The sequence below is a fragment of the Urocampus carinirostris genome, chromosome 2 (genome assembly GCF_059441175.1).
Source record: "Urocampus carinirostris isolate Australia breed hairy pipefish chromosome 2, RoL_Ucar_1.0, whole genome shotgun sequence".
Taxonomy (NCBI): Eukaryota; Metazoa; Chordata; class Actinopteri; order Syngnathiformes; family Syngnathidae; genus Urocampus; species Urocampus carinirostris.
The window spans coordinates 13,645,248-13,895,000 of record NC_142350.1 but is presented as its reverse complement, the minus strand read 5'-3'; the positions used below and the strand labels follow the sequence as shown (position 1 = coordinate 13,895,000).

Below are 249,753 nucleotides of genomic sequence, written 5' to 3'. Positions count from 1 at the left end.
GTGGTGGTATTGATAACGAAGGTTCCTTCAGCATTACCAACAGGTCGTCTGCAAACAATGATATTTTATGTTCCTCCTTCATCCAATATCCCCCTTATTTGCTCATTTTGTCTAATTGATTCTGCGAGTGGTTCTATGCTTATTGCAAACAAGAGTGGGCTTAAGCAATCCCCTTGCCGGACTCCTCTTTTGATTTCAAAGAAATCTGAACAGTGACCATTTACTCTAAGACGAGATTTCGGATTTTTATAGATAATTTTCACCCATTCAACAAATATTGGAGGGAAGCCAAAAGCTATAAGTGATTGATGTAAGAAGCTCCATTTCACCCTATCGAAAGCTTTTTATGCATCCAAGCTCAGTAACATCGAGGGTTGGGTCTTAGATTTTGTGCTCGTAATTATGTTTAGTATCCTCCTAATATTGTTTGCACCCTGCCTTCCCGGAATAAACCCTGTTTGATCATTTCTAATTAATTTCGCTATAAATTTCTGCATTCTTTTTGCCAGTATGCTTGTAAGAATTTTTAGATCATTACAAAGTAAACTAACTGGTCTATAGCTTTCACACAATATTGGGTCTTTTCCTTCTTTGTGCAGGACTGTTATGATGGCTTCCGACCATGATTTGGGGGGATCTCCTTTTGTTAGAGCATAGTTAAATACTTTCTGCAGTACTGGTGTTAATTCTTCCTTAAAGCTTTTGTAGAACACCCCCGGGAATCCATCCGTTCCTGGTGATTTATTTATTTTTAAGTTATTTATTGTATCTTGTATTTCCTGTTTTGTAATGGGGCGAATAATTTCTAATGTATCCCCCCCTGTTAGTGTTGGTAAATGTAGTTTTCCTAAAAAGTTTTGTGCCGTGTGGTTATCTAGTCAAGTCAAGTCAAGTCATTTTTATTTGTATAGCCCTAAATCACGAAGAGTCTCAAAGGGCTTCACAGATTGTTACACTATATTACACAAACTATTTTCAACCGACAAGAGGAGTAGGTTATTCGTATGCAATGGAGTAGAAGTGAGTTTTAAGTTTAGATTTAAACATTTCCACTGAGGTTGCAGATCGAATCTCAGGGGGAAGAGCATTCCACAGCACCGGTGCCCGGATGGAGAACGCTCTCGAACCAGCCGAAGACTTCTTTGCTCTCGGGATCATCAGAAGACCAGCACTCTCAGATCGTAGGCTTCGGACCGGGACATAGTGGCAGATCAGATCTGAAAGATAAGAGGGAGCAAGTCCATGTATGATTTTGTACAATACTAAGAGAACTTTGAAGTCACATCTTTGACTAACTGGGAGCCAATGCAGGTTAGCCATAATCGGTGTTATGTGATCGTACTTTTTTGTCCTAGTTAAAAGCCTCGCTGCGGCATTTTGTACTAGCTGAAGAGACTTGATTCTGGACTTCGGGAGACCGGAGAGTAGTGCATTGCAGTAATCGAGACGGGAGGTAACAAATGCATGAATTATTGTTTCCGCATCAGACTGAGACAGTATTGAACGGATTTTAGCAATGTTGCGAAGATGGAAGAAGGCAGTTCTAGTAATTTGCTTTACATGCATCTCAAAGGATAGATCAGGGTCAAATATGACACCTAAATTTTTAACTGAGTCACTCTGTGTGATGTGACATTTGTCAATGTTCACAGCAGTTTTTGCGAATAAGTCCCGGCATTTAGAAGGACCAATGACTAACATTTCGGTCTTTTCAGAGTTAAGACGCAAGAAATTGAGTGACATCCACTCTTTTATCTCAGTGAGACAGGCCTCCAAATTTCCACAGTTTAGTGTGGAAGATTCCTCCAACGGAAGATATAGTTGAGTGTCGTCTGCGTAGCAGTGGAAGCTGATATTGTACTTGCGAATAATATCACCTAATGGAAGCATGTAAATGTTGAAAAGTAGGGGGCCGAGCACTGAACCCTGCGGAACACCGCAGGTAACATTAAAGGGCTCAGATGTCGTTTCACCATATTTAACACAGTGCGTCCTATCTGAGAGGTAAGATTTGAACCACGAGAGGACGGCTCCTGAGAGACCAATCCATTTTTCCAACCGTTCTAGTAGGATATTGTGGCGCACTGTGTCAAAAGCAGCACTAAGATCCAGCAGCAGCAAAAGTGATGAAGCGCCAGAATCCATTGACATTAGGAGATCATTTGTTACCTTGATCAGAGCTGTCTCAGTAGAGTGGTTAGCCCTGAATCCTGATTGCATGGATTCAAAAAGGTTATTCTCCGATATGAAAGCATTCAGCTGCTGTGCCACTACTCTTTCGAGTACTTTAGAGAGGAAAGGTAGGTTTGACACAGGTCTGTAATTACTTAATATTTCTGGATCAAGGTTGGGTCGTTTCAGTGTGGGTTTAATAACGGCGGACTTAAAAGCTGCTGGAACTACACCTGAGGAGAGTGATGTATTTATAATATTTAGAACTGAAGGCCCAAGGACGCTAAAAAGACTTTTAATAAGTGAACCTGGGAGAGGGTCGAACTGGCAAGTCGTCGGTTTGGCCGCATTCACCACTTGTATCTAAGTCATTTTCTGAGTCCTTGTATAATTCTTTATAATAATCTGCAAATGCTTCTGCTATACCTTTGGGTTTTACTAAACATTGTTTAGAGATAGGATGTTTTATTTGTGATATAATTCTATCTGTTTGGGCCTTTTTAAGTTGGAAGGCTAGCAGTCGACTGGCTCTATTGCCCATTTCATAGTATCTCTGGTTCACAAAGCGCAGAGCCCCTTCTGCTTTATTTGTCAAAAGTTCATCTAATTTGCTTCTGGTTGTTTTTAATACCTGTAATCTGGATTCATTTGGTGTTTTTTTATGTTCTTCTTCTAGTTCCTTAATCTTATCCTCCAATTCCTTCTGATTCTTTAAGCGTATTTGTTTCAGCCGGGACAATATTTCTATTAATTTCCCCCTTATTACAGCTTTCCCTCCTTCCCATAATATTGTTGGAGAAACCTCATTGTTGTCATTGATTTGGAAATATTCTTTTATACACCGTTTTATTTCCTGTACTACGTTTTTATCTGAGAGGAGAGATACATTCATCCTCCAATACCTAAAATGGGGTTCATTGTCTAAACTTAATTTCAAAGTAATTGGAGAATGGTCACTTATAGTAATATTCTCTATACCACACTCTACTACTGTATGCATATGTTGTCTTGAAATGTAAAAGTAATCAATTCTCGAGTAGCTGCCATGCGGGTTTGAATAGAAAGTATAGTCTTTAGTTTGGGGATTCTTCTCTCTCCATGGATCTATCAATCCCAATTCTTTAGTTATGTTATTTAACATCCTCGACGTCTTTGTATTTGTTCCATGTACTGAAGGATACTTGTCCACTTTGCAATTCTGTACAGTGTTAAAGTCACCTCCTATAAGTAACATTCCCTTCGCACAGTTGGTTATTACTTTAGCTAATACTTGAAAAAAAGTCCCCTTTTCCTCAACTGGTGCATAAACATTCATTATTGATATTTCCCTACCGGCCATTGACCCTATAATCATTATATATCGCCCCAGATTGTCCTTCACTTCTTTTTCGACTTTAAACGCCACCCCTTTTCCAAGTAAAATTGCTACTCCCCTCCTTTTACCATAGGATGCGTAGAACACCTGGTTCACCCATTCTCTTTTTAGCTTCTTATGTTCAATCTCGGTCAAATGTGTCTCTTGTAATAAGGCTATTGAGCTCTGCAATGTCTTGAGTTGATTCAATATCTTTTTTCTCTTGATGGGGTGGTTTAGCCCATGTACATTATATGAAACAATATTTAGATTGCTCATGCTTTGTATTGAGTCTCACTGATTTTTGAAGCATACAGAAACACTACATTAATTACTAACACCTCCATTGACAAAACAAACCAAATTACTAACAAACATATTGACAAGCACACATAATTTCCCACCAAAAAGAAAAAAAACACACCCAAAAAACAAAAACCCATGTCTTCCAAGAGTCCAATTGGAGAGTTGTGGCTACCCTCCTGGAAATATGCACTCAGTGCGTGAACAACTTTTGTACCGTCGTCCATAGTTATAACTAACTAAATATTTTAAAGTAGCTCTATGCCAATATATATACATACATTGTTTTAATTTAAAGATAACAATTTTACTTGGTATTTTACTTACTTCTAACTTATTGAATTTATAATAGAAAGGGCATATATGGTCCTTACTCTTTCTCCCCAAATCCGAATATGGCTTCGTTTTGCTCCATAGGAGCTTGTAAGTCACCTTCTATGATGGGGGTGTTCCCTTGTCTTCCTCTCGATTCCGGTCACTGTGGTCCAAATGTTCTTTGACAACATCTTTTGCAGTGTCTCCGTGTTGTCCTCTTCCACTTCGATCCCCATTTCTTTTAGCAATGTTGCTGCCTCCATCAGTGTAGAGAATGTTCTTATTCCTGAGTCCAAAAACATCTTCAGCTGGGCGGGATATGGTGATTGTGCCTTTACGTTCTTTTCCTTTAACTTTTTGATAACGTCCCTTACTTGTTTCCTCTTTTTTGGGATTTCTGTGGTGTAATCTTGGTTGAAGTAAACGGTCTTGCCTTCGTACGTTGTCTTCTGCTTCCATGCTTCTTTCATTACGGATTCTTTCACTATGTAGTCGGTGAAACGTACGATAATTGCCCGTGGCAGTGCTTTACCTAGAAACTTGTTCCCCAGTGAGCGGTGTGCCCTCTCAATGCGCACATCCATATGTTCGGTTGTCGGAATGTTCGATTTAATAAAGTTTGTTATGAAGCCGATTGTGTCGTTTCTCTCGGCACCCTCGGGAATCCCATGTATCCTAATGTTGTTCCGTCGTGATCTCGACTCCAAGTCCTCACACTTTGTTGCTAGTTTGGTGGTTTGTTGGAGCAAGGAGACCGTTAATTGCTCTAGTTTTGACATTCGCTCTTCCGTGTTAGCATGTAGCTCCTCCATGCTTTCCACCCTCCGCTCCAGCAACACAGTGCGCTCCAGAAGTTCTTCGATGCTCTTTTCCAGTCTTGTCATCGCATTCTTGCTCTCCTTTGCTGCTTCAGTGTGTTCTTGCCGTAATTTACGGATTTCGTGGAGGATGGCCGAGTCACGTCCCTCGTCGATCGACGCCATTCCTTCTGCTCCCTCGATCTTTTTCTCCTTAGCGCCCTTTTCCTCGACAAGTTTCCCCTTCTTGACCATGTTTTGTTGAATAATTTGTCTTTAATATGAGTCACAATTTATACCTTTTCTGTCTTTCTCCAAGTAAGTATTACATTACTCTTTAGTGATTTTTGTCAGAGCTACTTTCCTTGCTGCCGTCTACCTCATTGCGCCACCGGAAGTCTTTTTTTTGATATGCTCGCTTTTTAATGGCGTGAAGGTCTAACAATGGTATTGGGAAAAAAGTGAAAGACGTTTGTTCCAGAGCGCAGACCTTACGCATGATTTGCAGAACCAGGTTTGAGTCATGTGAATGAGACAGCGATGAGATTCTGCCCGATGAAACAAAAGCAGATGGAATCTTTAAAATCTGGACCATCACGCATTTTATGTCTCCAGGTTTGGTAAAGCAGACAGCCTGATTTAGAGTAATCTGATTTTCACAGAACATACAACCATTCTGAAATGTTTGAGAAACTGTGGATTAATGAGATAAGTCACAAGCTGATGACTGAGTAAGTCGGGGCGGGAAAAAACATCACGAGATCTTTTGAACACACTATAAATGCTAACGTGAAAAGAGAAACGATGAACGTTTCTGGAACATTGAATGGACGGTGCTGAACAGTTCTGAATAAAGAGCATTCCCTCTTTGCCATATCTTCTCTCTATATTATGGGGCGATGCCCAACGACGTCCTCTCCATAAAAATGAGCTACAGTTGTATGAAAAATGTTGTGCGACTGTTCATATTCAAGACTTTCTTCCATAAGTCATTGGTTATTTGGATCATAAGTTACATAGATCATGTAGCCGGTAAAGACAGTGGAGTTTAAGGGGTAAAATTGAGTTAGGATTTACAGAAATTGTGCGATAGTTTTAAAAAAAGTAAAAAGTAGGGTGTAAAAATAACATCCATATTCATTATATCCCACATTTGAAGAAATGACAGACTCTACATGCTTCTCATAGCTTCCAATGAGTGTCGGGGGTCTTAATTTTGATCATTCATCTTTACAATACAACTCCAGTTCTGTCATATGTGATGGTTTCTGAGCATGGGCAGTCCGCTTCAAAATCCACCACATTGCTTCACTACGCCTTTTTGCCATGTGGGGTCGCCTAAACCCTCTCAATCGTTGGATACAAGAAGCAACACTTGGAAGTGGGGTTTCGGCGAACCCTTAACAATAGTTTTTTTTTTCTTTTATGAAACCCCAAAAATATATCTATATATATTTTATATGTTGGGGCATTTTGACAACATTCATACGTTATGGCATTGAATGAGTTCAATTATTGAAATCTTGAATTTCACTTAAGGATAACATGATTTAATCTGACGAGCGTTCATTGAAATAGATGAATAACGGCACACACACGCAAATCCAACTTTGTATTACAGTCGTAGAGACAATAAAGACTTATTGAATCTCCTAATCGCATATTTGGAATTTAGAGAGGTAAATAATGATGATATAATTCATCAACTTTGCCTTTTTAGTTGAAGCATGCCCCCCAGTCATCATCTCTCATTAGGTAATGAATAGTGATTGGTATGAAATGACTTCACCTCACTCGGCTGCCTGTCCATTAGCGTGTTAATCAACAGCATATGACTGCCAGGCTGCTGCCGATTCCCCTTGAAACAAATCACCACGTCTCTTCTGTCCCTGCAACGAAAAAACAATTCATCATTTGCATAATGAGGGCCGAAAGAGGGCAAGGTTTGCTTGTCGTGAGCATGCATTTATGCACTCAATTGCTATTGTCTAACATGCCGCTTGATTTACAAAGCTTTGTTTCTAGAATTGAAGCCAAAATGTAAAGAGGAGGGGTTCGTGCAGAATTCCCAAATCCTGTCAATGACAAAACATGTTTGCGGACAGTTCAGTTCAGTACCAATTGACCTTTGAAGCACTGCTTCTTAACTGGTCTGTCTTCAGAATGGCGGAATCCACCCTAATGACAAGGAGCGACCAAAATCAAGAAAAAAACAGATGAATCCACTTCTCAAATAAAAAGATTGTGCAATTAAAATCAAAGATAGTAGTCTATTAAATGTTTTTCAAACAAAATGACCAGATTAACTGAAATTGACTTCAAATACAGTTTATCCTCGCATAAGCCTATATAGCACGATTGTAAGAAACTCCTTAAAACCGATTTAAAATAGCCAAACCCTAAAAATAAATAAATGAATACATTTATAAAGTGAGTAGCTCAATTTGTATAATGATGTAATTATGTAGGTAATATAGATTAAAATGCTGGTAAAAAAACAAATCAATATAGCATTTTTAAACTCCTTGCTGTACTTTCCTGCAGCGCTTCAATGGCAGACACTTTACTTCTCCGACTCAATCGTTGTGGTCACTATTTTTTTATTATGGGGATACAGGGAATAAAACCACCAAAATCACAATACAATTTGATATGGTTCCTCTCAAACTCACTGGTTGACTTCACAGATGGAAGAAGATATTTAGCAGTTCATTGTCGCCTTTTATTGTTACAAAGGCCCACGACCCCCATGTTGGCCCAAGGTGTGAATGAGTGAGTGAGTTGTCTGTGTGTGTGTGCCCAGTGACTGTCTGGCAAACAGTTCAGGGTGTCCCACGCCCACTGCCCAAATATAGCTTGGATGTGCTAACTGAGTTAAAGTAGTGCAGATAATGGACGGATGGATGTTTGAGACTGAGGTATGTACCGAATCCGAATCCCTTGTCTCGCTATCGCCCTCAGCGATGAGGCAAGGACATTGCATGACTCACTGAGCATCCGGAGGTGCTCATCCACACTAAAGCATTACAGAATAATTGTATTAATTATATTGGTTTGTTTGTGGCCTTTTATTTGGAAAAACAACATCAATCACTAGTTAAAAGTTAAAGCTTATTTACAAATGCTTCCACCAACAGGCCCCTCGGATTCGTAGTGCGAGCACAGTTTCCCTCAGGGCTATGGGCTCCGGAACCAGAGGAGCTCAGAGCGGGAACTGTCAAGTTCTGTGGTGGATAACTACTTTTGGACAATCAGCTTCCACTTTGCAAGTCACTAAAGCCTGAAACTGTTCACTCACTGAACTGATTCCTTTTTAAACATAAACCTAAATACTTTTTAACCAGAGGTCAGACATGTGACCACCTGTAGCCTCTGCAATTAGGCTGTTTCATAATATTGTGTATTTTATGTTTTTTACATAAAAGCCCTTCTGGGGACAGACTTTGAGAATTAGCTCTGGATAAAATGTTATAGTATGTGACATGAGTTTATCAAGCATAATTGTCTATTTTTCAAATAAACAAAACTTGAAACTTGAAAGAATAAACAATAAAATAATTGCACAAAGATCAGTTGTAAAATATATTTATACAATACATAAACATGTGCCCGAAGGCAGTAGGCACGTAATCAGAAAGTTTACCGATTTTGACATATACAAACATTGTGAAATGAGTTGAAACAAACGTTAACACTGACTAAATATAACCAAGATGTTTTCATTTTTTATTGCCATGATGACAGGCTTAGCCTCACATATATCACCTGACTGCATGTCTCTGAATCTGCATGCTAATGCAAGTAATGCAATTGATAATCCAGCAGCAAATGAAAATTTGGAAACCGCATTTATCGGAAAGGAACCAGCATTTTTATCCATCTTGTCATGACCACAATTCGACTCCCGACCACTAATGTACCGTGTAAAAAATCATCAGGTGTGCCGCGGGAAATCCAATCAAATATATCCAATTTCACCTAAGTGGTCTGCAAATGATTTATTCATGACCAATAATGTATGTTTTTCCAGCTATCCTTCCCAGCTTGGTCAGGGACACCTTTGGGATCATGTTTAGAGATAGAGTGTTCAGCTTATGGGGAATGTTTGAATTCAGTGGAAATGTGGACATAGTTACTTATCAGGGATGCTTTTCAAAATAAAAGCAAGTCAATCAAAGGTAACCAATGTCTTGTAATAAGGATTGTTTATAGTGTTCATCATCGCCCCGAATCCGTCATTTGCAGAGAAACATGCAAAGCGGGGAAACATTTTGACCTAACAAGGACTTGCCGCTAAACACTATTATTGTGTCGAGGCAAGAATAATTGAAGCACTCTTATCCAGCTGTCACAAAACACAAGCCGCCTAACAGGGGGGATAAGGTCAAAAACAGAATGTCAGACATGTTTACCCATCAGAAATAGATTGGCCGATGTTCATCTAGAAATAATAGCATGTTTCAGACCGGCGGTTCTCAACTGGTCAGATTTGAGGACCCACCATTCCACCCTTAATGACAAGATGCGACCCAGACAAGTAAATATATCCACTTCTCAAGTGTAGCACATTGAAAGGATTAAAACAGAAATAATACATTATATTCACCTTTTTTTTTTCTTCAACAGGAATGACCTGCAAAACCAAAGCGACTTCAAATACTGGATATACTAGTGCAATGGTGGGCAAACTACAGCCCGCGTGCCACATGTGGCCTGACACGCTTTTTAATCCGGCCTTCAAACTGGTCCAAATATCATTACATCTGTAAATAAAGTGCTACAAAAAGAAAAAAATATATGTATTATTTTCGAGCCAACTATGTCCCCATTGCCCCTTTACGTGTCTACAACAAAGAATATTACTAAAACAATACAACAAAACTAAAAGAAAATTAAAAAAGTGCTTGAAAACAAGGACCTCATACATTATTTGTATTTCATTATGAAAAGAAAAAAAATACTACAATAATAATATAATACCGAATACATTACTATATAAATATAACCCCAGAAATACTACAAGAATACAACAACAGTAAAATTACAAAAATACTGAAGATATTCAACAATAATACTACTATAGAAATACTATAAAAACTTGAAAGAAATACAACAAAAATATTGCTTTTGAAACACTTCAAAAATACCTCTAGAGGCATACCACAAAAGTACCACTACAGCGATGCTATCATATAAAAATCACTACTGGAAAAAATATTCCTACATCCTGACTACAAACATACTACTGCAGATGTATAACAACAGAAACACTGCCAAAATACCACAACAGTAATACTATAAAACAAAAACACCACAAGATAAACATTATTGCAGAAATACTACAAAAATTGTAGTAGCCCGAAAAGCCCGAAAAGCCTCCAAATTACAACTACAGAAATTCTTCCAAAAATTCCCTATGGAAATACTGCAGTAATACTACACAACATACTAGAAGTATAAATAAATGTCCCCCCATCCAGTAATTACAAAAATACTACATGATAAAACAAAAACACAAAATTGAAATACTTAGAATAATCCTGCAGAAATAGTATAAAGATACACTAATAAGAAAAAACAATAAAAAACTACAGAACTACGACAAAAGTCCCACTTCAGAAATATTGCAAAACATCCTAAACGATACAACGGACGTAATGCTAGAAAACAACATGTCAAAGGAAGTGTTTAAAACAGAGACCTAATATATTGTTTGCTTTAATTGTGTTGTTTTTTTTTAACAAATTTGATCAGACTCAGCCATTCAGAACAAATATAATGTGTAAATGTCTGAATGGGTATTAATTGATGAATGAAAAGTATGGGACCTGTCTCCAGGATCGGCCCCTAGGCCACATTTTCAGGCACAACGAGTACCCTGACTTTAAATACCGGTAGTTACCGACCCCTGTAGTAACACATATAAGCGGCTCCCTAGAACTAATGATCAAATCGAGTGATGGCGGTGTCAGTAACGGAAAATACAGGTCAGTAGCCAGGATAGAAGAGCAAAAACCTGGTTGGGATCGAAAACATGTCGAAAGCCAGGAGAGGAGAGTAGACGTGGTCGAGATAAAAAACAGATCGTTATTCGGGATAAGAGAACAGACGTGGTCGAGATCAAAACAGGTTGTAATTCGGGACGGGAGAGCGGACGTTGTCGAGATCAAAACAGATAGTAACGGGAGACAAACAGGAGCATAAAAACGGGACGGGCAAAAAAGGGGATGCCGTGTAAAAACATAACAACCGACAACCGGGGATTGACAGGACAGGATTTAAATAGTGGGGAAGCCAATCTGTCACCAAGCTGCAGCTGGCGCCACACGGGCGGGGCCAATTGGGCGCCATGGCAACCATGACAGCATACAACAAGGCAGCAAAATCCCCACTAATATAAAAATCATCCCGACAAACCAAAACAACTCATACACATGCACACAAAATGATTAAAATAAAATAAACATTTTAAAAAAGTGATAGAGATGAAATATGATATGATTATGGCAAGGCACAGACTAACCATGTGAGGAAACGGACCTGAGGGAGGCTTATCCACACTGATAGGGATGGCAGCCAATGGCCTCTGGATTACAGCCATCGAACCACACCCTACCGGTGTAGAACCCCCAGTTGAGGAAACACTGAAACATAAAAATATAAATGAAAAAAAAAACCAACAACCGCAGAACAAAACACAACATTTGGAAATAAAAGTAAAGTATTATACAGTAAAAGATTAGGAGTCAAACAGACAGAAAATAGAAATATACATGATTAATTCAAAGCCATATTAAAAAAGTGGGTCTTCTTAAAAATATCAAGGGTACCTGCAGACCTGATGTCCTCTGGTAGACTTCCATTGAACCGAGGTGGCTGAATGCTGCTTCACCGTATGTTTTGGTCCTCACCCTGGGAACAGTCAACAAGCCGCTGCTGGATGACCTGATATAATGAAAGCAAATCAGACAGATAGGATGGCCGGAGACTATTAAGACATTTTAAAACAAGTAAAAACACCTTAAAAGTTATCCTGAAACACACAGGGATCCAATGCAGTGATTTTAAAACTGGCGTAATGTGATCCCTCCCCCTGGTCACCGTGATCACCAGTGCTGCTGAGTTTTGAAATAGATGCAAGATAGCAATACTCAGCCAACGATCCCAACACAATTTGGGGAGAGCTGGAGGACGGCGTTTGGCAAGTGCCCAGTGAGGTCACCTTCCCTGCCCATTCGAACCACGGCCCCGCCCGTCGTGGCCATTGCTGTGCCTCTAATGGGGTCCCCGGGAAGATTTGACGCCGACCGGTCCGACTCTCCTGCCTGTCTGTCCGACTCTCCTGCCTGCCTGTCCGACTCTCCTGCCTGCCTGTCCGACTCTCCTGCCTGCCTGTCCGACTCTCCTGCCTTCCTGTTCGACTCTCCTGCCTGCCTGTCCGACTCCCTTGCTTGCCAGTCCGACTCCCTTACTTGCCAGTCCAAACTCCCTTGCTTGCCAGTCCGACTCCCATGCTTGCCAGTCCGACTCCCTTGCTTGCCAGTCCGACTCCCTTGCTTGCCAGTCCGACTCCCATGCTTGCCAGTCCGACTCCCTTGCTTGCCAGTCCGACTCCCTTGCTTGCCAGTCCGACTCCCTTGCTTGCCAGTCCGACTCCCCTGCCTGCCTGTCCGACTTCCCTGCCTGCCTGTCCGATTCTTCTGCTGATCGCCTGTCTGATACCCCCTGATGATCGCCTCTCTGATTCCCCTGATGATCGCTTGTCTGACTCCCCTGATGATCGCCCGTCTGACTCCCCTGATGATCGCCCGTCTGACTCCCCTGATGATCGCCCGTCCGACTCCCCTGATGATCGCCCGTCTGTCTCCCCTGATGATCGCCCGCCGGACTCCCCTGATGATCGCCTGCCGGACTCCCCTGCTGATTGCCCGCCGGACTCCCCTGCTAATCGCTCGTCGGACTTCCCTGCTGATCGCCCGTCAGACTTCCCTGATGATTGCATACACATTAAAAAGTACTGGGCCTAAAATTGAACCTTGGGGAGCCCCAAATGTAATTTCATGGGTTTCGGAGGATCATGTATCCATACCTACAAAGACATGTTTGTCTGATGTGCTTCTCGGATGGAATCCGTAAAGTGTGTGCCGCCCAATTTAGATGAGTGGTTCATGAACGGCGGGTCGATGAGTGTGTGGATAACGTTTGAAGCCTCACTCGGCGGGTGTACCACGCGACTGAATCAGGAAATGATCCTCTAGGTTTAAGTGTAATTTTAAATAAAAGGTGCAAAAAAAAACGCAATGGATTCCCTTCACTAAGAAGCAAACAGTGGCACAATTTTGATAGCTCAACCCAAGAAGCAAGATCCACAAATGTGACGGCAAATGTAAAAGTTGAGGTGTTAAAGTATCTTAGGAGCATCAAACATCCCCAAAGTTGAAAGTCCCCTTGAGTACTTGCAATCACAGAAATAAACACTTTCAATTTTATAGCTAAAACAAAGCTATGCACCCCTGCTTTATTAGTGCCATTAAAAATAGCTTTATTTTTATTAAAAGTTATAAGCAAAAAAACAAACAATAAAAAAAAAACACATTCCAACATTTTTGAAAAAAAAAAAAGAAAAAAAGAGAAAAAAATAATGTTTTTAGATAAAATACATAAGCTGCTTTATTCCACGTGTTCCATTGTTGCATAATATGCACAAATATAACAAGTAACACAGAAAAATTCATGTTAAAACACTTTTAAAAAATATTTTATTTTGTATCAAGAGCCCAATTTGCACATCCAATGCCAAATATTAAAACACTTTTCCCCATTGTTTGTAAGTGTGACATATTTGACAGACAGACGCAAACGCCGGACAGAAGGAGTATAAAAATGGGGATGTGATCAAACAACAGGGGACATTGATTAAAACAAAAATGAGACTCCATTTTGGGAAGGTAGAGTGAGACCGAGACTGCTAAGAAGAGGTATCTCTGGAGAGATACTTGAGGGTGTTTTCTTGGGGGGAAAGTGTTGAGAAAAAGATTTGAGAAATATCTTGAGAAGAAGACACTCTTGAAGAGGGAATAACTTGAGATGAGTCATATGACATCCCAGCAACACGGAGTGGAACACTGGAGTATTTATAGCAGAGGCTGGGTAAATGGCTGATCGTTAGCATTTGAGCATAGTAGTAGAGATGGAGACTGAAAAATGGCATAATGCTGTGATCTCTTAGAGAAACGAACGTACTGCAGGTGTTGAACCATGACAGTGAATACATGCGGTGTGTTTAGAAAATGATCTCTTGTCATTTTTGACTATAATACAAAAGGTTGGTTACTAATGTAAGGTGTATGATAAAAGATAGTACCGGAAAACAAAGCCAGAAATCTGGAGTTATTTTACTGATCCGGCACGTCTCAGAGCCCAAAAGTTCCCCAGGCATAACTGAGTTCGATATCCGTAGTGTACTGCAACCAAAAACGAGTGCTTTGAAGCACTAATATGAATAAAAACTACCAAGAGTCAAAGTGGCAAACTGCACTATTTTACTTCTGAAGTACCTTACCAGCCTTGCCTGTCATCTCCAACACACAAGCATATGGTTTATGGTTCTTTGGGTTCCGGTAGCAGAAATATGGCAGGCAATCATGTCAGCTCTCTCTAGTTGACACAAGTATGTCAAATAAATACAAATTTCCCAACCAATATATATTTGGATGGATGAAAAATACTTTTGTTTTTTTCCAAATATAAAACATTAAATCTTGCCAATCAAATGACGGATACGATGTATAGTAGTTGGAGATCGAAAAGTGCCTTATCAGACATGAACCTTAAAGCACGTCACTGTAAATCACAATTAAAACATAAATATAAATATCCTAGGAGAGCTGATAAGATCTGTTTGCAATATTTAGTCAATTAAAAGTAAATCAACTGTATTTTTGACATTTAATGACTAGGACTGCATCAAGAGCAACCATTCTGCACCGATGGATTAAAAAACAAAACAATGATGGAAGAAAAAAAAAACGTTTCCACATCCATGATTGAATACCTAGCCAATTATTTCTTACAGTGTCATTTCTTTGAAATGGCATCCATTATTTGAATCAGTCTTGCCTCCAACGGATGGTCTGTCTAATGGTTATTCAAAAGTTCAATGATCATTCAACCTTTTTCTGCACATAGTCGTGGAGGAGTTCAATAATGAAGGGGCCGGCAGAGACGGCCTTTCGGGCCCTAACAACCCACCACTGCCTAAAACACGAACACATCAAACTGTTGTATTTTTTACTGCAAATGTGCACATACATTGAAGTCAGTTACTGTAGCTTTAACTTCATTCAAGAGTTACGTCAAATTCAAAGGTCTGCGTGCCCTCCTAAGCCCCACCGACCCAACTGAAGGAGGATCATTGTCCTTTAAGATCCACTTATCTTCTTGGAGGCATGCTGAAAGAAAAAACAAAGGAGCGAGAGGAGGTATTGGACAAGGTGCTTGAATAGCGCCGCTGCCTCGTGGAACGCTGATAACCTTTCGGCTTATTATCCCAATTAGAGTACACAGCTGGAGGAGAAAATTAATCCTCCGCCGGGTCGTTTTGTTTGCTTATTTACAGACGTGCGTGGATTGAAATGAAGCTAAACACAACCCGATGATCAAGGTTTGTTTGAGTTAAGCTGCCACCATTGTTTTCAACAGACGTGTAATTCGCCCATTACTGCTTGAGAGAAATAAACAATATCCTGGAATGTACGTTATAAAAATTGAGATGGGTTTTTTGAAAACGGGAATGGTTATAGCCTGCAGTTATTGGTCCCAAGGTGGCATCAGAGTTTAGGCTAATCAGAAAGTAGTTCATCTTCAGAAAAAATGAAATAATATCAAGAAGCTTGGTGGAATCCCAAAATGTCTACGTCCTACAGCCAAGAGCAATAAGCGACGTTTACACTCGATCTTCTTCTCCACTATTGTAATTCCTCTCCCCGAGGGGCGAGGTTGTTCCACATGAGTTGCTTCTCTAATAACCAAGCCAGGCCTCCTAGTGAAAAAGCCATTAAGGTCAAGTCATGCATACTTGATTTAACATCTTCTATGCTGGTCTGCTAAGGAGAGACGATTACAAGGCATACACGCCTAAAAACCTCATAAACAACATTATGCATCATTGCTGTTTGAGCGGCAAACCAAAAATGTAAAATATCGTCTTTGCCCCTGGTGGGGTGGTATCTATGTCATACGCAGACTTGGGTCTCTACAAGAAACCCTCGTGAGGCTCCTGTGCGCCATGGCACTGATTGACTGATTAGACACACGTAGTGCTCATTAGACCTCTAGTATGTGTGTGTATTTAAAGACAGCTCTGACTAACTTCCTTTTTAGAATTGTATGATGATCATGCCTGGCCGCACTGCCCTGAAAGAGGCCCTCTACGCATCACTGCTTTAGTTAGACTTTGTAATTATGCCTTGTTATGAACTGTGTTTTTCCATTCCCATCCTCCTCGGAGCACTTTTTGTTACCTCCCCGATCCTTATTAGAGGCTGTCAGCCTGACACATGTGTCCGTACTTGAATTATTTCAACCGAAACCTAACACACTGGTCCTTCAGTAACCTGAATGAATTTGGACCTTTCTTTTTGAGCAAACATTTGGGCTGAACTGAATACAAATGATAAAACCAAAACCTTAAAAGTATATTGGGTAATTTTTTACCACCAGATTTAGCTGAACTGTGTAGTGCACCTAAAAACTACAAAGAACTGGGAAGACAATCTTCAGAGACTCAAAGTGACCAAATCGCACCAATTGTATTCTAATTGTTTTGCCAAGCCTTTTTTATGGTCTTTGTTTATTGGGGGTATCTGTTGGAACACAATGGCAGACAATCATGTCTGCTGTCTCTAGGTGAGCCTCCTACACATTTCTTGACCTATGTGTATTAAAAAAATGCAGTTCATGTATTTTTGCTTATTATTCAAATCCACATGTTTCAGACTGTATGAAATGTATTCATGGATTAGAGCTATTCATGAATTTTAATAACAACCACAGTAACAAACCTTTTATTTAAGACCGATGCTATTTCAATAACAACAAGATTTCACTTTCATCCGAATAGCGCGGCCGCATTCTCTCAGGAGATTCTACAATATAACAACCCCAAGTTATCTGCTGCAAACAAAATGAAGCAATTATTGTTTTCTTTCATGCCATGAACCAGGTGCAAAGGTGCAGTTGTGCACTCCTGGAATCTTCCTGGTATCTTGTGTAAATGGGACGAGATAAAACCACCGTCGTTGAAATGAGATACAAGCAAATTACTTGATAACATCTGTGCTATTATATTTGCAAATACAATCGCTAGAGGGATTGGTGACAGGAAAATAATAAGAAAAGTGCTAATTTAAAAAGTGCGTGCGGAGGTGAGACTGTACATGCACATAACTCTCATCAGGAGTCGGGCTGTGGTCCCAAACACTCAAAATAATCACTTGTTTCCCAGTCATATAGGGAACCATTTGTGAGCAAATGAAGCAGTATTTAGTGGATGCAATAGTACTAAGGGTACTTCTCTTCAAGGGGATAAACAAGGATCCAGGCCCTTGTACGAAGGTGAATATTGTTTTTTATCGTATGCTATTAAAATGTCACAATTGTAACGATTGGGGATGCAACATCCGTCAATGAGGGTTTGTAAAGGTGCTTAATTCCTTGAAAATGATTGTTGTTTTCCAAAGATTAGAACATGCTTGAATTATTGGGGAAGTGCTTTTTAATGGTTGAAATTGTTGCCATGTTTCCCAACAAGTCAGCTTAGAAAATGACACCTACAATGCTTCTGGTGCCTTCGCTTTTCCATTAAATTTCTTCCCTCGTGATTAACTGCAGTTGGCATTAGCTTGTATGGGATTGTCCTATGAAGTGCCATTGCTCCCTAGGGGTCACGGTCAAGAGGACAGGTGAGTACTGCACATAAACAGGGCACTATAAAATATTTATTATGCAATGATTATGTATAAATTATGGACATTTGTTATGGGCTATGCAAACCATTGAGGTCGTTTCTGAATAGTGAATTTTAGAGGGAAGAACTTCTTGCAACTGAAAATAAAACCTACACATTATTGCCATTTTTACATAACACCTATATGTAAACACAAGCACCCGCAAGACTAAAAATCCCTCATGTGTTATGGATCCTAGTTTTAGAGCCAGCAGAAATCGTTTGGACGGCTTGTGATCCATCACGAAAGCGCCGACAGGTCTTTGGTGGTTTGAGACAAAAACCTGATGTTTGTATCACAACCGAAGCATCAAAGACATTTGTCACGGCTCTTTGTCATCACCGTAATAAACGGTGGTGGCAAAAGCATGCGGCACTTTGACACATGATTTGTTCCCAAGGCAAAAGTTTTTCCTTTGTCACATAAATGTACCATTCTCTGAGTGCAATCTACAGTGCCTACCAGAAAGAATACCTCACAAAAGGCATTTTGGGCATTTGCAAAAAGCCATTTGAGAGACACAAATATATGGAACAATGTTCTCTGGTCAAAAGACCAGCATTAAGATCAAACACTTTGCTGATTGCAAATGGTAACATCTAGTGTAAGTGCAACACTCCAAATTACTCTGAAAACACCATTCCAAATGCCAAAAATGGTGGTGGTAGCATCAACAGGGACTGGGAAGATCATTATGGTTGATGGAAAGATGGGCAGGAGCCAAATACAAGGTGATTTTGGCATAAGTTCACCTTCAAACAAATCAATGATGCCGCACATTGTAGAGAACAATGCTCTAAATAATATGTATTTGTTTCTATTTTGGTTGTTACCGTTTCAGCCAAGAGGTGATGATCACGGTTTCCCACTAGAACTAAATCGAAATAGCCACATATTGTGTCATTTATCATTTTTCATGAAGGAAGCAACACTCTAAACATATTGTATTTTTAGTTTTAAATTATTCATTTTGCAGTTCATTGAAATGGATAATGATTGATCAGACCAGAAGGAAAATAGTAGAGACAAGCAAATAAAAACTCACGTGGTTTGTTTTATTTATTTGACAAAGAAAATTGAATTCAACAAAATAATAAAGCACACTGTTGACACAAGCACTTGCAGTGTTCGCAAGGGGGCAGTGGGAAGACGTTCTGTCATAGGTTAATAGTATTCACTCAGTTTTTAGATCAACTTGTTTAAATGTTTAGGAATTATTTTCATAGCATGCCACATGGCATATTTGCCCAAAACGCCAAAAAAAGGTTGTCGTGTTGTATTTTATTGGGTACCTCTGAGAACAGTGAACAATGCAGGAGCTAAATACAGCTAGGTCTCTTTTGGTAGTTGATATGAAGGCTGTCTCCATCAAGACGACAGGCACGGGGAGAACCACGAGCTCTGCAACCCTTGTGGCTCTGGGGTGGCCATGCCACAAGCCAGGAGGCCTAGGACAGCCATCTTGGTCCCAGTTCGTGCCCTGCCCCCTTTAAGAGAGTAGCTTCTTTGCAGTTGGAGCGCGGACACCAGAGAACAGCTGTTGAAAAGAGAGTGAGGGCTATTTGCGCCTCTTTTTTAAATCCTGGATAAGTTCAACGTGATGGGAGGCATGTCCTGTGAACGGTGAGTTCCTGTTGATGCTTTTCAAAACAAAGTTATCTAATGGGTTGATTATAAGTATTAGTGGTTTGGAAAATGTTAGGAAAGGGATTTGTGGCTGTGTCCTTCCTTCACAACATAAGGCAAATAGGGCAAAACAAAGTCCAGACCTCAATCCTATAGACCAGGGGTTGGAATCCTTTTTGATCCAATGAGCCATATAAGCAAACATATTCAAAATATATTTTTGAGAGACCCACAACATATATTCCAAGACAATTCAACAAAACTGCCAAAACCACTCTTCAGACAAAATCTAAGTCCTCAGCACATTTTCTTTGAAGTGTCCCATCTCAATATTAATACACCACTTAAAATTTGTCACCCACCCTCAGTTTCTTAAGAGTGTTGAAGCTCATTTTGACTGTCATTTTTTCCTAAACAATGGTTTCGAATCAAGGTGCAAGCAACGTTCATTTGTAAAAATGTCACACAATACTGTAAACGATAAGGATATTGTCACTTGCACTGAGCAACAGAAATAAAAAGGGGCCTTGCACTATGTAGAGATCCGTCCACCACTACCACTCACTCAGGTATTTCAGGTATTTGCAGTTATTTTGAGTCTTCTTCATGAATTATTTCAACAGTCAACATACATATTTTTATGAGCATACTTTTAAAGGGGTTCTCAGTGACATACTGCTAAAATGGGGATGTTGGTGTGACACCCTATTTGTAAACTGTAGTTTAGAATGTGCTCAACATAAACTAGACTGAATATCAATTCAGTGTTGCTTCCGGTTGCAAGTACCAATCAGGGTTTTAACTACTCGACTTTGGGACGCCACCGAGAAATGTACTATGGTTACAGTTTATCTCCAGGCCATCTGTACTCATGAAAAGAGCCATCCATGTATGGCTTGCGAGCCATAGGTTCCACAACCCCTGCTATCCACTATGGAGCAGGGGTATCAAAACATTTCAGAAAGCGGGTAATTTTTGGTAAGCTAAATATGTGAGAGGGCCAACTATTCGGCCTGGTATTATTTGAACAGTCCTTAATAAATTCACCCTCTGTGAAAGGTTTGCAGTGCTTGGCATTCAGCGTTGTAGCCTGTCTTTGGACATGCCTGCTATAGAAGTTTTTGGAAAAGAACTGAAAAATGCTGTGCACAAACGATTACCATCAAACCTTAAGGAACTTGAGCTGAGTTGTAAGGAAGAATGGGCAAGTCTATCGGTTTCAAGATGTGCAAAACCTATTAGAGAGAAACTCAAAAAGACCTGTGGCTGTGATTACAGGAAAAGGAGGTTGTTCCAACTAGTACCGGTAACTTACGGGGGGGGGCAATACTTTCGAAAGGCAGTGTAGCAAACGTTCAAGAGCTGCTGTCTAATTTGAATATGTTGATGGCTAACATTAGCATTCCGTGCAAAAGATTTTTGTTCTCACTCAATCTACGTCATCTTTATCGGGCTCTGTAAATGAATTCTCTTTGTTGACATTCACATGGGAAATCACTTTTTTTGATTGAACACTTTGCTCTGCCCGGGCACATTTTCTGCACTGCTGCTTTAACACATTTACAAGAGGACTTTGAGGTAATTTTTTTGAAACGGGTCAAATCCTCTTCTATAGGTGTTCAATTATATAAACAAGCAGCAACATCTGCTTCATGTCAGGGATGCACAATACATTACAATGTAAAATAAAAATGATTTTCATACATCGAATCCACATCGGGCTAAGAGCCAACTCTCCATTGGCGAAAATTTAACAGCTAGACGGATTATTTAGCGCTTAATGAGGCACATGTTTCGCCATGGGGGAAGCAAATGACGCGTGGCCTTAAATGGACGCTTGTGTTCTTCATGTAGACAACAAACAAGCACCCTATAAAAGTTCATTTTAAATTGGTGCATGCATAACATAGATAAATACAAGGGTCATGGACAGAAAAGTCAAAGGACGTACTAAAAATATTTTGGGATGAAAAAGAAAAAGCATTATACAGGGATCCATCATTTATCACGGGGACTCGGTTCAAAAATAAACGCTTCATAGGGGAAATACATAAAATAACCATCTTTATTTTTCACAAATATGATATAATTGAATACTCTACAGTACATTGAAATCAAAAAACAAAATCTTTTTACAGGCCCGAACATTCATTTAACAAATACAATTACTGTAATGTACATTGTAATAGTCGATGTCCCAGGAAGTGACCAACAGGAGGCGCTATTGAGAAAAAAAGACTGCTGGTGTTTTGGACATGCAGAGTGCATTTGAAGTGCCCGGAACTGTAAACTCTCCACAACATGTTACTATTCTCGTCTTTATCTGTTTTATTCTATACACTGTCATTTGATTTATTTTTCTGCATCATTTTTTATTTGATCTGGTGGAAAATGTTTATTGCAACTGCATCTTTTAATCAAGATCGGAAGATGTTTACAAAATGTATGTTGTGAAGGCACGGACGCACAATTTAAGGCACCATTGGTAGAGTTTAATGCAATACATCCATTAAATGGATACATATTGCATTTATATGTGGTACTCAGGGAAATTATGGTTTAAATGTGCTATTTATACGCTTGCATTTTTATATACTCTCTTACCTTTGTACTTTATACGTTTATGCTTTTATAGTATACTCAATAAGTGTGTGGTTTTACGATTTCACTTGGTGTTCAGAGGCAAGCACCTCCATGGTCAAAGGAATAAGTTCCCAAACACCGAATAATGTTTTTCTGATTAAAAAGCTAAAACTTGATAGGCCACAAACAGTTTCTCTGCATTTATACAGCGCTTTTCAAGTCAATGACTTCCCAAAGCGCTTTACAGTGTGCTTCACATTTCCCAATAGCGGCCTTGTATTGCAGCCATGTAAGACGCTAACCTGCTTATTGGGGGTATTAGGGGTTCAGTGTCTTACCCAAGGACACTTCGACATGTAACACGGACGAGCCGGGATTCGAACTGGGATCCCTTGATCCCAAGACGAGCGCTGTACCTCCTGAGCTATTGCCGCCCTGATTAATTGTTAATCAAAATGGCCTTGCCTCTCACATTCCAAGTGTGCTTGAGTGCATGCTTCCGTGAGGATACAGAGACCTATTGTGTTAAAAGGTTTCACTATCCTTATCTATTATAATCACACGCCATCTGGCGACCAACATTGTACACTGCATTTAAATATTTGATTCCTGTCTAAACAAATCCGATTTTTTTCCTGTGTTATATAAACCAGTCAGATGTGCTGTTTCATTCTTGTTTTTTCCAATAAGTGAGCCTTCTGCTTGAGGAGGAGGGTGTTCCTCCTTGAGCCGATCCTGGAAGCACACACCTCCGATTGAAGGGGCTATCAAAAACCTACATTTCGACTCAGACTGTATTAGTTTCTTCTTTCTACTGCAATCTCAAGTTTTAACTTCGATACTTATCATTTCAGAACTTATCATTGTCTTCAGTATTGTCACATGCCCTGGTCCGTCAATGCTGAGGACCGGATCATCCCTGAAGAGTCGGAGAGCTCTTCACATTGAAAAAAAACAATGACCAAATGAGGAAGTACAACCTCAAATTGATGCAATTACAGCTACAAGTCTTTCTGGGTATAGGTTTTGCACATATTTAAACAAGTAGTTGCAGATTCTTCCTTATAATACAGCTTGAGTTCATTCAGGTTTGATGGTGAAATTTTTTTTCAGATATTTCCACAAATGCACTTTAATATTGAGGTCTGTACTTTATCTTTTCCACTCTGGTTTTAAGACATTATAAAGTTTGCTTCATGTAAATGGTCGTTGTCCTGCTGGAAGGTAAATCTGCACCCCATTATCCGGTATCTTGCAGACTCCAAAGGATATTCAGCCAAAATTCCATGTACTTGGCTCCATCCATCTTCCCATCAGCTCAAATGAGCTTTTCCGTGCCTGATGAAGAAAAGCTATCCCAAAGCAAGATGCATCGCCAACATATTTGACAGTGTTAATGGTGTTTTCAGGGTGATGTGCAGTGTTTCTCCTATGCCAAATATAACACTTTGCATTCAGCCCAAAATGTTACAGTTTACTATCATCTGACCAGAGCACCTTTTTCCACGTGTTACTTGTGTCGCCCATGGGGCTTCACGTGCCTTTTTATTGTTTTGCTATTCTTTCAGAAAAGGCCGTCTTTCGCCCCTCTTCCACAAAAGGGCAGATTTATGTAGAGTACGACTAATAGCTGTCTTATGGACATATTTTCCCACCCCATCTGTGTATCTAGGCAGGTCATGCTATCATGGGCTTCTTGTTTGTTTCTAAGATTAGTTATTTCCTTGTATGGGAAGGGAGTTTAGAAGGACAGTTAGGTCATGGTAGGCTTGCAGGTTTTTTGTTCCCTCCATTTTTATATTATTGCTCGGAAAGTGCCGCGTGAGATACGTAACTATTGCGGAAATCTTTGGGAACTAGTTTTTTAGGTTGACATTGTATCATGCAATAAGTCAGCTGAGAGAACAGGGGGCAGTGTTTTTAAAACACCAACTTTAAATTGAATATAGAATGTTGAAATAGTTTTGTTCCATTTCACAATTGTGACTCGCATGTTGTTGATTCTAAAATGTGGCAATATGACAAAATGTTCATTGGGGCCCAATACTTTCACCAAGCACTGTGTATACATGTAATTTACCGGTGTTGTTTAGAATCAATATATGGTTACTCAAACAACTTATCGTACATATCGTCTGAAATCTGAACTAGAATAATGCCAGCAGCCATTTTGCCGAAGGTAAGCAATGAGTCACGATGAGGAGCGCGTTCCCCAGCCAGCTTCATCAATATTCACACTTAATGTTTGGCAATCGGCGTCAGGCTCCATTGCACTTTTAGCTGCGGGTCGCAACAATTCGAGGCGATATTTCACTATTTACGGCCGCTCGTGTTTCACAAGGCACGAGGGAGGCCAAATGCGAAGCAGCCGATACGAAGCTAATGATGTAGTCTGGGGGGATTGATTAGGGACTTACAAGTCGAATCGAAAATTGATTTTAAATTGAGGATTTCAATGACCAGATAACTGTAGAGTGATAAACTGCTAGCTGAGAGGACCCAAGCACAGCAGCATACACAGATAAACACTATTCCTTTCTAACAGGACTTCTAGATACAAAGAGCAACAAACTAATGGACGTTTCCAGACATGCACCGAACCACCTACAAGAAGGGCTGGGTTTGTGACTTCATTATGTAAAAATGATCAATCCCAGAAGTGTTTTGATTTGTTCAAATGTACGATGCCTCACAATCCATTTTTTCCTTATAAATATAAAATAAATTGCACATATACATTTTTCATATATGTTTTTATCTTTTTTATGATTTCTTATTTATTTGTATCCCCCAATTTTCTGTTTCGAAACCTTCGCTCGCAAAATTCATGTCTGCTAGTAAATCCGAGAGCCAAGAAGAAATCAGCAAGTTCGAGATTGTCCTCCATTCGGGCCCCTGTGTTGTGGAATCCTTTGCTCTCAAATATTAGATACGCAACCTCATTGAAAGTGCTTAAATCTAGGCTTAAGACACACATGTTAAACAGGTTATATGTGATGATGACCTCATACTCTTGTCTTCTGTTCTTTGAAGGAGAAGGATGAGCGTATTTGTTTCATGGTACATGCATTTCAAGCCATAGTACGGGCACTTGGACCTGAGGCACAACATCATCTAAAGTTTGCTGCATCGGTCAAGATTTTGGGCAGGAAATTGTCAACCGGACATTAAGTCATTATTTATATTTCATGTTGGTGTCTGTTGATTGTCTATTGATAACCTTGAGACATCTGTTGCACCCATGTCTTCCTGGAAGAGGGAATACATCATGTGCTCATTATTCTCAGGGTTTCTTATTTTCCTCACACTGTGGTTTTTGAGTATGCCCTCATGTGGTTTTCAGAACAGGGGTTGGTGTAATGGTGGTCTCTGCACCCCTTCAAGACTTTTTGTGATGAAAGACTTAACAATGAAATAAGATTCCTTGATTATGTGCATGGAAATTATTAATTTATTATCCGCAGCGCTTATCCTCAGTAGGGTAGAGGGTGCTGGAGCCCATCCCAGCTATCTCCGGGCAGTGGGTCCTGTTTCCGTTCAAGCTATCCCAGTGAATCCAAACGTGTAAGATATTTGCAACAGAACACACAATGATGTTGACAGATTAAAAACAAAATCCGCCTAAAAGCATTTATGCATCAGTTGACATTCATTTTCATAATCAGTTTGTTTTGCACCATAATTTATTCTTGTTTAAAGTAAAAAGACTCGTAGGCCTATATAGCCGTTAGCCTCTGACCTTTTGATTGACACCACTCCCGGCCATTTGCAAGCTGTTATTCACGGTCCTTAGCCAACCATGGCTTATGAATGTTTGTATTGAGAAAATGGACATGACTTTGGCTTCAAAAATCTGTGGCCAATAGCAACCGCTTCAAATGTTGATTGACGTATTGGTTAGCCAATGACATATCCGACATGAATGTATGCAATTTTAAGGGGTGTATTAAAATCATAGCTGAAAATAAACGTGCGTTAATGCAAATATCATTTTTTACGCATAAACATCATGTGCAAGTATACACGATCCGTGATTGACTTCACAATGTTTAAAAACTGTGCAAAGTAAAATACAGAGGTTTTTTTGGCTCTGAACTGGTCGTCTATTATGTTACAGTTTGACATGTGATATTCTAAACTTGTATTTCGTCATAGACGTTCGGACGATGCGACTTTTGGATTATATCTCTAAAATGTTAAAAATTATGTTGTACTGTGCTGTTGCTCTTTTCACGCGGATGCAATGGGAAATATCACTGCGGCACACACATGCGTACAGTAGCATGAACCACTCGTTTCATTTGCTATACGGAATGGAGTCTACCTGGCAAACTCGTTTAATTTGGTGTTTCTTGAAATTCGGTGCATAAAGGATGGTACCCATAAATGGCACATTATTTTTTTTCCATTCACATTTTCTTATACATCGTACACATATTAACATGCATGAACACGTACTTAGTACAGCAAAAACGCACTGGTTGACAGGTATGTTATTTTTTCTCTTGATGTTACGCTGACTTTACGGTTATTTCTGATCACTTGATGATTCGTTTTTGGCTTATAAAGTGTTGAATAGGTTATGAGCACAAAGTGAATCGTGATTCGAATTATACAAAGTAAATCCAACTTTTCCACCCAAACAGAATATCATAGCACACTCAGGCTGAGACGACTGGTAAGGGGTGCACCCTTCGACCTCTCTGTGAACTTTCCAGATGTGGGACAGAAGTATTCAATTAGGCAAGGAGGCTTATTCTCTTTATTCTGAACCTGGGGCTGAGACGAACACAAGGAGAAACCCTAAAAGTGCTCAGGCCTAAAGCCAGAAGCGGGCTTAGCTCCCACTCAGTCCAGTGAACAAAACAACTAGACCGACAAAACATTGTTATTTTCCCCTTAGGTGTGTCATTGTATCCTGTTGGATTAAGGAACAAAATGTACCATGAGGGTTGCCGTACGGGCCACTGAGCTCCACTAAAGTGTTGCTAAAATTGGAATAATGCAGATACTCTTATATAATTCCTGTCTAACTTCCATACACAGATTTCCACTTGAGCCCATAAGTGTTAGACTAGAACTTTTCTTCTTCCCCGATTGAATTGTCATTTTTCGTGACATTAGTTTAAAGAATAACCAACCTGCTTGGAATGGTGCAGGAGAGGAGTGCAATATAACCTGGTGAGTACAGCAGACAGAGGTTTTTTGGGCAAGGTTTGCTACACAGGCAGTCAGAAAGCGTGTGCAAGATCATGACACACCGTTCGGTATGTGGAAATCATTCAATGTGAGTGTCCTGTGGATGATCTTTTAGTGGCTCTGTCAAAACAACAAACCTAAAATTAAAATAAGAAAAAGTGGAGCGACCATAAGACTAAGTTGATTTTTTTCTTTATATTTAGTTTATCATGGTTACTTGGCCGGCACGACGGCTGGATGGTTAGCTCGCAGCCCCACGGTGTGCAGGTTCAGGATTCAAGTGCATCTACAGCAGCCTCCCAATCTGGAGTTTACATGTTCTCCCCGTGCCTGCGTGGGTTTCCTCCGGGCACTCCGGTTTCCTCCCACATTCTCAAAAACATGCATGTCGGGTTAATTGACCAGTCCAAATTGTCACCCTGTGAATGGGTGACTGAGTTGTCTGTCTCTTTTTGCCCTGTGACTGCCAGTGACTTCAGGGTGTCCCGTGCCCACTTCCCGAAGATAGCTGGGATGGGCTCCAGCACCCCCGCGACCCTACTGAGGATGAGCGGTGCAGATAATGGATGGATGGATGGTTATTATGAAGGTTGAAATTACACCAACGTTGAGCTCCTTCGTAGATTCCTGGGGAAACCACATCCGGCCCTCTCAGAGTTCCGCTCGTTATTTGAAATATGTCTATTAGGCCTAGGCTGCATAACTTGTATAAAGCCATTTTCTTAACGCCATTTTCTGATGACATATTGTCCTTCACTGCACTCTCAACTCCAAAGTGGCGACCTGGCGGTGCAGAAGGTGTACGAATAAAGCCCCTCAGCATGAGCCGAGTTTCAATATCAATCCCACCTCTGCTGTCTTTTCATCACGTTTCTCCTAATTGTGCAAGGAATGATGAGGACTAAAGTTAGAAACAGAGTACAGCGTGAAGCCAGGTTATGTTCCATTAGTGCACATGGCAACCCTTGCATTAAATGTGCTGGAGGGAATAAATGATTATAGATATATATATACACAGTGTCAGCCAGCCTTTGGCAAGTGAGTGATGTAGGGTGATGTTCTAATCACACCTTTTATAACCTGAGCGTATAATAACCGAACCGTGCGGTGGAGTGAATATATTTCAAGCATCAAAAAATATGATGGACATTGAATATTTTCAATGTAAAAAAATATTTCATAGGATCATATATACATGTAATTTGAATCACTCTGGAATATATTTTTGATTTAAACCAATGTATTGTTTTTTTGGTCTCCATTAGAGGAGTACTTGAAAACCAGACGATAAACCACATCTTTTTTCCAAGATTTTGAACCAAGTAACTTTTACACTATTGCGTCGATCAAGCTGGGCGTTCACTCAAAAGCCCTCAGCAAAATTAACTGAATGGAATGTATGTCATTTAAAATCCTAATCAAATTAATGAATGACTGCTAGATAATCTGAATTACAATTCAGAGGTATTCCTCTGCCCCTCAACTGAATGGAAACCAGTGTCACAAGCCAGAAACGGAGACAGGGCCCAGTAGCGTTCGTTTACTCAATTTCATTGATAAAGAGAGAGAGCAATGCTTGCTTCCACGATCCGATGATCGACGGACACGGGTAGCAGGTGGCAGGAACGCGGAAGTGGCACTTCTGTGTCGAGCGAGGATAATCGTAGGCAGCAGGGATACTCGCTGGTCGCTAGCCAGGACGGGAGAGCAATGGCGGTATAGAGTCCAGTAAAGAGGTCGACAACAGGTATCAGGCAGGAAACAGGGCAAAACAGGTCGATGGTCGGGATGGAAGAGCAGGGCAGAAACGGGTCCAGAAACAGCTCGGCAACAGGTATCAGGCAGGAAACAACAGGGCAGGAAAATGTCGGAAGGTATGGAGCTTGCTTAGCTGGGAGCATAGGTTTGTAAACGGTCTGACAGCTTCCTCTTGGAAGCTGGGGGTTTAAAAACAGACTTTGAACCAAGCAGCGCTCAGGGCTGTTGGCGCCAATTGGGCAGTCACAGGTGCCCTAAATCAGCAATCATGACAACCAGTCCAGTATGGGCTCTGTCCCCTCCGTGATTGTCATGGAGACAAGTGATTTGAAAAGGAATGAATTATAAATATAACTTTGTCATGAGCTCCTGGTAACCAGCACCAATCACCTCCTTGCTCTGTCACTGCACCCTGATATGTTCCACCTGTCTGTTCTCGTTTAGCCCCAGCTGTTCTGAATTCCCTGCCAATCAAGCTCTGTATCTAAAGCCCTGCCGTACAGCCTACCTTTGTCACATCATCTGCAAAGCCTACCCCCCGAACCTGTTTGTATACGCTTCTGACTCTAAACCTGGACCTGTTTGACCCTTCTGCTTTCTCTTCTGCGCTGGTCTTCCAGACTCGTGTTTTAACTACTCCAAGACCTGCCACACCAACTAGGTTGCTCAGTTTTCTCTTTGTTCCATCTTTCAAGCCATCTTCCTTAAAAGTAATCCCAAATCTCCACTTTAAAATTTCTACTGTTTACCTAATCCCTAAATAAACTCTCTTAACGTGACGCAATTGTGGTCCTCGTCCGGCTGATCCGTGACAAACTTAAACACAGGCAAGAATCTGTAGATTTGTTTTTCTTTGTTTCTTTTATCATGGTTACTATTAAGGTTGAAACTAAGTACAAAGGAATATCGTTCGGTAGAGAAATTTAAGTGTCGCAAAATCAAATGTGTCTGCTCATTCACACACCAGTTTTAACAAACCTTCATAGGTGGCCAAAATTTGCCTGCTAATAACAGAACACCACACACAAATTGACCATGTTGTAATATTGAGATATTTCACCACATATATACTCATGATTGTATGGATTATGTATTTATACAATTTTATTATTTAAGTCATTTATATCCACCGATCCATTAATCAATACCCTTCACTTATTTTATTCATCATTAATGCAGCTTATAATTATTCATGTATTTGAATGTAACTACAGTATTTTCTCCTTGATAAAAGTTCATGAGTTTTGATATATCTGTTCATTTAATTGTTTTTTCAGTATCTAAGTTGTTTCAAGTTTGTAGTCAGGAGAAGGCCCAGGGTCAGTTATATCTTTACTTGCCAGACCCGATCTAAAGAAAGGGCTGGTGTGAAGCAGGGATTTTTCCACTACCTCTAGTTTTTAATTTGTATTGCCATAGCTCTCACTCCTGATATTAAGTGTTTGTTAGCTTTTCAGTCTGTGTATTCTTGTGAAACCAAACAGCCTTTTTTTTGTATCCATATGCTGAAACTATTATGCTTAATAGTTCAACAATAAAACTTAATTAAATAAAGGAACTCATCTTAGCGTGAGTAGTTGTTTTACCCTTCTCACATGTAAATGAACGTATGGAAGGTCAGTATCACTAGGGTCGCAGGGGTGCTGGAGCCCATCCCAGTTATCTTCGGGCAGTGGGCAGCGGACACCCTGAACTGGTTGCTAGCCAGCCGCAGGGCACACAGAGACAACTCACTCGCTCATTCGCACCTAGGGACAATTTGGACTGGATAATTAATCTGACATGCATTTCCTTGGAATGTGAGAGGAAACCGGAGTTACCGGAGGAAACCTACGCAAGCACGGGAAGAACATGAAAACTCCACACAGGAAGGTTCGATCTCATGACCTCAGAATTTTGTCGCACACGCGCTAACCACTGTTCCACTGTGTTGTCGTTTATTCATTTTATTTCATTTATTTACAGTAGTTCACACAATTAAAAAGAAAAAAAATCCCCAAAAAGTGCAGTTCAGGTTGAGGGTTTCGTTTTTAAATTGAGGAAATGACTTGTGACGATTCCCATTGAGAGTCAGAGAGGGTCATGAAAAGAAATGCTCATTTTGTGACGAGAATCTACAGCGTTCAGTTCAATACGATGTCATACTGTGAAGAAGTCATCAACTGGGTAATGGAATGCAAAGTGCACACATTGCCACTTATTCACATGTGATTTTACAATTGCAAGAAAATATACATCTGTAATAAAATGATCACTTTTTTGGGCGAGCTGAGAAAAACAAGATCAACCCAAGACTCATTGCAAATCATTTTTAAAGCCAGATTAATGATATATTATGTCCGTTAATAAAATTACACAATTATTATACAGTAATATCTCTCTACTTTGCACTTTGGTTATCACTGGTTCACTGCTTTCTGAATTGATTTTTTGATTTTTTTTTTTCTTGTCATTGACATAGATGTATTGTGCTTTGTTTTCTGCAGCAGACAGCACACAGCAAATGTTATCACAGTGCGAGAGCTTTTTTTTGGGTGGGCGTGACTGTGTGACAGGCTGGTGTATGCTTTTAGTCAAACAGCGGTGTGGGCGCCCAAGTCGACTAAAACAAACTGGGAAGCATGGCGTCAGCTTGCTCTTGGCGGCTCCTTACATTGAAAAAAAAAATCAATGAAAACGGATTCTAACAAAAGTCACAAGAGCGCAAAGAAATAATGATCCCCAGCGGGTGCTCCGTGGTTTGTTATTGGGTTTAGTAAGAGACTGAGGAGGTGTTGGGAAACTGCAGGTATGGCCCACTGCGGCTAGGTCAACTTCCACAGGCACGCCTTGCCAAAATGTGTATCTCACCAACGCAAAACACATTACCCATGAAACAGATAACCTGGAACTCGCAGGAGACTGCTGCATTCTGGACAGTTGTATTTTAATCATCATGGAGACCTGATTCTTGACCCCCTTAACCGCAATAACCGAGGGAGTACTGTATTCCAATTTGGAAAAAAATGCTTCCTGGCACAAATCCGCAGTTGCATTCTTGACAATCTGCGAGAAATACAAAGTCTTATAGTGTGCGTGATTTCACACTTGCCATCTCCTTCGCAGAACGGGACCTCCTACTCATCAGAGCTCGGCGCCGGCCTCCAGAACGTTATGCAAATATCCCATGGAGCGTGAGAGGAGGACAGGCAAACAGTGCGCCCCGGTGGAATCTTCTTTTTTTTTTTTTTAATTCAAAGGGTGCAGAGCGCCCGAAAGGGTAAAAGACAGAATGCTAATCTTTCTGGAAAATGCTGTCACCATGGCAACAAAATAAAAAAAGATTGATTTAGGGAAACCGTTCGGCATGATTTTGGAAGACTTGGCATTTCTAAAATGTTTCTCTAATTTACCTCAGCTAAGGTTTTTGGAGATTCAGGATTTTGGAAGTACTCTTACCTCTAATGCACACTGCTTACGGCAACAAACGGAAAGTAAATGTATCCTCTCAAAAGATTGTGCAGTTTAAAGCATTTACTATAAAATGTCCCATTTTTTATGTTCAAAGACAAAATAAAGGAACTTAGTGATAAAAGGAGGGAAAAGTGGAAAACACTGACAAAAGGATTAAGTTGACGAAAGAAACTATTGAGAAATACAAAAATGATGTACGCGTCTCTGCCAGAACCCATGATTTTACATGTGGGATTCTTCAAGGATCATTTTTAGGCCTGATACTTTTTAATCTGTATATGTTTCCCGATGGGTATTTCATCAGGAAACATGAAGTCAATTTCCATAGTTACGCTGACAACATCTGGCTGTACATTGCCATGTCCCCTGATGACATGAGTCCTATAGATACCCTTTTTATGATTAAGTTAATGTATTAAGTCAAGGCTGGCGGATAACTTCTTATAGCTCAACCAAGAGAGATTTTTTTTACCAAAGCTACTATAGTTTAGACCTCGGATGAATAAATTAAACGTTATTTGAACCTCGATAGAAAAGTAAAAAAAAAAATAATAATGTTAGTGTACATGTATTTAAATGTAACAAACACCTTAAATATATATATATTTGTAAATTGGTTCTTTGGATGCATAAACATCACAATAACAATTTTTAACATCATCATTATCATCATTGCTGTCTCACACATTTTCAGCATACTAAATAATAAGAGTATCTATTACAACAAGAATAATTCTCATTGGTGCACATGGTGACAACTGATTGTTTTGTGGTGTGTGTTGTTTCATCATACAAAATATCTTTGGACCTGCTGCTATAGTCCTGCTATAGGCCACACATTTTTAAATGTCCTGGTCCGTTCCTTAAAAAGACAAGGCATGGGAACTTGAGCCAAATGCCTCCAGCATCAAGCTCCTACTTGTCTGCCCTAACTATGAGATATTCAGACCATGTCTGTTTTGTGTTCTTATTAAGATGTATATCTATGTGATTGTATCCCATTCATACATTCTTTGTGGGTTTTTTACAATTATCACCAATATTATGGTGACACCAATATAAAAACAACGTTCAACAATAACAAAAATAATACACATATATTTGATAATGATAATAATGATCATAATAATAACAATGATAATAATGATAATGATAACAACTACAACAATAATAGTCAAGATGGTCATTATAAAAATAATAACATGCTTAATTATTAGCTCGACCCATGTATTGACTGTATTAGGTTTCCCCTCACTTACAGATTGCATTTAAAATGCGGGTCCATTTTATTCTATACATCAAAAATATTAGAATATAATAGTATAATATAAAATTCTTTATCAGGCAAGCACGGAGATGCTGATGCATGCCTTTATGTCTTCTCATTTATATTATTGTCATATTTTACAACAGTCTTAAAAAAATACACTAATTTCTAATCAGTCAAAAACCAAAGTAAGCAAAAAAAACCGACATTGAAATTCTTGCACTGAATATTTCTGAGTCACATTGATAACATTCCACTCCAGTCAGCACGGCTACTTTGAATCTCACCTCGATCGCAATCGAGTGATCTACATTGTGCATTATAATGGGATAGTAACAAGATATAATCAGCACCTCGCGACCAAACTTAAAAGAGAATGTTCAGTGAACTAGAGCGAACTTTCTTCTATTGCTGACAGACTGGCGGAACTAGCGAGCGAGTGTCTCGCTACGGGTTTTTTCTCGAAACTGCTGCTCATTTTCATAATGAAGCACTTGAGCAAGGAAATGATTGGTATGCTGCCATTTTGTATTATTAAAAAAACTGAGAAATAGAGAGAGAGAGAGACCAATATAGAGGGATAGATAAAGAAAGAGAGTGAAAACGATAAAGCTAAATGGAGAAAATGGAAGACAGGAATAGAAAATTTGAAAGTAAAAAAAGGAGAGGGGAAGAAAAAAAAACATTTTAAAGAAAATGAGCAAAAGAAAGAGAAATAGAGAGAAAGAACAATGGAATGAGAATGAGAAATATACAACATATATACGGAATAAGATAGATAGATATAAACAAAACAAAACAGAAAGGGAAAGAAAAATAGAGCGAGAGAGAGATAGAGAGAGAGAGAGCGAGAGTGAGAGAGAGAGAGAGAGAGAGAGAGACAGAGAGAGAGAGAGAGAGAGAGAGAGAGAGAGAGAGAGAGAGAGAGAGAGAGGGATAAACAAAAAAAGTTAATTAAAGGAGAGAAATACAGGGCAGAGAGTGAGTAATACAAATAAAGAAGATAAATGCAGGAGAAAAAGACAGTGGAAGACATAAAGCGATAAATAAAAAGATAAATAAAGGAAAGAAAGAAAGAAAGAAAGAAAGAAAGAAAGAAAGAAAGAAAGAAAGAAAGAAAGAAAGAAAGGGGGAAAGGGGATGAGCAAAAGGAAGAGAAGAGAGAGAAAGAGAGATAGAGAGACTTGATGATGACCCAACAAAGGAAACTGTTGGTGCAGTACTTGTATGCTGGGTCCTGGAACAGTGAATAATAAATCATTGTTTGCTGATTTGAATAAATTATTTATTTAATCGTAAACTTTTGTTATATGATTTATTATTTACTACAATGTGTGTCTTAATTAATTATAATTTGCATTCAAATGTTTAATTATCATATTATTTATTATTTCTTACTTTTTAAATGAATCCATCCTGTTGAGAATGAGTCCCAAAAGAAGACAATTTTTTCTTCCTCTGCGTGTTTCTTTAACATCCGGGTTGTGAGCAAGACGAGTAAAACAAAAGTGGCTTCGGCTGACGTTTTTAATCACAATGCAGTAATCCCTTGATGTATTGTGGTTACCTTTTCACAGTTATGCCACTTCCCAGATTTCCATTGTTCATTGTGTTCTGCATTCTGGCGAAACAGTCGCCTCGCTTCTTTTCTGCCTCTGTCTGCCTGTCAAAAACATTGCAGTCTAAGTTGTACTCATATATAAAACAATGATACAAACCTACATTATTCATGCGCAAACATTTTTCAATTTGGAACTAGTAATGCAATGTAGCAGCAAGATTATTTTAAGATTATAATTTGACAGTAAAAAAGGTATTTTTTTTTCTTAAATAAATGTTTAATAAGTAAAATACATTTATTTATTGAACAAACACTTGAGCCTGTATATAGGCTTTTTGGTTTCAATGTATTGTAGACTATTTAGTCTATATATCTAATCTTTCTGATCTAAAACTTAAGTACTTTATAAATCCTGATTTGTATGTGTGTTTGCATGTGGTTTATAATCTCCAGAACGGTTAAACTGATTTTCATGAAAACGTACACATTTCAACTTTAGGCCTCTGTGATTGTTTATAGCTATGTTTCGTTTCAAGGCAACCCCAATAAGTACCAACAAAATCAATAAACAGCTGATTTTGTGTGGTCTGCTTTCAGGGGCTCTTCATCGACGGCAGCCAAATCGGGTACTACAGCTCCCGGCCACTGACTACTCCAAGCAGCCAAATCCAATATTCTATCGGCCGAGCTATGTCTAGCCATTTTGCTTGTAAATAAATACACCAAAAATTCTATTTTGCGGATTCTGACTACACCAAGCCCTCTTTGGAACACAACTCTTGCCAAAAACGAGGAATTACTGTAAACCGGAAACATAATTAGAATAATGTGGGACACATCATTGGCTGCTGATTAAACCAATTCGCCAACACGTTTCTAACGTGTTGAGTTCCAGCATTGTCAGGCCGTCCGGCAGCAACGGCCACAGGCGACGTCATATCACACGTCTTTTTCCATCTGACTAATGAGCGTTTGTGTCTTGGAGGTTAGCGTTCTAGATTGGCATAGATCAGTTTTTTTTTCAACCTTTTTGTATGTGCCAAGGCAAATTTTGCTCATTGAAAGCATTTTGAAGCACACCACCCTTTAAAAATGTTTAAAAGTTCATTCCTGAAAGCAGTTTAATTTATTTTTTAGAATTTAAATCAATATATCGCTTGAAATGAGTGTAACTTATTTTAGCATTTGTAGACTAAAGAAGGAATACATGTTCTTTGTTTTTGTTCGATTTTTTTTCCAAGTTGAAATACAATTTTTTGTCATGGTTGCCATGGCGTCCAAATGGTCCCGCCCGTGAGGTGCCAGCTGCGACTCATTGACATATTGGCTTTCCGTTTGTTTAAGCTCAGTACTCTTACTCTTCCTTTGTCGTCCGTCAACGAACCTATGCCCCACAAGACGTGGGTTTTGACTTGGTCCTGTTTCCTGTTGGCATTTCCTGTCCGGTATTGTTCCCGTTACCCTTTTTGTCCTGTTTAATATCGGTTTCCAGTTTTGTTCCCATCTATTTTTGTCCTGTTTATTATTCTCTCCAGTTTTCATTCCTGTCTACTTTGTCCTGTTTTTTTTTTTTAAATATCCTGTTTTATAATCAATCCTGTCCGTCCCGTCCTGTCCGGTGTCGACCCCATCTGTCTGATATCTACTCGGGCAATTTGTATCTATCTCGTCGGTCTCTGGCTTTCAATCATCTCATGCCAGAATGCTGCCTAACGTGCATGACTCCCCATTTCGCCTAAAATAAGAGGCTTGTGTGTCCGGGTCCTGATCCTGTTCTGGTTCATGACAGTTTTTTCTTGAAAAAAAAAAAAAAAAAACTTGATTGTAAAAGACGAAGAATATTTTTTTTTTACTGTGTAATAACTTTTTTCAGTTTTTTTTGGGTAAATTAAGAATATATTACTTTTTACTATTTTACTACTTTTCTATTTATTTTGTTTGTTTTACTTTTATTTCTTAATTCTTATTCTACATTCTTCCATTTTTAAAATGGCATTTCTATCTTGTTTTTGTTGAACACTTTAAATTATAGTTATGTTTTTTTCTAATGCAGTCTTTAATTCTTACAACTCACATTTCTACCGTGTTTTTCTTGAAAAAACGATATAAAAATACCTACAATTAGCTATATCATTTGCCACTGGAACAATATGTTCGACTATGTTCCAATTGTGTTCAGTTTATTTTACTACATGGATAAAATAATTTAAAAAAGTGACATATGTATCTCTTAATTCTTACAGTGCAATCTATTCTTCTTTTTTCTCATTTTTTTCTACAAAATATGGTAAAAATAATACTAGAAATTGAAAAAAAATCTGCTGTTCAAGCCTTTTTTATACTACGTCCTAAATGTCTTCAGTTTTTTTAGCAAGGCAAGAAAATATTAGATACATTATCAAAATGATGCAACATTTTATTTGATTATCAATTTGATTATCTTTATTGCACAATCTTACATCCTTACAATTAACATTTAATCATGCTTTTTACGAAAAATAATATATTGCTAACATGAAAACTCTCGGACTCTGCAATGTAAGACGACACGGCGCTCATTTGCTCTCGGAGGTGAGAAGTCCTCAATGCCGTAGTACCAAATGACCTTGGCAGTCGCGTGCCCTGGGGGGGTTGTGCTGAAATAACAGCTCCCATGGTGAGTGGTGCTGAAATAACAGCTCCCCTTCACGTGATATCTTTCACTTCTTTCAGGGATGGGCTATTTTTTCAGGGTTTACAGCAGCGGTGTCCAACCTAAGGCCCTCGCCTTTTTTTGTGTTTTTAGACTTTAGAACACGTAACATATTTATTGATGTTAAAACCAGAGTGCATGCATGTAAATTGTGTTACTAATAATAGGTAATCAACCAAAATTAGAGTACATGACCAGTCATTAAACTAAAGATTAAATACAACAAAGTTGGAAACCCAAATCAACCAAATTTAGGATTTCTCGTCCAACAAATTAAACCAAATGAGTGTTATTTTACTATAATTCTTGTCAAATATTGACAATTGCTTGTCCATTGTTCGCTAAATTGCTGTCTTTTGTTCAAATTAATTTTGACTCTGCGGTTTCCTCTATCAAATTTACCACTCACCAAACCTAGAACTAGGTCAGTAGATTTTCTTCCTTTTGCCTAATAGCATAGGTGATACAAACATCATCACCTTCAGGAATATAATCACGTGTGCAAAAAAAAAAAAAAAAAGGCTTTCATATTAGGTGATGACATTCGCCGTTATGAAAACCTAATTGATGGTGTGAATCTAACAAGTGCTGTCTTCTGCTGTGAATTTGTTTTCTAACAGTGACATTTTCGCCCAATACATGTTATTTTTAGCTTGAGCGATGAAAGCTAGTCACAAATGTTTGAGGAATTTTAATCAGCACTTACCTGAACTTTTGCCCTGAGGCGCAAATTCCTGACTGGATCGTTTGCACCTTCCTCAGCTAAAAATTTCACAATGTTTGACAACCTTAAGCAGCTTTCAACATCTTTTTTTTTTCTTTTTTAATTCTCAACTGAGCTGACACCTGTCGTGTTGATTAAAGAAATGAATCCGCTTCTCATATTCTAAAAATACGGCCTACACATCTCAGTGCCCACTTCCCGGGCATTTATAATTAATGTGGTCACATTCAACGCAGTAAGGAGAAACTTGATGTCCGGACCCATACACAGACCCCACCTTGCCCTTATTTACCCTCCAAAACGCGCCCTTGCAACACAACAGATCCTAAGAGAACAAAAGCAAGCTATGAGAGCATAGACATAATCTAGTATTAAAACTGTGGGCGCACTGTTGTCACTGTTCTGACAGCCGCCTGCACTAATTAGCTAACTTCTGTAGGCCAACTACAGTGACTAGCAAATATGTGGGCCACCCAAGAAATTCTTGTCACATGCTACATTTTTGATTGTGTAACTTAAAGAAAGCGAAAGCACTGAAACTATTTTCTAAGAATCAACAAAATAAGAGACACAACCGTGAAGTGTAACCAAATTATTTCCACGTGTTGTATTATATTTCCAAAAAAATACAAAAAGTTGACGCAAAAATATTGGAGTCCTGTTCTCTCAGCTCAGCCAACTGACTATAAGTTCCCTGATGACTTCTGAATAATCAAATGTCAACCTAAATGACTAACAATGACAAACAGAGTGGATTAAGTCTCTGTCTAAATAGACATACTCTGTGAGGGGCTCAGGATAGCGTGAAAGCAGAAACAGCATAATGAAAACCAAAAAACACACAAGGCAGGTCCCTGCATACAGTTGTGGAAAACTTCAAGGCAGGCATGGGATTCAAAAGTTTCACTGAATATACAGATCTCCTGGAGCACTGTGCAAGCAATGTTAACATAGGGAGAGCATAAAACCACTATATACCTATCAAGACTTGGCCGTCCCTCCAAACTTTTGGCACGAACAAGGAGAACACTAATCAGAGAAGCAACCCAGAGGGAAACATCTGGCGTAAGAGACACCATCTCCACAGTCAAACATGGTGGTGCAGCATCATGCTTCAGGGTTGATTTTCTTCAACAAGGACTGGGAAGATGGTTGGGAAAATGGATGCAGCCAAATGGAAGGCGGTTCTGGCAGAAATCGGTCAAAGTCTGCAAGAGTCCTGAGAATGGGGCTAAAATTTAAATTTTAAAAGAACAACGAGCCTAAACAGAAAGCTTAATCTACAACAGAATGGTTTAAAACTACTTATATAAAGGTGTTAGAATGGCCAAACCAAAGTCTATACCTCAATCCTAGAGCATCCGTGGAAAGATCTAAAAACTGCTGAGCACAAATAATCAACATCAAAACTTAAGGAACTTGAGCAGTTTTGTAATGAGTAATGGGGAAATATTTCTGTTTCAAGATCTGCAAAACTTAAAGAACAATTTGTGGCTATGATCACAGCAGAAGGAGGATGAAAAGTATTAACTCGAAGGTTGCCAACATTTTAACAACGCCCACATTTATTATTTTAATCAATAACACAATATAAAATTTTGAATGAGAGAGGTTTCTTTCCACAATTGTGTTTCACATTGTTGTTAATTTTTAGAGATTGTTTTCATCTATAAGTTTGAAGCCTGAAATAAGGCAATAGGTAAGAAATAATTTTGCAATACTCTGAAAATAAATATTGTTAGTGTGGCCTGAAAGTTTTGATATGAGAACCAACTGTACATATTATGCAACTCCACACGCCACCACCCTCCCTCACCTCCTGCATATCTGAAATGAAATCACATTTCACCATCAACTTTTTAAAACCAGACAGTAATACAACTAAATAACTTCTCATTGGCACCAAATCCACCTCCTCTAAAGTTGACACATTATCTCTTTCAATTGACAGTTCCTCAGTTTGTTCCTCCCCTCATGTCGGGAGTCTGGCTGTCATCCTCGGTAGTACACTCTCCTTCAACTCTCATATAAATAACATCTGCCCGGTCAGCTTACTTTTATCTGCGCGCCATCAACTGTCTTCACCCCTCCCATACCCCCCAAACCACCGCCATTTTTGTCCTCTCCTATAGGAGCAATTCCCGCCCCTATGGTCTAACTCATAAGAAATTCAGCGGGTCCATAACTTTGCTTCCAGCATCATCACCAACAACTTTTTTAGCCCTCGCATCACCCTTGCTCCACCGTCTCATACTCAACCATAGCATCACCTACAAATCCTTCTTTACACCTATATGGCCATCCAAAACATTGCCCCCTCCCTACCTCTCAGAGCTCCTTCACATTGGCACGCATCCCGCACCCACAGATCACCCTCCTCCTTCATCCCACTGTAGCCAATCTCTGTCTCAGCTCCATGAGGAGCAGAGCCTTCAGACGCTCTACCCCCCCAGCTCTGGATCTCACTACCTACCGCCTGACCTCTGGAAATCCGCCACCCTGTCAACCGTCATATCTGGAATCAAAACTCACCTCTTTAGACCTGCCTGTTAAAGATCATCTGCTTCCCATACTGCCCCCTTTTCAAATCATATTTGTTTTTTATTTGGTATTTATTATTTGCTTGTTTCATTCTATTTTTTATTTTTGTTTGGTTATCTGTGTACAGCGACCTTGGGTGTCCTGAAAGGCGCTTTAAAGTAGAATGTATTATTATTATTATCATTGTTATCATTAACAATAATATATGCATGCCTTTTTATATTTGTGTGTGCAAAGTGAACAGACCTTTAGATCATGTAGGCGTGTATATAGCACTCAAGTGCAGGACATCAACCATGGGTTATTGCAAAATTGCAACATTAGCTGTTGAGTTGCTACTGAGAAGGACCAAAAACGAATGAGAAAGATGCACTTGGGGAAATTTTTGGCCGTTTCAGCAAAACAGAGACTGCAATTTCAACGTGACACTGTAACCAAGTAGAATTATAAAAATCACGTGGCCGGAAACCCGCAGTGAAAAGAAAAGTTGGTGATGAGCACATAGTTTCAGGGAAAATGGGCAATGCCATATTTTCCAAGTCCAAGTATTTGTCCTAACTTATTGATGAGCAGACTGAGGATTTCTATTACTTTACCCAAATGTGGCTCTGGTATGTGAAACATATTTAGCAGCAAAAAATATGCAAAAAAGCTGTGTTTGTAAAGCTAAAAGAAATGTTAATAAAGACATATGAACTAAATAAAAATAATTACATTTTTGCAGTCAGCAATCATATTTGGTTTCTTCAGTTGTTTGTATCTCCTGTATTATTATTCCACAAACAACATGGTGATATAAGTTTGGATTGGGCAGCTTGGAGTGGTTAGTGAATCGTTTTTGGTAGCTGCAGTACACAATTTGGCCACCACAGATTGTAGGGGACCCCGCCAAAGCAGAGCACACAAAAGCAGATTTTTAAAGATTTTTTCGGTATTTATTGGGGGATTCCTTGACACAAAAACTATTTAAAGACGGAGGCCTAAAATACAACTGTCTAAATGTTCAAAAAAATCAGTTCAGTCGTTTCTGAGCCTTTAAGTCACATACAAACACACTCACACACAGGATTTCTGAAGTAATTGATAGATTACACAAGTAACTGCTACGATCAAATTATTTCACGGCGCGTTGTCGATGGAGTCTCTTTGGTTTCCGTTGGCGCCCTCACCAAAACGCTGATCCATTATAACATTGAGGTGGAACACGATACACCAAAACGCTAATTAGTGTCGGCTAGAGGTTCAATTAACTCAACTAAGAACTCCTCGGGGTAGGGAGAAACTTCATTTCTTATGCTGTTTAACCTTGGCTTGGGTTTCTCCAAAGGTGGCACTGGAAACATCGATCGATAGCGGGATCGGTGCAAAAATGGCAGGTGACATCCTTTGTAGGCTTGATATGTGACAACGGATACCGCACGAGCAGCCGCCTGCTGATGTCATCCTGAAACCGATTTCCTACTGTGGGAATCTTATCATCTGACAGCCCAACTGATTGATATCAGCATCATACAGTTCACAGGAAAAACAACTCTCACGGTTTTATATCCTGTGTTGGATTTGACACGGCTAGACTTTGATAGGGTAGAGGGCACCTCATTACTTTGCATCCCAGGTGTCAAGTAACTCAATCTTGACAGATTATTCTTATTAGAGAGACATCTCCTCTTCGTTTTTGTCTATTTTAGCAATCCCTTGAGTGAGGTTTGATGGGGTCAACTTTTACAGGCAGCACCCAAAATGCAGCTGTGAGAAAACAATGAAGAAACCAAATATCAGAAAAAAATATTTTCTAGGTTCAAGAAAATATACCAGATTTTCCAGGCAATAGGCTACACCTACATACACCAAAATGGCCAATGCACTTTATAAACTGGTGCACCTGATATAACGTAAAATGTGGTGGGATAAAGTTGAATATGCATATGTAACAAGTGTAATAAAAACGTTTTGTTGAAATTCCTGCTGTAATATGTTTGCATAGTCTGTGTATAAGTGTCCTGCAATGATGAGTCCAACAGCGCAATCTGCAGATATGGGGTAAGGTTAAGTTAAGTCTCTGATTTTATGCCCAGAATCCAAATATTGTTAGCAGTCTCCTGAGCGCTGCCAGAGGTAAGCCATGATATTTTGGTTCTCCGCAAACAAAGTTTATTAACTACATTAAAACTAAACTGACAAATCTTGTTACATACACGGTAATGAAATTGAAGTCTTCAAGCTGTTTTGATGTATTTCCATTTTGTTGTACTGAAATGCTAATTTCCTTCATAGATCTCGAAAGTCAGCGTAGGTGCTAACCATATTGTGTGTGTGTATGGTGTGTCGCTCATTGCAGCTACTGAAATAAAAGCCTCATCATCCAGTACAGCCTTAATGTGGATTCTTGGTGGGACGCGTACACCGTGGTTACACGTAGTGACAATTGAATTATATTGCATACGGAAACTCTTTTGAAAGTGTGGGCTTCATGTGCCCTCGTGGGGTTAACATGTCAGATTTAGCTAAAAATAAAGAAAAGGATGGGTGGAACCTTCACAGTAGTTCAGATGCAAAATTGTTGCAAAGTACTCTCACACGTGCACAAGTATTCCATAAAGACAGTTATACCCACATGCAAACATGTCTATACCCTCTCATCCATAATACTATTCTACTATACTCTCTTCCACACTACTATACCCTCTGACACATAATATTGTACTCCCATACACACTGCTATACTCACAAAATACAACCATAAACTCATACACACCCTACTATAATCTCTCACAATTAATACTAAGCTCTTACACACACACTACTATCCTGTCACACACACCCTACTTTACTCAGTCACATATACTATTACACTATCTCACACATGCTACTATACTCTCATACACACCTTACTATACCCTCATACACTTGCTACAGGATACAACCCATGTGAATGAGACTATAACTGTATGCGTCAGTGAGTGTATTCGTATACGAGTGAGAGTATAGCAGTAGGTGTGTGAGAGCATGGAGAAACATTAGTAAAAGCATAGTAGTGTGTTTATGAGAGTATATAGTTGTACATTGCAGGATCTGTAATAGGATATAGTAGACACACACATACTACTGTACTATCTCTCACAAACTACTATACTCATACACATAAAGAGAGTAAAGTACTGTGTGTGTGAAAGCATGGTAGTGTGTGTATGAAAGTTTACTAGTATGTGCCAGAGAGTCTTGCAGTGTGTGTATGAAAGTATAATAGTATGAGTGAGAGACTATAGTAGTGTGTGTGAGATCATGGATTGGTGCGTATGAACGTGTGAGAGAGTATGGTAGTACGCTCGTGAGAGAGTGTATTGCATTAGTGTGTATGAGAGTATTGTAATGCTGTACATGGGTATGACTTTATATATATATATATATATATATATATATATATATATATATATATATATATATATATATATTAGAGTTGTGATAGAGTTTGATGTTACGTATATGTGAAAGCAAGTATGACTTACTTCTCAAACGACCACCCACAGTCCGTAAATATGACAAGTATTGTGATTATGTGAATTAAAATTATTTTTTTATGGTAATGTTTTGTCCAAAAGTAAGTCATTTTGTTTGATTTTTTGTTAAATTACTTTGCGTTATGTAACTGTTCTGCCTTTAATGTAGTTGTCTGAGAGTGTTGTCTTGTTGTTAACGCGCCTATTTATTTATTTTTGCAAAAAGTAATTTTAGTGCTGGTGTTATCATACATCTTCTGCCCAATCTGCATCACTGCGAGCCTGTTTTCAGAAAAATGGACCGACATTCATTGTTTATTTTATTGTTTGTCACTGGTGCCCCTCAAGAACCTCAATACATGTTTGGCAATGGCCCAATGTTCTACTGTGGGACTGTTGAAATACTCGGACAGTTTGTTTACTATAAAACAAAGATCGGGTAAGTACACGTAGGAAGGTAGATGAGGCTCCCAGCCACCTCTCTTTACTGTGTAGTATCACTCATTAAACCTGCATCTTAACTATATTTTAGTGTCTGTTCACAACGGTTTGGAACTAAGTTTACAGTACTGCTACTAATCCTCTCAAGCATGTGCTTTATACATTGCTTCTATGACATTGTTATGTTCAAAATAATCCCCATGAAATATTTTAATTTTCCCATATCTTTCTTATGGAACTTATTTACTGGCTTTGTTTTACTGCAATAGGTTCATTCTCACTACTACCAGCAATAACCAAATTGTCAACTCATATAACCATAATCACTTGTTCATGTGTGTTCTCTATTATGTAAACACAATGAACAGCATGGTTTGGCAAAAACATATTCAAGATAAGATACTCATGAGGTAAGTGGTTCCAATTTCGGCCAGACTGCTTTAGACCATATAGTGATTTATCAAAATTGCATACCAAGGTCCCTGTGTTAGACTTCTGCTCATGACCTTCAGGCTGGTACATGTATATCTCCCTTTCTATCGGCGCATGCAGATAGGCAGTATTAACATCCATTTGATGAATAGGCTGCTATCTGCAATAACACACGGACATGGTTATGTCAGCTGTTGGAAAGAACCTTTCCTCTTAATCAATGCCCTTTCTTTGGTTGTAACCTTTTTCAACATATTGTGCCTTAATTGTCAGAACCATGAGCATTTCTCTCAATCTCATACAACCATCTAGCCACCACTGCAACTTTGCCTCTTGGTAGGTTTGTTAAAGTAAATGCATTACTCTCTTTTATGATTTTATTACGGGCAGCACGGCGGCGCAGTGGTTAGCGCTTGTGCGGCACAGTTCATGTCATGGGAACCTGTCGTGGGTTCAAATCCAGCTCCAGACTTCCTGTGCGGAGTTTGTATGTTCTCCCCGTGCTTGCGTGGGTTTCCTCCGGGCACTCCGGTTTCCTCCCACGTTCCAAAACATGCATTTCAGGTGAATTGGCCGGTCCAAATTGTCCCTAGGTGTGAATGAGCGAATGAGTTGTCTGTCCCTGTGTGCCCTGCGATTGGCTGGCAACCAGTTCAGGGTGTCCCCTGCCCACTGCCCGGAGATGGCTGGGATGGGCTCCAGCCCCCCCGCGACCCTAATGAGGATAAGCGGTACGGCTGATGAGATGAGATGAGATGATTTTATTACACCTGTTATTGATTCATTCACTTGACCTGAGTGATTTTATTGCATCATTAATATTTAGGCTATGTTGCACAACATGTTGTAACATTAATCAATGTTAACCTCTCTGATCCCCATCAGAATCTGGTCTCTTCCTCTACCTAGTGGTGTAACGTGGAGACAACTACTTGGTCACCGGTCTAGCGCTTGCCTCTTTCTTGTACGTTTCCGGCCTAGTCACTGAAACCTGCTCTGGAGTATTTTTTTGACTTGTTGCTTGGATTTGCTAGCCTTATGTAGCACACCCAAGTCATCATCATGTATGGACAGTTCAGTCTGTGTCTCAAGTTCACTTTTATACTTTAGCATAAATTTGACTTGTCGGAACTTCCTCACAATTTCACTCTCAGGAAAAAAAAACATGCATGCTGGGTTTTTCCTGTCATACCCAAATAAACCCTTCTCACTTTTTGGATCAAACGTTTTCTTATCCTGTTTGTAGGCATAGCCTTTTGTTACTTCTGCATTCTAAACATGTTTGGACATCTCCCAATTAGCATCGTGTAGTCACTCTCTCTCAAACACACCCAGCTGGGAGAGCACTCAATAGGTCAACAAAATCAGTGTGCACTATTGCACCTGCTTTGTAATAGTATTAGAGGTCTGTGAAAGCAGACACTGGTGAACAGAGAGTATTAAGAAGACCAAAGAACACACCAGGCAGGTCTGGTATGGAGTCATGGATCAGTTCAAAGCACGGAATCGAATACATTAATATTTCAAAGAACTAACAGATTTCCATAAAACCTCTGCCCGTTCCTTTATACTTTCTAGCAAGACAAGGAGAAAACTAATGGGAGAAGCAAACAAGAAGCCCATGATCACATTGAATAACTGCCAGGCATATAGAGCAGCTGAAGTGACACCATCTCTGCATAAAACAACTATTAGTCATAGTTTACATGCATCTTCTCTTAAAGGTAAAGTTGCAAGAAAAAAAGCCCTTTTTGAAATAATACCATAAAAGGTCTGTTTGACATTTCCAAGAAACCACACAGGAGAGAAACATTTTATATGGAACAAGGTGCTCTGGTCAGAGAAAACCAACATTTGAACATTTTGGGCTGAATGCAAAATGTTACGTTTGGCGTAAGACTTACATTGCACATAACCCTTAAAACACTATGCCCACCGTCAAACATGATGGTGGCAGTATCATGTTCTAGGGTGTATTTTCTCTGGCAGGGTCAGGGAAACTCGCTTGAGTTGATGAGACTATGGAAGGAGCTCGATACGGGCGATTATGGCAGAAAATATGTTGGAGTCTGCAAAAAAAGCCTGAAAATCGGGCATAGGTTCACTTTCCAACAGGAAAAGTACCCTTAATGTAAAGCAACATATAGAATAGAATGGTTTAAAAACAACAACATAATTTTGTTTGATAGTCTGGACCTCAATCACCATCAAACCTTAAGGAACTTGCACTGTTTTGTAATAAAGGATGGGCAAATATTTGTAATTAAAGATGTGCAAAATTTTTAAAGACATAACCACAAGACTTGATCACAGCAAAATTAGGTTGTACAAAGTAATAATTCAGGGAATTTCTCTTCATTAATAATGTAACTTTCATTGTCAGTACTTTTCAGTAGCAAAGGTTAGAGTGACACAGCTCCGACACAATTTGAAACGGCATGTGATACTGACAACTTTCACCCCCCCAATCTCTAGCCGTCGAAACTCTCTCTTGTGTTTCTAGACCAGGGAAGCCAATAATTTGTTATCAGTGTATCAGCAGGTCAACTAAAGTGATCCTGGCGCCATGTTTTCCGGCAAGAGTCTGCTGAAAAAAGAGCTATAGAGGATGGCTATCTTGTTTTGTACATTTTCAAAAACCGCAACCCGGACATCGATTATTCACAAGGGACTCTGCAGGGGTCCAAAACATGTCAGCAGGGTACTACATAGCCGGCACAATACACTTGTACGTACAGGCCTGATAAGTACGAGATCCAACCATCTTGGTTTCCCGCAGTCTTAAAACGCGCTGCGAGTGACATTTGGCTCATCTCCTCGCCGGGACTCGGGGAAGTTCTCCGGCCCGAAAGTATTTCATTGCTCGTTTGGAGGAGGCTGTGGCCGTGGGGGGTTGCTGGTGAATGCTGCTTTTTGTCAGGGGGATTAGAAAGATTTGAGTGCTCCGGATGACTCCCATGTCAGGGACGCGGAGGCAGCCAGAGGGCTGACATGAGCAACTTTGCTTTTCAAACAGAATGTTCTTAAAACTGTTCTGTCCTCCGAGGTCGAGGCATTGCTAAGACACTTGGTTTATCTCCTACTTTACAAAGAATTAGTGATCGGAATCTTTTTAGAGACCCGACTCTGTTGGTTTTGCTCACTAAAAAAAGCCATTAGAATATAATAGATGTATTGTCATTATTAATAACTTACTGAGCAATGTTTGCAATGACACCATACATGACACTCTATGATATGCAAGATAAACAAGTATTTAACACTTAAAATAGTGAAATTAGATGAAATAATGTCAGGTAAATGGGCTAACATATATACAAAGTAGCACATGGAGACTTGAGACTAAGCTGTAAGTGCATTTTTCTTTCGTAGTAATACTGCGATAAAAACTCCTACATTTTGACAACAGTGGGGCAAAAGTATTCCCAAATACGTCAATCGATTAGATATGAATACCCATTTTTCTGTACAATACATATTTGCATTTATTTGAAAATATACTATACACAAATTTTATAATAGCATTTACTTTTACTCGACAGTAAACTTTCAACTGATATAAACTTTCTTATACTAAGCAACTTTAAAGTCACCCAACATAGAACTCTCAAAAACACACAACACAACAAAACTTTCAGTGCAACTACAAATAAAATATGAAAAAAAAGAACACAAAGGAGGCTTTTTATACATAAAACATTTCTAGTGACTCACTTGATAAAAACATCTTTACATATCTACAGTCAGATATATGAATAAATGAACCTATCGATCGTATTTGCCATTTGATTAGCATTGCAAGAAAGCAATACATTAACTGTAGCATTTAGAAAAAAAAGATACATTGTCTTCCCTTAACTTATAAATAAAGTATATGTGCTGCTTTTTGAATAAAAGCATCGATGTATAGGGAATTCTCCATTGAGAAAAAAAAAGTCCATGCAAAGATAACAAAAATTCTGGATGTTGAAATTTCTTTTAGCTTGTTAACACTATCCCTAATCACATTGTTTGGGGCTGAGGTGTTTGCCAGATCAGAATCCATGGTCTTCGTATTGCCCTCTGCCATGAGGCAATAGACTTCCGTGCCTCACTCTTCATCTGCAGACGCTCAGCACCTAAATTAATAATTTACATAATATTTGTATTAATAATATTCATGATATAAATTGATAGTCAAGAATACTTGAAAAGAAAAATCCAAAAACAGTGACGTAAAATGAAAGATCATATCAACAGTGAATACAAATAACTATTCAATATGTATATTTTTACGCTATATCGCAATGATGTCTGGTGAGGCAGAGCTTCACCCACATCCCCTGAATGCACATCACTGGCATAGTGTATCAAAACCGCGCAACTGGAACTGGGACAACGAGACAAAAAAATAAAAAAATGCAGCACTGCCTGGAGAAACGTCGGACATTCCAAATCAAAGGATATGCATCATTGATCTTACGGCTGCAAAATGTTACATTTATCTTGAGTGAGAAACTCTGGCTTTGTTCGCAAACCTGCCTCAATCAAATGATTATATGTGCACTAGGGGAAACATCTACTTTACCACGTTAACCCCCCTTCTCCACCTCACACACACACAGGGCCTCTTTCCAGTTCGGTGATCACAGCTTTCAATTTTCATCTTTTTTCTTTTTCATACGTGCTCCCCCTCCATCGGCATGGGTTGCATGGATCTCGACGGGTCAGGTGCATGGCGTTTCATTATTCATTGTTCTCATTTTCCATTCTCCAAGATTCATTTCTTCCTGGAAGTCATTGAGAATGCTGTGAATGCCTATTTCCTGTTGGAGGGGCTTCAGGGACAGTAGGAGGGCGGGAGAGATGAGCCACAATAAGAAAATGTGCTAGATTAAGACAACTAAAAAGTATAATAAAAACTTGCATAAAAACTTGCATAACTCAAACTGTTTTCTTTTCTATTGATAAATATGGCCTATATATTATTTGCCTTGTTTATTGCATTTCAACACTAACATTATTTTATTTCCCGCTGAGCTTTTTTTTTTGCATCCGAGTACAATACATATATATATATATATATATATATATATATATATATATATATATATATATATATATATATATATATATATATATATATATATATATAAAACTCCGGTTTCCTCCCACATTCCTTTCCTAAAACATGCATTTCAGGTGAATTGGCCGGTCCAAATTGTCCCTAGGTGTGAATGAGCGAGGCAGTTGTCTGTCCCCGTGTGCCCTGCGATTGGCTGGCAACCAGTTCAGGGTGTCCCCTGCCCACTGCCCGATGATTGCTGGGATGGGCTCCGGCACCCCCGCGACCCTACTGAGGATAAGCGGTGTAGCTAATATATATATATATATAAATATATATATATATATATATATATATATATATATATATATATATATATATATATATATATATATATATATATATATATATATATATATATATATATGTATTTTATTTTATTTTTTTCTCAAAACCTATTTTTCAGTTTTTATTTGTAAATTTAGAATATCGAAATAATTTGGATCCACGTCATGATTGTGTTTTATATGTTGTTGATTCTTAAAAAAATATTATCAGTTTTGTTGCTTTAAGTTTAAACCTGAAATATGGAAACATGACAAAAAAAATCTGGGGCACCAATACTTTTTCTAAGCACTGTAACTTTTGTACTTGTTCCTGGAAATATTACATAAAATCAAGACACTCAGAACCGCCATCCCTTGCATACACAACTACGACACTCAAGAATCCGTTCATGATGCAAAATCTATACATTATATAGTTGCTCAAATGTCCTGATTGATGCGAGGTGAAAGTGTTATTGATTGATAAGAGACTATCATGTTTATCGATTGTGTCGGGGTACACCACAGATTACAGGAGAGAAAGAAGGGAGCTTCAGGTAATGAAATATGAGCAGCCATTGAATTGGAAAAATAAACGCGCTTGAAAATATTGCTCTGCAAAGCAGAATTGATGGGCCCATGAAATCATCATTATTTATAAGGAGGGCGGCCTCCGGAGAAGACGACAGTGCTCATCCCGTTCGGCATTTTTCATGCGGAGAGATACAGTAGACGTCCGAGGCAACGTTACGTTTAAGGGGAAGCGAGATCGATAGCCAATCTAGGGATTGGAAAGGGTCAGCCTGAACACGGGGAGGTTGTTAAACGTACGCTGAACCTCAGCAATGATAATGGACGATGCCTTAGTGTGTTGCGATAAGGCCAGACTGGATTGCTGGGCAAGGACAGCAGAAAGTTTAGACCATTCTGGTCTGATTTCAGGCACCACCATTCCCCACTAATGACAATAAGTGTCCTAAATTCAGGGAAAAAAATCCACTTTGTGTAATTTAAACATATACAAGTTTTAATAATATACGGTACCTTAACCCCTTAATTTTCCGACGGCCGACCACATCGAGGTATGAACTGCTCCCACCTTTGCCAAACCCAAAACAGGCTAGGAACTATCAACAGTGGCGAAAGTTTCACCCTCATTGGTGCCCCGACGACCCAGGAAGTTAAGGCTTTTGTGAACCCTGGTTGCAACCAAAAAACAAGTGCAAAAAACAGGGTTTGTACACCTTTTTCATGGCCAAATCCAAGAATTTTAAGTACTTTAAAAGCCAATTATTCTATTTCTCGAGTACCATTAATAGGAAAAATCCAGTTTCAATTGTGTGTTGTGCAGATGCACACATATTTCTGTGATTTACATAGGCAATTTTGAACCATGCTTGTGCATTCATCAATACATTTGATTTTAGATCATAATCATTAATTTGTGAACATATTTGTAAATCCGAGCAATACGTTTGTAACTATTTTTGAGACAAATGTCTCCCCAGTAGATGTTGGGTAAAACGACATTATTGTTTAACCTACCTTTTCTGTTGCCAGAAGTTCTTCTAATAACAATTTACCACTGGGAAACACAAATTTAATTTTTTTTACAAGATTCATGTTTATATTTGATGCGTAATCCTTACACTAATCCTAATTTCATAGTGCCCTGTTTAGGTGTAGCATGAACCTTTACTTTAGGGCGCGACTGTCATAAGACAATTACATACAAACTAATGCCACTTACTAGTAATAACTGGCCTGAGGAGGAGTGGGTGCCACCAGCTGTTTTACTAAGAAAACAACCAACCAACCACCCAAACAACACACCAGCCAACCAACCAACCAAACCACTGGAATCAGAAATGTGATGGCAGAGCAAAGTCACCAGGCCTGAGTCATTTTTAAGCAGACTGTTGAGTTAAAATGCCAACATTTTTAAGCATTTACAAGCACTTCACCCAAAATTCAACCACTTTTTAATCTTTGAAGACACATAATTAAAATCCAAGCACTTTTAAGGATTTCATTAACCGTACAAACCATGAAAGTGGGAGACCTGAGTGTTAATTTCTCATGTAAATTTTGAAATGGGATTGAACGTGATTGAACCAGTGAGGCGACACGGCAGCTGAGTGGTTAGTGGAACCACCTAAAAATTACTGAGGTCATTGGTTCAAATCCAGCTACCAGGTATCCTGTGCGGTGTTGTCATGTTCTCCCCTTGCTTGCGTGGGTTTCCTACGGGCAGTAAGGTTTCCTCCGACATTCCCCCAAAAAACATGCTTTGGCCAGTCCAAATTTTCCCTCGGTGTGAATGAGCGAGTGAGTTGTCTGTCTCTGTGTGCCTTGCGACTGACAGGTAACCAGTTCAGGGTGTCCCCTAACCCACTGCCAGCCGCAATCCTACTGAGGATAAGCGGTGCAGATAATGGATGGTAAACCATTGATTCTTAGCCTCTTTTTGAAGGAGAAAATCTGTACCCTACACCTAGATTTTTTTTCTGTGGGGGATATTGAGTATTCTAAAGGCCAATAAGTCAGATTTACATGGTTTTACCTCAGACCTTCAGGAAAACAAAGTGATCCACTGATTCAGATCAAATGCCATACACTTGACACTGATGTTTGATGAATAAGGTAACTCTTTGGTTTACTGGAGTCCTTCCACCAACCTTCTTAATAAATGGGGGAAAAGAGAAACAAGAAAGTCTAAAGTTTGAGTAGAGCCTCAAGGAGAGTGCCCGGTGACCAGGGTTGGGTAGGGTTACTTTAACTGGATTACTTTCAATTACGTTTGGATTACTCCAATACTAAATGTGCTAATAAAAGAAAAAATAAACTAAATATGAGTAAAATTATGACTCACAACACGTGGTAAGCTTTCTCTCCGGGCTTTGATCCGTTTGATCTCCGGCAAAACTAACATAAAATGCGACAGAAACAAAATGAAAATAAATCCAAACAGCTTGCCAACATAATTTTTGCCGTTTCATGTATTCCGTTACTCCCCAAGCCTGCACAAAATTTAGTAATTTTATTCATATTTAGTTTCTTTTGTCTAGCATATTTGGTATTGGAGTAATCCAAAAGTAATTGAAAGTAATCCAGTTAAAGTAACCCTACCCAACCCTGCCGGTGACATTGAGAAAGAAAAGTTTGTAGAAACTGTCAAGTCTTGTTGTAGATCAACATTTGTGTATCAATGTGTTATTTCAAAGACGCATACCCAACAGCTCCAAACAAAACTTTATTCTTTTTGGTTTACAAGAAAAAAAATATGATGGCTCAGTAAAACGAGTTAAAGCAAGGGTGGTATGCCAAATAAACACATGCATGTGCCCATGGGTACTAGTTAGCCTTAGGTTCAACAGCAGAATCCTTGTAACAAAATGTTAATATTTCATTTTTCGAAGTAGTTTTTCCCTGAAAAACCTGGAATGTTTATTTTAGTTTACATTTTAACGTAACCTTTTCAAAAATAAATAGTACAAAGATGGTCTTTAAAATGTGACAACAGGTGAGTTAAAAACAAATTATCTTAAATCAGATATTTTGGAAAAATGGCAGCGGGTAATTTAGTCAGAAACCATTGTTTGGAATTAAATTCCTCCATGATAAGATGTCAAACCCCAAATACAAAGCAAACATTTTTTTCATATTGGTGTAATTTACAAAATACTTTAACTATGTACCCGGTTAACATTAAAGGCATACACTGTTATGCACTCAATTCTGTGAATATTAATTTCCAGCTTCGGCCAGTCAGGTTTAGGTAAAAAACTTTGGGGATTGCTCCTGCCTAATTTACAATCTCAAAAAATTATGAAACAACGTCAGAGCATGTGCATTGAATCCTATGCTTTAACTCGATTATTTTTAGTGATTGAATTATCTGGTAGCAACTGGACGTGAGGTTTGTCATCATCTCTTATTTGTGAAACAAAGAACATTCATGTGCAGGATGTCGGCAAGAGCCATGTAAAAGCGATTACACTCCCTTGAAATTGAGTTCTGTTTTAGCCAGCGTCCAATGGAGTCCTATGAGCAAGGGACAAACTGAGTTCAAATCCAGCCAGTGCTAAGCAAGAAGCGTGGGACCGAGTCCTTTACCAGCAAGCAACCACAAAGTTATTCTCAAAGGTCAAACCTGCACGCTCCTTCTGTGTTGGCCCGCTAGCCTATGCTGGCAGAAGGCACCTCTCCGGACAAAGAAAGGACGTACCAAACCAAGAACCACAGCTTCAATGCCCTCCGTAATGATTCTGCTCTCAACCGGGCCCCCAGTCTTGAGGACCGCACACTACAAACCCGCTGAACCTGCATCGGCCACCACCACATCAACACACTGAAACATAAATGTATCCAATAGTTCCAGGTATTGATTGTAATGATTGAAGGGGAATTACATCAAATTACAATCACGCCTATGGCCTAAAGTCCAGCTTACAGTATGAATTGAGCTCAACACGTTGTTTTCTATCCTAAAAGTGCCAGGTAAGATCCCAATCTATACTTCTTAGTTTTGTCATTACCCTTTTATTTGTTTTGTGTTCTATTTAAATTATCCTATAGACTGCTGGAAGTGTGAATTTCCCTACGGGAATGAATAAAGTATCTATCTATCTATCTATCTATCTATCTATCTATCTATCTATCTATCTATCTATCTATCTATCTATCTATCTATCTATCTATCTATCTATCTATCTATCTATCTATCTATCTATCTATCTATCTATCTATCTATCTATCTATCTATCTATCTATCTATCTATCTATCTATCTATCTATCTATCTATCTATCTATCTATCTATCTATCTATCTATCTATCTATCTATCTATCTATCTATCTATCTATCTATCTATCTATCTATCTATCTATCTATCTATCTATCTATCTATCTATCTATCTATCTATCTATCTATCTATCTATCTATCTATCTATTAGTGAATAAAATCCCTTAAACTATGTGTGTCTTGATTAAAGTATGTTGAACTTTCAAAAATGATGGAAATATTTCACTTAAATAGTTGCATAGGGAATCCGTCAAATTAACTAAAATGTTTCTTGTCCGTGTTTTTTGATAAAATTGTCTTAAAAACTCCTGCAGAGCTCCTAAAAGGCAAGATGAGTTTAAAGGAATAAAACCACCCCTCCAATTTTATTGGTCAATCCATTATTTGTTCTCATTATTGACCATCCAAATTTGCTACACAAGCATGCAAAAAACAACAAGAAGATACGCTGCCACCAAATATTTTTCCGGCAATGCATGTAAAAGTTTGACTCTCATGGCGTCGTATCCTTGATTTTGGCCGAGAAAGCCTCAGGTTCTTTGTTGCACTGGAGGGCCGCTTTGTGCCTGCATCGTGCCTCCGCTGGCCACGAGTAATAAAACCGAATGTCAAATCAAAGGGAGCGCAGAGAATGGCCGTCACCACGGGGCTTAGGCTTTCGCAGCGGAATGGGAAAGTGGATTTAGTGGCGCCGTTGTCCGGATTTGCTCGATAGGCGGCAAATGGAGTCAATGGAATACGAGATGAGCTGACAATCTACTTGTGGGTGGACTAGGCAAAGAAGGACAGGCTCGGAAACGAGAACACGCTTTTGAGTTTTTGCGCACGGGATGATGGAGCTTTTTTTGGCAACCTACCATTGATGCAATTGACTCATCTGCCTTTAAAACTAGGAAGTAGAACTCTAGAAAACATTGCAATACAAAAAAATATAACTTCTTTTTCTTCATTTGATATGGATACATAGGCAATACAGCTTCTGGCAGTCAACCAAAATTTGACGAAGAAAAAAAAACACAGTTGTTACAGTTTTTAACCATTCATCTTCAGTTCCATGCTCTACTGATTGAATCTTTATGAATTGTCTTCATTGTGGTTGAGATCAATGCTGTAAAACATTGTGTGCAACGAAATTAAACATGGCACTCTAGGGTAAACATGTAACAAAAACTTTATAGCGACAAAAATAAACAAATAAATAAAAAACTATAAATTGGCCAAACATATATACGAAGTAGTGCTTACAGACTGATCTAAGTTAAAATTATAGTGCAATAAGAGGATGGAACATTGTAATGGTAGTGCGGTTGTTAGCACATTTGCATATTATGTGAAAGGTCCCCTGGAGAGAGTTGGGCGCCACCAGGCTGTACTTGCCTAAAACACAACACGGGAAAAGGTTAAGGGCACCCAGCGGTTGAGGGATCCAACCAACCTACCAACCAATTAGCCAACCAACCAATGGTAGTGCAATAAAAAGTAGTGCAATATAATTTAGCAGAATCAAAAGGAAAAAATCCTAATTTCTTCGCAAGATATATAAATTTCCACTATTTTGCGAGCTTGTTTAGGGTGGTGATTCAAGGGACCTGTAGTGCAAAAGGTCAAAAAAGTAGTGACTGGGTAGTTAATATCGCAAGACTCTCTGTCCAGTATGGCTTGTGCAACTGACCTCCTGGGCTGTGTTGATTACTCTCTGTATGTTTTTTTCCTGTCCACCGCCATGCTCTAATTGATCGCCAACATGATGTCGACGTTCATCCGGACGACGTCCTCACTCTTTTCAAACGGTAAATCACTCAGCCTTGTGAGTGATGATATTTTTCTCCCCGAGGACAAAAACTCTATTATAAAATGATTAGATGGGGGAGAGCCGAATGAAAATCACTCCCCCGCCCATTTTTTTCGTAATTAGTGCTCATGTGAAAGAATGACTAATGCTTAGCGCTCCCCCGCTGCTTTTCACGACCAATTTTTTTTTGGGGCGTCACATGCCAAACTCTGGTCAATCCAGTCATGTAGTTGCATGCATTAGTCAGTAGGTTTTCCTACCGTCTTTTCCAAAAGCAGTTTAAAAAAACACAACCTTTACAACGTTGGTTTGATCACAAATGATTGTGCAGAAAGGAAACAGTAAACACACAGCGATTATGACGATGACACACCTTCATTCTTGATCCCTGCAAATTGTTGAATTTGTTCCAATGAGGCAACTTTAATAGTTTGTTAAGTTTACTGCCATGAACTCACTGCCAAAAACATGCAAATTCGATCCGTATCCCTGAATGAGGTCACTGACTCATTTTTACTGTTTTATTGATTTTTTACGGTTTTACATACGGTTTGATATGCTGAGTATTTTTTTGTTATTTTGTTTCATCGTTTATAATAATCATAGCATTTGTTGAAAGATTACTAACAAAGGGTAGCCTCCTTTTTGTCTCTTGAAAATTGTTTTGTTGTCTGTTCTACTATAAAGCTAACGCCATCACAAAGCAGATTTCCGTTCCTTAGCAAAAAAAAAAAGAAAAAAACCTGGATGGAATTCGAATAAGAATTTTGATGCATTTACATGACTTGATTTGCTCCAAAAATCTCAGTGAAGTTCTTGTACTCACAGGACAGTCAAATTGGTTAGTTGTGTTCTCAGTGTTAGAGTTACTCTTGTGGAAGCCTGTAACACTGAATATGGATTACATAAGTGAAAATTACACCTTTGAGTGTGGCAGACTGATTGCAAGAGCCTGGACAAAACTCAGTTCACACTTACAGTTTTTACAATTTACTGACAGACCATGTCATTGAAATATAGATATCATAAGACAGCGTGTGTATGTGGTTAAGACATCATTCATAGGGCAATTGACACAACTTTGATACTAATGATAGAAATTGTCTCATTGTCTCAACAGATGTCCACTCTTGCTGTACAATGTGGAAAGAACATTTTTGAATGCCTTATCCAGCATCTGCAGGCATCTGCTGTGATGTCCCTACATGCTGCATTCATGGCATCCAGAAGAGTCATCTCAGTGTGAGGCTGGCAATTATAACCTTGCCATGTCGATGTGGAGAAAGTATATTCGATAGGATTGAGGAATCAGGAAAATGGTTGTTGGAATTCCATTACTGTTTGGTTGTGGGTTGCAAACAATACCCGGATTATGTTGGAGCGGTGGAAACTATTGTTTCACCATAGAAATCCTCCGCCACAGAGCTACACACCTCTTCCACCTTGTCCTCCCCCTGGCTCTTGACCACGCCCAATTCATTTTCCTTCCATTGATAGACATCACAAGATTGGGGTCTGCTCTAGCTTTACTGTATTTACTTGAAGATTTATGTTACATCATGTTTTCTTTTGACCTATAACTTTTAGTTATTGCTTGATCTGATGGTTACTATACTCTATTCGATAGTGTGAGAAAGAGATTTACCTGTTCAACATAAGACTGTTTTAGAAAACAAATAATGAAAATGATTAGGAATAGGCACATTTGTGTTGACATATTCTGAAAACATGTTCAATCATTTTTGCGAATGCAGTTAAATAATCACTAAACGTCGTTGGTGTTATGATGGAACAGCAGAGAACTGTACCAAACCATTTTCACGGATGTACAAAAACATTTTCAACTTGGTTAACTAAATAAGAAGCTGCTTTATGGATGTGCACTTGTGATACCATGTTGTGAGGAATGAAGTATATTTGAGAATTTCAAGTCTGATTAGAGTAATTTACAAAAGCAATTGAGAAAAACTGTGAATTGTTGGCTTTTGTTAAAGATGAATTTTGACACCAGTGTTTTATATAGGCGGCATGGCGGATGAGTCGTTCCAGCACAGTTCTGAGGTCACGGGTTTAAATCCAGCTACCAGCCTACCTGTTCGGAGTTTGCATGTTCTCCCCGTGGTCGGGTAGGCTTTCTCCGGGAACTGTAGTTTTTTCCCATATTCCAAAAACATGCATGTAAGGTATATTGGCCGGTCCAAATTGACCCTAGGTGTGAATGAGCAAGTGAGTTGTCTGTCTCTGTGTGCCCTGCGACTGGCTGGCAACCAGTTCAGGTTGTCCCCTGCCCACTGCCCAAAGATGGCTGGGATGGGCTCCAGCACCCCTGTGATCCTACTGAGGTGATGCAGATAATGGATGGATGGATGTTTCCTCTACTAATCAAAACTAAAACTATTCTAGCAGCATTTACCCCTTTTTTATAGCATAGGTGCTATAATTGGGTGCGGTACAGCCTCACCTGTTTCCCTCGACTGCACGTCACTGGGAGATATGCAAATAGAGTAGCGTTGTATTCGTGTCTTCATATTATCACATACATATCGGTATGATTAATCGTCATTACCGATTCATTGATTCGATTCCTGCAATAATTAGCCCAAGGCTTTTGTTTCAATCTCCCCAGTCTACAGAAAAGGCAACAAACAACGAAGGAATGATTGGTGCTCACTGTTGTTCATGCTGCCTAATTTCGCTCCTTGGAAACGGAGAACGAGGACTTAATCACAAACCAGGGAGCCGTTTGACGACAAGCCCGCCGGCTATGCTCGGTGGCCTAAGACGCGGAACGCAACGCCCGGATCCTCGAGCTCCCTGCCGGCGGGCCATCAAAATCTCGCATCCACGTCTTGAATATGCAAGACGTACTCTGCGGTACATCTGCGATGGTGCGGTGGTAAAAGCAGATTTATGACACACAACAAGCTATTAGGGAGCTGTATGTGGTGACGGAGGTTGTGGGAGTTGCGGTTTAGAGGAGGGGGGGTAATCAGTGTGAGGAAATGGGCTGGAAATTCTCTTCTTCATGCCACATTGATTCATCCTTCAGAGAGCAAAAACTTTGCCATTATGCACACCTCATCTGGAAAAGCTAGAGGATGACGTTTACGTGTGAGGGGGGTTCCAAACCAAGGTCAGGTCCCAGAGGTTCTGACCTGCAACGCGCCCCCTCGGGCTCTTACCTCAAATAACGTGGGTGGTATTGCATGTAAAATCAATAGCATGGCGTGTTTACATATACAGTAAGCCAGTTACACTGATACACTGGAAAAAAATCGCTATTGAATATCCTCTAGTTTTTAAATGGTGAAAATAGATGCACTCTAGATTCAAATTTATTTTTGAAGGTACCCTGTGCCATATTGTGTAGTTAAGAGATATGCAACCATATTTTTAAAAGAGCTATTACAGACCCGAAAACAGAAAAAAAAGTCTCTAGGCACAACAAAAACATTAAAAGCCTTATATAAACCTGTTTGAAAAACAAAACAAAAAGGGGATTTAAATAAGTGTTAGTCATTCAATATTGATTCTAAATAGGTTAAAAGCATTTAAAAATGTTGAGAATTTTCCTCAGTCTTCTTCGGGCGCCAACAAGCAGACAAACTGGATAATATCATACGTGTTCCCTAACACTCGCTCATAAACAATCAGTAACCACGTTTTAAAATACTGCAGACTGCAAAAGTTGTCCCAGCATTGTTAGCAAGATTACCTGCCGTTGATCTATTTTGGACTTCTTGAACTTGGCGAGCTGTTAAAGTTTTCTGTTATTTGTTTTTGGTTAGTAGTTTCTCCCCCCTCCCATGTTCAGAGCACTTTCCCTGTGCCCCCGCCCCAAAATAACTCTAGTCTCATGTATCTCCGCTTTTGTCCGCCCTACTGAAACATAACCAACAATTATTTCGTAATGTTTGTCCTCATAGAAAAAAAAAAAAAACATCACATACAAATTAATATACATTTCCATTTCCAAATATTTCTGAAAAAAGCTCCAGCGGGCCACCAGGGTTGAACTCATCACTCTTTTAATTTACTTCTTCTGAATTTCCTTACGGGGATGAATAAAGTATCTATCTATCTATCTATCTATCTATCTATCTATCTATCTATCTATCTATCTATCTATCTATCTATCTATCTATCTATCTATCTATCTATCTATCTATCTATCTATCTATCTATCTATCTATCTATCTATCTATCTATCTATCTATCTATCTATCTATCTATCTATCTATCTATCTATCTATCTATCTATCTATCTATCTATCTATCTATCTATCTATCTATCTATCTATCTATCTATCTATCTATGTTTTACTATATTTGCACAATCCTTTTGTTGGATAAATTTGAGAAGTAAAAATATTTTCTTGTTTGGGTCCCAGCTTGTCCTTAGGGCCCGGTCACACAGCCTTTCACGGGCGTATCGAGGCTGAATCACGGCCAGAAATTTCTGCCCGAGAAGCAGACGCTGTTGGACGCTTTGAGATCGCCATACAGACTAGATACAGCTGTGCTTTACAAGCGGTCAGAAATTACCACGCGGTTGGCCGCGCGAAAAAGTTTTGCGCTGCTCAAAATGTTAGACCACGGGTAACCGCGGGAGGCACACGTGGTACACACGAGGTAATGACGCGGTACAGACGCGGAACGACGTGCTACGGCCGCGGCCAGGGCGTGGTTACGCGCGGGTAGGACGTGAAATTTTAGCGGGTAATCGCGGGTGGAGCACGGTCATAGCACGTTTGTTCTGCGCCTGTATTGCGGTGTTATCACGTGAATTAGCGTGTGTAACGCGTGTGACGGTCAAACGCCTTTCTCCGCGTATATACAGCGCGATTTGCCGAGCACACGTCAGTTGTGCTCGAGACGTCAAGGGGTGAACATGGATCCCCGTCACCATAGTGACCTCGTCCTAATCCAGTTTTATTTCTTGACATTTCTTTTCATTTCATAACAAGATAATAAAATCAAAATGAAAAACTATTACAATAATAACATATTGGCTTCTTCTTCGGTGCCATAGCTTGAAATCTTTATCTTCACGGGACTGTGTCTTGAGCTGTTATGATTTCTACAGCCCGGCTCGGAACCTTTTTACCCGTGGTCCACGCGGAAACGACGTGGAACTGACGCTTTGAGGAAGCGGAACAGTCGCCGGCGTCTGTTTTGCGGGCATACCACGGATGAACAGCGGGTTGGCCAATTTTGCGCATTTTCCACCACGGGCAACCACGGGCAAAAAAAATCGCAAAATTTTACCCGCGATACAGACGCAAAAGGCTGTGTGACCGGGCCCTTAGGGTGTACTGGCGAGTCCTGATGTCAGACCAGTTGAGAACCACTGCACTACACCATACAGAGACATCTGGTGTTTGAATGAATTGAATAACTCACTTGATTGTCTGTCCAGAAAAAAAAAAAAGAGCTAAAAACAAATTTAACACACCGACTCAAGTATAACAGTTTAGCACTTGAATCAATGAATATTTACATCAGCGAAGCAAAATAAATCCACTTTTGCTGTGTGCATTTCTCCGATTGTACTCACTTTCACTTGTCGTATTCAGTAATTGACCAGAATCCAAGTCATTTGGTTATATGCATTCAATCTTTTGTGATGTGTGATTATTTGTATTGTCAGGGACAAACAAGGTTAGAGCAACCAAATCTGGTCAATTAACTCCAGGGCTGTGTGCCGTGTAATTAATTAAGAACAAATGCCGTTGTGAAGGAGCTTTGCATGTGGTTTTGTGCAGAAAACGCATGAGCGTCACATTGAAATATTTTCTTGTGTATACAGTAGATTCCAATTAGTGTGTGAAAGGTTGAGGATTTGTTTTCATGCTAATGTTTTTCCTCCGCGGGTAAGGAAAAAAAAAAACCAAGCGTGGATGAGGCAGCTGTCGTCGGGGTGACGCCAAGTTCACTCATACCTTTGCTGTGGAAATGAAGTCTCAATAAAACTAGGTAATTGTTTCCCCGCTGTCATTTAAAAAGAAAAGGAAAAAAAAGACAGAAGGTATGGGAAACAATTTGTTCATCACAGTCATTCAGTTGTGCCTTCTATTAGAACGATCATCTTTTCAGGCTCAACTCAATGACCCGAGTACACGCCGCTCGATTATTTCTTATTGTTGACGGCGCACGGAAATGAATTTTACCACCTGCAGAGGGGAGAAAAGATTTGGCTTTTTCTGTAATCACAATGGAAAGCCTTAGGGGAATCAGATATTTAGTTTACCCCTTGCCCAATTGGTGTATCAATATCCTGAATAAAAACAATCAAAGGAATAAATGAAAAGTAAAAACAAATTGGTCTCATCTCTGAAAAGCGGGATTATTACACTGAAATATAACCGCAACCAGATGATGAAGGTGCTGTATCGGAGTCAGATTAGTCTTCTCCTGCTACTGATAACCATGGAAACTAGTACTCTCTGTTACACGTGGGGGAGCAAAACCCTTCCCAAAAAACCTGCCTTGAGAGGGATGGGCCCCTCTGGGCTGTTCTTGCCCATGACACACCACAAAAAGTGGTCCCGACGACCCTAGCTGTTAATAGATCGGTGAACCGTGATAATAATAATAATCATGTCTTAAAGGAAAAGTGTACATTGTTTAATCCCTAGATGACGCTGAATGACGTAGTGCATCCATAAATGAGTGTTAAAGAGCTCAAGGAAGAAATAAAGACTGAAAACATATTTTTTTACTTCTCATTTATATTAGATTTTTGGGTACCCATAGCAGCAAGACAGCTGATAATTATGTCAGATCCCTCTTGATGAGGCACATGTTTTGTAAAACTAATGCTCATTTTTTACCATACAATTATTTTACCCTGGAGAACCGGGAAGTCATAATTCTCCAAAGGAGAACAGGGTTAGTGGGTTCTCCAGGGTTAAACATGCATGTTTATATAAAAGTTCATGTATTTTCACTTGTTATATCTCAACTAATATTTTTATTTTAATGTGAGGTGCTAAATAATACACACTGTCTCTTTAAGTAAAGTATTCCTTGGTCCCTGAGTATTGATGCCACAAATAGTTATCTAACAAAATCTGGCATCAGTTACCCACAAATCCATTAAGTTATTCAACTTTTATACTGCTCTAGATCAAACACTTACAAATACATTAAATAAAATAACATTATTAAAAATGTCATTTTTCCAATGAGGTAAAAACATATATTGTTGCAGTGTAATGTATCCGTTTTATGACTTCTCAAAAATACCTCCAGCATTAGATAGCTTTTCCATAGTAACCTCTCAGTTACAGTGCTATGAAAATACTACGCCAGTGTATTGCACACTACAAAATAATTCATTCTCTAAAATACTATGAAAACCATGAAAAATAATAATAATAAATCAATGCTTATTTTTAATGGCAATATTGATTGTTCCTTGGTTATTCATTTTGCAATAGTACCATCTGATGGACCCTTGCATTAGCAGCAGGTGTGATGTTTGGTTTTCTAAAGCGTCTAAAAACCACTTCCGACTGACAAATAGCACTCTTAAATGATACAACGGGGAAAAAAAAATCCATTCCTCAGCAGGGTAGCACAGACCTCCTTATCCCCAGCCACTTTGTCCAGCTCGTCCGATGATATCTTGAAGCATTCCCTGGACAGCTTAGGGATGTAGTCTCTCCAGCGTGTCCTGGGTCGTTCCCAGGACCTACTGCTGGTGAGACATTGCCGGAACACCTCGAAAGGGATGAATCTAGGATGCATCCTTATGTGACTAATGTCATTATTAAAATTATTGATATCCATGAGACTATCAATGAGAAATTGTGCCCCAATGTTTTTTCTCTCCATACGGTGTCTATGAGCTGTGCTTTGTCTGGCCCTTCACCTAGGACCTGTTCTCATAGGTGACACTGTCAGTAGGTTAAAGCCCCAGACAACATAGCTCCTAGGATTATTTGGAAACACAACCACGGTATAGCAGTTCACAGAGGAGCAAACATCTAAAAAAAAATTTTATCCTTTCTGAAATATAATTGGCAGCTCTGCTGTTAACAAAAATGCTGAGTGGCCATCAGACAAAACTAAAGACAACATGTGGGCCAACCCTCACAAGTTATATGAACATTATTGGCACCAACGAGCATTAAGAAAGCATCGTATTTGGTTAAGATAATATTCATAACAAACCTGATCTCTATGTTTATTTTTGTTTCGGACAAGTGCAATGCCTACATCTAACAAAGCGTCAGCCGTGCAAAGAGCGGAGCAAATTCCAACCAGCACATGTCATGCACGCTTCAGCTCGCTTTAACTTTGTCGCCGGGCACTGAAGGCTCTGCACGGGGGGCCCTCGCCCGATAAAGTCCGCCGTGCGCCCACATGGTGACCTCGGGCCCCGGGGGCCGCTTCGGCCGGTTGTGTTTTCCCCGGCGGGGGCAGCACAGCTGTGGCATCAGTGGGCTGCGGGACGTTGCCGTGTCCTCCAGTTCCAATTAGGTCCCAGTCTTGTCCAATGTTTCTTTTTGTGAGTGTGTGTCTGTGTGTGGTGAAGGGCTTTGTTGGCCTGACACTGATGCGGCTCTACAGCTGCTGAAGGAGAGGGCAGCGAGAGGTGCTAGCTTTGAGGCAGTGCCAATAAGTGGCTGCGCCCCTGTCAACATTCCCATCGTTTCACACTGCCATGGCAACACATTTGAGTCTTCAGGCTTGGTTGATAAAAATAAAATAGAGAACGTAGGTCACATTTTCTTACGCTTCTTTTTTTTTTTTTTTTTTTAGAAGCTCAGTGTATCTGATGCAAGACCATTTCTTATAGCACCATTGCTCAATATGTTTTTTTCAGTATGAATCTTCATGGAACTTTAGCCATTCCTGCGTATGCATGCTTGACTCCTGTCGGATTCAAGAAGTCAGGAAACCAGAAATTTACCAATATGATCCGTAACTCCAGATTAAACATAAAGTCATTTTGGAAAACATTTACTATGCGCTACTGTGCAAAGAGGCTATTTCAAACCACACCCATGTCTTGTTTGCTCTTTTTGGTGGACAGGCTGTCCTGAGCTAGCGCAGTATTTGCACTTCGATTATCGCTGGGTCATGACTTTGTGGATTCTTAAATTAATTACATTTATTGTCTTTGATATCAATGTATTGTCCATTGTGTTCTACAGCAGACAGCTCACAGCAAATGCCAGCCACTCTCTAATTGCTCTCTTACACTGAAAGGAGAATCCTTCCAAGTGTGTTGTACTTGTGTGTATTGACTATAAATACCATCCATTCAATTGCATTTCTGTGTTCTGTGTTTTTATTTGTAGATCTATTGTTATTTTATACAGACATATATGTTTCAGTTGGTAACAATGTCATCTTAAGGTAGGTTTGACTCTTGCGAGCATTTAAAAGGGGCGCCATTACTTTTCGGAAGATTACGTTTTGCGATGCTTCTGGTCTACATTTACCGCAATCACCGAGAGATTGCAGTACTTTGTATTTGTTTTTTAATTTATTTTATTCGTTTTTAGTTGTACTTCATTTTATTGTAAGAACATTTCCCAACAGAACTATTCTGCTCCATATCAGCGTCCCTATCAACAAGGAAGTAGATGACGGCCGTGCAAAGGCCAAAGGCACATTTTCTTCAAATAAGTAAAATCGAACACACAGAGAAAAGTACTAATTGTCTTCATCAAGCCCCTTTTCAAGGTTTGTATTTTCCTCATGCTTAGGTTTTTACTTGCCCTTCTGTAGGTTTAAGATCAGGGGATGTCATAATGGTGGCCTGTGCAGACCTTTGAGACTCTCTGTGATCAAGGACTGTACAAGTAGATCTGACTTGACTTCTCTTCTTTCATTTCTGCTCATGAATAATTCCAAACCTCTCAGCCGGACTGTGACCGTCCGTTCAAAGACTGCACTATCAAAATGGAGCAGAACAGTTCAAGTCATTCAGTTAGGACCCCGATCTCTGACAATGTTTCCTGGCTCTTTGTTCTACAGCTGTGTGTGTTTTTGTGTGTTAAATTACATTTGGCGAGCGCTAATAACTCAGTTTGCGTTAAAGCTATTGAATTTTTGGCAGACCCAGAAGAAAAAGAGAAATCAAAGAGCGGCTCCCAAACCCCTCGAGACTCAGTTGTCACCATGCCATGTAAAAAGATGAATACAATGCTTCTTAATCATCACAGACACAATAGTGACTTAAATCTATAATGAAAAAAAGTTGAGAAATAAGGCATCTTGCTCTAATATGCATGGCAAAACCTGATATTTGAACCAGGGTGAGTACAATTTTCATAGCTGCTGCACTCCTTGACAAATGATAAGCATATTGTATGATAGGAGTCAATGAGATGCTCCTCAATGAGATGCTCCTCAACGAGGTGCGGCGTGGGAGTGTTCTAGGAGAGGCGCTTGAGGCCACACTCGCCAAACTCCTCACATAGATGCAGGAAAAAAACTAGGCAGGGCGTGCAAGGATGCGGGCGGGGGTTCTTCGGATTATCGTCGGTAACATCTGGGAGAACAGCTGGTAGCAGGCCAGGACATGTAAGATGAGGAACAGACTCCTCAGATGTGTTCTGAGGATCATAGGAGGAATGGAAGGGTGTTTATTTTTGTATTTATTTTTTGAGGATGTGCTTGAAGAAGAAATTCAATTTGATTGGCAGCCAGAATTATTTGACAGTGTGAATACATATTTAAACTCAATGATGTAAATTTCTGTATGCAGAGCAATGCACGTTTAAGGATGCTATCTTTTGATATCTTGACAAAAACCTTCCAGGTTTCCTTCTTTTAAAAGGACTCTGTGTATTGTTGACCTCTAGATGTAGTCATACTGTGTAGTGCAACCAAAAACGAGTGCGGCGAAACACTATGAAGATTATAAATAATGGAGACTCAAAGCAACCAATCTGGAATATTATTATTTTTTTATTTTTGGTCCATCCTCTCACAATATTTTTGGGGGTTTCAGGGGTTCCCATGACAGCAAGGTGGCTTACACTTTAGGTAAGCCTCATGTTATGTAAAATGTCTCAACCTACACGTATTAAAAAAAAACATGTTTGTATGATAGTTCATAATTGTTTAATTATACTTTAAATCAATATTCTTTCTGTTTTTTTTTTAATGAAAAATAGTTGGGCGACACGGTGGGTGAGTGGTTAGTGCATCTGCGGCCCAATTCTGAAGTCATGGGATTAAATCCAGCCACTGGCCTTCCTGTGCGGAATTTGCATGTTCTCCCCATGCTTGCATGGGTTTCCTCCGGGCACTCCGGTGTCCTCCTACATTCCAAAACCGTGCATGCCAGGTAAATTGGCCTGTTCAAATTGGCCTAGGTGCGAGTGAGTTGTCTGTCTCTGTGTGCCCTGCAACTGGCTGGCAACCAGTTCAGGGTGTCCCATGTTCACTGTCCGAAGACGGCTGGGATGGGCTGAAGATAAGCGGTGCAGATAATGGATGGATGGATGGATGGATGGATAAATAACCACTAAGGGGAGCTAGATAAATTACAATTATTTTGTCAATTCATATCTATAGTTCAAAAGTGATCATGTAAAAAACCCAATGCTTTTTATGTGTGTTGTTATGCACAATATGCACGTTTATTTGTAATAATAGATAGATAAGGGCCCGGTCACACAGCCTTTTGCGTCTGTATCGCGGGTAAAATGTTGCGATTTTTTTTTGCCCGTGGTTGCCTGTGGTAGAAAATGCGCAAAATTGGCCAACCCGCTGTTCATCCGTGGTATGCCCGCAAAACAGACGCCGGCGACTGTTCCGCTTCCTCATCGCGTCAGTTCCACGTCATTTCCGCGTGTGGACCACGGGTATAAAAGCTGCCGAGCCGGGCTGTAGAAATCATAACCGCTCAAGACACAATCCCGTGAAGATAAAGATTTCAAGCTATTTTTTATTTTATTATCTTGTTATGAAATGAAAAGAAATGTCAAGAAATAAAAATAGATTAAGACGAGGTCACTACGGTGACGGGGATCCATGTTCACCCCTTGACGTCTCGAGCACAACTGACGTGTGCTCGGCAAATCGCGCTGTATATACGCGGAGAAAGGCGTCACACGCGTTACACACGCTAATTCACGTGATAACACTGCAATACAGGCGCAGAACAAATGTGCTATGACCGTGCTCCACCCGCGATTACCCGCTAAAATTTCTCGTCCTACCCGCGTGTAACCACGCCCTGGCCGCGGCCGTAGCACGTCGTTCCGCGTCTGTACCGCGTTATTTCTGCATGTGTACCACGTGTGCCGCCCGCGGTTACCTGTGGTCTAAAGTTTTGAGCAGCGCAAAACTTTTTTGCGCGGCCATCCGCGTGTGAATTTCTGACCGCGTGTAAAGCACCGCTGTATCTCGTCTGTATCGCGATCTCAAAGCGTCCAACAGCGTCTGCTTCATGGGCAGAAATTTCTGGCCGTGATTCAGCCTCCATACGCCCGTGAAAGGCTGTGTGACCGGGCCCTAAGAGGAAGATCCACATTCTGTCACGGAATGCTATCAATGCCTCAAACCCCACCTATCAAACACCAGAAAAGTTTTAAAAGTTAAGATGAACTCGTCCGTCAGAGCAATATTTGCCTCAGAACAAGATGAGGGGGGTTCTACCAGCTCCCCTTGCACAAATTACCGCACGATTAACTGGGAGACTCTTCAAGGCACAGAAAGTTCCGCAGTGTTGATTGACGACTGCCCCCGCACAATGCAATTACCATTTTGCCAGTTCCCCCGCACACTTTTTCATTACACTCACATTTACCTCATCTGTGCATGGCCCAAAGTCAACATGCCACAAAAGAAGTGATCTCTCTGGAAATATGATTTTCTCGAAATACCATATCGGTATTTATTTTTAACTCACTAGGTCTTTGTATAACGTGTAATTACATTTTCAGAAGCTTTGTCCCTGAGTGCCAAAATATAAACATATGTCCTTCTTGTTTTTTTTTAGAAAAAAATGATCTACTGTATATAGTATAAATAATTTGGCATTATAACCGGTAACTGTCAAGCCTATGGGATTAATCACCATTAGCAGGGGTGCCTTCTATCAGATCTATGTCCACACATCAAAAAAGCACAACTTCCGAGTGTTTCTTCCTCTTTGCGGCAAATGAATGTGTGCATGTAGCCCCGTGTGACAAGTAGGGGTAGTTAAGCAGTGCCGTGAGAGTCGTGTGTCATACACAAATAATAATTAAGAATTCACTCCTCAACAGAGCTTATCCCTTTAAAAAAGATTTGCACTGAAGTCACATCGTCATCATCTGGTCAGAGAGAGATGACGTTGTGTGCACATCCACAGGAACACGATTGCCACGGTGACCAAAATGATGCGATCGCGTAACTAGAAACATTGTCTGCTGAAAAGTCTTGCAAAGATAATGCATTAGTCGTGAATAGGTCATGTTTCAGTTCAGTTTTTCTGCGATAGAATTGTACTTTGCAAGCAAAGTATCCATGTGTTTGTGGAAAGCTATGTTTAGATACTGGGGGTATCACAGATGCAAAAAAAGAACCAAAGTAAAAGTTCTGTTTGAAATACATCCTTTTACTGACAGCTGTTTTTCTCAGAGGCTTTCTTGGAAACGGGTATTTTCAAGAGATTAATCAATGTTTAACTTTTGTTGACTAAACAATGGTAAAAGCCATAAACATGCTTGTGTAATGAAATATCAGGGTTCAAGCTTTCTTAAAATGAGTCAATGCCTATTTGGATATAAAACTACATTTCCTGTAGGCCTTAAAAAATTGCATAGATTGACTGGCACCATACATGTCTCTTCCCGTTTGAAAAAAATGTCTGGCATTGAAGAGGTTGATAAACAAAAAAAACTTGGAGCACCTAAAAAACGCACGTCTAAATTGACAGATTTAAGTATGTCTATATCCCTATAGCCTGGCTGCATGTCTTGTCTTCAGTTGCTACGAAAACCGCCTATGTTTAATGGATATACATGCGATCCATATTGATCTCCTCATCGCAATGCTGGCAAAGGAGCAAACAATGACTTGCTCAAAATGCATTTAAAAATGCAGGATGTACAGGTACATTTATTGGGTTTCAATATGATAAATGCAGAAAGATGGAGCCATGTTTTAACCAAAGCAATCAAAATTGAGTATTATTTTCCATTATGGTTTGCATAAGAAGGAATACATGAGCATAATTACTGACCAGGCTGTAATAGCCCAAGACACACCACAGGAAGTGGTCTACAACCCTAGAAGTTAAGGGATCTGACCATATTTACTGCATGTATTAAAATGGTCCGGTTATAGATACTTGGGCTTGGTATTGGCTACTACAATAATGTTTCTACTAAATTTAAAGCAATAGTGGTACAATAGCTTCATTTATTGAAAATAATATTGATTTTAGTAAAACTCTTGAGGCTAAAATTACCAACAAAAATCGAAAGTATTAGAAAAGGCTAGGGAAAAAAATCAAACGAAAAATGGTGCACTTTAGTACTGTTTGTCTCTGTAGTTTTTATTCTCTTGTGACTCAAAGCGTCTTTTGTTTGAATGCCACAAGGGTCCACCATGTTCAGTAAAGGACAAGTGATATTGCACACTATACACTCAGTGTTTAAGGAAGTACACGTGGATGCTAACAGCATAGCATATCTGGTAATTTGATTTATAAGTGTGTGTACAAGTGTAAAAGTCTAAATTTCCCTCCATTGAATGCCCAACGTGTTTTCTTCCATCATTTTAATTAATTTATACGCTTCTTCCCACCTCTTAATGACGTGCGTCGCATGAATGCCCCTCGGCCGTTCACACAGACGTCGCATCCCAAAGGATCGGATGTGTATGTGATTTAGGACCACAAGTTAAAGTGGCCTGGGTCTGGTGTTGAAAAAAAAATGGATTTGTGCCATTTAGACGGACTTTAACAGATCGGAGAGAACTCATCTTTAAAATGTCAAAAAAAAAAAAAAAAAATGCCTTAGTGTGTGTCTGTATGGTTAGCAAGCTAACCAACATTTTTTGTACTTTTTGGGGGTTTTACAACAGCATGACAGGGGTAATGATTGGGGCCATTGTCCACATAGACAGCATTTAAAGAAACAAAGTCTGGTTATTCCGGATATTGTTTACTAACTGTCTAGCTGCCAAAAATGGGATACTTCAGAAAAGAGGGATTTAGGTAACAGAGCCCAAAGCAAACCCAGAATTTAATATTTTAATTTTAAGGACTGACTCTGCCCGTCCGTTTCACACCCACTTCTCAGTTTGTGGATACTCCACAAAGAAAAAGAAACAAAATAAAAATCACGGACATATTTTTTTTTCTTCTAAAAGACAGCCAAAGAGAAGCCTGGCCCAGCCCGAACTGGAACATAATGACTGCTATCTTAAGCCCGAATCCGAGCACGGGTCGGGCTGAGATCTTACCTCTACTTCAGAGTGAAAACTGCTTAATAACCATTTATGAGTGGACAAATTAATCCAAGTGGTAAATTCAGATATCATTATGTTAATTTTTGTTCCATGAAATAAATGATTTTGATTTAAATGTACTCATTTATTTCTTATAATACCCTAGCTCTTACTGTACTTTTAATTCCATGTGCTTTATCGTCCAGTTCACCTCAAATATGAGAATAAATTCAAAATACTACTCTTTGAAAGCATGGTTTGTAGTGTGGAAAATACCCCTTCATGAATAAAGTCGCAACTATTCGTCCGAGAAAGATACATACCAAGAATGTAGAGGTCCTCCCTGACAAAAGTTACCAATTCCCATTTTAACAACACATAGGTTGATCTTCGGACACTAAAACAATAAAGGTCAGCTGAAAAAAAGACCAAATGGGGCCTGTGAAAGCAACAACAAAGTGTTTGAAATTTTCTTGAACAATTTCAGTGAGTTAGGGCACCTCAGAGGTCAGAAGATGTGAGTGGGTTTTATCTGCTTATCCAACACTGATGTACAGCTAAAGCCACTACGTGCTTAGCCCGGCCCTCGAGGGATCACCTTCATAGACGGGAGGGTGGGGGATCTGTGCCGGTGACAGATTGCAAACGCGGACACTTTCAAGAAAGCTGAGAGTCATGCCACTTTCAAGAATCACTTACACCCCTTACACCAGAGGTGTCAAACTCATTTTCACCAACTTTATTTAATCATTATGTAAAATAAATGTCACTAGTTTTTCGTGTAAAGTAACTCAGAATGTAATATTCAAGTCACAAACACTACAGTTGCATTGAAAAAATGCCACTACACATCAGAGGTGTGTAGAAAGTAGTTACATTTACTTGAGTAAGTTATGTGACATTTTGTATTTTTTTTTTTTTGGTTTGAACAATTTTATTGACACTATTAACAGCAAATAAACAATGTGAGGTTTGAACAAATGTTCTCGACAATTTTAACAGCAATTAAGCATATTCACAATTTCGTTATATCTAACAATATGACGTTTGAACATTTTTTTTCAACATTTTTAACAGCAATTAAACACATTCGCAATTTCATTATATCATATACCAACAATATGAGTTGTTATCGACACTTTTAACAGCAATTAAATACATTCGCAATTTCATTATATCATATTCTAACAATATGAGGTTAGAACAATTTTTATCGACACTTTTAACAGCAGTTAACCAATGTGTAAAGGGCATTACTATTGTGCAGGGCCATAGCTCTGTCTTCTCAAGTGGGATTTCTTCCCACCCTCCCAAGCAGCATCCTCCAGTCCTCTGCCCGGGATGCCCAGATGGGTCCTCTCCCTTCTTGCTTCTACTTTCCACAACCACCCGAATAGCCAGGCCGTTGCTGCCGGGACCCCCACAGTGGAGCTCCGGTTCCCTCCTCCAGGTGGGTGCAGGCGAATCTTCTTTATGGCTGCGTCCTAGGCTCGCCGCTCGCAGATTGTATGGTTTCTGCAGCCATTCGGAGCACAGCCACGGGGGGATCTGCCTGCACCTCCTTACCAACAGGTTTCTGGAGGTCCAGATGGCGTCTTTGATAACGGCGAGAGTGAGCCAGTCCTTGACAAAGTCATTCTGTGACTTTTTCGACCGACTCACCCCGTAAAGCACGTACTGTGCGTCAGAGACCTCCCCTGTTGGCAAGTCCGGGAATTTTCCTAGGTGACCAGCCATTGCCCGCAGGTCCTCGGCAGCGCTGCACTCACAAAAAAAGGTGCCACACCGACTCCTGGGCGCCACAGCCAGGTCGAGGGCAGGTCGAAATCGCTGAAATTCCTTGGTGGTGCATTACGGCTCTGACTGAGAGAACCTCATGAGCCACCATCCATGACAGGTCCCGTAGTCTGTTTGGGAGGGCAGGATGATTCACGTTGCTCCAAACCATTGTAGGCTCACCAAACGCAAGCCCCCGCACAGGACTCACTGTTGCACGCTCTTGCACAATAGCAATAAGGGCCCTGTGGTTTTGTAAAGTGGGACATTCTTGTGTTTTTAAATCAAATTTCTTTAAAAAGTCCCGAACAAAAAGATGTGTTAGTGGCAAGTTAAAGGACACTGGTATCAAGTGATTGTTTGGTAGAAGCTTTAGCTTCCGTAAGTACGAGCCCATCCAGAACCGGGTCATTGATTGACTTTTCGGGTTGTTGGGTGAGCCCACAGCATTTTGGAAGTGGAGGGAGACATATTTGCTCCCCAGGAAGAGCTGGAGGTCAGGCACCCCTTTCCCCCCTTTTTCCTTTTTTTACCCTACTCTTACTCTGCTACATTATGCTACAATGAAGCCGTTACGAAGTAACTCAAATCCCATCCACGTAAATACGCGAATTTCCGCGAGTCTTACACTGCGTGGCCCAAGCCCCGTCCCTTTTAAAGGGGCAAGGTCACTTACCAAGTAGATGGCTTTTTTAAAGCAAACCTGTAGGTGTGTGATCTTCCATGGAGGCCAAAGGTAAAAAGAGACAAATAACTCCACAGAAATCAAACTTTAACTGTATTAATGTGATTGTATTTACTTAACCTATTCAAAGGGTTGCTATTTTATTTTGATAAGTATGATTGCACTCTTTATGTTGCCCAGATAAGGGGCACACTGGGCACCTTTGTTTTTCCTCAAAATAAAAATGGATTTCTTAATTGCATTTCTTTAATGTTATCAAAACAATTAAACATTCCATAATTTATTCCAGGACCAGAACTGAGACAGGACCCACTTGCGTTGGGTTCCTCACACGTATTATTAGAATATGGAGAAAGGGTTGCGCCCACGGTGATTGCTGGAAGCGGGAAGTAAGTCGCTCTGATACTCGTGCTCCAAACACGGAAGTGGATCTACTCGGTGTCAGGGACGGAAAAACAGGTCCATAGCCGGGACAGGAGAGCAAAAACATGGTCGGGGGCGTCCGCTTGGCCAGCTTGCTATTCTGCCTGCAGAGCCTGTTTAAAAGGTAGTCTGGCTTTTCATGTGCGTCTTGTGCTTTTATTTTCTTTATCTTTTTTATTTGTAATATTTTACTTTTATCGTTTATTAAAGTACTTCAATTGAATGTGATGTAGTGTTGATTAGATTTGTTTTGATAATTTGATAATCTGATTTTATCTGATTTAATAAAATAAATCACAAATAAGACGTTGCTCCAGTTACTCAGTACTTGAGTACTTTTTTCAACAAATACTTTTACTTTTACCTAAATAAATATTCGGATGACTACTTTTTACTCCTACTTGAGTAATACTATTCTGAAAAACTGTGATTCTATTTGAATAAAAATATTGGCTACTTTACCCACCTCTGCTACACATATTGCAATATTTCAAGCTTTAAACTTAGAGTAAAAATATTAAAAATATTATACAAGAATCAACAACATGTGAGAAACAATTGTGAAAATAAACCAAATATCATTGACATTTCATATAGTGCTAAGAGTTAAAAAAACGGAAAAGAAGTGTTGCAAAAATATTGGCCCCATTTGAGTTAATATTTTGCTGCGATAAAAGAAGCGAAGTGTTTTGAGGTTTGTGTCGAGGAAGCTTTGCACACATAAATTGTTGGTTGCTTCTCTGATTAGTTTTCTTCTTGTATGGGCCAAAAGTTTGGAGGGACGGACAGGTCTGGCTGGGTTCTCTCTTCATTTTTTATATCATTTATCGCACAGTGCTCCGGGAAATTTGTAAATGTTGTTAAAATGCATTGTATCCTATCTTGCTTTGGAAGTTTCATCAACTTTTGATCTCGATAATGCCATCGTTTTTCCAAAATTCAAATCACAGACCTCTAACTCTATCACATCGTATTTCCATTTAAACTGGCAGGCAGATGCACTCTGTCATTGGTAGTCATTTAAGTTGACATTGGATCGTTTGGAATTGATCAGAAAACTTCTGGTCAGTTGGTCTGAGCTAAGAGAAAAGGGGAGCAATATTTTTTTTTATTTTTTGTTGTAAATATACCATACAATCTTGAAATATTTTGGTTCCACTTCACTGTTGTGTCTCACATGTTATAAATTGTTTGAAAATAATTAAATTTGTTGGCTTAAAGTTTTAATCTTGAAATGTAAATAAAAAGTGATTGGGGGTGTAGACTTTTGCAATGTAATAGGGTTTGAGGTATTTATAACATGACCTCTAACTCAAGGAACTTTGGCTTTGGAAGAGTATTTTACCAGACAAGCAATACAATGACAAATTAATATGTTGCTTAATAGATTTGAGTTTATATTGCTGTTTTTCCGACTGCAAATTTTCAAACAGTATTTATTGCTCAATTGGGTCTTTGGAGTAGCAAAACATTAGCGTTTATGATAACGAGCACATTACTCGCCCATTATCCTGGGAGCCATTTCGTATTGCTCAATGTCTCTTCAATGTAATAAGCGAGGAATCGAACCACCCGCTGATTTAACACCGATTGCCGCCGGCGGCAGGACCAAAACTCCATAAACGGCAATTAAAGCTTTAAAAAGAGTAATTTGGCTTTTTTCCCAGGACAGGACATGCACATTGATTCTTGTCCTCCCGTTATTTATTTAGCACGCCACAAGGCGCTTATAAAAATCACGGCGACGCGAAGAGTGCAAAAAAAATGCCAAATACGATCGGCTTAACTCGAGGCAAATGTCATTTAGAAGGTCAACGTTTCATGGAAGTGAAGGTGTTAAGGTAAACAAACACTTAACACGAGTAGCGGAGGTGTCTGCATGTGAACCAATTGAGTGTCCCAGTTTATTCAGCCAGTGTTTTCATGAAGCGGTAAAATATAACTCGTTTACAAAGGTAGACCTAAATTGCAGGGGAGCCGCTACAAAGCTGTGCTGAACAAAGGATGATCTTTATTGACAAATACCAGGAACGACAAAAAACAAACCAGATCCCAAAACAAAGTGTGCAAACCAGAAACAAAAAAACAAACCTGACATGATAATAAAAAAACGGGCGGAAGTGGCGTGGAAATGGCAATGTCATTTGGTTATCTGTCGTCATGACAGGTTTGTTTTTTGTGTCTGGTTGCACGCTTTGGTAGTTGTTTTGAGACCTGAATTGTTTTTCATTTGTTGTTCCTGGAATAACATTGCACTCTTCTGACATTTGTCAGAGTCTGATTTAATTGATGAATTTCTTTTCTATGTTACAAGACGCTGAAATACTAGCTACAGTACCGTAATCCCTCGGTTTTCGTGGTTAATAGGGACCAAGACCACCCGCAAAAACTGAAAATCCGCAAAGTAGCGGCGCCCCTTCAAAAATGCTTAAAAAAACGTATACAGGTATACAGTAAACACCCCTATAGAGTACACCATATAGACTATGGGGAGAGAGAGAGAGAGAGAGAGAGAGAGAGAGAGAGAGAGAGTGAGTGAAATTCATGTTAGAACAAAAAACAACAAAAAAAACTGTAAAATATGTTGTATGTACACGGAATAGGACAGCGGTGAAACCACTACAAACCATTCAGTATGATTGTATTAACCGCTCTCAACCACATGCATCAATCGCAGTTTATTTCCCTTGTTAACACTACCGGTTACATATTGAAAATAAAAACAGTGAAAATGTGAGATTTGATGAGTGTTTGTGAAGCGTTTTGGGAAACAACAGTTAAAAAAATGGTCTGTGTTCATTTTAATGAAAGTGAAAGAGCTACCCTCTGACAATAACAACATACTTTAGCTAGCGGCATCGAACGGCTTTTACAACAAATACACAAATCCACACACAATTAGCCGTGTTTAGGTAGTACAAACAACCGCTCACTTTTGGTATAATAAAGTCAAACTTGAGATGAAATGTGACAGAAGAGAATATATACTCATGTCGCGCCGCCGAGTTCCCTCCTTGATAAACTGAGCGCTACATAAGAACGGGGTGAGGTGGGAGGAGTTGAAGGAGGGGGTGGGGGGGTGAGCGAAGCGGCAATGACTAAGCATTGTGTCAGGGCCTCCCTCTCCCCTTCACAATAAGAGTGTCCACACCGTGTCCTCAGTTGACATAAGCTCATGCTCAATGGCGTCAAGTCAATAAATGCTTTTATTGAGAAGGTAAGGTATATTTTTCAGACTAGCGAGGTTCCACTGCATATCTGTGCTTCACGGTTTGTTTTCAGTGGACACATTGACCTGTGCGCCCGCCCACCCTACCTGTTTGATTGACAGTATACACCAGCCTATAACAGTCACGCACACAGTCAGGCCCACCCAACATACACGCAAACATACACAGCCTGCCCCTGCTGTGTGCTATTTACTGCAGAACAAATTGCACAATATGATGATATCAATCACAATACAACCAATTCAATTTACAATCCCCAAAACATCAAAACTGCGAAAAGTAAACCGCGATACAGAAAGGGATACATGTATTATATATCAAACTCCTGAGCTATTATAAGCTATTAAGGGAAAACGCATACAACCACCACAGTGATCATCATTTGATTTGACAAAAATGGGCATCTGTCAGGTTTAACCCAACAGATGTACAAAACCTATATACAAAAAAGACAGAGAGAACGTGATATTTGATTTACTTGCAAGGAGTAATATCCATAGTCTACCCTTCGGCAGTCTGCTGGATACTCTGAAATATTCTTATGCTCCTTGTCTATTTATTGTGTTCGGAAGGCCCTAATTTACATAAGGTCTCCTCTGCTAAGGGAAGGGGAGTAACAAAACAAACAGTTGAGACCTGTTTATACGATAACATGTTATCCATAGCAAACAAAAACTAGGTGTGCCTGCGGTCAGAGAGATCCCTTATCTGGCCGCAAATAAGGTGTTATCCTGTTTCCTCCTTCTTCAAACACAAGCAAGAAAGGCGCATTGTATGCAAAGAAGCTTGTGCAATAGTAGAATAACATCTTTAGAGTTTAAATCCATCATTTCCCTCCTGTTTATTCACTTTGCACTATTTCTCTTTGTCATCCAATAACTTCTCTCGATTTTCAGTTACAGAATCATGTTATAGTACTCATGTTACACTTAGAGGTTAAACTTTGTCGTCTGATTCACCGTAGTCAAAAACTTCTGAAAAAAGATCTGGAAAATGTAAGGAAGTGGCATTTGCCAGGCCAAAAAGGTCCCGGCGACGACGATCTTGAGGTCTTTGCAAAAAAAAAAATGGCGTTGTGGAGGAAGTTCTCAAAGAGCTTGAGAAAGACGCGGTCATCCTTCTCCCGGTCCTTCTCCTCTGGGGTCTTTGGGCAAACGCAGCAAGGACCCTTCTTGGCCCCGGACAATTCTGACTTGGTGGGCTTGGTGATCTCCTCCATGTCGCTAAATCCCGTGGCAGGGATCCGGATCGGGATCTTCAGCTCTTTGGAGTAGTAATTGTGCAGGTATAGCTCTCGGTCTTCTGGCTGCCGCTGCCATCTGACGAGGTAGTAAGTTAGGTTGCCGTTGGGAAAAAAAAGGCGGCGACCATTTGACCAGCAGCTTCGTGGATGAATTTGCGTAGGCACGGGGTTCTTTGGGTACGGTCGGCAATGACAGACGAGTTCGAATTCAAATAATGTCACTCTTTGCACCAGGAATGTGCTTGTCCTCCACCCGCAGGGTAATGGCCTTGACAAAAATGGCATACTGGGTCCAGGGTTTGAGGTGGTGAATGGCGACTTTGGGGTCCGTATTATTATCCTTTGGAAGATCCACGTCCACCATGTGCCAGCTGTTGGAACCGTAGCCGTCCTGGCCGTCGAATTCGGTGATGTTCTGAGAAGGGGCCTCTTTGTAGTAGACCATAAAGCTGATAAGGCCTTTGTAATCCCGTGGATGGTAGCGCTCCCACATCAGGCGGATGGCATAGCTGGACGTGCTGTTGGACAAAATCCTGAGGACGTGGCTCACACAACTGGCTCTTTCGCCGTTATTGCGAAAGTCGCCTTCCTGGGGCTTTTCCGTGACGCTGGTTTTCTCCCACATGGTGTGGATCTCAGACATGCAGAGTTTGGTATTGAGGCGGAAGAAGAGGCGTCCCGCACGGATGGTTAGGTTGTGCTGAGTCCAGTCCCAGAGGTTGTGAAGGTGCTGGATGTTGATGTCCAGATTGCCGGCGATGACGGTGCAGTCCTTGAGGGACTGAGCGGCGTTCACCGAGTCGATGACGGAGGTGGAGCAGATTTTGTCGCATAGGCCGTTGCAGGCGCTGCACAGCATCCGATTACTCTCGTTGGTGCGGACCCGGAGGGGCAGTCGGGCATGCACTCGCCCTCGTGGATGACGAAGTGAACGTCGCTGGGCAGGTGAACTTGTGAGCAAAGGTCCATGGTGATGCAGCGCCAGCCCTCGAACTTGAAAGTGCCGGGCGGGCAGTCGGGCACGCAGCGGCCTTCGTGGTAATAATGCAGGCAGGCGGCGCATGCCGTGTCGCTGTTTGCGTGCGTGCAGCTGCCCAGACATTGGCGGTGGCAGCATTCGCCTTTTTCGGTGCAGGCGTGCTTGCAACGGCTGGGACACATTAATCGTTGTCCATTCGCAGCAGCTCCACCAGGATGGAAAGTTCTTTTTCCTACCACACTGCAGCACGGTTGTATGCCGCAAACTTCCAGTGAGAGGTTTTGAAGTGACCCTGCAGCGCCCTCCAGAGTTGCAGGGTTGGAGCTCTCAGCAAGGAGTGTCAAATATGGCTTCACCACTGCCGGGTGCAAAAGCATCTCAGCGCCCGTGGGGTTCTTGGAGAAACCTGGGGAACGCCATCCCAGTTGTCTTCCTGAGAGTTCTTTTACTTTTTCTTCTTCTCTTTTGCACATTAAGGTTTTCTTCAAATAACAATAAAAACGTTGCTATAATTGCTACTATCAATTCGCCTACCGCTACCATTCTACCTGTTAGCATTCTACCTGCAGATCTGCAATTCCTCCTAACACTTCCAGAGTTGTGGACAATCTTCACTGGTTTGAGACGACTGCAAACTATAATTGCAGCCCCCTTTGTAGCCAGACTTCCTCTGAAAGTTTTGTTGAGGAATAACAGCTCTCTAGTAGGTACCACAGTGCTATTACAATGACGCCTAAGAACAATCAAAGTGTATGCTAAAATAGAAACATCGAAACAGTTGTTTTACTCATGCTTAATTACTTTCTTACAGTGTGTCAAATGAGCTCATGTGTTTTTCTGCAATCTTTACTGCTTTTTATCAGAACCCAATCACCTGGTTCAACTAATTGGCTTTCCTGTGGAGACATAAAAAGTGTATCATCGTTATCATTACGATCCGCCAGTTGCTTCTGGTGCTGCAACATTTTTCTCATGTAATCAACCAGAGTACTTTCATCATCAGTTTCCCACATATTTTTAAAGAATGGTAATTCACCAAATATTACTTCATATGGTGTTAGCACATTTGTACTGATGATGTTAATATACAGTTTTACTAATTCTAGACATTTAGTCCATGGTCTTTTGGTTTCTTCCATACACTTCCTAAGTCTGTTTTTTTATAGTTCCATTCTTTTATTTCCACTAACCCTGCACTTTATGGGTGATAAGCACAGTGATCTTTTAGGTCTATATGAAATGCCTATTTTAGTTAATTTTTTTGATTTACAAAATGTGAACCATTATCACTATAGATCTTTTCTGGAATCCCATAACATGGAATTATGTCTTGCCATAATGCTTTAGCTACTGTTAGCGCATCTGGGTGTTTTGTAGGAAAAAGCTCTATCGATTTTGAGAATGAACCTATTATCATTAAACATAACTTTTTCCCTTCACTATTGTTAAGTTGTATAAAGTCCATAAAAGGTAATTAATTACAGTTCTCTATCTTTGGAAACTGTCCTCTCTTTGGTCTTAGATTACCCTGAGCATTGTGCTTTGCACATATCAAACATGTTCTACAATTTTTTATTTTATTATTATTATTATTATTATTTTTTTAATAGGAGTTAAAACCATAGGTTATCAATATCTGGTTTATCAATCCTACTATCCCTCCTGTTGAGACATGTCTTCCCTTGTCTCAATATTTCTGCCCATTTGTATAGATTTTTTGGTAGGATTGGTTTATCTTCTTGTCATTTACAGATTCCATCTTTTAGGTGTACTCCTTTTCTTTTCCAGAGTTCTTGCTCTGGTTTAGGCGATTGTTGTTGCATTTCTTGTAGTATTTTTTTTTTTTTTTAAGGCATTTTCTGTTAGACTTAGAACTGTTATTTCTCGTTGTGCAGCTTGTTTTGCTATTTTATCTGCAAATGCATTGCCCTTTGAAACTGGGTTTGTTTCTGGTGTGTGGGCCACACATTTACATATAGCTAACTGTTTTGGCAGCTGCACTGCTTGTAATAGTTCTGTTAGCAGTTTTGCATGTGTCACTGGTTTTCCTGTTGATGTTATCATACCTCTATTTTTCCAGTGTTGTGCAAACGTGTGAGTTGTTGCATAGGCATACTGGCTATCTGTGTATATTGTTGTTGTTGTTCTTTCATAAGTTTGCAGGCTTCTGTTAGGATCACTAATTCTGCAGCTTGAGCTGAACAATGTTGAGCTAATGCTTCTGCCTTTAATACTTTATCATGTGTTACTATAGCATAGCCTGTCTCCTTTTTCCTGTTTCATCTGTCTTTCCTATGAAACAATACTTTGTCTGTTATTTTAGCCTCTTTTTCTTTTTGTTCACGTTTTGTTTTCTTTTTTCTTTTAGTTAAATGACCATGTAAACATTATTTTTTATCCATGCAGATATATTTTTAAATTCTCATGATCTGTCTCAAGATAATTAATCTGCTATTTTTAAATTCCTATGATCCTACCTACTCAAGCTCAATCAGTTTCTCGTTATCTTCTGAAAACACTCCTTCCATAGAAATTGTTTCTTTTTAACTATAAGTCAGCATTTGTTACGTATTTATTAATCATTTGTTAATTGTAACATGCTTATACTTAAAAATTAAGCGTGGCTTATTTCACCTTCTCTTGAAGGACTTTTTATCAGTTGTCCTCCTAGGGGATCTTGTTCTTGGCGCTAAACTCATCAAAATTCCAAACCATCACACTGCCTAAACATCAAAAATCTCAAAAATGCCAAATGGAACTCAACGTCAAATCTTTTTTAATTGTCATTTCCTCTCTCTTCAATCATAATCAACTATCTTTTCTCATTGATTCAATATAAAACAACATATACTTGTCACTAATAAATTGCCTTATCAACTCGCATTGTATTATATTATATTATTATCATAATCTTCGGTTTGCAATAGTCTTTTCTCTTTGCAGCCCCTTAATATCCTTAGAGATTAAGAGCTATACAAATAAACATGACCTTATCTGAATTAATACTTGTATGTTTTTTTTTTTCCTTTTAAAAACAAAGCACATTTCATTTAGAGATTAAAACAGAAAATTTAATTTCCAATCTCACGATTTCTTTTTCTGTGTTAATACGTCGTTATTTTCAAACTCATTTCAAAATTTTGATTATTTGAAATGACTCAGATTTCCTGCTCTTTAGTATGCAATATTCTTTTTCTTTCCCTGGTTCTACTAATATGTCATCTACATAAGTTAATAGTTCGCTCTTATTTAGAGGCTCGAAACTTACTTGAGAGTAAATTCTTGGACTTTCACAATACCCTTGAGGTAATCTGGTGTAGGTATATATTTTACCTTTAAACGTAAATGCAAACCAGAATTGACTGTCTTTATGCACTGGTACTGAGAAAAATGCGTTGCTTATATCTACCACTGTGAAATATTTTGCCTTTGGGTTCAGAGAGTTCAATAGCGTGTGTGGATCTGCCACACACTGGGACCTCTGGATCACTGCGTTATTTACCGCTATCAAATCCTGAACCATTCTCCACCCTGAAGATGGGGGTGCCTTCTTTACAGGAAATATCGGTGTGTTTACGGGCGACTCAGCACATTCTATTAGTACTCCCGCCTTCTTTAGATCTTCTATTATTGGTTTTATTCCTTCCATTGCATCTGGTCTTAAAGGATATTGTTTTATTCTGGGCCGATGTTCTGTTTTGGGTCTTATTATTATAGGTTGTGCTCCTTTTACTAGTCCTACATCTGTGGGTCCCTGGGACCATAGTTTATTAGGAATTTGTTTTAATAGCTCCTGCTGTTCCTTAGTAAAGTAAATGTGTCATTCCTTCTTTTTTTTTCAGATGTACTCCTGAGTTTACTATTATAGTCCAGAATAATGACTTCCTGGATAGTCCAGTAGAATCGCTGAACCATGTGTTAACGCCTGTTGCTACCCAATACCGTACATTTTCTCCTCTGTAATATTATTTGTGTATAAATATTGTGGTATTTCTTTCTTCTTCTTCTTCTAAAGCAAAACATCATATTATGTCCATGCTTATTAGCATTTAATTAGATATTCATAATTTTCTTTTATATTAGTAGCTTTTCTATAAAAGTAATGTTATAAATGGTAAATGGTCTGCATTTATACAGCGCTTTTCAAGTCAACGAAGACCTCCAAAAGCACTCTATAATGTGCTTCACTCTCACCCATTTGCTTTTAGTCATCTAGACTTAACACAATTCAATGTTGAAAAAGTAAAGTTATTTGTCCCAATCTATGGTATTACGGTTAGTCTCACTTAATTTTCAACCAATTATCTTTTTTGATATTTAATTAACTTTCCCCTTTATGTTTCTCTTTCTTTTTTTTTTTTTGTATGCTCCTTTTCTTAATATTTATTTTCTTTTCCCTTTATACCTTCTTTTACTTACTCTTATCTTTCTGTATTTGTAACTTCCCTACCTGTTCTGCCAACAATCCATTCTCAACATAACATTCCTTCCTTACACGCTCTCTCACAATAGCTTTTTAGCTCACTAGTTTAATGCGAAAATGACGTTTAATCATCTCACTTAATTTTAATTTTTTCCTTCAAACCAATTAAATCTACTATTTTAGCTTCACTTATTTAATGTGAAATTCACATATATTGATGTGCAACAAGTTATATTACTCATTTGTATTCCACTCAATACATTTTTCCTCCATATTCATTGAAAATAAATTATTTATTAACGCTTTTTCAATACTTTTTGTATAAAAATGCCTTTATCTCAAATTAATTTATTCCAATTCACTTAATTAGATTTTTCCTAGTCTTCCCAGTCCTTATTTTACCAATTTTTTTTTACTGAAAACAGGAATATCTTATCTTTTTCTGTATTATTCTGTCATTATCTTGAATTAACGCATCTAAAATAACTCACTCATTTTTTCCCTAAATTTCTCAGTTTTTAATTTATCGATTTTCAACTAAAAAATTCGGACCGCAAGAAAAAAAATCTCCAGAACCATCTGTGGCCCCCGGTGCCTGTGTTAAACACCCTTATGGTGAACACCTATTCCTCAAAAAATTTACTTTTTCCAACTCCTTTAATCTGTTCTATCAATTCTTCTTAAATATCACTCTTTAAACAATCTCAGCTCTTTTGAAAACGTACTTTTTTTTTTTTTTTTTTTTTTTAGCGTTTAGCTTTCTTTTTGACGAGCAAGACACACAAACACATAACATAAGACATACACAGGGCCCAAACAATCAAACTTCTAATAAATTTAACAAAATTTGGTGATTTAGGTTTCTTATTTTCTCTTTATAGAGTATGTTTTCTAAGTTTAAAACCTCTTCTTCAAATCTCTCATGGCGAGTTTTGAAAAGATATTCTTCCTCTTCCTCATTTTTATCCTTTAGCTTTATCTCTATCTCAAATTTCATTTCAGGCTTTGGTCCTGGTTCCGGGCCTAGTCATGCACTCTGATAGTCTTGTGGGGAAGAGTTGCCTCTGCAATTTATAGCAATATGCCCTTCCTTCCCACAAGACCAACAGGTTCTAGGTTTATTGCTTGCACGTGATCCAAAACCTCTGCCTCTACCTCTAGATTGTTGAAAGAACACTGTGGTTCCTTCATCTTCTTGGTAGAAAATTGTTGATGGCTTCTTCTCCCCTTTCTTACTTTTGATCACTTTCTCAGCATGGAGGGCATGATTTATGTATTCTGCAAGTGTTCCTCCATTCATGCTTCTATAGTGGCGATTTACCCATCCACTAATCTCTGGTAAGGAGCCTGAGTGCAATGCATTTTTTAATTGTTGTTTATAGGGGCCCTCGTCAGCTCCATCACCAGGTTCTAACCCACTATGTGCCCTAAACACCTTTTCCATTCTTACTCTGTATTCATCAAATGGCTCATCTGGTTTTTGTTTACATCTCCCTATTTCATTGTAATTTGCTCTTTTCCTGTATTTAGTTCTGATTCTTTCTAGGAGAGGGGTCACCTGTTGTGTCAATCGTTCAGATTCGGGTGCAAGTATCACGGGAGGGTTAGCGTCATTAGTTGGAGAGTATGCTACTTTTACGTGGAACCAATCTGGCCCTAATTGTGTCATCCAAACTTGCTGTACTTCCATTCCGTTTAGATGATAAGATCGCCTTAGATTTTCTATCTGCGTTATGCATTCCTCTACATCCTCTCTCTCCTGTCTTGGCCTCCTTTCACCTTCCTCTCGCTGTCCTGCTATTTTTATCCAGACTTGTGTCTGTTCATAACCTTCTTTTCTCATCTTATTATTTTTCTGTTTGCATTTGTTTCTTATTTTTTGTTGCAGTTCTCTAATGCCTGCTGTGGACAACTTCCCATTAAAGTTATATTGTTTTATCCAGTAACATAGGGGTTCTATTGCTGAGGAATCTTCCTTTTCAATAACTTTCTTATTTTTGCACGAAAAATCTTCTAAAAGCTTCTGTTTTGCTTTACTTTGCCCCTTTAACTAAATTTGGACTCAGTGGTTTTTAATACCTAGTGTATTCTAACACTGAGTTTCTCTTTCAACAGGATGGTGATAAATAACCTTTTGTGGTAAAACTCACTTCAACCTATGCAGGTGGAATTTTCTTGCATACATGCATCCACAAAGGCTCACCATTTATTCCCTGTTGCTTTGGTATAAAATACAATTACCTAGTGGTAATAGTATTTTCTTTCACACTCACTTTCACTCTTTTTGAAGAACAAAGAACTTCCCTTGAGTTCTTTTTAAACAGAGAGGAACCCTTGCCCTTTTACTTAGAGGAACCCTTGCCCTCTTACTTAAAGAACTTCCCTTGAGTTCTTTTTGAAACGGAGAGGAACCCTTTCCCTCTTACTTAAGACTTCACTTATTGAAACATGAATATTTTGTTTGTTTGTTTGTACATGATTCAATTGTTTGTTTGTTTGTTTGTAAATGATTCAAATTGAATCTTTTCTTCCGGCGCCGTCACGAATGGCAGCCACTCCAGCAGCTCCCGTGTTATTTTCGATTGTTCTCGATTGTTCTCAGCTCAGGGATGCTGCTGGAAATGTGAATTTCCCTTCGGGGATGAACAAAGTATCTATCTATCTATCTATCTATCTATCTGTGTCTTAAGTCTTACTGGCCACGTTTCTCTTTTACCTAATAGTGCCTAGGATTGTTAGGATTTATTTTCTTAACTCTGTTTTGAATTCTTCACACTCATACCCTTTTACTTTAGTCACATGCATTCCTTTTTAAAATAAAAGTTTTACTCACAGTTCTCTGAGTCCTTGGACTTTCCGTCAACCTTCGGATCCCAACTTGTAAGGAAAAGGACCAGTCCCGAAAAGGGTCTTAATGCTGTGGCCACAGACTTGCCTGGATCTTTACTCACACGCTGGGATCGTCAGGTATCTTGGAATCCGGCTTTCGAAGGACCAAATAAATGTCAGGTTTAACCCAACAGATGTACAAAACCTATATACAAAAAAGACAGAGAGAACGTGATATTTGATTTACTTGCAAGGAGTAATATCCATAGTCTACCCTTCGGCAGTCTGCTGGATACTCTGAAATATTCTTATGCTCCTTGTCTATTTATTGTGTTCGGAAGGCCCTAATTTACATAAGGTCTCCTCTGCTAAGGGAAGGGGAGTAACAAAACAAACAGTTGAGACCTGTTTATACGATAACATGTTATCCATAGCAAACAAAAACTAGGTGTGCCTGCGGTCAGAGAGATCCCTTATCTGGCCGCAAATAAGGTGTTATCCTGTTTCCTCCTTCTTCAAACACAAGCAAGAAAGGCGCATTGTATGCAAAGAAGCTTGTGCAATAGTAGAATAACATCTTTAGAGTTTAAATCCATCAGCATCCTATCACTTTTGTGTCATTAAACTCTACTACCCTTTATTGCTTGAGTTAACGTGTACTGAGGATCGATCCTTGGTGGATCCCACTTTCCATTCAGTGACCCCGGGTCAAGTGAACACTTCCAAAAAAACTTGGACATTGATCCCCCATCTGCATATTAAAAGCTCGACGTTTAATTATGGAAGAAAACACCCTGAACATGATTAAGTGAAAGTCGCAATAAAAGGCGTTTACTGGAGAGGTAGCAGACTTCATTGAAAATTAGCATGAATAATTGGTGTACTTGCACTTTAGCGTTTGTTGTTGTTTTTATAAAGAGCATGGAACACACAGGAATTGTTTTTAGTACGGGGAAAAAGATGGTGAATAACATTTAAGCAAACCATGGTAACCTAAGAGGAATATTTAAAGGGACACTGGATAATAGTTCGCCACTAGATTTATCCACCGAAAACGAGTGCTACAAACCACAAGAAACGATACACACTGCAAAAACTCAAAGTGACAAAACCAAGAATTTTTCTTATTTTTTTTCCCAGCCTTTCACAAGGTTTGGGGGTTTGGTGGGTAAACGTAGTAGCAAGATGTGGGAATCATTTCAGCTTCATCAAGCTGTGTCTCATGCTTTGTAAAAAAAAAAAAAAATCTCGATTTTTAGACCTATTATATGAATGTGTTATACTAGTTTATACATACAAATAGCATGTACATCTTTTTTGAAACTTTTTATGAGTTGAGGTTTATCATTAATATTTGTTTTTGTTTGTTTTTTTATTGTTATTGTTATTTTCCTCATATTTAACTCGATTTCAGTGCATTTTACGCCTTATGTACACGTTGAAATCATAGTCATGAATCAAGCCTAATTTTTTCTTTCAATATATCAATACATTTGAATGTTTCTGGGAAATCTTATCTTTCATCAGTAAATAAAAATGTTTCTGAATGCAGTTTTCAGTAGCTTTAATTTCTTCAATTTACATCAGAGGTAATATGTTGGGCCTAAGCTCAAGCCCAAAATTTGGGTGGGCGGGGGTTTGTCGGCCAGAAAAACCCTTCCTCCCGAGTCCTCACAAATAAAATCTTATAAAAGTGTTCTGTCCCTCAAATTAAGTTAATTGGTTGGGTTCAGGTTAGGCCAGACTTTAATATAACTGGGTCCGGGTCAGGCTGGATTTTGTAGGTCTGATCTTACTTCTAATTCATCTCAAACAAAAACAAAAAATTGACATTCCGTCCATTGGCCGTTTACTTCGACACCCTTTATGTAAACAATAATAAACAATAATAGGGTCTATTCATGAAACATATTTTAGCTACAGTCATCTAAACATGCCATGAGAACTGGGCCGGATAAAATCCATTGGGCATCCACACCAATCAGAATGTGTCATGTTTGCACTCAGTTGCAAGGCAAGTGTCCCATCTCGTCTCATCTGTCAGAATCGGGGTCACCGCAACCTCCGGGAAGCCCGTCCTCCCATTGTTTTCATCCTTAATCAAAGCGGTATTGTTTACTTTATGAAGTGGTACCAACCTGCTCCGGATAACATTTTCTTTTAAAGCCACATTATAGATCCAGCCATTCCCCCGGAGGCAGGAAGCCAAGGATCTAAGCACCAGGGTCGATGGTCATTGTCCGAGACTTGGGCCAAGATCTCCTCCGGGTTTCGCCTCCTCTTATGGAAAATAATTGTCTAGCACCCGGGACATACCACAGCGACGTGGAATATGCCAGACAAGCTTTTGTGGACTTGAGCACCGGGCCTCATGTTTTTCCTCCAGCAATCCCCACTGAAAGCAATTTTGGATTCGAAACAGCCATTGAAGTCAATTCCTTTGAAGATGTAGGATCAGAATGCAGGCGGTCTTTTCTTTTATGTTAAATCAAGAGGGCAGGGGAGCATTACAATTAAATTGAATTGTCTTTACTGTCATTGGTAACAATGTAGTAAAAATTGCACGAGATTAGACATGGCAATCCAGGGAAAATATGTATGAAGACTTTAAGTAGAAAAAAAAATACTATCAGGATGAAATGCGGAAATCATATTTACAACATATAGCTAAGCGACTGGCCTTCGTTATAATAATAGTGCAATGCTTTTGAATAAAAAAAAAAATACATCGCAACAATATTGCAACAAAAAGAAGTACATTGACACAATCACATACATACAGTCCATCCGGAAAGTATTCACAGCGCTTCACTTTTTCCACATTTTGCTATGTTACAGCCTCATTCCAAATTGTATTAATTTAATCTCTTATCTCAAAATTCTACACAAAATACTCCATTATGACAATGTGAAAACGTTTTTTTTTTTAACTTTTTTTGAATTTATTAAAAATAGAAAACTAAGAAATCACATTTCCATAAGTATTCACAGCCTTTGCCATGAAGCTCAAAATTGAGCTCAGGTGCATCTTTTTTCCACCGATCATCCTTGAGATCTTTATACAGCTTAATTTGAGTCCACCTGCAGTAAATTCAGTTGATTGGACATGATTTGGAAAGGCACACACCTGTCCATATAAGGTCCCACAGTTGAGTGTGCATGTCAGAGCACAAACACCAAGCATGAAGTCAAAAGAACTGTCTGTAGACCTGTGAGACAGGATTGTCTTGAGGCACAAATCTGGGGAAGGATACAGAAAAATTTCTGCTGCTTTGAAGGTCCCAATGAGCTCAGTGGCCTCCATTATTCCTAAATGGAAGACATTTGGAACCACCAGGACTCTTCCTAGAGCTGGCCGGCCTTCTAAACTGAGCGATCGGGGAAGAAGGGCCTTCGTCAGGGAGGTGACCAAGAACCCGATGGTCACTCTGTCAGAGCTCCAGCGTTCCTCTGTTGAGAGAGGAGAGCCTTCCAGAAGGACAACCATCCCTGCAGCAATCCACCAATCAGGCCTGTATTGTAGAGTGGCCAAACGAAAGCCACTCCTTAGTAAAAGGAACATGGAAGCCCGTCTGGAGTTTGCCAAAAAGCACCTGAATGACTCTCAGAACATGAGAAACAAAATTATCTGGTCTGATGAGACAAAGATTGAACTCTTTTGTGTGAATGCCAGGCGCCATGTTTGGAGGAAACCAGGCACCGCTCATCACCAGGCCAATACCATCCCTACAGTGAAGCGTGGTGGTGGCAGCATCATGCTGTGGGGATGTTTTTCAGCAGCAGGAACTGGCAGACTAGTCAGAATAGAAGGAAAAATGAATGCAGCAATATATAGAGATATCCTGGATGAAAACCTGCTCCAGAGCGCTCTTGACCTCAGGCTGGGGCCAAAGTTCCTTTTTCAGCAGGACAACGACCCAAAGCACAGAGCCAAGATCTCAAAAGATTGGCTTTCAGAACCACTCCGTGAATGTCCTGGAGTGGCCCAGCCAGAGTCCAGACTTGAATCCGACCGAACATCTCTGAAGAGATCTGAAAATGGCTGTGCACAAACGTCTTCCATCCAACCTGACTGAGATTGAGACTTATTGCAAAGAAGAATGGGCAAAACTGCCTAAAGATTGGTGCGCTAAACTTGTGGGATCATATTCAAAAAGACTTGAGGCTGTATTTGCTGCCAAAAATGGATCAACAAAGTATTAAGCAAAGGCTGTGAATACTTATGTAAATGTGATTTCTTAGTTTTCTATTTTTAATAAATTCAAAAAAAGTAAAAAAAAAAACGTTTTCACATTGTCATAATGGAGTATTTTGTGTAGAATTTTGAGATAGATTAAATCAATACAATTTGGAATGAGGCTGTAACATAACAAAATGTGGAAAAAGTGAAGCGCTGTGAATACTTTCCGGATGCACTGTAGGTCGCAAGGTATATAGTTCAATAGTTTTGACCCATAATATTTAGCTGCAACAACAAAAAAAAAAAAACACGTTGCAAGATATATTTTCAGTTTTGTGTGCTTGTTAAGGGTTGTGATGGCCCTGGGGAAGAATTTGTCCATGAGCCTGTTTTGTGGGATCTGTATCGCCTACCAGGGGGCAACAAGTCAAAGTGGTGGTGGCTGGAAAGAGCCTTTTATAATATTGTTGGCTCTACTATGGTATCACAATCTGGGCACTGTCCACTAAACTGGGTAAAGAGAAGGCGATAATCTTCTGAACTGTGTTAATTTTGTTTTCCTGTCTGCTGCAGTGCTTCCAGCATACTACTCAGTGACACCACACGTATGCCAGCATGCACTCTGATGTGGCTTTGTAGATAGAGACCAGCTGCCGATCATGTCCAACCTAATGCTAAGGAATGTTTTTCATGCGAGGATCAATTACCTTTGCATCTATAGCATTTCAATTGAATTTTCTTAGCTAATACATGGCAGTAATGCCTTACGTCAGGAGTCCCTATGTCATGAACCCTGGTGGTGCGGGAGCTTAGTGCAGATACACATTAGTACAGTAAATGGTAGTCTTTTATTAGGGCATGAAAAGTCAGGTAGTGAGGCATCAGTATCTTGAACGCCAATGGCGACAATTGTGATCCCAGAGGCATGCAAGTGTTGGTGTTCCAGTAAACCCAAGCAGCGAAGTAGACGAACCGGATCCTATGAGCTGGTTCTTGGAGGTAAAATGTGATTGTAAGGACTAGAGTGGGGGGTGGGCGGGGGCATCATTTTGCAACCAGGCCTCTGCCATGTGCCTGGTTCTAGGGATCTGACGCGGAAAATCTAGGATAAACAAGACTTTACAAACCGAAGAACAACAATGTGTGAAAATGTTGGTTTTTTTTAAGTCAGCAAGACAGAAGCTCAGCCATACTCAGACATAATCATTGACACTTTGGGCCCGACAAGACAAAATTTGGATCAGGTGGTGCCTGGGCTCAGGTTTAAGATTTAAAATTTAGGCTACAAGTGGCGGACAAAAAATGTTTCCGCTTGCTAAAGGCTTGCACACATCAGAGTTTTCTGACCTTTCACTAGTAAATAAAGAAAAACGTATTATGTCCCTGTTTAATAGTTGTTGGCGGGAACACTTTGGTGGATGCCCACCCCCAGCCACTAGCCAGCCACAGCATGTAAACCCGTGATATTTTCCTACGCCGACTTGGAGGTGCTCAGGCGGCAACTAATAATCTGATTGGCCAAACCAATTGTTTTATTAATGACTGATTTCACACGTCAGGACCTGAAAAACTCATATTGCAGGCTTCCGGGTAGATTTCGGAGACAAGCAACAACTATAGGCGGAAACATGATTGGTTAAATGTTTACATATGAAAGCAAACATCTGGAAGCAGGGCAACCAGAGCGAAGCAATGAAAGGATACTGACAGATGATTTGGAATTATTTAATAACTTTTGATTGACAAAATATCATTGACATGATTCAGAAGAAGGCCGTGCGAGCCTTTACAGCTCATAACTGTGTTATATACATTGTATAAGTAGGCAACTACGTCAATGTGAAGGGAATGTTTTCAGACATCTCTAGAGAATGAGGAGCTCCATTTGGAGCTTGGGTTTACTCAATGATGATGTGCAATAAGTAGGTTTTTTTTTGGTTCCCTTTTAACCACCGCTCCATCTTTTTATTGCATTCCACCATCCCCGGCAGGATTCACCCGTGAACACGTTAGTCTTACATGTTTGCCAACTGGGACATATGTCTTTGAGATCATTTGTGAGCCTTCTGGGGTTTGGATTTCAGTCCCTGGTCCGTCACACCTGTCGGGTGGAATGAAATAAAATATAAGTAAAGAGTAAGAATCTGTTTAAAGTGGTTTGGGAGTTACCACACCTCATTGGAATGTGATTTTGTTGGTTTTATTTCATTTTAATGCCCATTATAATGGGTCCCGTGAAAGGGGAAGGAAAAATTGGAATCAGTGACAACAATGACCGAGTCAAAGGAAAGTATTGCAAAATATGAGTATGGTGTACGAGTCCCTGCCAATGAACTGTATAGTAAATGGTTTAGAAGTGTTATGTGTTTAGCTTTTTACTGATATCTTTATTATCTAAATGAATGAATAATTATTGATGGATAATTATACACTTGATTAATATTTGAAATATATTTTAGTATGTGTTTATAAAAGCAGTTTTATTGGGTGGCCTGTATGCAATGTAGGCTTATATGAATGTATATTCAATACTTGACATCATATTGGTTTTGTGTTTTTTTGGGGGGGAAAAAAGGGGGGGATACTAAAATATCTGCTTTAAACTGTACAATCATTTCATTAGATACATTTGAGAAGTGGAATTCTCTGTATTTGGGTCACGGTATATAATTAGGGTGGAATGTTGGGTCTTCGAGTAAAACCACTTGAGAATCAGATCACAGCTATTGGTCAAGTATTACACAGTGTCCCTTTATCAAATCACCAGAATTAAATGTGGGATGACATAATGTAGCCAATGCTCAATACAGCAAGTATTTTTTTTTCTTTAAGAATAAAATGGAATTGTCTTTGTCATAGATAATAATAATGTATTGAACATTGTTAACACTGACATTAGACATTGGGTTGAGAGAATTAGCCAAGAACTTCAACTTACCTTTCTTGGGTCCCGGGCAGCCCAGTCGGTCAACCTGAAGTGGATAATAAGTAAGCAATTAGCTTAAAATTGAAGAACAAATCACAGTCAAACAGATTTCACCTGTTTATGCATCCATTATGTGTTAGCTTAATAGTTAATTGGAACCTTACAGCGATTTATCACATAGTTTACGGTGCTTATTAAAGACTGCTAATTATTCTCAAGTTACTATGAAGTTTAGAGAGAGTTTATGTGCAAATATCTTTGGCCAGTGGCTCAAATTATTACTTTGTAATTACCTTGTGGGGCCGGCCGCCTTTTTAAACCGCTACTGCAGTCCTCCCTCGGCTGAGGTCAGCTGAAGGTCATTTAGAGTCTCTTTAATGCGCGGGGCAGAAACAGGTTATTTAAATCGAATGTTCTCAACTGGTATGGCATGAAGATCCACCGTCCCACCCTAATTACCAATCAAAAGGAAATTCGACTTTCTGAATGCATTGAAATGATTGTGTGGGATAAACCAGAGGATACATTACCTTTTTCCAACAAAATAACCCAAAAAAGAAAAAAAAGAAAAAGACTACAAAAATAGTAACCCCTTACTGTTTTCCAGTTTTGCAACTTAGCGGGTTTTCATCGTGTGTTATGTTTTGCATTCTGATTGACTAAGGTTTATTCTATTCTATTCTTCTAAAAAGTCACCCCACCCCTTTTCTGCTTGTGTTTCAATGATGTTGCGGTCTAAGTTGGACATGTACACAAAACAGCTTGACGAACCCACATCACAAGTGTATGGTATTGCATTTTTTTTCATAGAACTGTTGTTACGATACAATATTATTTTCCATTCAAAACATTTCACTATTGTTATAACAAGCCAATCTATAAGCAATACATTGCAAATCATATTCTTGTATGCCTTTTATTCTGATAGACTTATCTTTTTTTCTTTTGAATTAAAGTCTTAATTACACGTTAACCCTGAAGTTTCATGTTTAATCTTGTTGCATACAATGTTTACTATGTTGTTATCAATGACAATGAAGACAATTCAATTCCACTCAATTTACAAATATGTTTTCTATGTCGAGTTTCTCTCAAAGCCATCACATTCCCAAAACGCATTGAATCAACATAACCACCAATAGGCAGAGAAGGACAGTTTCTATCGCCAACAGATGGACTTCTTGACACGCTAGACCAGGGGTCGGGAACCGTTTTGACTCAAAGAGCCATAAAAGCAAAAAATATTAATTTTATTTTGGGAAAGAGCCACACCATATATTATGAGACAAATTTACTAAATTGCTAAACTGGCGCCCCAGACAAAAGCTTAGTCTTCAGCACATTTATTTTTGATGATTTGATAAAAATTATGAAAAGAGAATAATGCCAGAGCCCCTGTCCCAAAATCAACAAACAGACCACTTTAAACTTGTCTCTTTCTTGCAATTACTCAAGATCGGATAAACTCCTTTTGACCCTTTTTTTTCATACATATTGGTTTCAAAACCAGATGCAAGCATTTATTTTGTAAAAACGTCAAAAAATTCTGAGAATAGGGAGCCTTATGTGCTTACCTTTGGCGAGAGATGGGAGGGAATGCTTGTACTTTTTGCATAGCTCCACCCATCCCTCCCACTCACCCAATCAAATGACTAAGTTCTCTTACTGTGTTTTGGCGTATTTACAGTTCTGTGGATTCATCATAAAGTATCTGAACACTGAACACAGATTATATAGTGAACTTTTAAATAAAGGATTCTTTAGCGTTGTACAGCCAAAACGAGTTTTTTTTCCCCCTTTTTTTGTGTGACACCTTGACTGTAAATTGTAGTGAAAAACGTGCCCTATATATACTGTGAAGTGTTTCCTTGAAATTTAGCTTTGGTTTGGCTTTACGTGTATCTGAATAGGATAGACAACTCCGGTTTTGAACAAGATGGAGAAATGTTGCATGCAATCAAATTGGTCTCTGAGCCACAGATACTCATAGAAAGAGCCATATATGGCTCGCGAGCCATATGTTCCCGACCCCTGCGCTAGACGAAGGTAAAAGTAATTTCACCTCTCATTTTTGTGTTCCAATATCATCACAATAGAATTTGACATACTCTTGGAAGTGATACACGGAGGACGGGTATACAAAGTCATATTAAAAATGTACTATAATGCTCGGCAACAGTGAGCAATGTTCCCAAGCATTTAGCAGGGATTTTTGTTTGCGATTTGTACTTTGCGATTTGTATTTGTACTTCACTTGTATTTCGAAACAAGTATCTTCACCAAGTACCAATATTGTCAAACACACGCTGCTGCCTGTCAATGCCAAGATCCAGCTAATCTCTAAAGAGCAATATAAAGCTTTACAAGGAAAATATCAACAGCAACCAGATGATGTATCTCATTTAGATCAGGAGGCTTCTCCTGCTACTGGTAACCATGGAAGCCGGTACTGTTTCATGTGGGGGACAAACCCCTCCCCTAAAAATGGTGTGGAAAGGTATGAGCTCTGTCAGGCTGCACTTGCCCAAGACACACTATTGAAAGTGATGCCCCTATACCCAATGTGGTTAAGTCATCAGTGAACTGTGAATCACGTGACGGCAACAAAATATAATCTGAATATAGAATAGATTAAAAAAAAAAAAGACAGTACAGAAATCATTCGTAAGCAAAGAAAAAAGTCTACGCAGTATTTATCTGTAAAACAAATGCCTAATAATGTAAATAGTCTTTCTTTTGATGTGTCAATGTGAAATACAGTGTTTAATAAATGAATCAATGTTTGTATTTTCTTGACCCCTTTTCGGAACGTAACTCCTGCAGAAAATGTGGAATTACTTACATCCCATGTATTGCTCAATTAGCTGCATTTTCAATTAAATCCAAAACACTTAACTGCAGTAGCGTTGTCTTCAAAATAGTACGATTCATATGTCATGTTTTGTTCGCCTTGTGTAAACAAACCTCCTTAGTCCTTGTATATGCTGTGAAATGGCAGGTGTCAAATCGCATCTGCAGGGCATTATTGCCATCTATCGTTAAGGAGTGTAATCAACCAAAGGCCCGGGAACCACTGAACAGGGGACTACGACCCACTTTTGGATCGTTACCCACCAGTTGAGAAACACGGCTTTAAATGACTGGGCTACAAAGAGCAATTCAATTTAAAAAAGGGGTTGGAGAGATAAAGGGCAAAGAGAAAGACGTCATTCTGAAGGGCACGAGTCGAGGATTTCAGGGTAAACACTTAAAGTTTGAAAACTCACCACGAGTTACCCAAAAAATCTCACAACGTATTTGTGGCATCTGTTCTCAGTCTGCCTTTCTAATGAAATTAGAGTTGGATTTTATTGAGTCAATAATAACAGGGGCTTTTTTTCCTTTAAAATGTTTATTCAGCATTGACAACAAGGAAATATTAAAGGGCTTATATAAGCTCAAAATAGAAAAAAAAACAAACAGTAATATAAGATCAACAAGAGTAACTAGAAAGGGGGGATTTACAAGCATACAGTACCTTGCAAACATGTTGGACCCCCGAGAATATTTTCACACATTGACCTTTTTTAAGCTTCAAAAAAAAAATCAAACTATTTTCTAAGAATCAACAACATGTGAGACACGATTGTGAAAAAAGGAACAAATCTGGCTCTAGCCATCTTCCCATCAACTTTAACAATCTTCCCAGTCCCTGCTGGGGGGGGCTGGGTATATGGCATCAGCTACTCTTCAGTTTTATTTTTTGTAAATATAAATGTTGAAATGATAGTGTTTTTCTTTTCACGATTGTGTCACATACATTGTTGATTCCAAACAAATGTTACCGTTTTTTTAGCTTTAGTTTTGAAGCCTGATATTTAGCTATATGACAAAACATTCTTGGTGGCAGCCATACTATCGTTAGGCATTGTATGAGATGGTACAGTTCATAATTAGGCCTTCTCATTTCTATTCTAAGAGAAAGGGACCAACAATTAAAAAAAAAAACACGCTTAAAAACACCAACATAAACGCTTTTGTAAATGTGATACTAAATTCCAATATGACACGTTTAAGAAGTTCAGGAACCCAATTGTATCATGACTAATTTAGCAGACAACATCCACATTGTGCACTTTCATAAGCCCTTTAACAACAACGTTTTATTATTTTACAAAAACAGCAATACAATAAGTATGCAGTATGACTTGAGAGTTATCTTTTTCTTTTTTGGGGGGAGGGGGATTATATTTTACAAGGGTCACATTTCAACTTGTCAAGAAAAAGGATATTTACAATACAGCACATCCTAGTTCTATTACACAATTTGAATTTTGTATACTAAGAGAAATTCTACAAAAGGGTTTATTAGCGCAAAGCAATAGGCCCCGCCCCCTAACAGGGCTTAAAACACAAAAGTTGTTGATTTTTGGTAGGACAGAAAGATGAGTCAAGGACTACGATCGCTAACAGGGGGGAGTGGTTTTTGAGACATGGGTTTAGGAGCGAATTACAAGAAACTGAATTTATCGGACAATTTAATGTAGCCATTTTTTTTTTTGTTCAAGACTATTATATCAAGTGGTACAATTCACTGTACAGTACTTCCAATACAAGCATATCTTGTGTCATAACATCTGGACCAGTGGAGTCAAACTCAATTTAGCTCAAGGGCCACATACTTAAAAAAAATTCTCACAGGGTCGTAGATTAAAAAGAAAGATGAATAAAGAGAGAGACAGAGCGAGAAAGATACTGAACATAGAAAGAGAGGAAACAAAGAGAGAGAGAAAATAAGAGAAGGGGATAAAGAGGGAAAAGAAAGAGAGAGAGAAAGAGAAAGAGCAAGAAAAAGAAAAAAAGTGAGAAAGAGAAAAATAAAAGAAAGAGAGAGGCAGGGAAACAGAAATAAATTAAGAGAGACAAAAGTACAGAAATTAAGAGAAAGACTAAAAGAAAGATTGACGGATAAAGAAAAGATCAAACAGAGAGAAGAGAATGGAGTGAAAGAAAAAGAAGAAACGACAGATAAAAAGAAAAAGAGAAAAAAGTGAAAGACAGAGAAAGAGCACAACAGTGTAATCATGAGATACAACCTAATGTATTTAGTATATCCTCTACATCCCCGGTGGTCCAGTGGTTATTGTTCCACGGTCTCACCGCTACAATCCAGGATTCGATGCCATTGCTACTAATGTTTTGAGATAATATGGTAAAACCTCTTGTATAACGCACACCCAAACTTTGAATTATTTTTAAGGTAAAAATTGTGTGTTAAACTCAAATGAATATGCTAACTGTCACATTAAAAATGTAGTCCCTTTATTTTATTTTTTTCAACGTCTAAATGGAACTTGGTTGGGGAGGCAGGGTCTCATTCTGTTCTCAATATAATTTTTTTCTTATTCAGTCTTTTAATCCCCAAGGTTTAAATTTCTGAAAATGCAGGGGCATCAGTAAAAAATCCATTACTTGGGGTAGAATGGCCACGCAGAGTTCAGTATCTGGAGTACGGCTGCTCTCTGTAGGCTCCCTTTGTGGCCCTCGCCGACTGTGCTTTGCCGCGACCGTTGGCCCATTCTTCTTGACCTAAAAAAAAAAAAAAAACATGGCTAAACATTGTATACATGGCACTCCAGTATAAAGATGAAATAAATGTAAACATTTGGAGCTGATAAATCCATGTGGGGAAGCAGGGATAGAGGCTCAGAGTGTTCAAAACAGGGATGGTATATATTAAAAGAGGGGGGTACTAAGTGACACACAAGGGTTCACAAAACAAAGGCATGTCAAAACAAAACCAAACTTGACAAAGTCCAAACCAAAAACAAATACTAAAAACAGAATAGGAACATTCAAGGAATAAAGTAATATTCTAACAAAATGTCCAAACAAAAAACAATATAAAACAGACCTACCATGGCAGTGGAATGAAAATTACCTTGACAGCGGGTGCCCCTTAACATGTCCTTATTAAGGGGTGTAGATAATTAGTGAGACATGTGTGGATATTGGACATACCAGTGCACAGTTCCAAACCCGATCGGCGCTCCCTGGTGGAAGGGAGAGCACCATACCCTGACATACCGCCCACATGGGTCCACCCTTTAAAACTTAACAGAATTACCCGACCACCAATAGACCCGTGGGGAGGCTTCCACAGCCCTGTCCCAGCGACGGCTTTTGGTTTCCTGTCTCAGTGGGAGGGGCAAGGACCTTAAGCTGCAGCCTCCATGTTAGGGTTCTTTCTTTTGCGCTGGTTTCTGGCCTTAAGGGGGAGGTTATGTTGGGATCTGGTGGCCTTCCTCCACCAGGGGGCACGGAGTGGGTTTGGAACCGAGCACGGGTGTGTCCAATATTCACACACCAGCCCTAATTATCCTCACTCCTTTAAACTAAATATTTTTGATTGTACATGTCGTCAGGTCATTTTTATCTAACTGCCACGTCAGGTCCGTTTTCATTTGTTTCTGGTGTCTTGTTTGAACATTTTTGTGAGTGGTTTATTGCCGACTTGTTAGCCTGTTACTTTTTTCATAGCACTCTTCAAATTCCGGTTTTAGTGTTTGTTTTTGGTCTGGGCTTTGTCAGTGTTTTTTTGGGGGGGGAGGACCATTGTTTTTTTGCGAAACCTTCTTTGTCTGCTACTTTGATTCTCATTTATTTATTAAATACCATACCTCTTTTTGAGAAGCCCTGCCACCAGTTCCTGCCTCCCCCACATGGGTCCAATCCCCCCCCCCCAAAAAAAACATCAGGTCTCCTACCATAAAGGTGGCGCTTAGCATTAGTCGAGTTCCGCTGCAGGGTAGCACGGGTGTGAAAGTGATGATATTGATGGCCCCTTTTGTCTGATCTGCAGCCAGTTATTAGACTTGCCCGAACCCCCATAGTTCCCCCCTCTCCTCTCTCCCCTCTCCCATATGAAAGCTGCTGGCAGCAGTGAGCCGATACCCCTTAATTAAACCCGTCACCCTTTTTTCAGAGTGTCACTTTGAAGAAATACACCGTTTTAACCTTGTGTTTTGAAAGCAAGGAGAGGCCCCACTTGGACGCAGTTATCAGCTTCCTTTGAGATGCCGCCCTTTAGTTGACCCATGCCGAGGTAAAACAGTAAAAACGCTTGGCAGGTTTATTTTATGTGGCACTCTGCAAGATACTAATGAGCTAAGCTCGGTCAGAATATTGTGCTTTTGAAAGTAAAAAAAGTAGTTTGTTGGTTACTCTGACTAATAAAAGTGTAAGATAGAAATATACAGTATTTTGCTGACTATAATGAACACCTACAATGTCTTGCAAAAGTATTAACCCCCAAAGAACTATTGACATATTGCTATTTTTCAGTCTTCAAACTCAAAACACAAAATATTCATGAGAATCAAAACATGTCAGACACAATCGTGAAAGAAACCTAATGTATTCAACATTTTTTATTAGCTAACAAACATTGAAAAGTAGTCGTTGCAAAAAAATTGCATTTAGTTCAAAAAAGGCTTTCTTCTTTCCACTCTTTAATAAAGGGAAGATTTATGCAGATTATGACTATCAGTTGCCTTATGCACTGATTGTCCCACCTCAGATGTGTATGCCTGCAGGTCATTCAAAATGATAATACACCTCTTGCTCGCTCCTCGGATTAGTTTTCTCCTTATCTGGGTAGAATGTAGAGAGGATGGACTGGCCTTGGTAGGTTTCAGTGGTCTATGCCCTCTCTATCTTTATATTATGGCCAGCAATGTTGCGAAATCGTTTTGTATACTATTTCCTGATTTTAACTTTTCCTTTAAATTATTCCCAACCTGCCTGGTGTGTTCTTTATAATCATGCCTGTTCTGATGTATCTCCTTTCACAGACCTCTGAGTCGATCACAGGGCTGATCTTTTTATTGTTAGTCATTTATATTTTGCCACACCTGCTTTTCAGTTTTTTTTCATGTAAAAGTAATTAAAACAATGAAATAAAACGAATTTGGTACCGCTTGACAATTGGGTGTAGCATGTTGTTGATTATTAAAAAATGTCTTTATTTTTTTAGTTTTAAATTTAAGATGACATACATTTCTTGGGAGAAGGGCAATACTTTTCCGAGGCACCAAATGACTGTTCATGTTTTTTTTTGTGTGTTTTTTTGAATGCATGACATTTTTTTACCACTTTGAGGGGCTAAATAATTCAAACAGTCCTTTTAGGGTCTTCCCTTCAGGAAAACAGATCAAGCTAACCAGCAAAATTCAACAGCAAGGACGGGTAAATGAGCTGTCAAGTCTGAATGTAGCGGGGGACAAAAGCGTGACACTTCTCGGAAATGCAAGGGCAGACAAGATGCTGATAAGCAGACTTTTTCCTTTTTTGTATGAAAAACAAAACAAAAAACTCACCGTACGACTCATAGGAATCACCGGCTTGACTGTATTCGTAGTAGTCATCTGAGCTGGAAGCAGACAAAAAGAAAATTATATGAGTTTATACGAGATTTATTTTGAAATATATTTCACGCTCTTTATCTAATAATGATTATATACTTTCTTCATTCCCACCGTCTTCATTTTTTTAGCTGTAATTTAACGTGATTTGTGTTTAATCCTAATTATATCAGAATATAATGATATTATTTAATAATATAATTACTGCCTTTTCATACTGATGCTTATCTCTGAAGAGCAGGAGGACACTTCAAACCATAAAACATCAGAGAGCAGATGATGAGGGTGCTGAATCTGAGTCCGATCAGGAGGCTTATCCTAGTACTGGTGACCATGGAAACCAGTACTATCTGTTTCATGTGGGGGAGCAAACCTATTCCCAAAAAACACCCTGAAGAGGGATGGGTGCCGGCAGGCCCTACTCACCCAAGATGCACTACATGTCGTATATCGTGTCATGTATTTTGTAGTGTATTTTGCGTATATCTTGTCCTATTATTTTAAAATGTATTTTGTCATTTCTTTAGCCATCTAGTTTGCCGTGATGATCTGATCGACTACTTTACCGACCAACCAACAGGCGAAATACTTATTTGAATAGCATTTTGTTGTGACAATACTAAGCTTAAAATATGACAAATGACACTAAAAAATGCATGACAAAATAAAGGAAAAAATGCAAGACATTATAAATGACAAACTACACGGCAAAATGCATTTCAAAATACAAGACAAGAAACATGACAAATTATGTGACAAAATACTCAACAAAATACACTACAAATTAAATGACAAACTAAACTGCAAAATTCCTGAAAAAATATACTACAAAATACTCAGAATACACGACCAAATACAAGACAAATTACACTACAAAATAAGCAAAATACACGACAACATACATGACAAAATACATAACCAAATGCAAAGGCTGACTCCCTATTGGTGTGTGAGTGTGTGTGTGAATGGGTAAGTGTAAAGTACATTGTAAAGCACTTTGGGAGATCTTCATTGCTTTGAGAAGCGCCACAAAAATGCATTGCATTACCATTGCAAAGTACCAGACAGAAAACATGACAAAGTATATGACAAACTACACCACAAAATTCACTAAAAAATATACTACAAAATACAAGAAAAAAACTTGACCAAATAAGCAAAATACACAACAAAATACACAACATGATAATTGACAAAATACATAACAATATGCAGTGTAAAATACCAGTCAAAAACATGACAATTAACATGACAAAATACACCACAAAATTCATGAAAAACTATACTGCAAAATACAAACAAAGTATTTGACTAAATAAGCAAAATAAACAACCAAATTACACGACATACTAAACCACAAAGTTAATGAAAATATACACTAAACAATACAAGACAAAATTCAACAAAATACAAGACTAGATACACGACATAATAGAGACAGAGAGGGACAAATGAAAAAATAACAATAATAAATTTAATAAATATAAATAAATTAACGTAACAGTAAACCACATTTTGGTCTTATGTTTCCGTTTTCCGTGTTTTTTATTTTTTTGTATACTTCTGCATGTAGCATATACTTGTTGGTATTTATTAATTGATACATTCATCCATCCATTATCTGCACCGCTTATCATCAGTAGGGTCGCGGGGGTGCTGTAGCCCATCCCAGCTATCTTCGGGCAGTGGGCAAGGGACACCCTGAACTGGTTGCCAGCCAGTCGCAGGGCACACAGGGACATACAATTCGCTCGCTCATTCACACCTAGGGACCATTTGGACCAGCCAACTAACCTGACATGCATGTTTTTGGAATATGGTAGGAAACCGGAGTGCCCGGAGGAAACCCACGCAAGCACAAGGAGAACATGCAAACTCCACACAGGAGGTTCGATCTCATGACCACAGAACTGTGCTAACCACTGCGCCGCCGTGCTACCCTAATTGATACATATGAGAGAACCTGAAACTGCCACACAGACACAGGAAAGTTACTTTGAACATAACAATAACAGGTATTTTTAAGTGTGACTACAGTTGGAAGAAAGCCCTGCAAAAAGCGTCCTCCTATTTTTGATGTTTTAATTTAAAGAGAATTCAATTGTCAAAGTAATAAGAAATATAACTAATGCTTCTAAGTGTGAAAAACACGATAACATGATTAGTTGCTCCTAAACAAAGTACACGCCTGTACATATGTATGTAATTGAGAATTACCTGAAATAAAATAATACATATTTTTTTTAATTCATGATAAGTTTATAGTTTAGTAGACACTCAAAATTAGTACGGAAGATGTTGATGAACTTTGAGCTTGCAAGGAGAACAGGAGAGGACTGTACAAAAACCCTCAAGAGGCAAAAAATCCAACCTGTTCTAAAGGTCCTCCCCAAGCCCGTTATTTTTATTAAATCTCAGGGGTTTAACAAAAAGCAAATACAACAGAAAAAGTGTGGAAATAGTAGTCATAATAACAAATAACAGTGAGCCCGAAAAAACAACAACAACGCGCAGTAATAGTTAAAATAAGGAACACGTTTGTGTGATAATAGCCAAAATAACGAAGACCCCTGGCATCCTAAGCAGCTTACTTTGCATGTGTCCGAGAGTAAAACAGAAAACTAAAAATAATCTGAACAAACATTCAATGACTTCATTAACAATTGTATTTTCTTAACTGATTTATTCAGATATATCTGGTGGTTTAGAATGTTTTCAGCGGAATACAACCACAAACAAACAAACAATTGAGCCGTACTTGAAACTTTGCCAGTTTTCTCTAAAGTGAGATATAGAATAATCCCAATGAACATTCCTTCTCTATCTTTTTGTCATGTGTGCAAGGGATGGGAGAGCTTAAGATCAGTTGCATGGCTCTGTACTTGTACAGGCTGTTGTGATTGAACAGGCTTCTGACTTTTAGTCAGTACAGTACATTGAGTTTTGTTTTGAGAGTGTTTTGTTGTTCTACAGAATATATGTTAATGCCAATTTTATTACTATTGACTGATTTTACTGATACCTAAGTTATTTATCATTATAAGTTTTTTTTAATAAATGAGTTACTGTGTTTGAAATGTAATACACAGCTAAAAATGTTCATTAAAATTGTTTTGTTTATTTTAGTTTTAAGCCGGAAAGTGTAGTGACACAACAATATGTCCGGGTTTCTCACCAGCTGAACGTCAGCAGAGACAATGGCTCACAGGACTGTTGCATGTCCAATCACTCATCCATGTTGAAGGATTGTCAAGACATTATGACTCATATCCAACTATATTTTGTAATAGTTCAGACAGATGTAAAGTTTCTGCACTTTATTTACGTGAACTTATCGGCACATGGTCTAAACTCGTAATGTTGTACTTTTGCAGTTTTTACCAGTTGTTGAACTATTTAAAGCTTCAATTATACCTCCCCCCCCCCCCCCCCTTTGGTTACGGTCCTTTTTTGGTGGTTTAGCTCGGTGACATATTGATGAAACTAATGACACAGTCTGCAATCGAGTGGCGCAATGTGTTACTTTGCTGTAATAGACATTTCCCCGCTTATTTAAACAAAATGCAAGAAATGGAAATGAATGAGTTAGCTTTTATGGCTATTTAAGCATGCAGCTTTAAAGGCGGTACGAATGGTAAAAAAACAAAGTTGTGTTACTACCTTATATTATCGCATGTAGCTTTTACTCAGGTGCGCTCTTTAGTCCAACATTTTGGTACAAATTTCTTGACCGAAGCATATTGAAAAAGATGCACCTTAATATAATAGTTTAGCTATGTTTGCTTATTATTAAAATCAATTTATAACATGTTTAGTGATTTGTATTTTTTTTACAACTAGGAGGTGCTAAATAATAAATACGTTCCCATGGATTTGTTTCCAGACGAGCGTATAAAACAGTCTTAATGTATAATTGGTGCGTTTTTGCCTGGCATATAGATGCGGCAATGAAAGCCCTTATACCTAACAGCCTTGTGAGCCACACTTAACAGCGACACTAATGTTGTATTCTGTTTTTTCCCTTACTGCCAGAAAATGAGGTCAAAAGAGGACAGTGGGAGGAAACATCTTAAGAGTACTTTGGCGACTCGGTGACACAAGACGGCACTCTACAGAGGCTTGAAGCTTAAACCAGGCTTAGCATGAATTTGACACGGCTAATAATGTGACGACAAACTGCAACGCATAGTGCATCTACCTGCAAAACAAATAAGGTTGGGTGTTTGTGATTTGAACTTTGTATTGTTGACTGTGGACCACCCACCACAATGTCAACTTTCCCTGGGAGTGAACAATGTGATTTTTTTTTATCTCTGAGAATAATTGTGTACACATTTTGGTTGGTGACGGGCTTAACTGTACTGTAAAAAAAAAAAAAAAAAACGATAAATAACTACATGATTTAGTACCAATTGTTTGTTTGGGTAATATACCTAATTGGAGTCGCTATTGGCATCATTGCAGGTCGGGGTAGGGTTCTTATTAATTCAGGGATTTTGAAGATGTCTTGCTGGAAGAAATGGAGTCAAAAGACTTCAGTCTACTCTATGGAGCAGATGGATTACACCATTCTACAACTGTTTTTGTGCAAATATGTTGTCATTTTCTTTCGACTATTAGTGGTACAGTGCCCACATAAAAAGCCACACACAAACATACATTTTTAGACTGTTAAATCAATCCATCCATTCATCCATCCATCCATCCATCCATTCATTCATCTATTTTTTTCTGCTTATCCGGGGTCGGTTATCACGGGGATAGCAGCCACAACAGAGAAGCCCAGACCTCTATATCCCTAGCCACTTAATTCAGCCCATTCATTGAATATCAGAGGCATTCCCAAGCCAGCTTGAAGGCGTAGTCTCTCCAGCATGTCCTGGGTCGTCCCTGGGGCCTCCTGCTGGTGGGACATGCCTGGAACACGTCCCGAGGGAAGCGTCCAGGACGCATCCTTATCAGATGCCCGAGCCACCTTAACTGGCTACTCTCAATGTGGAGGAGCAGTGGTTATAGACTGATGACAAACTTCTCACCATATCTCTAAGGGAAAGCTCAGCCAACATGTGGAGGAAAGTAACTTCAGCACTTACTGGAGCAGTCTACAGCCAAGTTTGAAGTGGACAGGTTGAAAATCAACACTTCCAAGTCCAAGACCATGGTTCACAGCCAGAAAAGGGTGGCATGTTTCTTCCGGGTTGGGGATACAATCCTGCCCCAAGTGGAGGAGTTCAAGTATTTCGGGGTTTGGTTTACGAGTGAGGGTAGGCTGGAGCGGGGGATCGACAGACTGTGAATTCCATCTTATTAAAAGATCATATGTTACTTTGCTAGGATCCAGGTAGGTACGGAACACGTTTGGTAATTGCGACCTCCTTGTATATAAGTATTTAAAAATGTGAATGGAGATGGTAAATTACACAGCTGGCCTTTTTTACTGTCAGCTGTTCCTCTGTATTAGGACAAATCTGAAGGTGCAGGGACAGTTGTAAACATACTGACCAGGAAATATGCTCAAAATATATCTAGATTGAATAAAAACTGACAGACTACACCCTGTAATGGGGTTAGGGACATGTTCCACATATACTTTTTCAATATAAATCATTTAGGAAAAAACGCATTGGGCCACTGGGGAGTGCCAACAATTTGTATGTGGCTCCAGAGCAAATTCAGCGGTTCGAAAGGTCCACTTTTTTTGGCGATAGAAAGCATATTACTGTGTTTTGCCAATTTGAATGTAAAATACAATGCATTATGTGTTTTATGAAAAGAAATGAAATGAAATGATCTGCATTTATATAGCGCTTTTCAAGTCAATGACTTCCCAGTGTGCTTCACATTTCCCAATAGCGGCCTTGTATCAAAACATATGTGTTTTAGAGATATTTAGGGTTCACTTGGATGCTTTTGGTAGGACAGGAATAGACTAATTAGTTTTAAATTATTTTACATTGGAACAAATTTGCCTCATACACGAGTAATTTGAGCTACGAGCTTCATCCTGCAAGCTGCATATTTTTTTTTTTCCTAAGCCGAAAATGATTGGCTGTGTTTCATGCTCTCGTTTAAATTGATTCCATGGGCGTTGGGGTCAGCTTGAGTGCCGGATTTGTAATCAGCCACCGCCTTGGACAATCAGCATATCTAGGAGAAAAATTTGGTGTTTTAGGTTTAATTGCGTGAAGCTGCGAATGGGAATCGGTGCTGCTTTTTTCCTTATATATTTCTGTCTTTTGTATTGTTGTCTGCGAAAAAATCACCAGCAGGCCCCCGCAATCAGCAAAGCCCGTGTGGGGCATTTGCACACGGCACTTTCCTTGGCCAGCCACCGCCAGATGAGAATGAAAAGCGTGATTACAGAAAAGGACCATCGTGAAACTGTGTCACCCCGGGAAATGTGGTACTTTCATAAAACTGGGGGTTTGGATGCTGATGCAAAGTTGGGAAGAAGCTTTCACAACTAAAATGCTGCACTGACGGTTTCGGGCCAGTAACAAAAAAAATCCTGCCGCCAACATTGTGCTTTATTGTCCGCTGCTCCGCTGTTTTTTTGTGGGTTGCTTCTTTTTGCACAACATTGCTTCCCGGCTGCTTTTGGGACCAATTTGCCGGCGTTGAAGAGGACAAATGTGCAAAGGTACATTGCACAAGCACATTAGAGCGGACCCTCAGACTGGAAAGCGAAGATGTAAAGCGGCATAAGCTGTGACAAACTATTAATTGCCTCCCATCTGTATCACCCTTAAAGAGACAGTGTGTATTATTTGATCACGAGAGGTTGCTGGACGGTGTAGTGACTACAGTACTACACTTGATTTCAACTGAAAATTCGTGCTAAAATGCACAAGGAAAATTATAAAGTACAGTGGCTCAATGTGACCAAAACATACCATTTTTCTTCTCATTTTTTGCCTAGCCTTTTTGTACCCATAGCAGCAAAATATAAGACAAATATGCTAGCACATGTTATGTAAGATGAACAAGTATTTCAAATTAAGCATGATTATATGATAGTTATTGTATTTTGGCCTATGTTTTAAATGGATTTTTATTTTTAATGAATGAAGATTTTCTGTAACACCAGAAGGTGCAAAATTAAGGGTAGACAAACAAAAGCCCGCAAGCCAGATGAAGCCTGTGAGTCTCTTTAAATCTGGCCTTGCAAACAACAATGGTAAAGATATAATGATCGCATATACATAAAAAAAAAACGCTAAATAAAGTACTACCAAGAAAAAAAAAACATGTTGTTATGGCGCCACTCTTGTCTCCACTCTCCATTTGTGGTTTGCTACCAAGCTTGGTAAAAAATTGCAGCTTTAAACTGAGACAAGATAGTTAGACCACTTTACCCCGATTTTGGCTTTCCTGCTCTGGTTCCCTGTCAGTTTAAGATGCAATTCTAAGTTTGTGTGTGTAATGAAATATAATAAATACAAGTGGATGTAAGAATCTATATTTTCTTTTTTCTCAAGCATTATCAAGGTATCAGATTCAAGAACATTGGCAGATACAATCTTGGATGGACTTTCCCACTCATATCTTTCAGATTTAATTTTACAGTTCGCTCGTAAAACGCTGATCTAGTAGTGATCCCAGGAGCAAAGAATAAATCTTCAGGTTCGAGATCATTCTCCAATTGGCCCCGGTGCTGTGGAATGCTTTGCCCGCTGATAAATAATATGTAACCGCAATGGAAGTGTTTAAATCTAGGCTTAAAACACACTATATGAATGATGTTGACCTCAGGAAGTTGTCAATCAGACATTCTGTCACTTTCTAAGTTTCGTGTTGATGATGAGGTGTAATAGTTGTCTGTAGTCTAGACAGCGCTCCCAGACTTCTTGTGATTGAGAGCATTACAAATAAATATGACTTGAATTGACTTGGCTTCTGTGTCTCCCCATAAAAGCTGGCTACATGTTTCTGCATTTGCTATTTTTTCTATTGCGTATTTTATTTATTAAGATTTTTTTCAAATTTAATGTCACAAATTAGGCCTCGTAGCATTTAAAATATCTCAACGCATCTTATCAAATGTTGTGTCTAAAAACAGGTAAGGATGGGCTCCGGCACCCCCGCGACCCTTGTGGGGATAAGCGCCGCATGAAATGGCTGGATGGATGGATCGTTGAGGTATCGGATTCCACGATGATGGCAGATACAAACCAAACAATTTATTAATAAGTCAAACTCAATCCATAATTTTTAACTTTATCCATGAAAACTGTACCTATTTGTGAAAAGTACGCCAAACGTCAACGCCATATGATTATCGCGCCTCCGCTTGTTTTAGTGCAATGCGAGATCTCTTCATCACCCAGGAAGACAAGAGTAATAGCGGCGTAAGACAACACGGTCCACCCGGGACTTGTACTACATCATTCAATTTTAACGCTCCCATCTGTTTGGCCCTAACGGCAACATCAGGGCTCTGGATGAGGCATTTACGGACCAGACAGATGCATTTCAGAGGCACATTATTTTTTCTTCTTCTATCTAAGGGAACATAGGCCTGCAATCACATCCCCCTTCTCCAATGAAAGTCATTTGCTCCGCCACTGTTGCCGTTTTTGTGTCTCTTCTGCGAAGACCAAAATCTCTAGACAAATGTACTTTGTAGGCGAGCTGACATAAAGCAATGATAGCCTTTCACTATTGAAAATGACGAGCTATTTGCAATGGTGGGACGGTTCCAATATCATGAGTTTAGAGTTTTCCAAGTGTCAACTCACTAAACAAATTGACAGAGGTGCGTATAGGAGCCAACATTTTTACTCAAGTAAAATTATTGTTACTTTGGAATAATATGACACAATTAGAAGTAGAAATTGCCATCCAAATAACTACTTGAGTAAAATAATACTTGCTGAAAAGATGACTCAAGTACTGAGTAACTGTACAAACATCTTATTTAATGAGTAAAAAGAAAAACCGAACAAACCATTCAATCAGATCATCAAATCATCAAAGTGTATCCAAACAACATTCAATTACAAGTCTGCGTGATTTTAAGAATGACGACCCAGACATTTTGTCTAGGTGAACTGTCAGTAGATTAGACAATGGTATATGTGAGGCTACAGCTAAATACACTGCCCATGCAGTACGGTAAATAAATGTTCCTAAGTGCCACCTGGTGGTTGTTTGGGTCACTGGTTGAATCGAAATAAGGGAAACGAAGCCGCTGACCAATTGACTTCACCTTAGCAGAGACGGACGTGGAGGGGATTTAGGTAACGGGTTCATTGTAGCCTAATGAAGCAGGGTAAGAGTAGAGCTCTTTTTCACAAATCTACTCAAGTAAAAGTAAAAAGAATGGTGATTAAAAAAAACAAAACTTCTAAAGGTACAAAGTTTCCCAAAACGTAGTAAAGTAATGTAAAGGAGTAAATGTGACTCTCTACCACCAACCTTTGCGAATACATGATTGTGATATGTGGAATTATGTTGTGATTTTTTTCCCAGACTAAATTTCCAAAATTGCACTAATTAGGTTTATAAGAATCAACTAATGTAATTACAATCCAAGTCTGTAATAAAGGTGTGTTGAAAAAAACTGCTCTAACCAGATATACATTATGTAATGGACAGAAATTATGCAATTTTTAACCTCAGCTCTATGAATTTTTTGATTTTTATGTTTTATTCTTTCTTTGATGCACCATCGATTTTCTATGCACAGGGAGCAAGATTTTAGTTCCAAATAAAACTAAATATAAATTATTGTGTTTAGAGTTGCGTATGTAAAGAGGAACCACTGGATAGTCAATGCCAGAAAAAAACATTGAACGTATTTCAGTGACAGGAGTTGCATTTCTCAACAACCCCCACCTGAACCATCTGCCTCTACCCCCATAACTACATCCATTTCGGTCAAATTCCCTTCCCGGCGGCTGTCAGTCTTCTTGATGAGCTGCCAACTTTAAAAAAGCACATAGACGCTCAGCAGCACTGCAGGTGTTTGGGAGGCTGACAGCAAACACAGAAAATCGGCTAAAATTATATAGAGAGGGAAAAATAGATCTATATTATAATATATAAATCTATATTATATTATACATATATATATACATATATATATATATATATATATATATATATATATATATATATATATATATATATATATATATATATATATATATATATATATATATATATATATATATATATATATATATATATATATATATATATATATAAACTGTCTACTGATAAGAAAAATGCACCATGTTGCACAGTGCTGTTGCCAAACTTCAGTTCTACAGATATACAGAGCTTAACGAAAGTAGTCGAAGACCAAAATTGAAGATTTTGGGCATTACGTTTGCCCTAAAAACACCATCCTTACTGTCAAACCTGGTGGTGGACACATCCTGCTCTGGGGTTGCTTTTCTTCAGCAAGAACTGAGGAGATCATTAGCGTTAATGGAAGTAGCAATTAAGCCAAATACTGGGTGATTCTGGCAGAAATTCTGCAAGAGATCTGAGGCACATGTTCAACTTGGTTTATTTTCATGGTTTTGTCCAACATGTTGTTGATTCACAGAATCATGTTTATGTTTGTTTCAAGTTTGAAGCCTGAAATATGGCAAACTGTCAAAAGGTTATTTTGTTGATGCAATACTTTTGCTAGGCGCTTTATATGTAGCAACTGATGAAATACAGGATTTGACGCACAGGTGGCCCTCACGATATTAATCTCTAAACCGTAAGAAAGGTGGCCCGTGTGCAGATGTCCTGTGCTAAGATTTACACTCGCTCCCCAGGGATGTGACTACCATTTTAAACACCGTCACACATCTTGCTACCTGTGCACCGGCCAGCCCTTGGGATCCATAGCATGCCAAATAAAAAGGTAAAGGGGGAGTGTGTGCGGTGTCGAATAAAAAAAAAAAAAAACACCGTCTTCAAGTGTGAAGCACAAAATAACCCTTTAGTCACACTTGGGCTTTGAGGAAGAACACTGTTCTGTTGACACTGGGGTAGCCATCCATTTTTTCAAGAGAAACTGTGTAATATATGACCACTGGATGTTTTTGTATCATGTAGTTCAACCAAACACAAGTGCTACAAAGCACAAAGAAGAAAACAAACTACAGAAACTTAAAGTGACTAAACCGCACTAGTTTGTGTTCTCATTTTCTTTGCCCAGCCTTTCACAAGGTTTTTGGGGTTACCCTCCTTAACAAGATGGAGGAATATCATGTCAGTTCCCTCTGGTTGTGCCTCATGTTATTTTAAATAAAAAATTAAAAAGTTATTGACATATGAGTATTAAAGAAGATGCACATTTACATGATAGTTCATGTGTTTTGCTTATGATTCAGATTAAAATTGTTTTTATTAATACATGGATTTTTTTTTTTTTTGCTAGAGGTGCTATATAATCCATAATGTCCCTTTAAGTCACTGGTTCTTTACTGGTTTGACTTTAGGACCCACCACTCCACCCTAATGACAAATTTCGACTCAAATAAAAACATTTGATTGTTAAATGTACCCAATGAAAATACTGTGCAGTTTAAAGCAGCGATACAATATATTCACCGTTTTTTTATAAAAAGCAAAATGACATCAAGTCCTGTAAATATAGGCTTTAGCCTCTCCCATCCATTTTCCTCTCCAACGTTCGCTCTCTGGACAATAAACTGGACCATTTAACAACTGGAAGTGGCATCGAACCGCGAGATGACGAACTGCTGCGCTAAAATTCTGACGAAGACATGGTTAATCTTATCTATCCCGGCTGACGTTCAAAGAAACCATTACCAAAATTTTTTAGTATAATGAAGTTAGTATTTAGCCATTAGCATCACTTTTTAGTATGTACCCATTAGCATAACTCATTAACATAAACCATTAGCATAATTTGTAAATATAAAGTTGCTACGCCAGCCCAAAAACTAGCGGCACACATAGCTGTTAGCATCCTGTCGCTCGCATCCACTATTTGGAAATCACCATTTACCCATGGTTAAAGGTAATGTGGGTCGGGCCCCCTCAAGCCACCACGGACAGTCCCTGCTTTCTATGACTACCCTCTGGAAAAGCCCTCATTACCACGACTACCAATAGAAATGAATGGGCCCATGTATTCCGGATGGGAGATTCTCAAAACCCATTATTCCGGATGGAGACTCGTATCGCTTATCCGTATCGTCGCAGGGAAGTCCTGATCGGGCCGGAATTTTTGGTATATGAATCGTTGGGCTACTCCAAAAGCTCTGGGAGGAGAGGCCCGTCAAAGTTTGGAGGAAGAAGATAGATATAATAAGATCTCGGGGGATAGTATTATTGTCCCTGCTAACAGCACTTGGCAATGTAGTTGTGCCTTGCAGCAGCAATCACAACTAAATAGAGAGAGAAATAGATAGTTAGAAAGATCGAGAACACTGAAATTATACTTAAAATGAGCAAAAATATTTTTACTATTTTCTAAATTTTGTCAGCTTAGGCCTTTATAAATGAGTAAATATGGCAATAAAAAATCCTGCCACTATTCTTTCCTATTTGAGAGAAATGTCATTGAATGAGTTAAAATCATAGCATTCTGCTTCCACCTGCTGATATGGGTGAAAGTAACAGTCATACATCTGATCTTTGAAAGAAAGCAAAGATAATAAGCAATCGCATGCTTTTTTTGCAAAGATGAAATTAAGCAATATCTTGCGGCACCCTGGACAAGTTCTCAAAGTACACTGGTGTACTCTGGCACACTGCTCGAAAAACACTGCTCTAATATGTAAACTTGTACTTGTACAACAATTGTGTGAGACGGTTAACTTTAATCTGGCTCTAAGCATCAACATCAAACAGGAACCAGGAGATTGGAATAAGAAGACAAAAACAAGTGAAATGGCTCGATTGGAATTGGCGTTTCCCTCCCCTTCGGGCCACAAAATTAAAAAAAAGATAATCTACTTTTGCCCAACCTGAAGCCATGTCTTTAAGTACAAAATGACTCAATGCTTCCTCCCCACCAAAACTCCCCCACAACAATTTCATTTTCCGGTGGAACTGTGTTTGTTCTTTATCTTAGCAGGTTACAAACCTTGCTACAGTGCCTTGCGAAAGTATTGTCCCATCCTAATACTCTAAAACCTCCTTTTTCTGCGATCACAGCCACAAGTCTTTTACGTATGTCTTTATAAGTTTTGCACAAAAACAACCCCACAGCTTTAAGCTGCCACCACCATGTTTGAAAGTGTGGATGGTGTTTTCAGGGTTATGTGCAGTGATAATCAAAAGGTATCGATTTACATTGAGCACAAATAGTTCAATTTCGGTCTCTTCCGACCAGAGCACTGGACAGCCTTGAGTGTTCTTTGGTTTCAGAATGCTGTTTCCTCTAAGACTGGTCTTGATAATGCTGCCTGTTTTCTGAGAATTCATGACACACAATACTTTTGCTAGGCACTGTAAGCAGGTTACAAACCTTGCTGCTTTATAAAAAGATAGAGTGGCGTCACAATGAATGCTCCCCTCTCTAACACAAGTAAATCCCAGCTGACATACACTTCATTTGAAGGAGCCATAAAGGAAAACATCGACCAACTTCCCCACCCAAGATAAATATGCGTCTTTCCTCACCCCCCTGAACCGTTGCCAATACAAACCAATTGAGGGCATTCTTAGTGGGCCAGCAGCAACTATTTAAAAAAAATGGCTCTGACAGACACGCATTGTTGCACATTGTTAAAATACTGCAGGACGCCGAGCAAAAAACGTGTTGACCTTGCCTAGCACAGGGTGAGCGATCGCTCCCTAGATACAAAGAAATCAATATTCTGTATCTAGCTGTCCAGAGGCCTTTTGTTAAATGGACGAACACACCCACATGTCCAATACAGAGGCCACCAATTTTACTGGAGATACAAAAGTATAAACTTTGTAAATGGATCCAAACAGGAAATGATATCACAAGCTAAAAATTCATACAGACAGACCCAATCAAATTTTCTATTGGATGGGGGTTCGGAAACATGGTTTGTGAACAAAGTGCAGGTCTTTTAATGAGTACATCTTCTTCGGAGAACATACTTTGGCTGGTAATCAAACACGAGGTATATCCCACTAATGGTAGTAGTGATGTAGCTCTTGTCTACATTTAAAGAAGAAAAATCTATTGGATTGTTTTTTACCTTGTCTCTTCGCAAATGAGATACATCAGAATACACATGCAAAAGTGACCACTGCCTTTTACTATTTCCCGGATGTTATTCAAAGGGTATACTTTGCACAAGTAAGGAAAAAATTAGAAAAGGATCAAGACATGCTTAAGGACCTTTAGGGTGCATGCGTGTAGATTTATAAGATGTCACAGAATATCGTCTATAAAACTGAATGCAGGATGAAAAATTAACAGAATACCCAGGGTTAGAACTGTGACCACGACGCATAGCTGAAGGTAAATACATCTGTATTGTCTCGATAATATTAGGTAAATAAAAAGTAAATAAAATAAAAACTCTGCTTACACCTTGTTTTGAAACCATTATTTAGAATGGAATGGACAGTCAAAATGAACCTCAACAATCTTAAGTACCACATTTTCACGACTATAAGGCACACCGAGTTTTAAGACGAAGCCCCCCAAAATATTTTTTTGTCCATACATAAGGCGCCCCGGACTATAAGGCGTCAGAGTGGGATCATCAACAAAACAGTCAGATAGTTCAGTCAAACTTATTAACCCCTTAGTATTCCGACGGCTCGCAAAGAAGCAAATACGTGTCTCAGACATGTACGGACACGGTGTCTGTACGATATGGACAGCAAAGTAAGTATTTCAGCTTGCAGGGAAACGTGGTTCTTTTCTGTGCCTATGACAATAAACACTTTGAATTAAATTGAATTTAATTTAAAAATAGACTCATCCCAGAAATATCAAGATCAGTCTGAAACAAGATACTGGGAAAATATAAAGCCGGGGTAGTTCACCAAAGTCGTCTTGCAGCAATCACATTCAATAATAATACACAACCATGGTCCTCTTACATCCGTAGTAAATCCAACCGTGTAAAATATTTACACAATCCAAAACACGCAATAATGCCAACAAATAAAATAAAAAATCCACAGAGAAGCATTTGCATCGATGGACGTTGCCTGTTGTTAGCTGTCTGTTTAGCCCCATAATTCCTGTTTACAAATATAGACTACAGTAATAAAAATGTTTTCTCCATGCCATAGAGCAGCCTAACGTGTGGTTCACGTTCATCTTTTTTGGCCAATTGCAGGATTTGTTCTGCCCTGCTTTAGCCTATGCGAGCCTGTAAATACTGGAAAGGTCCTGCCTCCTCTACCCTCGAATAACTTTAGCTAATAGAGACTGATTCATATCATGATTGGCCCCTTATTTAGGAAATGAAACGCCGGTATATACGTCCCAGCATATACCGCGGACGACTTCTGCTACGGGGAAACATCTAGTCGGCGGCTGTTTGCCTTAGTTGTAAGACCTTGCGACTCAATATTGGTCAAAATATGAGGAGCACTGTATTATAAGGTGCACGGTCAGCTGTTGAAAAAAAACAGTTTAGGTGCGCCTTATAGTCGTGAAAATACAGTAACAGGAAAAGGGAAGGACTTACATCTGTCCATGATTAGTGTAGTTGTTGTCGTAAGACTCGTATCCTTGGTCATCATAAGCAGTTCCGTAGCCGTTGTCGTAGTCCTGAAATGGAAGAATCCCATAATCACACAACAGTACGGTTTAAAGTATTATATTTTGTACGGTTCTGTATAGCAGTGTTTTTTCTTAGCTGGTGGGGACCCAAACGGGGGTCGCTGGCCTTTTCCCTGGCAAAATTATCCCAAGAGGAAGGAAAACAAACTGAGTGTCAATTACATTACTTAACGGTAGATGGTAATAATGCCCTGCTTGATTTCTTCTACCTGTTCGGTCAATCGGCGCATTTTAGAGGGACTACTTCTCATTTTAGCCTGATTTTATTGATTTTGTACCCTTTTTCAAAACCCATAAAAATAGGTGTCAAGAAAATTGATGATAAGGGGAAGAGAACGTGGAAAACACTGACAACAAAGGCCGAGCTGAAGAAGGAAATAATTGTGAAATCTCAAAATGGTATACGAGTGTCTGTCATTTATAGCGCTGCTAGATGGTACAGTAAACTGTTTAAATATTTACATTTTTTATCGTTTTACCACTATATCAGCTTCTATCAAATACAAAATTCCTTAACAATCGATTTTTATGTACACTAAATATAAGGGGTGGGATTTTAAGTTTCAGCAGGGGAACATCACTTCTTTAAAAACATCCTCATACCTCGACATCTTATTGGTTAACTGTTGCTAATTATAATTGAGATGAACACTTCTCTTTCAGATGTATATCTTCATATGCTGCTAAAGCCTCTGGGCTAATATTTATGCAAATATATAAATGTATTACATAAATGAAGTGTTTAATTATTGTAAAGAATGTTCCAAAGGCAACCACAAAAGGTTTAAAACTTCAAGAGAAAAACTTTGGCTTTACCCAAGTATATCTTAAAACACACAGGCTTTATAAAACATACTTAAAAAGGCCTATTTCGTATTTGCTTCCAATCTCTTTGTTTAGGTTTAAGATCAGATGATGTAATACTCGTCTCTATTTTGCAATAGTCTATGATCTGTGCAGCCCTTTGAGACTCCTTGTGATTAAGGGCGTCACAAATACATATGACTTGACGTGACTTACACACTATATTAATAATTTGAATTTATTTTAGTGTGTGGATATTCTAAAGCAGTTTAAGGGGGTCACGTATATTCAATGTAGGCTTATATGTGAGTATATATGGTCGTTAAAGACGTTTAGCTGGAAAAAAATAAATAATTAAATAAAAGGTGAATATATTCTATTATCTCTGCTTTAAACTGCACATATTTTGATTAGATACATTTGAGAAGTGGAAATGTATTCTTGTTTTGATTGCAGCTTATCATTAAGGTCAAATGGTGAGTCCTCAAGACACAAGAGTTGAGAACCAATGCTTTAAAAAGAGCTGGAATTTTCATCCCTAATGCAGCGAGCTCATATTCTTTGTGTCAAACGAATGACAGCATGGCTTGGAAGGACACATGCAGCGGTCACGTCTCATCACAACCTCAAAGCGGAAGCCTCAAGCATCTGTTTGGACTCTGGCAACGCACTCTCGTCCACCCCTCCATGTGACGCATGAACTCAGACTCCGCCGAGAGAAACATCAAAGCAGAAGCGCTGCTGCACCCGTCCTAATTCCGGATAAACGAGACTTATGCTCCACAAAAGGTTTCGACCCCTAGCGACATGTCTCTTATCCCCGCACGCGCACACTTCTCGGGCTAATTCCATCTGTGCCTGATTTGCATGCATGAAATTAATGTCTGTAAGATTTAGCCCCACAAGAAATGATCATCACATCCGCTTTATGACTAAGGTACTAATGCCTGATTACAAGTGCACTTTTTTTTCCGAATGATGACGGAGTTCAGATTGAGTCTTTCATCATGAGGTCTCTGAGGGGAAGAAGAAAATGTGGGATTTCGTGACCCAGATGTACAACATACTTTAGTCTGTGTAAAAAGCAAAAGACTAAAATTGACTCATTGAAAGGTTATACACGTTTTCATGTACAAAACACCAGTGTTGGGACTAGTGTGTAACAAATGAATACGTTCCAAACCAAAATCAGCCAGAATAGTTATTAGTCCCCTTAGGGAAATTCACTCCCACTGTATGTATATGGGGCAAAACAATAGAAATCTTTTATATCCAAATCTAGCTTTAAACCTCTCCACAACAGTATCTTGGACCTGTCTGGTGTGTTCCTTGTTCTTCATGATGCTCTCTGTGCTCTAAACAGACCTCTGAGACTATCACAGTGCAGGGGCATTCATACAGAGACTTGATTACACACAGGTGGATTCCATTTATCATCGTTAGTCATTTAGATCAACATTGAATCGTTTAGAGATCCTCACTGAACTTCTGGACAGAGTTTGCTGCTCTGTAAGTAAAGGGGCTGAATAATTTAGCACACCTACTTTTGCGTAATTTTATATGTTTAAAAAAAGTTTGAAATATCCAATAAAGTGTGTTTCACTTCAAGATTGTGTCCCTCTTATTGTTGATGCTTCACAAGAAATTACAGTTTTATAGCTTTATGTTTGAAGTCTGAAATGTGGCAAAATGTCACAAAGTTCAAGGGGGCCAAATAGTTTCACAAGCCACTGTATATATATATGTATATATATATATATATATATATATATATATATATATATATATATATATATATATATATATATATATATATATATATATATATATATATATATATATATATATATATATATATATATAAAAGTTGCAATCTATGACTTAAATGCCCTGCAAATTGTCTGCCATTCTGTTCCCCAGCCCCGCTTAGTGTTTGCAAATCACAACCTTGATATTAAATTAAAATGTTATCCACTAAGCAAGTAGCTTATCTCTGCCTTCCTTGCATTAACCACTTGAACAGACAGGCTGCTGAAATAAATGGAAAATACCCAAAATGCAATCTGTTTAGTCAAAAAACACGTATTTTCCATGTGGACGGCAAATAATTATTTTTCTAAAGGTATGTTATCAAGACGAAGACTTACAAAAAAAAAAAGTGTTGTTTTGAATATTGAATAAGCAGTGACAGGTAAAATTGTGTTGCGCGGCGGGGAAAACAAGTCGTAGCTGTCAACTAGAATGGCTCCCCTTCATGTATACAGTCAAAGGGTGTTCTGCGGTACAAAGTCAGCTGTCTTGTTAGAAAAAAAATGAAAAAGTCGCCACAACCAGGACAAAATAATGGCCGTGTGCATGCTGTGCAGGGAAAAAAGGACCAATTCTAAAGCCTCACGACTTCTAAGCAGATTTACATTTTCACTATTTTCTCAAGAGGAAAAAAGGAATCACTGATGCAAAATTCATGTATGATCCAGATGCTACAGTTACAGATTTGATAATACATTAATGAGATGATGGTTTACCATTTCAGCTTGACTATGGTTAGAATGTAGACAAACAATTTCCAAAGCTCAAAAATAGTTTTGCTGAATGCCTAGTGTTGGGACTGAAATAACGCAAACAGTTTGTCCGGTAACAAGTAATGTAACGAGTTATAAATGTTGTACTGTTCTTACTACGTGGAGTATGACTCGCAATTCCAGAACTTATTGAATGCGGATCATGCTTTGCATTGATCTTTAAGTACTGAATACTCCTGTGTTTTCCCCGTTTTCACATACGACCCTCCATTGACAAGGTGGTTGTGTTTGTATTCAAAAACAGTCCAAATGCCAACCAAAACCCCTAAAAATATATTTAGAATAATATTGGGTTTTTAGTACCTTCTTAATGTAAACTAAAACCAAGCATATCTTATATGTGCATATTCAGTTGTGTCCCAGTAGTAGCGAGTGGTAAGCAGCCCGTGGGATGGAGAGTGCAGTTTATACAGGAAGAACAAAATCAAGGTGGCAAATGTGAGCACAGAATTAACAGGAAACAGGTGCTAAATTTTAAACTTTTTTATATGTAAAATTAGACAAAATGTATATGGAGTGACTCAGCTTAGTGATTTGCTCAAGCCGAAAAATATGAAGGGTTTTTTGCTTCAATGGGTTGCTGTACAATTACTTATCTATTTATCTTAGTATTTAGCTATTCTAAGGCAGTTTTAGAGGGGGTGGTGTCTCAGCGTCTATGCACACTAATTTGTAATTATATAGGTTATTTTGGAGTAACACGCTACCTTTTGGTGTCAGTAATCTGGGGACAACTAAGTTACTTTTTAAATAAAGAAATCGAAGTAAATAATTACCATTTTTCATTAACACACCCAACAGTGTTCACACCATATTCTGTCGAGTTGAAAACAAATCAGCATAATATATTCAACCTGGACTAGTTTCCCCAACAATATTTCATTTCCCATCAATTGAATTCTTCAGGTTTCTCACTAATTGCTTTGTGAAATTGGACAAAACACCCGCGAGAATTGATCTAACTCCGAAACGGTCTTTGTTGGCTGCGCATTTAGGTCCTGGACTGCCAAAATGTGCTTAAAAAAATGAACTCGCTGAGTGTGTATGATGTCTTTAATTGAATCCCCGTTGAGTTGGAAAGCACTTTGAGGTGAAATTATCCTGCTGGCTAGTTGCAGAGATGTTAATCAATGCATATTTTAAGTCAATATGTACAGGAACAAGTCCAAAACATGAAGTTAGAGTTTCATTTTTTGTCCCTTAAACAAGGCACTGTTGATAGAAACCCTCCCTTCTATGACGCACTGGTTTTTATTACGTTCAGTGTTGGGTGTGTTACTGAAAAACAGTAATATTCTGTTTCACCCCAGATTACCAGTACCAAACAGTGTCTTGTTACTCTAAAAGTAGCAATTTAGTTACAGATTTTCGTATATACTCTCAGAGAACCCGACCTCCTAAAAGTGCTTTGAAATAGCCACAACATAAACTAAATAAAATACATGTACACCTGTGGAAGCAGTGATCCCTTTTCATATTTCTTGTTCTGTGCAATTTTCAGGGCTTGCAAACAAACACTCCATATCCATTTTGCAGTTTGTCTTCAAACCAGTTAAAGAGCTCCCCTATTTATGGTAGGAAGAATATCTCCAAGAGGATAAATTAAGTTTCCTCATAACATGTGCTTGAGACGGCGCCACCGTGACTAAATTCAGTTGACCTTTGAAGGTGAAAATAAATATGCTCACTCTTCAGAGTAGGATGTGGGTGACAATGTGAGTGATGCAGGAGTAATCAACCTCGTTCCTACACATTTTTCATTGCCAAATTCAAGCACTTTTTAAAGACTTCAAAAACCATTTTGCCTATTTATCCAGTGGCATTAAAATATGAAATCCAGTGACAATCATGTGGTCTGGAGATCCAGAAACATATCCACAATTTACACATATGTTTTCAGGTCCACATACATGTCTGCAATTTACAAATTATATGTTATCCTTGCACTGACACACATTTCATAGTGCCCTGTTTAGGTGTAGCAAGTAGCAAATGGTTATATATAAAAAAAACAAAAAACAAAAAACATAGCTAGTCATGAACTACCTTTCATATTACTGGAGTGAGCCGACTCTCCCATTGCAAAGAGTTGGATCTCCTTTTTTACCTTGCATTATGCTGTGCTCGGATTTTTTCTATGTTGTAGTAATTGTTTGTAATCTCTATTGTTTTTCAGCCTATGTTCATTAAAGGGACAGCCTCCCGGCATCTTGGTCTAATGCACTTGTCGGCTTGGGGCGATGACACTTCACATGGCAATGCCATGCAAACTAACGCCAGCTGTCGTTAGAAGAAATGCAATGGCAAAGTGAAACTACCAGAGCATGGGTGTCAGCGTCATTTTTGAGCAGACTTGTTTTATTGTTCTTCATTTAGGGGTGGTGTATTGAGTCAGACTGTCAAGAAACCATTTCAACTATTTAGGAGCGCTTCTCCAAAAATCCCTTTTCAAACCTTGAAAACACAACATACAAAATCCAAGCATGTATAAGGATTTCCAGTACCTATATGTACCCTGGATCATTTATTTTCATTTGATAAGTAGTGAAATAACACAATAATGCATGTTGTAACAACAAACTCTATTCATAACCAGTGTTGGGCATGTTGCTTTAAAAAATAATTAGTTATCGTTCCTAACTTCTTCTTCAAAAAAGTAACTGTGTTAGTAACTAACTAATATGTGGTAAAATTAACTAGTTGCCAGGGAAAGTAACTATTTTCTTTACTTTAAAAATAATTTGTATGTCAAATAATTTGACACTTTCTGAGCAGTATTCGAGTCAGTTGAGTAGAGAACAGGCATACCTTGTAATATTGATTGCACCTCACGGCAACAAAGAGATTTATCATGCAACAAAAATAAACAGTAAACAATACAACAAAATAACGAACAGCAGTAAAAAATATAAAGGGATTTAATGAATGAAATCCAACTCAAATTGTCAGTTGTAGAGATGGGACTTCCGACTCTTTTTAGAGAACCGGCTTTTTCAGCTTGGCTTCCTAAAAAGTGCCGGCTCCCAAATGGCTCATCAGGTGTTTTTTTGTTGTTTAATCCATATACCCGCACTTATTATGTACAATCATAAATTACTTGAAAAAGGATAAAGCAAATTAACATATAACACAGAAAATACAGGAAATGTAAACTAAAATATTTACAAATCTACAAAACAAGAGATACAATACAAAACAATTAAGCTTTCAGATTCAACCTCAACAGCACAGAATCCCTAAAAAAAGGCCAATCAGAAGATAAAAAAAGCGCCTTGAAGGTAACAGGCTCTCGATTGGTGGGCAGCCGGGTCCCACTTCCATGAGTTGGCTTATAAAGCTGTTCCGCTCTCAATTTACATGATTCTGTTGCCGCTGCATTCACCAGTTTGCCCATTTCGGCGCTTAGCAAATACTATATTCATAGTCGCTTTATAGTAGTCGATAATTTAAATGGTGACATGTTCCCATAAGACGTGATGTAACGAACTTACAGGAGATTGAAAAACAGCGGCGATGAAAACAGCGTCAGGTGTGCCGGTACATGCAGCCGTTGGAGTTCAGTGGTCAAGTAACGCATCGTTATTGAACGTCAGTAGCGATAACGGCGTTTTCATCGCGGAAAAAGTAATTCGTTAGATAACTCGTCACTGAAACGGAAAGGCCATTACGTAACGCTGTTTATAACGGCGTTATTCCCAACCCTTTTCATAAAAGGTTTCATTACTCATTAAAGAGAAAAGTAATTATCTTCCAGGAATGTGTTGCTTTGTTATATGTTAGTCCCAACACTGATAACCTTGCACTAGAGCCCATATTAACCTTTAACAATATTGGCTTCATTTGTTAGCGTTTTACTCCTTTTTACAAGAGCTGAGGTCGACTGATGAATCACATTGTCGGGGGATTATTTTCTTCTGTGTCAAACGTGGAAAATTGTTTGAAATAAGACAGCGGGGGATAGAGCGAGTGAAGCTATTGAGCTATCTGATATCCCCTTTACACCAAATATCTCCGCGAGCACAATAGCGCAACACGCCTGCAACACTGCTGTGCCGCTCGAAGACTAGACAGGATTAGTGTGACAGTGAATGGTTGTGAGGGTGAGGCGGGAGTTATTGGATAGGGGCAGACGTGGCGGAAAGCGAGGTAGATAGTGCTCCCTAAGTGACTCTTTCATTTGTATGCCGGAGGACGGTTGAGAGGCGTGTTGTTCAAAGATAAGAGGGCGGCCTCCCATTGAAAGCAAACCGGGGGGAGGTTCGCCTGTTAGCACGCCGCTATCTCCACCGTTCCGACGTTTGATGCCACCGCGGATCGGCCTCAGATAGGACGACATCGATACGCTTCCTCGACTTCATTTTGGAAATCGATCCCATTCTTCAAACGGCGCCGTAAGAGTGTTTCTATTTAGGGTGAAGTGATGAAAAACGACCATGAACGTCATATTAGCTCATTCAATAGCAGATGTTTCTGTCAAATGGTGCCAGCCAATTGTTGCCATTTTGACTCATCTTTGAAGGCTTACAGAAAGTTGAGTTTTTTAAACATCAGAAGAAAGCTTCAATCCTCATCTTTCATAAAAAAAAATAGGCTTTTGGCTTTTTTTCATCTGAACATTGCTAGGTTTCTTGAAAATACTTGTTTCCAAGAAAATCTCTGAGAAATAAGGCCTTTTGTAAAGGAGAACTTTTACTTTGGTGCTTTTAGTGTTGCATTTGTGATACCTCCAATATCTAAAAAGGCAGGGCAGCACGGCGGCGCAGTGGTTAGCGCGTGTGCGGCACAGTTCTGAGGTCGTGGGAACCTCCTGAGTGGGTTCAAATCCAGCTCCCGGCCTTACTGTGCGGAGTTTGTATGTTCTCCCCATGCTTGCGTAGGTTTCCTCCGGGCACTCCAGTTTCCTCCCACATTCCAAAAACATGCATTTCAGGTGAATTGGCCGGTCCAAATTGTCCCTAAGTGTGACTGAGCGAGTGAAGTTGTCTGTCCCCGTGTGCCCTGCGATTGGCTGGCAACCAGTCCAGGATGTCCCCTGCCCACTGCCCGATGATTGCTGGGATGGGCTCCAGCATCCCCACGACCCTACTGAGGATAAGCGGTGCAGCTGATGAGATGAGATGAGATGAGATAAACACAAGGTCACTTTGCTTGCAAAATAACGTTTTATTGCAAGAACACTAAAGGTGTGCATAAACTATGCTTAAACTTTGCAATAACTTTTCAGGGCCCGTTGTTCTGGATGGTGTGATGACATGACCATGGTAATCGCACTCCTGCGGGCGTGCAGTAAACGCCATACCGCTCTACCCAGATGGGACATTGTCATCTTTTTCAATCTCTGTTGAAGTGTTAAATGTTTGTACTTAACCATATATTCACTTTTCTCACCACACTGCTTCACTATGCCTACTCGCCAAACAAGGCTCGCCAAACTTCAATTGCTGGATACAAGAAGCAACAATAGAAAGTGAGTACGTCCTCGATGTGTAGACAAAGATATGGTCATAGACACTCCTGCCATTTAATGTTGACATATAACACTCAAATCATTCCCAGAGGCTTGATGCTTGCCGATGAGCAGCTCCAAATCCATTATCCTATTCGTTTGTGTTTCCCGCCTTGTGTCACTGTTGGTCTAATTTTGTCCGGCTAGCTGCCCTTTTGCGTCGCGGCTGCAGAGGGCTTCATATTTACTCCCGGTTGGCGTGCGTTGACTGCCCATTGTGCGTGGTTAGGTCAGTGTCAGGGCAATTTAGGGTGCAGAAGCACATACAGCAAATAATTAGGAACATTTTCAAATCTATTTTTAAATAAATCAAATAAAACATATTTTTTGAGTTTAGCACGCAGGGACAATGTTTCTGAAAACATGTATATACAATGTCATTGAATGAGTTGAATAATGCAATGTTCAAATGTTGATGTAACAGGATTGGTAACACGGTGAAAAAGTGGTTAGAATGTCCACATCACAGTCCAAAAAATTTTATGAATAAATAAATACATAATACAAACTGGCTCAAGAGGACAGAAATTCACAAGATTTACTTGAATAATCGGAAGCACGGCGGCACAGTGTGTGCGGCGCAATTCTGAGGTCATGATATAGAACCTCCTTTGTGGAGTTTGCATGTTCTCCCCGTGCTTGCGTGGGTTTCCTCCGGGCACTCCGGTTTCCTCCCACATTCCAAAAACATGCATGTCAGGTTATTTGGCCGGTCCAAATTGTCCCTAGGTGTGAATAAGCGAACGGAATTTCTGTCCCTGTGTGCCCTGCGACTGGCTGGCAACCAGTTCAGGGTGTCCGCTGCCCATTGCCCGAAGATACCTGGGATGGGCTTCAGCACCCCCGTGACCCTACTGAGGATAAGCGGTGCAGATAATGGATGGATGGATACATGAATAATCGCAGTGTTATTTATGAATAGTACTAATCGCATTGTGTAGTGCAACTGAAAACAAGTGCTACAAAGCACAAGAAACAATCGAATTTACAAAGACTCAAATTGACCAAACACAATTGTTCCTGTCATTTATTTGCCTAGTTTTTCAAAACATTTTGGATAATAATCTTAGCATCTAGGCAAACAACCAAGTCAGCTCTCAAGATAGGTCTTATGTCATAAAAAATACATGTGTAACATTTAAATCGATATTGTTTTTCAATTATTATTTTGTTACCACTAAATACTAAAGGGACTAAATACTACACAATGTGCTTCAAAAAGTTGGGTCAAAATCAATTGACTCACAATGTACACCTGTTTTTGTTATTTTTGGTATCATGGATTGGGCCATTATGTTTGGAGTTATATGATAGCCAAGCTCAATATTTGGGTTTGGTTAAAGCTCACGCAAAAATGCCTTCTAAAGTGATTAATGAATTGCTTTTTGTCAGAATGTCCGGATCACACTTGTTTGGCACCTGAGTACAAGTCTAAGTCTTTGATTTTACGTATCTACTGATACCAAACCGCGACTCAATACCAGCATGTGGAGGGAAAAAAAAAACTACGTAGACTTGAAGTAAACAAAATGCACAATGTTTCACAAACGTTTTTTGTTTTTTGAGGGTTCCCATTGCAGTAAGACGGGGCACAATCATGTCTGTCCCTTTAGGTGAACATCATATTGTGTGCATAAAGCATATACAAACTATGAGTATTTAAAACAAAAAAAGTTCATTAATATTTGCTGATTATTTAAATCAATATGTTTATATATTATATCAATGATGTTTTCCTTCACCACTAGGATTTGATAAATAATACACAATGCCCCCTGACTTTTTAAAGCACGCTAACTGTTATCCAAATTGTTGGGTTTCAATTGCCAAACCCAAAGTTGTCATGATTTGCTGTGTCCACTTGTTTAGCTGCAGCTGCTGCTCGTTTCATGCTTGGTTACCCTCCTAATTAAACACATCACTATCATTCACTCTTTGTCAGTCCGTCAGCGAAAATCCGCGCATGCAAGGCAAGCACTTTTTGACTCTGGCTCCCGTCTGTTCTGTCCTGTCCTGTTTCCGTCCCTGGCTTCCCAATCGTCTCCGGTCACCTGACTTGATTCCGTCCTCCGACCACGCTTCGATCTCCAGTCCCGGCTGCCAGACTTGTTTCCGTCCTACGCCCACGCTCCGATCTTCCGTCCCGGCGCCTCGGCTTGATTATGTCCAACGACCACACTCCGATCTCGAGGGCCTCCTGCTAATCCTGCCCAGTGGGCACCGGATCGCTGTCGTTTGTTTCCCCGCACCTGACTTCCCCGATTCCTCAATAAAGCTTTGTGTGAAATGTTTCACGACTGGGTCTACTGTCTGTTCTGGTTCTGACAAAAGTGTCCATTTTACAACAATTTGAGTTTTTCCTGACACAACTGTTTGTAGTTTTGGGAGTGGTTTTAAACCAATCGTACAACTAAATTGAAATAAATCGATCAGTTCTTCAAAGGGATAAGAGTAGGAACAATGGAGGTAATTGATATTTAAACTATAGCTTTTTCAGGGCTAGATTCAGGAACATTTTAAGGACTTTCAAAGATTATTTCAAATTTCTCTATTACCATTTAAAGGAAATATTCGGAGTGAAATATGTGTTTTGCAGAGCCACAAATACATGTGCAATTTTTATATGCAAGTTTTAAACTCACATGTGCATTTATCAAATTGAAATATTTTGAATTTGAATAAATTGCAAATATTATATATATTTTTATTATTATTAATAGATATCTCTCCCCGTATAGATGTTGGGTGAAAATTGCATCATGTAATATAGTAACATGAAACTTCTATTTTCCATTGCAGGAAGTTCTTTCATTACAATTCACCACTGGCAAACGCTACGTTAATTTGTTGCATAGCCCAAATTAAATGTTGAGAATGTATACGTACACCTTACACATTTAATAGTGCCCTGTTCAGATATTGCATGCATCTCTCCTCTTGGGGTGATGACGCTTCATAGAACAATGTACAAACTAACTACAGCTGCCGATCATCAGGAGGGAAGAAGAAATGCGGCGATAAAGCGAAGCAATCAGAGAGCAGTTCTTACGTTATTTTGAAGCAGACTTGTTGAGAAAACACGTCAACATTTTCAAAGAATTAGAATGACTTAACCCAAAACGTAATCACCTCTCAGTCCTTGAAAACACACCATTGAAATTCAAGCATTTTCAAGGATTTCAAGCACCCATTTGAACCCTAACAATACCTGTCAATTTGGCTAATTGAATTCAACTGTTGATTTATTCGTTACAATTGTTGAAAACCAGTCAATGCATTACTTTCTGTCTTATAATTACAAAAAACACATTTTTAGTGCACAGCGGCTGAATGGTAGCACGTCAGCCCCATGCTTCAGAGGACTAGGGCTCATATCCAGCTCCCCACCTTCCGTGAGGAGTTTGCATGTTCTCCCTGTGCCTGTGTGGGTTTCTTCCAGGCACTGTGGTTCCATCCCACTTTCCAAAAACATGCATGACAAGTTGATTGCCGGGTCAAAAATTGTCCCTAGGTGTGAGTGAGAAAGTGAATTGTTTGTCTATATGTACTGACTGGCATTTAGTTCGGGGGTGTCCTTACCCACTGCCCGGGGATAGCTAGAATGAGCTCCAGAACCCCTGCGACCCTACTGAAGATAAGAGGTAAGGAAGTGGACAATTTTAGAGAAGACTTGAAAAATGTCCCAATGGGAGTAAAACTGACAAATGTCTGGTCTCTGGTTAAATTGTACCCGAATCAAATGCTTATTCACATCTACCCGGCGCTTTGCAGCGAGCTGGATCCATTAATGAAAAAGCGCTGCAGAAATGCCTGCTTGCTGAAAAGATGAAATTGAATAGCGCTGGCTCAGCCAGACCTTCAGGGCAGCAGTACATCCAGGAAAGACCACCAGCCCATCTATTACACCTGTACAGGCCTTAGCGGTTCCTCGAACGCCTACACTGCGAGGCGTTTTAGATCAAAATGCTGCATTTTGCTGGCGTTGACCAGCGGATGACCTTCATCCTGCAGCGCTGGAATGGAATAAGCATGAGCGGAGGAGTTGAACATTCCATCCATTGCTCCAATAATCTTCCATTTGCAGATGTATGTTTACAAAAATAGCAAGAATAGAAATGCAAACACCTGCTAAATTAAAGAATAATATAAGGGCAAAAGTGCAGTCAAACAAGATGTATTCAATGCTTGAGAGGGAGCTGAGATATTTGTCTGCCATTTTGCTGCTAAGCGTACCCAAAAAATACAAAAAACTTAAGAAAGACTTGACAAAAGAAATGAAGAAAAAAGTTGTGGTTTGGTCATTTTGAGTCTCCATAGTTTGCATTCTTCCTTGTGCTTGTAGCCCTTGTTTTCCTTTGCACGGCAAATTACAGCAACATATAGTGGTCAAAAAAGGCCAGCGCCATTTCAAAGAAATATATTCCATGTAAACATTACCCATCTATTTTATTGGGGATGTCACATATCCAATGGGCTTTTGTTTTAATATATGCTATTGGTACCACGAATATTCCAGAAATGAGTATAACATAAAATAGTTGTCTTCAACTCATTCAGTGCCAAAACATATACAAACATTTCAGAATATTGTCCCTGAGTCTCCACACCTAAAAATACATTTTTGATTTATCTAAAAAAGAAAAAAAAACTACTATAAATTGGTTTGGTGCAGGTCATCCGTGAGTATTAAGCCGCTGGGAATTGTTTCAGTATGAGAAACCACCATTAAATGACAGGAGTGCCTTTGATCAGATATTTGTCCACACAAAGATGCCCCCGCGTCATAATATCGCTTCCGGAATCTAGCAATTGAGAGTGTGTGGGCGGGCCATATGGCGAAAAGGCGTAGTGAAGCATTTGGTGAGAAAAGAAAAGACATTAGCGTTTCAACAGAGCTTAATTTCTTTATAAAAAAGATCACAAAGTCAATCCTTCATTGTCGGGGTAGAGAGCGATGATGTTTTGTGCACGTTCGAAGGGACTAGATTGCCATGGTGACCAGAATTGTGTGGTCACGTGCTGAATAGGTCTTGCAAAGTGTGTGCCTCATTCATGTACAAGTTCAGTGTTCTTGCAAAAAGAGGCTATTTTGCGAGGAAAGTGCCCTTGCTTAAATGGAAACTATTGTTTAGATATTGCAGGTATCACAAAGACAAAAAAAGCCCTCAAATGAAACTTCTGCTTGAATGACATCTGTTCACAAAAAGCTGTTTTTCAGATGTTTCAGTCAAAACGGCAAAAATGGCTTACCATTTGAGAGATATGTCTCGCATTAAATGAGTTAAAAATAAATTAAAAAACCTAACATTCATTGCATATGTTAAGCCCTAAAATGGGCTAATTTTAGCAAGACGAGTGCGTAAAGTGCTTTAAAATCTTTTAAAAATGCGTAGCGTGTCTACTTTCATAAAATGGGCATCTGGGAAACGTTTTACAATCCTGCTGGCAAGCGCCCGTTAAACCATGAGCAAACTGGCAACATCACTTTGTCATGTCACTGATGACTACAAAAGGGTTTTGTAAGCACCTGAAGAGGAAGCGCTTGTTTTATGATGCCTGATTCATCCGGATAACGCCGGGCGACTCATTCTACTTGTAATTTGTGGTGATGCGGCCATATTCATCATCCGGCAGATGCCTGGCCTGCTTATTATATATACTTTTTTTTATTCCTTGGTTTTCCAATGGAAACGCAGGTGAAAGTGTCGGGAATGTTCTTTACAGCGACAATGATGGGATACATCTGGTCCAGGAGTCATTGCCTCAACCTCCACGCGTTCGAATAAAGCTGTCGCTTTTGCTTAAGCATGGTCGGCTGCTGCAATATCTCATGCAGGGGCACCGCTTCTCTTCTTTCATGTGTTAAACATCAACTTTTAGCCCCCGTGCTGCTCAAAAGGCTTGGGAAAGTTATTGCTTACAGTGCCTAGCAAAAATGTTGGCCGCCCAAGAACGTTTTGTCATATTGCCACATTACAGGCTTCAAACATGAAGCTAACACGTGAAACACAATAGTGAAGTGTAACTAAATGTTTTCAACACATACTAAAAAATATGTGTTGCAAAAACATGTTCTCTCAGCTCAGCCTTCTGTCTCCAGAAGGTCCCTGATGACTGCTGAATGATCCAATGATTAACAATGACAGAGTGGACCTGCTCTGTGATGGACCCAGAGGTCTGTGGAATAAGACACTAGCAATGTGAAGACCAAAAAACACCCCAGGCAGGTCAAGAATAACTTTGTGGGAAAGTTCAATTGGATAAAAATGATTTTGCAACATTTACACATCTCCCGCTGCACTGTGCAAGCAATAATATCAAAAATGGAGAGGGCATTTAGACACTGCAAATCTACCAAGACCTGGCCCTCCCACCAAACCTCCAGCCAAACAAGCCAACAACTAATCAGAGAAGCAACCAAGAGTTACATTATCACATTGGATGACTAGCAGGCATATTCAGCTGAGGTGGGAAAATATGTGCATAAGACAACTGTTAAGTCATACTCTTAATAATTCTGCCCTCTATGGAAGAGTGGCAAGAAGAAAGCCCTTTCTAAAAGAAAACCATAAAAAGGCCCATTTTGCAATAAACTACATGGAAGACACATAAAAATGTGGAACGAGGTGATCTTGTCAGATAAGACCAACATTTAACTCTTGCAAAGCGTTATTTCAGCGTAAGAGTAACACCGCACATCACCCTGGAAACACATTTTGATGCGCTTTAAGGCATTGTATTCAGTGTTAACAGAATTTTTAATTTAATTTCAAAATTTTTCGATTGGGATTTTCAAAATCGCTGTACTTTCCCAACCACATTATTTTTCAGGAAACCGTGGCAACAGTCTCTGTGACAGTGACTCACGTATTCATCGTAGGTGTCCTGAACAATGGGTGGCACTGGTCTGTATGTCGTTCCTGGGGGTGCCCCTCTTGTTCGTTGCGCCCCCCTTGTCCTGGAGGATGGCGTGCGGCTGGGCAAGGTTCCCCTGGGCGCTGCCCCTCTCGGCAGGGCGGCGTGCAAAGGCGGTACGCCCCCTCGACTCCTGAAACAAACCATCTTTAGCTGAAGGGCATCAAGTACACAAATGTAACTACCTAAACTTCGATCACAAACCTGTACTTTTCTTAAACATGGCAGCTAACAATACGTCTTAAGACTGTAATCAACTAGTGCAGCAGTTAATAATAATAACATTTCGATTAAGATATACGCAGAAGTATGCCGTTTGACAAAATAAATTTAAAGCACAACCTCAATGTACTTTACAGCCTAAAATTAAGAAGCCCATGCTAATCTTAAGCCATCCCATCCTTTGCACACATGACAAAGTGATAGAAAAGGGACCAGATATTGCTTCTACTACATAAAAAAAAGGTACACATGCCGACACTAGTTACAAATTAAAGAGGGGTATACTATAATTATCAGGCTGACAGCTTTCGGACACTTAACAGCTTAATTCAATATCACAGCCTTTGGCCCAATCGGAAAAAACATACCCAGTAATTAGTCACTTGCTGCCACACTAAAATATTCCATCAGCCAACACTATGTGTTAGAAAGATTCCAAGCATTTGGGTACAGGGTTGGGAGGGTTACTTTAAAAATGTGACTCCAATACAGATACTTAAAAATATAATCTGACTACTATGATATTAAATTAATTAAACTGGATTACTTTTGATTACTTTTTGATTAATGCAATACCCAATATGCTTATAAAATACAAAACATGTAACACAAATTACAAAATGTTTTTTTAACATACAGTAAATGAACAATGTAACCTTGAAAAAGAATTGGAGAATATCAAGGTCGGGCAGTTGCTTGTAGTCCTATAAAAAAGTTCTTAAATTTTAACCACATAGTATAGTTTATTAAGCAAAAATAAACCTTTTTTTTCTGTGGCAGACAAGATATGCTCTGCATTAGTTTATGTTGAGAACCTGAAATTGTTTTTAAACACATTCATTGTTCATTTTCCTAATTTCCAACAATATCTTTACCTGTTTGAATCGGGGATGCAAAACCTCTTAAAGTATACAGTTTTACTAGGGTAAGGTAATTATTCTTAAAATGTAATACTACAGTGATCAAATAGTGAATTTTGAACAACAATAAACAGCAAAAAACAAAAAGAAGATAATCACTCAAATTTACTAAATGCCCTGAAAGAATCAGCAGTGAGCAACTTCGCTGCCTAGCTGCCTTGTGCCCGTCGTGTGTAAACCTAATCTCTCTCTGTCTCTCTCATATTAGTGATTGAAACTATGACAAAATTCATTTCACGGCGCATTAAGTAAATGTAAATATAGTTTTAAATAGAATTGTTTTCCCATTTTAACTGAATGTACCTGTCATTTAATTTTGTAACTGTGATGGAATACAACTACATTTTTTGTATCCTGAGTACATAAGGTCTGCCCATGTATCCAGTTACTCCCCAACAATGTTCCCTCTAATCCAATCGGGCACTGCCCGCACATTCTCAGCGCACAAGAAAATCTATCCAGCTCACAAAAATCAGGGCTCGAAATTGCTAACTAAGAAGCGAATTAAGTAAAAGTTCAGTGCATGAAGGTAAAAATACAAGGGTTCCCCTGATGTTGTGTTCTAAATACGTTTTTTTTAAGTCAAGGTCGAAGTAGAACGACGTTGAATAAAGTCAGTAGAGTTTTTCGAGAAACGGCTTCTTTGGCTCGGCTCACTAAAATAATTGGCTCTTTCGGGTTGTTTTTGCTTCTTTAATCCGTACACGACCAAATATTATCTAAAATTATGCATAAAATGACTTAAAGGAAGGGGGAGGGGCAATAGAACAAAAAATAAAAAAAATACCAAAATGAAAAAATAGTGAAAAGCTGGAAAAAAAAAACAAAAGGAGAGAAAAAGAGAAAAAAAGAGCAGGAAAATTTCAGAAAAAAAACAGAAAAAAATAAAAATAAACAAATAAAAAGGAAAAAGGAAATAGAGAACAAAAAAGCAAGAAAAAAATAACAGCTGGGAAAAAATAAACACAATAAAAAAAATGTCAAAGGAGTTTAAAAAAGTAGAAAAAACGGGGAAAAAAAAAAGTTTGTGTTGCATTTGAATAATTTCCAATTATATCAAGTCAATCTTGTTGCCAACATTGAACTTCCACTAAAAAAATGTAATTAAATACAGTTCTGTATCGAGCAACCGACTAAATAAGCCCCCAAAAATGTTATGCGACAAAATATACCAGGAAAAAAAAAATTTGAAACCTTGTGAAAGAATTGTAAAAACAAATGACGTCTGTAGGCCGTACAACCTTTGCAATAGTACATTAGTCAATTCATTCAAAAGTGAAAAATAAGTAGGCATTACCGGAAACTCAGCAAAATGTAACTTCATGTCAAGTTTTGGACATGTTTGATAATTAATTATCTTGCCACACTTGGGATGAAGGTTGCTCCCCGACTTTGTGTGAACGCTCAGAACTGTGGAAAATTAGAGGGAACATTGCTCCCCAACCCTGTCTGTGTCTAAATAATTTTCCCCAGCATGTGTACAGGTTGTTATGATTGTACGGGCTTCTGAATTTTTCTCAATACAGTACATTTAGGTTTTGAATGAATGTCCCAATTGCACCACAATGTGTTACTTTTCTTCACTAGACATTTCCCCATTGATATTTTTCAAAAATGTCATCAATGGATTTGACTGATTTCATATGTTTGGCCTGCAGCTTAAGGTACGGCAGTTTCAACAAAAAAGTTGAGTTTCTTCACTGAATTTGCGTATGTAGCCTTCGATCATGCGCACACTGTAATCCAGAATAGACAGTATTTATTTTACAAAAAAATAAAAATAAAAAAATGTTTACGCTAGTCAGCTACTTTCGCAGTTCAACTCGAGAGATTTGAACTCAGACAGCCGCTGTATTGAATCGGCACCAAATGCCAGCTGACCTTGCGGTTTGTTAAAAGCATCCCAGCTTTTATGGTGCCGGTTAAATCTTTTAAGGTCGATTAAACGATGTGAAGCAACAAGAAAACCCACAAAGGTGGCTCAGGGGGGCGTCTGCTTTCTATACTTCGGAGTCCGCTTTGGATTTTTCAGACCGTCAGAGGCCAGTGGTGGACGTTTACTTGATAGAATCAAGAACATAATGTTGCGGGGATGGTTGGAGGGCTTAGGTCAGGGACAAAGTCTCCACACGAACATTATTTTTTTCCTGAACTGAAAGAAAATATGATTGCAGACAGAGAGTGTTCTAAAGAAAAAAATCTAATTGTTAATACCAAATATTGATTTTGTTATGAATTGTAGGCACTAATTATAGCCTGAGTGAAAACCTGGCCAATTATATCCAAAGACACGGTAACACAAACAACCTGTGTGTCCTTGGTTAACTTCTCTAACACACAATGTCTTACTTTCCTTTCATTGCAAATACAAACAAATGTGCATTTTGTGTTTTTTTTCCGTTATGACTTCAAAGCGCTCAAAATGTTGGAACGAGCGCCAGTATTTTTATTTTGTGTGATGTCTCAAAGGGACGATAAGCTGAAAGCTCAGCGGGATAAATAGAAGAAAAAAAGCCCCCATCCTCCGACAGATCAGTTGTGGATAAAGGCATTTATGTTATTATTTTCATAGAGAAAATGCTACTGCTTACAACATTAAATTTAGGATATAAATGCTGTTATATGAAATTAATAGATGCCAGAGGACACACTGCTTGTTTCATATTATTTTAGCTACTTGTTTAAATAGATTAATAGACAACTACAAAATAGTCAGGAATTTAGACAACATGACAAATAAATGGCCCGAAGTGTCACGGTTGCCCATTGCCCTCAATTTGCCCCGCCCATTTGGCGTCAGCTGCGGCCCGTAGCCCGATTGGCATCCCTCCTATTTAAGTTCTCACTCACCCTTTGTCAGTTCATCAACGAACCTCTGCACCCACAAGACGTGTATTTTGACCTTGTCCGGTATCCTGCTTGTGTATCCTGCCCAGTATCGATCCTGTCTGTCCCGTCCTGTCCAGTATCGATCGAGTCTGTCCAGTATCGACTCGTGTATCTGGTATCGATCCCGTCTGTCTCATCCTGTCTGATATCTGACTCCAGTCTCCAGTATCCGGTATCGATCCTGTCTGTCTTGTCCTGTCCGTATCTTGCTCCAGTATCCGGTATCGATCTTGTCTAACTCGACCTGTCCGGTATCGATCCCGTCTGTCCGGTATCTGCTCGTGTATCTGGTATCAATCTCGTCTGCCCCTAGCTTCCTGTTTTTCCGCGCCGGTCTTCTGTCTTACTTTATCCGGCAAGCGAATCACTGGCATTTGTGTTCATGTGAATGACTGCCCCATTCCCGTCAAATAAAGCTTGTGTGAAAACGTTATGCGTCTGTGTCCTCTGTCTGTTCTGGTTCTGACACACTGGTCAAATGTGGCCCGCCGCATAGCATATGTTGCCCACGAGAGCTTGAAATGTTGAGCAGCTAAAAATACATTACTTAAAAGTGATTTGATCAAAAAGTGCATTTTCCGCAATGCCTGTCACAGTGACGGCTCAGCACTATGACATGGCAGTGATTCCCTATCAATGCCAAAGAGTTATTTCGACAAATAAATGATCCCAAAAATGTCCTAGATCTTGTTAAATTGGTTAATATTGTGATATTTATTCATAACGTGTTGTGAATGCTAATAAAATGTATGTAATGAGTTAGCTTACATGACACAGTAATTTTTTTGCATCCCATTTAATTAAATTTAGTCACAATTGTAAGTTACATCAGGCCCTTTAAGTGCAGCCGTTACGCTGATGTGGCCCTTGAGAAAATTATTATGACACCCCCGACCTAGTTAGACAATGTGTTTGTTAGAAAATTCATACAAAAAACATTTTTGTGTATTCATTTCCGAGAAAAATTACAATCACAAAATAATCATTCGGATAATGTGTTTTCTTTTTTTTTTTTATGTGGACAAAATAATTTACCCAAAACGTTTCGTGAATTTTTTGGGCTGGTATTGGAAGAAGAAGGCCATTTTTGGGACTGTTTTTAAAAAGAATTGATCCAAATAAAATAGTTTTCTAGTCCATTATTTTTATTTATATTTTTTGTAATTGTAATATAAATTAACTCATGATTCAACTTCAGCAAAAAAAAAAACCAAAAAACAATCATTTTTGGACAAAGATAACCTTTTCCAAAATGACCCATGTAGGGAATATTGTTTAATATAATATTAGACATGGCACTCCAGGATAAACACATACTTGAAAGGTTTGTTGTATGCCTTAATCACTAGGGTCGTATGGGCATTTTCCTGTGGTGTCTTGGTGGCGACCCATCCCTCTCCAGACTTAAATATTAAAAATAAGATCAAAAGAATGTCAAAACAAATAGGCAAACACTAACACTTGGAGACCGGCCTAAGTGTGTAACATTAATGCGATGAAAAATAGTGCAATAACAATAAGCAGCTAAAAAATTCTTGAACAAATCGAAAAATAAGAACACATTTTCCTTAAATTGAAAAATCTAAGGCAATTTTGAGGGGTTTATCTATTTGTGCCGGGGTTTTCCTTATCAAAACAACACAAAACTGGGGGAGTTTTCTTGTTCAAAATGACTCCCATATTTGAGGGTTGTCTAGGTCAGAACAGCCATTTTTGTTTGTGTTCTCTTATAACACACACACAGCCATTTCCAGATAATCCGAAGCAGGTTACCTGGGAGGTCCCGGCACAGGTGTCCCTCGAGCACGGGTGGCTGACTTGCCCCTAACGGCTGGCACCTTGGCATCTTCTGAGCCGCCGTTCAGGTAGGTGAGCTCCTGCAGCTGCGCCTGTCTGATCTCATCGTTGTAATCCTGCACATACATACCAACCAAAGTCAAAAACTCAAATATACACATGCACACAGACAATGTTGGGAATAACGCATTACAAAGAAACATGTACCTGAACGCAAATACTTTTCTCTGTAACGAGTACTGTAATCTGGTATTAATATCATTTTGTAAATCAACTGTTATTACATCGCTGGATTAGATTCGATTTATTTGATTGATACTCTTAAGGAAATTCATTTAAACCGACTATACCGGGGGGAAACAACAAGCATTACATTACAAAAACTGCAGAATGACAAACATGTATGGCAATGTGACAATGAGGCCAGACTGTTTGGATGGGTCAGTTGGGCCTGTTGTTTAAAAAGGAAATGGCAGAGGGGATCAGGCTTTTCCCAAGGTGGGCCCTCCTGAATCGTATTGTCCTGTATTTTTGCCCTGATGATAGTGGGATGAGGTATTGATATGGTGGGCGAGTGAAATCCTGGACAATTGTGTTTACCAGTCAGATGATGGACCAGTTATCTAAGTCAGAGAGGTTGGGATTGGGTATCTGTTGTAGAAGTAATACGTGTGAGTCTGGTCCGGTTAGTGACAGGAAGCCCAGGGTAATAACTCGTCAAACATCACAAGAAGATGGATTGAACAATAATTTGCTACTATAGTAACAGGAGTTGAGGTGCAAAAGCAAATCAAAGCAGAATTTGTCCAGCAACGGGGACTTCACATGGGGGAACCTAGCCTCATCAGTGGGTAGAGAAGGAAATAGTGTGAACGTGTTTGGGGACAACTGTCAGTCAATACTGAGGTCCGGCTCATCTCCGAATAGCAGAAAGACGAAAAAAACAAAGCAATCAGCTGTATCTGAGTCAGATCAATAGGCTTCTCCTTTTACTGGTAACCACAGGAGCCAATGTTATTTCATGTGGAGGAGAAAACCCCCTACCCTAAAAAACGGCCTGGAGATACAGATGGGCGCCACTAGGCTGTACTTGCCGAAGACTCACCTTACGAGGTTTTACCCCAACGACCCAGGTGGTTAAGGGGTCCGTGAAACTTGAATCTGAGGGTTTAACATGATTACTTTTTACATAAAGTAACAAGTAACTGTAATTAATAAGTATTTTTCAGTAACGTGACCAACTGTGCATACAGAGAGCCATAGACTCCCTTTCAGTTAAAGTGTATTCAATTACAGAGCATCTCCAGGGCTATGAAACCGGGAACATCTAATTAAAAGTGATGCAGTTTGCGCAAACCTCCACTCGCCTTTCTCTTGTAATGGCATCAGAATACATTCACAAAAGCATTTCAATGTTTTTTTTTCAACCTGATTCTCAGATTCTGATTCTATGGGGACTTGGGGAAATGGCATCAGTGAGCGAGTTGGGAGTGCAGATAATTAATGAGATGTAAATTAGTACAGCCGAGAGCATTGCAGTGATCATCTATAATAAATGGCGGGAGTAAATAAGCTCGCTGCAGCATACCACTACCTCAGAGCATCCCGCTTTATGGAAGGTACTGTACATTTCAGACTACAGAGTGCGTTGATTAAAAGCCGCATGCACAAATTTCAGAAATAAACTTGTTTTTGTACACGCCGTGTCAGGTTTTAAGCCATAGACGTTGACAGCCATCAAAATCAACTCACCCTTGTCCATTTCTTACATTAAAATATATAAAGTAAAATAAAAAAACATTGGGAAAATGTGTAGTACAGAAAAATAACATACTATGCCTTGATTAAGATACATGATTGCGGAATGTGTCCAAGGCTGCCAATGTTAATCAACAAGTACAGCAGTCACTATTACTTATTTTGGCATTAACATATACGCTGCAGAGAGACAATAATCCTAATACATCGATGTTTAAAAAAATAAAACTTCGAATATGTACTGTCTGCTGATTGAATATTTAATTCTGGCAGCAGGTGAACAATAATCAGGTATATATTTTCTATGGGGCTGAAAACTGCGGCGTCATATTAGACTCAGAGCCGCATGCAGCTCTTTAGTGCTGGCGAGTGGCTCCCTGGCACTTTTCCATTATGTTGAAAAGCTGAAAAATATGTAGGAGGGAAATATATTTTTGATTTTACACGGTCTCTGTAAGAGGACAAGCATGACACCAACATGTTTAACATTGTCCAAATCCGTAAAAAAATGTATAGGATAAATATTACAGATCAACTAGGGGTATAACTGTGAGATGAGAAAGATCAGCTGGTATGAGTTCACAGGTGAGGAACGACATGTTTGTCTCTCTCAGGTATTGGTTTGGTCTTCAGGTTGTTGCCTTCAATGCAGAAAACTCATATCTTGTGATGTTTAGTCATAAATCTCAACCTTGAACTACTGGAAAACATATCGATGATGAAAAATGCTGCTTTCCTTTCCCTTGTTTTCCTCTTTCTCCTAAGTCACCTGTGTTAGAGGTGAGGTGTGCCGGCCAAAGTTCCGCATATTTTGAAGGCGCGGCATCACAGTGTAAGGCAGCCTCGTGCTACGCCCCTAATTTCAAGTGCAAGATGAGCCACATTACACTCAGTCATTTAATATAGATGAATAAAGAATGTGTTGCGATTATAAGGCTTGTATGAGGCTTTTATATTTTTGCAGCTCCAGACCACTTAGTTTTAGGTTTTATATATATATATATATATATATATATATATATATATATATATATATATATATATATATATATATATATATATATATATACTGTATATATATATATATATATATAATGGTTTATGAGTGGTAGCAATACTTGTTCTCGTACCTATAATTTTTTCACGTCTGCAAGGGATGGGAGAGCTTAAGATCGGTGTCACATGGTACAGCCTGTGTATGGGCTGTTGTGATTGTATGAGCTTCCGAAATTAAGTCAGTACAGTATTTTGAGTTCTGTTTTTAGAAGTGTTTAAAATTAAGAAAAAAAAATGTAGTGGTTTGTAATCTGTGATGTACGGTATTTATAAAGATCATTGTTCCATTGAGAATATGTTGGTGTAAAACACACCGGTATGAGAAACTTCTTGATCTCCTCCAAGGCGTGACCCATTCTGGCATAGGCCTCCGCCGGCGGGGCAAAAACCTCGATGAGGACGTGCAAATCTTCGTTGAGGTGCTGGTATTTGGCCTCGCCGCTTTGGCGTAGTTCCTCTTCCTGAAGGGGACAAAAACAAAAATGAAAGATGCTGCCAATTGGCTGTCAGCTGGCAAGTTTTGTAAGGAGGTGTCCTTTGAATTATTTGTACTGCAGTTGTCAGTCAACGCCAGTTGCTTTTGTATTTTTGCAGGCTGCTGCCGCCTCTTTAATTAAAATTTGGTCAACCTTGGATATGCATACTGCCAAATTAAACTCATGCACGATTAGTAGATCATTTTGCAGATGTTAAAGGGACCGTGTGTAGCATTTAATGCATTTAATTCATAGGAAAATGTGATTTGTATAAGAAGCAAAACATTCATATAAACATAGGTCGGTCGAGAAAGAATTTCTTGTTTGGGCATTTTGTTTGTTGTTTAGTGCCCACTTGTTAGTTTCTTACTTTGTTTCTTACATGTTTTATTGACGGTATCTGTCTTTGTTTCAAGTTTAGAAGTTTTTTGGGGATATTGTTTTCTGAACTCGTCAGTCACCTAGTACCTCTTTTTGTTTTTAGATACCATTCATCTTTTTGAGCACTGTTGCCTGCAGTATCTGGACTTATGTGGGGGAAACATAAGTCCACCCGCAAAACAGGTACCCTGCAAGAGTACTTATTTCAATCGCGTCGTCTTTAAAAAAAAGATGTGAATCTCTATGTCAGAGGATTGTAAATCAATTTGTACATCTACACGTTTGTTAGCCTGTCAGCAGAGAAAGCGCAGCAGACTGAGAGTCTGTTCAGAACATATGCTGCAATCCAGTTGCTTTCACACATCACTTTTATTTCCTTTTTCATTTTACATCCTGCTCGAGCCTAAAAAGCTTTCAGGACGAAAAAAATGTGCAAGCTTTAATCTCTCATTGTCTCGAGGTTAAAAAAAAAGCACATGTTGATGAGCTCAAATACACCTAAAGCAGTGCTTCTCAGTTATTTTCTGCCATGGTCCCCATCAGAAGTCAGGTCAAGTTTATTTCTATAGCCCTTTATCACAATAAGTCTCAAAGGGCTTTGTACCACCCATTTTCGGTTGTAAATCAGCAACAACTGGTGGTCATATATTACACAGTGTATCTTTAAAAATCAAAAGTTCTCTAGCTGCACCCCGATCGAAAATGCAGCAAGACATAGGCCACTTATGCCCTGACAGAAACATGCCGGGATAAATTTAACGGCGAAAAATACAACGGAGAAAGCCCTGAATGTCTCTGACAGCAAACAACAGGTTCTGTGTCCCAATTTTTCTCATTGCAACAAAATAATCTTCTCCAGGGCTTTCCGATAGTCGCCACTTCCTTTTATTACTTCGTTTGCCTCTGCAGCACGCCAGCTCAATGTCTCTGATGTCATCTAATTATAAATAACCTTCTTTTAAGAGTGCCCGTGGTATGTTAATGAGATGGTAATTTTCTCCATAAATCTGGGCTTTTACCGAGCCGTCTGTGTCGAGTGTGTAAGTAAGACGTCAATGTAGCACAGGTTCTTCCTTTCATGTGTTGAAATATTTGCATTGAAAAAAAAGCTTGGAAACATGATCATTATTATCATAAAAATATGAGTAAGTCTAATGACACAATGAGTCATTTGGGCCTATTTGCTTAAATATCAAAAACATTTTTTAATCATATGCGCTTCACAGTCCAGTGCACCTTATATATGAAAAATAAGACACATTTTGAGGGGATTCATCTTATAATCAGGTGCGTCTTTCCATGTGAAATTGCTAGGGTCACACTCATCTGCTTAAAAGTTAAGAATAGAGAAAAATAAAAGAGAACAAAAGGAGTCACACCCTCTCAATTAAAGCGAGGATTCAATTACACTGGGCTGGGTGCAAGGAAAGCACGATAAATTCATTTTACTGACACGTTGGGATTGCGAGAGAAAGTCCCGGAGAGGAAAACGGATGAGTTAATTACGAAGCTAACAAGAGAAGCAGGAGGGCGGGGTTTGCACAAGGCAGATGCCTTTATATCATTGCCCTCTTGCAGCGCCAAGACAGCTGAGGTGCAATAACTAAGCAGAACCCTGACAGCTTTTCAACACCTCTTGTCAATGGAAGAACCAGAAAATCTGACGGAAATGTCCCAACAAACTGGGTGCTTTTTTTGTAATCCGGTCAACACTTTTGCAAAGGTCCCTAACCACCGGGCCGGGGTCTTTTGGTACCGGGTTGCACAGAAATAAAAATAAATTTGAATATTTTTCGCCTATGTGTAACGGGTGTAATAATAACTTTTGTTTTATTGAAATTCCTGCTGAAATATGTGTATAGTTTTTGGTAAATGTCCTGCAATGCTGAGTCCAACAGTGCCATCTGCTGGTATGGGGTGGGGTTTGGTTTTGGCTTCTAACATGTGACCAGGAGGCGGGGTTTGTTGTTAGTCTTATCAGAGAGAACCACAAAGGTAAGACCTATCTTTTGGTGCTCCACAAAAAAAGTTAATTTTAAACATTATAACCCCAGCTGACAAATCTCTCACCATGCATAGTAATGTAATTGATATTGTCAAGCTGTTTACGTTTATTTTCGTTTTGTTTCTGTTTGACTAAATATTAATTCCCCATGTAGAGATCAAAGAGATCAGACCCAGCAGAAAAAGCTAATGTTGTGACTCATCCATTTGCAGAAACTGTAATAATAAAAACCTCATCATCCAGTCCAGCGTGAATGTGGATCTTTGGTGGGACACGTACACCGCGGTTACATATGTTAGATTAAGCCTCTCAGATGTTCGATAGAACACTTAAGCTGACGCTAGGTTGCTGTGACCTTTCCTGCTTTGATGTAGTACTATCTAAAAGCAATCATGCACACATTACCCAGTTTGAACCAGTTAAGACAGGCCAGTCACCCCCTTGCTTGGGTGGGCGGCCAAGACATTATAAGACTAGGCACTATCTTTGATAAGACAGAAAAAAAGGCTCCACAGCTGTGTATTCAATCTGTTTGCCATTCAGTAAATAGGTAAAAGAGAACATGCAGTCTCCTCGTTATTATTTCTAATAAAAACGTTTGGGATAAAAGAAACAGGATTATGTTCAGGCGGACATTTCACCTTTTATTGTTTTACAACATTGCTACATTCAGACTGAACTTGAACCAGGGCTTTTAGTTAATGTGTTTGAATTCAAATCAGTGTGGTTCGACGGCTGGGCGCTAGTAAGGGAAAGTATGGCTCTTTGTAGAGAAATGTATCTTTCTGCAAGGCTCACCAAAAAGAGCCAGGTCTTTTGGATCCCGGACAGCCCTTCTAATTTTTTGTTACTTGATCTATATATTACCAAAAAAGGAAAAATGAAGGAAAAAAACAGATTTTGGAAAAGTCTTACTCACTCTCGCCATTTCTTGGCTTGTCTCTTTATTCTAGCCTCTGTCAGCCAGTTCATGATGCGAGTACAAGTATGTGCATTTCTTAAACACTTGAATTAACTTTTTTCTTTTCATATTTCTTGGGGTTTGGGGTGGCCTTTGGTCTGTACTTGTACTAGTTTCATCATTTTCATGTTACACTAACAAATAGATAAAAAAAATAAATAAATAAACAAGCGGGAATGAGCATGATTAAATACTGAATTTTTGGGATTTTAAAGAGCACCTGATTATAAGGTGCAACTTCAAGAATATGCATTTGTGAAAATTGTTCTGTGTTAAGGCACATCGGACTATAAGGCACATTAAATTAAAACTACGGTAAGAGCGAGGTTTGCATTAATCAACCTCAGAAAATTTAGAAAAATGTATGTCATAAAACATATTAATTAAGAAAACTTGTTTTCAAAGACACAAAGAATTGATTACCGTAAATTCTGGACTATAGAGCGCACCTGATTATAAGCCGCACCCACAACATTTTAGGTGATTTGCCACTTTTGTACTTGCACAAGCCACACCCATGTATAAGCCGCATGCGCCCGCATTGAACTCATGACACAATCACAAGTTTGAGCCAGGACATGCTTTGAGTTTCACAATTGTGGGTTTGAACAAATTTATTGACACTAAAAACAGAAAACAATCATGACAATCTCAACAGCAATTAAGCACATTCACAATATTATATTCCAATATTACGTTTTTAACAGCAAACACAAAGTGAGGTTTGAACAAACCTTCTCGAAAATCTTATTAGCAATCAAGCATATTCACAATTTCATTATATAACATCTTTGTTAGTGTCAATAGATCCGTCCAGGCCAAAGTCGATTGTCCTCGGTCTGAACAAATCCACCGACACCAACAGCAGCAAAACAAACACGACAATCTCAACAGCCATCAAGCATATTCACATTTTTTTTTTTATATCTGACAATATGACGTGACGATATGACGTTTTAACATTTTTTCCTGACATTTTCAACATCAATTAAACAATTTCAGAGTTATTTTCTTTTAACAGTAGTTAACCAGCGTGTAAAAGGCAATACTATTGTGCAAGGGCATAGCTCTGCCATCCCACCCTCCCAAGCAGCATTCTTCCAGTCCTCTGTGTGGGCCCTCTCCCTTCTGCGTGGGTCCTCTCCCTTCTGGGTTCCACAACCCAGGCCGTTGCTGCCGGGACTCCCACAGTGTAGCTCCGGCTCCCCCCTCCGGGTGGGTGCAGACGAGTCTTCTTTATGGCTGTGTCGTAGGCCCGCCGCTCGCAGATTGTATGGTATCTGCAGCCATTTGGAGCACAGCCACGGGGGGGATCTGCCTGCACCTCCATACCAGCAGGTTTCTGGAGGTCCAGATGGCGTCCTTGATGGCGGCGAGAGTGAGCCAGTCCCTGGCAAAGTCGTTCCGAGGCCTCCTCGACCGACTCACCCCGTAAAGCACGTACTGTGCATCAGGGACCTCTCCTGCTGGCAAGTCCGGGAACTTTCCTAGTTGTTCGGCCATTGTCCACAAGACCTGGGCAGCGCTGCACTCACAAAAAAGGTGCCTCACCGACTCCTGGGCGCCACAGCCAGGTCGAGGGCACGTCGAAGTCGCTGACATTCCTCGGTGGTACATTACGGCTCTGACTGGGAGAACTTCATGAGCCACCATCCATGACGAGTCTCGTAGTCTGTTTGGGAGGGCAGGATGATTGACGTTGCTCCAAACCGTTGTGGATTCGCCAAACGCAAGCCCCCGCACAGGGCTTACTGTTGCTCGCTCTTGCACAATAGCAATAAGGGCCCTGTGGTTTTGTAAAGTGTGACATTCTTGTGTTTCCAAATCAAACTTCTTCAAAAAATCCCGAATAAAGAGATGTGTTGTTGGCAAGTTAAATGAAACTGGAATCAAACGATTGTTTGGTACAAGCTTTAGCTTCCGTAAATATGAGCCCATCCAAAACCGGGTCATTGCTTGACTTTTCGGGTTGTTGGGTGGGCCCACAGCGTTTTGGAAGTGGAGGGAGACATATTTGCTTCCCAGGAAAAGCTGGAGGTCAGGCACTCCTTTCCCCCCTTTTTCCTTTTTCTTTTTCATTGTATCTCTTTTTATCCTTTCCCACTTTGAGCCCCAGACAAAGCGAAAGATGGCTCGGTCCAGTTGTAACAGCACGTTTCTTTTAGGCATAAAAATTAAACTGATTGACAAAAGCATTGGGAGGATGATCGCTTTGATGATTAGGACCTTCCCCTCTATTGTCAGTTTTCTTAGTGACCAAAAAACAAGTTTTTGCTTAACTTTCCTTGTCACGTCATCCCAGTTGGTCTCGCCTCCTCCATCCGCATTGAATTTTATCCCTAGGATTTTCTGGTCTGTCTTTAACACCGTCAGCGGGAGTCCTGCCTTTTCTGTCTCTTTCCACATTCCATAAAACTTCACTTGTGATTTTTCTCTATTTAGCCTTGACCCAGACGCCCTCCCAAACAGGTCAGTCAAGTCAAGGGCTCTTCCAACAGATGCGCGGTCAGTACATAAAATATTAAAATCATCCATGTACAAAACACACTTGGTAATTTGTCCCCCACTTCCTGGGATATTGATGCCTTCTACAAATCTATCTTTTCTTAACATTTGTGCCAAAGGTTCAATGCAAAGAACATAGAGAAGGGGAGACATAGGGCAACCTTGACGTACACCGCAGTTGATCTCGATTGCTTCCGATAAATTCCCGTTAATCATGAATTTGCTGTAGATGTCTCGGTATAGCAGTCCTACCCACTTGATGTATTTTTGGGGAAAACCACATTTTTGCAATACCCTGAAGAGGTATTGGTGCGAGACTCGATCAAAGGCTTTTTCAAAGTCTAGGTTTAGGACCGCTAGTCGCATGTTTCTGTCTCTTGCATAACAAATGGTGTCACGGATCAGCATGAGACTGTCACTGATCTTCCTTCCCACAATGGCACAGGTTTGGTCTGGATCAACCAAGTCTCCCAAGACAACAGACATTCGTGTTGCTAGAAGCTTGCTGAAAATTTTGCAGTCCACGTTTAAAAGCGTTATGGGTCGCCAGTTTTTTAAGTCAATTTTGTCTCCTTTTTTGTGCAATAGAGTAACTATCCCTATTCTGAAACTGTCTGGCATATGGTCTCGACTGGAAAATTTGTTAAAAACAGTTAACAAATCTGGTGCTAAAATATCCCAAAAAGTCCGGTAAAATTCGAGGTTGAGTCCGTCCTCCCCGGGTGATTTGCTTTTTTTCATAGTCTTTATGCAATCATTCAGTTGGTCTTGGGTAAAATCCGATGTTAAAAAGGGGTCTTGACGCACTGATCTTGAAATATGATCTAATACATGCCCCATTTCATTCTCATATGTTTCTTTCTTTTCAAATAATTTTTTGTAGTAGTCTTCGACCAATCTGGTTATTTCACTACTTTCCTTTGTTACTTGCCCGTTTTCGTTTTGAAGTTTAAAAAGCCCCTCATTTTTGCCCATAATTTTTTTTAAAAAATAGCGTGTACATTTTTCCCCTTCTTCTATTTCTCTTTCTCTGCTTCTTATTATGATGCCTTTGCTCTTTATTTCCGCCAAAGCGTTTAGTTCTTGTTTGGTCTCTTTGATTTCATCATTAAAGTCCATCCCCTTTTTTGTTAGGATGAAATAGCGTTGGAGTCTTCTTTGAAGTCCCGACATGCGTTTCATCTCTTTAAGTTTCTTGTTTTTCCCTGCATTTTTAAAAAAGGTCTGTGTTCGTTTCTTTGTCATTTCCCACCATTGTGCTCGTGAATCATACGAGTCTTGAAGGGTCTGCCAGTCTTTGTACTGCTCCCTGTATTGTGCGGCTAGAGCCTCATCCTCCAGCAGGGAGCAGTTTAACTTCCACAAACCCTTCCCAACAGTCATACCTGAAGGAAATGAGAAAGAGCAGGACAGTAGCAAGTGATCCGAAAAAAAAACTGGAATTAATCTTGCATCACTCTGTGCTAAACCCCTCGTAAATATGTAGTCTATTCGAGAGGCTCTGGCATTGTCACTACTGAACCAGGTGAAGCCCTCCTCTCCTGGATGTATGGATTTGAAACAGTCCACCAGTTTAAATGTCCGGCACATGTCTTGTAATAAAGTTGATGTTTTATCTACTTTAAACTCCTCGTCGTTCCTCTTTCTATCCTTCCTACTTAGGATGCAATTAAAATCTCCTCCCACGATTAGTGGTTGATGGCCTAGCATATGCGACTGGATGTCCTCTAAAAGTTCGTACCTGAGTTGTCTGTCGGCATGGCCGTATATGTTAATGAGGTTAAAATCATTCCCTATATAAGAAAGTCTTGCTAAGATTGCGCGTCCGTCTCTCATCACAGTACTCCCCTTTATGATGAGTTGAGGGTTGTTTATTAAAATGGCTACCCCATCGTTACGGTTTTCATTCGAGCCACTCCATAATGACGGATATGGCCAAATCTCTTCCCACTGTTTATAATTTTTTAGAAAGGGGATGCAGCATTCCTGTAGTAAAAACACATCTGTTCTGATAGTTTTTAAGAACGATAAAACACTGTGAGCCTTAACCTTTGATCTCACACTTCTCACATTGATAGTAGAGACAGTAATGTTCATAATTGTTGTTAAAGTATTTAAACTAGTTCCGGGGGATCTGAGTCCATTCTTTGGTGATCATCGAGATCATCGAGAGTGTCACCTGTGTCAGACACATCACGTAAGAGTAGTACCTCATTTTGAGACTCACCGGGGAAAACTCTGGGACCCTCTGACTCTCTGTCTGTGGTTCCAGGTCTTCCCCTTTTTTCTGGGTTAGGGGGTGAGCCAGAGGACCTATCAAGGGGTCTCTTACTTCCCTGCCCACAAAGGGTCAGATTTTTTCCCTCCCCGACTTCCTCCGTCTCAACTTCATACAGTTCCCTTCTGGGCTTATTCACCGGCAATCGGCTTTCTTCTAAATCTCTTATCTTTGTTTCTGGTTTTTTTACCACTCCCAATTTTGTCTTACTTTTACCCCTCTTTCCAGTGCCCGTATGGGTTTTTGGAGAGTAATTCGCCTTTTCGATTTGTTTTTCTTCTCCAAATCCCGGCAATGGCGTAGCAAACAAATTTGCTAATTTGGACTCTCTTCCAGGCCCTTTCTGATTAATATGTGTTTTCGGAGTGACAGTTGCTTTTTTCTATTCGTTTGTCATGTCCAAATTCAGGTATTTTATGAGAAATCGAATTAGAAATTCCAGGTTCTTCCTGTTTCAATTTTGATTCTCTGGTCTCTCCTCCAGGGGTTTTGGTAGGTACGTCTGTTTTTTCAATTTGTTTGTCTTGTCCAATTTCTTTGTGCATTTCTTGATCAATTTAATTGGGTATTTCCATAACTTTATTCATTTCCTGTTCATCTTAATTGGGTATTTCTATAACTTCATTAATTTCTTGTTCATTTTCATTTTGTATTTCCATGACTTTATTAATTTCATTGTCTTTGTTATCTTTATTCATTTCATTGTCTTTGTGACATTTATTCATTTCATTATCTATGTTGTCTGACATCATTTAATTGTCTCTGTTGTCTTTGTTAACTGCCTTCCTAGCTTTCAATTCGGGCAGTTTCTAAAGAGGTGATTCGTTTCTCCACAGAGATTGCATTTTCTGCTATTGATACATTCCTCAAAGGAATGTCCAATTGTTCTGCACTTTCCACAAAAAATTCGATCACATACCTCAGCCAGATGCCCATGCTCACCACATTTGCGACAGAGTTTCGGTTGCCCTTGATAGTGGATAAAGCCACGGTTTTCCCCCAGGAATATAGTCGACGGGATTTGTTTCAGTCCCTGAAAGCCCTGAGGATCTTGCCGTAGTTGGACTGGTACCCTCCAGGCACCAGTCCAATAGCCTTTCTCACACCTCACCTTCATAGCCTGGCCTTTTACTGAGCAGTATCTACTCAACCAATAACAGACGTCATCAGCACTGATTATTTCACTAAACATTCTAACAATGACAATCTTGTTAGCATTATCAGTCAGCTTCTCCACTGTAAATCCTGAAAACTGGGACCTCACTCCCTCATTGCGATTCCAAAACTCTTGATAAAGAGCTGCCGTTTCAAAACTCACATCAAAGCCTTTGCCAGAAGTCATTTTTATGACAGCATGTACCTCCTCCTTTTTAAACTTCAGAATCTTTTCAACAAACTTGTTAATAAAATCCATCCTTGACATTCCCTCCGAAATTGCCACAACATCTTTGAGCAAGAATCTCACGCAGTTACGTCTCCGCCCGCCGGTATAATTCCCGGCCATGGCAGGACTCGGCTGCTTTACTTCTAACTATGTTAAAATGGTTAGAATTGTAAAATTAATAATTAACAATACTCTTAAAACCGACGCCAATGACAGTATAAACGCATAGAACGAGTATGAGTCGGACCTCAGCAATGACGGGGAGCGGCGTTTACTTCATAGATAGTAAACAATCCTGGAACCAGAGTCGACATCATGAATGGAAAATGATACCCGTAATTAATGTATGATGCAGACTTGTAGAGTCCGGGTCCCGTTGAAAGTAATCCAAGGAAACAAAATGTATATTTCCAAAGTTAAGGGTGGGAAAAATATATATCCACTATTGTCCGCTGCGACAACAGATATATCTACCGGTAACTCAGCTTTACCTCATTTCCCATCAGCCCGTGTTTACTCCGCCCCTTCTTTTTGATTCGTCCGTAGAACACATAACAGAATGCATCTCTAAAATAAATACATTACAAAAATATACGGTTGCAAATACATATTATACATGGTTACACATATTTACGGAGAAAGACGGTACACCGAGAGAGTTTTCAAAGCTTTAATAATAATAATATAACTTTCATCCCAAACCGTGCCTTTGAAAGGTACCAACACGCTAGTTAGAATCACGCTCGCAATGTATCATACGCATCTGTTAAAAAACGGCATCACATTATTGAGAAATTGCTCTGTCCACTCCATGCATCAGCCCGGTATTGCAGTACTTCCGGGAACGGTGCATTCGCAATGATCGCAGCAATGCTTTAGGGCTAGGACCTTAGCTTGGCCTCTTGGCTGAGAGTAAGCGTCCCGGCTCCTAGGCTTTGTAGCGTATTATGAACTGACCGATAACGGATAATGGATGATGAATGACGAAGATAGAACAATAACCCTTAAAAACCCCAAAACCCCAATTCGCACTGTTTTGCTGCTGTTGGTGTCGGTGGATTTGTTCAGACCATAAAACAATCGACCTTGGCCTGGACAGATCTATTGACACTAACAAAGATGTTATATTACAAAATTGTGAATATGCTTGATTGCTATTAAGATTTTTGAGAAGGGTTGTTCAAACCTCACATTGTTTGCTGCTATTAGTGTCAATAAATTTGTTCATACCAAAAAAGACACTAACAAAGATGTTAAAAATGTCAGAAAAATGTTAAAACGCCGTGTTGCCGAACATGACGGAATTGTGAATATGCTTGGCTGTTAAGATGGTTGTTCTAACCTCACATTGTGTTTGCTGTTAAACGTCATATTGAAATATAATATTGTGAATGTGCTTGATTGCTGTTGAGATTGTCAAGAGGGGTTGTTCAAACCTCACACTGTTTGTTTTCTGTTATTACTGTCAATAAATTTGTTCAAACCAAATTCGCACTGATCGCTGCATGGTTCTGTGGCTAGGACCTTGACTCTGCCTCTTGGCAAGTGTCTACAAAATCCCCCCCTTGATGGCGATAGTTACGAGGAGGAAGTTGAGGATGATCTATCATGAAGGGGGATTTTGTAAGGTTTATTGATATTCATTCAAATAAAGTTTTCATTCATTCATTCATTCATTCATTCATTTTCTTTATCAATTATCCATTATCGGTCAAATCATAATACACTACAAAGCCAAGAAGCTGAGACACTTGCTCCCAGCCAAGACGCTGAGTCAAGGTCTTAGCCACAGGGCCAAGCAGCGATGAGTGTGAATGCACCGTTCCCGTAGGTACTGCAATTCCGGGCCGATGCGTGGAGTGGACAGAGCAAGGGCGTCTTTGATGGCATCTTCCTCATTGGTGGCGTCTTCCTCATAATCGGAACGTACCTTGACTTTACAGACAATGTATGCTTAAACTTAGAGGTTGCAGCTTTTCTTGGCGCATATATTCTACTGGTCTTAATCGTATCTTTTACACTCCAGCGCCGCTGGTGGCCGTTAGAAAAAATTCCATAAATTGGCCGCTTCACTGAATAAGCCGCAGGGCTGAACATTTGGGAAAAAAGTAGCAGCTTATAGTCCGGAGTTTACGGTATTTCCTAAATTGTTACCGTAAGTAGAAGCACTCAGTTGTACATGTGCAGTATTCCTGATTAGTCTATTTCCATTCTATTAAGTACACCAGATTATTTTGTATTTGTTACAATAGGGACCAGTTATTAGCATGTCCGCCTCAAAGTCCAGAGGTCCCAGGTTTGATTCCAGCACTCTGGTTTCCTCCCATACCCCAAAGACATGGCTGGTAGATGCTCCAGCACCCCTGCAACCTTAATGTGGACGAGCATTTCGGAAAATGAATGAAATTATGGGACTGGTGCAATGTTACAAGGACACTAAAATGTTTGATTATCATTATTAGTACACTATTAGTATTATTTAAAAAAAAAGTACTAATTAGTTTAATACTGCCCTTGGGCCGGATGTAAAACATGTTGTCAGACATTAAACCGGTTCCTGGTACAGAAAATATTGGGCACCCCTGGTCTTTTGGATTTGTGACTTGTGACTGAATGGTTCAACTTTGAAGTCACTCAGTTCCATTTTTGTTTTTCATACAACTGGCTTTCTCTTGTGAGTAAAAAAAAAACAAGCTGCCACAAGACCGAGCTAAGCTGCTCGGTCTTAAATCTCACAGTGGGCTCTGTGCAGGTTGCTCGGGTCAGCACATCTCCATGACTGATCTCTTGCGGACCGTCTGAGACTATTGATCGGTGTGATCAAAATTAATGCGCTGTATGATAACAGGGAATCATCACTGCCAACAAATCAAAGGCACCAGCGGACCAGGGCTGCCCAGTCGATTTATCTGCTTCAAACAAAGTCGGCAATCAATCGTGCTCCTTCGGAGGCTGACATGAGAGTCATTTTTTATCCTCTTTAGACATTCGAATAATCGTTAAAGAGTAATCCACGTGAAGAAGAATCCACACAAATGACTCTTCATACATATAAATATACTGGACTGTCTCAGAAAATTAGAATATTGTGATAAAGTTCTTTATTTTCTGTAATGCAATTAAAAAAACAAAAATGTCATACATTCTGGATTCATTACACATCAACTGAACTATTTCAAGCCTTTTATTATTTTAATATTGCTGAATTTGGCTTACAGCTTAAGAAAACTCAAAAATCCTATCTCAAAATATTAGAATATCATGAAAAAGTATACAAGTAGGCTATTCAACTAATCACCTGAATCATCTAATTAACTCGAAACACCTTACAAGGTTTCCTGAGCCTTAAAAACACTCAGCTTGGTTCAGTAAACTAAATCACAAGTATGGGGAAGACTGCTGATCTGACTGCTGTCCAGAGGACCATCATTGATACCCTCCATCAGGAGGGTAAGACACAAAAAGAAATTTCTCAAAGAGCAGGCTGTTCACAGAGTGCAGTTTCAAAGCATATCCACAAAAAGTCTGTTGGAAGGAAAAAATTTGGCCGGAAACGCTGCACAACCAAGAGAGATGACCGCAGCCTTAACAAAATTGTGAAGAAGAGCCGCTTCCAGAATTTGGGGGAGCTTCAAAGACAGTGGGCTGAAGCTGGAGTCCAGGTATCAAAAGCCACAGTTCACAGACGTGTCCGGGAAATGGGCTACAATAGCCCTATTCCCATGGTCAAGCCACTTCTGAACTCAAGACAACGGAAGAAGCGTCTGACTTGGGCTATGGAGAAGAAGCACTGGACAGTTGCAGAGTGGTCCAAAGTCCTCTTTTCAGACGAAAGCAAGTTTTGCATTTCATTTGGAAGTCAAGGCGCCAGAGTCTGGAGAAAGGCTGGAGAGGAGCAAAATCCAAGTTGCTTGAAATCCAGTGTGAAGTTCCCACAGTCAGCAATGGTTTGGGGAGCCATGTCAGCTGCTGGTGTTGGTCCACTGTGTTTCATCAAGTCCAGAGTAAATGCAACTGTGTACCAAGAGATTTTAGAGCACTACATGCTTCCATCTGCTGAAAAGCTCTATGGAGATGAGGATTTCATTTTCCAGCATGATCTGGCACCTGCCCACAGTGCCAAAACCACCAGTAACTGGTGCACTGACCATGGCATCACTGTCCTTGATTGGCCTGCTAATTCCCCTGACCTGAACCCCATCGAGAATTTGTGGGGTATAGTTAAAAAGAAGATGAAAGACACCAGACCTACAAATGCAAATGAGCTGAAGGCCGCTATCGAAGCATCCTGGGCATCAATAACACCTCAGCAATGCCACAGGCTGATTGCCTCCATGCCACGCCGGATTGATGCAGTAATCCGTGCAAAAGGATTCCCAACCAAGTACTGAGTGCATCAATGGACATTTTCAAATGTTTGATTTAGTTTTGCTGTTATGAAATTATTTTTTTTACTTGGTCTGAGGAAGTATTCTAATATTTTGAGATAGGATTTTTGAGTTTTTTTCAGCTGTAAGCTAAAATCAGCAATATTAAAATAATAAAAGGCTTGAAATAGTTCAGTTGATGTGTAATGAATCCAGAATGTATGACATTTTTGTTTTTTTAATTGCATTACAGAAAATAAAGAACTTTATCACAATATTCTAATTTTCTGAGACAGTCCAGTATACATATATATACACATATATATATATATATATCTCTTTATATATATATATATATATATATATATATATATATATATATATATATATATATATATATATATATATATATATATATATATATATATATATATATATATATATATATATATGTATAGAGAGAGAGAGACAGAGAGAGAGAGAGAGATGTATATGTATATATATGCGTAGATAATGTTAAGTCCTAATGCTGATTCAAAACCCCACTTTGAGCTTCAAACTCTCAGACTTGAAACCAATGGCTGGAATTCAAATGCCAATTTAAAACCGTAAATCCGGATTGAAACCCTGACTCGGACTTTAAACCTTAGTCTGAAAACCCTATGTTATTTTAAAACACTAGCTTGGGCTTGAAACCTCAGACTGACACTCTGATGCCAATATAAAAAAACTAGCTTGGGATGGAAACCCTGACTTTGACTTGAAACCACACGCTGAAAGTCTAATATCAGTTCAAACCCTTCCTTAGTCTTAAAACCCTAAAGAACCACAGGCTAATAGCTTAATGCAAATGTCAATGCTAACTTGGAATATTTTTTCCTTTTTATTAGGTGATAGCCTTTTTATTGAAGTATATTATTTTTATCAGTAGTCACACATTCCTCCACCCAGATGCCAGTATACTGTAGTTTATAGATTTAAAAACATACATATATATGTTAAATTTGAACAAGGGTAATAGCAGCCTTATTTTCTTTGACATTTTCAAACCTAATTAACATACATTGCATCCCAATAATTCCTGCACTTGGGATGCATTTTTTCAATTTCCTCACCAAAAAGTAAGTGTAAAAGTTGATTTACCTTCTCCTTGTCCCGCATGCAGCCTTTCCCCAAAATGGACATTTTGGTCAAGGTGTCCTCTTGTAGCCTCTTTAAAGAATTTCCTCGTGGCCCCAGAAGTTTGCCCACAAAGTTAAACTGCAAAGAGAAAAAGAGCGTTGGAGATCAATCAAGTAGCTGTTTGCCTCAGATACAGCTCAAAGATGCCTATGTCAATTTAGAGTAGAGTTAACTGGGAGAAGCTTTTCACAAAAGCTAATAAAACCTTTTCTTTCCTCCCTCAGCAGGATCAATACCGGCGGGAAATCAACCCTTTTTTGCCATTGTACGGCACAGGTGTCAAAGTCAAACAGATGGAAGGGCCGACTAAAACGTTGAGCTACAAGCCGAAAAACAGACTATGGGATTATGAATTTCTTTAGAATGACACATTTAGTTTTTAAATTAAATAGAAGCTACTAAAAAAGCTAACAGACATATAAGAGACACAGCTCAAATTAAAATTACAGACATTTTAGAAAAAAATTACATGAATTCTCGGAATTTGTGGAGAGGAATCACCCGGAAAAAGTGTTGAAAGGTCAGGCTATATCTCATTATGATGATGTCTGCCTCGCACGTTTCTAACAGATTGTCAAAAGCCGGCAAAAGTAGATGCCATTGGATCAGTTCTTAGACAAAAAGGTAAGTTTATATTTTTTAATATTTCAATTATTGTTTATTTTCCATAATTATTTGCCTCTTATTTATTTTTTATTGTGATGTAATCTAATGTTAAGATGTATTTGTTTCAAGTTTTGATGCTCTTTTATGATTCATAAAAATAATGTCATATTGTACTTTTGCAGGGCTTCGGACGGATTAGCACAATCACATTCAAAATGCGTCTCTATTTACAAAGTTTTCAGTTTAGGAAGCCAGGCCAAATTAATTCCATAAGTGAAGCTTCTACTGTACACGAAAAGGAGAGTTATGATTAGTATTGGGTACTTAGCTATTTTGCTATTTCTACATACATTATAGCAGGATTAGTATTCTGTAAGAATAAAGGTCGACACATTTTGTCAATGCTGCCGAGTTTGAGCAACCTTAGCACTAGCTAAACCCAATTCCGCTCACAGTTGGAGACGGTCAAAGTGAGACAAAGGCGAGCAAAGGTTTCTCGCTTCACTGCAACAATTCCTTCGCCGGTGACTTATCCCGCCTTCTCCTTTAACCGTCGGAGTCATCAATTAACCAGCTGGAGCTAAAACCTCACCTAACACTTTTTTGTTGTCAGCGCGCCTTTTGTTCACTTGGCTTAGTCAGAGGTGCCTGCCAATCCCTGGCTGATGGCTTTCAGGCCGGAGCTTTAGTGATTCACTCTCATACAGATGTTATTAACACCCTAGAGCAAAGCCAGGGTGGTAATAATGGTTTTGTTCCAAAACTAAGTGGTTATATCAGTTTGTCTGTTTGATTGAAGGAGTTTAGATACGACAACCATCTTTCCTAGGCAGTCAGGTAGGTTGTGAAAGCAGCTCAATAAAAGCAATGAAATACATCATATCATACTCTCCTTTGCCAGAAAAAGTTTGGCCAGAATCACAACCTTTCACAAGCAATAATGTAGGACACTTTTTGAAGAAATTGCAACAAAAAAAAACAGATTCAGTTATTTTAGTTTGGCTGAGTCAGCAGATTTGCAGAAAGACATTCCCTGACATACAATGTCAATGCGATATCTTGCAGACAATTAGACGGGTTGACCAACTCATGGAAAAATATATTTTTTTTAAAATCGACTCAGTACTTTTGGTTTTGCTAAGTATTTTAATGTGTGTACTGATTTTAGATCGCATTGTTTACATCATTTGCACTTTAATTTAATATTCAAAATATTGTGCAAGGGAAGGTATATTTGTCATGTTGACTTTGAATTAGGGCGGCACGGCAGATGGGTGGTTAGCATGCAGCCTTGTAGTGCAGAGGTTCATGGTTCAAGTCCAGCCAGTGCAGTCTCCCTGTGCTGAGTTTGCATGTTCTCACCGTGCTTGCGTGGGTTTTCTCCGGGCACTCCGGTTTCCTCCCACATTCCAAAAACAAGCATGTCAGGTTAATTGGTCGATCCAGATTGTCCCTAGGTGTGAATGAGCAAGTGAGTTTTCAGCTGTGTGCCCTGCGACTGACTGGCAACCAGTTCAGAGTGTCCCCTGCCCACTGCCTGAAGACGGCTGGGATAGGCTCTAGCACCTCCATGACCCTACTGAGGATAAGCGGTGCAAATAATGGATGGATCGACTTTGAATTGTTTATAGTTGCTGATTTTTGGGGGGTTGATTCTAAAACAGTTGTATTAGAAATATTTACATTGAATATTTATACTTGCATCACGGCAGTGCAGTGATTAGCGTGTGTGTGGCACAGTTCTGAGGTCATGAGATCGAACCTTCCTGTGTAGAGTTTACATGTTCTCCCCGTGCTTGCATGGGTTTCCTCCGGGCACTCCGGTTTTCTCCCACATTCCAAAAACATTCTTGTCGGGTTAATTGATCGGTCCAAATTGTCCCTAGGTGTGAATGAGCGAGTGAGTTGTCTGTCTCTGTGTGTCCTGCAACTGACAACCAGTTAAGTGTGTCCCCTGCCCACTGCCTAAAGATTGCTGGGATGGGCTCCAGCACCCCCGTGACCCTACTGAGGATAAGCGGTGCAGATAATGGGTTATTTATAATGTTAAAACTTGCAATGAAATTATTTAATAAAAAATCTAATTTTAGGCAGTTTTAATTGTAATCACAAATTAACTTGAGTAGGGGAAGGGTACAATTATTCAGTCGTCAGAGATTTGAAAGCAATAAGTGAATTAGTATCAGATTGGCATCAATCGATACTAGCCTGTATTTACTTATTAATGGCCAAAAAAATTCTGGAAAGCCCTCCCCTAATGGTAAGCAAGAAGTGCATACCCACTGCGCTACTTACAAGTAACACAAGCAAAATTGGGTAAGTGGCCTCTTGTGATACAGCGTTATTTTGTTCCAAGTGTCAAGTGATGGATATCGCCGCGGTCCCATAATGACCCAGTACCGCCACTTTAGAGCCACAGGGCTTTTCAACTTAATGAGGCTCGCCACCAAAGCCAGATTGCCTGCACACTGTGGTAAGTTGGCTAATCAGCAACCAGCATTTTGCTAAAATATATTTTTTCCAGGGTCCGTCAGACCCCAACTTCCTCATTCACTTCATGAAAAAAGACGATCAAGTATTTATGTTACTCTGCACTGATGAAACAAAAGTTGGAAGCATTCAATTATATTTACTAGATTTAAAGATACATTGTGTCTTATTTGGTGCCTCCTAGTGGTAAAAATAATCTTCATTCATTAAAAATAAAATGATGATTTGAGTAATAAGCAAACATAAATCAATTATCATACAAATGTGCATTTATTTAGCCTGTAAGACAATACAAACTTTCACCTGTTTTGCTGAAATCCGTGCATTGTGTTCTGTATTATGATTGGCTGAACAGTTGCCCTGCCCCTATTCTGCCTGTGTTTGCCTGTGTGTCAATAACGTTGTGGTCTAAGTTGTAGACATAGGTGAAACAGCTTAACGACACTACGTTGTGAAGATCAGTACTTTTATTCATTAAACAAATGTTTGAGCCTCTAAATAAGGGTTGTTCTTTATGAACTATTTAATAAATAAAGGTTTCTGTTTCGCGGATTTCCTTTTTGGAAGGCAAATCCGAGAAAAATGATGGATGTCTTTACCTTAAATATGAAAGGTTAAAAGCCTAGTAGGTTCATGCAATTTCCTCGCCACATTAGGACACCGGCCAATATGTTAAGCAGTAATACCATTTCTCATATGGAAAAATGATCCAAATATATGAGCTTTCTTAACAAATAAATCCTCTACTGTTTATCATGTACAAAAAATCTGTCCTGTGACTAATGCGCCGGGGTCCACTAATGCTTTCGCTATCCTGTTGGATTATGTTACCCGTCTGGGCTCGGATGATGTCATTGCGCTATTGGAGAGGATTGCCACGCTATGTTGGGAAATGGATGCGATATAAGAGGATGTGTGTGAAATTACAAAAACCTTCTCTTTCTTGAGATTAGAAAAAAGGAGGCAGGGTAGTACTTTTAGTCATGTGGTGAGTGGAATGTGTACTTTCAAGGAAAGAACATGAAATCTTTTCATCATTTACTGAATCTTTTACGACTTTGCCCGGTACTCAAAGAGAGGCCGAGCAGAGTTGTTGCACTAAAAAAAACAACAGGACAGGGGAGTCTTGAGATAAATCACTTGTTTCTCTGAGCAGAGAGGAGCGCTGCAGGACTGAAAATCAACCAGCGCGAGTCCTTAACCCTCATTAATGGCCTGTGGTGCATTCTGCCAAGAGATTTGGCATACTATACTACTTTGCTGTCCCTTTCTATATTAGGTACAGTAATCCCTCACTACTTTGCGCTTGGGTTCTCGCTGGTTCGCTGCTTCGCGGATTTTGATTTGAATTGTCTTTATAGTCATTGCTATCATGAACGTATCGTGCTTTGTGTTCTGACCAGACAGTACACATGTTGCATGGAGTAGGTAAGGGAGAGCTTTGTGAGTTGGGTGAGCGTGACTATGAATGTGACGGGCTATCACTCAAAGATCATGACAGGCCGAATCAAAATAAATGGCGGCAGCTAGTTTTTAGAGTCTTGTTACATTGAAAATGAATTCATCAATTGAATTGGACTAAAATGGTGATGACCAGCGGGTGCTCCGGGGATTATTATTGGGTTCTGGAAACGACTGAAGCGACATCGTGAGATAAGGCAATAGCGAGGCTGCAGGTCCAGCCTAATGCTAAGGCTGAACAACTCTCTTAAGCCACGCCTACCGACCCTGTATCTCACCAACGCCAGATCCATTACCCATGAAGTTGAGGACCTGCAGCTACAACTGATCGGAAACGGCTATCTCCGGGATGGTTGTGTTTTATCCATCGCGCAGACCTGGCTTTATCCAAAGATACCTGATTCTAGCATGCAGCTAGATAGCCGCTTGGTAAATCACCTTCTAAAACTGAAAGGAGAAACCCTCCAATTACTTTGTACTTTTGTTTAATGACAATAATAATAATGAGTTCTACTGCAATTCTGTGTTTTTTTTTGTAGATCTGTTCTTGTTGTTTTTTTTACAGTCGTATACTCTCAGGCAGTAAGGACGTCATCTCAAGGTAAGTTTGACTCTAAGGGGCTTTTATGAATGTGCGATGGATTTTCACTTTTTGCCAAGGTTCTTGTCCCTATTGACAGTGACAACTGAGGGATTACTGTATTTTTACCTTCATTCATGTGGTGAGAGGAATGTGTACTCTCAGATCTTTACATCATTTACATGAATTTCGTATAACTCTGCCCGGTACTCGAAGAGAACTTCGTAAGACAACAGAACAGGATACTCGTGTTTCTCCAATCAGAGTGAAATGCTACAGGAGTAAAAATCAACCACTGGTGGGCCTCCTCGTCATGGCCTATGGTGCATAACGAAAAAAAAAAATCATTGATTTATTGGAATCTGAGGAAAGTCAGAAAAGAGCAAGGAAACGCTGATCACCAGCGAGTGCTCCGTGTATTGTTAGCGGGCCCTGGAAGGGACTAAGCCTGTGTCAGAAAAGAAAGCAATATCAGGATTGCAGGTCCTCCCGACTGTGGCTAAGCTACATAAGAACTAGGGGGCACCATGAGAGAAAGCTGCAGGTCGGGCTTCCTGCGACTTGGCTGAGTAACAACTCTCACCCCTGTCAAGCCTTTAGCTCACCAACACCAAATCTATTAGCCTACAACTGGTGGAAAACCGCTACATCCGGGATGGTTGTATTTTATTCATCCCAGTGACCTGGCACATTTTAAGGATACCCCATGCTAGCATGCAGCTTAGCCAGCTGCTTGCTAAATTATCTTGTACTTTTGTATAATGACAATAAGGACTGTTCATTTGATTGCAATTCTGTGTATTTATTTGTAGATATATAGTTGTTACAGTCGTATACCATCAGTTGGGATGACGTCATCTTGAGGTAACTTGGACTCTTGAGGGCTTTTGCGGATTTTCAATTTTGTGAGGATTGTGGTCACCATTAACCATGATAACTCAGGCATTACTGTACTTCACCATTTTGAGATGTTAACCTCTACTTCAAGCCCTGCGCACACCTAGCGCCAACCGTGTGCGACAACACTGGCAATCAACATTTTGCTTCTGGTGTCAGATATACAAAAGAAAAACAGCGCTGCGCCAGTGGCACTGAGTATCAAAATTATTTTATATTTGGCCGCTCGATAATCAAAATCTTCAGGTGTGCGGGACAGCTGGGAAAACCATGACTGCTGATAACACAATCAGCACACTCTAAATACGAAACAACGCTGTGAAGTCTTCGACCTAAGTTTACTTTTATCCTCGAGGAAACGAATGGTCTGTGGAGAGGATGGGAATTCCTACACTTTTTAGAGAACTGGATTTTTTGGCTTGCTCACTAAAAAGGGCTGACTCATTCAGGTTGTTTTTGTCGTTCAATCCATATATTACCATTTATTGTGTATTATCAATTACTTAGACTGGGGGGGGTGGTAAAGCAAAATTAACACTTAATCGCTAAGCCTGAAAAACACAAGAAAAATAAATATGAATAAGTCTATAAAGAAAAATCTAAAATACAAATGTAACCTTTTTTTAAACTCATCAAATGTAAAGTCAACAATACAGAATCCCTGAAAAAAAATGTTGACCAATTACAAGAGAAAAATGGTGAGTCGAAGGCAACCAGCTCCTTATTATTGGGTAGTGGGCGTCATCTGCACCCAAGTTTGTTGGGAACAGCACTGGAAATATAGGGCTCACATTTTTTTGCCATGATTTGCCTTTTTCTTTCAGTGCATTAGTAAATATTGTATTCATAATTATATTATATTATACGATTATACGACTGAATAGGTTAATGAATGAGGAAGTAAGGAGAATAACTAGTGTGGTGATAGCTTGCTAAGAGTGTTGATAAAAATGTTCTGTAATGGTTTGGACATACAAAAAGAATGGATGTTTGACTCAAAGAGTATGCAGTGGAGAGGTGGTAGGAAACAAAATGAGAGGAAAGCCTAAATATGTTTGAATGGATGGATGAGGTGAAACTTGCTTAGGATCTGAGGTCAGTTTATTTAATGGATGCAAGAGGGTGTGCTAGGGATGGATGTGGATGGTGAAGGATGGTTAAGAATGACTGATATTGACGCATATCATGCAGAGGGGGTAAACCAGTGTTTGCTGTTGGCCTCCCCGCTGATAAAGGGTTGCATGGCACAGCAACTCACCCTTTGTTGTGCAGTGGGCTTAATGTGCGTTGTCTAGTTTGGAAGAGCGAAGGGGAATGAATGCTTGGTGAATCTGAGCGTGTTCTTGACTCTAGACACCTCCCACAAGGGGAATGTGGCTTTATATATAGACAGGTAGTATTCATATTTGCTATGTTAGAACACTATTTTGAATGGTAACATGATCCGAAAGTTTGTGACGTAAACAACTTAGAGGAGAGAGGAAAACTGTGCTGCTGAAAATGGCGCCAGGTGTGCGCAGGGTTTAACCAAAATTGCAGTTGATGTCCAACAGAAAATTTGACTACCTTAGTCTCCACTTTGCTCTTTTTCTATTGTGGAGCCTTTTTTTGCCACCTCAGTTTGCAGCAAGGAAGAGGAATGTCTAAATGTCTATTTGCAAAAAAACGCCTGTAGGAACAGCAACATTGGCCGTTATTTACCACGTGGACGGAAAAAATCCGTCACAAGAGGCAAGAAAATGAAATCGGCTGCGATATAATTCCCCTCAATCATACACTCATAAATATTCATTGGCGAATGAATACGGTGAGACATCAAAGTGGCATTGATCAAGGTCAGTGTAATAGAGATGTGGCATCGGTGTGTTGGTGTGTGCGATGAGATTGGAGGAATGACTCTTAAATATCGTTCGACTTGCTGAGATGACAAAATACATCTACAAATCATTCAAAAGCACAACAACAACAGAAAACATGAGGAGGCTGGTGCCAGGAATTGAAAGGCAAACTAGAGCAGGTAGGTTGCACGACCTAAAAATAAACGTAGCTGCGCTCATTCAATGTTTCGACTTACTTTGGGAAACTGCTTGACTGGTATCAAAACTTTCTGGCCCAGTTTCATGTTTTTGTTGATCACGACGTCGATGAATTTCTCTTCTTCTTTGCCTTCGTCCTTCTGGATCTTGTCGATTTCTGAAAGAAAAAAAAACCTAAAATTGGGCTCGGAGACAATTTCTTTCCCAGGGCCTTCACCCCCCTTAACAAGCGTTCAAAAACGGGAAAATATTTGTCTTCCAACTTATTTGGGAATGTGTTGCCGCTAAAGTTATTGCACTACTTTTCATTGAGCTGTTGTTAAAATTATTTTTCCATTGCACTATTATTATAACCCATCTCTAAGCACTACGTTGCTAACATTTTTGCCTATTTATATTGTATGTTATCATATTTTTCTCTTTAAAGTATTCATTAGATTTTTACCCCTAAGTGTCATTTATAATCTAAATGCATTCAATGTTTCACCACGTTAAAATCAATGACAATAAATACACTTTCTAGCCAAAGCATTTAACATTATGGCATATTGCTACATCTCAGATTTCAAACTTACAACTAAAAAACTAAAGATTATTTGTAAGAATAGACAATGTGTGAGGCACAATCGTAATGTGGAACCAAACATTTTACATTACATTTACAATTTTAAATTTGATAAGTAGGTCCAATGTTCTCTCAGCTCAGCCAACTGAGTTCCCTAAAGACTTAAATGTTCCAATGTCGACCTAAATGACTACAAATGACAAACACAGTGTGACACTGTGTGTCATTAAGTCTCAGTTATATGTGAATTGTGCTGGGCTCAGAGAGAACATGATGATGAAGAACAAAGAACACACCAGGCAGGTCCAGGATAGGGTGTTGGACAAGTTCAAAGCAGGAATAGTATACAATCAATATTTGCAACAATTACACACATCTCCCGGAAAACTCTGTGAGCAATAATATCAAAATGTAGAGAGCATAAAAAAGCTGCAAACCTAGTAAATACCTGGTCGTGGTATTTGTGGAAAAATCTGATCAACGTTGTGCACACACAGTCACTATCAAACCTTAAGGAACTTGAGCCGTTTTGTTTTAGCCGGAATCTCTATTCCAAAATGTATGATGTATGTAGATATTGCATCGTCGCTGTTTTAACCAAAAAATGTGTAACTACATAAAAAATGCTTAGTGCACGTTTGTGACAAAATAAATAGGCAAAAAACAATATTTAAGTATTAGTATTCCATCTCACTGACCTTTGTGTTTTGCGTTTCACACAAATCTATGCTTATGCAAATAAGCACCTGTGCAACATTTTTCACTTTGTCTTGAAGTTCTCCAAAGGTCACAAAAAACAGTCACAAATTATTTCACTCTGACAACCAAGCAACACTGATACTTTATCGATTAACTCAGAGATTTTCAACATTTAAGGGGCAAAGGCAGTTTTATTTTTTATCTTAAAATACACCATCCATGCAAATGTTTAAAAATGAAATCTTGGCACCAGTTTCATGTCTTCCGATCATCTTGTTGGATCAGCGGACACCAAAGTTCAAACAGGAAGAAAGAAAAAGAGGTCCACCAGGCAATCGGCAGGTTAAAACATCGCGAAGTGGTCAAAGAGAGGAGAGGAAAAGATGGTGGTGACGGAAGTGTTAAGGACTGAGCAGGAACGCCATACCATCATAGCGGTTTCCCAGAGGAGACAGGGCATCCGGAAAACATGGGAAGGGGTCATGGACAGACCTTTGTTGTGGCGCAACCTGTGGAAGATCCCCCAAGCCAGGCTCAGCTTTCTGATCCGGGCAACCTACAACACACTACCCAGCCCCAAAATCTACATCTGTGGTTTGGCACTGATGCGATCCGCCCCCTCTGAAGTACCATTAATGCGAGCCTTCAGCATATCCTCTCAGGCTGCAAGATGGCACTTCCCCAGAGGTAGTCGAAGTTTGCAGACAGAAGGCAAACAGTCAGCCAGCTCCTCCATCAAATCACCTCATCCAGTTTTCAAGGGCTGGAGACAAGGTTTGCAAAAACAACAATGCCCCTCGCCCATTACACTCTGGAAGGCTCCTCTCGCCCGCAAGCGAATGGACAATGAAAGTTGACCGCAAAAGGCAGTTGCAGTTCCACAAGGAGATCGCCGAAACATCATTGCGGCCAGACATTGTGCTGTGGTCTGTAGCCAGCAAGCCGGTCCTCCTGGTTGAGCTCACTGTCCCTTGGGAAGAGGGAATAGAGGCAGCATAGGAAACGGGCGAAGTACGAAGACCTGGCAGCCGAGTGCAGGGAGGCGGGCTGGAAAACAACAGTATGCCCAGTGGAGGTGGGGTGCAGGGGTTTTGTGGGCTCCTCAACCTCCCGCCTGCTCAGAGACCTTACATGCACAGGAGCTGGCAACCGGAGAGCAACTAAAGAGCTGTCAGAAGAGGCGGAAAAGGGCAGCTTCTGGCTGTAGCTGCGGAGGAATGACAGGAACTGGGGGCCTTCAAGCAACACCTCGGGCATCAGTGGCGTTGGCAGGGAGATTTCCCGGCCATCCCTCAGCCACCAAGAGATGTCCTGGAGTCAATGATCGGTGGTCCCCAGCTGATGACCCAGTGAGGCCCGGGTGTTCAGGGCACACAAGCATTCCAAAGGCGCTGGAGGAGGCGCGTCAGGCACAAATGCCCAGCAGGAAGACTACCATCCTGTATTTACATTTGCATGTTGCCTACATTAAAATGATTTGATGACTGCAAGGGGTGAAATGGTTAGCTTCACTGGCTTTGTAGTTTCCGGGTTTTTTTTTTGGTTTGAACAAATTTATTGACACTAATAACAGAAAAAACAATCATGACAATCTCAACAGCAATTAAGCACATTCACAATATTATATTTCAATATGACTTTTTTAACAGCAAGCACAATGTCACAATGTGAGGTTTGAACAACCCTTCTCGAAAATCTTAATAGCAATCAAGCATATTCACAATTTCATTATATAACATCTTTGTTAGTGTCAATAGATCCGTCCAGGCCAAAGTCGATTATTTTTGGTCTGTGGTTTGAACAAATTTATTGACACTAAAAACAGAAAACAATCATGACAATCTCAACAGCAATTAAGCACATTCACAATATTATATTCCAATATTACGTTTTTAACAGCAAACACAAAGTGAGGTTTGAACAAACCTTCTCGAAAATCTTATTAGCAATCAAGCATATTCACAATTTCATTATATAACATCTTTGTTAGTGTCAATAGATCCGTCCAGGCCAAAGTCGATTGTCCTCGGTCTGAACAAATCCACCGACACCAACAGCAGCAAAACAAACACGACAATCTCAACAGCCATCAAGCATATTCACAATTTTTTTATATCTGACAATATGACGTGACGATATGACGTTTTAACATTTTTTCCTGACATTTTCAACATCAATTAAACAATTTCAGAGTTATTTTCTTTTAACAGTAGTTAACCAGCGTGTAAAAGGCAATACTATTGTGCAAGGGCATAGCTCTGCCATCCCACCCTCCCAAGCAGCATTCTTCCAGTCCTCTGTGTGGGTCCTCTCCCTTCTTCGTGGGTCCTCTCCTATCCTATTTCAGACTGATCGTGGTAATTCTGAGTACATTTTTCAAATCCAAAGACTTTAGGCTTCCCAATGACAAGTGCCATGATGTATTTCAGTCCCTTGTGACATCGTACAGACACGTATTTATTTATCAACAGCCCGCCGGCCCGCCAGTAGAAGGGATCGAACAGAGCATTACTGCCATCTACTGTTAAGGAGTGTATTTGACCCTCCGTTTTTGCTCCTTTTTTGGGTCCTGCTCCACAGTTGAAAAGCACTACCTTAATCAGTACCGGTCAAGTAACTATAATCCTTTTTAGCGAGTACTCAGTTTTAGCAAGGTTTTAATAACCAGGTCTCTTCAGTGATATATGTGCATATATTGGCACTTGTGAAACTCATTTCTATTTGTTTGAGTTGGTATCAATTCACTTGTACAAACTTTCATGTGCTCAGAGGGGGTGGACCCTTTAACATGCCCTTACAAGATATAGCTAGGAAGAGGGGGGAAAGGTTGCTTCAACCACTTTTTCATGCGGCCAGGGTAGACGTTGATGTATTTGGAGGCGTAACCTTGAACACATAATCAGATGGATAACGGCGGCCTTTTAGCGCCTGTAAAATGTTTTTTACAGAAAGGGCAACTTGTGAATGTGGAATCAACAAGAAAAAAAAAAGATGCTTAAAAGAGAAAGGGTGAGACGCAGATATATATTTATGTATTTGTATTAGTTTTTCTTTTCTTTTACGTTTTATTTATATAAATAATTATATATATATATATATATATATATATATATATATATATATATATATATATATATATATATATATATATATATATATATATATATATATATATATATATATATATATATATATATATATATATATATTTATATATATATATATATATATATATATATATATTTATTTATATATTTGTTTTACTTTTGATGAATGCCTTTTTATTAAAATAAGAACGTTTTGCAGACAAAGAAAAAAAGAAAATGCAAACAGGGACAAAGAGGACTAATAATGTGTCTTAGTAAAAAAAAGTCAACATTTTGACATAAACTGTCTGGATTGTTTTCTACTGGGCGTGGGCAATACTTGAGATTTTGATAATGATCCATTCAAAGTAAATCAAGGGAAGTATCGGCCAATACAGATCCTATACCGATACCTTTTGCTCAGAAGTGCCACGATCATAGTAAACGTGACCCCCCCTGAGTTAGTTTATATTAAGTTAAAACTTTAGTAGACACTCAAAATAAGATAAGATAACATCAATGTGTTTTGTACATGCTAGGAGGTTCTAGAAAAGGGCTCTCAGGAAAGAAAACTTCCATCCCTTCCTAAAGCTCTCATCTGAGCCCCTTCTTTTTATTAAATGGTTAAAGGTTAAGAAAGAACAGCCCTAAAGAGTGTTGTAATCAAACAATTGCAACATGATTGGTTGATAACGGCAATGACGCAATAGTCAAAACAATGAACAACAGTGAGTCAAATTAAGGAACTGGCTTCCTATGAAGTCACCTTTGCACTCGTCCAATAGTAACACACTTATCAGTTTATTATTATGATAATGATAAACACAGCACTACTAAGGAGTTCTACAACAACAGTTTCAGAACGAAAGACAAAGGGTCAAACAACAAAAGCAGCAATGTAACAAAAATACAACGTTAACAATGTCAAAACAATGAGTATACCTACCATTGAACAAAATGTGAATACAATTTTACTATATTAACAAAGTAGTAATGTGCTGCCCCCTACCAGAATGGATGAATGCTAATTAAGTTACTCGGCTGGAGAAAGCAAAGATTCTGAACAATTGCATTCCTTTTTGCAAATATAACATTGGTATCATGGGAAATTATTTCAAAGAATAAAAAAGAAAGTATTAGACACTAAAAATTGGAAAATATTTAGTGTGTTTCTACCACAGACCAAAGAATCTGCACTCACACAAACTTTTCAATTACACCCAGTCAAAGATCTGCTAATTAAAAGCCCCAAAAAATCAGCCACTGATTCATCGATAGGGTTCTCCCTGCGTTAATATAGCAGGAAATAATTAAAATCCTTTGATATGAGTTCCTTGTCTTTATATTCCCCTCGCCTAAGGATTGCAGATAATTGAGCTATCAGGGATATTGAGATATCTTTGAGCCTGGCTTTATCCCGAGGGGGAGAGCAAACGCACACATTCCGAGAAGAAATGCAAGAAAGAAAAAGAAATTTACATCAATATTAATGCATCACCTAGCAACATGCCTAGCACGATTCCTTCCACTGCTACAGTCCCTCCTTCGATTTTGTCCCACTCCTGCTCTCAAGACCATTTGACCAAAGAAAACTCTCACAATCTCATCGGACCGGCAGGCGTAATTTTGCAATTTATCGGAAAAGCTCTGCAGTGACGGTCGCAATTGCGGTTAGAGTCTGGGTTCTTTGAACTCATTTGGACATCAGCGAAGCTCGCAAGAATAGTTAAAATTCCGGAAAAGTTATTCTAACACCTGCTGAGAAGGAAGCGATCATGAAAACCGACGCCAGCAAATTTCGTTGAGCTGGCCGTCGTTTCGAATCAGACTTCTTCATGGTCAAGAGAAAAACTCGGAATACACAGAAACGATGAGCCTTATACATACCTCAGCTTATACTTAAGAACATGGAGTCATCCCAATCCACCCATCCAAGCATTTCTAAAAAAAGCAACTTAGCTAGCTGGCCTGCTAAATAGCTAAAATGTAGCTTGATAGTTTGCTAAAAAGGTAAACTGGTAAAACACTGAAAGAAAGTTTGATGGATAGCTAAACAAGTAAAAAAGAAACTAAATAGCCAGAAAGAAAGCTTGAAAAAAAAGCTAGATTGCTAACTAAAAACAAGGTTAAAAATTAGCCTGATAAGTAGCATTAAGGATAGATACATGGAATGCAAAAAAAACGTTAAAAGGCTAGCTAGATAGTTTGCTAAATAGGTAAAAAGGTAGGGAAGCTACCTTTTAGCTACTTTTTTAGCCAGATAGCTAGCTAAAATAATGTTTTGCTCTTTCGTTTTTTTAAAACCCATAAATTAGAATTTAGTATGTTCTATTACCTGTAAAATATATCAATGAATAGATGAATTAAGAAATGTGTTTAATACTCTCTATCTATCATCATGTTTGGTTGCTCGAAATTATGTCTCAACACTTGAATAGATTTTTGACCATGAAGCCTGAAATGTGTTTATTTAAACTTCTAAAATACCAACTTATCATGTTGTTACTATGTCGTTACTATGTTATTACCGGGTTGATCATCCAAAAAACGGGACTCAGTCAACCACTTAAGAAATGATTTAACAGAAAATCACGATGATCCAGCACTGGTGAGTAATTTTCAGAAGAGTTCTGTGGGCACCTCAACTGTCCTTTGGGGGCACGCTGTTGGCCGCAAGCACCACATTGGAGACCCCTGCACTATATGATTGTGTCTCACAACTTTTTTTTCAGAACATGTTTTCAGTTGTTTTGGATTTAAATTTGAAGCCCGAAATGTGGCAATATGACAGTACTTTAGCTAGGCACTGTAAGTACAATAAAGTATCATACCTTTTTGTATAAAACTAGTTCCAGCTAAGACAGTGATGTTCATCTAACTGCGGTATTTATCGACATGCCGCGTCTGCCTTTGTGGGCGCAAAAGCTTTATAATGGCAATAAAGACATGCTGGCAAGAGTTGGAGCGACATCGAAGATGTCTTTGCTCTCGAATAATGAAAAAATAAATGCTTGGCATTTCAATTAAGCAACACAGCATGGAGTTTTTTTGTTGTTTTTCTGCAAATCTTTTGACGCTTATATATGTTAGCTTCCGGCTATGTTGCCTTCACTTCTAATCACGCGGCGTGACAGAAGCGACACAACAACAAAATAATCGAGTCGTACGTGGGAGGTTGGCGAGTTGTGTCCTATGCTCCGGTGTTCGTCTCAGGCGGTAAAAAAAATAAAAATCTGGGGTGATGTTTATACGATGGTCTTTAGTGCATCTGATACAGACAGACTCATTACTTTGTTTTGCGATGGAGCACAAATGTCGCATTTATTATTCATTGGCAGGAAAGACATATATACCTTTGCTCTTCACACAGAAGAAAAGACATGCTTTGTATACAAGACATCAGCAGACACTTACAAACCATTTCTGGGTTGTTGGTTCTGGGGGCATTTGAGAAATTTGATGGAACTGAAGGAAAAATAAATAAATCAGATAACGCATATAGTAGTTCATTGCACTGGTTCTTAACTGGTCTGACTTCAAGACACACCAATTCTCCCCTTATGACATGCTGCAACCTAAATCAAGAAAAAAGGCCAGTTTAAAGCACAAATAGACTAATATATTCAACTTATCTTTTCTATATCATTTTTTGAGATAACCAGCCAGACCAAAACAATTTCAAGCATCAACTAGTGGGTCGGGACCAAAAAGTTGGTTGCGGACTCATTTTAATGGATCATGGACCCGTTTTAGTGGATCGCGAGACTTTGCCTTGGCCGAATAATGCTAGGAAGAAGAAAAAAATGATGGTTGATTACACTCATTAACAGTAGATGGCGATAATGCACTGCTAGGTCTCTTTTAACTGTTCAGTCAATCGGCGCATATGAGAGGGACCACATCTCACTTATTGTGATTGTGTTGCTTCTATTGTCTTTTTCTGCCTATAATAATGGGTCCAAGAAAGATAGTGATATATGAGGAAAAGTAGAAAACAGTGAAAACAACAGTCCAAGAAAGAAACCATTGTTAAATATGTAGAAGCCATTTAAGTTCTGCGAGGAGATAGTCAATTGTTTCAAATGTTACGTTTCTCTGTTTTTACCATTATGTTCATCTTTATTGACTACGCTTTATTAATATTTTGACTTTATTTTATAATGTGGCCATTTTAAAGCATTTTGGAGGGTCGCTTGTTCAATGTAGGCTTAAATGTGAGTACATGATATACTCTCTCTGATCTCAACTGCACAATCCTTTCGTTAGATACATTTGAAAAGTGGAAAATTTTGGGGGATATTGGGTTAATCCCTCAATAGTTATGCTTTTTACGAATGAATGTTTTTTAAAAACATATTTAACCACAGAAAATTAAAGTAGCAGAAAATCCTTATCCATCTTTGCCTAAAAAGTGCTCTACTCTAACCAACAATTTTGCTGAAAAAGAAAAAAAATTGCAGGTCTCTCGCTCCTTTTGACGGGTACAGACATAGTAGGCAGTCTATAAAGTAATGCCAATTATGTGTATGGATGTCAATAGCCACCACATATTTGATTTGCTGCCTTCTGTTGAGGAGAGACGCTGACAGTTCAGGATTTGAAACTTTCCCATTCCTTTCCCTGCTGTTATTTACAGAAGTCCTTTATCAAATTACTTCATTGGCTTTCAGGTTGAGCAGCTCACTCGCGAAAAGACTTTTTGATCAATATATTATGCTATGGGCGGCAGTAGCTCAGGAGGTAGAGCGCTCGTCTTGGGATCAAGGGATCCCAGTTCTAATCCCGGCTTGTCCGTGTTACATGTCGAAGTGTCCTTGGGTAAGACACTGAACCCCTAATACCCCCAATAAACAGGTTAGCGTCTTACATGGCTGCAATACAAGGCCGCTATTGGGAAATGTGAAGCACACTGTAAAGCGCTTTGGGAAGTCATTGACTTGAAAAGCGCTATATAAATGCAGATCATTTCATTTCATTTCATTTCTGCTAGGCGCTACAGGCCCCTTAAAACAAAAACTAACCAGGCTCAGAAAGTCACCGCTCTCGACAGGCGCACAGGACTGTTAAAATACAGTATACAATATAACTTGAATATGGAAGGGAGTGTATGTCTCAATCATATTTTTGAAATGTTGTTGCTGCTGATGTTATTGCACTATTTTTCATTCCACTATTGTTCTGATGCACGTTGAAGGATTTTATTATTTTGTGCAGACATGTTGTGCTATGCTAACTGTTGTTTTAATAATTCAAGGCTGTATTGCAAAAAAGTAGAATAGTGCGGGTTTTAAGTTGTTTTGGGGGCGTAATCTCTAGAGAGAGATGACAGGGACCGTAGGGGAGGGGGGCCAAGGTCGAGCAAAGAATCCCCGCTTCTGGGAACCCTGATCGTGAGGTGTTTTCACCCAGACGGTCACGTACACAAAAAAAGGCATCATCTGAGAACGCGAGAGAAGAAAGCCAATAAGCATGTTAAGAAACATATTGCTAATGTCATGTAACCATGAATTGGGAGTGGGTAGTGTTTTTGCTGTCTTGATTTGAATATTGTATAGATAACTCTTTAGAACTCCTCGGGAAAAAGGGTCTCTCCCTGATGGCCACAAGGAAGCACAGATTGTATTGAGAGGGACCTGAGCCCCCGATACGTTTTTTTGTTTTTTTTTTGCTGTAAGGAATAAAATCTCAGGTGATTCGGCTGATTGGTTTCCTGGTCTTCTCTCTTACAGAACGAGTACACATAAGTGTTGGGAAATGTGAAGCTGAGGTCAATATCGGCTTGAATGGCAAATTATTTTTCAATCATTTGGAGTGAGATTATAAATTTGAGTATCGTGATAAAGACCTTCAACCAAACAACGTACAAGTTAAGCCAATCTCCAAGCACTATCTGTAAATATATCTGCCCATATGTGCTGATATTATTTTTATATTACATTTTAAGCCTTTATTGTGTGTTTATCCTGGAGTGTCATGATCTGATCTCATTGTAAGCAATGTTCACTTTACAGTACACTGTTATCAATCACAATAAAGACATTTCAAATCAAAATTAGCTTAGTAGAAACACAAAAAGGTATTACTCTGAGCCCTTTCTTTTTTTACATAATCCTATGTTACAAAATGCAGATCTCCCATAAAGTTTGTGGAATCGAAGAACAGCAACATTATTGGCCAATAGTGACAATGATGTAAACAGTGAGGAATAATAGTCAAAATACCCCAAAAAAAAAACTATGCATCCAATGCATTATCCTATCGGGTGTACAAAATTAAAAACAGAAACAAGCAGAATAAACAAATTATTATTACAGGGAAAAAGCATAAACTGCTTATTTTGTTTGAACATAAAAATATAGCACCACAACTTGGATTGGCAAAAAATATGTAAGCAATAAAACACTAACCCAGATTATTGGTATGACTTGGCTTTGAATTACAAAGCAACGTTATCATAAACGATTGTTTTTTGAAAATGTAAATGAATAACCATGAGACTGTACCCCAGAGTTGCGATTCCAAAGAAATGGAAACTAATCTATGCGCAGTGTGCAAAGTAAAGCAAATGTTTTTAAAGGAGTGAGGTCAGAGATAAGTTCATTATGGAGAGATTACAGAGACTGCAAGATGTAATAACCTCATTAACGCTCCACTCTACTGTATTTGCATGAGAAGAAGCTTCCCGGTGTCTCCATAAATTAGGACAAACAAGCCTTCGTGTTCCTGTTTGTCGGGATGCTCGTGCCAAGGCTCGTTTGCAGCATGGTCAGTGGCCAACTCTGCTCAACTGGCGCTCGTTTTTGGATTTTGTTGTCCGTTGAGACCTCTATTTTTCTGGTAGCCTTTAAGTCTGCTGTCATTAAACCCAAGCTTAGCGACCTAATATTGACCCACAAAGCCTGAGTCAAATAGTATATGGTCTCCATTTATATAACGCTTTTGAAGTGACTGAAGACCGCCCAAAGCGCGTTACTATGTGCTTTACACCTGCACATTCCCACACACACTCACCGACAGCTGCGTCAGCCATGCAAGGAGACTACCTGCATATCGGAGGCATTAGGGGTTCAGTCTCTTGCCCCAGGACACTTCTACATTTAAGGCGAGAATCAAACCTGCGACCTCTCTGACCCAAGACAAGCGCTCTACAATGTTTCTGCAATGTTACCTCAAAAGTCCCTCCTTAAACGTCAGCTGGTCCATATCTCTGTTGCACGTATCATCACCAAAAAAACCCTCTTGTCATCACATCACCCCTGTCCTTTAGCAACTCCACTGGCTCCTAATAAACCATAGAATCAACTACAAGATCCTCCTTTACACATACACGGCCATTCTTAACCTTGCCCCTCTCTACCTCTCAGACCTCCTTCACATTGCCACGCCATTCTGCACACTCAGCTCATCCTCCTTCCTCTCTCTCACTATACCTGCTACCTGTCTCAGATCCATGGGGGGCAGAGCTTTCAGCCACTCCGGCCCCCAGCTCTGAAACTCATTGCCACCTGACCTCCGAAATTCTGCCACCCTGTCCACCTTCAAATCCGGACTCAAAACTCACCTCTTCAGACTCGCCTCACATCCCGGCCCCTTTAAACTCGACTGTGTTTTTATTTGCTATTTACTGCCTCCGACACAGTGGACCACAACATATTACTTGATCTTCTTTGCAGATGACACTCAACTGTATCTGCCATTGGAGGCAACAGTTCTGCCAAATTATGGAAAATTAAAAAAGAGATGGATGATGTTTCATGCAGGTGACCAAAATCGTCCAATCAGGTCACTTCTTACAAAGTTATGCATCATGCATGCATAAATATAGTGTCATTGCAATGAAATGTTATTTTGCAAGCAAAGTGCCCTTGTGTTTATGGAAAGCAATGTTTAGATATTGGAGGTATCAAAAAGGGAAAAAAATGCATCATTTCACAAAAAGCAGTTTTTCTCACAAGTAAGTATTTTCAAGAAACTGCAATGTTCAACTGCCATTTATCAAACAAAAATAAAAGTTAGAAATGTACTTTTTTTCCAATGAAACATGAGAGTTTAACTTCTGTTTGATATATCCGATGGACATTTACAGCTATAGAACCAAATTTTCTGTTGGCCTTCAAAAATGGCAAATAATTGGCTGGCACTGGGTCTTCATATCGGGGCGAAATGTCTGGAATTGAATGAGGAAGATTATACCTATCAGGTTTTGACTATCGCAATACTTTTGTGGAACACAACCACCGCGCAAAACAAGGAAGTACTGTACTCAGTACCAAAATCTTAATTTCGCTCCGGCTCCTCCAATGCCTCGACAAGGTCAGGCTTCTGGCGAAAATTCGTCTCGCAACCCCCTCTCCCCCTAATCTGGAGATTACATTCTGAGCGGTCTGGGGGTGGAGAAAGGGGAGTCTATACCCCTTTCCCTCCCCTCTTTCTCCTCATTTCCCTCTGCAGCCTTTCCAAGCTGGCTCTCGACTGCGAGGTAACGAGCCAAGACCCGCTTACAGTGTCGAGATAATGTCCGTGGATTAAGACAGAGAGCCCCTTGAGTGCCACCTCCTTCATTCCAGGCCACGGCCTGTAAAGTGTCAGGGATACATCCGGCGAGTAAAACGCTCTCCTTTGAAATTGGGGGTCTTCCAAAGGACAGCTTATGCCAGAAAAATAAAAATACTTAGTAGCTTCAATGCATGAGAAATAAAAATATCCTCTGAATACCGTGAACAGAAGTTGCCACTATTTCTGTAAAGTTATTCATCGCCTAGCCCAGAGGTTTGCAACAACGTTGAAAAAGCCTTTTTGGACAAAAATAACAACTCTGTATAAGCATTTTAAGGAATGACATAATATATATATATATATATATATATATATATATATATATATATATATATATATATATATATATATATATATATATATATATATATATATATATATATATATATATATATATATATATATGCATACTCTGTATATATCTATATATATGTGTATATCTATATTTATGCTACTACTGAACAGAATGAAACCACAGGCTGAAAACATCCTACCCAAAGAACAGGCAAGTTTCAGGGAGGGAAGGAGCATTACAGAACAGAGTTAAATTGTACATCCAATGTGAAAAGTATCAACACCACCAGAGAAACCTCTATCACGTTTTCGTGGATTTCAAGAAAGTGTTTGAAATAGTATGGCACACTGCCCTGTGAGCCACCGTGCAAAAGTACAACGTGAGCCAGAAACTGGTCCAGAATATTAAACAGCTGTATGCCAATGCAGACGGAGCGATACTGATCAATGGTACCATTGGACCCTGGTTTTAAACCACAGACAAGGCTGCATTTCCTCTCTAACTTTATACAACATGTTGCTGAAAAGGATCATGACCGAAACCCTGCATCAACAGTACACATTCAGCGTTAGGGGACACAAAATCAGTAAACCCCGTTCTACTGATGAAATTGCTGGACTGTCATTGGAAGATCAGGATCTCAGAGATCAGCCCAATGGCCATGTGGGATTTTTTAAATGTATGTGTATGACTTAATTCACTCAAAGTATGGCTAGAAAATAAGTCAAAGATATATTTTAAAATAATAACATATTATGTCATTATCTTTCTATTCTATACAAAACATTTCCACCCCCCACACTCCGAAAAAAAATGATGCTTAAAAATAAATGTTAGTAACTACAAAGTAGATGACTAATGCCCATGGGCCCACCATATGCATTTTAAATTCAAACAAAATCATTTGCACAATATATAGCAGAACATATGTGTCATAAATATATATATATATATATATATATATATATATATATATATATATATATATATATATATATATATATATATATATATATATATATATATATATATATATATATATATATATATATATGTATACCACTAGTATTTGCTAAATAATACCGAATGTCGCTCTAAGCAACATTTTTCAATCTTCGTTAACAGTTTTGCGTTCCTATTTAAACTTCAGAGCCGTGTGTATCAATGATCATTTTGATAGTTGCAGGGTGAATGTTCTTGGCGTTCTTCAACTGGAAGACACACTTTGACAAATTGGATTAACTTGAGTGTTTTACCTCTGCCAAAATATTCACATCTCATCCACTAAATCAAGAAAAGTTGCAAACCATCATAGGGTAAAAGATCTGCAAATGTATATCTCCCTGCAGGGGTAAACGTCATGCTGCCAGGAATCCTCAAAGTTATGGTGAATTAGCTAGTGCACCGTGTCCAACACACCTAACCGTCTTATGCCATAGGCTACTACTTAGTACTTAACGTCAAGTAGGAATCTCAAAAAACACCACCAAAAACTAAAGTTGAAAATTCTGAATGTGAAATAAGCATGTTTCTACGGTGCCAAAAATAGGTTAATAATATTCCAACAGTCCCTGATTCAAACAGTGCATCATTTAAAATTCTGTTTGGAGAACCAAGAGGACGTCCTGATCTACAACTGAGATCTTTTAGCAAGGGCGGCAGGGTGGCAAGGCAGCTGTGCAGCAGGGCAGCATGAAGGGCCAAGTCAGGCAGAGTTTTTCATGATTTTTAAAGGGACATTGTGTATGATGTATTGCATCTTAGTGGTATAAAACATTTATTCAGTAAAAAAGCAATATTGATTTAAAAAACTAGAAAACAAAAATACAGGAAATCATGGAATTTAAATGATGATCACTATAATGCAGATTAAATTTTAGTTTTAGATAATCTACCACAATTTACAAATTGTATAATTCACTTATCTTTCAATGCACTGTTATAATAACCTAAGCCAAAGTCTTGTTCCCCGTTTCAAGTATTTTTTAAACGTCTACCATGTCTTATCTTGTTGCATACAATGTTTCACTTTGTTGATTTCAATCAGAATAAAGACATTTCAATTCATGTCAATGTCATGATTGCCCATTGCCCTCACCTGTGCCCGCTCTTTTGGCAACAGCTGCTGCTGGTTTCCTGATTGGTTCCCCTCCTATTTAAACTTAATGCTTCTATTCACTCCTTGTCAGTCCGTCAGCGAACCTCCGCACAAGCAAGGCAAGCACTTTTTGACTCTGGCTCCCATCTGTCCCGTCCTTTCCTGTATCCTGCTTGTCTGCCCCTGGCTTCCCAATCTTCTCCGGCTCCCTGTCCTTTTCCTTCCTCCGACCACGCTCCGATCTCCTGCCCCAGCTGCCCGACTCGTTTTGCCCACCGACCACGCTCTGAACTCCCGTCCCGGCTGCCCAACTCGTTTCTGCCCATCGACGACGCTCTGATCTCCCGTCCCGGCTGCTCAACTTGTTTCCGGTTTCCGACAACGCTCCAATCCCGTGAGCCCCCTGCTACTCCTACTCCAGCGATCGCCGAATTGCTTGCGTTTGCGTTCCTGCGCCTGATTTCTCCACTTCCGCAGTAAAGTTTGTTGTGAAACATTACGCGTTTGGGTCTACCATCTGTTCTGGTTCTGACAGTCAATGGTTGTTTTTAATCATATTATTGAGTACATTTCATCTCTTTTTCTGATCAGTATGTAGGTTTCCAAATCACTTGAATACACATAAGTGCTCTTTCCTTTCTAGAACCAACAAAGTAGTACCTGCAGTCTATTACTTGACAATTATGTTTCTTTTTTTTTTTTTAAATAAAGAGCAGTTTAAATTTGTAGTACAATAATTGAGCAAACCCAGAGCCATTCTACACCAGAAACCAGCAGTGACCGATCACTGTTTCAGTTAAGCACAGCAACAGCCAGCTCGCGCCGCTTTGTCTTCATTAGGCTATCAGCACACTACGGTGTGCAACAAAACAGCAAGGCCAGAAGATGCTCAAGTTACGGATGGGCGAAATTGCCGGCTCCAGAAAGAGGAAAGCAGCAAAGATAACCAAGCCTTTTAATAATAAATCACCTAAACATCCTTCTTTTTTTCGGTGGGGAGGAGAACACAGCGAGGCTATTCAAGCCCACAATTAAGAAGCACTGGTGTTTACCCCATCTGTATCCCTTCTCCATAATGAACTTACCCATAAAAACGTCATTAAGATATGAGATTGGGGAGGAGGCATGGAGGGGGAAATTTGAGGATAAAACCGGCAAGGTTGATGATCATCATTATCCTGTCGTCTTCATCAATGCATGCCAAAATCTTTATAAAGAGCAGGAACGTCTTGGATTTCAGAGTCAAGCTCTTGGAGAGTCCCGGGTTTGACTACCCGGTCATGATTAAACAATCTGTGGATGAATACTGCAAAAAAGTCCAGATACTTAATATCTTGTCACCCATGTATTGTTCCAAGTGACGCTCAATTGGTTTCCTGTCTGGTGAGGGACAGTCAGATTTACAAATAAATGAGCCTACATCGTATTCATTGTTTGATTGGCAGGGCAAGAAAGCAATACAGTGCCGAAAAAAAAGATCCATCCCCTGCCCACCAAATGACTTTTTGTTACACTGCCACATTTCAGGCTTCAAACTTAATGCTAAAATATTTGTATATATTTTTGGAGATTCAACAACATAAGACGCAATCATGAACCGGTATCAAAACAGTTTACAACAAAACACCTAAACAGTAGGATTTGCTAAAATATGTCCCTCTGCAGAAGTTACCCGATGACTTGTGAATAGTCTAATGTCAAACACGGTGTCATTAGGTCTAAATTCAAACATATATGCTCTGTGATGGGATCAGAAGCCACTGGAAAACAAGCAGTGAGAATACCAAAGATCAATCCAGGCAGGTCAGGGATAAGGTTTTGAAAACGTTCAAAGCAGGAATGGGATACAATCATATTTTGCAGCATTTATACATCTCCTGGAGTATTGTGCGGGCAATAATATAAAAAACTGAGGGAGCATAAAACCTCTGCAAACCTACCCATAACTGATGTCCCTTTTAACTTCTGGGCTAAACAAGGAGAAAACTAATCGTGGAAGAAACCAAGAGACTCGTGATCACATTGGATGACTTGCAGATACACAGCTGAGGTGAGACCATTTATAACTCTAGAAAACTATTATTCATACCCTGCATAATAGTAGAAGAAACAAGACGATAAAAAAGGTCTGTTTGGCGTTTACAATAAGCCACATGGGAGACACAAATAGCATGTGGAACAAAGTGCTCTGGGCAGATAAGACCAAAATGGAATGTTTTGGGCTGAATGCAGAGCATTTTGTTTGGAGTAAGAGTAACACTGCCCATCACCCCGAAAACACCCTCCCCACTGTCAAACATGGTGGCTGCACCTTGCTCTGGGGTGTTTTTTTTCTTCACTGGGAAAATCCATAGAGGTTTTGGGAAGATGGATAGAGCCAAATACAGGGCGATTTTCGCAAAAGATATTTTGGAGTTTGCAAGAGACCTTAAAATGGGGCGCAGATTCACCTTCCAACAGGACAATGACCCTATACATAAAGCAGAATATAAACTAACAATATTAAAGTTTTGGAACAGCCAAGCCGTAGTCCAGATCTCAACCTCATTTAGCATTCGTGGAAAGATCTGTGAAATGCTGTGCACAACAAATCTTATTTGGTAAAGAAGAATGGGCAAATATTTCTATTTCAAAACGTGAAAAACGTATTGAGATATACACAAAAAAGACTAAGGAGATTGTACAAAGTATTAAGGCAAAGGGGTAACATTTTTGCAACACCTACTTTTACGTGTTTTTTTCGTTGTCTATAATAAAAAAAATACTTAAATAATTTGGTTCTGCATCACGATTGTGTCCAACATGTTGTTCCTTAGTAACTGGTTTATTTTGTTTAGTTTTAATTCAAAGCCTGAAATAAGGCAAAATGAACAAAAGTTCTTGGGGCGCAAATTCTCTCGCAAGGCACTATAAATAGGGAATACTCTGTGACCTTTGAGATGGACAGACTGACGCTATCTCATAATTTATCTAATCATGTTTCCTGGCAGATTGAAAGGGAAAAACGTTTTTGTTTACATATTAACCAGATCTGGTGACCGATGGCAGAGTAGGAGTGGTATTTTTCCCAAATTATAGCCAATTAATCCCCCATTAGCACCATCATTTGAAGTGCCCCAACACCGAAACAGACAATCTAGCCTTTTAAATCTAATTTCCAGAAAGCTCTCCGGCAAAATGAGGGCTAATAGTTAACTTAGTGGCAATTAGGAGAAATAATTGTAGGACATTTTTAAGAAAGCAGCGTGGGGTTGATGTCATGATATTTATGATTTCCTGGATGATCACAGAAAATGTGCATTTTGCACTTTACATTTTTCTTGGGGAATATTTAGCTTTGATTCAAATTTAGCAGTAGGGATGGGCGATACAGGGTTATTTTGATAACGATTCGATACAAGTAAAAACAGTACATGGTAGTATTGTTTAAAAACCAATCCGATTCTTTGTGCTTGGAAATGTCACAATCATTAAATAATTAAACCCTCACCCCTAAAAACTTTAACAGTACAAGTTTAGGGCCCGGTCACACAGCCGTTTGCGCCTGTATCGCGGGTAAAATTTTGCGGGTTTTTTTTTGCCCGTGGTTGCCCGCGATGGAAAATGCGCAAAATTGGCCAACCCGCTGTTCATCGGTGGTATGCCCGCAAAACAGACGCCGGCGACTGTTCCGCTTCCTCATCGCGTCATTTCCGCGTCATTTTCTCGTGTGGACCACGGGTATAAAGGCTGCCGAGCCGGCGTTATGCCGAGAAACGCATCCTTGCCGAGATTTGCATCCCCTCGCTACTACAACCACTTTTACCTCGTTTTATCTCACTTTTAGGGAATTTAATGGCGAACATATAACCAAAACCACTTCGTCTTGCATTTGTTGGAAATGTAATACAACTTAAACCATTCCGTCTTTGTATTCGTTGTGAATGTAATCGAACGGTAATGCACGCCTTTATACAAATCACTTTTGAGCAGGTAACATGTTTATTTTGCCTTTTTCTATTTAAATCGCTCATATTGAAACTGTTCTACCGTAAAGCTTATTATGCAGAAATAAGCTTTATGGTAGAGTGCATAACAGCTCTCAAAAGTGATTTATATACGGTGTGCATTACCGTTCGATTACGTTCACAACAAAAACAAAGACGGAATGGTTTATGTTGTACTACATTCCCAACAAATGCAAGACGAAGTGGATTTGGTTATATGTTCGCCATTACATTCCCTAAAAGTGAGATAAAACGAGGTAAAAGTGGTTGTTGTAGCGAGGGGATGCAAATCTCGGCAGGGATGCATTTCTCGGCATAACACCGGGCTGTAGAAATCATAACCGCTCAAGACAAAGTCCCGTGAAGATCAAGATTTCAAGCTATGGCACCGAAGAAGCCAATATGTTATTATTGTAATAGTTTTTCATTTTTATTTTATTATCTTGTTATGAAATGAAAAGAAATGTCAAGAAATAAAAAGGGATTAAGACGAGGTCACTACGGTGATGGGGATCCATGTCCACCCCTTGACGTCTCGAGCACAACTGACCTGTGCTCGGCAAATCGCGCTGTATATACGCGGAGGAAGGCGTTTGACCGTCACGCGCGTAAAACGCTAATTTCACGTAATAACACCGCGATACAGGCGCAAAACATGCTATGACCGTGCTCCACCCATGATTACCCGCTGAAATTTCCCGTCCTACCCATGTGTAACCACGCCCTGGCCGCGGCCAGAGGACGTCGTTCCGCGTCATTTCCGCGTCATTATCTCGTGTGTCGCCGCGGTTACACGTGGTCTAAAGTTTTGAGCAGCGCAAAACTTTTTCGCGCTGCCAACCGCGTGTGAATTTCCGTCCGCGTGTAAAGCACTGCTGTATCTCGGCTGTATGGCGATCTCAAAGCGTCCAACAGCGTCTGCTTCACGGGCAGACATTTCTGGCCGTGATTCAGCCTCGATACGCCCGTGAAAGACTTGGCGACCGGGCCCTAAAGTTTTGAGCAGCGCAAAACTTTTCCGCGCTGCCAACCGCGTGTGAATTTCCGGCCGCGTGAAAAGCACTGCTGTATCTCGGCTGTATGGCGATCTCAAAGCGTCCAACAGCGTCTGCTTCACAGGCAGAAATTTCTGGCCGTGATTCAGACGCAAACGGCTGTGTGACCGGGCCCTTAGATATACAGATATATATGGATATATGCAGAGTAGATATATATATATATATATATACATATATATATATATATATATATATATATATATATATATATATATATATATATATATATATGTATATGTATATGTATAGAGAGAGAGAGAGAGACAGAGAGAGCCAGAGAGAGAGAGAGGGAGATATTCTGTTACAACTGATATAGAACCAAAGTCAAGTGAGTCAAACCACAAAAAATGAACAATGTAACAAAAATACAAATACTGTACCGTATAATATTGTCAACAGGACAGCTAAAATATAAAATGTCCCAGACTTCAAGGCGCACCACAAAAAAATAAAAATGAGTGCCTTATCCAGTGTGCCTTCCTAGAAAATGCTTCCTTATACAGTAACCATTTGTGAAGGAATCGATTTATTTGTGTTTTGAAACAAGTTTCCCTAAAATGTATGTAAAATGAAATACATTTTGTATTTTCCGTTTTGATTTCATGCACCTTATGTCACAGTTGCCCAATGCACCGCCCGTTTGGTGCCAGCTGCGGCTCGTTGTCTGATTGGCTTCCCTCCTCTTTAAGCTGAGTGCTCTCACTCACCCTTTGTCAGTCCGTCAACAAAATTCTGCACCCGCAAGACGTGCATTTTGACTCTGTCCGGTATCCTCCTTGTGTATCCTGCCTGCTATCGATCCTGTCTGTTCTGTCCTGTCAGGTATCGACCCCGTCCGTCCAGTATCGGCTCGTCTATCTGGTATCGATCTCGTCTGTCTCGTCCTGGCTGACATCTGACTCCAGACTCCAGTATCTGGTATCGATCCCCCTGTCTCATCCTGTCTGATATCTTGCTCCAGTCTCGAGTGTCCGGAATCGATCCCGCCTGTCTCATCTTGTCCGATATCTTGCTCCAGTCTCGAGTGTCCGGAATCGATCCCGCCTGTCTCATCTTGTCCGATATCTTGCACCAGTATCCGGTATCAATCCCGTCTAGCTCGCCCTGTCCGGTATCGATCCCGTCTGTCCGGTATCCGCTCCTCTATCTGGTGTCGATCTCCTCTGCCTCTGGCTTCCTGTTTTTCCGCGCCGTTCTTCTGTCTCACTTCTGCCTAGCAATCGCCGAATCACTGGCGTTTGTGTTTACGCACATGACTGCCCCATTGCCGTAAAATATAGCTTGTGTGAAAACATTACGCGTCTGGGTCCTCCATCTGTTCCTGTTCTGACATCTTATAGTTTCATGCACCTTTTATATGAAGAAAAAAATCACAAGGGGTGTATTTTGAACAGGAGTCTTAGAAAACAAATAAATTACAGTGGCTTACGCTTTGTTTTTGAAAATAAAGTGAGTAGTGCAAATTAAGTGTCACCCCAATTGGACTGAATTTAAAAATGATAATCTTTGTATAATCTTATGACCCACTAACAATACTAATACAGTGATGGTTACAATTGGAAGACAGTATCAATCTCACGGTAATAGTATCGATCCGATCCAAGTACTCACTCAGTATCGATTATATTGATTTTTGGATCGATCCACCCACTGTTAATCGGCAGACTGAGGAGGCATGGGAAAACCATGTTTCTAAACCACAGTTCAGTTTTAAGTCCCTCATATGAAAATTTGACTGCATGAATGGATTGATTCTATGAAAATATGGTCATTGTTGGCATATACTCCTGAAAAGAAACGCATCCGTCCAAGTGTGTTTGTCGTAAAAATGGTGCATTAGCAGTGAACAAACCATTAAATAAGGAAACCTATCGCCCAGGGCCGTCCATTCGAATGTTATGGTTACCTGCATCGCAACCGGCGGGGGTGAAGTCGACCTAGGCCAACTCGGTGCTGTGCACAATCTCGGGTGTGTATGACTTATTTACTCTAGCTTCCTTCTGTTATGGCTGCAGCCCGCGGTTCACAATTACCTAATGTGACATTCCGAGTGTCGGGACGCGCCATTTGCACATTTAAACAATGTGATAATGGATCTGGGTTACTGTACTTCTAAGAACATAGAAAATAAATAATTGTATTTTAACATCTTATTTTGCTGTCCAAATCTATTATTCAATTCAATTACACTTTTTGAGTTTGGACTTATTGTTGTTTTGAAGTACAGTGGAACCTCGGTTCTCAACCATAATCCGTTCAAGAACCCTGTTCAAAAACCGATTTGTTCGATCACCGAAATCGTTTTTCCCATTTAAAGTAATGTAAAATCGTTTTAATCCGTTCCAACACCCTGAATGTTTACCATGAACGTAAACATGAAGCTAACCCAGGCTAATCGTACGTTCGCGTAATCTTTCGTACAAAAGATTACGCTAACATGAACGTGTAAAAATAAAAAAAATCAGGTCGTTTACACGTCATTTAGCACCCGGGTCTCCACAAAAAGTGGTGAGCGGTTAAAGGATATGAATAGGATTTCTTACCTTTGTGGTGGTCTGCAGAAGCCATGCTCTATTCCCTCGAAAGAAGGGAAACTCGCACACCTTTTTCATTTTGCTATTATTTCTTTCTTAAATGCAATAGTTGTACGCACTACTCTTCTTTTTTCTCCTGTAGCAACTTTGCTGCTTGCACCGACCTTCTTCGGAGGCATAATTAGGGGCTAAAACACTCCGTTCACCGATATTAAAAGCGAAAGCGAAAAGAAGTGCGCGCGCACGTCATAACAGTTCCTCACGAGGGGTGGGGGCAATCTACAAGATCTACACCCGTACGCCGCTCAGCATCGCACCCTAGCGTACCGGCGTTCAAACTCCGATTTTTTAAACGAAAAGCGAAGCAAGAATTTCTCGAAATTTTCGGTCGAGAACTGATTTGTTCGAACTGAGAGACGTTCGAAAACCGAGGTTCTACTGTACCTTGATTGAATGGCATGATGACAACCTCAATACACACGTCTGCAGTAAGTATGACTGTCCACTACGGGCGGGTAATACTGTATGTTCCGGACTATAAGTTGCTCCTGAGTAAGTCACACGAGCCAAAAAAAACATAATTAAGAAGTTTAGAAACCATATTACATTGTCCCATATGACACGGTCTCTGAAAAGGGAAATTTATTGAATAAAATCAAACACCAAAAACATATCTGTCATCTTAAAAGGCAATTAAACAAAAATAATAAAATAGTGAACAACAGGCAGAATAAGTGTACGGTGTACTAACGTTACTTGATCGATATGCTTGGTAATAATAATAATAATAATAATAATAATTTCCTTGTATTGTCATTCTGTGTAACAATGTACACAGAACGAAATGTCGATTGCACCTGACCCGTTGTAGCGAGCCGATGCAGCCGCAGCCAACAGAGGGCGCCGCCGACCACTTTTTAAGTCTTAGGAATGACTCGGCCGGGGCGCGAACCACCGACCTGGGCGCCTTACCATCTAGGCTACTGAGCTGGTAATGTTACTAACAACATAACATATTAAGAGTTATTCAGATAACATTAGGAACATGCTTACCAACCTATGAGCTTCACTCTAAAACAGTAAATCCAGTGAAATATTTATCATCGTTGTCTTTTTTACCGGTAAATAACTCCCCCAACCCGGAAGGTAGATGAAAAGCGGCCTTCTCCTTTGGCTTCTATGTCGCGGTCAAGGTTGAAATCATCAAGACAGGACTCGAGGGCCCTCTTTGGTTTAGTGTGAAAATAACATGTGAACTGATAACCAATCAAAAAAATTAAAACAGAATGATACAATGATGGGTTAATAATTTCAAGTATAAGTCTCATCGGAGTAAGAGTCGCACCCAGGGCCAAACTATGAAAAAACTGTGACTTATAGTCTTGAAAATATGGAACTTTGAATTTTGGTATTTATCCAATCCAAGTACATAGCGGGTAGTATTGATCGATACATTTTCAATACGTTTTGCCTTGGGTATGTCATTATCATTAATACATATACCTCCCCCATTTATTTAGTTCAAGATAAAGACAGCACAAACATAATATACATGATTTATCTTAATTATTTTATTAAATAACTACAATTCAAACTGTAGCAGTATAAAAATGTTTTTATCCCAACTGTTTCATCTAAAAAGTCAAGAGAAACAAACCTCAAACAAAAAAATGGATTACAGTCCAAAAATACTACAGACATGCTATGAAAATACTCTCGCTGTCCATCACTGACCTACCCCTGCCGTTATCTCCGGTCTGAGGTCTTTACAAAGCACGGCTCAGTTCAAAATTACATGCGTCAGGTTTGCAGCTAATGGGGATTGTTAAAAATTTCACGCGGCAAGGATGCAATCTTGAATCAATGTAAAACCGGACTAGATGTCGGTCCAGTTTTATTCGCACCGGTCGCCTCCGTGTCTTACTCGTCTACATAAATGTCACCTGATTAAAGGATGTACTCCATCACTGACGTTTTGGCTGTTTGAGTTGATCGACCTGCTCACTTGTGTCCCTCGTAAAGACAGGCCGTAAATAAACAGCCAGTGCAGCTATTTTTCATTTTTGTAGTTTGTGTCTGCAATGTGTTTCTTCTAAGATTGCAAAGTGATGACTGCCTGTTAAGAGTTTTTCTTTGCGTACTCATTGATTTGTTCTCTTCTCAATCATATTCTTCGCATAGTGTCAAATACTGCAGCTCATGAGGTGCTATAGCTATATATGCTTGGACAAAAACAGATTAGGCTATCAATATTTTACATTTTAAAGTTGGTAGTTTAAGAGACAATCGAAATAAAGATATAAGACATCAATGGATTTTGAGCTTGCAAAGAGAACAAGAGAGGACTGTAAAATAAATCCTCAAAATGGAAAATTCAAACCTGTTCTGAACGTTTGTTTTCGTTCATTAAATATGTTAGGTTACAAAAGGCAGAACAGCCATAAAGGGTGTGGAAATCAAAGAAGAGCAACACAATTGGCCAATATTGACAATTTTGTGGACTGTGCATAGCAGTCAAAATAACAAACAACAGTAAGCAATAAGTCAAAATATCTAACTACACTTGCATCATGTGGAATCTCCTTTGCCGGTGTACAATAGTAAAAGCAGAACCACAATATTTATTGTAAGCGTACGCTTCTCAAAAATATTTAGAAAAGGATCCATAAGGGAAATATGCCTCACTGTACTAAAATGAAAATAAAGCTGTTTAACTCAATTAACAAAAAAACAATAACAAAATACTCTATATCAACACGTTACATTGGGTATTGATGTATTATATTCATTTTACTGTATTATCTAGTCCTGAAAGGACTAGAAAAACCAAGACAGGGTGTAAATATTATCTTATGGGAAAATGCAATTGCACTTAAACAACATCTAGCTGATATTGTTAAGTCATCAACATAGCCTTTGCCATGTTGCCGTAAGTGATATAATGACTGAAAATATTCGACTAATATTGCTTAAGACAGTAAACATCCTATGAGACATGGTAACTGCAAAGAATTGACACCTTAAGGTAGTGTAATGTCAAGGACCAGAACAAGCACTCGGATCCAATAGCAACAGTTTTATAGTTTATTTGGACAAGGTTCGATGGAGCAGGCTTGAGACTTCGGGTCTTGGTAGCAGAAAGCCTCTTTGGACGGAATAGCAGCTCCGTGGTGAAACGCGTGACGAGCAACGTAGCAGGTAAGTCGGTGGCCGGGGCGGGAGAGTAGATCGTAAACTTGTAACAGAAAAGGGTCAGGCAACGAGAAGCAGGCTGGGAATAGACAAAGGGATCGTGGGTACCTTGAATGTTGGAGGCTCACTCATGGAAACGAGGAGTACACTCGAACGTCCATCTCTGGACTCTGACAGCTTAAGTGGAAAGCTTCCACCAATCAGGAAAGCGCGTTCCAGCACGCCAGCTGATTACCTCAGGTGGCTCCAGTTAGGTAATCACGACAGTGTAATATGGTTTGAACGTCATTAGGAAAATAATAATTACAAAGATTTGAAAAACTAGAAATGGATCTTAAGGCTAAATAATTATCCTTGGATAGGGTACATCATAACTGTAAAGACTGGACCACTGGTCGGGAACCCATGGCTCCGAAACCACATGGCTCATTTAACCTTCTGTAGGGTGTAGGGATTTTTGAAAACCGTTAGGATTTAAACAAATTATTCTTTACTGCAGTCTGTAAACAAATTTGCCTCTAGGTGTTGCTTGTGCTCCACCATACATCTTATTTTCTCTGAAAAAAGTTAGAATTTCCTACACTGGTTTCAAGTTCAAACACTGTGCTTTTCTGAACTGGTCCTTTTGTTTTTAATTCAGGAGGACGACTGGCTGCACACTCCAGTACACAAGATGGGACAGAAGCAGACTGCGCATTATTTGGTATGCATTGTTCGTTCAGTGCTGGTGGATAATATTTGGATTTTTATCTTATAAATAAGAGAACAGGCTTTTTGTATTTTATTTTTTCAGTGGGTTGGGTTGGTTTGATTTTTTAATCCTCAAATGCGAGGACTCAAATAGACACCAGGAATTTTATTTGAAATTAAGCATCAACCAAGTGTAAAATGCTTTTTGTTACATGCAGAAATTAAATGCAGTGCTTTCTGCAGCAGTTCGTTTATTTCATTTTCATAAGTGCAATAGTTTTTCTGTACATAGCATAATGTATACATGCATAATATATATAATGATGATCTATAATGTCTTGCCGAGTCCTGGACAAGACAAACTACAACATGCAATATGGTTTTAAAATGATGTTGGGCATAGTAACTGCATAATTCTAAATCAATTAGGTATGGCTCATATGATTTAGTATTTATTTATTTAATAAGTGACACAAAGTAACTGAAAACTAAAAGACCAAAAAGATCCAGATTGTAGATGATGACATTCTGATGTTCTCCACTTAAATCTGGCTCGCTTCTAGACAGGTTTGACAAAGACTATGGCTTGGCTTTTCAATAGCGAACATTTCTTTTTAGCAGGTTTTATTGACATCTGGGTCGTGTCAAGCCTGGAGCTGCCTGTACTTCTTATTTATTTATACTCTGGCCATGAAAAATAAATAAATCAAGACTGCTCAAAGGTCGTGCATTACTTTTACGGATTTTGTGGATCACTGTCTTAGAAGTCACCAATTTTCTCCAAAAATGGGAATGATCAAATTAGAGTAAGTACTGGAGTTAGTGTTGATAACTCTTTGATATTAACGTATCAGTGCAGTAGGTCAGACAATTGCTGTAGAGTTTGTTTTTTTCTGCGCAGTCCGTCATCTTCTCGTAAGAGTTCCTTACTCGGTTCTCTTGAGGCCATCCGTTTCCATCTAAGTCTGAATTCATTACTCACGCTGGTCAGTTTCTTTGCCGTAAGCATTCCAACACTTATTTGCCACGGGACCAACAGACACTGGGTCACAAAGTTATATTTGGCAGGGTAGGAAAGTGTATTCAGGTGATTGGGTGTACTGTATAGAGCAGTGTTTTTTGACTAGTGCGGTGGGGCACACTTGCCCGCATGCCATTTTTCAATGTTCTTCCAGTGATCAGTCGAGTAACTGTAAGGGGCAGCATATTACCGTAGTTTCCAGATTCAATCTAAAATTAGAGAGTGCTCCTTATATTTCGCGCCTTATTGACCTGAAATACCACATATAAAATCGAAATAAATGAATGCAATATATCCAGTTTGCTGAGCTGAGAGAACAGGGGGGTAATATTTTTTGCAAGACCTACTTTTCAGTTTTTAAATTGTAAATACAATATGAAAATAATTTGGTCCGACTTCAAGATTGTGTCTCACATGATAACTATTTTTACCTTTAAGTTTGAACCCTGAAACAGGGCAACGTGACAAAAAGTTCTTGAAGGGCTAGACACTGTATAAACACAATACCAATACAGGGTATCAGTTCTGAAACATCGCTACTCATTCTGCTACAGTTGTAATTCACCATCCGACGTAAAGCTGAAGAGGGCCGTTCGTCCGCCATCTTAGTGAAGGTTATCAAATTGCGGCGCGTTCTTTATTTGCTCAGTGGATTTCTCTTCCTCTTAATCCATTCCCTTAGGGGACGATATGAGTGATCGAGTGCTGTAAAATAATGGCTGAGTGTTACCGGCCCGGCCTGTGGGCAGAGATTAAGGAAATGAAAAAGGAGTTTGCGGAGTTGGGTGCAGCGCTTGCGCTCTTTCATTATCGAGCGCAAGCCGGAGGGGATGACACTTTGGCTTGCAGCAGCTGCGTCTTCGCCGGGCGCATGAACTTTCTCGGGGTTCCAAACAAGAACAGGATGGAGAGATGTTTTATCTATTTATATCAATGACATCAGGAAGTGTGAAACTTCAGTTCTTAAAATAGTTTTGACTCTTGTGTATACATTGTATACATATACATTTGTGAATTGGGAGTCGTGGCATGGAAGGATATCCAGAAAGTAGTAAATGAAAATAAATGGAAACACTATTAAGAGTGATCATGTGACAAAAGTATCTGACACCGTATGAGAAGTCCATCATACTTACTCTTATACTCTCAAACACACAAAACTAAATTCTCATACAGTCAGTAACAGCCGTGCAAAAACACCACTACACTCTCTCATACATGCTACTATATGCGTATACACAATATTAAACACTCTCCTACATACCACTATACTCACAAAAACTGTTATCATGGTTTGTACAGCTTTTACATGGCCAAATTCAAGCACGTTTAAGCACTTTCAAAGGCAATTTTCCAATTTCTACAGTACCCGGCATCTTGGTCTCTTCACCGGTCGTTTTGGCCGCAACGTTTAGGGGCACAAACGCTTCACATGACAACACCATACAAACTAATGTCAGCTGCCGTTAGCCACAAAGGAAGAAGGAATGCGATGGCGTCATTTATAAGCAGACCAGATTTATTTTTCCTACATTTTGTCTAGTGGTTGAGACTGCCTGGAAACGTGGCAACAATTTTAAGCATTTACAAGGACTTCAAGAAAATTTAAGCACTTTTTAAACCTTGAAAATACAACATTAGAATTCAAATATTTTCGAGGATTTCAAGCACTCATACGAACATTGTACTATACTCTACTCTACTCTATAGCAAATGAATAACCTATATTTTTTGTTGACAATCTCTCTGTACTATTTGTACTTGCAACATCCATTGCAGCCTGGTCATCCTGAAAGGGGAATTACCACTTGTGCAGTCCCTTCTCAAGGTTTCTTCATTTTCCTCATGTTAAGGTTTTTGAGTTTTTCCTTGCCCTCATGTTGGTTTCAGATCAGGGGATGGTGTAATAATAGTCTGAAATAATAGTCTGTGCAATAACCTGTGCAGCCATTTGAGACTCTTTGTGATTAAGGGCTATACAAATAAAAATGACTTGACTACTCTCTAATCCATATTACTATACTCTCATACACACACATGTATGGTGTCATACACATACTATCCTCTCTCTTATTTGCTATTCCACTCTCTCACACATACTAGTATGGAGGCAGTAAATCCAGTATAATGTTGAACTGTAAACCATATACATTGCCATGGTTACTGGAAGCACCCACAGTAAAACAACACTGAGAGGTGAGGTAATCATTACACTAGGTGTAAAAAACTCCACTAGTAGTAGTAATGTTAATGGTGTGTGAAAAATAATACTTATATGTGAAAGTAAGCGTACAATAGTGTGTGTGAGAGTGTAAAGTAATATGTGTGAGCGTATAGTAGTATGTGTGTGAAAGCATAGAGGTGTGTGTATGAGAGTATAGTGGTATGCGTGAGAGTGCATAGTAGTGTGTATGAGAACATAATAGTGTGTGTGCAAGAGTATAGTAGAGAGTATGTAATAGTAGTGTTTGTATGGGAGTACAATAGTATGTATGTGAGAGTACAGTAGTGTCTATGCATGGATATTACTGTGTCTGTTTGAGAGTATAGTTGTACATGTGTGATAATACTGTGGCTTGCGAAACTATTTGGCCCCCTTGAACTTTGTGACCTTTTGCCACATTACAGACTTGAAACATAAAGATATAAAACTGTAATTTCTTGTGAAGAAATCAACAATAAGTGGGACACAACCATGAAGTGGAACACACTTTATTGGATAGTTTAAACTTTTTTTTAAAAAATAAAAAATGAAAAAGTGGGTGTGCAAAATTATTCAGCCCCTTTACTTTCAGTGCAGCAAACTCTGTCCAGAAGTTCAGTGAGGATGTCTGAATGATTCAATGTTGATCTAAATGACTAACGATGATAAATTGAATCCATCTGTGTGTAATCAAGTCTCTGTTTGAATGCACATGCACTGTGATAGTCTCAGTGGTCTGTTTAAAGTGCAAAGAGCATCATGAAAAACAAGGAACACACCAGGCAGGTCCGAGATACTGTTGTGGAGAAGTTTAAAGCTGGATTTGGATACAAAAAGATTTCCCAAGCTTTAAACATCCCAAGGAGCACTGTGCAAGCAATAATATTGAATAATATAAAAGGAGCAATCTGCAACTACTTATGATTTACTTTTCAATCGACCTCTCATAAAAAACATATGCATGCATACTCACCAACAACTTTACACGTTAGAATACTGATTTTCTCCCCTAAAATTGCCTATTTTGTTGTTTTGAATATACCATATTTTCAAATTCAAACAACAAGAAAAATTCATGACTCCAGAGTATTTTATTTTGAAGTGATACTAAGTCTTTGTGCCTGAATAAACAGCTCCAGAGATCTGGATTGTAGCAGTCAAGAAAATAACAATAGGCAAAAAAACTCTGGAACTTAATTTTCGTTCTGTGAGGCTCGGCACCAAATGACCCTGATTCACAACATTGTACATCATTCACGTACAAGTTCAAATTCAAAATAACTGAAAATTATAAAGAAGGAAGATAACTAAAGATCAATTTGGAAACTGTTGCACCAGTTCCCATCATTAAAACAACACATTGTTTTTTGTCAAAGCAACAACTGCATAACTAAAACTATTCTTTTAGTAGATCACTTCTCCCCATCTTGCAGTATTTCCACTTTACCCAAATCACTTGTTGATCTTTTTTGTCTTCCTCGCCGTCGTTCGCAAGAAAGCATTTGCCTGAAAGTAATCACATATTTTCCCTGCGAACCCAGGCCCGGATCCCATCTGGAACTGTCAGTCGAGCATGGCAATAAGAAAGATCCGGCAGCCGCTCTGACTGACGGAGAGGAAATTGAAGTGTCACGTCAAGGTTTTAACCATATTCGGCTCCCCCCTTGTCACCCACCGGCGTGTTGCTTCCGTCAAGTTCCTCTGAAGAGTGAGAATAACAAGATAGGGACTGGTGAAGGTAAGGAGGGGGCATCAAGGTAAGGATTGTTTTCCCATTTGGGTGCATGTTAAGCACTCATTGTTCCCTTCGGTGTCCTTCAGAGATGTAGGTCACCATGCTTGTCGAGAATGCGTCGCGTGACAGTCGTCAGTGTCTGCATGTCGCTCTGACACATGAGTAAGAGCAAAAATGGCCGTGAAAATGAAAAGAGAGTGGTCGGACAGTTCACACCAAAGATGCGGCGCTCTCTAACCGGGCTGGCAAGAATCCTCTTTCACACCTCAGCCAAGGACAGTAAAACCTGCCGGGGCATCGCAAGCCATGCGGCACAGCAGACCAGACTGCAATTGATTCATTTACTTTTTATTTAGAGGTATTATCGAACATATTCTTCAAAATATTTTACGCGCAGGGGGACACCAGAAGGTTTCTCTCAAGGTTGACCCATTTGGCTTGTTTCCTCTAGAACTGTGACATATTTAAACAAACACAAAGGTAGTCCGATTGAACCCTAACCGTTCCAGTCAAATTCACCTAAAATCCCAATCCAAGACCTACCCAAAGCAAATTGAATGTTGTTATTGAACCGTTTAAAAATTCTTGTATTTTCATTTTGCCAATTTTTAGACATTGTGGAGGAGTTGTAAATGTTTGACTTGTCGTTCTAGAAGTGAATCTACGTATAACTGTGCACACTTGCGTGTGTTAATGGTGCATAAAAATTAATCACGTTTGGCTTTGGGCATGTTTACCTTCGGCTCAGATTTGAATATCGACTGTAAATGTGGACGTATTTATGTCGGGAATTTCATTGGTTAACCAATGTGTCAATCCACATTTGAATCGGTCAATATTAGTTAAAGATTTTGGAAGCCAAATAAGTGTGTGTGGTTTTGTTTTTGTTTTTTTTCTCTCACTCATAGGTTGCCACAGACTAAGGACCATAAAAAAGCTTGCAAGAGTGGTGTCAATCAAAAGTTGAGAGGCTAACGGAAGTATTGAAAATAATATGACGAGTCTCTTATTTTTTAAAGGGGAGTGATGAAGCAAAACGGATGGATACAATGAAGAACGCTAAACAATGCAGGAATACTTTTAGGCAGATTTATTTATTTATTTTTAATCTTTGGGCATTATTGTTTGTTTTGGAGTATATCTCCATCCATCCATTATCTGCACCGCTTATCCTCAGTAGGGTCGCGGGGATGCTGGAGCCCATCCCAGCTATCCTCGGGCAATGGGCAGGGGACACCCTGAACTGGTTGCCAGCCAGTCGCAGGGCACACAGGGACAGACAATCCGCCCGCCTATTCACACCTAGGGACAATTTGGAGCGGCCAATTAACCTGACATGCATGTTTTTGGGATGTGGGAGGAAATGAAATGAATGAAATGATCTGCATTTATATAGCGCTTTTCAAGTCAATGACTTCCCAAAGCGCTTTACATTGTGCTTCACATTTCCCAATAGCGGCCGTGATCTGTGCAGCCATGTAAGGCGCTAACCTGCTTATTGGGGGTATTGGGGGTTCAGTGTCTTACCCAAGGACACTTCGGCATGTAACACGGACAAGCCGGGATTCGAACTGGGATCCCTTAATCCTAAAACGATCGCTCTACCTCCTGAGCTACTGCCGCCCCAGGAAACCGAAGTGCCTTGAGGAAAACCCACGCAAGCACGGGAAGTTCGATCTCATGACCTCAGAACTGTGCTGCACACACGCTAACCACTGCGCCGCCTTGCTGCCCTGGAGTATATAGTATATAGTTTCCCATAATTTATAGTATTCGGGTATCTTGTTTTGGACTGATTAGTATGAGTATATTTTGAAATCATGTCTTAACTCCTATGAGTTTGAGCTTTTTAATAATCTGTGGCATGACATATTTCAGTGACTGGTGACATCGAGAAGACCAGACTTTGTTTATTAACATCCAGAAGGTTAAGGGGTTAACACAACATGTGAAGTAGCTCCCAAACAGACAGTGATTGTAGTGAAATAGTAGAAGGTTGCATACCGCACACTTCAGATCAGAGTAATTCAGAGAAAATTGTAACTTTGCGCAACCTGTCGCTGGAGACCTTGCGACTGTTTTGTTTGAGTTATTTTTTTCGACCTACAAAAGTTGCGTGGGGAGGTTTACCTGCCACTACTACAGCGTGCATTCCATGTTTGCCTGTGCCTCCTTTAAGGTAGGCAATTGTGGCTTTTTGGTTGTGTATTTCGCCGCATGTGTGTGGTATAGTTTTATCCGGTTAGCATCGGAGCTGTTGAGGGCTTTCCTGTTTTTTTTGCTGCCAGTTTGCGCTTGTTAGCTGCCCATCATGTGTTGTATGACCTGCTAGCCTGGCGTTAGCAACGGTTTTGCCGTGTTGCTTGGTTTCTTCCAGCAGGTTTTGCATTTATCCCTGTAGCTGTTGCCACTTTTTGTTAATGGCTCCCGGTTAGATTGGCTGCTTACTGCTTGTTTTTTCGTCGTCCAGTCTGGCAATTCTCCACCAAGGCTGCGGCCCCCTTTTGTTGATCAATCCTGGTTATCCCCCGAGTGGGGGCTCTTGTGCGTGTGTATTTTTGCCAGTTAGCCCATTACTGCATCTTGCAGGACAAAGACTAGGAACCTTCCCGTGGTGTCCTGCGAAGGGCTCTCTCCCGGGGGAGCTTTACGAATCCAACTCAATCCACTCAGACTCGCTCTCTCTTTCTTTCTTGGTCCTCTCTCCTTCTTTGTCTCTCCTTTTCTCTCTTCCCCCTCTACACTCCTGTCTCTCATTTTCTCTATCCCTCTCTTTCCTACTCTCTCCCCACCTCTCTCACTCTCTTTTCCCCCTTTTTGCGTTTTACTCTGTCTGTCTTTCTCTCTTTCTATCCGTTCCTCTCTTTCTCTCTCTTCTACTCTCCTCTCTGTTCTTCTTAGGGCGCGCGACTTCGAGAGCAACCCTGGCCCCCAGTCCAAATGCCAGTGGTGCTTTTGAACCATTCGCTGCGACCACACCCCAATCACCTGTACTACCTGCCCATGGGGCTTCCATAAATCATGCACCGGCCTGTCCGAACGCACTAAGAAATTTAGAGGCTCCGTCTGCTTGGTTTGCTTGGGTCACACCCCGTCAGGCCTGGCGGCACAGGACAGTCGCAGCCCCCTCTCCTTTGGAGAACTACTGAGCCTCCCACGAGCAAGTCTAGCGCTACTATGGATTACCTTAGGCGCCTTGAGTGACTCAAAAACAACAACAACAACTGCATCTGCTTGCAACAAAACGCCTGGGAATTCTCCACAAAAAACAAACTACCAAAACTTTGCCCAAAACACGCATAACCCCTTGGACTGAATTAATATGGCAACAGGCTTGCTAGGGTGCTGGTGTTCCTCTGATGATGTCACAGTTCAGGATGACAAAGATAAGACATGCATTATCTCAGAGAATATTTGGAATATACCAATAAAATATAGATTTTATGCAAAGAACCTGTTCTATTTCCTCAAATTTAGCATGTTTAAGAATATGAGAATACCTTCAAAATACACCTTTATATTATGGCTCATGAACTTTTGCTTATTATTTAAATAAATATGTGTTTGTTTTAATTTATAACGCTAAATAATACACAATGCCCCTTTAAATATACCCCAAAACATTTGGCTGGATGAATGATGTAAAAAAAAAAACTGGACGAATCAATGCCATCTTGCCAGAGTTCGAAATGAGTCTCAAAAGTGTACACAAGCCAACTGCGGGCAGGTGATAATGGAATGTCACCAGCGAAAGGTCATACTCACGTTGTCTTGTTTAACTGCGGCTTTGGTCCAGCACTCAACTTTCAGTTAGTGGACTTGTCATATGGAGTTACTCTACTCTGCCAATATTTTCCACTAAAAAAATCAATAGATAAAACCGTCTGTTATATTGTTTTCTAGTTTAAAATATGGTCTGTAATTAGGGAAACTTAAGGGGCTCTACAAACACTTTTTCACTGATAGCCATGCATACTCACCAGCACAACCGCTTTTGCACTTTAGAGTACTGATTTCTCCCAAATAATCTCATGCTTTTTCGCATACAACAACAAAAAAAAAACGTGTGAATAAACCGCTCCAACAATAGCGATCGATTTCTCTATTGACAGGTTTTCCACTTCCGGTTTTAAACAAGTTTCTGTTTTTATATATATTCAGGAGACGTGTTGTGTTTACACGTAAAAAACAAAGTGGATCATAAAATCCATCACTTTTAATGTCAAAATGTTGGCTTGTATGGCATATGAACTGCCATCTTTTTGGATTTAAGTCAGGTCAAGTCATGTTTATTGTATCGCCCTTAATCACAAGAAGTCTCAAGGGCTGCACTGACCATTATTACACCATCCCCTGATCTAAAACCTACATGGGGGCAAAGAAAAACTCAAAAACCTCAGCATGAGGAAAATGAAGAAACATTGAGAAGGGACCTCACATGAGGTAACCCCCCTTCCAGGATAACCAGGCTGCAAACGATGTAGCAATACCAAAGAATAAAATAAGAAGTAAAACATAAAATAATCAAAGTATAATTTAAAATAAAAAATGAAATAAAAAGGATGGCCAGGTTCCAATGGATGTAGCATTAAGACCCTGTTTTCATTAAGGTACAAATTTATCGGTTTTGCATTTGGTTATTTAAAATTATGTAAAAAAAAGATTAAATTGAAAAAAAAAATGTTTTTAACTCATGCCTAGACTCTCACCGTGTAACAGGATGAAGTATTTTACAATTACAATTAATGAATGCAAAAATATTAGTGTAAGTCAATGTATCACTCAAAAGTTTCAGTGACTGAATGATTATGTGCTTTATTTTTTTTTGGGTGGTGAGTATTCTGTTAGGTTGCAGGATGCCACCACCTTCTAGAGGGCACCAGTAGAAAATTTGACAGAAGGATCGCCACATATAATATTATTCAAATACACCAGCTGCATATAATGACAGTGCCAACAGCAGAAGCTGTGGGATCTCTTCCATTTTCTGATGTACCTGACTTCACTTACTGCCGAATCCCCTGACGAACTGAAGATTTCCTGCCCCTTGCTGGTCGTGGGTTTCGTCCTATCTGTGTTTTTATTGATAATAGTTGCCCTCTTTCGATCAGCTTTTGACAATTTATTTTTTCCCTCAAAAACCTGGTCGCTCAGCTGTATGTATGTGCCTAGGTTTGCCTTTGGTAAGGGTAACATATTATTCATGTATAAAAAATAATATTCTCATGAGCCTAGTCGCTCCTTTGAGGGATAAATAAGGCTTTAATTGGAGGTACAAATCTAATTTAAAGGTGAAATAAAATTGCCCCCCTGTGTGTTGATACGATAAGATGGTTTCATTAAAGCACCCTAAGGAATAGGATTTACTGGTTATTTTACAGTCCTGTAATGCATAAGTGGGCCACTGCTTAACTCTGCTCGCCACCACCTAGCTTGAGATGGAGTTTGAAGATTAAAATACATTTTTGTTGTACCCAGGTTTAAATTACTTTGATTTTGACTATCTGTTTGGATACTCTGGTGATGCATTAAAATAGTAGGGGATACAGGACAGAATGACTCTGTTAATAATTTAGGTGTCATATTTGACCCCGATCTGTCCTTTCAAACACATGTGAAGAAAATTACTAGAACCGCTTTCTTCCATCTTCGCAACATTGCTAAAATTCGTCCTATGCTGTCTCAGTCGGATGCGGAGATTATAATTCACGCGTTTGTTACCTCCCGTCTCGATTACTGTCATGCACTACTCTCCGGTCTCCCGAAGTCCCGAATCAAGAGTCTTCAGCTGGTACAAAATGCTGCAGCGAGGCTTTTAACTAGGACAAAAAAGTCCGATCACATCACGCCGATTTTGGCTAACGAGCATTGGCTCCATGTTAGCGTAAGATGTGATTTCAAGGTTCTCTTAGTATTATACAAAATCATGCATGGGTTTGCTCCCATATATCTTTCAGATTTGATTTCCCCATATGTTCCGGTCCGAAGCCTTCGTTCTGAGAGCGCCGGTCTTCTGGTGATCGCAGGTTCGAGAGGGTTCTCCATCCGGGCACCGGTGCTGTGGAATGCTCTTCCCCCTGAGATCCGATCTGCAACCTCAGTGGAAATGTTTAAATCCAAACTTAAAATACACTTCTACTCTAAAGCATATGAATAACCTATACCTTTTGTGGACAATATCTCTGTATTATTTGTAATTGCAACATCCTTTGCCTGGTAATCCTGAAAGGGGGATACCACATGTGCAGTCCCTTCTCCAGGTTTCTTCATTTTCCTCATGTTGAGGTTTTTGAGTTTTTCCTTACCCTCGTGTTGTTTCCAGATCAGGGGATGGTGTAATAATAGTCTGAAATAATAGTCGGTGCAATAACCTGTGCAGCCCTTTAAGACTCTTTGTGATTATGGGCTATACAAATGAAAATGACTTGACTTGACAGGTCCATTAAGGCAAGGACTAACAGGCTCAGGGATCCTGTCTATATAATTAAAAATGGGTATTCAAAAATTGTTTTTCGACTTTTTTGAAATGTTGTTGCTGATAAATGTTATTACAGAAATTTTCATTGCATCCTTGTTCTGATGCACATACAACATACGCCAGTCTCCAAACACAACCTTGAAAATATATTTGCCTCGTGGTTGGGATTCGAGTCTCATATAATTGACATGCGGTTTAAGTCCATTGCCGCCATGATTATACAATTTTGGTCAGCAATTAACCGATCAATATCGACAAAAATATGGAAACACATTTCAATTGGAGCCGCATATGCAGTGCCTAGCGCAAGTTTTGCCTCCCTCCCCCAAAGAACATATGTCATAATGCCACATTTCAGACTTCAAACTTCAAGAACAACGCTCAAATTATATTCTCTGAGAATCAATCAAATGTGAGACACAATTGTGCAAATAATCCAAATGTATTCAACTTGTTATATTTTGCAAACAAATGAAAAATTGAAAAGTATATTTTGCAAGAATATTGGCCCCCTTTTAATTAATACATTGTACACTGTTCTTTATCTGCAATCACAGCCACTAGTATTGTCACGGTCGCCATGACGACCAGTATGCCACGCCCCCGAACTCAAGCTGAAGCAGATGAGCTGATTGCTGGTCTGCTATTTAAGGCTGGATTTTGGGTTTGGCGGTCGCTGGTTCATTACTTATTATTCACAATCCCGGTCTGTTATGCCTTGTCCTGTTTTAGTCTGTTATGCCTTGTCCTGTTGAGTTCGTGCCGGAGGAACTCTGTATTGTTCTGTTTTGCCCCGGAGTATTGGGCGACTTTTGTTTTCATTAAATAAAACTTATGGATCGTCAACGCATTTGAGTTCTCCCTTCATGCTTCCTGCCTCCGTTCTGGTCCGGTCATCTTCCACGCCACCACGTCTCGTGACAGAATGAACCAGCCAACAATTGAACTCAGCGAACGATCCCAGCGCGACTTGGGGAGAGCTGGAGAGCGCAGTTTGGCAGGCGCCTACTGAGTTGGCCTTCCCTGCCCGTTCGAACCACGGCCCCGCCCTTCGTGGCCCTTGCTGTGCCTCGAATGGGGTCCCAGGAAGAATTGACGCCTGCCTGCCCGACTCCCGTGCCGATTGCCTGCTATTCCCTCTCCCCTGCGTGCAAGTCCGACTCCGACTCCGCTGCCCGTCGGGCCGACTCCGACTCCGCTGCCCGTCGGGCCGACTCCGACTCTGATGCCTGCCTGCCCGACTCCCGTGCCGACTGCCTGCTATTCAGTCTCCCCTGCGTGCCAGTCCGACTCCGCTGCCTGCCAGTCCGACTCCGCTGCCTGCCAGTCCGACTCCGCTGCCTGCGTGCCAGTCCGACTCCGCTGCCTGCGTGCCAGTCCGACTCCGCTGCCTGCGTGCCAGTCCGACTCCGCTGCCTGCCAGTCCGACTCCGCTGCCTGCGTGCCAGTCCGACTCCGCTGCCTGCGTGCCAGTCCGACTCCGCTGCCTGCGTGCCAGTCCGACTCCGCTGCCTGCGTGCCAGTCCGACTCCGCTGCCTGCGTGTCAGTCCGACTCCGCTGCGTGCCAGTCCGACTCCGCTGCGTGCCAGTCCGACTCCGCTGCCTGCCAGTCCGACTCCGCTGCCTGCCAGTCCGACTCCGCTGCCTGCGACTCCGACTCTCGCTGCCTGCCAGTCAGACTCCGCTGCTCCTGTTTTGCCGGTTCTGATTTTGACTCTCTCATGTCTTGTCTGTTCTGATTTTGACTCTCTCATGTCTTGTCTGTTCTGATTTTGACTCTCTTATGTCTTGTCTGTTCTGATTTTGACTCTCTCATGTCTTGTCTGTTTTGATTTTGCCTGTCCTGTTTACCTGTTCTGATTTTGCCTGTCCTGTTTACCTGCCCTGATTTTGCCTGTCCTGTTTACCTGCCCTGATTTTGCCTGTCCTGTTCTCGTCGGTTCTGCCTGTCTGTTATCCCCTGTCCAGTTTGCCCACCAGACCCCCTCCCTGCCGAGCGCCGATTCCGATCCGCCCGACGCAGATGGCGCCTGCCTCTCCCCGTTCCTGCGTGTTCGGAGGAGGGAGCGGGGTTGCCCCAATCGCGAGCGTCAACATTCCGGGGCGTGAGGTTGTAATTTTTTTTCTTTTTGGGACCTCGGGAGCTGTCCCTTAAAGGGGGGGCTCTGTCACGGTCGCCATGACGACCAGTATGGCACGCCCCCGAACTCAAGCTGAAGCAGATGAGCTGATTGCTGGTCTGCTATTTAAGGCTGGATTTTGGGTTTGGCGGTCGCTGGTTCATTACTTATTATTCACAATCCCGGTCTGTTATGCCTTGTCCTGTTTTAGTCTGTTATGCCTTGTCCTGTTTTAGTCTGTTATGCCTTGTCCTGTTGAGTTCGTGCCGGAGGAACTCTGTATTGTTCTGTTTTGCCCCGGAGTATTGGGCGACTTTTATTTTCATTAAATAAAACTTATGGATCGTCAACGCATTTGAGTTCTCCCTTCATGCTTCCTGCCTCCGTTCTGGTCCGGTCATCTTCCACGCCACCACGTCTCGTGACAAGTATCTTGAGTATTTCTCTTTAAGTTTTGCACATCCTGAAAAAGATATATTTCCTCACAAAAAGTTCCTTAAGGTTTGATGGTGATTTATTTGTGCTCATCATTTTTCAAATATTTCCACAAATACTCTATAGCAGGGGTGGCGAACAAGTTTGACACAAAGAGCCGAAATTTTTAACTGTGAGAGTCAAAAAGCAACACCACGCACTGACCTGCCATGAAAGACAGACACACACAAACACACACAATTAAAAATATATTATTTACCGCAACACACTCCTCTCCTTACAATTCAACAAGTATTGTTCTTGTGTTGATTTCAAGGAAAGTGTCCACCATCAATACACACAAAAAAACTAAACATGAAACAAGGCAAAGAGCCACAGTATATAGAAAATATGATGAGGCAAAGAGACGCATTTTTATTGGCCAAGAGCCGCATGCGGCTCTAGAGCCACGTGTTTGCCTCCGCTGCTCGATAGGATAGAGGTCTAGACTTTGTCTTGGCCATTCTAATACATTTATATTGTTAGTTTTAAACCATTCATATTGCTTTATGTTTATGATTGTTGTCCTGTTGGAAGGTGAACTTGTGCCCCATTCTCTGATCTCCTGCAGACCCAAACAGATTTTCTGCCAGAATTGCCCTGTATTTGGCTCTATTCACGTTCCTATCAACTGTAACGATCTTCCTAGTCCCTGCTGAAGAAAAGCAACCGCAGAGTCTGATGCTGCCACTGCCATGTTTGACAGTAGGGATGGTGACTTTTTTACACATCATATACGAACGGCTACATCTTGTGGTGATTAATACAAAAACAACAGATGGGTTAAAATGCTTCGTGGCCCCCCCTACGGCATAATCTCTCCCAAAAAAACGCACACCTTGGTTCACTGAAAAAAATGGATCACTTTAATAATACTGCAATTGAACGAAAATGGCGCGCTACTGAGCTTGACCTGGTGCTTGCTAAAGTATAAAGCATCCCTTATCTCTGCTAAAACAGCCTATTTCTCTAAGGCAGGTGTGTCCAAACTTTTGAGAAAGCGGACCAGATTTGGTAAACTGAAAATAGGTGAGGGACGACTATTCAGCCTCGCATTCTTTGAACAGTCTTTAATGAATTTACCTGCATGAAAAGTTCGCAGTGCTTGGCGATCAGCATTGCGAGCTATGAGCTCGCCTTTGTGAGATTTTCATTTAACTCAAAGGGTCTGGTGAAAAAGTGCTGCTGTGGCGTTAAAATAGCTTTCAGTTGTTTCACCTTTTCAAAATGTTTTTTTTTACAGTAAGATTGTGGTAGTCAGCCTGCTTTGTCTGTCAGTGCCTCTTTATATTATATTCTTTGAAATCCACATTCTTTGCATACACAGTTTTTTTCAGTTTTCTGTGAAACAATACTCCATTTCTAACTTATCCTGGAAGCAGCAACCCTTACAGTCCTTTGGTTATTTATAGTCGCCATTTTGGATATCCGGTGGGCTAAAATTCTTACAGGAAGACAAGGGCAAGGTGGCCAAAGGGCTAATGGCATCATTTGGTGATTTTTTTTTTTTTTGGGGGGGGGGTAAAAATGTATTTTAACATAACTGACCAGCCACATATTTTTTAATTTTATGAAAGAGGCTAGTGGCCGGTAAAACAAAATGATCACGGGCCGTAACAGGCCCCTGGGCCGGATTTTTGTCATGACTGCGCAAAGGTAATTGCAGCACAAAAACAACCCCAAAAAGGCCTTTTACACTGTAGCATTGCTAATAAGACACCATTTTTTTTTCCAGCACATGAATTTATGGTCTTATTTATTGAGAAGATTCAACACATCCGGAAAGACATTGGTAATGACCACGTAAATAAGTCAAGTCAAGTCAAGTCATTTTTATTTGTATAGCCCTAAATCACGAAGAGTCTCAAAGGGCTTCACAGATTATTACACTATATTACACAGACTATTTTTCAGCCGACGAGAAGAGTAGGTTATTCATTTGCTATGGAGTAGAAGTGAGTTTTAAGCTTAAATTTAAAAATTAAATGCCAAAAATATTTCAATTTGGACCATGGATGGGCTGATACACGACTTTTGTCAATTTGACCCAAGTCCCTATGTTATTTACAATAGTTTTTTTTTAAATATAAATTAGAAATAAAAATAAAAAACATCCCATCCTTTTTCTCCAGTTTTAAATGAAATGAAATGATCTGCATTTATATAGCGCTTTTCAAGTCAAGACTTCCCAAAGCGCTTTACAGTGTGCTTCACATTTCCCAATAGCGGCGGTGCAGCCATGTAAGGCGCTAACCTGCTTATTGGGGGCATTAGAAGTTCAGTGTCTTACCCAAGGACACTTCGACATGTAACACGGAGGAGCCGGGATTCGAACTGCCCCCAGGACGAGTGCTCTACCTCCTGAGCCACTGCCGCCCCAGAGAAAGAAAATTCTATCTTTGGATCTTTTTTTTAACAAAAATATATATGATGGTTTTTCGTGGGGGAAATGCTGCATAGCATGAGTACCAATTGCTTCTTGCTTGATATTGTGATTAATCGAGATATGTGTAACAGAATTGTCAAATGTCAAAGATCTGGAAATTATAGATGTGCGGGATGGTGGATTTCCATTGGTTTATTTTTTCCCGTTTTATTGGGGCCTTTTTTTAAATGCTTGTCTCCTAGTGATCCCAAGAGCCAAGAACAGGTTCTCCATTCATGCCTTGGTGTTGGTGAATGCTCTGTCCTGTGAAATTTGATTTGCAACCTCAGCAGAACTGTTTTAATCTACGCTTAAAACTCATATTCTATAGCTCATAATTGACACATGTTTCTATGGTAACAATGACTGTGTATTGTATTTCGTTGTTGACTCATTGTTTTTGTCCTGTTTTTATTTTTATGTTCGAAATAAAGTTTTCATTCATTCATTCATTGTTTGTTAATCCCCCTGCAACACACATTGCTTTCAGGTCATCCCGGAAGGGGAAATACCTCATGTGCGGTCCTTTTTCAAGGTTTCTTCATTTACCTCATGTCTGGCTTTTGAGTACTTCCTTGCCATCATGTAGGTTTTAGATCAGGGGATGATGTGATCATTGTTTGTAGTCTGTGATTAAGGGCTGTACAAAAAAACCTGACTTGACTTGTAGGTGCAGTGTTACAATTACACCAAATGAAACGCTTTGTATTTAACCCAAAAGGTTTTGGGGCTCTTTTGACCAGATCTCCTTGTATCCACATGTTATTTGTGTGTCCCGTGTGGCTTTTTCCAAACAGGCCTTCACATGGTATTCATTCAGAAAGGGCTATCTTCTTGTCAATCTTCCATAAAGGGCAAATTTATGCAATAGTTGTCTTATGCACAGAGTGTCCCACCTCAGCTGTGTATGCCTGCAGGTCATCCAAAGTGAATTATCGGACTCTCTACATGTTGATGTTATTGCTTGCACAATTCTCAGGATGATGTGCAAATGTTGTGAAATTGTCTTGTATCCAGTTCCTGCTTTGAACTTTCCCACAACTTCATTCCGGACATTCCTGGTGGGTTATTTGAAATGAAATGAAATGATCTGCATTTATATAGCCCTTTTCAAGTCAATGACTTCCCAAAGCCCTTTACAGTGTGCTTCACATTTCCCAATAGCTGCCTTGTATTGCGGCCATGTAAAACGCTAACCTGCTTACTGGGGGTATTAGGGGTTCAATGTCTTACCCAAGGACACTTCGACATGTAACACGGACAAGCCGGGATTCAAACTGGGATCCCTTGATCCTAAAACGAGCGCTCTACCTCCTGAGCTACTGCCTGAGACTGCTGTCTGTTCACCAGTGTTTCCTTTGGCAGGCCTTTGAGCCCATCGAGGAGAAGTTCCATTTGAACTAAGTCGTAATGAACCAGAGGTGCACTCAATCATTGAACAGGTTGGACGTTCTTATCTGAACGCTCCTCTCCCTGTACCCCTTGCAAGTTGCTAATACATTGATGTATCATTTCCTTACTTTGCTGTTAAGTGTCAAACTAAACAGTATACCAGCAAAACACTATGGTGACCTAAAATTTGAATACAACACAACCATCCGCTACCCCAAACAGTTCTCTCCAATACAAAACTGCCAGGAGGTTCCCTTTCTCCAAAGTTCATCCATACTGTAGCTTGTTACTGCCGTTGCCTTAGCAACTGAGCTTTTGCAGTTTTTCTCAACGGAGACGGTGAGTGAATTTTAGCTCGGAGAGGGGGGAGAAGACGTGCACAAGTCATTAATTATGTCTTCGCTGAAGTATCACTCTGTAGCTCGCAGCAGTTTGACTCGGACAGGGGTAATGAAACCCCGCGTGTCGGAGCTAAATGAAACTGGAACGCTGGAGGCTGAGGCCAGCTGCAGCTCAAGCGACCTTGTCGTCATTTAGAGGAAGCTTTATTTCAAGATACTTAACTCATTTCCCAGCATTGATTGTTATATATCTATTCAAATAATGAAAGTCACGTTACTGCGACAAAATTTGAGTGGTAGTTACACTTCACAAGGATTTATGAATGAATAATGTGACTTATTTGGTATGTAATAAAGAGGAACAATTCTGCCATATGTAGCAATAACATAAGACTAAAACTAAAATGGGTTTGAACAACCTCCAAGCATTAACTCACACCCAACATTCTTAGACATAAATAACAGGTCCAAACACAATAGTGAGACATCACTCACCGACTACACCAATACTTTATCCCGCTACCGTGAGTGTACAGATACAAGCCATCATTCTTCTGAACAACAGGCCCCACCAACCCATCCGAACAGTCCACCTTCATTGTCCCTATTCAAGTATGTATGTCATTTTTTATTTATTTTTTATTTTTTTAATGTAATGTATAGCCGGTGGAAAACAACTCTACAACCACCCGACACACAGGGAGACCTTGTAGTCCTTTAGAATTCTAGCCTCAGAGAATAGGTAAAGGCAGCAATTAACTCACTGAACAACTGAAAATCTCCAGGAATCGGCAGCATCCTATCAGAACTCATACTAAATGGTGGTGAGCAAACTATAGACAGTTTGACAAAGGTTTGCAGAAAGATCCGGCCCTTAGAGCAGTGGCCATCTGCATGGACAAGATTGCTAGTAATTATGCTACCAAAAAAGTAAACCATCAACTGTGCTCCAACTGGAGCTCATCAGCCATGCAAATAAATTTATGCTAAAGGTCCTACAGAATAGACTTAAAACAAAGGCTGAAAAAATCTTAGCCGAAGAACTGTACGTTTTCATGGAGGAAAGGAGCACCACAGAACAGATTTTAAATCTATGGATACTATGTGAGAAGTTTCAACAACACCAGGGTAACCTCTATCACGTTTTTGTCGATTTCAAGAAGGCATTTAACACTAGACATATTTAACAGTATGGCAAGCCGCTTCATGCGCCACCATGCTGAAGTACAACATAGGCCAGGAACTGGTTCAGACCACTGAACAAGTGAATAGAATTAGAATTTACTTTTATTGTCATTCTTTGTAACCATGCACACAGAACGAAATGTCGATACACCTGACCCGTACAGTTAAACTGTAGCGAGCCGATGCAGTCGCCGCCAAAGAGGGCGCAGACGTTTTAGACCCAACTGCTGTGTTGGGAGTCATTAGGTGACCAAACCCCCCAATTCCAACCCTTAATGCCGAGCGCCAAGCAAGGAGGCAATGAGTACCAATGTTGTAAGTCTTAGGTATGATTCGGCCGAGGCTTGAACCAGCGACCTCCCAGTCTCGAAACAGGCGCCCTACCATCTAGGCTACCGAGCTGGTTAAAAAAAAAACAGGGGAAAGCGCGCACGCAGTCCCGCACTACCAGAAATGTTGCAGTCGAGATTCACACATTTGGAGAATTCGCAGAGGTCAGCCTGATCGGAGTGCAATGACAAGGCCTCACCCTGGGAGAATTACCTTCATGATCATAGAATCTTCCCTGCAAGGTAAGTCACCGAAGTGTATGCCAATGCCAACAGTGCGGTGCTTATCAATGGTAACATTGGAGCATGGTTGCGAACCACAGTCGGCGTGAGACAAGGCTGTATTTCTGGAATCAGCATCATCCCAGGATGGGATGAAAATCAGCACAGAAAAAATCAAAAGTAATAACCAACAAACTCCAAGGTCCCACCATAAACATCACCATCAACCACAGAGAGCTAGAACCTGTCACCAAATATAAAACTGGAAACCGTCAAATCAGAAGAGGGGTCAAACCACAGCCGCAGTTGCCAGACTTAAACCCGTTTGGAGGGACAAGAGTATAGCAGTGAAATCAAATATCAAACTCATGCAAGTGCTGGTAACATCCACCTTTTTGTATGCTTGAGAGACATGGAGTGTCACAGCAAAACTGTTAAAGAAAATCCAGGCCAAGGAGACGAGATGCTACAGAAAACGTCCAGTATCAGCTACTTAGCCCATGTGACAAACAAAACAGTGCGCAACATCATTTTCAACTGTGCACAGACGGAAACTTCAGAGGTATGGTCACGTCACAAGATCATCAGGACTAATTCTCCAGGGCACAGTCCATGGGGCAGGAGGAGAGGAAGACCAAAAAAGAACTTGGCTGAATACAGTTAGGAACGGGCTGGTCCCAACTTTGACATCACCCAAGAAGAGGCTTGAAACAGTCAACAGTGGAGAAGGCTGTCTAGAGTTGCGTCCTCATTGGTGCCTAGACGACCCATGCGGATCCGTAAACTGTGAACTGTCGGTTGAGGGTGGTTTTCCCAAAGAGGGTGAATAGATTAAATCAAATTTAATCCAAACAAATGTAATAACCGATAAAGGGATTTTTACTGAAATGAATAATACAGCATGAATAAATTGCATTTGTCATATATTTATGTATTATTTGATTTATTTATATGTTCATTTATTAATATGGATTTTTATCTATTCATACATTTATTTCTACATATGGCAGGCTTGGTCCTGAATGTAAACACTAAGGCTTAATATGAACAAACATTAGAAAAATCACTAATCAAAATTAGATAAGTTACACTTTTTATCCATTAGTAAAAATATTTCAAAGGTTATTTTTGAAAGCGGTAAATACTTGTTTTAGCCGCGTGTTTTATATGGCAGAATTGGTCCACCATACAAATACAGGAAAATGTAAGTGACAAGATAAACAATTTATCAGACAAAATACCTGACAAGACACACGACTGTCATGGTCGCCTTGGCGACCGGTCTGTCCCGCCCCCTGGACCCAGCTGAAGCAGTCCAACTAATCGAGTGTCTGCTATTTAAGGCTGGATTTTGGGCTTTGCGGGTGCGGGCTCATTACATATACAAACTCCCGGTCTGTTATGCCTTGTCCTGTTTTAGTTTAAACCATTGTCTGTTCTGTTATGCCTTGTCCTGTTTAGTTGAGTTGGAAGAATCAACTGTTTGTTTCGTCATGTCCCAGAGTTTTGGACAACTTTGATTTTGTTGAATAAACCTTTTGGATCGTTGCGCAATTGAGTTCTCTCTTCCTGCCTCCTGCCTCCGTTCTGATCCGATCACTCCTTCGACCCCACCACGCCTCGTGACAGAATGAGCCCGCCAACATTTGAACTCAGCGAACGATCCCTGCGCGATTTGGGGAGAGCTGGAGGACGCCGTTTGGCAAGCAGAGGTAACCTTCCCTGCCCGTTCGAACCACGGCCCCGCCCGTCGTGGCCATTGCTGTGCCTCGAATGGGGTCCCGGGAAGAATTGACGCCTGCCTGTTCGACTCTCATGCCTGCCTGCCCGACTCCCGTGCCGATTGCCTGCTATTCCGTCTCCCCTGCGTGCCAGTCCGACTCCGACTCCGCGGCCTGCCAGTCCGACTCCGCGGCCTGCCAGTCCGACTCCGACTCCGCGGCCTGCCAGTCCGACTCCGACTCCGCGGCCTGCCAGTCCGACTCCGACTCCGCGGCCTGCCAGTCCGACTCCGACTCCGCGGCCTGCCAGTCCGACTCCGACTCCGCCGCTTGCCAGTCCGACTCCGACTCCGCCGCCTGCCAGTCCGACTCCGACTCCGCCGCCTGCCAGTCCGACTCCGACTCTGCCGCCTGCCAGTCCGACTCCGACTCTGCGGCCTGCCAGTCCGACTCCGACTCTGCGGCCTGCCAGTCCGACTCCGACTCTGCGGCCTGCCAGTCCGACTCCGACTCTGCAGCCTGCCAGTCCGACTCCGACTCTGCGGCCTGCCTGCCTGTTCGACTCTCCGGTTTGCCTGCCTGTTCAACTCTCCGGTCTGCCTGCCTGTTCGACTCTCCGGCCTGCCTGCCTGTTCGACTCTCCGGCCTGCCTGCCTGTTCGACTCTCCGGCCTGCCTGCCTGTTCGACTCTCCGGCCTGCCTGCCTGTTTGACTCTCCGGCCTGCCTGCCTGTTCGACTCCCCGGCCTGCCTGCCTGTTCGACTCCCTTGTTTGTCTGTCTGTTTTCGCCTGTCCAGTTTGCCCGCCGGACCCCCCCTCCCGAGCGCCGATTCCGATCCGCCCGACGCAGATGGCGCCTGCCTCTCCCCGTTCCTGCGTGTTCGGAGGAGGGAGCGGGGTTGCCCCAATCGTGAGCGTCGAACCATTCCGGGGCGCGAGGTAGTAATTTTTTTTTTTTCTTTTTGGGACCTCGGGAGCTGTCCCTTAAAGGGGGGGCTCTGTCATGGTCGCCTTGGCGACCGGTCTGCCCCGCCCCCTGGACCCAGCTGAAGCAGTTCAACTAATCGAGTGTCTGCTATTTAAGGCTGGATTTTGGGCTTTGCGGGTGCGGGCTCATTACATATACAAACTCCCGGTCTGTTATGCCTTGTCCTGTTTTAGTTTAAACCATTGTCTGTTCTGTTATGCCTTGTCCTGTTTAGTTGAGTTGGAAGAATCAACTGTTTGTTTCGTCATGTCCCAGAGTTTTGGACAACTTTGATTTTGTTGAATAAACCTTTTGGATCGTTGCGCAATTGAGTTCTCTCTTCCTGCCTCCTGCCTCCGTTCTGGTCCGATCACTCCTTCGACCCCACCACGCCTCGTGACACACGACAGAATATAAGAAAATTGAATAACATAAATTAAAGAACACAATTAGTAAACACTATAATAGAATGAAAAATACAAGACAAAGTAAATACAGAAATAAGTAGATGATAAACTACACAACAAAATACACAACAATATTAATAGTGAAATAAGTAACCAACGCAATACAGGACAAAACAAATGGCACAATAAACAAAACTGACAAAACACACACCCAAATAAATACCTACATTTTTAAATGACAAAGTACATGTGAAATTACACACCATAAGAAATACCGAAATAAGTAACTGTGAAAATTCAGGACATAATACAGGACAAATTAAACGACAAATTATCTGACAAAATACATGACAGAATACACGACAAAACAACTATCGAAATTAGTAAACGACAAAATAAAAGGCAAAATACTTGACAAATTAAATATGAAATAAGCAACCGACAAAATGCACTAAATAATACAAGGGGGAAAATGGATAAATATTATAATACATTGCATCTACGTCAAATATTTAGTTATCACATGATTTATGTATGTTTTTATTCTTCTAAGTGGCATATATGTGTGGGTATTTATACATGTATGTCTAGATATGGCAGGATCCTTATCTAAAACATTTCAGGTGACTGTATCAATTCACCCTCTGGCTTATTTAAAGTGCAACTCATATCGATACAATTCCTTATGGAGAAGGTCAAGGTCAATCGGAGGGATTGTGTAACAGCAGACGGAATCGTCCCTTTCAGAGATGATAACTCTGGGGAACCAAAGGACGGATCAAATTGGGACCTTCCGCCGTATCCCAAGTCAATGCCCGACAACTGCGTTCCTACAACCGATCAAACAGAACACAAATAAGAATATGTTTTCCGAGTGGGCAGTGGATCAATAGAGGCCAGGCTTTGACCGGTTCCGGAGAAACACAACCGAGGAAAGCATTCGATAACTCTAACCTGAGACCGACAGCAGGAATGATATTCATCTTCCATTACCGGCTACAGGCCTTGCGGTCACTGCGAATAACCTGGTGAAAAATATGGCTATTACAGTGCCGGGTGAAATTATAACCCCCCGAAGTTTTTGTCCTATTTCCACATTTCAGGCTCCAAAGCTAAAAAGCTCAAAATATTTTCTAACAATCAAGAGACAATCGTGAAGTGGAACCAAATTATTTTAATAGTGTATATGATATTTAAAAATGAATAAAATGTTAGTGTTCTTAAAATATTGCCCCCCCTGTTCTCTAAGCTCAGCCAACAAACCCCAAAGGTTCCCTGAGGATTTCTGAATGATCCATTGTCGACCTAAATGACTGACTAGTTTGAATGCAACTGCTCTGTAGTCGGGTCGGAGGTCTGTAAAAGGTGACAGCCCAAAGAACACACAAGAAAAGTCCTGGATAAAGTGTTGGAAAGTTATACAGGGATGTGATTTGACCAAAAGTGAAATTATCTGAAAATTAGCCGGGGGTCTGGGGGCCGCGGGCACCCAGCTAGGTCCAGGGCAGTTCCCTAGTGGGGGGACAAGTGGGGCGAAGCCCCCCGGAGCTCATGGGTTTTCCGTGTTTTTAAGTACTTTCAATGCACTCAGATGACAAAGAAATAGACAAAACAACAGCATAAATTTTCAATGTATATTGAACTATCCCATATAAAATTACAGTTTAAGTCAACTCAAAATCAGTCACATTAAAAAAACATTGGACTGCCTTTGCTTTTAAAAACTATCACTGAGAATATCATCATATCTAACTAATGTGATTACTAAGTTAACACATAAATCATGTAAATTATGTACCATAATAATATTGTGGCCATTAAGAAAATCAATGGTAGAATATCATACAAGTACTTAATTTAAACAATATAAATACTGACAATAATTTTGATTACTTATAGGCTTAATAATATTTTTACATTTCCTAAATCATATTTTAAATGTTATAATTTTTTTTTTTAATAGCAGCGTATCCGAATATTTGATAAATGAAAATACAATAATTATAGGCCCCTACAGTGTTGGTGTAATGTACACATGAAAATCTAGTATTGTAATTGTTAAATACTTATGGCCATTTTTATTACGTTAAAATATTTTCGAAAAAAAGGAGAAAACTGTCAAATAAATTTGAAAAGTTTACCACCTACCTCAAAATTCACGACTCTATCAGCAACTGGTACAGGTTGTTGGGGTGGATCACGTCTCTCTATTACCGCTTCCGATTGTGATGTCAATAAGGGATGGAGGCCGTAAAGTTTTGGAGTTTTCGTTTGGGCACCAAAACTTCAAGCGATGGAATAATTTGTTGTTCTTGACTGGAGTTCTTTCACGTGTTTTTTGCTCTTTGCGTGACTTTCAAGAGATCTTTGCGTTCGATCACGGACATCTTTCTTTAAACACCCGGCAAAAACGTGTGAGAAATGAACAATGGCATACTCCTATGCCTTTATAACAAGCGCGTTTATTGGTCAACACGGAGACTTCAACCAATCGCAAGATCCGTTTCATTTCAGTTACGGAAACACTAAAATGGAATGCTGTAGAGACGAAATCGTTTTTTTTACCACTTAAAAAATCGGAAATTTTAAAATTTTATTTTTGGAGATAAAAAAAGCGGAATTCCGCGAATTAGCGGAAAAATCACATCCCTGGTTATAAAGCAGGTATCGGACACAAATGTTTGCAGTATTTACACATATCTCGGAGCACTGTGGGATAATTCATATTGAAATGGAAAAAAAGCATAAAACCACTGCAACCTACAAAGATCTTCCCACCCCTCTGAATTCCGGCCCATACAAGGAAAATAAATGATCAGGGAAGCAACCATTGGATGACATGCAGGCATACACAGCTGAGGTGGGACAATCTATCATACTTTGCATTTATCGGCCCCTTTATGGAAGAGTGGAAGGAAGAAATGACCCATTTGGCAATTACATGGAGCCCTTTGGGAGACACAAAAAATGTGGAATGAGGTGCTCTGGTCAGATGAGACAAAATGGACATTTTCTGGCCTAATACAGAGTGCTACATTTGGCGTAAAAATAACAGTGTAAATCACTCTGAAAACACCTTACCCACTGTCAAACATGGTGGTGGCAGCATCATCTTCCGGCGGATGCTTTTCTTCGGCAGTGACCGGAAATTGATGGGAAGATGGATGGAGGCAAATACAAGGCAACTAAGGAAGAAAATCTGCAACCTGAGAACGAGGCACAAGTTCATCTTCCAACAGGACATTGACCCTAAACACAATGCAAAACCTACAATGGAATGGTTTAAACCCACCCGAATTAGAATGTTAGAATGGCCAAACCAAAGTCCAGACTTCAAATCCTTTGGAGCATTTGAGGAAAGATCTGAGAAATGGTGTGCCCAAATGATCACCTTCAAACCTTAAGAAACTTGAGCTGTTTTGTAAGGGAGAATGGGCAAATATTTCTGTTTCAAGATGTGCAAAACTTTTAAAGACATACCCAAAAAGACTTGTGACTAAATGTTGGGGAAAATGGGTTTAATTGTCATGATTGTGTCTCACATATTGATTCTAGAAAAAACCCTAACCCTAACCCTAACCCTAAGTCTGAAGCCTTGAGTATGCCGTTATTTAAAAAGGTTCTGGAGGGCCGACACATTTGCAATGCACTGTACAAAAAAAATAAAAATAAAAATAAATATGACATCCACAGTGAGGGTAATTATTTCCTGACATCTATGTTTTTTTCCACATTACCTTTTTAACATATCTTGGAACACTGTGTCCGCATGATGTTATCCCGCTAGCATCTTCATCAGCGTTTTTCTCCATTACCTCGGCAAGGACAGCGCAGAGATTATGTTTAATAGTTACGCTCCCATTGAGCACAGCAGTTTCTCCTGAGAGACTGCCCTTAAATATGGGAGCGCTCAATCATGACTCGATCCCGTGTTGGAATGAAATGGGTCATGTGATACTTTAAATAAATATGATAATGAGGCAGACAGTAGCGATTCGCCCCAAGGGGGTTATTTGCAATACGCGATGGCAAGAGCAGGTAGACAGGCCCACCAGTGAACATACTTTGCTCAGTTTATGCGTGAATGAGATGTCGGTGTCAGCATTCGCATGTTCTGTGTTTGTCAATGTAAAGTACTGAGGACCGAACCTGCCGATATGAAGGAAAAAATGAACGAATATGCAGACATACATAAATTGTATAAATGAACACATAAATAAATCGCACGATACCTAAATCTGACATATAAATTCAATGTATTTATTTATGTTTGCATTTTTTAATTCATGTTGTCATTTTTTTTATATTGGTATTTTGTCCTGTATTTGTAGAATATATCTGTAGTATCTTTTCTGTGTAATTTGTGTGTATTTCTGCATATGTTTTTGTGTATATCATTTATTCAAATGAGGGGGCGGCACATTTAACCACTAACCTATTGGTTGATAAGTGAAGAACGAATTGGCTTGTATCTTCTTAAGGCATTGCAGTTGATTGACGCGCTAGTTGATCAACCAATAGGTGAAAACTCAGGCAGTTTGACCCTTCCCCTCATTTTTAGAACATTAAGTTGTGTCAAAATAGACGAAAAATAAATGCCAAAATACATGACAATATTCATGATAGAATGCACGACAGAATACACAAATAAAAACAAAACGCGTAAGGACAAATTATTCGACAAAACACAACACAAAATACTCCACAAAATACACCAGGAAATACACTACAAAATACATAAAAAGATACATGACAAAATACACGAATAAATGCATGACAGAATGCATGACAAAATACAGAAACAAATACAGCACACGGAAAATTGCATGACAAAAAATACAAAATACACGAAAAGATACACAACAAAATACAGCAGAAAATAAACTACAAAATGCATGAAAAATACATCACAAAATACACAAAAAACACCACCAAGTGCATGACAAAATACATGACAAAGTACGCAACCAAATATACAACATACACGACATAATAAACGAAACAAACTACAACAAAATACACCAAAAAACAACGCACGCCCAAAAATATGACAAAGTACACAATATACATGACAAAATATGCAACAAAATACACGACAAAACACATGACAAAACAGATACCGAAATAATTGATAAGAATAAATAAAAGAAAACATTGTGTTCATGTCATATTTATGTATTATTTGGTATACTGTTTGTGTGTGTTTATTTATATACCATACATTTGAATGTATTTATTCATACATTTATTTATACATTTGGCAGGATTGGTCCTCCAAAAGACAGTACAGTCTTTTCATATGCAAAAGATTTGCATGATTTCAACCTCATTAATCACAATTACATTAGTCACACTTTTTATCTGTTCATGAAAACCCCTTAGAGGGTTATTTTTGTGAATGTGGTAAATACCCACATTAACTGCGTGTGCTATGGATGCATGTGTGTGGGGGGGCGGGAGGGGTTTAGAGTGAGAAATATTATTATGATGAACTCCCATAAACACCGTACGTGTTATTTAATCGTACCTGTGAATGTGCCCATTCATCCAAGTCATGGATTGCACAAATGAACATGAATCTCCCATTGAAGTGAAGAACTCAGAGCCAGGGGATAAATTGGGGGCGGCTCAGGAACGGGCGCTCTCCTATGTCAGCGGGCTGACAATTACCCCTTGCTGCGACAAAGCGGGGGATGGGAAGAGGAGTGATACTCACGGCAGCAAGATCAATGACACGTATAGTGCAACGCGTCCTGCAATTCTGCAGGTTCCCTAAATGCAAGTTGTGTCGAGGGGAAAAAAAAGGTCAACCGTGTAATTCCAACAAACTATTTGAAAATGACTGCATTTTCTGGGATATAAGGTGCATATAAACAACTGGAATTGGCCAGAAATTTGAAAGTGTGCCTATTATTCCGGTGTGCCTTATATACTAGAAAATATGGTGGATAAAATTAGAAACGCATAGTCAAAAATAAATGATACCGCATAAGTTATTTGTTCTACCTTTGAGCTACATACAGGTGGTCTTTGAGTGTCCTTTAGCTAATTGTTTGTTGCCCTGTTCCGGTCAACATGTTAATTTTTGTTCATAAAATTGATTTTAATTGTGAAACCAGATGTCATGATGGTATAATTGATGTTATATGATGTACATTTTTTGTATTTAAATGCGTTTGTATGAAACTCTAGCTCTTGACGATAATTTTGATTGCTTTTGCCTTATAGCCCAATTCACTTTATATATGAAACAAATATTTGCAAAATGTTATTTTCCAGGGGCCAAAGAAGGTTACTTTTACTCAATTCACCACACAACATTAAGCGCTAGAGCTCCACGATTAACCGTAATCTAATCGACATTGCAATGTAACAACTTTTCAAAAGGTAACACTCTGGAGTTTTGACCCCAACTGATATAATCACCGCAAGTGCTACTAACATTGAACAATCTAATTTGGAAAAAACAGATATGGTAGGCTTTTATTATCGCCTGATTTCTGTTTTTGTAATCACATGCAAGATGAGTGTATCATGGGCATTTTAGCAGGAAAACAGCAGCGGCAAACGTTAAATCCCTTACCTGGTCCCAGCTCAAATTTAATCACAATCTAAAAAACTAAACATTAGTATTTTGCAAATTGTTCTAAGGATATGTCAAGGCGTTTCCAAAAGTGGCCATATAGAAACTCCAAAAGAACCAGTGACTGGTGACATCATACAGACAGGTCTTTGCTTCTCAACAATCTGATGGCTCGCAGGCAGGTCAAAGCATGTCAATAGTACTAACCCTTGGAAGCATAAATGGGATCAAAAAATACCCCACAGGTTGTTATTCTTCAAAATCTCTAAAAAATAAAAAAGTTGTCATATGACAATGTTACAAGTATTACTCATAAAGCATGTGCCAATAGTATTTTTTCCCCCACTAATTATTGACCCCACGTATGCAAGAGTCTATGTACAAGTAGGTCATGCATCCAAGGGTTAAGTACTCACAAAAAAAAGAAAAAAGAAAAATTTGCACAGATAATGCACTTTCCTTTGAAAATCGAAAGTCGCGTCAAGATTGTAACACTGGTCTAAGAATTTGCTATTAGGTTGTATTCCCCAAATTGTCAAGAGTTCACAAATAATGCACACTTTTGATATGAAAGAAAAAAAATAGAATTATTACTCTTGGCCACGATAAAGCGATGAGCTGCTTTCACTGTCTCTTGGATGAACAATTCCACACACTTCGACTTTCTTGACATGTTTCTATTGATTTCCCTTCTCTCACCAAAGCACATCTTCGTCACTGACTGTTATGAAATTTGAACCATCCCATTTCTCCGCCTCTACACTTAGAGATATTTCATCCATTCATCAGACACCTCATTCATTAGTGATGGGATCGTCAATGCAGCTGTTCTCGCGCCGAGAGTAATATGCATCTCCCAGAGATGAGCGTAATTATGCTGGTCGGGTAAATCAACACAGTGTTTGTGTTGATATGAGGCGAATAGATAGAAATCAACTTTATGGATCTGTGGTTGGCGCATAGCTCCCCACTGGAGGGCTGAGGTTTTAATTGCCGTCCGACCGGGGACTTTGAAACTGAGCATCGTCGGTCTAAGCCTCTACTGAAATTGGACAGAAGCTAACAATGTTAACCGCTAGCCTGCAGCTGTCAGCCAAAACACTTTAACAGGTGGCGTCCGTGAGTAGCAATAGGATAAACTCAGATTCGTAAATGAAACATCTGCTTTCACTTGGAAGGGAATTCTGTGGATCAATGTTTTTCTTTTTTTCTCCCTGCAGCACACCAACATCTTAAGGGACCTTGATGCATGCTCTATTTTGGGGTCATCGCTTTATTATACATATTTTATATAGGAGTTCTGCTCTGACACGTTTATCGCGGGGGCTGCTTTAGTCATTCCATTAAAAAATGAGTGCTCTAGTCAATTATTTAGTACTAATCTTATAAGGATTTAGTTAGAAATCCTTAAGGGAAGGCCGTGAGCCAGCCAGACACAGATACTGCAGTAAGACTGTAGTCCAGGGTTTTCAGTTATGAGAAAAACAGTAAAAAATTAAATAATAAAAAAATTGTTTTTTTTAAGGAGTTGCTGCGTAATATTTGACAACTAGATGTGCTGCATTTTGCAGTACAACTAAAAACAAGGAGGAAAAAAACTAAAAGGCCTGTAAATGACCAAACTCTCCTTTTTTCTTGTTATTTTTACAAAATTATTTTCATGGGGGGTTGTGTGTTGGGGTACTCATAACGCAAATATGAAGGACTGTCACATCAGCTCCCTCTAGGAGAGCCTCATTATTATAAATAAAAACAATGTCTCTTTGAATTTCCAAAATCCATAGTTTGAATGCATTACATTCACACTCACCTTTGGGGGCCCTAAGGATTAATCTGGATTGGGGAAACACCCCCCATCATGACCCTTCCTATGGGTTTTAATTGCATTACACACTCAGGCACACATATTGGTGTACTACACGGAGCAGGGTAGGGCACGCCAGCTGGGGACCTGGTGAGCCCAGAAACAGGGTTAGTTTTTGTCCACCATTTGCTGACGTGACTACTGGGCCTCTCCTGGCCAGGCTTAAGGGGTCGGGGTACTGTGGTTTTATCGGTGCATCCTTCTCCACTCGGCCTCCTCCCCTTGGGGGGTGGGGTGGGCCTAGGAGCCTCCGGGTGTCATCGCCCCTCTTTAGATTACTCAGATAATAGATCCTGGGGTTTTGACGAACATTTTCTGGCTACTAATTTCATTTTCATTCCTCTTTTAGTTGTCTTCGGAAGATAGGTACTGGCCCCAATGAAATGAAATGAAATGATCTGCATTTATATAGCGCTTTTCAAGTCAATGACTTCCCAAAGCGCTTTACAATGTGCTCCACATTTCCCAATAGCGGCCTTGCAGCCATGTAAGGCGCTAACCTGCTTATTGGGGGTATTAGGGGTTCAGTGTCTTACCCAAGGACACTTCGACATGTAACACGGACGAGCCGGGATTCGAACTGGGATCCCTTGATCCCAAGACGAGCGCTTTACCTCCTGAGCTACTGCCGCCCCAATGAAACTACATCTGTTGAAGGAAAATAATCTGGCAAACCAAGGTAAGACAACTTGGTTGCCTGACCCACCACCTCAGCCCATTCCCCAAATATTCTTCACTTTCCGTTTCAGAATGCCGAGTTAATGAGGATGCAGTCAGGTATCACTTTTGCTGGTTTCCTGCCTGCTTGAGTCAGCTAGGAATCAACAATGCGCTGGAATGGCCGAAGTAATATTATGAAAAGTTAAACTGAAGAGCGTAGATACACAGACAAACAAAAAATATAGAAAAAAAGGAGCAATGATGCCATGATGAATGGTCTCGGATCAGAAATTCTGAGCTCCAAAAAAACAACTCTGCCTTGGTAGAAGCACATAGCATATAAGAACATTGATTATATATCGTATCTTCATTGCCACATTGTCATTCAATTCCCTAAGAAACCAAATATTATTTTACAAAACCATACCACCACAAGAAGCAACTTTATTTCCCTCGATATAGTCAAGTCACATTTATTTGTATAGCCCTTAATCCCAAAGATTCTCAAAAGGCTGCACAGAATACCATTACAACATCCAATATATCGCCATGTCTCCTTAAAATTCAACAGCAATTCACATGGCACTATATCAACCAACAATGTGTCCACTGCTTAAATTTTAACAAGCAGACAGAGATGTTCGTTTTTTACCGGCCAAAGCCTTGGCACTACTTTAACGAGACGGCACTGAGCGACACAGAGAGAAACACAAAAGTAACAACGGTTCAGGTGTCGAACTCACAACTAGTTCTAGTAATTGTGCACCGAATGAGTCCTTGACGTGCTTGTTACGACACTCGTCTTTCGTGAGCTGACCTTTCCTTTTATGTCACTGCTGTAAGACTTAATGAATGTTTTACAGTTAGACGCAATGGGGGCCACGAACATGTAAACAGTTCACATCTGGTTATGGTGCCGTGTAGAGAACGTGTAAAACCAACATTGAATGTAGTTTGTTTTGAAGCGGACCCTCGCAAAAATTAAGGACATATTGTGCTTGGCACGCTACCTGGTTTTAGTGTTTTGGATGGCAGCCCGGGAACGTTTAAACGGGGGTAAAGTCAATGTCCTTTAAAAAGTCTGCACGATTAGTTTTTAGGTTGGGGCTCCTAAAATTGAGTCAGAGCTCACCACGAAACAGCCGGACAGAGTTACGGTCTTTTCTGGAGACAAATCAGCCTTTACCCTTACTCCAAACCGTCAAAATGCTAAAACTGAACAATGATGGTTGGTGTGAGTGCAGGTAGGTTTGTTAAAATGGTGCAGGAAAATGTCTTAGCAACTGCTTAAGATAGATTTTTAACATGTTTTACTTTTTTGTTCTTTTGGCCCTTTTGAAAGAAATTAACCGAAACCGGGATACGATCCATAATGAGAGAAAAATGGCAAGGCGAGGGGGAGAGAAAGAGTTCAAGAAAAGAAAACAAACGATGTCCAAGTATTGATATCTATTTTATATAATCATTTAGATTGTTATGAAGTGTGCATGGTTGTTTCTCTTGTGTGATGATGAGTGATTTATGATACATATAATAAATATCCCGTTCGAAAAATTAGATTACTTGATTTGATTGATGTGAAGAGTGTTGGATTGTCAAGGGGATGGGATCTGGCTCTGTTTTTTTTCCCTCAGCCCTTGTTTTTTTTCTGAATTCATGTAACCTGCTATTTGATGATCAGTGGAAAAAAATAAAAATGTCAATCAATGTTGTTTGTGCTTTGTGTAGATAAAAAAGATAAAAGTAATTTATGAAGTAAAAAAAGTATATATATATATATATATATATATATATATATATATATATATATATATATATATATATATATATATATATATATATATATATATATATATATATATATATATATATATATATATATATATATATATATATATATATATATATATATATATATATATATATATATATATATATATATATATATATATATATATATATAAGGCAGCACGGCGGCGCAGTGGTTAGCGCTTGTGCGGCACAGTTCATGTTATGGGAACCTGTCGTGGGTTCAAATCCAGCTCCAGACTTCCTGTGCGGAGTTTGTATGTTCTCCCCGTGCTTGCGTGGGTTTCCTCCGGGCACTCCGGTTTCCTCCCACGTTCCAAAAACATGCATTTCAGGTGAATTGGCCGGTCCAAATTGTCCCTAGGTGTGAATGAGCGAATGAGTTGTCTGTCCCTGTGTGCCCTGCGATTGGCTGGCAACCAATTCAGGGTGTCCCCTGCCCACTGCCCGGAGATGGCTGGGATGGGCTCCAGCCCCCCTGCGACCCTAATGAGGATAAGCGGTACGGCTGATGAGATGAGAGATAAGATATATATATATATATATATATATATATATATATATATATATATATATATATGCATATATATATATATATATATATATATATATATATATATATATATATGCATCAAAATGCTGTTTTGAAAGGATGAAAAGAAAAAAAATACAAGTTACATGATAACAATACAACCTTCCTGAGTTTTTATGTTCTCCCTGTGCTTGCGTGGGTTTCCCTCCAAGCGCTCCGTTTTCCTCCCACATTCCAAAAACATGCATGTTAGTTGGCCCGTTAAAATTGTCCCTAGGTGTGAATGAGCGAGAGAGTTATCTGACTCTCTGTTCCCTGCAACTGACTGGCAACCAGCTTGGGGTGTCCCCTGCCCACTGCCTGAGGACAGCTGAGATGGGCTCCACCACCCCCGCGACCCTACTGAGGATAAGCGGTGCCGATAATGGATGGATGGATGAATGACAAAACAGACAAAATATGTATTTCCAAAAATATATTATGATATTTCCCCTCAAATATCCTTATCGGTGTCATACGGATGTCAGAATGTGTAAATGATTTAGCGCAGGCGAGCATGGGTGACAGGGAGCATCTGTTGAGAAGGCAACAAGCCCAAGCAGACACAGGACGTGAGCTTATCTTGGCCAAGGCGCACCACCGTCGCGCCGGTGAGGTGGAACGATAAACATAATTAAATTGAGTTGGATTACACAAAATGGATGAGATCAGTTGAGAAGGCGGGGAAGCTAATCCAGCCCAATCCTCTGTAGACGTGCCAGCCACACAAAAAGCCGGCGAAATGAAGATGTGGAGAAAACCGGTGGCTGTCATATACAGAGCAAAGAAAAATAACGCTGTTCTTTTTTCATAGATGACCGTTGTTGAAAGGATTTTTGGCTGGAACGTGGGGATTTTACATTATTTTATGCATAATAGGGGTAAATGTTGAGATTTCGAGCAGATTTTAAAAAGGAGGTTGTGTTGTTTGAATAGCTCGCCCGCAGTAAAAAATGACAAAGTAACTCCATTAGAAGACTGCCACATTTGGATCAAGGCAGGTTGTGCAACTTGTTTAATTACAGTTAAGACAGTGATTAAATGGCGCATGAAATTGGAGCATAGCTATTTTGTTGTATGATCTTAGGCTGTATCTCGACTATCAGTGACGTGTGGTGAGCTGACTGTCTGGTGAGGCACAGTAAGATTTACAAATAAATGAACCTACATCATATACATCATTTAATTATCATTGAAAGAAAGCAATGTATAAGTTTTACCTTAATTTGTCAATGAAGTGTAAGTCCTGCTCATTTTGAATAAGAGCATTAATCGATAGATTGTCATGATTGGTCAATTGCCCTCACCTGCGCTCACTCTTGCAGTCCCAGCTGCCACTCGTTCCCTAATTAGTCATCCTGCAATTTAAGCACGCCATTCTCGTTCGGGTCAGTCCGTCAGCGAACCTCCGCATATACTGTACAAGGCAAGCATTTTTTACTCTGGCTCCTGTTCTGTTCCCGACCTGTTCCTGTATTCTGCACGATTTTGTCCCGTTTCTTGTATCAATCCCCTGTCCCTGGCTTCCCGATCGTCTTCGGTTACCTGACTTGTTCCGATCTCCGATCATGGTTCGTCTCCCGTCCAGGCTGCCCGACTTGTTCTGATCCACGATCACGCTTGATTCTTCCTACCCCGCCTACCCGACTTGTTCTGATTCCGACCACGCTCCGTCTGCCGTACCAACTGCCTGACTTGTTCTGATCTCCGACCACGCTCCGTCTCCCGTCCCGGCTACCCGACTTGTTCCAATCCGTCTCCCATCCCGGCTACCCGACTTGTTCCGAACTCTGACCACGCTCCGTTCTCCCGTCCCGGCTACCCGACTTGTTCCGATCTCTAACCGCGCTTCGTTCTCGAGGGCTTCCCGCTCCTCCTGCCCAGCAAGCACCAGATCACGGTCTCTTTTTCCACTCAACCTGACTTCCCCGATCCCTCAATAAAGCAGTGTGTTAAACGTTACGCATTTGGGTCCACTGCTTGTACTGGTCGTGACATAGATAATTCCTTTTTTTTTCAGGGTCAAATCAAAATCCTTGGTCTCACTATCCCCCTCTGCCATGAGGCAAAAAAATCGTGTGCTTCACTCTGTTTCTGCAGATACTCATTACAGTAATATGTTACATTTTGCTGCCTTTGCATTAAAGAATCAATAGGTAAGTAAAATAGTCCATACAATGAGGTAAATATGACTTGACTTGCTGTTACCATACTAAAACTATCACTACTTCTCATGTTTGGTTCTGAGGTGTGCATCAAATCACAATCCTTGGTCTCACTATTGCCCTCTGCCATGAGGCAAAAGAATTGCGTGCCTCACTCTGCAGAGGTTTAATCAGTAATATGTTACACATTAATATTATTTTTATCAATCATAATATAATGTGAAACTTCTGCCATTTTGAAAAACAAATTAAAAAATTTTTGAAGTTAAATGAAAAATAACTTGAACAATAAATCAATAGAAACATTCAATACATGTTTAATTGTATATTTCCATACTAACAGTTCTGCCTCACCTGCCTCCCCTGACTGCATGTCATTTTTGACTATTCCGTGGAATCTGACAAGTCAATCAACTAAAATACCAAGAACTTTTGCAGGAAGAAATTGTTTTGGAGCACTTTTTACCACTTTAAGTTCAGAGCCCGCTTGTTCTATTTCACTTTGTTATGTTCTTCAAAATATCTACAGCCTTTGATGGTATTAAATGTGTTGTAAAGAGGAAATCTACTTTTGCTTAGTAAGAATAAGTAAAATAGCTAAAATAATGGGATCCTTGATGAAAAAAGACTTAAGATACTGTAATGTATGCTTTTTTGTTAAAAATGAATTTAAATTTGTTAAATTGAACATAAACACAAACATATTACATTCAGTATATATCTACATACATTGCAAGTATACAGCAGCTGTATAAACAAATATATAGGTCTACTAAGTGACTTGTACATTATCCAGTTTAACAAAGTGCTATTAGTAATTAGCTTACAACAATAAACGTAAAGCCCGACTTAAGCTTAAACTCAAAATGGACATACAATGTATTAAGGTATTCATATACCTGTTTCATTCAAATAAACTTACAGGTTTAGATCATTCAGATCTTCAAAGTTGAAATTAAGGTTGGAGCCTGCTGTATTATTTGTCTGCCATGTGATTTTATACTGAATTTTCCTGCTGTCTGAAACACACGGCCTACGATGGCTACGGCACGACAGAGGGGTCAAGATAGAACACAAATGTTTGCGAGACACCACTTCTGGACCCACCACAGCAACTTTACAAATTACAATTTCTATTTCTCAAAGGTTTCTAAATAAAGAATTGACCATTTTTAAACAGATATAGAATAATATATTCACCTTCTTTCAACAAAGGACAAGCAAACCAAAACAACATAAGGCACCGTCTATACTCGCATATAAACCTACATCGTATACAAGCAACTACCTAAAATTGCTTTAACATACTAAATTACATTCATAATACTAATAAACCCTGTACCTAAACATTGATAATTAATTAATATGCAGTTAGAGAACATGAATATCCTAGTTAAAAGGTGAAAATATAACATGTTTAACCCTCATGTTGGGTTATAAATTGGCACCACGAATCGTTGGAAGCATGTCAATTTTCAGTCCTGACCACCCAAAATAGGGGGTGTCGTTCATTATAAGTAATACAACATCCTCACAAACATTATACACATCCCTAACCATATAATCTTATTTGAATTCAATTTTATTGTATTTAAGACAAATCATTTATTACAGTTTTTAACCTTGAAATGTGTCACTGGAGATCCCAGCACCACATAAGGGTTAAACCATTTACTTTACCTTCCAGCAGCGCTTCAATAGCAGGCACCAGTACATTATTTTTGTATTTGTTGTCCCAGTTTTGCATTTTACCTTCCCTTCATCTCGAATGTTTTCAGGTTCCCATTGATGTCATCAGAAAAAGGAAATAAAACCATAAAAATCACATTAAAATGAGATGTGGTCCCTCTCAAACGTGACGATTGACTACCAAGAATAAGAAAACGGACGGAAAAGTATTGCAATCCATTGCAAAGGAGTGTTATCGACCCTTTGAGTTTTCTTCTTCTTAGCTTATGGTTGAGAAACCTTGTCTTAGTAAATGAGATTGTGGGGGCATAACATATACTATATACTGTATGTGTATATCTATTGTGCCAAAAATAAGTTAAAAAATAACAGATGAGCAATAGATTCCGTAATCTGGCAAGGATCTTACTCCGAACAAAAAGAAAAAAAAGAAAAGTTGTTTTTTTAGGACATCTTGTCTCGTAGGTTTGATTGAGAGTCTGCTCTTGTAAAGAGCCTGAGGCCGTGCCAGCAAATTTGACAGTCTCGACAGCTGAATCCATGAGATGAGCACATAAGGAGATTTTGCAACAAATGACGATTGTGTCTTCGCAATATGTTCAAGGTTCGTTTGGACATCAAGAGTGGTGCTCAAACGGAAACAAACATAGCCCAGACAAACGTATATACTTCAAGAATATACTTCTCTGACAGCCAATATAAGAAAATTGATTGTAGGGAATGTTATATTGGACAAAACATTCAGTACTATGATAGATACGGTGTGTATGTATGAAATCTATTACTGTACTGTATGATTTTTCACTTGAGTGGCTTAAATGTCCAGCACAGGTTGCAATGAAATCTTTGTGTCTGCTTTCTACTTGCATTAATGCAGTTGACAGCGTCAGCTGGAATACATGAAGGGACTAGGGGGATGAGTATTTTAATAAGACAATCCTTTAAAACAGTGGTTCTCAACTGGTCTGAACTGCGGACCCACCATTCCACCCTAATAGCAAACTCAAGAATAAATGTCCACTTCTCTAAAAATGGTTGTTTAGCTAAAACGATGAGCAAAACCAAAAATTACTTCAAGTAATGTATATACTCGCATATAAGCCTTCATTGTCATGATTACTGGTGGGACTCAGCTGTGCCCGCCATTTGGCGCCACCTGCCGTGGGATCTGATTGGCTCCCTGTCACTAGTTGAACTCAGTCCTGTGAATCCCCTGTTGTCAGTCCATCTGCGAACCTCTGTTTTTACAAGGCAAGCCTTTTTTCGACCCTGACCCCCTCCTGTTCCGTTTTTGCTCCCGTTTGTCTCCGACTACGACCCGTTTTGATCCCGACCACGTCTGCTCTCCCGTCCCGACTTACGACCCGTTTTTGATCCCGACCACGTCTTGTCTCACGTCCTGGCTTACGACCCGTTTCTGTCCCCGAACACGTTTTTGCTCTCCTGTCCTAGCAATCGACCAGTTTTTCTGTCCCTGACACCGCCATCGCTCGCTGCGGAAGATCCACGTCCGCGTTCGGAGCACAATCCGAGTATGAGAGCGACTTGCTTCCCGCGTCCAGTGAACACCGGATCATGGGCACAGCCCTTTCTCTTTCCCTCCAATAAAACTTGTGAGAAACGATACGCAAGTGGGTCCTGTTTCCATTCTGGTCCTGACATTCATTGCATAAAAGCGCCTCTCTATAACTTTAAAATAGCCACATACTAAGTTTGTGCCCCAAATATTGATAAAATATGTACATAAACAACAATAAGTTATTAATAGAGACACATAAATAATGCCAGTGATTCGATACTAGGTTTATCTACATGACAAGAAAACTGTAATCAAACAAATGATTTAAGGACATTGTTGACAAGAGAAACTCGCTTTTCTGATTAACAAAGGCCTATATAATCATCCTCACCCCTTTGTTTTTATAGGTTTTATGCTCATATAGCTACAGGAACTGAATTTTCATTAGGCCGTCAAAAATGAGTCACAATGGCAAAGATTGCCTTGAACGGGCTCTTCCCATTTGAGTGAAATGTCTGGTATTGAATGAGTTAACAGCCCAATAATTCCAAAACACACGTATCCATAATAGCGGTAAAAAAATCAATGTGTGTAATCGAGGTGCTATTGGGTTTTCGCAGTTGCCTGCTGGTCCTGGCCTACATTTCCTTCCTGAATCCCAGCGAGGTACAGACTGCAAACGTGCAAACGCACGAGCTCGACTGAATGCCAAGCAGCTAGATGCTAGGTCTCCCCTCTTACAGCAAGTGCACAAGATCAGGCGAGGGTCGAGACGCTAGGTCCAGTCTCTGTGTTTCCAGACCACTCACTGCGCCGCTCCGCCGGCCAGGTATCGGACGATCTTTATCGGCGGCGAGCACTGTTCCCCCCTGAAAACAAATCCCTATCGCTTGCCTTTGATCCCGTGCCAAAGCCGATTTTCTTTCACTTCTGGGCGTTCTAACCCAGGAAGCGTTCCCACTTGGGGCCAAATGCCGACAAGACGAAAAATCTGCGCCACTGTCTTGATGAGACGGAATGCAAAAATTAACGATGGGGAATCTATCTTAGGGGTAAAAAGAGGGTTCTTATCACACAACTGATAGTTAGGAGATTAAGACTGGTTGTTGTTTCGGGGCTTTGAAGGCACTTTAGACAGTGCAAGTTGGCTTTGCACTACTTAAATGTTGCTTAATGAACTGGTTCTCAACTGTTCCGACCTAAAATACTCTCATTGTCACCGTTGCCATGGCACCCAATTGGCCCTGACCATGTGGCGCCATCTGCGGCTCATTGACAGATTGGCTTTCCGTCTATTTAAGCTCAGTGCTCTCATTTTTCCTTTGTCAGTCCGTCAACAAACCTCTACCCCACAAAACATGGGTTTTGACTCGGTCCTGTTTCCTTTTGGCATTTCCTGTCCAATATTCATCTCATTAGCTGCACCGCTTTTCATCAGTAGGGTCGCGGGGGTGCTGGAGCCCATCCCAGCAATCATCGGGCAGTGGGCAGGGGACACCCTGAACTGGTTGCCAGCCAATCGCAGGGCACACAGGGACGGACAACTCACTCGCCCATTCACACCTAGGGACAATTTGGACCGGCCAATTCACCTGAAATGCATGTTTTTAGAATGTGGGAGGAAACCGGAGTGCCCGGAGGAAACCCACGCAAGCACGGGGAGAACATACAAACTCCACACAGGAAGTCTGGAGCTGGATTTTAACCCACACAGGAGGTTCCCATGACTTGAACTGTGCCGCACATGCGCTAACCACTGCGCCGCCGTGCTGCCCCTGTCCGGTATTGTTCCCGTTTATTTTTGTCCTGTTTAATATTGGTTTCCAGTTTCATTCCCGTCTATTTTTGGCCTGTTTATTATTTTCTCCAGTTTTTGTTCCCGTCTAGTTTGTCCTGTTTTATTTCGATATCCTGTTTCATTATCAATACTGTCTGTCCCGTCCTGTGCAGTATTGACCCCATCTGTCCGATATTTACTTGGGCAATTGTTATCGATCTCGTCGGCCTCTGTCTTCCTACCGTTCCACGCGATACTGCTGCCTAACGTGGATGAATCCCCATTTCCCATAAAATAAAAGGCTTGTGTGAGAAACGTCACGCGTTTGGGTCCTGATGCTGTTCTGGTTCATGACACTCATATAAGCCTCATTTGCATATAAGCAACCCTCTAGAACTGCTTTAAAATAGCCACATACTAAAAAAAATTCAAAGTACTAATAAATTGAGTACCACTGGATGTCACTGTAGCCCAACCAAAAACAAGTGCTAAAAAGCTCTATGAAGAATACACACTGCTGAGACTCAAAGTGACCAAACTTCACCATGTTTCTTCTAATTTACTTGTCCAGCCTATTAAATGTTTTTTTAAACCCTTAGAAGCAATATGGCGGACAATGATTTCAGCTCCCTCTAGGTAACCCTCATGTAATGTAAACCTAGGAGTACGTAAGATAGTTAATGTCATTTTGCTTATTATTTAAATCTATACTGTTTTTTTTCTAATGGATAAAGAGTAAATGGTAAATGGTCTGCAGTTATATAGCGGTTTTTAAGTCACAGAAGACCTCCCAAAGCGCTTTACAATGTGCTTCACACTTAGCCATTCACACACACACTCACAAAATGATAGCGGCAACAGCAACCTGCTTAACGGGGGCATTAGTGGTTCAAGTCAAGTTAAGTCAATTTTATTTGCAGAGCTCTTAATCACAAAGAGTCTCAAAGGGCTGCAAAGACCCCCGACTATTGCAAACTACAGACTATTATTACATCATCCCCTGATCTAAAACCTACATGAGGGCACTCTAGTTACTATATTCTTGACTATAAAAATGTATTATTCATTCCACCATTTGTAAATAAAATAACTTTTACAACTACAGAGCTGATTTAAGTTCAGTGTCACCTAAAGTTGTGACGCTTCATGCAGAAAGAGTGTCTCTTTAAGAAGTATATTTACCACTAGGTGGTGCTAAATTAAGGCTTTGTGTGGATGACACCCTAGACTGGATGCCAGCCGATCACAGGGCACCCTTAGAAAAGCACAATTACTCAAAGGAGCAACAATTATATCGTGTTAGGTTATTTCAGTGTTTCCTTTTCACATTTGCACTCCCACCCAAATGAAGTTCGATAAAAAAAGGCACTCATGTAAAGTCCTTTTGAGTGAAGAATTATGTATTTACTGGTCTACACTCTCAGTTTCCAATGCAAACTGCATCTGAAAATAACGTTGTGCCCTAATTAATTTGGAATTCCTACGTCTGTATGCACTCACTGTGCTTGTCAGTAAAATCATCAAGTTGAAAATTATTCAGCAAGATGGCAGAATAATAGCTGTATTAAACAGTGCTCCCTTCCATCTATTGTCTAAGAGTGAGAAAACAGTATTTGCAACTGGTGGCACGCTGTTTTCGACTTTTTTTTTTTACCCCAAATTGCGCTTTTTCTGTAAATTGTGACGGGTAATTCTTGCACATGCTCGTGTTGTCCAACAGAACTCTGTGCTTTAACACAAACTTCAAACAGCATAGAGCACATTTAAGAAAATATAGGGAAAAAAAACCTAAAGTGGAGCCTCTGAATTCAATATACAGGAAAAAAAATCTGTGAGTGTTTTGAGGAATTGCAAAGGAGATTGCACAGAATGCCTGGGTTGTTTTGATATTATTTCTCAACGCTGATTCTTATTTTGACTGCTATGTAACGTTTATATCAGTCACCAATCATGTTGCTTTTTCTCTGATTTCTACACCTTCTAGAGCTGATCTGGATTTTTTTGGTAACTATGGAGATTTAACAAAAAAAGGGCTCAGGTGAGGACTTTTAGAACAGGTTGGAATTTTTGTATCTTGATGGGTCCAGTACTCATCTGTTGTCTCTGCATGTTCAAAAACCATCGACTGCTTCAATTTTTTGAGATCTATAACTTATGCAATATACCAGATGTTTAACAAGATACAAAAGTATCCCGTCAGCTGCATTAACTAGATATATACCATGTAAGGTGATGTGGTCAACCATTTTCTCCTTCACTCCTGCTAAATATATAGATGTAGAGAATTCACACGGGGAAAAAAAATAATAATAATCTCACTCCATTTTCTGATAAATTTACTCACTGTATTTTTTTATGATTCAATATTTGAACATATGGGCAGCTTAACAGCTGAATGGTTAGCGCGTTCGGGGCACAGTTCTGAGGTCATGAGATCAAACCTTCCTGTGTGGAGTTTGCATGTTCTCCCTGTGCTTGCGTGGGTTTCCTTCGGGCACTCCGGTTTCCTCCCACATTCCAAAGACATGCATGTTAGTGAATTGGCCAGTTCAAATTGTTTCTAGGTGTGAATGAGCGAGTGAGTCGTCTGTCCTTGTGTGCCCTGCGACTGGCTGGAAACCGGTTTAGGGTGTCCCCTGCCCACTGCCCGAAAATAGCTGGGATGGGCTCCAGCACCCCCGCGACCCTACTGAGGATAAGCGGTGCAGATAATGGATGGATGGATGCATGGATTTGAACGTATATCAAGCATTTGGCAAAAGACACTGCAAACATTTTTAATCCATCTTGGTAAATCAATTAATTTTTTGGCTAATTTGAATTATATTTTTCTTTTTTTGCAGGGGAAAAAATAAGGATTTCTACAAAAAAATAAACATAAGAAAAACGAGCCAAATTGTTTGATCAGTCAGAGGATTTATAAAATTGATGAATTATTAACTCTTTAAAATGATAAAAAAGTCATGTAAATATACATTCTTAATATTTTCCACTTATTTTCTATTAAAATGTACTTTACATATTTTATAAATTTGAAATGTTATATCTTTTATTTTTATTTTTTTTCAATATTCATTTATTTCTTTGCAATAAGTATTTATGTGGTCAATAGCTGTGAACAGGAGTGAATGAGTTAATAATGTATGCTTGGTGAACCAAACATATCATAATTCAATGTAATCGTATGTGCCCTCATCTGCTTATGAATTATATCAGCATGGCAAAGCCATTACAGATTTACTGCCTTTCGTCACCAAGAATAATCTACTTTATTCTATGGTCGCATTGCTCTGAGGAGACAGGGCAGTTTTATAAGATTTCTTAACATACATTTCCAATAATTTGACTGCATTTGGTAGAATAATCTTGCATTCAACTATTCTAGTCTTTAGTGTCAATTAAATGCTACATATATCGACCTATCTCCAATTGACTGAATAAAAAGGACCCCGTCTGCATCACAATACATGTATTCGGCATACCCGCTCCCTTCTCAACCAAGTATGCAGATTATACGAGGTCAAAAGAAGCAATTCTGGATGTAGCTGTTGGCCATGATTATTCAGAAAAGGAACGAGTATGCATACAGTAGCTGGGAAGGATGCAAACAAACTCTGCCTTACTTTTCAAGAGTCTCTTTTATGGCCCTTAAGGAACTCGACTTGGGGAAGAAGCAGCAACATGGGACAAACAGAAGAGCAAGAAAGCATGAATTAGTTAGTGAATGTTTACACTGGACAGGAGCCTACTGCATGAGGGTTCTACAGGCGATGCAGAGGGAAATATTGAGTCACAGTCAGGAAAAACAAAGAACTGGAAGGGGTTTTGGATAACATTTTCGACCAACTGATTCACTATGATTACCTAAAGGGACAGCGTGTATTATGTGACCAGCAGATGTCGCTGTTTGGTGTAGTGTTTGGGTCAGCAACGAGCAGCTCTGGAGCCTCATGCGACTCTTTGGCGTTCCGTAGTGGCTTCCTGATGCTTTTTTAAAAAGGTTTGATAATGGAAAGTTATATGATTTCTTTAGGGGGACAAACATGGCATATTCTTAACATTTTCAAATTAATATAAATATATAAAATATATGTTTAGACTACTGTGTTGCCTTCCTTGTAAGGCCTATACAAAGCTTTAAATTGATATGTTTTGGGGATTTTTCTTTTTTTAATGAATGAAGTTTATTTTTTTATTTTTTACCATTAGGGGATGCGAAATACACACATGGCTTATGGATCACTGATTCCTAAACAGCCAGAGTTGTAGGGGCCCCATTTCCTGCAGTGTGTCCTGGGCAGGTACACACTCTCCAGGCAGTTTTTTGGAGAGGATATGGGTTTGCTACCCCACGTAAAACAGATAATACTAGTTTCCATGGTTATGAGTAGCAGGAGAAGCCTCCTGATCTGACTCAGATCCAGCAGCTTCATCATTTGGTCACCGTTCTTTTTCCGTGAACAGTGTCACCCCGAATTTCAAAGATACCATGTAAATTATAACTATAGCCTTATCCCCCTTGTTTTATAACCTTATCTTCTCTGTTCCTTTATCTTCTTGGCTCATACCTCACTGTGAATGTGTAAAACTGGAGTGTCATGCCCAATTTCGTTGTCACAATATGTTAACCCATTTTGTAACAATGACAATAAAGGTATATTCTATTCTATTCTATTCTATTCTATTCTATTCTATTCTATAAACCAGACCTGGGCAATTGCGAGCAGTGGCATTTTTTATTTGAATAGCAACAATATATCTTAAATCACAAGGGGTAAAGTACATTGCGTCATTTTTGGCTTTCATACTTTTGTTGAAAAATTAACGTTGCGGTGATGACATTAAATTCTATGCTTTTTTCAATAGGTCTACACGGTCCACAAAAAAAAAAAAAAAAAAAATTTGTTTGGGGGTCACAAAAAAAATCCCCAAATAAGTGTCATAATGAATGCAACAGCATATCTATCTGTTTTAGCTAAAAAAGGTTCCACAAGTGTGCTTTCAAAATGGTTGGCAAATAAGGGGTAGACCACAAGTTAGAAGATGCCCTTGCAATATCCATTGCAGCCTGCTCATCCTGAAACGGGGATTACCTCTGGTTTTGAGTTTTTCCTTGCCGTCATTTAGGTTTTAGAACAGGGGATGCTGTAACAGTGCTCTGTTGTTTGTATAGTCTGTGTTATGTGCAGCTCTTTGAGACTTCATTTGATAAATGGCTATACAAACAAACATGACTTGATTTTGTGACATATTAAAGGCACAGGTACAAGTCTTTAATTTCTGCACTTTGTTTAAGGTCATTTAATGTAAATAAATTCATCTCGGAGCCCTGCTACTCAAAGAACATCTTATAAATCTCATTTGGCCTACAAGATGCAGGAGGCTGAAGAACTGATTTTTAAAGGTTGTTGTTTTTTCTGTGTCTGTATTTTTTAAAATATTAACTTCTTAGTAAATGTTCATTTTAGCTGACAAGAAGAGGCCCACTACTAGACACTAGTGTCGTTTGTTTTCATTTACATATATGATCGTTATTAGGGTTTATAAACCTTTTTTTCATGGACAAATTCAAGCACCTTCCAGGACCTTCACCGACATTTTTCTTAAATCTCTCCAGTACCATTAATAGAAGAAATCTGGTGTTGGACATGTATTTTGCAGAGTCACAAATTTATCTGTGCTTCACTTAGCAATGTTTATTCTTGCGTGTGAGTAAATCACAAATATATCTACTTTCGAGAAAAAATCTCTCCACATAGAGGTGTTAGGTATAATTGTAATATGTAGTTTCCGATTTCTGTTGCAGGAAGTTTTTTCTAATTACAACTTACTACTGGGAATCATTACCTTATTTTATTTCATGGCCCATAATACATGTCTTTAATTGTTCGTAATCATTGCACTAATACACATTTCATAGTGAAATAAAAGTATTTGCAGGTGTGAGGTAAATAGAAGAAAAGAGACGAAGAAAGAAAGAAATACAGCAATTCAGAGGCAGAGGAAGAGAGAAAAGAGAGCTGCCCTCTTAGGTGCGATCCATAGGAATGTGATAAAGCTTCGTAGGACAAGTCTATACAAACTAATGCCAGCCTCCGTTAATCAGGAAGGAAGAAGAAATGCAATGGAAAAGGAAACCGCCAGAGAGCAGTTTCAGCGTCCTTTTTAAGCAGACTTGTTGAGAAACAAGGCAACAATTTCAAGCATTTACAAGCACTTCACCCAAAATCCAGGCTCTTATTAATCCTTAAAAACACAGTATTAAAATACAAGCAGTTTCAAGGATTATGAACACCTGTACCAACCCTTAATATTATTTTATATTCAACTTATATAAAAAACTAAAATAAAAAAACCTTTATTTTGTTGTGGGCTGTTTGGTGTCTGGTTACAGCACTATGAATTATCTTTTGTATGAAATGGAACAACATCATTTTGCATTGCCACGTTTTATTTATAACCTTTTTTGTGTAAGAGCGAAGTACATGAGAATTAAATGTTGGCATGCCTTCACATAATGTAGATTTTTTTATAAACAATGTGCATTTTGAGGGTTTCAGTGCAGGATTACCTGTTCATGCATTTATCTTTTTTATAGATCTTTTAAAGCACCACAGTTTTCTGTGTATGGAAACAGTCAAACACAAGCTTTCCTGTGTTGGATTTCAGCCAACCATGCCTAGACAGAAGTTGATGGAGCAGTGTTTTTCGATTTATTTATTTTTTAGCCAAATCACACTTTTTTCATTGTAGAAGTTTCGAGGCAAAAAAAAAACAACAGTTTTATGTATTTATTTTAAAGAGTAACTATCATGTTACTCAAATTGACCGCAAAACGTTATTCTTATTTTTGGGGGTCACCGTTTCTCAGGTTTATCATCCTGGTAAAAAATGTTTTTTATTTTACTATGATATTCTCAATGAAACATTTTATTTCAAACATATCAAATCAAGTCTTACTCTATGTTTATGTATTTTCACAAAGAAATGAATACTTGAGAAATTACGAATAGGGGAAAAGGATCTGCCTTTGGAATAAGAAATGGTATAATATGCTTTAACTTTTCTTATGTTTCTGTTTTTTAGTAAAATCATAAAGTACAAATTAAAATCCGAGACATTACTTGCAATATTTTTTATTTGATTTGATTTATTATTTTCAAAGTGCTACGTCAAACAAGCTAAAACATAAATGTCTCTGACCTCCATACTACGCAGAGAATTAGTTTATGAAAAAGTAACCAGCTGCCACAATGTTTAATCTTTTATCATTTATTTTGTTTTTATTTGTTTTATTTTCACTATTATGTGTGTCCCTGTATTTGGCGTTTTGAGTTGTTGGGGGAGAAACAAGGGGATTCGATTTTCGTATTGTGCACTGAATGTTTTTATACAACACTTTGAGTTGCAATGATGAAACTTGATGCGATAAACAAACGCATGTGTTTTTTTATGCATTTAAAACCCAAAACGGGTCATTGGAGACCCTAACACAAGAGGAGGGTAATGGAAAGATATCCCAGATGATTAAGGCACAATTTGATTTCCGACATGTTTATAACCAATTAAGACAACATGGTGCCCGTTGTTGAACAGTCAAAGCCTTACCTTGTTCCAGAAGCCGCAAAGAGTGCTGGAAAGCCGGATCCAGCATTTCCTTCTCCGCTTGAAGCTCCGGTAAGTACTGTTCGCTCCCCATGACGTCCTTCAACCCCCGCAGCCACACCAAAAAACCTCTTCAGGTGGACTTCGAGGTAAACTTGAACGCGCTTTTTGCGGTTCCGACGAGCGTGGTCCCACAAAAATGAGAAAATGATTCTTTTGGCAAAGCACTAGAAGAGCGTAATGTTCTTCCCCTGCGGTCATGCGCACCACTGCAAAAGGTAGGGAGAAATACGTGCTTCGACTGTATGTATCGTTTTATTCCATGAAAGATGAGCTTCTTATGTGCACCCTTCTCTTCAGTTATATTGTTGTGTGCTCGGAGCTCACTCTTTGCCGGTCCAGCGGCGAAAAAAAGGCACGAGGCTTCCTGATTGGACGTCAACGCAAAGGGAGGCGGGGTTAAAGGAAGCAACTGTCCACGGTCCTGAACCTCTTCAGTTCCTACAATAAGTTTGAATCGAAATGTTTTTTTTATTGTCATTGGATACAACGTAGTCAACAATATATGCAACGAGATTGGACATAGTACTCCAGGGTAAACATGTAATAAATACATACAAAATAAAAAAGGTAGAGAAAAAAATATTTACAACGTAGTGCTTAGAGACTCGCCTAAGTTATAATAGTGAAATGTTTGTAGATGAAAAATAATAGTTCACCATAAAAATAGAACAATTAAATGAAGTGTAATAACATTAAATAGCAATCGAATCCCCCGAAAAAAAATGTACACAGTGGCGGGCTTTAAGGACCAGAAAAGAGTTATTTGCTGGCCCAAAAATATCTGAATCATTTGATGTAATAAGAGTTCGTCCAAGGATACTGTTTAAGTATTTAAATTTGTTTGTCAACCTTCTTTCATTGCTTTTCTCACTGGTTCCGCTGCTTCCAGAGGTGTGATTTTTTATTCAAGCTTTTAACCAACCACAGTTCAGCCATCACTTGTTGCCATTCTCAATAATCTGCCCAGAGGCCTTCACAAAGATTCCAGAAGGCCGTGTGACATAACATTAGTTTTCAATAGAGTTGTCAGTTGGGCCAATCAGAGTTTGAGTTGCTGTGGTCACTACTAGGCCTTCTCCTTAACAGCCTTGATGTTGGTGGACCAGGAGAGGTCATCAGAGATATGCACGCCAAGAAAAGAAGATTGGGGAAGATGGAAATTGTCTTTTTTGTAGCAGTAAAAATAGTATCATCATATATCATAGACAACATGTGCCGTTAGATGGACAACACATTCGACTCAATGCTATTTGATGGATGGTCGCAGCGGAATCGGGTCGCCTTTGGGACAGCCCGCTGGGATGATAATCCCGCCTCTGTGATTAAGAGCCATAAATCAGATGCAGGCGATTGAGTGTGTTTATTTTTTTAATTTCACAAGAACTGTATGCACTTATGCCTCGGTTATCGCAGTCAATGGGGATAAAAACACACTGCAAAAAGTGAAAGTTTGCAGAGTAGCCTCAGACTTTCAAAAAAAAAACAAGGGTCAGACTTACCTCAAGATGACATCCTTACCAACAGAGTTCTACAAATCAATCACAGAACAAACAATTGCAGTTGAATGATTTGTCTTTCTTGTCATTATACAAAAGTAAAATAAAATTAGATAGCTTCTTTCGGTGTAAAAAGGTGATTTAGAGAGCACATCCGCTATCCTTGGTTTGAGCCAGGTCTCCTCAATAACTAAAATACAACCTTCACAAATGTAGCGGTATACCACAAGTTGTATCTCCAGGTCTTTCGTTTTGTGTGTAATGGATCTGGCATGGATGAGATAAAGGCTCCGCAGGCGCAGCTTGTAAGTGTTGTTACATAGCTTAGCCGTTGCAGTAGCCCGGACCTTCAGCCTCGCCATTGCCTTCTCTCCTGACGCCGCCCTCTCGTGATTACCATTGCTTTGCGTACTTCTGGCTTTCCCAAGAGGCCAATTTCATTAAACGATCATTTTCAATGTAATGAGCTACTTAAAGTTAGCGGTCGAGTTTTGTTTCAGGTAGACAGGACACATTCACTTTTACATCCGTTCTCCTCTATGACAGACAGCATACACCAGCCTATCACAGTCGTGCACGCAGTCGCGACCACCCAACACACAAAGCTATAGGGCCCCGCCGCCTTGCTAGCAGGTACCCTGCGCTGTCTGTTCAGAACACGATGCACAATACGTTGATATCAATGACTAGGGGGACGATTGAATTTATAATCTGTGATAACCAGAGCGCGAAGTAACGAGAGGTTACTGCATTCCTTGCACAAAGCCTTTCAAAGAACAGCTAACGTGTAATAACCTACTCTGAATTAACAACCCAAATTCTCGTGAACGCTGCAATTGTCCACTTTGCTTGTTGAGAACATTGATTGTTTGTAATTGTACGGACATTTTGTCAATACCTCTCGGAGAATCCAATCACCTTCTCGGGGGTCAGGCAGGCTTTACTCACGGCCGTGTTTCTGAATTAATGAAAGGGGAAAACAGAGGTTGTTATACTCGAATGCAACCCCGAGCTATGGATTTCTCATGCACAAGCTATCTACAGTGCTTTGCAAAAGTATTGACCCCCAAGAACTTTTTGACGTATCATTAGATTTCAGGCTTTAAACTTATAGATGAAAAAACATCAAAAAAGGTTCTCGGAATCCACAATCGTGAAAAGATACCAAAAATAATCAAAAATTGGTATCGTGCTAGCAAAAAAAAAAAAGAAGAAGAAAGTAAAGTATGGGTTTCAAAATCATTGGCCGCCTTTGAGTTAATACTTTGTGCAACCTCCTTTTGCTGTGATCACACTATCAACCTTCCAAGTCTTCTGGGGTATGTGTATCTAGGTATTGCACATCTTAAAATAGTAATATTTGCCCATTCTTCTTTACAAAACAGCTCAAGTTTCTTGGATGATTGGATGATGATCGTTTGTGCATTTTTCCGATCTCTCCACAAATCCTTAATAGGGTTGATGTTTGGATTTTGCTTTGGTCATTCTAAAACATTGACATCGTAAATGTTCAACTATCCAATTGTAGATTCAATGTTTAAGGGTTGTTGTCTTGTTGGAAGGTGAATCTGTGCCCCATACTCAGGTCTCTTGCAGACACCAACATATTTTCAGCCAGAATCGCCCTCTATTTGGCTCCATTCATGGTGCCATCAACCGTAAAAATATTCCAATTCCCTGCTGAAGAAAAGCAACCCAAGAGCATGATGTTACCACTTCCATGTTTGACAGTGGGGATGGTGTTTCCAAGAAGATGTGCAACGCCAAACGTTATGTTCTGCATTCAGCCCAAAAAAGTTCAATTTTAGTCTGTCCAAAGCACCTTGTTCCACAAGTAGCTTTTTGTGAACACCAAACCGGCCTTTTTAGTGTATTAATTATTCTGGGAGGATGAGCCGGGCGTCTGCCTGGGCGATGGCCTGGAGAAGGCCGGCAGAGTGGAGGGGTAGGGTGAGCGCGGCAAAGTGCCTTAGCGGCGCATGCTCCCATACCTGACCTGACCTGACCTGATTTATTCTGGCCACTCTTTCATGAAAGGCATATTTATGCAGAGTATAACCGATACCAGCTCAGTGGTGTAAGCTTACAGGTCATCTTTAGTGTTTAAGGGCCTCTTGTTTGCTTCTCTGATTTCTCTTTTTTTTGTCCATTGTTTAGAGGGAGAGCCAGGTATTGGTAGGACGCACAGTGCTCTGGGAAATGTGTAAATATTGCCAAATATTATTGTATCTCATTCCTTCTTCAAACTTTTCCACAACGTAATCCCTGACCTGCTTGGTGGGTTCTTTGGTCTTCATAATGCTGGCTGTTCTCCAGTGTCTTCCTCACAGACATCTGAGTCCATCACAGAGTCGTTGCATGTAAACAGAGACTTGCAGTTGCACTCTGTTTGTCACTGTTAGCCATTTAGTTTGACATTGGATCATTCAGAGGCCATCGGGAAATTTCTGGAGTGAGTTGGTTGAGCTGGGGAGAGAACAGGCAGCGGATATTTTTCAACACATAAGGTTATTTTAATGTAAATGAATTATAAAATGTTGAAATCATTTGGTTCTACTTCGCAATTGGGTCTCACATGTTGTTATTTCTTGGAAAGTATGTTCACTCTTTTAGGTTTGAAGTTTGAAGCCTGAAATGACAAAAAGTTCTTGAGAGGGGCAATACTTTCACTAGGCACTGTATGTCTTACACAGTGAAAAAACATAACAATCCTATTGATATATGTGGAGGATTCTGAAGCAGTATCAGGTGGGCGGACATCTGTATCAGTATCTGTAGCCCTAGCACTGGTTACATAATTGCCTTGTATTCGTCTTCTCTTCATACACAGCAAAATCACCAGTGTTAAATAAACACCAGAAAAGTATTGATGTGCGTTTACATATTTTAATACTTTTTAAAGTGTTACTATTCCCCCCGGAGAACAATGTTGATACATCATGGGTGTCAAACATGTTGTAGGCGGGCCCAATCATGGGTTTTATCCGGCTCATGAGAAAACACCAAAGGAAGCACAAGAGGAAAAAAACCTGTAGTTCGAAATATGTCCACTTGGTGCCACCAAAGCCAGGCACCACTCCCGTAACAACTCGAGCTGTAGGTTTTCCTCTCTCTCTCCCGTTTTCTTGCTTTTTATCTTTCTCACTCGCTATCTTAAGCTCTGTTTTTTCTTTTTTATTGATGTTTTTTTCTCTCCCTTTCTCTCACTCTTTCTCCCTCTCTACTTCTCTCTCACTCTCTCTATTTCTTTCTTTCTGTATTTATTATTCTTTATCTCTTTTTCTTTATTTCTATCTCTCTCTTTCTCTCTCCCTCAATTGCTGTATTATTATGTATTTTCTCTTGCATTCTTTAGTTTTTTTATGTATTTATTTCTTTTTTATGTATTTCTTTTATTGTGTTTTCTGTTTTTATTTGTCTTTATTTCTTTCTTCCTTTTTTACCCTCAGTTTTTTTTCTCGATGTATCTGTCTTGTTCTTTGAAATGATCTGCATTTATATAGCGCTTTTCAAGTCAAGACTTCCCAAAGCGTTTAACAGTGTGCTTCACATTTCCCAATAGCGGCCGTGCAGCCATGTAAGGCGCTAACCTGCTTATTGGGGGTAATAGGGGTTCAGTGTCTTACCCAAGGACATTTCGACATGTAACACGGAGGAGCCGGGATTCGATTCTCTCTCTCTCTCTCTCTCTCTCTCTCTTATTTCTCCCTCTTTCTTGCTTACACTCTCTTTCTTTTTTCTTTCTTTACTTATCTGTCACATACAGTAATTGATTGTGCCTGCGCAGCAGACGAGTTATTACGGTAGAGAGAGAACGCGTGGAGTCTGGGAGATGTTTGTAACCTAGCGAAGAAGCTACATCGTGTTCTGTAAATAAACAAAGTTCATGTTGAGTTTAAAGAGGACTCCGTCCATCTTTTACATTATCTATTTTTATTCGTTATCTCTTTTTCTTTATTTTAATTTCTCCCTTTTCTCTCTCCCTTTGCCTCGCAACTGCTGTATTTCTTTCTATCTTTCTTCCGTCCTCTGTGTTCTTCTGTTTCCCCGACTCTGTATCTCTCAATCTTTTTCTCTATATTTATCTATCTGGTTCTCCCTCCCCCCTCCTCTCTCTATTCCTTTCCTTATTTATTTTGAATGTGCTAGTACGGCCCTATGCGAGAATGTTTTTTTCCACCATGCAGCCTCCGAGCTAAAATGAGTTTGTTACCCCTGATTTAA

The 249,753-nt window shown here is 39.7% G+C and overlaps 1 protein-coding gene, 1 non-coding gene and 1 pseudogene across 4 annotated transcripts; all 3 read right to left on the bottom strand.

Moving 5' to 3' along the window:
- Positions 1 to 79,965: 79,965 nt before the first annotated feature.
- LOC148371099 (insulin-like growth factor 1 receptor pseudogene) lies at positions 79,966 to 82,124 on the bottom strand (annotated as a pseudogene).
- Positions 82,125 to 94,617: 12,493 nt separating this feature from the next.
- On the bottom strand, positions 94,618 to 244,346 carry khdrbs3 (KH domain containing, RNA binding, signal transduction associated 3). Of its 3 annotated transcripts, none has more exons than XR_015849762.1 (11): positions 243,974 to 244,346; positions 167,987 to 168,105; positions 159,840 to 159,956; positions 144,654 to 144,800; positions 141,502 to 141,641; positions 135,650 to 135,830; positions 119,796 to 119,878; positions 104,149 to 104,201; positions 101,243 to 101,359; positions 95,804 to 95,837; positions 94,618 to 94,966 (listed from the first exon to the last, which is right to left on the bottom strand). XR_015849762.1 is itself a non-coding variant. In XM_088328999.1 (11 exons), exons 3-11 carry the CDS (start codon positions 220,838 to 220,840, stop codon positions 101,268 to 101,270), a joined length of 963 nt encoding a protein of 320 aa, XP_088185125.1. In that variant the 5' UTR covers positions 220,841 to 220,934; positions 221,021 to 221,142; positions 243,974 to 244,050; the 3' UTR covers positions 99,494 to 101,267. The 3 variants fall into 3 exon arrangements, 2 of the variants coding, with proteins under 2 accessions (XP_088185125.1, XP_088185124.1); XM_088328999.1 differs by lacking the exons at positions 94,618 to 94,966; positions 95,804 to 95,837 and adding exons at positions 220,810 to 220,934; positions 221,021 to 221,142 and having other exon boundaries at positions 99,494 to 101,359; positions 243,974 to 244,050; XM_088328998.1 differs by lacking the exons at positions 94,618 to 94,966; positions 95,804 to 95,837 and having other exon boundaries at positions 99,494 to 101,359.
- LOC148371098 (U1 spliceosomal RNA) lies at positions 214,499 to 214,662 on the bottom strand. Its single transcript, XR_015849820.1, has one exon. It is a non-coding gene; the product is annotated as a U1 spliceosomal RNA (small nuclear RNA).
- Positions 244,347 to 249,753: the final 5,407 nt, after the last annotated feature.

Excerpts from the sequence above, each read along its gene's own strand:
- khdrbs3 (XM_088328998.1), bottom strand. The coding sequence starts at position 244,064 with ATGGGGAGCGAACAGTACTTACCGGAGCTTCAAGCGGAGAAGGAAATG. Across the intron at positions 141,642-144,653 it reads TCAAGAAGTTTCTCATACCG|GATTACAACGATGAGATCAG; the intron begins GTGTGTTTTACA and ends ATGTATGTGCAG. Across the intron at positions 101,360-104,148 it reads TGATTCCTATGAGTCGTACG|GTCAAGAAGAATGGGCCAAC; the intron begins GTGAGTTTTTTG and ends TTTTTTTTTTAG.